General features: G+C 44.5%; 1 protein-coding gene and 1 pseudogene across 2 annotated transcripts; one reads left to right on the forward strand and one right to left on the reverse strand.

The window, feature by feature from the left end:
- The first annotated feature begins 68,101 nt into the window (after positions 1–68,101).
- On the forward strand, positions 68,102–242,985 carry COL8A2 (collagen type VIII alpha 2 chain). 2 transcript variants are annotated; one of them, XM_083173516.1, is made up of 5 exons: positions 68,102–68,261; positions 134,128–134,185; positions 192,549–192,680; positions 206,223–206,397; positions 237,610–242,985. In XM_083173516.1, exons 4-5 carry the CDS (start codon positions 206,235–206,237, stop codon positions 239,529–239,531), a joined length of 2,085 nt encoding a protein of 694 aa, XP_083029642.1. In that variant the 5' UTR covers positions 68,102–68,261; positions 134,128–134,185; positions 192,549–192,680; positions 206,223–206,234; the 3' UTR covers positions 239,532–242,985. The 2 variants fall into 2 exon arrangements, with proteins under 2 accessions (XP_083029642.1, XP_083029641.1); XM_083173515.1 differs by lacking the exon at positions 192,549–192,680.
- On the reverse strand, positions 229,332–230,801 carry LOC146058946 (kinesin-like protein KIF19 pseudogene; annotated as a pseudogene).
- Positions 242,986–254,187: the final 11,202 nt, after the last annotated feature.

A 254,187-nucleotide genomic window follows, 5' to 3' on the forward strand; every position in this document is an offset into this window, starting at 1 on the left:
AGATGAAATAAAACCTTTTGTATGCCCTATAATGATGAATCAGGAACTAACCAGCTACTACCTAAAGGGATTATTTTCTAATGCAGGAAAGTGTATTTTATGGGACAGTCCAGGGACGTGCGGTGAGGTAAATGGCTCAAGAGTCCCTGGCAAGTACCAGAGCCAGATATGCACACAATATATGAGCCATGGGGTACATGCCAGCATTATACACATGTGCAGCAGTATATACTGCTGGAGATTCGCTGAGTTTTGATAAGAGGTGTGCAGAAAAGATAGCCATACTGTACTTTATCAATTAAAAAATGCCGGCATATGCGCTAGTATGACAGGAAAGGTTGTGCCTCTCCTGCCTCACCCCACCGCATGCCACTGGGACAGTCCTAATCTCAGATCACTTCACAAAGGTAGTATTCAGGAAGAAGCCTACTCTCTGACAGTGCCAGGCTCACAGATTAGCTCAGTTGTGCCTGTTAAGGTAAAACAGAAGTGTGGGAGATGGATCACATCAGTGTGCTTTTTATTGAGAGGCAGAGAAAGAGTCTGCCACCTACAGTACAGGGCCGGATTATAATGGGGGCACAAGGGGTCAGTGCCCCTGGGCCCCCCTCTAGCTAGGGGCCCCCTGTGGTTGTCATGTATTTTTTTTTTTTTAGCTAAAGGTTTTGTGCATGGGAGTGGGGTAGTGCTGCAGCTTCACCTATCTGCCAATGTGACAATGTTTAATGGTGCTGAACATCGGGAGTGAAGGCACACTGATTGCACAAGTGTGCAGTGCATTACTGGGAGTTGATTAAGTCCCATGACACTTTGAACCAGAGGGCAGAGGCTGAGATGTTTGTGCTGAGCTCTGATTGGTGGAGCTCATTACATGCTTCTCAGGCCCATGGAGAATAGCAGCAGCCTAGTCATGGGAGGGTTTTTAATCAGAGGCAGCACTGGGACTGTGAGGTCACCTACAGAGTAAGGTGCAGAGGGACAAACACAGGCTTTTCATGTGGTATGTATTTATGTGTATGTATATATATATATATATATATATATATATATATATATATATATATATATATATATATATATATATATAGAGCAGGGTAGGATTGTTTAAATCCAATAAGGGCACTCACCAGCGTCTCATCATGTAAAATTTATTGGTACATTACCAGTCACAGAAAAGGATGTAGGTCTACGTTTCGGCCACCAGGTGGCCTTTCTCAAGACACACAACAATTGACGTCTTCACAGCATGAGGGTCAGGATGTATCCTGACCCTCATGCTGTGAAGACGTCAATTGTTGTGTGTCTTGAGAAAGGCCACCTGGTGGCCGAAACGTAGACCTACATCCTTTTCTGTGACTGGTAATGTACCAATAAATTTTACATGATGAGACGCTGGTGAGTGCCCTTATTGGATTTAAACAATCCTACCCTGCTCTATATTTGGGACACATCTGTGTTGCCTTAAAGGAGCACCCCACATTTTTCAAAGCTGGCTGGGAGTGCGGAATCTCGAAATATATATATATATATATATATATCCCCTGCAGTTACCCATTGACCGAGTTTATACTGCCTTTACTCTGGGTTTTGACAGTGTAATATACTCCCATGCAGTTTGCGGCCAGTAATGACAAGTGCAAGGGGGCCCCCCTGTCTAAAGTGCCCCGGGCCCCCCGAAGGCTTAATCTGGCACTGCTACAGTATATAAGCTATGACAAGTATTTTTTTACAGGTTAGGGTGCATTTTCTTCACAGCCAGGTCCTCTGGGTCCAATAACAATGGCACCGGCTAAAGCTGCAACTTTGTATATACAAATTGTATGGTTTGGTTCTAGAATGTGTAGTGTGGGACTGGGACATGAAGGGCCCACCAGGGGGAATGCAGCGGTAGCGGCCCATATCAGTAAGTAGTTAGTTACCATGGGGTGTGAGCCCATGTAGAGGCTTGGACAGCCGGTAGAGACCATGGGCAGTATTCAATGTGAATACTGGCGACGTGCAGCGAATCCTGTTTAGGATTCGCTGCACATTCGCCACTGCTCGCTGCGTTCCGGAGCCTCGCCGGCTCCGGAATTCAACGAGTCAGGGGCTCACTGCCCCTGACCGGCGAATTTGAGCTCCTGCGGCGGACGCCGCAGGGAGCCTGGGGACGGTGGCAGGCAGGGAGATGGAAGTCTCCCTGCCTGCCCCAGAACGTTGTGGGGGGGAGGTGGGCTCCCCGGGTGCCAGGCAGCACAGGCTGACCCCCGGGGGTGCCAGCAGGGGACCGGGTATATTCACTACACCCGATCATGCATATGTAATTATCAGGTGAAGTGAATATATGAATATGTAATGAGCGGCTGGGAAGGATAACAAAAGTATCTCTAAAAGCCTTGATGTTCATCAGTCCACGGTAAGACAAACTGTCTAGAAATGGAGAAAGTTCAGCACTGTTGCTACTCTCCCTAGGATTGGCCGTCCTGTAAAGATGACTGCAAGGGCACAGCGCAGAATGCTCAATGAGTGAAGAGGAATCCTAGAGAGTCAGATAAAGAATTACACAAATATGTGTACCATGCAAACATCTCTGTTGATAAATCTACAATACGTAAAGCACTAAGCAAGAATGGAATTCATGGGAGAACACCACGGAGGAAGCCACTACTGTACATAAAAAAACATTGCTGCACGTTGGAAGTTTGCAAAAGAGCACCTGGATGTTCCACAGCACTAGTGGCAAATATTCTGTGGGCAGATGAAACCAAAGTTGAGTTGTTTGGAATGAACACACAACAGTACTGTATGTGTGGGGAAGTACGGATGGTGTAATGGTTAACATTACTGTCTCACAGCACTGAGGTCATGGGTTCAATTCCCAGCATGGCCCTAATTGTGCAGAGTTTGTATATTCTCCCTGTATTTGCATGGGTTTCCTCCAGGTACTCCAGTTTCCTCCCACAATCCAAAAATATACTGGTAGGTTAATTGGCTCCCAACAAAACTAACCCTAGAATGTCTGTGTGTGCGTGTACTTGTGTCAGGGAATAAAGCCTGTTAACCCTTTGAGTGCCAAAATATCCGCTAAAAAAATTTCCAATGTCGTTTACATTTGTAATATAAATTCAAATAAAACATGCAGTGTAAAAAAAGATTGTATTTCCTATGAAAGGTAAACATTACAGGTCATTATGATGAATAAATATGTTTTCTTGGCAATTTTCACACTTATTTTGACAAATTCACTTAAATGGTTAATAGAGTATAACTGAAACAAGAACTTGCAGTTTTTATTTTGCAGCCCAGTACTTGTTGAAAAGTTTTTAAAGTTGATATATTAATATATTATATATTAATAATGTCAAAATGTCAGACTAAAGTGCAATACCTCCGGTTACTCCATAAGATTCAATAATAATGTATTCAATAAGTGTATAAATTGTAAAATATGGCCATTATTACCAGTTCATATTTCACAGAGTTTCCTCTGAAAACTAGAGGTGTGTTTAATGATGCGGCACGTGTAATGTTAATGTGTTGCATTGATGGAAAAGGGTATTTTGTTTTTAAATTGCAGGTGGCAGTCACAAGTGTTTAACCCTTTCCAGTGCCAACGTTGCTGTGAGAGATCCTCAAAATTTCCGCTAAAAAAGCCAGTGCTGCTCACAGCGACTGTTCTTTTTTGTGTACTGTATTTAACTAAACTTCAATTAATTGATGTGGCTGTAATTGTATTTATTTATACCAAAAAAACAGTCGCTGTGAGTGATGCCATTTTTTAGCAGATATTTTGAGGGTCTCTCACAGCAACGTTGGCACTTAAAGGGTTAATCCAATATTTTACTAGTTGTATAAACAGATACAAAATACAATAGAGATACAGTACACCAAAATACTCTAAACACTTCATTGTTTGCAGAAATATACATTGGATATCATTTCCATTCAGTAATTAATGTAGTCAATTTGAACTCTCTGACACCTTACAACAGTTTCTCCTGTATTTCTTTAAAGCCTCATACACACTAGCTTACCCAGCCAATTCCAATATAGTTAATTATATCAGCCGCAGCCGATATTGTGTGTTCACGCTATTGGACATCGATATCATTTAGTGACGTCACCGGGACCTGCTAAACATGCGGGTCATTTGGCTATATAGCCCTATTGACCTGAATGTTAAGCAGACATCAATCATCGTTAACAAGGCATGGGAGCGCACATCGTTAATGATGTTGAGTGTACATACTAGACAATATGATATAATGAACAATGGGCCATATGTATAAGCCCGGTGAAGAGATAAACTAGAGGTAAAGTGGGAGGAGCTAACGCACCTGCCAATCAGCTGTGTTTAAAATACGACACTTGAGAGCTGATTGGCTGGAGCGTTATCTCTTTCCACTTTATCTCCACTTAACCTCTTCACCAGGCTTAATACATCTGGCCCAATATCACTTAGAAAGCCCTTTCTGAGCAATATATTTCACTATATCCTCTAGTGTGTATTGGACTTTATGGCCACATTCATAAAAGGATTCCTACACTTTCTTTATGGATAGCTGGTCCCTAATGTACCATTTCTGGTATAGGATTATTTCCCCACTCTTTCATGCACTTCACATTGCTTGCATACTGCATAGTTATTGTGTGATATACTGTATAAGGGATGATGACCACCAGGGGCGGACTGGCTATCTGGCACTTGGCCTTGTGGGCCGATTTTGTCAAGAAAGTTCTTAGAACTTAGAGGTTCTTAGAACTTTCTACAGCCACGCTGCCCCTGCCCCCTGCCGCCCGTCATGATGCGGCGTCACCCCCGTCATGATGCGGGGTGACAGTGTTACTGAAGGATGCTGTAGACTACAGCTACAGACCACATCACCCACAAAGCACCTCCAAGTCTCCTCCACCCAGTGAGTTGAGCACACCGACGTGGCCATGACCTGCTTTATGCGCCGAGTCCCGCAGGCCGGCATCCTTCAGTAGATGTGGGGATACAGACGTCATCTCAACGCGTAGCCACGGGAAGGTGCACGGCAGTGGAGTGCGCACAGCACCCACGACGCCTCCCGCCCCAGGACGAGCCATCTCCTGCCCAGCCGGGTACCGGACAGAGCCTCAGCGAACACCAGGAGAGGGTAAGAGGCAAGGTGCGGGACGCCTCCCCTTGCCCATCCGTAACCCTCTCACTGCACAGCCGCATCGCACATTGCACCCACCAGTTATTGGTGATAGCGCAGTGTGCAGACACCTACACGCCACCCATCTGCATGCAAACACAGGAGACATAAGTCCACTCACATCCCCCATAGAGTGCACAGTCTACCCCATCTAAAATCCCATAATTTGCCTCCTTTTTTTGATGCCACACCTCCTTTCTGTGAGGCCATGCCCCTTTTTTGCTGCGTGGCAATGCCACGCAAGGGTCCCGTCTGCTTAGGTGGGCCTGTGTGCTGAAAATGCCAGGGCCAATTTCTGGTCCCAGTCCGGTCCTGATGACCACAATGTAACACTTAACAATTAAATCAATGCTTGACTCAAATCAACACAACACACATACACAGAGACACAACTTTTCTGAATAAGGCACTTGCAGGGCCGTACAATATTTCATATGCAGCCCTTCAACTACACATCCCGCATGCCCTCAAATAGTTTTGGCATATCCGAATAGCAAAATTGTGGAACATAGCATGTTGGAATGTGTAGTTCTGCAGCAGCTAGAGGCTTTAATGAGAAAGTTCATTATTAACCCTTTGAGTGCCAACATCTCTGTAGGCGGGATGTACTATGATGAAAATGAGGTAAAACCCCTGGTGTTGCACGCAGGAGGCGTGCGGCATCCATAACGGGGCGGCGGCATCCCAAGGCCGCACGTTCTCCCCGTCATGGCGTCAGGCTGCCTGGTCGCTCGGCAACCAGGGACGCCCATTATGGGGCGGCTGAGCGCAGCGTCCAGCCGTCATCACGGCGCCTGGCAACCCCAGATGCTGGAGGGGGCGGGCGCCGGGCGCAGCAGCTCCGTTGCCTAGCAACGACAGACACCGTCAGGAACAGCGGCAGAGATTCACAGGCAGGGCCAGATAGTGGGTGGATTCTTCACCACTCAGGCTCAGCTGTTCATCATTTAGCTGGGCGGGCTTTGGCCACAATATCCCTTTTAAGGAGGTCAGCCCAGCATACTCTCGCCGGTGATAGCACCAGTTACGGTGGTTTCACCAGCCTGCTCTCCGTTCTGGCTCCTGGGAACATCCACCTGGGAGTCCCCAGCAGTAGTTCCGTTCAGCCTGCTGATTCCTGGTCTCCGTGAGTACCCCTTTTTAGGGGCCAGCTCTGTTTCTTGCATCTTTGGCCCATCCTTGGGTATTGGTTTTGTTTCTAGGGCTGTCCCCAGTAGTCACTGGGAAGTGCCCCCAGCGGTATGCTGGTGTTTCAGTTACTTTGTCTTGGTGTCGCTGTACCGGCACCTGATTCTGTGTTCAGTGTTGTGTCCGTGATTGTTCGTGGTGTGCTTTTTGCATGGTGTACAGATGGGTCAGGTCCCATCTTTGCAGGGGATGGCGCTGGCGTCGCCAGCCGCCATCCCCCGCCAGCGCCATGGCGATGGTGAGAAGGGGACGCGCGCGCACGAGCGGCGCGCACGTCCCCTTCCGACGGCGTTTCGATCCGTTCCCCCGGGTCCCCGCCGGCTTGCCGGCGGTAACCCGGGGTCCCCGCCGCCTGCCCGCACCCCCCCTAACCCCCCCTAACCCTGTCCGTCTCCCTGAGGCGGAGACGGACAGGGTTTCCGTCGCGCTAGCGCCGGAGACTGAGACGCGCGTGCGCGTGAGACGCACGCGCATCTCAGTCTCCTCGCTGGCGAGGCTGCTGGCGGGTCGCCAGCGCGTACGTTCTGGCGACCCGCCAGCAAGGATGTATACAGTAACATACTGTATATTATTGTGTATGCGACTCGGTCGCTGGTGGTTGGCGTCTAGGTCGCTGGCGCTTAGCAGCGTAGTTAGCTGGGCAAGTTGCCATTTTTTGTTAACTTTTTAGTTAGCCCCCTTAGCCAGATCTCCTTTTGACCGTACCCTTTGGAGGTCCCGGTTCCTTGTACCATTGTAACTCCTGGCTGCACCGGAGTTAGGGCGGGCTTAACTCGCCCTTCCAAATGTGGCGGCTACAGGCGAAGCCTAGTTTAGCAGGAACCGGTTACCTAACTTTGGGGGTCAACAGAGGCAGAGTAGGGTCTCGCTGTGGCTGTTCACTCCCGAAACCATAACACCTGGTTTACCGCATTTTCAAATTTACTAAAAGCTGGCTGCTCCATCTTCGGCGGGCAGGGTATTGCCACCTTTGGGTGGTGTTACCCTATAGAAGCCTATGGGCTTCTATTGCCTCCCACTGCCCGGCATCCACACTCCCCTCCCATGCCCTCCGTGCTGCTCCTCCTCCCCCAGCAGCATGTCAGCCAGGAAAGTCCTCTCGGCTGCAGGGGGGAGGAGGATATGCCAGGGAGCCGCAGAGCCCAGGAGGTGATGTAGACCCCCCCGCAAACCACATTACAGGTATCGTGGGGGGGCCTCCATCCCCGCAACGCGATGCCAGATGCATATGTTAGTACATATGTGCTGGCATCGCGACGGGGGGTGGTGATGTACATTAATACATCCCGTCCTGTGAGAGATGCGCAAAATATCCGCTAAAAATGCCAGCGTCGCTCACATTTCTTATATAAATTCAAATAAAAAATGTGGTGTAAAAAAAGATATTTCCTATATAAGGTAAACATTACAGGTCATTTATGATAAATAAAAAGATTTGCTTGGCAATTTTCACACCTATTTTGACAAATCCCCTTTACAGTCAAAGGGTTAATAACATACTGTAGTAAATACTCAAGAGAGATAGAAAGTTATACCATCAGCATTGTAAGCCTATCGTTTTTTTATAATAGTGAAATAAGCGTTTTACTGTGTGTAGTCCATATTGGTCTTTGCCTCCATCTAACCACATTTTACAGGTTAAAGCATACGTTTGAGTTCTACAAACTTGAAAAACCATGACAAAATGCAGAATGTTTACCAGAGGATGTTTTCTCTATTCTCCCACAAGTGTTTAGTCTTTGTCCAGACCTCCATATGATTTTAACACAAGCAAATAAAAGCTGGTAAACTGGATCACCCACATATTTATTGAGCTACTTTAGCTCTGTAACAACAAACATGCCTCCTGCCTCCATATGTTGTTACACAAAGTGGCAGCCATTCAAAACAGAATAGATGTACTAGAACTTGAAACTAAAACAATTTTTGATTGAATAAATGTTATATGTAGAATACCAACTTTTGCTGGCAAAATAGCTAGTTGCCCCCATTAAATATAGAAAGACAGCGAGTAAACACTAGTTGGTCAACACATACAGTATTTTGGTAATGGAGCCATGATAAAAACTAAATTCAGTACACATACATGAAAAAACAGACATAAGTAATGTGGAAAGCCTCAATATCTCCTTCATTCATGCACAAAAGACTACAGCAGCCCTGTCCCACTGCATTGTAATGGTCCCACAGAGAGGGACAATATGAAGCATTATTACATAATACAGCCATTAGTGGAAGTACTTTCCTTCCAGCAAATAACAAAATGTCCTTTGCATGTAAGGTAGGCATTTTCTTCTGCTATAGAACTGACCCTTATTGTAACTCTAAATTTAGATCTGCACTAGCCTGTCCTGTGTTCAAAAGATTCATTGGAAATTTCTCATCTTGCCAACAGCAAATTAAGAGCACCCTGTTGCCATCCAATTACATACTTATATAGCAGTTATTGAGAACTGGCTCATGTCTAAATGCCCCTGTAGATCCACAAAATTTTTTTTTTCATTGCTGCTGTCCCATACCAGGCCTGATTCAGAGTTGTCGTAAGCTCAATTCACACTAGACACGTTTTTTAAAGATATCAATATCATTATTGATGCATGCTCCCGTGCATCGTTAATGATCACTCCATCATCTGTGCATGCAGCTCAATGTGACAATATCTTTAGGGAGTGCATGCACAGCAGGGTACACAGTGATGTCACTGAATGATACCATTTAGGGCAGGGCTGGGCAATTGCGGTCCTCCAGATGTTGATGAACTACACATACCAGCATGCCTTGCATCAGTTTCAGCATGGCCACATAGCAAAACTAATGCAAAGCATCCTGGGATGTGTAGTTCATCAACATCTGGAGGGCCGCAATTGCCCGGCCCTGATTTAGGGGCTAATTCAGTATCATACAAAAAAAACCGATTTTCTGTAATCTGCGCAGTGACACCGCTCATGTGTGCGCTCTTAAACTGCAGTCGCAGTCAGGAAAATGCGACCACAATCTAAGGGCTGGCAGTGCATGGTCCGCACAACACAGATGTGGATGAACTGTTTCTGGGACAGGACGTGGTCCATCAAAGGTCCACGTGATTTCATGATATCACGTGGTAGTCACAGAATGCTACTCTGGGGACTTTTTTGGATGGTCAGGATATCTTTAAATAAGTGCTGACCACATGGGGGCCTTAGATAATGGGGGTCCCATGGGTACTGACTCCCTGTGCCCCCCTTAATCCGGGGGTTATAGTATAGGGACCATTGGAGCCTTTTAAGAGTGATAAAAACTGCACATGAATGTCACCTGCTATGCTGTAACCTACTGAGCTGCATTCAGACACTGGAAGCACAGGAGTTAGAGCATTGATCCAAGTTATTGCACTACACCTAGTGGAAATATCATCCTTTAATCCTACTTGAGATTATTTTATCCTGTGGGAAAAGAGTTCTTTTCCACATTCTTTAACACTATCAAGGAATTTTAAACCTAACTTCAAATGATTTAGAGAACATAACCACTGATGAAGTCATTTATGACGAAACACGTCGGGTATCATTTTTGGAAGAATTGGATCATGGAATCCGTGTCTGTTTTGATCTAATAAATTATACTGATTTTAATTGTATGATCTACCATTTAATTGTTGATTGAGGTGGTGGTTTATATCAAGCGCACCCTATATATTTTTCCTCTATCTATCTATTTCATCCTCCACTAACAGGGAGGATTTATAGAGTGCTGCTATAACAACCAGCGCAAACGAAAGTCTATCCCACTTTTGATATATATATATACATAGATGATGCAAGACACCACTGGCTACAGAAATGTCGTTTTGCCAACAGGAGAAACACTAAGTTACAGATTCCATTCGCTTTCAGGATAATCTATCTTCAACAGCGGGTGCTGAACCTAATGAATTACTCTTCGCCAAACTCCTGAAATTGAGGAAACACGAGATTGACTATTACTTGCATGGAGTGACCCTCTCAGACTATCACCGAGCAGGACAAATCCCTCGGGGATTTAGAGTCCGGAACATTCCCACTATCGGTAAATATAACCCTGCATTTTGCCGAAAGTGGGTAGCAATTTTGAATAAATGCAATCTTGATTTGATGTTGCTTGTTATCACCGAAGCTACCAAAGAATTGACTGAAGTCAAAGATAAAATCTCCCAATTTGAGGCAACACACTTACCAACCCTCCAGTTTGATACTGACAACAAATGGTTGGATAAATTATCAACGCAAGTCGACTCATACCGTCGAGAATTGATCAAATTTAAACAAAATAAATTAGACATTGTACAGAAGGATTACTCTGAACAAAGAGTTTATGCTTGGGCCCACAACAATCCAGACAAAAGAAATCAGACGACAACCTAGGTATCGCAGACGCTGGGGAGACACTGGGGAGACACTGAGACATCAAGCGGAGCTACCTCTTCTCAGAGTGAGCGTGAGGAAACTACCCGACAACGCAAACCCCCTTTAGGGGTCAAGACCCGCAAGCAGCGGGTCGAACAAGGAGATCTGCTAACAGACGAGGTGGCTAATGTACCAGGATCCTCAAGAAGCAGAAAAGACCCGAAAATGTAAAAGTAATTTTCAATTGGTCTCAAAGACCTATATCACCAGACTAAATGGCTATTCTCAGCAAAGGATTATCGTTCATTCCCACCCAATCATTTAATAACTTTCAATGGCGTATAGACTCCTACAAATTTAACCGTAAATTACGGTTACGGGAGTATTGGGCCAAGTCTGACAACCCTACAGTACATGAGAGAGACAAAGGGGGTTATTCTAGTTCATTCTTTCTGACAAAATCCTTCTTAGATGGACAAAACCATGTGCACTGCGGGTGGGGCAGATGTAACTTGTGCAGAGAGAATTAGATTTGGGTGGGGTTTTTCTTCAAAGTGAGATCTATATTGCAGTGTAAAATCATGCAGTCAGTATTTTCCCTGCACAGAAACAAAAAAACTCACCCAAATCTAATTCTCTCTGCACATGTTACATCTGCCCCCCTGCAGTGCACATGGTTTTGTCCATCTAAGAAGGATTTTGTCAGAAAGAATGAACTAGAATAAACCCCAAAGTCTTCCGCCTTAAATCTGTCTTTGATCCTACTACTAACAGTGTTTCCTTCAAAACCTTCAATAAAACCCTCGACTACCTGGTGCTACAAGAAGGCAACACCACCCCCAAATTCACCCCTAATCTCTCCAAAAAAGAATGGCAATGCCTTCGCAATCTGCGGAATGATCATTCAATCACGATCCGCCTAGCAGATAAAGGGGGAGGTATAGTAATTGAGGACCTTGACCAGTACCGCGATGAGCTTCTGAAACAGCTCTCTGACCAACAGGTATATCAACTTCTGCGATCCTACTCTGGAGTACAATGCGGAACTTAAATCAGTCCTACAACAAGCTGGTACTGACCAGATGATTACAGAAATGACCTCCAAAGCTTTATTGGAAGAACATCCTATTGCCCCAGTATTATATTCACTTCCCAAATTGCATAAAGACCCCATAAACCCACCAGGTCGGCCGATTATTGCCGCCCGAGATTCAGTCTACTACAAAGTATCCAAATACTTGGACTATTATTTCCAACCGACGGTACAGGCACAGGGGCAATATCTTAAAGACACTACTGCTTTGATCTGTAAATTGCAACAGTTGGGTAAGATTCCGCCAGACAGCTTGCTACGTACTCTAGACATAGTAAGCCTCTATACCAATATTCCCCACAAAGAGGGAACTGATGCTGCTAAAATACTAAGCAATTTATATACTGGTCCAGATATGTCATTTTTCATTAACCTGTTGTCACTAACACTGCATAGGAATTACTTCCTTTTCGACAAGCGATGGTATCTCCAACGCAGGGGCTGCGCGATGGGTAGTTGCGTGGCCCCTGCGTATGCCAACTGTTTTATGTTTTTGTTGGAACGTGAATGGTTTTTCAGGGATCCTCAAATAGCTAGCAAGATTGTATTATTTTTACGCTACATAGATGACGTACTGATTGTAGGGTCAGGTAGCCAGGTTGAATTACAGTCCCTGATCCAGAACATTAATGCGTTCAACTCCACAATTAAATTTACAGCTGAAATCAGCAGTAATACGGTTCACTACCTTGATGTTAAGATTACCCTTAATAATGGCAGCATCACCACCAGTCTTTACACCAAATCTACAGACAGGAACACCCTGTTGCACGTCTCCAGTGCACATCCGTCTGCCACTAAAAGGGGACTCCCCTTTTCCCAATTTCTGCGGGTACGCCGCATCTGTGATGATGCAAAGGAAGCAGAATTGGAAATGGATCGCATGATTGAACGTTTCCTAGCCAAAGGATACGCTATTGATCAATTAAGATCTGCCAAACGTAAAGAATTACAGACACCACACTCCTCTACACTAGCTCCCAAAACTACGACCAATACAACGGATCGTATCCCATTTGTTCAAACCTATAGTGCAGCCGCCCCAGCCATCAGTAAATCTGCCAAACAAAAGCTTCCAACAATGTAAAATCCTTCCTAGCTATAAACGGCAAAAAAATCTTAAAGATTTCCTTGTCCACAACGACATTTCGTCATTCTCCCAAAGTCCACAAAGTAACTTTCTTTCAAGGAAACCCGGTTGCTATCGGTGCACCATTTGCACAACTTGCAACTATTTAGAAGTTGGGGATAGCTTTACACACACCCACTATGGGGAACGGATACCTATCAAACATATTGTAACATGCAGTACCACCCACGTTATATATATAATAAGATGCCCTTGTGGCTTAGTATACATGGGTAAAACCACTTGTGCTTTTAAAACTCGCATGGCTGGCCATCGCTCTACAATTAGAGCCTCATTGGAAGGCAGAATTGTAGGGATTGAACAACCTGTGCCCTGACATTTTCGGGAACAGAAACACAATCTGGCGACGCTAAGATATAAGATCATTGATCATGTTGTAAAGAATCCTCGTGGAGGTGACCATGATAAAAGGTTACTCCAGCGAGAAGTTTGGTGGATACAGAAACTGAACACTGTTCACCCGGCTGGGTTGAATGAATCGTGCAGTTTCCACTGTTTTCTGTAAAGGCCATTGCCACCTGTCTTTTTTCAACATTCACCCGGTTTAATGACCATCTGTTGGCCGCCGTGCCATTGCTGTTATATTTTTGCATTACTGCTTTGAATGTACATCACCAGGCCATACTATTATTGTACAGGTTTATACGTTATACATTGTTATTTCATGCCATTTAATATGTCCACGTTGTGTACACATGTTTTTAACTTCCTTCTTTTTTTGCACCTTGTATTGCACTATTTAGATTTGTTTAGGGTTGCCTAGCAACTCCCCTGACAGCCTGTGACACGCGGGAGGGTGTGAGTCGCCGGCTGGTGATGTCATACAGACCCAGGCAGATGGAGAGAAGCAGGCGCCAGCACATGTTAGATGGTGAGAGGCTATATAGGTGAGAACACTGTTTGTATTTTTGTGAACTTGAAAAGGTCAAATAAATAGACCGAAACGTTGCTTGACACTTGGTTGTCTGTATACTTCTTTCCATAAGTCCATTGAGTGCCACCGTCTCTATTTGCTATATATATATGGATCCGATACGATTTGCCGGCGGTCGGGATCCCGGCGGTTGGAATCCCGACACTGGAATCCCGACCGCCGAAATCCCGACAAGGGGGGGACATGGATCGCCCCCCCCTTGCGGGCTCGCTGCGCTCGCCACGCAGCGGGCCCGGTGCCTCGCTACGCTCGGCACGCTATTTTATTCTCCCTCTATGGGTGTCGTGGACACCCACGGAGGGAGAAAGTTTCGGGATTTCGGCGGTCGGGATTCCAGTGTCGGGATTCCGACCGCCGGGATCCCGACCGCCGGCAAATTAACTGCATCCCATATATATTTATATATACTGGAGCGGAATCACTCAGACATAAATGACAGTAGTAGGAAGTACTGCAACTTTTCAATGCTTTACTGTCACATCGTCTTCAGGCAATGATAAAACATATACAATACAAACTCAACTTAAATCCCCACCGGGAGACACAGGCGTCCGGCAGCCTGGACCCCCGGCAGAAGGAAGGCACACACAAAGTGACGTCATCCTCCTTACCAACCACACCCATAGCAACCAAGGGGGCATAAACAGTACATTAAAAACATTAGGCAGGTATTAACTTGATACAAATAAGCACTGATATTTAAACAATCCTTACTATCAAAAATAGAAAAAACACACACACATATTCGAAAAAATATTAATAGCGGCAATGAGCACTAGATCCAATGGACAAACAGGTTTAAATAAATGAATGCAATCCCAAATATTAATTTAAGCCATGTGGTGCTAAAGTATTCAGGCGAAAAATCCACCTGGATTCATTTTGCAGCAATTAGCAAACTATGTCCCGCCGACATAAAGTGCCGGGCAACTGGCTGGTCGTTCTGACCAGTAGCAAAGGCAGCACGTATAGCATGTCTGTGTGCCGCCATCCGAATGCATAGCATACAGTCAGTCTTACTGACATAACTGAGCACGCACGGGCAAGTTCGCATGTAAGTCGATGTCTGATATAAAAGCGTTTACCGCTGTACAGGTGACAAAAACTGTCAACAACTACCAGAGAACGACATGTCAAACAATTCAGACAATGAAAACAGCCCTTCTTCATAGTTAAAAAGGTAGAAGAAGAACTGGTAGAGACAACATTCTTATCTGAAATATCAGCATTCATCACCCAATCCTGTATATTACATCCCCTGGTGTAACAGGGCATGATCTTAGTAGAATTCATGCCCAAATCAGGGTCCGTTTGGACAATAGGCCAGAGCTTCTTGCAGGTTTTACGGATCCCAGGGCTGGCAGTATTAAAGTGGTTAACCTACGGTAGTTTAGTGGAGCCTTGCTGTACAACCTTTTTACTTAACAGCTGATGTCTCGGAATAGCCAGCGCTCTGAATTTAGCAGACTCCAATAATCATAATCCCTATCCAAAAACTTAATCACCATCATCTCAATCTGTTTAACCGCCTTACTCTCAGTGCAGCATATTCGCTGTGCTCTCAGAAATTGAGATTAAGGCAAACCCTGTTTAAGGGGTTTTGGGTGAAAACTTGCTGAGTGTAGAATGGTATTCCTGTCCGTTACCTTTTAGAAAAGGGTGGTTTGAAATTCACCATTGTTAAAAGAAACGGCTACATCAAGGTAATTTACTGTATGCTCATCAATGCAGTAAAAAAGTTTAATGGGACTCTATAAACTGTTATGATTACCAATGAACCTCACAAAATCTTGTCTGCTGGATGACCACAATAAAAAGACCTCATCGATGTATCGAACATAAAATTTAACCCTACCAGCAGCCAGTGGGTTATTGGAAAATATTCTTGTTAAATAATGTGGCCACATTGGACCCCATCGCACAGCCGGAAACCTGCAAGTAAAATTTCTTGTCAAACAAGAAATAATTAGACGTCAGAATCAAACATAATAGGTCACAGATTAGTGTACCATCAGGCCCTTTATAAGCAGTATGACTAGAAATCAGATCAAACACAGCAGCAATGCCAGCATCATTCGGAATTACAGTATATAGACAGCTGATGTCAATACTGCCTAACAGGCAATCCGAAGGAATGTCCTGTACTGCAGATGCTTTGTTAAAAAAAGCAGTGGTGCCTATCAAATGGTGTTGGTAATCAACAATGCATGGTTGCAACAAAGTATCAATGTAAACTGCATTGTTTTGGAACAAAGACCCACGTGCGGCAATGATTGGGCATCCAGGAGGATGCTCCATATTTTTATGCACCTTAGGTAAAGAATAAATAAGAGGTACTACAGGACAAGCAGGTACCAAGGCATTAGCAAGATCTTCATCAATCACACCATCATTTACCGCCACAGTGAGTCTCTGAAACAGGGCCTTTTTAAATGCATTAGTGGGATCTTTATCTAATAACCGGTAAACTGAAGCATCAGACAGTTGATGTACTAATTCATTTCTATAGTCACCCACATCCTGAATGACTATCACCCCGCCTTTATCAGCGGGGCGTATCACAATATCCTTATATGATTATAAGGCATTCAATGCTTCAAATTCTTTATTAGATAAATTACTGTAAACCTTTTTGGGAACAGTTTAACCAGATGAACAAGACATAACTTTGTTTCGAACCTCAGAGTCCAACATACGAGAGAAAGTCTTAAGCGACATATTAGTGGACACTGGCTCGAAAGTCGACTTGCGTTGTAATTTTCATACCTGCGGAGGAATGATGCTGTCCAATTTATTAATAGGCTGATGTTTAAAGTGTTCGTGAAGCTGCAGTTTATGGTTTAAATGATACTTTTCAACCTCCCAATCAAAAGGCTTAAAGTGACAAGTAGGCACAAAATAGAGTCCACGTCCCAATACTTTAGTTTCATTGGCTGACAGGGTATGGGATGATAAATTAATTATCGGTTCCTGGGAAGGGATGGTCTCCCCCGTTTGCCACAAACCCTCAAACATTGGCTGCATCATCTTGTGAATCTCCTGCGTCGTCGCCTCGCCATGTGCGAGGACGTGTCCCAAAAGGGACTGTATATCCCACGTTTGCATTGATAATGTGAGAGTCATTGTAGTCAGAGTCACTAGTGGAAGTAGCATACGGGGCATTATAGGCAGCCAGTCAAGCGCGACAAAGCCGCGTGCTGGTGCATTGGGCACTGCCTCTGGTAGCATTATTTTTACCACCACTGATCCAGAGGTAACCTTGATTGCGTTCATAATCAAACTGAACTTTTGCCAGTTTCTGTTTTTTTTTTAAATACAGCAGTTTTACATGAATCTGCTTGTTAAGTCGGGCAACCCAATCGACAGATTCATCCTGTAAGAAGGATGTTTTGTGTGCTGACTCAAGTGCTGTTATTTTATCACAAGTAACTGCTAGTTCCCTTGTAGCTTCCTCGATAACAAACAGCATGTAATGATTATGGGTTCTGATGGTGTCGTGCGGTTCTCAGGAAGCGAGACGGGACCAGCAGGAGTTGGGTTAAAATGAGCAGGTTTAATAAATTAACTCATACAAAGAATAATATAACTGGCATCAATACTTCTTGAATGGATGCATGATAATAATAGCAAAGAGTCTCTGGTATATGGTAATAAACACAATAACAGTCTTTTGCATTAAAAGGAGTAAACAAGATGGCAGTCTTTGTAAAATAAGATAATCAGGATTGCAGTCCTTTGTATAAATAATGATACAGACACTTGAATTAAATGATGAAGAATACCTGAAGATTGGATACTTGGAAGATTGGATGCTTGTATGATTGATGACTGAAAGAAGTGAAGCTTGGATGATTGAAGATTGGAAGATTGGATGATTGAAGATTGGATGATTGAGGATTGGATGATTGAGGATTGGATGATTGCAGATTACCCAACAGGGCATGGGGATGAGCTGAGGAATTCCCAAAAGGAAAGGCAGCTGAAGTGTGTGGCTCAGTGGAGACAGCAACCATGGGATCAGAGGCCAACAGGGACAACCATCTGGAGAGCACAGTGCATAGGCACTAGGATGGACAGGAACTTCCCCTTGCTTGCAGACTAAGGAAACTTGTTGTACTGACACAAATGGACCTAGGCAGCTCCCCTTTATACCAAGGGAAGGACTGCCATAGGCCAACTGGTCAGAATGGGAGGAGAAGCCCTGACCTGGCCAATACTGTTTATGCCCTCAACCAAGATGGCGGCACCGCACTCAGTGCCAGCCTCCTGACAGCCAGACTGCCGCACTTCCGTTAGAATCCCTGCACGCCGCTCGTAACTGTACAACACCATCACTGCCCATCCAACCAGGACGCCAGTGGACACACACCAGCTGTCGGCGGGCATGGATGGGTGAGTACTGTACTCGACGTGCTAAGCCACGGCGGCGCGTGACACAGCATGAGGTCATTGCTACACTTGTTCAATACAGATATCCATTTCTTACAGAAGATGATATTGAACCGGCCAATGGTAGGGCAATATTTCACCTGGAAACCCCGGGGTATCATCTTTTGTCTGTATTAATCACTTAGCGTAACCGCATGTAGATGAAAGTCCACCTCACGTTGTTTAGGTTTGAGCCAATCACGATATACAGTATAATGTCCAACGATCTAGGCTCATCACACAGTGCCTCCTTCATTAAAATATTATCAGCATCAGTATCAGAAAATGAAAAGGCCCCTGAAAAAAGAATCTAGAGCTTAGAAATTTTACTCCTTGTGGGAAATCTACATAAATACCCTATCTCTAGTGGTGAGACATCAAATTCATAAAAGCATAAAAGACACATCCTGGTACCTATTACGAACTACAGCAGAGGACCATCCCATAGTCACTGAATAATCGGGGACTGGGGGGGGGGGGGGGGGAGAGATAGCACTTATTTTCTTTTTGTTTTCTTTTATGTTTTGTAGATACAAGTTTTTTATATGTTTTTTCATTCTACACTTGTATATAAACTATATCTGGATGTTTGGTACCTTATCCTTAATATCAGGTCCATTTTGATCAAATATCATTATTCATTCAGTGCTTCCTTAAGTTCTGGAAAGAAAAAATTCCCCTGTGGAGGCGAAAAGGGGAGGTGGCGCTTGGTGTGGGTTGTCTCACTTCGCAGCTGCTGGGGTTTCAGGTTGGTCTAACCTGAAGTATAGGTAAAAGAAAGAGTGGGGATAGCAGCGCTATTATCACTTTGTTGAGAGAATTATATGGAAATTTAAGAAATATGTAAAAGAGAATGGACTGATTTCACAATAAAATGCAATTTAATATACATTTATGACCAAATAGTTGTATCTACGGTATATATGACTGTAGTGGTTCATACAATTAAAACATCATTAAAAAGAAATGAATTGTAACCTCACATAAGAAAAAGATTAAATGATAGGACTACAGTATCTGTTCCTATGGTGCCTCAGATTAGATAAAGACCGATAACAAAGTCAATGAATGGGATGTGAATTACCGCTCACCTTGGTAGTAGGCCAGGGGATCCATTGGCCTCCCAGGAAATTAGAAGATTAGACACTGCAGTGCTGTTAGTATCCAAAGTGAGGGAGTGATGATCCACAACTGAGCCAAGCAGGGTGGCGGAGCTATCCTCTTCAGTTAAAGTGCAAGATGGTAAAAGATGTCATCTGAGGCTGGTTCGGATTAGTCCAAATATTGGTGTGAGCAAGGAAATGACGCATTTCGCTGTGTCAACGGCTTTATCAAAGGTATCAAACCCCACTTGGCTCCAGTTGTGGATCATCACTCCCTCACTTTGGGACTGCATAGGCAAACTTGAATAGGGTCTGTAGAACAAGGACAAGGGTCATGACAATTTGCTAGGGGAGCAACAAGTTATATAATTTTTTTGTGTTTTGTTTTAATAAACACACCACATATTTTATTTTGCAATTACAATATGAGTAAGGGTGTGCCAAGTTCGGTGCTGGTTTGGCTGTGTTTCTAGAAGGCTTAAATGTTGAATGGAAGGAAACTGAGTATAGAATCCCAGTTTGCAAAGGAAAGCCTGGACTTTGTTTGGGATGTGGCACCAACCCTTCCTTACTCAACATTTAACTCCTGGGTCACACAAATGGACTATCCTCTCACATCTTGAGTAACTAATGGCTTAGCTACAGTATGTACAAAATATACATAGCCATACTATCAGCAGCAATGTCAAAGCTGTTGACTTTGCACCTTTCTTGACAGATGTTTCAGCAAAGGGTGCTTAATCCAGTAATGTTGGCAGTATAGGAGTTAACAGAATACTTTATTCTTACTATACCTTGTCAATGGCGCACAAGATTAATGACTCTTGTGCTCCATATGTTATGTCATGAGTGTCTGAACCAAATGCTTTGAGTGAAAGAGCTAGCATTTCTGAATGAACAGAAACATGTGCCTTCTTTCTGTTCAGTGCGCCCAGTCTTGCTCTCTGACGTATACTTTTTTTTCCATGACTGATTGAAGTAGGATTATATTCCCCATGGAAATTACTGCTAAGGTAGACTGGCTAAATAAAAAAAATACCGTAATGTTTGAAAAATGTCATATATTCCCATCATATTTATATTAAGTCATGACAGAATAAATGTATGGGGAAAACCAAGTTTATTTTTAAGCGTTCCTTTATAAGAGGGATTTTCAATACAAATAGGAATAATTATGTTGTGCACCCATGACACATACTGAAACAGAACATAACAGGATAGATCTTGAACTTATCCACAAATATGTGTAAGCTGTAATCACAGAAACGGCTTTTAACACACGAGGTGCATTTACAGTGTGTAAGAGCAAATGCACTTTTTGTTGCCCATCTAGTCTTCATTGTTGTCTATCTAGCGAGTCTTCATTGTTGTCTATCAGTGATTTAGCTGCCTTGGGGAAATATATACTTGCCCAGGTTTGCAACCTAATCCCCACTATCCTTATGAATTGGGTGTGCCATGATCAGGACCTCCCAAGAAGCTGTGCTACTGGGCCTGATATTCAGGAGTCTCACACGTACATTTCTGGAGAATAGGCAAGTATAGTGCAACTAGCCCTTCAGAATGACAGAACAACATAAAGGCCCATACACACTCAAGGTCCATACACACTGGGCGACTATGCGGCTTTCCCACTGCCCGGCGATTGTTACAAAGGAAATCTAAGTGGATAATACGGCTGGATACAGCCCCTAGGGGCTTAAATGTAAATATGGGCTTAAATGTATTGCTTTAATAATATTCTAACATATGTACAAGAAGCATTGGTGATTGAATTGTGCCATGTTTATAATGATTTTGGTTGATGTTGCTAGTAGAAGCCTCTATTTTCGGCTTGATATATACATGTTGAATGTTGTTTGTTTTTTATTTATATGTGGTTTTGGTTTTGTTGTCAGTATTAAGTGTCTATAGTTACGGAATGTTAATGATATACGTTTTTGAATATGATGTCATCTGATGGCGCCGTCCGGCTGGGCGTGCACGCTGGCTGAATGGCGGTGGTAAGCTCCATTTAAGCAATGATTTCAATGTGTCATGTAGCCTGATGATAATACCATAGCGTATTGAAACGTTGCCTTGTGGTGTAATGCTATTAAATGCTTTCGAAATAATCTGGAGTGCTGCACGTCTGTTTGGATATAACTGCCTTTGTTGCTGTGCGGGCACCCGCTGTAAGGAACTGATTTCTCTGTGGCTGTGCCGGATTACCTGGTATATATATATATATATATATATATATATTTATATATATGGGGGTTATCGGAGTGTGCTTCTAACAAGTACCAACTAGCCAAATTGTACATTTAGTCCATTCAGCTGACACAATTATCAGGATTTCAAGAAAAAGTTGTTGTCCGTTCTTCAGAATAAGTTGGAGACTCCAATCAAATATAAAATTCTTTATTCAAAAAAACCAGACGTGTTTCATCACATAGGACTTCATCAGGGGTATGATATGCTATCAGATATGATAGCAGAGGAGACTGGACATTGGATTAGGTTATAACGGCTCTATGGCCCTTATTCTAATCTGTGCGGTACGGCCCGCGTGCGGCCGTACCGCCGATGTTTTCACTCTGCACATGCGCAGAGGTCACTCTGCGCATGTGCAGGCGAAATCGCCGCACACAAAAATTATACGCCGCAAAGGGGGCGTATAGGGGCGTGAGGGGCTTGATAGCCTCATTTACCTATGTATACGCCCAGCGTTTCATGGGCGTTCCCATGCAAACGCGGGGCGTATGCATGGTAATGAGGCTATGACGCCAGTGATGGGGGCGGAAAGCTGACATCGCCGGATGTCAGCTCTCCGCCCAAATACAAGCTTTCACACGGACGATTGTCCGTGTGGTCTAAGCTTGCGTGAGCGGGGGGAGCGTGCGGCCCTGCCTTCGATGGTCGTCGACCATCGAATGCAGGGGGCAGCTCCCACCATGGTGGAGGCGTACGCCCCACCATTTTCATGCGGATCGCCAGCCGTCCGCGTACGGACGGCCGTGGCGATCCGTCTTGTAGGCGGGGTTTGGTTTGTGCGGCCGGAGCAACGTATGCGGCTCCGGCCGCACAGATCAGAATAAGGGCCACTGTTATTGCTGCCGGCAGAACCATTTCTGAAACTTTTTTTCTGGTGTATTATCCAGGGAAGTGAAGGTTTTGAACCAGCTGCCACAAAAGATCAATTGAGTGGGTATAATCCCCCCCCCCCCCCCTATTATCCTACTGATTACTTTAATAACGGCTCACGTTTCCATCATCATGGTTGAAAGAATTACCTTTATTGAATTCTACATAAAGCTCACCGGCTAAGACATATAAACAATTAAACAAGAGAAAGGAGTTACGGGTTGGGAACCCTCAGAACATCATACACATATTGTTACAGTGTAACAGTGAACAGTGTATACGCATGTATATATATATATATATATATATAAATATATATATATATAAATAATTGGGCAACCTTATCATTGGTGGCAGTGGTCTCACCGAGTAAAATTTTTATTTTCAGCAGTGGAGCTGCAGCAGCAGGGGGAGCGGGCGGCTGGAAGCACATGCTGACACAGATGATCGGTGATGGGGTACCGGGAGCTGCTGCGGGCCAGGCTTGGGGTGGCTGGCAGTGCATCTTCTTCCCCCTGCTCCGTCTCTGTGCGGTGAGCAGGGGGAGGTGGTGGGGCGGTACAGTGGGCTGAAAGTGGATAATCTTTCAGCCAGCTGCATACACACACAGTGATGATGGATAGAAAACCATCCATCATCGCTAGACATACTGATGAAACCAGCTGACGAGGGACCTCGCTAGCGATGATGCGGGAGTGCGCATCATCACTAGTCGGCATTTTCTGGGGCATACACACTGGGTGATTTTTAGCTGAAAATCGCTCAAAACTGCTAAAATTAGCGATTTTCAGCTAAAAATCATCTAGTGTGTGTGGGCCTTTACAGTAGATGTATAGGGCGGTATGCAATGTGCTATCACTGTTTCCGACATGGGAAATAGCGGCAGCTCCCTATTCAATGCTGTCATTAACAACAGCATTGATGCGGGATCATGGCAGAACGGGCCCAACTTCTGCAGCTGTCGGGCCTGTTCTGCCGATAACAGCCGTGATCTAGGCCGCAGATCGACAATCCACGGCTGTTTTCATGGCCATGCCCCCTTTGCGCCCATCGGCAGGCGGGACATTGAATCCCGTATGTCGTTATGCGGTCGATCTGACCGCAAACTGCATGTCTTACTAGAACAAGATGAATCTTTAACTATGATTTCTCAAGCCAAATAATTCATTTGGTTGATGCCATTCTTCATATTCTGCTGCAATTCTTTGTATACAGCTTTGCTCACATAGAATATGATGTGTCTGTGAAGGTTTTCAGCATTGTCATGTTTTTCTGAACAAGCTGTTCTGAGTAGTCAATGTGCCTCAGTAGCGCACGCAGGGGGGGTTTCTGAGTACCCAGAAACCCCCCAGGAGTCTAAGGGCCCTCGGCTGAAAGCTGAGGGTCCCCTCTTTCCATGGGTACAATAATTTTAAAAATCGGCCCTTGGGAACCAGAGATATCTGACTTCAAAGCAGTGGTCCCCATCCAAGCCTGTTAATTGCTCTCCCCAGTCAGATATTTCAGGTTCTGTCTGACTTACAGTTTTTCTGGTATATTCCAAAAGCTGGGACTCTCCACCTTTAAAGGACACTAGTAGCTTGTCTCTACTGTTCCCAGAACCAGAGATATCAGCCTTCCAGCAGCTGGTTACTGCTCCAGCTCCACACACCTGGTATGTAGTTTTATATCCACGTTGGTAGATTGCTCTGCCTCCTGAACTCTGATCCCCTAGTCCCCAATACCATTTGGTAGGTGGGATTCTCTAGTTTTTAATTCCATTAAAATCTAAGACATCTATTTCTGGGAACTGGAGATATCTGCAGTCAAGCAAACTGTCCTCCCACCAGAAAATTATGAATAATATGCCCACTCCACTATGCACCCCTCCTCTGCATATTAAACAACCTCTACCACCCTGGAAGTTATGTATCAGGGCCCCTTCATTCAGCCTAATGCCTCCTTCTCCCACCATCTGTGCAGTAAAGGGGTAATAAGTGGAAATTACTGATCCAGGCCCTACATGCTGAGCGGTTGATATAATACTCCCTACCACCCGGGGGACATCAAAGCTTCCCCCACCCCCACCGCTGGAGGATCGGTAGGGGCCCCAATACATTGCTATGCCCAGGGGTCTACACTGCTGTTGACGCCCCTGTATTTATATATATATATGTATGTATGTATGTATGTGTGTGTATATATATATATATATATATATATATTATTATTAATATACATTTGGTCTATCTATAATACTTTAACTGACCTGGCATATACTGGGTCGCCTAAGTGTCCATCTCCGTAATTTGCTCCGCCCCTCTGGAAACCCCCTTCTGAAAATCTTGCGTTTGCCACTGTGCCTGTACAGATAATGTACCAGGAGATGAACTAAAATTTGTAGTAAGTTGTGCTGCTGCTATGAAGCCTGTTCCTGGAGGAAGGGGGTCTGTCTCCCCTTTATAACCACATACCAAAATCTGGCCTCAGCATTTTCCAAATTAATTCTTTGCTCCATAAATTTTTATATGGAAATGTGCATTTATAAGTGTAATTCTACCACAGGAATTAACAAATTCAACTATACAGTATTATAAAGAAATTTGTAATAAAGAGAGTAATGTGTCTCTTGACTTGATCAGCCAGATTACTAAAAAGCAGAGTAAATACAAAAATGAAATGATGATAAACATGACTAAACAACATTTATTGGGACTGGAGAAAGTATGAGGGACCATTTAAATCAAAATGACGGCTCCCTGAATATGAGAATATGATGTATGACGAGCTGGATGTGATATATTACGAAATGGATATGACATATGATGAGCAGGATATAATGTATGACGAGCTGGCATGTGACATATGGCAAGACAGATATGACATTTAACGAATTGGTTATGATGTATGACGAGCTAGATATGATATATAACGAGCTGAATATGATGAGCAGGATATGATATATGGTGACCTGGATATGATGTATGATGTGCAGTGGCGTAACTTGTGTAAGGCAGCCCCCGCCACTGCTTGGAGGAGCGGGGGCTGCGTGGGCGCCGGAAGCCTCTCACTCTAACCTGCAGAGCTGAGGTAAGGTCCGTCCTGTCATACTCCGTCTCTCTCCCTCCCTTCCTCCCAGCAGCAGCAGCATTACAGGCAGGAAGTTCGTCTGTGTACACAGTACACACAACCTCCGTACCTCCGCGCAGGCTGGGCAGCTGCAGCATCGTCCCTCTCCCTGCTTTCTGTTCTTGACTGTCCTGCTCCAGCGGCTGCCTTCTATTCCCCTGCACTCTGCACTCCGGTTACAGAGCCCTCCCTTTCTACAGGCTTCAGCACAGGAGCTGAACACAACAATAAGGTTAACTCTTTCAAAACCTGGTTTTCTACAGTGGTATGCAAAGCATTCAGTGTCTATGTCATCACATGTCAGCATATTTGTGTCAGTGTCTGGGTGTCTGTATAATGTCTCTAGATATCAGCGTCTGTCAGCATCAGTGTCTCTATGTGCAGTCCATGTGTCAGCGTATCCCTGTGTATAGGCGTCTTTCAGTGTCCATGTGTCAACATATGTGTCTGTGTCGGCGTCCATGTATCAACTTGTCAGCGCCCGTGTTTTAGGATCTGTCCATTTGTCAGTATCTGTCTGTTTGTCGACGTCTGCGTGTCCATGCGTTAGCATCTGTCTGAGGGGATGGGGGCATGCCAGAAGCTCACAGAGCGCTTAGCATGCCTCTCAGTGAGGTCACACCCTTTTTCTGGCGGCAGTGCGACTTCGTTGACCGCGGACATCTCGCCCGAGTTCAGTGTAGTGCGAGATGTCCGCTGAATTCTGACATTTTTTTTAAAGGGGAATTAACTTGCAAGGCAAAACCATGCCTCGTAAGTTAATTCCCATTTAAAAAAACATCAGAATTCAGCGGACATCTTGCACTGCACTGAACTCGGGCGGCATGAAATTCCGGCCATAGTGTAAGGTGCATTTAGATTTGTGGAGTATAAGTTTAATGACGGCATGTGGCATATAGTGCAAGGGGCATTATGATGTGTGACGTAATGTTTAAGGGGCATGGGGGGGGGGGGGGGGGGGGCGCCAGAAACTTTTTTGGCTGGGGGGAGCAAAATTTATAGTTACGCCACTGATGATGTGCTGGATATGATGTGTGATGAACTGGCTATGAATATGTCAGGTTTCTGTGAGTATAACATAGAGTATACTGAAAAGCAAAGGCATACCCAGCCTTCTTGCTTGTATGAATTATTAAAGGAAATGCCAGGGAGGCTCTTTTAGTGGCAATCTTTATTTCAGCTCCTCAGTGGTATGTTTATGCTGCTTTCTCTGGTTCTTCACCCTATTGGACCAGCTGCTTTCCTAGGCTTGTAAGTTATTGTAGTCACTAGTGGTGAGGACTGATTCGGCTGTAGGCTTAGCAGTGCCAGCAAAAGAAATATTGGGGCCCACACAACAAGATTAAGGAGGGTATGTAATACCGGCACCTATTTCCCTTCGGGCGGAAATTATGATCGGCAGTATTCAATCCTAGCAAAGTCTCCTGCAACAGGTTCCTGGCCCTACGATGGCAAATCTGTATTGTTGGCAACAGACGCTGAATTGTGAAATCCACGGGCGTTTACGACTGTGGGCGTTCGTTTTATTCGATGCTGGGACTTTTCAGCTGTCTGAAAATATATTCCGCCAGTCGGAAGAACAGACCCCATATTTAATAGGTCAAATGACATGCAGGAATAGTGTCTGGGATTGAATCCCCCCCCCCCCTCAGTCACAGTGTTTCCTCAGTAACTTACTTCACAACGCTGATACCTTCAGTCCCCCCTCCAGAATCCACATGTATTGCCTGTTGTTACTCTTAGGTAAAGGAAGGACTGCATGCTTCCACTGAAGCAGAAGCTCACAATATGTCACTTGTAGTTCAGCAGTACTGGGGCCCGGCGGGGTTTGTTTTATCAGTGGCCGGACATGGTCCATCTGTGCACAGCCATCCATTGCGGAGTGGCTGAGTGAGGCGGTTGGGGTGGGTCTGAGAAGGCTGCTAAGAGTCCGGGTGGCTGTGTGGCAGGGGGGCTGCAACAAGGAGGTTGAGAAGGAGGCTCAGCAGTTGGATAAGCGACTGGGGTCTGTGCACATGGAGCCAAACGCGTCAGACCACTGCACCAGCTACCCATTCACTTGTCCTCTATCTGCCAACCCAGGATCCAGACCAGCCGCCACTGGAGTGTTATATCATCCTTTAAGGAAACCGCTTATATGAAACTCTGGAGTCAAATCTCCCTAATACCAACTGATGGACACTGCTGACATGCAATCCTAAAAGGAGTAACCCACTTTTGGACTACCATTGCGGTAACTATATTCCAACTTCCTTACCATAAGGAGACTCTGTTTTCCGGAAATTAGGCGGCATACTAGGAATGGACCCTGTTGTAGACAGTTATGCATGAGGTGCTGGTGCAAATATTTTAAAATCTGTATGTGCACTTTATGTATTAAATTGTGAAATTTTATCATTGTCTAGCGCTACTATTTTTGTGTATTTTTTGTTCTTTTCTTAAAGGGACCCTCAATCCCTTTTGTTAGTAGTAGCTTCACACTACAAACCACTACAGCGCACATTTGGGTTGTTTTTACAACCATCTTTGTATTTTAGTGTAGGTGCTCCCCAGAGAGTATGGAATAACTGGAGAACAAAAGAAGAAGAAAAAGTACTCTCTCTTTTTGGGGGCACACTTAGGGCCTTATTTTGGTTCATTCTTTCTGACAAAATCCTTCTTAGATGGGCAAAACCATGTGCACTGCAGGTGGGGCAGATGTTACTTGTGCAGAGAGAATTAGATTTGGGTGGGGTTTTACTTCAAAGTGAGATCTATATTGCAGTGTAAAAATAAAGCAGCCAGTATTTTCCCTGCACAGAAACAAAATTACTCACCCAAATCTAATTATCTCTGCACATTTTACATCTGCCTCCCTGCAGTGCTCATGGTTTTGTCCATCTAAGAAGGATTTTGTCAGAAAGAATTAACCAAAATAAGGCCCTTAATTAGTTTATAATAAAACTTAACTTTTATTTTAGATATTAAGTATAAAACTGTGAAGGTTCAAACCAAAGACAAGAACACAAACAAACATACATAAATACAGAAAATTCCTCTTATTTTTTACTGGCTTAGTGTTAAATATATGTCACTTAGAAAATATACAATATCAGCTCGCGAAAATATTTATTTAAGATACCTATTATGTACAGATTGTAGCGGTTGCACAAATAGGAAAAAATATATATCCATGCGTATGTGGTATTCCCTCTTAAGAGGAGAACAGAGGGGAGTGTTGTATCAGAAACCACTGGAGGGTAAAAAGTAACAATCATATCTATCTGCTTGGTTACAATTGTATTAGAAATAACTTTGAATGAGATATTATGCAGTTAATCTGATATTTCTTCACATGAATCCTCAAAGTTATCAATAATTTGTACAAAAAATATGGTATCAAGAATTAATGAGGTGGGCACAATGCAAATTCCTGCTGAGTGAAAATGGTGCATGTGTTCTTCTGATTGCTCTCAGTCACCACGGTTGCATTCTGAGTTTCTTGCAGTAGTGCTTACTGCAGACCGCCATGGGAATTCCACGGGAGTGACTGGGAGGGGGCCTGAAGTGTTTTGGAAAAAAAAGAATCTGTCTAATGTGCGTTTTATGGGAGTGTTACAGACATGTCCGTGATCTTGGATGCTCTGAATCACAGATCTACAGTACATCCCCAGAGGCCATATTTAGATGAATGTGATATAAAACCAATGAACAGCAACTATCTGAGTCTATTCATTTAGTAACCTTGAAAAATGTTAAGGGTCTACACTGATTTCTGCTAAAATATACCGTGGGATTTGATATTTCATTTACTAGCTGGAGAAGAAGATTCATTGTTATAAAAGTTAAAAAGAAGTTATAAAATGTATATAAAATGTATAAATATGTTTATGAAAATAAGGTTGCGACCTAAAGCTCTTCACAAACAGTGCAATTCCTTTTCTATTCAATCCCGATTCAATAGGGATCAAATTGCACTACACAGTGTACCCATTTGATTTTGACTATATAGTAAATATCTGTACTATATCTGCACTATATAGTCTTACCCGCACAGTCAATTTTTCTATTCAGTATAGACTGAACAGGAGCGTGCATTGGTATCGAATTTGGATCAAATCCGTCTGAAAACCTTTCGATTTCAATTTGATTTCTATTCAATTTTGACTATATTGTCAAAATCGAATCAAAAGTGACCCTGAATTGCACTGTGTGTATGGGGGATATGTTTTTCTTCTGGAACAGTTTAGTTCAGTGGTTACAAAACATTTTGAATCATGGCACCCTAGAACATCGAAACATTTTCAGATACAAATATTAAAATAAGTAAATATGTCATCCTTAGGGTCAGTTATGTGGCGATAAATCAAATTTGCTTCTGTTTGTCCACATGCTCTTTGTTATAATTATTACCAATAATAATAACGTTATTAATGAACCACAGGGGTTCTGAAGTGCCTAACAATACATAAAAACAAATAACAAATTGTATTACAAGACAATTTAGGACATGTACATTGGTAAGTTGCAAGTTGCATAAGGGAACAGGACAGTGAAGCAATTTTCTTGGGTGGTAGAAATTTATATATTCTAAGAAAAGCACATGAGGAGAGAGGGCAGTGCTCATGAGCAGGCCCGGCGACAGGGGGGGTCAAAGGGGACAGCTGACCCGGGCCCCGATGATCGGAGGGGCCCCAGAATCAGCCACTTGTCCCTGCAGTCAGCCGCCCGGCACTCGATTGCCGTGGGTGGCTGACACATAAACTTCCCCTACCTATTTTGCTATGTAGCTTACATAAAACATATCAAGGGCAACCACCATCCTCCTATCAAGAATTTTTGCGGCCGCACTGCAGGGACTCGGGAGGGGAAGCTGCCTGGGACTCCTGTCAGAACACACAGCTTCCGGCCGCCCCGCACTGATGTGTTTTATTTAAACTCCAAATTCTCGCATGCCAAGGGTGGGAAAGGGGAGATTTATTGGTACTTATGTAATATCTGGGCTCCCATTTTTCTTATGAGACTGCGTCCCCTCGCGGGGCTCGCTGCGCTCGCCACGCTTTGGGCACGGTGGCTCGCTGCGCTCGCCACACTATGTAGAATCAACTCCATGCGTAGTTGGATAGTAGGGGTATGAAAAAATGGTGTACATGGGAGCCCAGATAATACATAAGTACCGATTTATTGAGGAGGAGGAAGTAAAAGTGAAACGGCAGAGGAAGAGAACCTGATCACACTTCCTAAGATCACTACAAACTTTACGTTGATAATCAGGCTGACAACTGATGTAACTGGGAGTACACACACACACACACACCCTAAAAATAGCTCCAGCAATCAATTTGTTTTTGTTTCCTTTTGTTAACATGACAAGATGACAGCTTTGTACTATGGTTGGCATACGAACCTCTTGGCACTAGACTTCTTATGTTGTATCTTCATGCTATTATCACATGTAATTGTTACTTCATTCATATAAAAGACAACCTGTGCTGGACGTGTTTTGAGTTCCAGAACCTGGCAGAAGGTTCTATGCATGTATCAACGCAAGAGCTCTCTGGTGCCGGATTGGCCAGTCGGAAGGGAAACAGTGCCCATAAAACATTTTTAAATTAACCATCTTGGCTTTTAATGCAATCTTCCCTTTCCCCGCTTAGTTTCTCTTAGCAGATGGGTATAAACTAGAGATGAACTAGATTAAACCCAGGCTGAACTAGTTTAAACCCAGGCTGAACTAGATGGACACAAGTCTTTATTTCGCCCTACCTACTATGTTTTCATAACAAAATAGGTAAATTAAATATTCGTATTCTGCATTATCTTCCCTGGTAATATCACACAGTAAAACTCTGAGGAGAAATATGTCCTCACAGAGAAGGGATGCTCAATTGTGTATTTGGAATGCCCACCATCCCGCAAACTGTTGGGGGGGGGGGTTAGTTGGGTCTGGGGGTGAGTGTATGGATGGGGGCAGTCCAGGTAGCTTAATGAAGGGATGGGTGGCTGAAATTGGGGCCCCTCTGATGCACAGGTTACCCCTGGGCAAGAAGCATGTAAATTCCCCTGGGAGCAAACATTTACCCCCTTCCCTTGGCAACAAGCACGTTATCCCCCTGGGCAACAAGCATTTAACTCATTTGGCGACGAGTATGTAATCCTCCCTGGGCATTGAGTGGGTAATTCCCACTGGGAAATGAACATGTACTCCCCCATGGCAAGTAACATAAAACCCAGGCAAGGGTAATCCCCTGGCACCGAGCATGTAACCGCCCTGGCACTGTGCAAGAAACCTCTGGCAATGAGCATGCAACCCCTGGCAAAGAGCATGCAACCCCTGGCTAAGAGCATGTAGGTAAGTGGCACTTATGTGGCATAATATGTAATGGGCATTATGACATGTGGTATAATATGTAATGGGCATTATGGCGTGTGTCCTAATGTGTAATGGGCATTACGGTGTGTGGTATAAGTAATGGGCATTACCATGTATGGTATAATATGTAATTTGCATCATGGTTTGTGGCCTATGTGTAATAGGCATTATGGTGTGTGGCATAATATGTAATGGACATCATAGTGTGTGGTAAAATATGTAATGGGCATTACAGTGTGTGGCATAATATGTAATGGGCATTACGGTGTGTGGTAGAATGTGTAGTAGCTATCAGTTCAGAATTAAGACTGTCTGCACTGGGGAAAGCCATTAGATGGGACTTCTTGCCACCAATATGCCCACTATCCCACCCTGCTCCACACAATTACTAGTGCTTAAGCGGGTGGTGGCCCCCAGAAATAACAATGTATGGGGCCCCAAGATTTCTGTTGCCGGCCCTGCTCATGAGGGGGAGACAGACAGATGTGACACAGAAGGGGTAGAAGAGAGCATATTTATTATAGTTATGATTGGTGGCCACCAGATTTTGCCTGTTACATTGACCATAATTAATTTGAACTGATCCTGCACCACAAAACCAAGGCACCCCTGCAAGTGTCCAGAGGCACCTCAGGGTGCCTAAGTACACAATTTGGGAACCACTGGTTCAGTGTTGTCAGCTCTACAGACAGAAGCACAGAGATTGGATGAATGACTCCTCCTGTGACTAAACTTGGGCTCCGAGGCACATAGACGCTAGCTACTCAATGGGTGTGTCACCCGGAGAAAAGTAACAGGTCTCCTGTCTTGTGACACTGGAGTAGTCATTATTGAGGTAAGTGCTCCAATGTTCTGTGGTTTCTTTCCATTGCCCAAACACTGACATTAAAAACATTTTTTTTTCCTTACACCAAGGTTATCTTGGCACCAGTTAAGTGATCAAGGGTGATGCAGAAATAGCTGTGCTTTTGTTAGACCTCCTTTCACTGAATAAAGGTAAATGCAAAAGGCAACTACTGTATAACAAAGAACAAGAAGGCCCTTGTCCTGCCACATGCCTGTGTAGTGTAACTTCGTCATAAGAGAAACACAGAACAACACAGAAACATTGAAAGCTTTATTCAAAATCACGGCCTGCATTGTGACGAACAGATTTACAGCTATTAACAGTTTCATTTCAGGATGAATAGCACTGTACAATGTAGCTGTGATGTTAACACATACATCCCTTCAGGCAAATTCTCCTGATGTTTCATTAAAATATACGTTGCAAGCAAAAGTAAATACTCCACCTTTCTCCTCATATAGTGCATTTCTGTTACTATACCACACCCTATCTCTTCATATAACTGCTACCTATGACTCATTCTGTATTGCCATAAAATTATAACTCTATTTATATGCATGTTACTTGTGGCATTTATCTATATACGGTATGCTTTATATACATTCTGCTATCTTTACATATCATTAATGTGTCCGCAATACCCAGGATTGTGCTTCAGCTGGCTCTGCTAAGTTGGAAGATGGATTCCTAAAAAAGTTGGGTGTAAAATACTTGTTTCTGACAATCTGACTGGGGGATTGTGCTGAACACTCATTAATCATTGCTGGCTGCCTACTAGGTTCTGCTTCTCTAGATGGTAAAAGATAAGCGCTGTCCACCAATCAGGGTACTGAAAGCTGACTTGTAGTTATTCATCACACTAATTGGTGTATGACCATTTGTATCCACCACAGTACAGGGCACCACCTATATAGATTTTGGTACTCTTGGGATTAGCAATGAGGTGTAATTGCTCATAAATGAGTTATGATGTAACTCTGCTGGTAAACCTTACAGTACTTATTTTAATGCAAGTTGGCAAAGGTAGTAATTTGGTGTCAAAAGGGAAGCGAGAGATTGGGAAATAGTTAGATAGACCAGAGTCAAGATGTTTTTTTTTCCCCCAATATATTTTTATTGTATCGAGGCAAAAGATACAGCTGTACAATAAGAACAAGTGTATTACATTAACATTTCCGTCGAGGAAGTATATAGCTGTACCATTTTTAAGAACAGTATAAAGATTATTTTGCATACTCATTTACATTTTATATTCAAATGCAACATTAAAATGCAACAATAAAATGTGCAACAATTGGAGTGTCTTATCTATACCATTGTGGAGTCTGAGTTTTCCTTTCTTATTCCGGAGCCTGGGAAGCACAACCTCTACAGCCATCTAATGGTCAATCAAATCAATTTGGGGGTCATTTGCTGCTAGTCTAGTGAGATACCAGGTAGTGTTTTTAAGGCTACCATGTAATTGCTTTCTCGCCGGGAGTGGCAAAGTGTCTATGTAGGGTTCCCATAGAGATATACATTTTTCTACTCTTTTTTCTTTGTTTGGCAATGTCTCCATCCAATCCATCCTAAAGATGAAATTAAACTTTTGTTTAAATAATTGAATTTGTGGCGGTGTACTATCCAGCCAGCCCTGCAGTATTGTTTTACGTCCCACTGCACTGAGAGCTAGCAGAATTTTTTGGCTATTTTTGGGTTGAAAATTCCCAACACCGCCCAATCTGGTGTAAATGGGACATAGTTTATAAGTGTGGACTCTGCATATTGTCTGATTAAGTGCCAAAAGTATTGAATGAAAGGGCATGACCATAAACAATGAAGAAGATCAGCATCAGCCTGGTGGCATCGGAGACATGTGGAAGTCTCAAGAGTTCCCATATGGTAGCGTCTCAGTGGAGAGAGGTATGTATAGTGAAATGTGTTTAAAAAGAGTTCTGTGTACATGCTAGCGGGCAATGTCTTTCTTGAAAACTCTAGTGCTTTTTCTATAGTACGCATTGTAAGGTGGGGAAAGTGTGTTATACACTTAGACATTCCACCAAATATTTCTTCATTGTCTATTATAGTTCTTAAAAAGGTATAATGAATTGATATGGCTTTTTTGTGAGGTACTACATATGTTAGTAAAGTATCAAACGTGTTTTGCCAGTCAAGGGGTGAGAAGTGACTAATCACATGATTGATGTAGAATCTCATTTGTAGAAATGCTAGTGGGTAAGGGGCTATCATTGCGACGCTGTCAGATAGTTCTGTGTATGTCAGTGGGGCTTTCTTGTCAATTGATACTAGATTTCTCAGTGTAGATATTGCCACATGGTAAAAGGATGTGCGGCCATACCATCCAGGAAATTCGAATTTTTAATTAGCGGAAGGTGTAATGAATGGTAGGGATTAAGACCCACTTTGCGCCTCAAAATATGCCACAGCCTTCGTGTGGTCCATAGTAAGGGATTTAGTTTAAGGGATTTGTGTATCTCCTGATCATGAAGATTGAGGAAACATATCAGATCGCAGTTGTCAAGGAAATTCTGTTCTAGAGTGGTATCTGTGTATGTTGAGGTTTTATGCAGCCAATTACGTAAGTGTTGTAAAATTGCTGCGTGGTTATACGTTGATATATCTGGCATATTAATCCCCCCATTGTACCTGCGTTGGTTTCCTCTGGTTTCCTCAGACAATCCAAAAATATACTGGTACAGTAGGTTAATTGGCTCCCAACAAAATTAACCCTAAAATGTCTGCGTGTGCTTGTACATGTGGTAGGGAATATAGATTGTAAGCTCCACTGGGGCAGAGACTGATGTGAATGTTCAACTATTATCTGTAAAGCGCTGTGGAATATGTGTGCGCTAAATATGTAACTGGTATTAAATAAATAATAAATAGTTATATACCTTGACAGTAAAAAAAAAAATCTTCCCAAAAGGAATCATCTCTTCTCTTAGGGCCTTATTTTGGTTCATTCTTTCTGACAAAATCCTTCTTAGATGGACAAAACCATGTGCACTGCAGGGGGGGCAGATGTAACATGTGCAGAGAGAATTAGATTTGGGTGAGTAATTTTGTTTCTGTGCAGGGAAAATACTGACTGCTTTATTTTTACACTGCAATATAGATCTCACTTTGAAGTAAAACCCCACCCAAATCTAATTCTCTCTGCACAAGTAGCATCTGCCCCACCTGCAGTGCACATGGTTTTGCCCATCTAAGAAGGATTTTGTCAGAAAGAATGAACCAAAATAAGGCCCTTGATGTGTAGTGTTCAATTTGTTGCCCTCTCGCTCCTTCCAATTTAAACTTATTTATCTGTTCTGATTTGGCTGTTAATATAGTATTCCTGTACTATAAACATTAAAGTTGATCACTAGAGCTATACACATTTATGATTGGATGTAATGTATTAATTATCATACATTGTAAACGTTATCCACGTTTACACGTTTAAACGTGGTCATTTGTATTTTTTGGCTTCAACTATTTTAACAAATAGAGATCCTATCAAGTATCAATAATATGCAAATGAATGGACATTTTAATGTTTTTCTCTATACAATAGAATTAAAATAAAATATTTTTTATATTAAGTTACCAAATAAAATACTTACAGTATAGGAAAACAAATAGTAACATTTGCTTAGCTGGACCCAAGGTAAACAGTTATTTGACATTGAGGTGCAAATCACCCAGTGAAGGGATTAAAGTAATAACATAATGAGTTCCGATAAACCAGCAAACTGAGCAGAGTTAATACATTATATAAATGGTTTGATATTCAGCCAGTTCGCAAATGACGCCTAGAACTTTAGTAAACATCATTCATTTGCTTCCATGCCTTATCTTTTCCTCCATTTCTAGGTTTTCCAGTGGTTCCCAGACACAGCAGCTTACAAAAGGAAATGTTTTCCCCCCTTGTGCCCAAGGGATGTCTTCCTCTGTTAAACTGACTGTTTGACCTGCACACAAACAATATTATTTGTTCGACAGAAACAGGCATGTACATCAACCTGTGATTAAGTGATATATGAAAGAGCTACTGTACATGGAGTTATAACTTCCTGCACAGAAATAAAAACTAAACATGATTTTCAATAATAATGGCATTATCAGGCAATTATCTATAAAAACAGTGTAATGATATTATGTTTTTTATCCATATGCAGTCTTCCTTTTTGGCACAGAAGTTGCCACATGTGGTGTATGAGAGCTGCTTTGTGAGTTACAATAACGTGGAGATAATCAATTCCCCATATTAAAAGAGCCGCATTTTATCTTCTTTGGCAGGTCATGGGTAGATTTCTGAATTAGATGGAATGCAAATAGCCAGTCAGCATTGTGACATGGAAGCAGGGCTTAACTAGACTTTTGTTGGCCTTATAGCTAAATGATAATGCTGGCATCCGGGGAACAGAATGCTGGTATTGGGGCTGATAGGATAGCCCCTGGTAACCATATTAGTAGTGGTTTATTGCCTCTGCTATTAGGATATCCACCATAGAGGGGTATTCAATCGCCAGGCAGATATTTCATCCATTTTGGACAAGAATAGGTTGAATTTACATTCAATGGCAGCATCGTTTTTCTAGTGCCGGAAAATATTCTTACAGTTGGAAAGTCCATACATCAGCAAAAAACAGATCACGATAATCGAAAATGGACGCTGATTCGACAATCCAGCATCCGTTTTCCACAATGCAGATTCGACTTTTAAGTGGAATCTGTGTAGGCGAGTCCCGGCCATCTTCTGTCAGGATTGAATACTGATAAATGGTACTTATGTAGTATCTGGGCTGCCGATTTTTTGATTGTATGCCTTAAGTTAAGGCATACAATCAGATGCGATATCGCGTCGCATCGCATACAACCATATCGCATGCGATGCGATACGATGCGATGCGATGACCCGATTTTTCCATAGGATTCAATGTTAAAATGGACTGAGTCCATTTTAACATGGAATTCAATGGGAAAAAGGGGTCCTTTTCATACCCCTACTATCCAAGTGGGCATGGAGTTGGATATAAACCTGTAGCGAGCCACCGAGCCCGAAGCGTGGCGAGCGAAGCGAGCCCCGCGAGGGGACGGTATTCTGTGTCCCCTCGCGGGGCTCGCTACGCTCGCCACGCTTCGGGCTCGGTGGCTCGCTACGCTCGCCACAGGTTTATATCCAACTCCATGCCCACTTGGATAGTAGGGGTATGAAAAGGACCCCTTTTCCCATTGAATTCCATGTTGAAATGGACTCAGTCCATTTTAACATTGAATCCTATGGAAAAATCGGGTCCATCGCATCGCATGCGATATGGTCGGGTGCGATGCGATGCGATGGACCCGATTTCAAAATCGGCAGCCCAGTTACTACATAAGTACCTGATAAATTATATTTACACCTTGAATACCCCCATAGCCTGAAATAAATCTCCTTGTATACCAAACTCCTCACTTTGGATTGGGTAAATGCTACCATCCCACCCTGCTTACCCATGCACTTTGGTTGGCAGCTATGTACAGAAATGTAAATTGAGCTGAATGATGTAACCAAAGAAGATTCTGGATAAATGCCTCATATACATTCAAGGCAACATAACTGAAGAGCTTTCAGAACAATGATTGGATGGAGTTTAGTTTCTACTGGTCACTAAACATTTATTTGTTCCAAATCAATGTAATGTTGTAAAGTAATGTAGATCTTGTATATGGTGGGAAATAAGTGACTTAAGGGCAGGGGTCCTCAAACTATTTTGCTCTGGGACCCCATCAGACAATAAAAATAATGACAGGACCCCGTTACTGCAGAAGGTCCTCACATCACATGTGTAGGCAGCAGATAGCACATGCATGGCAGGATTGTGGAGGTACAAAATGATGGGAGGAGTCTAAAATAACAGACAATAAAACAGATCTTTCAGACTCCTTAAATCACTGACTTAGATTAGAAAAGTCATCAGCCTGATGGTCAGCAACATGGAGTCGCGACCCTATGCTGAGAAGGTCAGGACCCACTTTGGGGTCAGGACCCACAGTTTGAGAACTGCTGCTTTAGGGGTTATCCATTGATGAATAAATTCCATATTTTTGTTGTTATAATGACTGCTATTTGGCTACAGTTACACCAGCACAGAAAACTTGTTTATATAATACAGTTGAACATGATTCGAAAACTTTCACATTCTGATAATTCTGATGTACTATAGGGCAATCCAGGCATGTTTTTAGCATTTTCTCTCAAAACACTGCAGCAGGTTAGGCCGTGCTTCATTCTGTTTAAAAATGCTTTTTCCTTGGGAGGGAGTTTTGGTGACTAACATTCAGGGGCGGGTCCAGGATAAAATGACAGGGGGGGCACCATAATAAAAGAGGGTTTAGGTGGGGGAGGGGCGGTGTTAGTAATGCCAATGTACATGCTAAGAGAGCCGCAGAGAGAGGGTGGGAATGGGATTAAAAATAGGCCCTGGCATTTAAAGTACGCAGGCCCACCATGGTGACAAAAGTGAAGGATGCAGTTGTGCGCGCGCCGAAGGCGTGCTCCGGAAAAGGGGGTGTGGCCACTCAACAAGGGGCATGTCCTTGAGTGTAGGGTACAACACTATATACAACTTCTACACATTATGCAACAAAATACTAGACCCTACACATGATGCCAAATGGAATGAGCCAAAATTCACATAATGGGCATCATGGTGTGTGGCATATGTATAATGGGCATCATGGTGTGGGGCATATGTATAAAGGGCATCATGTTGTGTGGCATATGTATAATGGGCATCATGGTGTGTGGCATATGTATAATGGGCATCACTGTCTACCCTACCTGCATCCTCCACAACTTTGTGACTCCCCTCCCTGCATCCTCTGCCACTCTTCATTCCCCCTCCTACCCTGCATCCTGTGCCACCATGCCCCCCTCACACTCTGCGTCCTGTGCCACCCTGTGTAAATCCTCCATCACTTCGTTCTCAGCCACCCTCTGTCCCGCCTCCGACCCTCCCTGCATCCTCCTCCACCCTGCCACTCTACTCTCACCCCTCGTCACCCCCTTCTCACCCTTCATTACCAACCCCTCTCACCCTGTGTCTTCTCATTCCGTTGCATAATGTGAACTTTAGCTTTTTTTTTAACGCATTCTGTGTGGCATTTTGTGAATTTTGGATCATTCCATGTGTCATAATGTGAATATTGTCTCATACTGTGTGGCATAAGGTGTACAGGTTTTTCGATAGAAAAAAGGGCCCTCTTGTTATGGTGCATAATGTGTTAAAGGGAGGTGGCCCATACTCAGTGTCCCACAGCGCGCGGGGGGGGGGGGGGGGGGGAAGACAGCTGGGAGACCCCCCTGTCACCCCCCCTGTCTCTATCTCCCCAGCCCCACATGCTCCAGAATAGACCCTGCACGCATGCGCCTATTCTGCAGCCTGAGGGGCTGAGTGCATAGCCAGCAGCTCAGAGAGCCACTAGCCATGCCCCCCATAGCGGCAAAAATTGTGCGTGGCCTCGTTGAAATAGGCCACACCCCATATCGATAGGCCACGCCTCCCGGAAAAAATGGGCACGCCTGCGGCGCGCAACAAACCCCCCCCCCCCATATTTAGGGCTGCTTCAAGCTATTTCCCGGGCTGCTTTTAATTCCCAATCCGCCCCTGATAAGATGCCATAACATAAAAATCGTAATAAAACCCCCAATAACCATTGTTAACGCCACTATGAACACCAACCCGAAGCGAGCCCACGAGAGGCGGCGGTACGCGTCCTCTGACCTTTTCATACCGCCACTATCCACGTCGGCGTGGAGCTGATTTTATATAGTGTGACGAGCAAAACGAGCCACCGAGCCCGAAGCGTGGCCAGCCCCGCGAGGGGACGCGGACTACTTCACATGTATTCCGCGTCCCCTTGCGGGGCTCGCTGCGCTCGCCACGCTTCTCCACGCCACGCCACACAACTCCACGCCGACGTGGATAGTGGGGGTATGAAAAGGTCGGAGGACGCGTACCGCCGCCGCTCGCCACGCTTCGGGGTGGCGTCAATAGTGAGGTGGCGTTAACAATGGGGGGGGGGGGGCATTTCACCCATGAGGGGGGGTAGCAATTAAAATTGGGGTTTTGGGGGCTTTTTACATTGGAATAAATGTAAATTTGGCTCTCAGGGACCATTTCACATTGATTCCAATTTAAAAATCTCGTCGATTGCATCGCATGCATCTTATGCCGCACAAACACATAAGATGCATGCAATGCTTGCAATGTAAAAATCTCGTCGATGGCGTCGATTGCATCGCATGCATCTTATGCCGCACAAACACATAAGATGCATGCAATGTTTGAGATATCAGCCTGACACATACAATCTAGATCGTGGGCGCCGTGCTAGGACATAAGTACCGTTTTTACTGTTCAGTTAACTGCACATATTTATCCTTAGTAACTGTCAATAGGATTTAGCACAGCTTTCTTTTCTTGCAGCCTCTGAGCACTTGAAAATGTTAATAAAATAGCTATTTGAAGGTCACCTTCATCTTAATTAGGCACTTATTACTTTTTAGCTTAATTTTTCCAGTAAGTACATGCAATTTTACGGGTGATATTGTACAAAATAATGATTTGTGGGAAAGGTATGTAGGGTTGTGGAACAGGTGTTTTAAGGCTGGCAGGAAGGAATTTTGTTTTTAGCTTTTTTTAATGTTTAAAATCAACACAACAATTAATTTACAACAATTGTATGTGCCTCAATTTAATCTACAGCATTTCTTTGCAGCTTTCTATCATTTTACCTTTACTATAAATGAAAAATTCAGACATTTGAAACATTTAAATACGTTTTATCTATTATTGTCTGTTAGCCAATATTTATATGTACTTTTTTTTAGGTCTGATTGCCCCATTTTTCTATACACTATTAACTGTCCAAAATTGATTTGCCAGAAAGTCCGCCCCACTAAAAATCCGCCCCCCTTGCCGCCGAGTTCCCTCGCATCCATGCAAGGGGAAATGTACCGAAAACACATCCTCTCATATGCCGCCGCCGCTGCAGAATAAATCATTCGATGGTCGCTGACCATCAAATGATTTCACCCACCCACAATGCTATGGGGATGCCCATGAAATTCTGGGGGTTCCCATGGGCGACACCCATCGCGGCCATCGCACGCCCCAGTCCACACATCAGTCCTGTTGTGAATTCGCTGGGGACCAAATGAATAAGAATTACCCTCTTATTAGCAATAGACAAGATCATTACAGCCGCGGTAAACAAAATGCTTTCATTTGGAAAACTTAATATGACCCTTAGCTTTTTTTGTTGGTACCATACAGAAAAAAGGTAAATAGATTTAGAATCTGAAGTATCCAGGCTAGAGTCCTGGAGTAGGGACAATTGTTTGGTCTTAAATGTGAATAAGACCAAAGAAATGATTGTAGATCTTTGGAAACTGTTTAAAAACTCATATTGCCCACAGGTTTAAAATGGTCAACAAGTGGAGATGGTTGATTCTTTAAAATCCTTAAGTGTAAACATGTCTAAAGACCTTCTATGGAGTACCCACATAAACATTGTTACAAAAAAGGCCCACCAGCGTTTTTTTCTGAGGAAACTACGCTCGGCTGGTATGTGTAGGAGAACCTTGGTGAATTTTTACACTAGTGTCATCGAGAGTGTTCTTACCTACGGTGTTGTAGCGTGGTTTGGCTCCTGCTCCGCCGCTGATCGCAAATCCCTTCAGAGGGTAGTATCGGTGGCAAGCAAAAGAATTGGGGTTGCCTTACCAAGTATACAACATGTATTTGAAAAGCGGCTTCTCTCAAAGACAAAAAGCATCTTGAGGGACCCTTTTCACCCTAGTGGCGATTTGTTTTCTTTACTTCCTCTAAACAAGCGATATCGCTCAGTTCTGTGCAAAACTAAACGATAAAGAGAGAGTTTTTTCCCGGTGGCAATCCGTACGTTAAATACTTAGTGGGATACTGAATTACGCACAATCTTGTACTCCAATGCTACTTTCTTTTATTGTCTTTTTTACTCTGTATTGCTTACACTTGAATTTAGTTTAATGTTCATTGTATGTGGGCATTTGATAATAATAAAGATATATTATTATTATTTTGAGTATATTGTGCTGCAGTTTATAAAATGAATGTATTAATCTCAGAAATGTAACTCACAGAAACTCTTAGATATTCAAATAAGAGGGTGGAGCCAAACATGGGTTTTCCAAACTCTCCTGGCATGTGATGATTGATCATGTCAAAAGAGGGCAAGGTCACTGTAGATGGTAGACCAACACAATGTGCCCAGTGTCTACACATAATAAAAGGTGCAGACTTAACCATATCCATTGTGGCCTCACCCTAATAGGGACTGATGCCAGGAGGTTATTATGCTCTGCTTTATTCCACAGTTCCCTATTCCACTCTAGTGGATAGTATCCATCCACAGTAAGATCATATATTTATATTATATGTAATTGTTCTTCCACTAAAGCCTATAATATATCTCAAATGTTTTTTTATAGTATGTACATTTATTGCAGTAATATTGTACATGTTGTCAGAATTATGAATGGCTACTTGCCATTGGAAGCGACATCCACAGATTTGTAAAATTTGTCTGTTTTCATCTAAGATGATTCGGGTTTAATGAAAATGGACAACTTGCTTCCGCATTTCCTTCTATGTGCTGCTATAGCGTAGACATTTTATTGTGTAACTGCCATGAATTCCAACAGTAGAGCTGAGTTGGACTCATATTTCGCTTGATTAGTGAGCTCGTAACCAGGAGAGGTTTCAATAGGTTACAAAGGGAGCCAACTGCTTGCTGGGGCTGCCAAGACTCTGTCTGTGGAGGAAATCAGACCAAATTCCCTTACAAATTAAGGTGGATAATTATAGAACAATGGGCACTATTTAATGGTTAACTTGCAAAGCCTTCAAAGACATTTATGTGCAATGTCTCTCTCATTGATTAAAGCTTCTCAGGTTTTGGATGTTTCTACCCTACTATGCTTTCTATGAATCTTTCACATTGATTGATATGTAAACATACTTGGTATAGAATACAAGGGGTTTATTTACTAAGATGGGAGTTATATTTCAGATGGGATGTTGCTATGGGCAACCAATCAGAGTCTATCTATTATCTACTAGAATGTGCTAAATAAATAAGTAGATTCTGATTGGTTGCCCATAGCAACATATCATGTGAAATTGAACTTCTATTGTCATTTGTCCTAGGGGTGCCTTGAAAACATTTTGATGCTCTAGGGTTGCCATGATTCAAAAAAGTTTGGGAACCACTGATGTACATAACTTTCTAAATATAATTTTGCATTCATGATACAAGGTAAAGAGACATGACCAGGATGTCAGATATTTAAATAGTAATGGTTTTCTTAAAATGTAAATAGTTGGGTCAATCCAGAAGATTATTGTCCTGGTCAGCATAAGACCTGACAGGTGACCAGTGCAGCCATCAAGGGGGGGGGGACTGCAGGCACTTCAGTCCCAGGCCCAGACAGAAAGGAGGCCCAGGACTGGAGTCTATAAAGTATAATTTGTCATTAACAAAGTTCATATTTCCCTTGAAACAATGTAGATGTTGAGTAGTGTAGCCAGTGCTGCAGTCACAGGTCTCACCAGACATTCCAGGAGTTTGAGGAAGGGAAGGGGGGCCCTGCCTATGTTGTTAGACCCGGACCCCACAATTTTTGATGTCAGCCCTGAGTGCAACCAGTGGTGTAACTACAAACATAGCCCCCCCCCCCCTGCTGCCGGTACACCCAGATCTACTTGTCTGTGGTCCTGGCGCTCCTCCTGGTCCAGCTCCTGCTGCTATTATGAAAAATCTCCCTCACAAAATGTCCGCCACCTTACAGCAGGCCGTTTTTTTCTATGCTAGAGGAGGCCACACTTTACTCAACGCCTCCCCGCCACCGCGGGGTCTGAGGGCTATTGTTATACCACTGAGTGCAACAATATGTCTACACGGCCAACTTAGATGATCCACACTTTATGCCCCTTAGACCAAATGGCCTGTTTATTTCCAACAATATGGCCTAATAATGATCATAGAAAATCCACCACATTTTAGCTACATTGAATGATATAAAGGCCAACTTTCTGACATCATCTGAGTCAAGATCCAAGGCCCACTTCGATATGAACCAACGTAGTCACTTTCCAAGACCCACTTGTATATGAATAAAATGTAATGTAAACCAAACAGATGAAACTATGAAAGAGAGGAGATGTATTAGGTTATAAATGGTAGACAATGTCTAGGTTGACCCCCAATGGTCAACAGTGACTAGGTCAACACCATGAAATAATCGACATTCTCAAAGTCAACATTGACAGAAGGTCGACACATGCTTATGGTGACATATCCATGGTGGACGTGAATAAGGTTGACATGAGTTTTTAGATTGTTTTTGGTGTCTATGTCCACATACTGTATGTTGAATTGTACACCGTATAAGTGTACCGTGTCCCCTCGCATGGCTCGCTGCATTCACCATGCTTCAGGAACTATTATATTCCCACTTTATGCCCACTTGTATAGTAAAGTATGAAAAAACACCTTTTTTTTTTAAAAAAAGTGAAAAACGCATCGATCTTATTCATGACGACCATGTCTATGTTGACCATAAGCACGCGTGTAGGTAACACTAGTAAATTATTCACTTAAATATAAAAATATTGAACATGGTCATATAATAATTTCTCACAGTTCTAGTGCAAGCAGTTACCTGCACAAATGTACCATTATAATAATCAAGACTGACATATGAATACTCTGGACTGTATTCAATTGATACATCGTACCGCTAATTAAAGAGGGTAAACTGACCAACTAATGGGCATGTTGCAGAGAGTCCCATTTGAGTGCTGAAAAAGGTGATTTTTGCACAATTCACCATGCAACCTTGGGATAGCTAAAATGCTAGCGCCGGCAGCCATATGCGCAAAAATGGAGCTACAATTAAAAACTCTGAGTGCCCTCTAGTGACTGCCAGTAAAAAAAACAAAAAACATTTCAATACAGCTATATGAGTTGTCTCAGAACATAAATACAGAACTTTATAAAATAGGAAGTCACAATATTTATTGAATAAAAATAATCATAAAATTGACACAAATACTTTTTTTTATAATAAAATGTAAATACTGTAAGACAAAAAGAGGGAAGTGTAGTAGGTTCCAAGTTTGCAAAAGTGTATATTTTTCTACTATTTACATATACAGTAGAACTAGGTGCCTATTTTTGCTAAAGACAAAACCTGTTTGAGAGTTCATGGAATGCATAACCACTAGCTTATAAAACCATGCTTTCATTTGTGCAACTAAACTATACTCCAAAAGTACACAATGACCAATAATCATGCCCATTGCAGTCACACCCACTCCTTTTACCAGATCAATTTACGGCTTGTCATGTATATCTCATTAATGTTACTTCCAGACGTTAAAAATGTATACACACAAGCTTGTACTATAGAAAGTTTTAGTCAGTGGTTCCTACCTGCTTCTGCTCCCGCTGGTCCCCCCCCTGGTTCCGCCGCAGTCGCGGTACCAGCGCATGCGCAGTAACTTCTTCGGTACTGCACATACGCTGGCTAATACCTTTTATGGGCTGCTTCGGCCCACATCTGAATTTTTATCTTTTTTCCCAAACGTTGAAGAACACGCCAGATGGGGCGCGCATGTCCACAGTGAGAGAGACAGAAAAAGTGAGGGAGAGGGTAAGTCGGTAGAGTAGAGAGAGTCGCGGTCTTGTTTGTATCATCAATCAGGTGAAGCATGCGGTGTCTCACTTCCGGTGGCCATTATTACGCTTCCGGTCGCGGACATTACACCGATCATTCTGCCACACTTCCTGTTACTACTGCCACCGGTACTTATGAGTTATCCGGGCGCCCGATTTTTTGATTGTATGCCTTAAGTTAAGGCATACAATCAGATGCGATGCGATACGATATCGCATCGCATCGCATCGCATCGCATGCGACCATCCGATGCGATGACCCGATTTTTCCATAGGAATCAATGTTAAAATGGACTGAGTCCATTTTAACATGGAATTCAATGGGAAAAGGGGTCCTTTTCATACCCCTACTATCCAAGTGGGCATGGAGTTGGATATAAACCTGCGGCGAGCGTAGCGAGCCACCGAGCCCGAAGCGTGGCGAGCGTAGCGAGCCCCGCGAGGGGACATAGAATACCGTCCCCTCGCGGGGCTCGCTTCGCTCGCCACGCTTCGGGCTCGGTGGCTCGCTACGCTCGCCACAGGTTTATATCCAACTCCATGCCCACTTGGATAGTAGGGGTATGAAAAGGACCCCTTTTTCCCATTGAATTCCATGTTAAAATGGACTCAGTCCATTTTAACATTGATTCCTATGGAAAAATCGGGTCATCGCATCGCATCGCATCCGATGGTCGCATGCGATGCGATGCGATGTGCCCGATCCGACCCGATTTAGAAATCGGGCGCCCGGATAACTCATAAGTACCCTGCCACCTTTCTTGTTGGCGGCCATATTTGTTCTTTCATAGATAGAGACTCTATATCCCATATATTCTTCATATACAGGCGGGGCAAATGATAGCTATAAATTAAGTTTTTCTTTACAATTACCAAAATGTGTATAACAACAATAAAATGTGTTCCATTTAAAACCTTTCAAGATATACAAGATCTAAATACATATGAATGGATGCACTGATGTATAAAAAAATACAGATAAAACGTGTCTGAGGTAGAGAACATCGATAAAATAAATCACAAGAACCATTTCACTTCGAAGTCGGAATTCAACCCCTTACCTTAAGCACAAGGGATTAAATTTCGACCTTGAAGTGAAATGGTTTGCATAAACATCCATTCGCAGCCTACGGGGAAACACCCACATCATTCATTGGTCGCCGACCAGAGCAACCTTAGATGTGTATGCACATTCTTAGGGAATGTCAGCTGCCAGCCACTGCGCCCACGTCACTGGCCAATCACCATGGGAACACCCAGTATTTTCATGGGAATGCCCATGAAACACTGGGCGTTCCCATGGGCGAGTGATGCAGCACTTTAAAAACAGCATTACCTCGGTTGTTTATAGTTGAGGAGAATTATGGAGCCACCGGAACCTGAGAAAGAGGGAGGTGTCTGCAGCTCAGCAGTGATATTAGCGGCTCATGCATCATCTATTGACGTGGGTGGTGGGTTGTAGTTTCTGCTGGAATTACTATGCAGGTTTGTGGTGGAGGTGGAACTACTGTAGTACCATTACAGGTGGTGGAACTCAGTTCCACCCTGTTCCCCCACTTGCAGGATGCTGTAAAAACTTGTGAATCAGCAGGTACTGGAAGATCTCGCTGCACTACTGTCTCCCACTGTGTAACTCTTACACATTCTCAAGATGGCACCATACTTGCCTCAGCAGCCTCTTTGGACAGGGAATTTATGCTTTACATGGAGAAGTAGCAACAGTCTACTTTCAACAGTCTCCCTGCTTACCAAGGTAGTGAAGCCAATATACAACTAGGAGAAAATGGAAGCTACTTCATTCTCCATTGCTTGTTACCCTGCGTTTGATAAACAATGAGTGGCATTTGGCCATACCTGGCCTTACTGTTGCCTTTTCACATTTGAGAATGTGAACAGTCCCCTTTTCTGGGACTGTCCTGCTGTCCCACCCACATGTAGTGTCCCATGGTGATGCTGGGGAATTGGGGGGAGCACACAGCGGATAAATAGATACTAAATGCATGGGCATAGCATCTATTCACAGTGCTGGGAGATTCTCTGTGAGTACAGGAGACAGCCCTACAGTTATGTGAACAGGGGTGCTGCAAGGCTCTACCACCATTCTTACAACCTTCACCACCTTTTCGGACAACCACAGCATCTCGCATCTAGAGGAAGAAATGTTGGGAGGTATGCCTTGATTGTGACATCATAACTCAGCACCAAACCCCACCATAATATTAACATAAAGTAAAGGGCCCCATACATCAGCAATCACAATTTAGGGATTTCCAGATCCAGGGATTTTTTGGCCAGATAAATGGATTTTACAATCTATCTGACTTTGCTCACACATTACAGATTTATTTCAGTGATCTGCAGATTTTTCCATCTAAAGATTGCATCTTCATATCTGGAAATTGCCCAATCGATTGTCATTTCAGCTGTTCATAATGTAAATAGATGAAGAAGACGAATTGGGACTGCCCACACATATAAAAAAGATCTGCAGATAATACCAGATTATTAAACATGTTTAAAAACCTGATTAAGCAATCGATTGGCGATTTTGATTGGGATTGCCAAAAGGGGGAGCCCACACATCTAAAATTAATTGTGGCAATCATCTCCATATCTGAAAATTGTCACAATTAATTGCTGATGTATGGGGCCCTTAACAGTAGGTAGAGGAAGAAGATGCTGACTACTGCTTATTAGTTATGGGCCCCATACATCAGCAATCACAATTTATGGATTTCCAGATCCAGGGATTTTTTGGCAGATAAATGGATTTTACAATCTATCTGACTTTGCCCACACATTACAGATTTATTTCAGTGATCGGCAGGTTTTTCCATCTAAAGATTGCATCTTCATATTTGGAAATTGCCCCAATCGATTGTCATTTCAGCTGTTCATAATGTAAATACAGTATGTGCCTATGCACATCCTTGCTGGCGGGTCGCCAGAACGTACGCGCTGGCGACCCGCCAGCAGCCTCGCCAGCGAGGAGACTGAGACGCGCGTGCGTCTCACGCGCACGTGCGTCTCAGTCTCCGTCGCTAGCGTGGCGGAAACCCTGTCCGTCTCCGCCTCAGGGAGACGGACGGGGTTAGGGGGGGGTTAGGGGGGATGCAGGCAGGCGGCGGGGACCCCGGGAAACGTATGGAAGCGCCGTCGGAAGGCGCCATCCCCTGCAAAGATGGGAAAAGACCCATCTGTAGATGAAGAAGACGAATTGGGAATGCCCACACATATAAAAAAGATCTGCAGATAATACCAGATTATTAAGCATGTTTAAAAACCTGATTAAGCAATCGATTGGCGATTTTGATTGGGATTGCCAAAAGGCAATCCCAATCACATCTAAATTTAATTGTGGCAATCATCTCCATATCTGAAAATTGTCACAATTAATTGCTGATGTATGGGGCCCTTAATACTACTGTAACATACACACAACATCCTAGGATTAATGATGATCATGGGCCCCGTAAATAAACAAGAAGATTGGCAGACAGGGATTTTCTACTGTTCCTGGCACACTGAGTAGTCTGTTCCCTGAGACTGAATGAATTACTCCCGTTTCACTATTTGCCTGCATTCTTATGATAATACAGAAAGTTTGGCAACAATTTTAAATCTATCTACATCAGATGTTTTAAAGTATAACTATATTGAACATTGGGGTACCACACCCTGACGATAATCTATAATAGAGTCAGTCACAGTTTTCGAATTAGCAAAACTATTCAATGTCTTATTTTAAAGTATTATAAACAATAACATCAAATAGAATATTGTGATATTGTAAATCAATCAAACTTCACAGCATATTTCAAAAGCACTATTAGTTATCTCTCCTGCCAGTACCATTCTGATCTAAAATACTACTACTAAGCCATAACTGAAACTCTACCAGCAGAGATCTCCTTACTTGTTTCTGGTTGGGACCTTGCCATGTCCAAATGCTTGGAGTGTCTCCAGTATGTTCTGGGCAGTGCTGGACTTCCCGGCAGCATTGCCTCTGTGCAGCGTTATGTGCTTAGATCAGTAGATGAGTGGTTCCTAAATTTTTTGAATCACGGCACCCTAGAGCATCAGAATTTTCTTTTGCGCCACCCCTAGCCAAAAGTTTATTGAGAAAATTAGAAATAAATAAACTGTGTTTATATGTCATACTAGGTGATTCATCGTGCCCTCCGGGCGCTCTTCACACCGTCGTAAGGGGCTACACCCGCATTCCCCCCGCTGGAGCAGTGGGTCTGCCTGCAACTCCCCAAAGCAGCGGGTATGCCCGCAACCCCCCCCCCCTGCTGGATCAGCGGTGTCGGTAGACCATCTGCTCCAGCGATGGGGGACTGAGGGCAGACCCGCTGCTGCGGGGGTGGAGGGGGGGTGCAGGCAGACCCGCTGCTTGAGGGGGGGCAGTCCCGCCGCTCCGGGTGGGGGCAGGAATACTTGCTGCTCTAGCGAGGGGGGGGGGGTGTTGCGTGCAGACCCGGCCCGAGGGGGGCATACCCACTGATGCGGGTGGGGGGGTTTGCGGGCAGACCCGCTGCTCTTGGAGTGGAGTGCACTGCAGTGGGGGGGGGGAGTTGCGGGCAGACCAGCTGCTCTGGGGGTGCGGGCAGACCAGCTGATGCAGCGAGGGGGGGGGGTGCGCTCAGACCCGCTGATCCAGCTGGGGGTGGGGGGGTGCGGGCATAGCTGCTGCTCCGGCGAGGGCGCTCATCCAGGGGGGGCGCTCTTCACACTGTCATAAGGGGCTGCGTCCCCTTAACTTGGGGACGGCGTTATTGGGTGGAAGATGTTTCATAGTATATGGAATTTTCCCTACTGTGGGTGTGTTAGCAGGGGTGGTGTTGTTGGGGGAGGGCTGGGTGCGTGGGTACAGGGGGTGGGGGATGGGGGGTGCGCGCATGTGGTGGAATGTGTGCGGACTTGTAGTTCATGTGTGTGTGATGCTGGGACTTGTAGTTCCCCAGTTGCAGTATATACATTACAGTTTGTGATGCTGGGACTTGTAGTACATGTGTGTGGTGCTGGGACTTGTAGTCTCCCAGCTGAAGTATATAGTAGTGTACAGTGTGTGATGCTGGGACTTGTAGTATGTGTGTGTGTGCGATGCAGGTACTTGTAGTTCCCCATCTGCAGTACATACAGTACAGGACCCCCATGTCCTCACCAATGGCACAGATCTTCATGTCCCGCAGCCAGACTCCGGCCTGCCGCCACCCCCAGGCCCCGGCACAGGCCTATAGCCGAGGCCTCCAGGCCGAACACATAGCGGGGCGGGTGCTTGCACAGCAGTAGCGTGCCCAGCCCGCCCTCCTCCCGCAGCTCCTGCACACAGTGCTGCTGGGCCCGCACAGCCTCGGAGTAAGGTAGCAGCCCCAGAAAGAGCACACACAGCATGGGCCGGGGAGTGCTGGCCGCCATCCCGAGGTCTCTGCGAGGCCTACAGCAGACGGGGAGGAGGGTGGAGTCCAGGCAGGAAAGGGACTGTGTGACCCTGGCGTCAGGGAGGGATCTGCAATGGTCGGTGTTGGAGTCTGTGTCAGCTGGGAGGGGCAGGCAGCGGGTCCCCCGGGAGCCCTTGCTGTAAGCGTCAGTTCTGGTGGAAGCGTGCCGGGAGCCCTTGCGTCTGTGTCAGCTGGGAGCGGCAGGCAGCGGGTCCCGGTGTTTGCTGCAGTAAATTGTGTGTGTCTAGCTGCTGGTCCGTGCGGGTGTGGGAACGGGGCGTAGAGCCTGAGCTGAGTGGGACAATGTTAGGAAGGGGCGGTGACGTTGGACGGAGTGCGAGGCTGGGGGGTATAGTCGTGATGCTGGGCGTGTATGCGAGTGAGCGGGGCGGTGGGGTGGGCGCGCGTTGTGTAGCCGTGGGGCTGGCTGGGTCGGGAGGCTGGTGGGGAGTGGGGTTGCGCGGTGCGTTGCCTTGGGGATACCCTATGGGCGGGCATAGGGGGTGTGCCGGTCGGATGAGTTGGGGGGAGGGTGCGGGCGTTGAGCAGCCGTGGGGCGGAGTCTGGGCATGTATGGGCGGGCATGGGGAGTGGTGGCCGAGGAGGGGGCGGATAGTGTGTGAGCTGGTGTGGAGAACGTTGCCTTGGGGATGCCCTATGGGCGGGCATAGGGGGTGTGCCGGTCGGATGAGTTGGGGGGGGGTGCGGGCGTTGAGCAGCCGTGGGGCGGAGTCTGGGCATGTATGGGCGGGCATGGGGAGTGGTGGCCGAGGAGGGGGCGGATAGTGTGTGAGCTGGTGTGGAGAACGGAGGCCAAGGGGGCTGGTGTGTAGAACGGAAGTGGCCAGGTTTTTCAGTGTGGCTAACGGTGGACGGGCCTGTCAATCACCCGTGGAACCCCGCCCACCGTTTGCTACACTGCTTTGACTGACGGATCTGGCTAAATATATAAGAGATATGACACCTGAGGATGTGTATATGTCATGCTCAGTTATGTGGGGAGGGATACTATTTGCTTCTGTTTGTTCACCGCACTGCTTTTGCCTATTACATTGAACATAAATAATTTGAATTGGTCCTTTACCACTAACCTTAGGCACCCTGTAAGTGTCCTAAGGCCCCCCAGTGTACCACAGCCCACATTTTGGGAATTACTGGCTTAGATGGTGGGCCATGGAGGTTTTTTTTTTAATCGGGCACTCCGAGGAGGCTGCTTCTCAGGAAAACTGTAGAGTCTAAACTACATGACTCATTTGCAAACTATATATATAGTGCTGTGCAGTAATAGATGCATAATGTAAAATTAAAGTGAACAGTCTGGAACCTGATCCCTAGAGGAAGAGATGGGGCCTCAGGCAGCAGGGCCCACTGGGGGTTACCCTGTATCCCTGTGGGCCAGTCCAACTCTGGGTCTGGTACAGGGCTTTTCAGAGCCCTGCTACAACACTGGGAAGAGAGTTTCATAAAAGAATGGAAAGCTCCAATTTTGGGTCCATTCCGCCGAGATTCTTCTTCAATTCTGCCGGAAATGACAGCATTTAATAGGCACCCACCATTATTTCCCCCATCGTAAATAGCGGCGGTGGATTGAATATTCCCCAAAAGAATGATTGCATGTATGTAATACATTATACCATGATTTATATACACTACCGTTCAAAGCTTGGGGTCACTTAGAAATGTCCTTATATTTGAAAGAAAAGCACAGTTTTTGAATGAAGATAATATTACACACTATATATATAGTTAAAGTGGTAAATGACTATATTAGCTGCAAATGTCTGTTTTTTAAAGGAATATCTACATGCAGTAGGTGTATAGAGGCCCATTGCCAGCAACCACCACTGCAGTGTTCTAATGGTACATTGTGTTTGCTAATCGCGTTAGAAGACTAATGGAATATTAAGGGAAACCCTTGAAAACCCTTATGCAATTATGTTAGCACAGCTGAAATGGGTTTGCTAGTTATATAAACTATAAAACTGGCCTTCCATTGAGCTAGTTAAATATCTGGAGCATCACATTTGTGAATTCGATTATACTCTCAAAATGGCCAGAAAAAGAGAACTTTCATGTGAAACTTGACAGTCTATTCTTTCTTCAAAATTAATGATATTCCATGTGAGAAATTGCCAAGAAACTGAACATTTCCTGAAACGGTGTGTTCCACTCCCTTCAGAGATAAGTCCAGTGTAGAAAGAGAACCGGGATGTCCTAGTGCACATTTGAGCAAGACAAAAGTACATTAGAGTCTGTAGTTTGAGGAATAGACGCCTCATAGGACCTCAACTGGCAGCTTCATTAAATGGTACCCACAAAACATCAGTGTCAACATCTACATCAAAAAGGCGACTCCAGGATGTCGGGCTTTTAGGCAGGAGTGGCAAAGAAAAAGCCATATCTGAGAATGGCCAATAAAAGAAAAAGATTAACATGGGCAAAAGAACACAGACATTGGACAGAGGAAGATTGGAAAAATGTGTTATGGACAGACAAATTAAGGTTTGAGGTGTTTGGATCATACAAAACAACATTTGTGAGATGCAAAACAAGTGAAAAGATGCTGGAAGAGTGCCTGACGCCATCTGTCAAGCATGGCCATGGTGCAGGTAATGTGATGGTCTGGGGCTGCTTTGGTGCTGGTAAAGTGAAAGACTTGTACAAGTTAAAAGGGATTTTGAATAAGGAAGGCTATCACTCCATTTTGCAATGCAATGCCATTCCCAGTGGACAGTGCTTGATTGGAGTTAATTTCCTCCTCCCACAGGACAATGACCCAAAGCACACCTCCAAATTGTGCAAGGACTATTTAGGGAAGAAGGTATTCTGTCTGTAATATAGTGGCCAACACAGTCACCAGATCTCAACCCAACTGAGCTGTTGTGGGAGCAGTTTGAGCGTATGGTACACAAGCAGTGCCCATCAAGCCAATCCAACTTGTGGGAAATGCTTCAGGAAACGTGGGAAATGCTTCAGGAAACGTGGGAAATTTCTTCAGATTACCTCAACAAATTAACAGCTATAATGCCAAAGGTCTGCAATACCCGGGACAGTTATCCTCTCCCCGCCCCCCCTCCTGTAGAAGTTACTCATAGCAAACTAATCAGCATTAACCATTTTCTAGCACTGAATGTAAAATAACAGAGGTTTTAATTGGTTGGTACAGGCAGCTTCTCTGCTTTATTTCTTTCCAAAATTTTATAAATCTGCCCCATATTCAGATAAGCCTATTTTGATTATTTTGAAGCATGCACAATATATTATATTTAATAACTTCTAATTCTATGGTTAAAGTTAGTACACGTACATTATGGGCCTGATTCAGCATGGATCAGTAATTAGATAAATAGCAATTCAAGTTATTATAGAACAACTGTTCGCATTGCGCATTCCTGAGTGGAATTAGCTAATTAAAATGTGAAAGGATCCCAATGGCAAAGTAGTTTGATTGACAGGAAACTGGCATTTGGGGACGGAAGCATGCCATTTTGTATCTGTGGTTGAAAATACACGTGTGCCCAGGTGTTTTAATGGTGCGTTGTTGATGTCAATGATGACCACTTCTAGGCTGTCTCAGTAGCAGATTGGTGGAAGCCTCAGACCTACTGTACTCATGCATAGACAGCCAATTATCTTTCATATACTGGGAATTGTGAATCGATTTGCAAATGGAATGTGGTTAGTGATGCATTCGCAATTCATTCGCAATTTTGCACTGACCTTTTTATTTTTAAGAATAGGCGGCAGCATTCTGCTCGGAGTCCACTGAAAATTCTCTGATCCATGCTGAATTAGGCCTAATGTACACATTACTACTCTGCTTTCATTGTTATTTTCTTATCCAGAGCTGACAAACTTCTAAAGAGGAAGAGCAGCTGCTGTTATCATTCCATTATTGTATCATTTCACTGTGTTTGTTTTATTGAATTTAATTTCTGATAAGGCACTAAGGGAGAATTTACTTGCCAGAGAATATCTCACCCAGCCAAATTCGCCTGACACATCAACTCCCCCGCCAAGGTTTACAGTATATTATATACAGAATAGACAGACAGAGAGAGAGAGAGAGAGAGAGATACTGAAATCTAAAGGGCATAGACACAGAGCATATACCCTGCAGCAATGGCGATGCACGGTCCTGCGCGTCGGTATCGCAGGCTGGGAAACCAATGCTTGCACTGGCTTTCCCTGTATTGCGGGGCTTTGCCTATTATAAAAATAGGCTCCAACCCCAGTGCGACCTGGCAGTTGACCCCTTTTACACCGTGTCCTCACCCAATATAATGCTGCGTGGGAGACATCAGCGGAGGGGGGCCTGAGTCAGCGCTGGCAGATGACATCGACAAATGGCCAACACAGGAGAAATGTTGACATGAAAATGGTCATGGTTTTTTTTGGGTCAACTTGTAAATGTCATTACATACTTTACCATTCCCCGTTCAATGAATGGTAAACTATAAAAAAAAGTCCAAAATCCCCCCTGCCAAAAATACTCATGTTGACATTTTCATTTGTCGACCATTGCCATGTCAAACTTTTGCTTGTGTTGTCTTTTTTTCTATGTTGACCTTGTGCATACTGTATAACCATATGGTATCAACCCACTGACTGACCAGTGGTCAGGGAACCGGGGTATATTACCCCAAATGGGGTAAAAAGGAAATTCCTGGGGGTAATGGATGGTTGCACTGGAATATCCTGAAATTCACAGTCCTGCAACATGAAATGCAGACCGTGGGCGTGTTTAGCTGCGACAAGAGGACAGTGCTTAGTAGTGGGCGTGTCCTCATCACCCATGCTGCAGCTTGCCGCTGTTCAGCATTGGCGGATCTAAATATATTTTGGGGTAAAAGGTAAAAAGTTCCCTGACCCCTGATCAAGACACTGTTGACATAATCGACTTTCAGGAATTATGCAATTCGATCGCATAATGATCAGAAATCAATTATTTGGACACCTCAGTGGTATGTTAAGGTTTCTTATGCTGCCCATTACGTTTGTAACAGGCAGTTTTATGTGTACTATTTTAAGGGAAAATGCTACACAAGCTACTGAAATAGTAACTTTTGACAAAATGTGTTGATAGTTATGTTTGTATTTCCTGTCTACCCACTGGGACAACAATCAGACTGAGTTCACACTTGGCAAAGTAGATTGGCCAAGAGGTTAACATCTGTCCTCAAATGCTACATTGTTCCTCTGTCAAGTGAATATTAGTAGAAACAAGGCTCTACAAATAAAACTAGAGGCTTTGAAAACAAACTTGAAGCTTCGCACTACATTAATCTTGGCACACTAGCGTATAGACAGCTGTGTGTTCTGTTGACACATTGACTAAACTCACTTGAATATTTTCTGACTTCATTCACAAACAGAAACATTCAATATTAGAACCCAGTTCATTTAAAGTGAATTTTACCAAAATGATCTAAAGCAGTACCTTTCTGCTGTGATTTATTCTAATATGGCATGTATATTTTGTTCCTCATCATTAATTACTTAAATACCAGGCATTCATGCTCCATCCCATAGATTTTATGGCTCAATTGCAAGCAGAAATATAGAATATACAGTGATGACTGATGCTCAAGTCAGTCCTTAATTTGATAGATGTCACAGTCCATCATGTAGAACAGGGATCCTCAAACTATTTTGCTCTGGGACCATAAAAATAATGACAAGACTCCAGCAAGTTTCTGCAGAAGGTCATCCCATCACATGTGAAGTCAGCAGACAGCACACACATGGCAGCACTGTGGAGGCACAACATGATGGGAGGAGTCTAAAGTAACAGACAATTCAACAGATTTTTCATACTCTTCGAATCACTGACTGAGATTAGAAAAGTCATCAGCCTGTTGGACAGCAACCATGGCCACTGGAGGCCAGCAGTAGGGAGCAGGTCCCCCCCCCCCATTGGATTGAGGTGAGCAGCAACACGAATCCCAACCCCACCCCCCAGAGCGACTCACCGGTTCCGCCGCATCCCCCCCTTAACACCGCCCCCACCCCCTGGAATAATGTGGCGGCCGTCTTAATGCAAGAGCTGTCCTTTGCAATAATTATCACATATGTTAGTGCATATGCGATAATTATCTATGTGTGGCGGAGAGGGGTGGCGGATCTTAGTGCATCCCACCCAGAAAGAGTTAAGCACCATTCATCACCGTTTATTTCTACATTGACTGTGAGGGGATTTGGTGGTCCTTATTTTGTGGTTAGGCACAGAGCCGGCCTTAGGCATAGGCAAACTAGGCAATTGCCTAGGGCATTTGGAATGCCTAGGGGCATCAGCAGCTTCTGCTGATTAAAATGATATGCAGCATGCCTATATTCTGTGTGTGAGTGAGGCTGTATCTGCATATGAAATAGTGTATTCATGGAAATCACTGTAACATAGCATTCCGTATGCAGGTACAGCCACAGTCGCACACAGAATTTAGGCATGCCCTGGGCCCCCTCCCCTTAAGTGACAGCAGCAGCTGCAGCTCTCCTCCTCTGCCCAGCACACACTGCTTTGTGCTGGGTTGCAGTGTGGCCATGGAGGTGCTTAAAATACAATATTTTCTCAGGATTTTTTTCTAAGGGTTTAATGTGAATATTGTGAGGAGTAATAAGGTAAAGTGGTACTACTGTGTGATGTAATGTGAATAAAGTTGCACTACTGTGTGGCATAATTTGAATTGGGGGTATTATTGTGTGGCCATGCCCCTTCCCAGCAAGAACATACCCCTGTTTGGGCTGAGCACTGAATGTGTGAACTGTTTCTATTAAAAATATTGCGGGTAGGAGCACCAAAATGATTACTGCTATGATGAGGGTTAATGGTGCTGGGAAAGGGGAGCAGGGTCAGAGGCAGAACTAGTGGCGGTGCTAGGGGGCACCAGCCAAAATCTTGCCTAGGGCATCATTTAGGCTAGGGCCGGCTCTGGTTAGGCAGCAGAGGCTTGATTTGCACTTTGGGAATCTTACTTAATTTTCTTTTGCAAGCAAAAATATTCCTGACAAAAGTATGTGGAGCCAGCTGTATCACAGTTTGATGCATACAGCTTGGCCAGAGTAGCATATGCACCTGCTTTACTCCAGAAAACAGTAGTATATGTGCCTTCAGGGGTGGAGCCAGAACTGTGTGGGCTCCATAGCAACATTTGGAAGGTGCATCTGTCCCAATGCTTCTAGAGAGATACCTCTCAGCATGAGTTGTTTATTTTATGCCATATAATCAGTGGAGTAGCTACATATGTGGCAGACCCTGCGGCGGTTTGGGGGAGCGGCGCCAGCAGGGTCTGTGGTGGGCGCCTCTGGCTGAGCTGACAGGCGACCCAAGCAGCAGTGAGCGCTGAGCTGGTCACGCCCTGTACATATCTAATGAGCCAGTGCAGTGCATATTGAATGAGCGGGTCCCCACCCCTTGCATATGTAATGAGTGGGTCCGATCATTACATATGCACGGGACGGGGACCCGCTCATTAAATATGCACTGCGCTGGGTCCCTGCTCATTAGATATCCATGGAGCGGGTCCAGCTCAGTGCTCACTACTTCCTGGGTCGCCTGTCAGCTCAGCCAGCAGCTCCAATAGTCCATCACCTCACCCCTCATTAGAAATGTCTTTTGGCAGGGGGGAGAAAATTTTCTAGCTACTCCACTGCATACAATAGTGCACTCGTTTATTTTATGAACCATAGTACTACCCTCGTTCACACACAGGGGTGGGATGTAATAAACCCTAAAACTGCATTTTCCATATGTACCATGCTCCAGAATAGAAAGCATTCTGGATCATATTTGGGTGGCATTTCACAAAAGAAGCCTATGGACTTCTATTGCAATTCCGTCCTGAGAGAGATCCAATTGGATCTCATTCAGGACACCCTGCACATCCCTGGACACATGCCAAATAGCTTCGGGGTCCTTTAAAGGGAATACATACGAAATCCCGGAGGTCGGAATCCCGGCGTTCAAAATCCCGACCGCTGAAATCCCGACAAGGGAGGGACGTGGATCGCTCCCCCTTGCGGGCTCGCTATGCTCGCCATGCAGTGGGCACGGTGCCTCGCTGTGCTCGGCACACAAATTTATTCTCCCTCTATGGGTGTCGTGGACCCCCACGGAGGGAGAAAGTGTCGGGATTTCGGCGGTCGGGATTTCACCTGCATCCCTTTAAAGGACAGCTTTAATTGGGAGTACCCGTTGACATTTTTTTGGTACATACCGGTGTCAATAATGTACCTTTGATGTACTGTATAGCTGACAGCATGTATCACATCCCTGATGCGATGCTTAGTACATCCTTTCCTATGCCACATTGTATGGCTGACAGTAAAACCAATTCACATTACGACATAGGAAATGGGCGAGATACGAAAGGACTCTTCCAGGTGTCCAGGGGTTTTTTTAAGGAAAATTTTGTAGCCTTCTTGGCAGGTGCTTTCTACCCTCCCTTCCTCCTTTTTGACTCACTTGAACCTCAGCTCCAACTTTCTGTGTGCAAAGGGACAAAAATGTAATAAAACTTCACCAGTTGTCATATGGATGAGATACATAAGAATTTGTGGAGGGCACTGAACAAAGCAAAAAATTTATGATGTTTGGATGTGCTCATGATTATATTCTACTGTCTTATCAGTAGTTCTTTTCAGTCTTTCATTCCAGACTTTACCTTGGATTTACAGTATATTACAGATGTATCAGGCTACATCTTTGCCTGGCGTCTCACAGGTATTGCTACTGAGAGTGGCATTGTTTATTAAATATTTACAAATCTAAATGTTATAATGCTACAGTTGTTGAATCTGTAATTAATTACTTGCAACAAGACTACTAATATTTATAGATTATTACTAATTATTGATTCTTTTTTGGCATGACTTTTACATCATAGATTGATTGATTTATTGGTTAATTGTATAATTATCTCACTGAATCACAACCCACTTACATAAAGGGGAAAATTTACTAAGAATACGAATGCAAAAATTCGTATTCTGCATTCGTATTCTTAATATGCTTTGTCGTGTTTCGGAGGGGGATTTACAAAGCAGTCAAATACGACTGCTTTGTAACCCTCCGATGGCGTATTAATTCGTATTAGCTGGCCGTATATACGGCCGCTAATACGAATAACTACAGGCAGCCTGCACGGATCAGTCAGATCCGTGCAGGCTGCAAGATGTAGAAAAAAAAATAATAAAAAAAAAATTAATTAAATTTAAAAAAAAAACGGCGTGGGGTCCCACAGCTGTAACCAGCACCAGGCTGACAGAGCCGGGGCCGGTAATTAAAAATCAGGGAACCCGACAAATAGGGGTTCCCTGATTTTTAAAAAAACAGCCCCAGGCTCCAGGTCCGGGGCTGGTTCCCAAAATACGGGGGACAAAATGACTAGGGGTCCCCCGTATTTTAAGAACCAGCCCCAGGCGTTTATACAAGTCCCCCCCGGCCAAAGCATTAACCCTCTGACCAGTCAGCCTGGCCAGGGGCCCTGGGAGAGTGGGGACCCCCCCAATAAAGGGGTCCCCCCCCAGGACTTACCTGACCAGGCTGAAGCCTGGTGCTGTCCTCGATGACCCTGGACGGTGGGCATCGAGCTGATTGTGTGTAAAAAAAAATAGAATAAACTATTGTTTTTAACTGTGGAACTATGAGTCCCAGCAAGCCTACCCTGCAAGCTGGGACTTGGAGAACCACAAGTCCCAGCCTGCGGGGCATTAAAGGGCCTGCTGGGTCTTGTAGTTCCACAGTTAAAAAATAGTTAAATAAACACACACTGACACACCAGAAAAATAATACATACATAACACACACATACTGATACTTACCTATCTTGATCCCATCGGTAGGTCCCTGGGTCCCGGGTCCCTGGCTCCGGTGTCCGGGTCCGGGGTCGGTGTCCGGTCCGAAGAAATCCATGGTGGACCTGTGGAAGGAAATCCTACTCACTCAGGTCCTCCATGGAAGTTCTCCAGTCTTGATCCAACGTAGTCCAAGACTTCTTCCAGGTTCTTCAAGCTGCCGGCGACTCCGGCATCTCCCCGCAGCGGACTGAGAGGCGCAGAGATGTTTCATCTTCCGCGCCGCTCATCAGAATGATTCTATTGGCCGCTCAGCGGCGCTTCTGATTGGCCGCTGAGCAGGGTTAATGCTTTGGCCGGGGGGACTTGTATAAAAAGTCTCCCCCGGCTGTGGCATTACCCTGCTGGCTGGTTGAGCCTGGGGCTGGTTCTTAAAATACAGGGGACCCCTAGTCATTTTGTCCCCCCGTATTTTGGGAACCAGCCCCAGACCTGGAGCCTGGGGCTGGTTGTTAAAAATCAGGGAACCCCTATTTGTCGGGTTTCCTGATTTTTAATTACCGGCCCCGGCTCTGTCAGCCTTTTTTTTAAATTTATTTAATTTTATTTTATTTTTTTACACTGAAGCCTGCACAGATCTGACTGATCCCTGCTGGCTTAAAGCCAAATACGACAGAAAAATAAGGTTAATTTTTCTGCCGTATTTTCGTGGCCTTAGGAATCACCATTCTTTTGAATGGTGATTCCTATCGATTCCTATCGATGGTGTAGACATTTGTAAATACAAATACGAATGTCCCATCCATAGGAGTACGAATTGACGTATTTTCGGGATAGTAAATCCCGAAAATACGAATGTGTGAAAAAAAGGTGTATTTATGCCTACGAATACACCTTTTTTTTTTTTTTTTTACGAATTTAGCTTAGTAAATTTCCCCCAAAGTGTCGAAGTCCTAGCACGCTATATTTAACACTGGATAAAATTATTATTATCCAGTTCTGTGAGTATGTCTGTGACTGTCATCAGTTCATTAATGGAGCAAGTCCTGAAAGGGGGTGGGGCTAACCAAGGATGGCCGCCGTGAGGGGAATTAACCCCCTCTCTGCTGGTGGGTTATTCCTCCCTGCCTCCTGCAATGGAACCCGCTGCCGGGTGCCACATTATGTATAAGTGCCACTACTTCTGTGGCCGTTATTTCTAAACAGCACTTCTACTGGAGGCATCATGTGTATCTAAGTGGTGCTGCTACTGTAAGCATTCTGTGTAAACAGTGCCACTGATATGGGCATTATGTGTATAAGCCATGCTATTATTATGGGTATTCTGTGTATAACTGACATTGCTATTACGGGTAGTACAGTATGTGTATAAGCCATGCTACTACAACGAGCAATAAGTGTATAAGCGATGCTACTATTATGGACATTATGGGTCCAATTTTGGTTCTCTCGCAATGAACCAAAATTGCCCTGTGCCCCGATGGTCAGAGTTTGCGTATGCGCATTTCTGAACAGACGCAAAGCCTGACTGTGAACGGCTGCGGCTATTTGCAATGTTGCCAGGCCGTTCGCACAGAGTGGTGCGGGCCGGGGGCGTGTGGTAGCGGGCTCGGGTGTCGCTCATGGGAATGCCCAGCATCTCATGGGCATCCCCATGAAAACGCTGGGCATTCCCATGGGATTGCTGCCCTCAAATATAAGTTTGTCTACACTGATTTATATTTGTGACTGTAGGGGAAATCATTCAATGGTTGCCGACCATCGAATGATTTCTCCTGCTGCAGGCACATGCGAGGGGATATGTCTTCGTGACACATTCCCTCACATGGTTGCGAGGGAAACGGCGGTGGGGGGCATGCATTCACGGGGTGGTGGGGCAGTGTTACAAGGACTCAGTAAGCTGCATACCTCCCTACTGTCCCGATTTTATCGGCACAGTCCTGATTGTCAGGGCCTGTCCCGCTGTCCCACCCGCAGGCGGCAGTGTCCCGCGGTGTGGGGGGGGCTGTTGGGAGTCCCCCCGTCAGATGCTAAGCAGCGGGGAATAAACGCTGGCTAGAGGCTCACAGAGCCTCTGGGTCATGCCCCCTCGCGGGGGGGGGGGAGCAGCGAGTATAGGCCACGCCCCCAAATTAGGCCACCCCCCAAAAAAAAATTTTTGGCACACCTACGGCGCGCAGCAGGAGCTTCCCGCCTGCTGACCGGCCAAAGTTGGGATGTATGAAGCTGCGAGCTCCACAGCTTACCGAGTCAACCAAAATCACCCCAGCATTACAGTATGTGTATAAGCAACGCTACTAATATGAGAATTACAGGTATAAATGATGTTACTACTATGGGCATTACGCGTATAAGCGATGTTACAACTACTATGTGTATAATTGACGCTACTATTATGCTGTTTTCCGCCCGTCAGCTCGCATGTAAGTAAATATGCGGGGCGGCCAGGGTGTTTTTTTTTTTTATTAGGGAAACCAGACTTTTTCAATCCTGAATTCCGGGATTGAAAAAATGCCCCGGGATTGGCGTTCCTACCGGGGACTGATGTTTCTGCACTACATATGTGCAAATATGCATGTGCAGGGCTGTTGTGTGGACGCCTTCAGCGACTTGCATAGTCACTGTAAAACTTGCACGAGGGGCAAGATGGATACGGGCAGGAGGCATTCGCATTGGGGATGCCCAGCATTTCCTAGGGATACCCACGAAAATGCTGGGCATGCCTATGTGAACACAGGCAGCTGCCTGCTGGTGACGGATATGCTGACATCGCAGGATGCCAGTCACCAGCCTTATTCTCGGACCGGACGTCGCAAGTCTACGTATAAGTCTAAATCAGCCCAGATTGACTTAAAATTGCGATCAGGGGAAAAATCATTTGATGGTCAGCGACCATCAAATGATTTTGCCCCCATATGCTACCCTGCAAATGGATGTTTATGCAAAACATTAATTTCAAAAGTGGCTGGGATGTTCGGCGGTTGGGGGGGCGTGCTTTCATATGCCCCGCGGGCGGCGTTAGAAGGCTCGCTAAAAAGTGATTTTTGCTGCTTAGCGAGCCAACCAGAATCACTCCCAATGTGCATAAACAACGTTACTACTAAAAGTATTATGTGTATCAGCGGAACTACTGCTGGGGTAATTATGTGTATCAGGGGTGTTACTGCTGGAGATTTATGTGTATTAGGGGAACTACTACTGTGGGCATTATATGTATAAGGAGATGTATTTCTGAGGGGGTTGTTATGTGTATAAGCAGTGCTATTACTGCAGGCATTATTATATGTATAATGGGACCTACTATTATTGGCATTACCTGTGTAACGCAATGCTCCTCTGGGGACATTTTAGATGGCCAGGATATCTTTATAGGGGCCCCTTGGGATCTCCTGGGCCCTAGGCATGCAACTAGGTTGCAATGCTGTTGAAGATGGGATGTTGCTATGGGCAAAAAATCAGATTCTGTTTTCCTCTAGAGCAGTGATTTTCAACCTTTTTCAGGTCGCGGCACACCAGACAAGACTTCAAAATTGCCAAGGCACACCAACATTTTTTAATCAGATATTCCAGATATTTTGCATACCATAATGCCAGTTACATGTTATATCACACACATTAATGGCCATTACAAGTTATGCCACACATCGTGATGCCAATTACAAGCTATGCCATATACCGCAATGGCCATTACACATTATGCCAGTACTCAACAAATTTCTTGCAAACGAGGGATAATATGGACAGTGCGCGCCGAAGGCGCGCGCCAAATTTTTAACATAATGCCAACACACCGCACACCCGTATACCACATGCCATAATGGCCATTACATGTTATGCCACACACCGTAATGCCCATTGCACATTTTAGTGAACTTTGTAATTCCGATTACACATAAGCCCACACATGATGCCCATGACATACTATGTAACACTCCGCAATGCCCATGACATACTATATAACACTCCGCAATGCCCATGACATACTATATAACACACCGCAATGCCCATGACATACTATATAACACACCATACACATTTGACACATAAGTGCCACTTACCTACATGCTCAATGCCAGGGGCTTCATGCTCGATGCCAAGGTGGACTGAATTTGCTCGTTGCCAAGGGGGACAGAACTGTGCAGTGGCCCACTCCTGGCTCCCGTCCGCTATTTGCAATTCAATGCACCGCCAGTAGTGTGCAGCAGGGAGGGAGGGTGGGAGCAGTAGGGTGAGAGGGTATCTGCAGTGGGGTGGGAGGGTGGCTGGGAGGGTATCTGCAGTGGGGTGGGAGGGTGGCTGGGAGGGTATCTGCAGTGGGGTGGGAGGGTGGCTGGGAGGGTATCTGCAGTGGGGTGGGAGGGTGGCTGGGAGGGTATCTGCAGTGGGGTGGGAGGGTGGCTGGGAGGGTATCTGCAGTGGAGTGGGAGGGTGGCTGGGAGGGTATCTGCAGTGGGGTGGAAGGGTGGCTGGGAGGGTATCTGCAGTGGAGTGGGAGGGTGGCTGGGTGAGTGCAGGAGGGTGGGAGAGTGGGTGGGAGTACACCATACTAAGTTAGCCAGCCGATGGTTAGCCGGCCCGCTCACCTCACTCCCCCCCACCTCCTCCTCCCAGTGTGCGTCTGTGTGCAAACCCCCCTCCTGCCTGTGCTTACACGCCGACGACCCCTCCCTCCTGTCAGTGTGCGTCCAGTGTGCCGCTCACGGCTCCTCCGCTATGTACGGGAGAGAGACGTGCTGTGCTGATATGTAATATTCATATCTCCCGCTGCTGGACCACTAGCCAATGGGCGCTCGCGGTCCAGCAGCCACCAGTTGATTGGCTGCTGGACCGCAAGCGCCCATTGGCTAGTGGTCCAGCGGGATATATGATTATTGCATAGCAGCACAGCATGTCTCTCGAGTCTCGAGTCCCGGACAGTGCACAGCGGGGGAGCCGTAAGCGGGCGGGCAGTGCGCACATGGACGCACACTGACAGGGGGGGCGGATGATGCCGAGCCGCCTGCCCGTCCCCCCTGTCAAAGTGAAACTCCGCTGGTGTGTCGCCGTGACCTGAGGCATGGCGGCACACCTGTCAGCTGGCCGCGGCACACTAGTGTGCCGCGGCACACCGGTTGAAAATCACTGCTCTAGAGTGACGCTCTAGAATGTTCTGAATAAATAAGAAGTGGATTCTAATTGGTTGCTATGGGTAACATCCGATCTTCAATAGAACGTCCATCTTGTTAAGTAAACCACTATGTGCGGTGTAATGTGAATAAGATTGTGCTACTCTGTGGCTAACTTGAAATGGCTGTACTATTGTGTGGCCACGTCCCTTTCTTGTGAGACCACACCTTATTTTCAAGCTTTTGCCTTTGGAACGCACTGTCCCATTGTAAAGTATGGGAGGAGCAAATTTACTGATAGATCTACAGTGTCTAGACAGACGGTCAATAGGTTGACAGGGTCAAAAGGTTGGCATGCAATAGGTAGACATAAAATAGGTAGACACATGAAAAAGTCAACAGGAGTTCTTCACCATCTTTTCATTAGTTAGGACTTTTTCATACTTTACCATCCATGTGGACTACAATTTAGAAAAGTAAAGTGAGAATAAGCGATGCAAGCCATGCATCCATTGGGGGGTCCTTGTCGATTGGTATCGACGACACCACAAATGTGAAAAACTCATGTTGACATTTTCTTGTGTCTATCTTTTTTCATGTTGACCGTTTGACCATGGCGACCTTTTGCATTTCAACCTTTTGGTGTTGACCTTTTGACTGTCTATCTACACACTGTCTGTCTAATAAGTTACAACCCCAAAATATAGTTTGCCGGGGGGTGCTGAACACCATAACACCGGCCCTGCTTGCCCTATAAAAAAAATCCATCCTTCATTTCAGCCAAATGATTATTTATTCTGTGATTCCCAGCTACAGTAGTACTGCTTATATAATGCATCGTAATGCTCTTGTAAAATCCCAGCTGAATCAGCTTTCTGGTATTACAGTACCTTGGGCAGTCATCATCTCCTCCATAAACTACTCCACTCTTCTATGGATGCCCCCACCCGCCTCCTGCTCACACCTCTCTTTGAGATTTTGTTTTTCTTTAAATAAAAAAAATTAACAAGAAAAGAAAAAAAAATACACTTTTAGGTCTGTGAAACTGAAAAGTAATCTGGGGGCTGGAATCCACTCAAAACCTCTAGGTCTCTGCCCCTTCAGTCTCCTTTCAGACTCCCGCCCCTCTTTCTTAAAGAGAGTTTAGCCATCCTGGATATTCACATGTTACACTCTCCCTGTGCTGAGCTGTGAGTGTGCACAGCTGGCTGTATCCAGGCTGCAAGGTGCTAGTAGCTGCTACTGGCCATTCCCCCTGGCTACAGTGTCTCCTTCAGCAACCACCTGATGCCAGGCAGGCAGACAGCTGCTGTCACACGGTAAGCTGTACTGTAGCTCTATGTGGACACTCTTCCAAATACTTTTTTCTTTGTAAACCAAATGCTTTTTATTAATTAGGGTTTGCTTTGTAACACTGCATAAAGTTGTTGCTTATTGTTATGTGGCATAGGAAAGATGCTGAGAAAACCCATCTGTACTAATAAGACTCTATATTGTGTTCCACCACACCATCAGGCACCACAAAGGGTTAATGACAACTGCTTTTCTAATATTTGGAACCATGGTGAATATTTTGGGTTGGAAAATGTCATGTTGAAATTTAAGTATGTATTGTATTGTCGGTGATTCATAGCTAAAGCATCTACAAATTAAAAGAGGTGAAAATGCCCATAGCAACCAATCAGATACTGTCTGTCTGTTTAATTGGTTGCTATTGGCAACATCACTTTTAGAAGCTTCCATTTACTCCATACAATGTATGTATCACAACAGGTGCATACACTCAACCAATAGGAATAATGCATTTGTTTGTGTATAACAAGGAAGTGATTTGTGTACTGATGTCTGTGCATTATGATTAGGTGTATATTAAGTGGATGTGGGGCATAGGTGTCCATGTGCATGTTTAGAAGGAGGTAATGAGTGGTGCTACATGTTCTACTGTTGGGGGTCTTATGTTTGAGAATTGGATTGTAATACCTGTGGATAAGGAGGACATGAGAAGTATTGCAGGTGTCCTTGTATACTGTATGTGTATGGAAGATATTGAACATAGGTGTGCTGCTGCATGTTTATTAGAAGGAATTGAATGTTACTATACTGTAGATGCTAGTATTTGTGTTTTTATGTAAGTGTATTAAATCATATGTGTATAAGGAGGACATGAGAAGCACTATAGGTGTTCTGATGTCCTTGTATTAGGAAGCTGTGGAACTTTACTGTAGGTGTTCTGCTGTATGATCAGCATGAGGCATTGAGTAGTACAATAGATGTCCTTATGTTACTCTATGTCTGTGTATTAGATTGGGACATCTGTGTATTAATAGGAGGGTATGAGAAATATTGCAAATGCCCCATTGTTATACAATAGAAGGACAGTAGCTATTCTGCTACTTGCTTAGTAGGAATGACTGAGTGCTTCTGTTCTGTTGGTGTCTTATTAGGAGGACATGAGGAGTACAGTAGCTGTTGGCGTCGATGTCTTTGTATTAGGAGTATTTGGAACATAATGTAAGTGTTCTGTGGTATATAGCAGAAGGTATTGAGTGGTAGTACTAACTATACTGTACGTGTCCTACTATTGTTACTGGTATCTTTGTATGAGGATGGCATGAGGAGAAACAGTGTAGCTATTTTGATGTCTGTATAATGAGGACCTGAGCCAGGGCTGGATTATAATGGGGGCACAAGGGGTCAGTGCCCCTGGGCCCCCCTCTAGCTAGGGGCCCCCTGTGGTTGGCATGTATTTTTTTTTTAGCTAAAGGTTTTGTGCATGGGAGTGGGGTAGTGCTGCAGCTTCACCTATCTGCCAATGTGACAATGATTAATGGTGCTGAGCATTGGGAGCCAAGTGTGCAGTGCATTACTGGGAGTTGACTAAGTCCCATGACACTTTGCACCAGAGGGCAGAGGCTGAGACGTTTGTGCTGAGCTCTGATTGGTGGAGCTCATTACATGCTTCTCAGGCCCATGGATAACAGCAGCAGCAGCCTAGTCATGGGAGGGTTTTTAATCAGAGGCAGCACTGGGACTGTGAGGTCTCCTACAGAGTAAGGTGCAGAGGGACAAACACAGGCTTTTCATGTGGTATGTATGTATGTATGTGTGTGTGTGTGTATATATGTATATATGTATATGTGTGTGTGTGTGTGTATATATATATATATATATATATATTCTTTCGGGGGGCCCGGGACACTTTAGACAGGGGGGCCCCCTTGCACTTGTCATTACTGGCCGCAAACTGCATGGGGAATATTACACTGTCAAAATACAGAGTAAAGGCAGTATAAACTTGGTCAATGGGTAACTTCAGGAGATATATATATATATATATCTCCTGAAGTTACCCATTGACCAAGTTTATACTGCCTTTACTCTGTATTTTGACAGTGTAATATTCCCCATGCAGTTTGCGGCCAGTAATGCATACCTCCCAACACTCACGATTTCAGCGGGACAGTCCCGATTACCGGGTCCTGTCCCGCTGTCCCACCCGCGGCCGGAGGTGTCCCACTGCGGGGGGGGGCAGTTGGGAGCCCCCCCCAATTTGACATTTGCATAAACCACGCCCCTCATTTACATAAGCCACTCCCCTTTTTGGGCGCTCGCGCGGCTGCGCCGCGCGTGTGTCCCTATTTCTGCAGCTACAAAGTTGGGAGGTATGGTAATGACAAGTGCAAGGGGGCCCCCCTGTCTAAAGTGCCCCGGGCCCCCCGAAGGCTTAATCTGGCACTGACCTGAGCAACAGGTATCTAACGCCTGTCTATTAGAAGGAGGGATGTACAAAGGTCACTGTAATGGTGGCAGGCACGTGTCCTCCTGATGAATGTATTTAGAGGATATAATAGGGATGTGTTTTGTTATCTTTGTGTTAGGAATTACTGATAGGTGGGTTCCTTCATTCCTATGCATATGTAATATAGATGTTCCACTGTATGGGCATTGGGCATTAAGCAACTCTGAGAAGTACTATATGTATTCTGTATTGGAGAAATGTCTTCTATACATTGAATCATTATTATTATTATTATTATTATTATTATTATTATTATTATTATTATTATGTAGTTGTGGGGTCATCAGTAAATAAGGGAAATGTAGGTGCTCCGATGCCTGTATATAAATGGGACATGAGAGGAGGGTGTTTGATATTTGTTTGGCAGTAGTTGTGAGATGTAGATACAGTATGTTATTGTCTATGACAGAAGACACCCCTAGATAAAACCAGCATTCTGTTATCTGTGCTATCCTAGGACAGGATGAGCACTGTAGCAGTTATATACTATATTAGACCATGTTGGCCTGTTGCCTACAGATTTTGAATATGTAATCAGAAAGTATTTTGAAGCCTGTGTGTTAGGAGGATGTTAGAAATAGGTAATGTAGTGATGTGTATAAGGTGTCCTGATATGAGTAATGCAGTGAGAGTACGTGCACATAGGCGAATCTAGGGGGTGGTCCGGGGGTGCACAGGACCACCCATTAGCCCATTTTGTAGCTGAGGGATGGGGCTTTCCAACGAGCCCAGCCCTGTGTCTCTAGCCCTCTGGGAACCGGAGATACGGCCAGGCAAAGCTGGAACGTTTTCCCTATAGGATAACATGGGACCCCCACCCAGTTCAACGGCTGCCAGTTCCCCCTTCGGCATCACTGAAGCTCAAGGTTGATCTCAGTCAAACCCAAATCGCTGGGCCTTCAATCTGATACCAGGCTGGATCTATATGGGTTAATTGGTTCCAGGGATATTGAGGTTAAACCGTTTTTTTTTTTTTTTTTTTCATTTCTTAAATGTAATTTCATGACTGTTTATGTTCTTTGAGGGCAGATTTCTCTGGAACCAAACAGCCCAGTTTCAAGGGACCAAAATCATTCGAAGCCAACTCAAAAGTTCTTCAATATGATACTGGTCTCATGTAAATGGGTCAGTTGGTTCCAAAGAAATAGCTGGTTTGGGTACTTCTGTAGTTTCACGGCGCCAGTATGGCGTCTGAGTCCCCTTGCGGGGCTCGCTTCGCTCGCCCACGCTGCGGGCTCGGTGGCTCGCTACGCTCGCCACGCTATATAAAATCAACTCAATGCCAACATGGATAGTGGGGGTATGAACTATCCATGTTGGCATGGAGTTAAGTTACTTTTTTGACATATTTTGTGGCGAGCGTAGAACCCGGAAGTAGCACGGCGCCATGCTGGCGCCGTGAAACTACATAAGTACCCTGGTTTGTTAAAGGGGGGTAGGGAGAGGAGAGTGGTTGTCTCTCCCCCTCACACCAGAAAATGTTCCCGGGTAAATCCCTGCATTTTCTGTTGTGAAAGGGGTATTATTTCAAAGGGGCATTACGGTGTGCAGCATCATGTGTAAGCGGCATTATGTGTGCAGCATGATGTGTAAGGGGCATTATGTGTGCAGCATCATGTGTAATGGGTACTATGGTGCACGGCATCATGTGTAATGGGTACTATGGTGTCCGGCATCATGTGTAATGGGTACTATGGTGTGCGGCATCATGTGTAATGGGTACTTTGGTGTGCGGCATCATGTGTAATGGGTACTATGGTGCAAGAACCCCCTAGCAATGAGCACGTAGGTAAGCAGCACTTATGTGGCAAATATGTAATGGGCATTACGGTTTGTTATATAGTATGTAATGGGCATCATGATATGTGGCACAATGTGTAATTGGCATTACGGCGTGTGGCTTTATGTGTAATGGGTATTACGGAGTTTGCTAAAATGTGTAATGGGCATTACTGTGTATGGTCTAAAGTGTAATACCACACCCCTTTTTGTGATGCCACGCCTCCTTCCCATGAGGCCACGCCCCCTTTTGGCGCGCGGCTACGCCGCGCAAAGGTCCCCCTACTGTTATGTCTAGTTCTGGGACCACCCATTACCATAATTCTAGATTCGCCTATGTACGTGCAGTATTTCAGTACATTATGGCTTATTAATCACGGGAATGGTATATGTGTCTTACTGACTACTTCATAAATTTACAGAATTCAATTTAGAACAGAACTTCAATACATTACTTCAGCTATGCTACTTGACCTAAATCTCATTCCACCCTTATCTTAAACCGCATTAGATATCACATGTACAGGACTCTATCCATGCTATGAAGCTGGCCGTTCCCTTCCCTCTGCTGGATGGCTGCTTTTAAGTTTTTCCAATAAACTTCAGTTGCAGCTTGTAATTAGAAAATAATGTTGGACGCATACTATATATAAGCACACAGGTGAAAAAGACACCGGAGATATGTCCAGCATTGCACTGGTAGCATACAGGCCAGGACTGTGTCAGGAGAAAACAGTAATATGTGCGCCAGGTTTACACCATGATAAAACAGTAAAGGCCCATACACACTAGAAGATTATCGTTCCAATCTGGCAGTATTCTGGAAATATTTGGGAGCAAATGACAATTGGGGGGAGGGGTGGGGGGGGGGGGGGGGGGGGGGGGGGTTGGATTTTCCTCCCAACCAGATTGGAAAGATAATCTTCTAGTGTGTATGGGCCATTACTCATTCGCCTTTTAAGTTGACCAATTGGTTCACAATATACTATTTTAAGGAAGTTTTGTTTACATAAAATTGTGTCTAGTCAACATTCGTATTGAATATTCACGTTTGCTATGTAAAATACAGTTAAATAAAAATAAAGGGCACATGATTCTGGTTGGCTCGGTAAACTGTGAACATCGCAGAGTACCGAGCACATGAGACGCCGCCCCGCGTATACCAACCCACCCCCCCCCCCCCCCTCCACCACCCAACTTGCCAGGACAAAGACAGGGCAGGCAGCTGATGTCCTGTGACGTCAGATGCAGACATCGTCTTGCCCACGTAGCCAGGGGAACATCCAGCATTTTCATGAGGACACCCATAAAATGCTAGATGTTCCCATGGGTGATCCCCATTGCTGTCTACCCCTGGCCTGCCCATACTGTAGCTCTTACTACGCTCAGTGTCTGTATCCGCACTGGACATATTTCAGCCTACTTATTGCTATGGACGCTATACTGATGTCTGAATATTAATAGCAGCTAAGAAGTATGTGAACTGGTGTCTAGATATCTATCAGGACCAGATTAAGGTTGTCAGGGCCCTAGAGAACATTGCTTGTGGGTGTACTCTACCAATGAAATTGCCACAATTATACTGGCAGGTGTGGAAAAGTATTATTTGTAAATACTGTCAGCCAGGGCAGCCATCAGGAAAGGGGTCTGTGGGAACTTCAGTCATGGACCCAAATAGAAAGGGGGCCCAGAACTGGAGTCTATCAAGTATAATCTGTCTGTCTGAACAAACTTCCAATTTCCCATGAAGCAATGTAGAGGTTGAGTAGTGTGGCCAGTGCTGGCAACACCAGAGGTATCACTATGCAACCAGGGTTCAAGAACGGGAAAGGGGGCCCTGCTGATTTTGCCAGTCCCGGGCCCCACAATTTCTGATGGCAGCCATGCTCAGCACCACATTGCTTTTAACAAAAGCAAGTATTTGTTCCAATGCATATGCTTCAATAAAAAAGAGTTTAAAGCATGGTCCAAAGCAGATAGTCCCTATTGGACTGGGATATGTCCTTATGCAGCAAGCTTCTGCCCAATAGGCCGCACAAACTGGCAGCATCAACTGTAAATTACATTGCCTATAGAAGTCTTTAGGCTCCTTTACTCAGTGAGCGATGTATGCCTAGGTATGTCCTCCCACAGTTTTTGTGGTTTGCTGTGTACAATATACCAGAAACCTGGAATTCTGTGCTTCTCTGGGACAGCTCTACATTGGCGTAACTCTGGGAGGCAATGGAGTCATCTGCCACCAGGCTCCGGCTCCCAAGTGGCAGGGCTCCGGCTCCCAAGCACCTCTGCAATTTTGAATGAGTTAATTGAAAGCTGTCAATATCACTTCTGTGGTTGACTGCCCCTCCTAACATAATGTTTGCAAATGTCACACCCTGTATTAGAACCAATGACCAGCCTTACTGGAGACATACACCTTACTGATTGAGCTATTTGGGGGGCACCAATATTTATCGTGCCTCCAGGCAACTGGGACGAACTTTCACCACTGGCAGCCCCCTTGTATTCTCTTTTGCTCACTGCCCCATCTGTATGTTTTACATTGTGCCCCTCTTCCTCTCATTTCAATGCTTTTTATTTTGTTCTCTCTATCCAAACCCTATCCATCCTATCCTCATAAACTAATCCACCCCTGTATATTTCATGCTTGACACATCCCAGTGGTTCACTTTACTGCCCTTAGTGTCCTGCTCCTCTGCTTCCATTAGTCAGGGTCCAGTCAATGTTGCAACGTAATTACGAGCTGTGGGCAGATGGGAGCAGAGTCTATTCAAAAGAAATCATAATGAATGAGGATTTAGGGATCTGGGCTCCTCTTCAGGCACCACCCTAGTTAAGTCATGTGGGGTGCACCTGGGTGCCCAGAGTAATCTGGCACTGTGTATTAGGGATACATGTTAACAATATGCAAATGAGATGTGTGTATTGGTTGGAGGTCTATGTTATTATATCTGTGTATTCAGAGGTTATAGATATGCATCCTGCTATATGTATGTATTAGAAAGAAGTGAAGGTATCTGGCCTAATGATTGTGTATGGCATACCTCACCATTCGCAGCATGGATCATGACCACAGAGCATGCCATGGTGTCTACATCACCAATGGGGCATAGCTGGGACTGAAATGTTCTGAAATTATTGGGACTACATGCACGGGCGGGGGGCAGCATCAGGGGACACAGCCCATGGAAACGCCCAGTATTTCATGGACGTTCCCATGGTAATCGCCCGGTGGCACGGCTGCGGGGGCAGGAAGCTGATGTCAGTGGATGTCAACTGGCCGCCTGCTTCCCGCACAGAATGCTAGCAGATCACCATTGACGTGTCTCTGATCTGCGAGTGCTGGAGAAATCATTCTATGGTTGCCGACCATCAAATGATTTCTCCCCCACTGCGAATGGATGATTATGCAGATCATCCATTCGCAGCTGTGTGGGGATTCGCGGGGGATCGCGGCTGGCACTGCAGGCAGCGGGCGGCATCTGGTAGACCTTCAAGGCTGCAAAATTTACAGCCTTGCGAATCAACTAGAATAAGGTCCTTGGTATAGAGCAAGCACATGGTATTATATCATACTGTATTTGGAGACTTGTGTAATAGATTAGTGCAGTTTTTATAAAGGGCATCCAAATCCTACCTTCCCCTCTATATTTTTTGTGGGTTCCTTTCTGCAATATTCCAGTTCAAATATTTCTGTTTATTAAAAAAAATACCCATAAACTTAGTTACATAATGCATATTTGTCATCAGTATGTTTAGAAACTATATATATATATATATATATATATATATATATATATATATATATATATATATATATAGTTCTGGAGAACTATATATATATTAAACCCTTGAAGAAATCAGACAGACGAAACGTGTTGGGCAACCTACAGCCTCCTGCCCGCTACTGAAAAGATAAGCTAGGTACAGCATAGCAGGTGACATTCATATACAGTTTGTATCACAGGCAATTGCATACAGGCATAGCAGACTTCTAAAATGCTCCTATGGTCCCTAGTCTAACCCACACCCCTGGCCTATCACTTGGGTAGATAGTCCACCATCGAGAGCAGGGAGACTGCCATGGGAAGCCTTAAATCTGGACATCCCAGGTGCTGCTGATTACACCTGGGATTCTGCTGCTGCTAACAAAACCTGGTCTGGATCCTCCACATTACTTTCATGTGGGGGAATGCTGACTCTGCCACACTGCTTTGGCTCTCACAATATCCAGTGTCAATCAATCAATTAATCAATCAATATATATACGAATGGCCGGTGGTCAGAAAACTGACCAAATCACAGCCATGCTGAGTATATCCTGTATTTGGGAATGAGGTTCTGAACAGACTCGATGACATATGGTGAACTGTAATTTTACATATTAAGCCTTGGTATTGTTAGGAAGCACTGCAGTTCGAGCTATACATCCTGTTTAATACATTTTTAATGGATGGTTCCATTGTAAATCTCTCCCCAGAGACTCCATGCACCTCATATGTGGAAGCAAATAGGTTTTTGGGTCAAGGGTTCTGTATTAGACATGGACGCAGTACACACAGCAGCTACTTCTTTGGAACCAAGAATGGTTATGCCTGACCACTGGTGTTTTTTATCCCGCCGCTGCTTTAATGGCACCTCCACTCCACCCCCAAATTACTGCAGCATGTGAATCATGCCACAGCTTGGACATCCTCCCCTCACCTGCCATCAGAGTGGTACACAGACCATCGGGCTTGCGTATTATTCTGAATCAGGATCATGCGGTACTTGCAAATGTTTGCACTGCGAAATTGGAGGACATTTCTTGAGATGTGTTGATCTGGGGCACAATAGGAAAAATAGATGTTATGTTACCAGATTATTGAAATGAGCAGGTGAGGATGAGGAAGGTGTATGTGCAGATGCTGACTGTTATACAGGTACAGTATGTGCAAATAAACCCTTTTCTCCCTGCTAAGCTTGAATTGTGTAGCAGAGTCCTCACACACCCAATATCTGAGGGTCGGAGGATTTCTGTGAGTGGTATCAGGTAGGGTAATTACAAACACAGATACTGTAAATGCACCGAGTCACCTGGGCATGATTAAAGATACCCTGACAGTATAAGCTGTTGGTGGTGCATAAGGACTGGAGTAAAAAAAAGCAGTGCAATACAGTAGGTTAGTGGTGCCAGATATCTAACCACGCTCCTGTAGTTTCCATGGGATGTCTTATATAACTTCCAGTTTGTGGGAAAGCCCATTTCTAGTCATACTCAGACCTATGTAATAAAAACCTTCAACCACAGAAAAGTGAGATCTGTATAAACACTCTTAATGTCACCTCACTCCTCGTGATTAATGTAAGACATAAATTAAGCTAAACCGAACATTATTCTAGGAAAAAACATAAAAGCCCATAGCTGTAGGAGGGGGACCTAACATAAAGGTACGCCGGACTCTGTACTGCTTCCGCCATGAGGATTTTATGGCCTGTTTGTGAACCCAGACACATTCCCATTTATGGGCCTGCACTTGGATAAGCCTTTGGAGCTAAGGTGCCTATGCACAAATTAATAAAGTGCATTTATTATTGTGTAATAAGCTTCAATAATAAACAGTAACAATCACACTGTCATTTGGCCTAATTCAGCTCCAGTTGTAGTTTTGTGGTAGGATGTGTGGTTCCGCCCAGCACGGGGCAATTGTATTTCTACTATGCACGTACTTCACTATATAGCGAAGTGCTCACATGATACCACTAGCCCTCTGACTGTGCCATCTAGCTTCAAGACAGGCGCAGGACCAACATCTTTTGGTTGTACTGTAATTGCTGCGTGTGACATCATGCACTCACTGCACCTTCCCCCCTCCGATATGTTCCGGACCTGCGCAGCCACAACAGAAAGTTGACACCCTTGCATTTTTTTAATGCGCCGACAATTTCAGGGCTCGCTATGCCTGCTGCTGCAGGCGCACAGATGCAAATTGGCAACAAAAACGCAGTATTGTTAGGGGGTTAGGAAAGCATTGCCAATATATGAAAGGCCAACATGTGGAATGGAACAAGAGGCCAGGTCTGTAAATCGCTGCCTCCACATCATGAATTATGGATCAGTTCTATTGATTAATGCATTATACCTTCAGCAATGATTAATAAAATTGTGAGGCATCGGGCATGTAAATAGTTTTTTTTTTCACATATTAGAACATACTCAGTATTCCCTAGCACTGAGCGGGTTCTAATCTATTCTTTTTACACGTCATAAGGCAGATCATTATTAGCGTATATTGGGCCTTATTCTAGTTCACTCTTTCTGACAAAATCCTTCTTAGATGGACAAATCCATGTGCACTGCAGGTGGGGCAGATGTAACTTGTGCAGAGAGAATTAGATTTGGGTGGGGATTTACTTCAAAGTGAGATCTATATTACAGTGTAAAAATAAAACAGACGGTACTTATGTAGTATCTGGGCTGCCGATTTTTTGATTGTATGCCTTAAGTTAAGGCATACAATCAGATGCGATGCGATGCGATATCGCATCGCATCGCATACGACCATGCGATGCGATGCGATGACCCGATTTTTCCATAGGATTCAATGTTAAAATGGACTGAGTCCATTTTAACATGGAATTCAATGGGAAAAAGGGGTCCTTTTCATACCACTACTATCCAAGTGGGCATGGAGTTGGATATAAACCTGTGGCGAGCGTAGCGAGCCACCGAGCCCGAAGCGTGGCGAGCGAAGCGCGCCCCGCGAGGGGACGGTATTCTGTGTCCCCTCGCGGGGCTCGCTACGCTCGCCACGCTTCGGGCTCGGTGGCTCGCTACGCTCGCCACAGGTTTATATCCAACTCCATGCCCACTTGGATAGTAGGGGTATGAAAAGGACCCCTTTTCCCATTGAATTCTATGTTAAAATGGACAGAGTCCATTTTAACATTGAATCCTATGGAAAAATCGGGTCCATCGCATCGCATCGCATGCGATATGGTCGGGTGCGATGCGATGCGATGGACCCGATTTCAAAATCGGCAGCCCAGTTACTACATAAGTACCAAACAGACAGTATTTACCCTGCACAGATACAAAATAACTCACCCAAATCTAACTCTCTCTGCACACGTTACATCTGCCCCCCTGCAGTGCACATGGTTTTGTCCATCTAAGAAGGATTTTGTCAGAAAGAGTGAACTAGAATAAGGCCCATTGTTACTGTATGTCAGGGACCTATTTGTGTTATCATTTACAGCTGTTTTCCATGTGAGATACTAATGCAGTACAGTATATACTGTAGCTGTACCCGTGCCGTCACGACAAACAGAAAGAGGAGAAAGTACAGATACTGTATAAGCAGTCTGCCTGATCCTCCGAAAGTAGCTTATGCCACATTTTGTACTAATCTGTGTACAGTGGCTATTCTGTGTTCTCAATTCTCCATTGCAGAATGTCTTTTTTTTTTTTACCATGCTATTATTAATTTCTTAACGATAGATAGGAATACATTATTGTATGTGTCTGAACCAACAAGGGGGTACTTGCAGCTTTGAGAGAAAGAGAGAAAATGGAAAAATAAGTAGGAAGGAGAGAGGATGGATGTTTGGGCAGACTGAGTGGAAATGTGAGGATATAAAAGGTTGGGTTGTTTGTCCCAGTTTCTTGCTGCTGTTCTGGTTGCCACGTGCTCTGGAACGGATCTGGGACAGGCTCGGCCAGGACAAAAAAGGAGGTGCTCACATGTAGTCTGGTAGTGACATGGTCGCTGGGGCCTTTATATAGAGGATGCTGTGTATTCAGATTAGGAAAATATCCTACTTCAATGTGTACAATTATTGTGACTTACCGTAATGTCCTAATTGTGGTTTTAATTATGCTGCCTAAATATTTATTATAACATCTAACATCATTCTTGCAATTGATTTTATGGGGGGAAAAAAAGCACAGTTTGCATTACACTCGGCATTGTGTGCATTGCATTTGTATGTGTTGGCATTATTTCAGCCTGCAGGTGTCACTGTGCTTAGTACTATACTGTACTGTACATAAATAGGTTTAGTTCTACAGTATGTTTCCTTTGTGGAGTGTGAGAACTATAGGAAATATGTAGCACATGCTGGATGGAAAAATATGAATACATTCTTTCCTAGGCAATGTTCTTAGCAGCATCAGGAGTCTGTGAAAAAATGTGAATTCAAAAGTATCCAAGTGGATGTTCTGGGGTAAACACAGATGACAGGTAAGTTAATCATTTCATGACCATTTGCAGTATATTTACTATGGTGCAGGGGAAGTATTTTGTATGTTGCCTTTCCATGGCAGCGATGTGCTCTCATGTCATAGAATGTCCTGCAGGAGGCTTCACTTTTTGTTATAAATCTCCTGCTGCCCTGCATTGTACTGGATTCTTCAGATCCTGCCAAGGGCACAACTAAGACCACTTTCACACTAGGCAAAATTCCCGGGTTGGCCCTGGGAACAACCCAGGACTAGCACTGGTGTGAAAGGCTCCTGGGCCAAAATCCCAAAGCTACAGTAGCAGGGTTGCTCCCGGGACCTTCCCAGGATACAGGCCAGTGTGAAAGGTACTTACCCGGCTTTCTGGCTTGCTGTTGCTGGCCGCGGTGCTGGAAGAGAGCACTGCACGCTCTCTGACGCTGGGGAAGCACAGGTGACTCTCTCCGGACAGCAGCTCCTGTGTGCCAGCAGCGTCATGCACTATCCTCCCGTGTCCAGGCGTGGCACCACATCCCCCACATCCCCTAAAGCCCCGTACACACGGGGGAGATATATTGCTCAGTTTCTCCTTTTCATCAGCGACCAGAGATGGTCGCTGATGAAAGGGAACCTCTGCCGGGGGAGCCGCAGAGGTAATCAGGTAATCAGCTGGTCGCAGCAATCATAAGGGGGCTAAAAACGGGAGCGCGCACCCAGCAATTTATCGCTGGTGCGCACTCCAATCGCTGGCAATATGGTCGCCAGCGACCATATTTCCAGCGATTTTAGCCCCTATCGCCCCCGTGTGTACACAGCTTTACAACCGGCCAATCCTAGGCTGGCCCCGCCCCTATCACACCAGTAAATGCAGGGAATGTCCCTGCATGATCCCTGGACTGTATTCCCGGTTAAGTCCCTGTATTTTCTGGTGTGAAAGGGGTATAATGAGTTTCTCTGCAAGGACAGGGATTTACTGTAATTACTGTGATTTTCTGTAGCTGCTCAGGTGTGCCTTCTACCGACTCTCATTATCCCCTCTTTCAGGAACCCCTGACAGAAGATATGCTGTGTACACACGGTTGTTATTCACACTATAGATTTTGACTATATAGCATAGCAAAGAAATAGTACAAATTGCACTACATTCTGCTGCATCCGAACCCAATTCCATCCCAAGGCAACTGAATCGAAAGTAGAAATAGACTGTGCAGCACAGTCTATTTCTACTGTCTGAACGAGGGCAATACTGCTAAATGCAGCAATGACCCTGCACCCCCCCCCCCCTCACCTCACCACTACGCCATCCCATCCTCACAGCCAGGGTCTCGGCGGCCGATATCGACTAGATATCAGCAGGCGCAAATCGCACCGCGTGTACACACCCCTTAGAAACAGCAGCACACACGCTTGATCTATTACTGTACTGGTGTGTACTGAGGCATAGCATTCGGCTGCTGCTTTTGCTGCCGTTACCTGCCTTTAAAGCTTATTGCATACTTTTCCAATGTCATTTCATGCATTAAATGCGCACTTAAAAAAAGTTTATCTTTTTGAAAACTGGAACACAAATGGTACTAGTGAAACACCATAAATGCAAGTAAAGATACAGAAATAATTGTTTCGATTGTCATAACTGTCTTCAGGAAATTTTCCACATGCAACTAAAATAGCAAAATTCACCAGTGCCCTCTAAAGTATCATATCTACATATTTATTCATCCTGGTGGGCAGTGGAGATACTTGTCCTTATTCTGTTGGACTCGCAAGGCTGCACCCCCCCTGAACCCCCACAGGCATGCAAATGGATGATTTGCCTTCACAGCCTTGGGTTTGAGGGAGAAATCATTCGTTGGTCGTGACCATCAAATGATTTGTCAGCACTCGCAGATCTGAGACTCCTCTAAGGTGTGTCATACCTGCGAGCGCCCTGTGCTGACAACAGCAGCCCGCACCCATGTTATTAGGGAATTACCATGGGACCGCCCAGCGTTCTATTGGGAACACCCATGAAATGCTGGGCGTTCCCATAGACAAATTCCCCGGGCCCGCCCCTCCACGCCCCCCACCCGGACTTCTGTGTAGGAGGGCTGTGGTCACTCGTACACAGCGGCATGCCCAGTTGCAATCAATCGGTTTGCACTGGGACCGATTGAATTAGAATAACACCCACTCTGACAACAGTGTAAAAGAATAAAACACATTTAAAAAAATCTTTTAAATAAAGAAAAAAATTAAATAAAAATCATCTGGAAAACACATACATAACCCCGTCCTGTCACGAACATGATCACAGAATGTCGTTCAAGTTTTTTTTCTTCGCAGTCGTTCCTCCCCTTCTCTCCGAGCCGAGAAGTTATGCACATGAGTAGTTTGATCCCATATGTGAATGTGGAAAAAATAAATAAACTGAAACTAACATTTCCCCTTTGTTCCTGGTCCCTATGACAAGTCCAGACTTTCTTGTTAATTACAGCTTCTTGGTTTTGCTATATTCTGGGAAACTTGTCAATTTTCTTATAAATCTGTGGAGTTGCACTACAGTAACTGGGGTTAAAGTAAGGAGTAACTTGATTTTTCAATATTTTTCTCATCGGTTCCTAATCATAAATCCTCATTACGCGCGAAATTGCAATGCTACCTTGATGCATGCGCATATTGATTGTGGCACACATGCATTCTACCAGTAGCTTCCATCCATGAATTAGGCCCAGTATATAGTTCTTTAAAATACATTTAAGGATCGATCTTATTAATTCTGAAGGGTGCAAGGTGCCGTTGCCATGGCATTTGAATACCGCCAACGGCACCAGATCTCGCACCTTTCGAAGTCTGATATTGCTTATTATGGGGCAGCGAGCACTGGTAAGTCATTCCTTTTATGAGTTAGCATGGGGGGAATTTACGCCACTGAGTAGTGCAGCTGCTTAGGTCATTCTTAGATTACACTAGGTGCCTATATTAAAAAGGTTTCTATACTAATTTTTTGTTTTGGTATTGAAAGACATACAGTATATACATCTTGTATCAATCATATCAATTTGCCTATCTATTGAATGAATATTACTCTACTCATGCCTTTGTTTGTAATATATAAATAGCATAAATGTGAAACAATAAGTTCATGTAAGTAGACTATAGGGTACTTATGTAATATCTGGACTCCCATTTTTCTTATGAGACTGTGTCCCCTCGCGGGGCTCGCTGCAATCACCACGCTTCGGGCACGGTGGCTCGCTGCGCTCACCACGCTTCGGGCACGGTGGCTCGCTGCGCTCGCCACACTATATAAAATCAACTCCATGCGTAGTTGGATAGTAGGGGTATGAAAAAATGGGGTGCATTTAACATGGGAGTCCAGATAATACATAAGTACCGACTATAGTAACAAAACAGTTAAAGAATCACCACGGTAATAGGACACTGGCTGGAGAAGGTACAGCTAGGGGGAGACACAGACATCAGAATTTTCACAGTGGGAAATGTTTGAATCTTTGACCTTGGCACATTATAGACACATCAATATGTAATAGCACATCTATAATGCTTATTATAAGTGATACCTGGAGCACAGGAGCCACCAGGAAATTCCACAGTATACAGACTAACACTACCCGTCAAGAAACATAAAATAAGTTGGAACCTAAAAATGTGCATTAAGTCTTTTACTATAAACAACTGAACATCAAGAAACAGTTAAAGACAGGAAAATACATGTTTTGAAGAACACATTAAATAGTCTATTTCTGAAAAGGGATACGTTACAGCAATCACTGATTGATTGATTTTATGGACCCTGTTTTTTATCCTTTTGCTCCTTCCCATCTTTATAGTGGGACCGATCCAGACTTGTTTGGTGAGCAGTGAATTTGTCCCAGTCTTCGATGGTAGGGAACTGCGCATAGGCATTAATACGCAATGCATGTGCAGACTCCCGCAGCGAGCACCTTCGGCAAATTTACCTTTGCCGGGGCACTTGCTGCCTGATTGACAGGCAAGGGGTATTCCGGCGTGGACACCGGTGTTTCATGGGCGTGCCCACAAAAACAGTGGGCACGCACATAGAAATGTTGGGTGGGCCCCAGATAACGCAGGAGGTACCCAGCCTGCTCGGGGCGTGCAGATGATGACAGGGCTCGCCCTCAAATCGGACATCAGCGCAGCAGAGAAGTAAGTTTTGGGCTACGTTTCTGCTGCAAACGAAGGGAAAGTAATTTGATGGTGAGCAAAATGATTTTTCCTCTGTGTTAGCGCATGTGAGCAGATGTGTAAGCCTACACATCTACTTGCAACATTGCGAGGGGATCTGGCCAGCAGGGGGGGCATGCGTTCGCCGGGGTGGTGTTAACCTGCTCACTAGGCTCCAAATATACGTAGCGTAAAGAGTAGGTCTGAATCAGGCCCACAGTTTCATTAGCGTTCGGGTAGGGAGTAGAAAGATAATATGGCTTACATGACTTACACAGATGGTATGTACAAAAAAATCCAAAACTGTTCATATATGGTGTCAGGTTCTCTACAAATATTTAGTTTGACTTTCAAGCAGAAGAAAGTTGTTTTAAAAGGACCAATTATCTGAATACTTTGCGCAACTGTTTTATTGGAAGGAAAACTAAAGTCAATTCTTTTGACAAAATGAAATCAAGTCAGGCTTAGGTTTGTCAGATATGGCTTCAATCTTACAGACGTGTTATCAGGCAATTGGACCAATTGCAACAAAACAAGTGTGGTATATGGTGATGATTTTCATCATAAAGGCATTCCTAATGTTAACCTTAGCATGTGGATGTGGTCATAATGTCAACTACTGTTGACACAGATATTGACACATGAAATGTCAACATGATTAGAATGGTGGTCTAGTGGTACTGTGCTACGTATCACTAACATCTGACCCTTCCTCTTCCCCTTGTCCCTAACCGTCCCTTAAGCCGCCTAAAGCTTGGTACATACTGATGCAGCCGCCAATTGTTCCGACTTTTTCCCTTGAGCTTAGAACCAAATTGAGGAACACGCACCGCAATCTTGCTAATGACCTATCACATTGTTTGCTCTCATGAGATATATCATTGCTCCTGTACACACTAGATAAATCTTAATGCCATTCAGTTTTTGTGAGTAGCATGTACAGTCTATGACGTAAAATCTGTTGTTCGTTGTCCAGGTTTCCGTACACACTGCACATTAGGTACCAAACTGCTAGATATATTTAGGTTTGATGTGCAGCACATCAAAACTGATGATGTCACAAATGACCACAGTAGCAGCTACTGTATACTCAGCGTACACACTGAGCGATGTAGGCAATCGGACAACATACTGTATAGCTTAGTGGTTAAACCTAAACACCCCCCCCCCCACACACACACCCACCCACAGCCTAACCCTTTATTTAGTGCCTAAAATTAACCTCTAAATCTGCAGCCTAACCCTTCCCCTAGTGCCTAAGCCTAACCTCACCTTTCCCAGTCTAAACCTAACCCTAGTGTCTAACCCGAACTTCACCTTCCACAGTCTAACCCTACCCCCTAGTGTCTAAAACTGACCTCACCTTCCACAGTCTAACCGTTCCCCTAGTGCCTAACCTCCCCTTCCACAGTCTTGCCCTAACCCTTCCCCTAGTGCTTAACCTCTCTTCCCACAGCAAAACCCTTTCCCTAGTGCCTATCCTTAAATTCCCCTCCTCGAGACCAACACTATCCCTTCACTGTCAGTCCATGTAGAATGTCAGAAAAAAATTATGTCCACATTGTGAACATATCAACATTCTGCAGATGCCGTGTGTTCAATCTCACCATTTGGCAATATTGACATCATAACTGTCGACATTATGAAAGTCTATATTGTAAATGTCTACATTAGAACACATCCTTAACTAAACACCCTCAATTCCTGATAATGGTACGATAACCTAAATAGGGGCACTACTGTTTGCTAACTGCTCAAGACCTCAACCAAGTCACCAATTTTGCCACCCAATTGCATGTCTTAACTGGGGACTGAACAGCATATTGTAATATCCATCTACAGTATTTGACTTTGATTATATGCAAGAAAAGCAACAGAATAAACCAAAAAACTTAAAAAGTCTGTTTTATTATAGCCAGTACTGTATGATTCCACATATATTCCTAATGTGATTCTTCTAACTGCCATACGTATACTTATTAAACATGAGGTCAACCCATGTCAGTCATATTCCTAATTAATAAACATATATGTGTAGATTAGTGTAAAGGTGCATGCACACTATACTATTTGTCCCCGAGCGGTATCGTTGACAATCAGCAATATCGTTTAGCGATGTTACCCAGCCCACCGCTGAACATGCAGTCATTGACAATAGTCAAAATTTCACTTGTGTTCATTTTGCATGTTCAGATGATAGAGGATATCATTAATGACCCACAGTAGTGCACATCATTAACTATATGTTGAATGTACCTATTGGACTACCCCGTGCATAGACTTTTTGGAGCCAGGCAAGGCGCACTTCCGGACTGCCCCATGCCATTTTCCATCCTTGCTGGCTCCAAATACATGCAGTGGTAAAAATCGTACTTCATTGTTTGTATGAATTTTTACTTGTTTAATAATTTTTTTATGTTTATACCTTGGCGTCTGGTACACTGTCACACCTACCCACTGCCACTATATAGTGCATACACACTAGACGATATGAATGATATATAATTATATACAGTAGTTATTGTGCATATCATTGATATATTGTATAGTGTGTACACACACGTTAAGTGTGGTTTTAAAGTGAGATTTATGATTTATTGCCAACCATGTGTCCAACTGGTGGCTGGTCATCATGCTTAGACCATATTAATGATATTATAGTGCATATTGTTCTGTATTCACTATTTCTTTAACCATGCACACTCTCTCGCATGTTGTCTGAACATGCAGTCAAATCTGACAATATCGTCAGTGACTGCATGTCCCTCAGGGGTCCCCGTGATCTCACTGAATGATATTGTTAATTATATCAATTATTGTTTTTAGTGCAAATCGTTTGTTCTGCGGCACCGCCAATATTGTCTGCTCCCCCTGTAACTGTCAGCAGCAGCTTTATTCTGCAGCCAGCACAGGTGGTGCAGGGAGGCCCTTCTGTATGTGCAGGGCGGGTAAAGGGGAAGTAATCACATTGACCATGCCCCTTTCTGGATTTGCCCCTGGCTGAGGGCACAACAGCACCTCCAAATCGGTGCTATATTGTTTCTTTCAACATGATCAAGCCTCTTTGATTAGGAGACCTGCAACCCCCCCCCCCCCCCCCAAAAAAAAAAGAAAAGAAAATCTGGGGTCTTTAGGGGGGGAGCCCCATCTGTTTAATTTGTACCGAGCATCACAATTTCTGATAGCAGCACTGTCTGAATGACAAGATGTACCCATTTGCACATTTTGCAGTGGAACATTGGGCCTGATTCAGGTTGACTCACTAATGGTTGTGCGACTCATTTGCAAATATAGCCAGGTTTGACTGACTTTTATTTGTGAGCACCTGGATGCAGATGGGGCAGATGTAATACTCGCCAAAGGCGTTTGCACAGAAGATCTGCACTTGCGTATTTTCGCTGATATGCATGCACAGACCCGCAACATCGGACCAAGCTGCGAATTCAGCTAATTGCGAGCAAACATGAATCAGGCCAATAATAACGTGAATCAGGCCAATAATATCCACTCAGAAGGATCAATTGTTCACACAGAATGAAGGGATTTGGCAAAATAGAATCTACAGATTCAACTATACTATCCTTTATTTTTCTTGAACAAAGTTTGCAGAATGTCTGCTGATTGTAATTGCAATATATCAACAGTAATGGCATTCCTCCTCATTAACATTTGCCAACTGGCAATCATTTTTTGTAGATCAAACTAAATGCAAAATTATGTTGTAAGTGGTTACGTTAAAGATGAAGTCGGCAGCTCAAGTAGCAGCTACATTTATTGCAGGAACACTCAACAAGATTTATCAACTCTTTATCAAAACTACATTTCCCTAGTCAGTATCGGAAAGAAATGACATACAGTGCTACTCTAGTATAGAGGTTGGAAATAGGCAGAGGTAAATATCTTTGGCGAGAAGCAAACAACTAAGGGCCTTATTCAGACCTGTTGGCTAGGCTGCGTATACTCGCATCCTCTATAACTCCTTACAGCACACTAAGCATCTCTCGAGTACACTGACGCATTAGTACCTCATAGCACCCCTCTAGTACACTGACACATCTCTCTACAACCACTTATAGAACACTGATCCATCCCTTACATCCCCTCTTTGCACAATGACCCGTTCCTCTATCAGACCTCATAGCATAGTCACTGACTGACCCATCCAGAATAACTGCAACTTGCCTAACAGAGAGTAGCAGCTCATTTTCCCCAGCCTCAGTAGAGGTCAGTAATGAAGCATTTGCTAGATAATGATCTGATCATACTTGCTTACTTTTGAAAACTAGTTTCAGGGAGATTATAGTTGGTAGTAGAATTTTGCACAGCGCCCCATTGAGGGGGCATGCTCCACCCAAAGGGCGTGTCTAGTTCCATATATGGAGAGATTGTGAAAAGAGATTGTGCACCTGGCACCTAGAAGCGTGGGTGTGTACTGCTACATCTGAGAGGAATCTTTTAAAATGATTTATATCCAAATGTAGACGAGCCCCAAAGCACTTTGTAAGAGCCCCTATACTTGGTAAAGTGCTGGGAAATGGTGCTGATGATTCAATGTAACTGTATCTATCTCTCATTCCTTTTTTCCCCAAAAATGTAACAGTGTAATGTTGGCTAGGTAAAATGAGGGAGATTGCTATACTAATGAGGGAGAGAGGGAGATTGCTGTTATTTCAGGGAGTCTCCTACAGAATGCAGAAGGGTAGGTAACTATGGATCTGATGCTACAAACTGCGGATCTGTAAACTTCTAGCTTTGAGTCACACATACTTATTATAGGGCCTCACATGGGAAGCATGTCTGTGTGTGTGTGTGTGTGGGATCATTCTTCACCTGCTATATACTATGCTCATCTACAATAACATAATATGCTGTAACACCAGCAGCAGGTGCTCTCTGGGGACCTGGATACTCTTCCTGTACTAGGGATTTATCCAGGCCAGCAGTGTTGGTGGTGGAGGTTTGCAATGTGTTATCGATTGTTTGCAGAAGAGGGCCCCAAATAGTTTTTTTTTGCTTAGGGCCCCATGAGGTTTTAGAAGGATCCAAGTCCTGAAATATCAGTAACAGGATGGTTAGTATACTGTACCTCTGAATGGCTTGTTAATTAGATTTCCCCATTCTTTACTTCTGGAATATGGGCATTCCCCCATTGATACATGGCCACACCCCTTTCACATGTGTGCTATCAGTCTGTTGATGTAGGATAGTAAGTATGGTATTTTTTTTGTCTTGCAAGGACAGAAATGGCCCAGAAATATGTTTTTTTTTTTTTTTTTTTACAAAAATGTGGAAAAGTACGCGGCTATTACATTTCTGGGAGTCATTTGTGAAATAATTACCATTTTGCCAAAATGAGTTTGTACAATACCAAATCTATATGAAACTTACAGCAATTATTTTCTACTGTGCTACAAAATAGGCAGTTTTTTTCTTTTGGGGCAGATGTACTAAGCCTTATAAAGTGATAAAGTGGACATATATAAAGGATCAACCAGTCAGCCCATAAATGTTAGTTTTAAAAGCAGAGTCTGCAACATGACAGTTGGGGGCTGATTTGGTAGTTTATCGCTCATTACTCACCACTTTATTACTCTTCAAGACTTAAGGTGCCCATTCATTTCTGTGAGTTATTGCATGCGATACCTCACAAACGAGCCATCTGGGGAGCCACCGGGCTCCCAGGCAGCAGAATCACATGCAATTTATCTTATGCAATCCCAGCAAATCCTACGTGCAGCCCTTGCGATCTTCAGCTCCAAACTGATTTGCGCATTGGTCTGTGCATCGGATGGGAATCAGAGGTGAGGACATATGTTTTGTGCACTTATCATCCGATCGGCTCTATGCGCCTGAATCAGGTGAAAAGTGTATGGGCATCTTAAGTGCATCAATGTTTCAGCTAACATTTTACATACCGGTATGTATTTTATTGTACTGCCAAAATAATATTACATATAGACAAAAAGGTGCATTGTAATACCCAACGCCTAAATCCTGAGTCCAGTCTGGGATAATGAACCTGTGTTATACCCCTAACACCCCAGGACAAGCCCAGGTTGCGTCGGTCATGACCTGAATTTTTCAATGCAATCTGAAAAAAATCATCAATTGCATATCCCTGAGATCTCTCCCATCACTCGGGAGAGAGATCGGGCATGATATGACATTTGAATCGGGCCCAAAGTGTTTTGTAATCTGGACCCAAAAGTGGAAATCCACTTGGTTGGCTAAACTGTATATTTCTTTCATTGTGAGCTCCTATCACCATAAGGACCTCTGTATTATCAGGATTCAGAGGGTTATTCTGGTTCACTCGCAAAGACAAATTCACTCTTTAATGGATAAAACCATATGCACTGCAGATGGGGCTGATGTAACATGTGCAGAAAGAGGTAGATTTCGGTGGGGTCTGTACTTCATACTGATATCTATATTGCAGTGGAAAAATAAAGAAGTCCATATTTACCCTGCACAAAAACAAAATAACACCCAAATATAACTCTTTCTACACATGTTACATCTGCCCCACCTGCAATGCACATGGTTTTGTCCATTAGAGAGTGAATTTGCCTTTGCGTATGAACCCCTTCAGTCACAGCCACAACCACAGCAACTGGTATTCATCCACTTCTAAAGCTCAGCTAGAGAGTAATTGTTATTGGGTTTTCAGTATGAGGAATAAAAGGGTAGAATCTTGTGCATCACAATTGCAGGAAAAGGATATGCAATATGGCTATTTTCTTGCGATCCACCCCAACAACGCGTGGGAATAGCATAAAAAGTACCCATATTGCACTAGTGGATGGGGACCTTTAGATTTGTGTGTTCAAACTTAAATCTAAATTGCAGTGTAAAAATAATGCAGCCAGTAGCCAGCACAGAAACACATTAACTAACCCAAATCTACTGTCTCTGCACATGTTACATCTGCAACACCTGCAGAACAAATTTGCCCTGTGATCAAGACAATGTAAAAAAAATGGACCAAAGAAGGCAGGTTCTGGGGGAGATTCTCTAAACTAAAAATGCAGTAAAAACCCAGTTATCGGGGTTTTTACCGCATTTATACAAAGAAGTAACCCAGGATATTGCTTTGGTGTAAAAGGGGAATTCATTTTCATTGCTTTAGTACATTATGTTGTACACTACAATGTAATACACACTTCCTAAGTCTATAAGATTGTCAAGCATCACATTCTGCTCTCTATGGGAAAGGAAACTCACAATTTAATCTATCTACACGTCTTTGTGATAATCCACTGACCGTATCTTCCTGTGTGATAATCCACTGACACTATAATCATAGCTACTGTACCTATTCCATTAAAAAGGAAGTGCAAAGTTTATTGGGCATTCTTGCTTCCTACTTACTTCATAGACTAGCTGCCCACCTCAAGGACACTCCCTTTCTTTCCTGTTACATTCTTTTGTGAAATGTCCCGAAGGGAAAAATGACTTTGTGCTGATTTGTCTGGGCTGCGTGTTCACCTCCAAATTAGTCTTTTATGAAACAGCCAGGCTCAGAAGACTTAATTTCATTAAAAACATTCTTTTCATATTTTTATAAAGCTGGGAAAATCCACGGTGCTTACGCGGGGAATGCAGTCGGAATGTAAATGGGCTTATTGTGCATTAGGCACTCTATCATATAAAGAAGGGGAGTCACAAAGCAGGGGGGGCAGAAGTAGTTAACTATATGGAGCATGAATCGGGAGATGCTAAATGCACTAACCTTAATATCACTTACAATGCATAAAGTGGACAGCCTTAAGCAAAAATACAATACTCAACCTTTATTGCTTAATAAACTGCGACAGTACTACTGGGTTTGAAAAAAATAGGCTACATTTTTATTTATAGAAACACATATAAAAATGTATAGAGTGATATTTTTTAGGGAGAAAGGGCGGGGTGTTCTAACATCTGCCACCCATTTTTTCGCCCCCCTCCGTCGACTACCACATTCTTAATCGTATATGCTCTAACATATGCAATTCGCAATGCAGCTGTCCCTTGCGATGAGGCACCGTACCTGGACTTCCAGGTCAGAGACCAAGGAGTCCCTCTGAGCATGTGCAGAGTGCCGGCGCTGGCCACAATGCATGCTGGGAGGGCTCCATGACAGATCCCTCCCACAGCGCTGTGGAGAGAAGACCATACCTGGCGATACCTTCTGCAGCACTGACCTAGCAGAGGGGGTTAGAACATAGGGAAGTGCATCCCACCCTAAGTCAGGGGTAGATGCACTTGTAGTGGCAGCTGTGACAAAGTGGCTGCTTTAACTGTGTCTTTCAGTTAATGTTGCAGTCAGTGATTATACCTCTGGGACACCCACTAACCATGGTCTCAAATCTGGCCATGTACTCTGAAGGACGCACCATCAAGGACCTCCTTTAGTGCCTGATGTATTACTGTATGTGCCAAAAATTCATATTATTCACATTGGGATGCAAATAGGAGACACAAGTGGTTTATTGTGACCACTCCTGTATCTGCATACAAAATGCTGCAATGCTGTCACAGTGTTTTCTAGGAAGAGCAGCAAAAGATAATAGTGCTTCCTCGTTTTGCAAATTTAATGGATAAAGTCGCACAAAAGATGCTCAGTGCTGTTAATGTGCAGGACGGCTTGATGTAAGTGGACACATCTGTATAAGGGTTACTGAAACTACAGGGGTAAGAAAAACAGGATTCTTGTGTAAATAGGTGCCTTCTGTCGGCTTCTGTAATCTGTCGTAACATCGGATCACCCTGCGTGACCATTGGTCAGCTAAATACTGTCTGGTTACAGATTTCACACAGCTGGGACCAGGGAAGCTGCTTCAAAGGATGCAGCTGAGCCCCTGTACACCCAGAACATATGTCAATCATCATTCTGCGGCTTAGGGAGTACTGAGACCAACGCTGCAGACAGAGGTCTGCAAATGCGCAGTACAGATTCTGTACAACATAGGACCTGTTTCAGACTTGTAGGCTAACCCGAGACTTAGTATACAAGTTTGATGTGGTGAACAGGTACAGCGTCTTCATCTCAAGTGTCATGCAGAGTGATCAGATAGTGTAACTGTACTGTGTAACATCCATTCGCATGCCCTGTGCGCGACTTGTGCTTGCGAATGGGTGGCACCAGCCAACCATTCACAAGGCGGGGTTTGGTGGACTTGCAAGGCTGTTAATCAACCAGAACAACCCCCAATGTGTGTGGATGAGAGGTGTAGAACCATAGGCGAATCTAGGGGGTGGTCCGGGGGTGCACAGGACCACCCATTAGCCCATTTTGTAGCTGAGGGATAGGGCTTTCCAACGAGCCCAGACCTGTGTCTCTAGCCCTCTGGGAACCGGAGATACGGCCAGACAAACCTGGAACGTTTTCCCTATAGGATAACATGGGACCCGCTAATTCCGACCCCCACCCAGTTCAACAGCTGCCAGCTCCCCCTTCGGCATCACTGAAGCTCAAGGTTGATCTCAGTCGAACCCAAATCGCTGGGCCTTCAATCTGATACCAGGCTGGATCCATATGGGTTAACTGGTTCCAGGGATATTGAGGTTAAACCGTTTTTTTTTTTTTTCTTAAATGTAATTTCATGACTGTTTATGTTCTTTGAGGGCAAATTTCTCTGGAACCAAACAGCCCAGTTTCATGGGACCAAAATCATTCAAAGCCAACTCAAAAGTTCTTCAATATGATACTGGTCTCATGTAAATGGGTCAGTTGGTTCCAAAGATATAGCTGGTTTGTTAAAGGGGGGTAGGGAGAGGGGATTGGTTGTCTCTCCCCCTCACACCAGAAAATGCAGGGACTAGGCTGGTGTATAAGGGGTCAGCCTGGGAATGTCCCTGCATGATCCTGGGACCATATTCCCGGGTAAATCCCTGCATTTTCTGTTGTGAAAGGGGTATTATTTCAAAGGGGCATTACGGTGTGCAGCATCATGTGTAAGCGGCATTATGTGTGCAGCATCATGTGTAAGGGGCATTATGTGTGCAGCATCATGTGTAAGGGACATTATGTGTGCAGCATCATGTGTAAGGGACATTATGTGTGCAGCATCATGTGTAATGGGTACTATGGTGCACGGCATCATGTGTAATGGGTACTATGGTGTGCGGCATCATGTGTAATGGGTACTATGGTGTGCGGCATCATGTGTAATGGGTACTATGGTGTGCGGCATCATGTGTAATGGGTACTATGGTGCCATCAAGCAAGAACCCCCTAGCAATGAGCACGTAGGTAAGCAGCACTTATGTGGCAAATATGTAATGGGCATTACGGTTTGTTATATAGTATGTAATGGGCATCATGAATGTTTTGCACAATGTGTAATGGGCATTATGGTGTGTGGCCTTATGTGTAATTGGCATTACGGCGTGTGGCTTTATGTGTAATGGGTATTACGGAGTTTGCTAAAATGTGTAATGGGCATTACTGTGTATGGTCTAAAGTGTAATACCACACCCCTTTTTGTGATGCCACGCCTCCTTCCCATGAGACTACACCCCCTTTTTGCCGCGCGGCTACGCCGCGCAAAAGTCCCCCTGCTATTGTATCTAGATCTGGGAACACCCATTACCATAATTCTAGATTCGCCTATGTGTAGAACTTGTCAATATTTTGAGAGAAGAGATGTACAGTATATTGGTGTACAGTAGTTTGGTTTATGGCCTTGTGTGTGTGTGAGTAATTGAATACAGTACACTACAGATAACCAATGGAGAGACTGACAGAGCAGTTTTGCAAGCAAGGAAGATTAGCCTCGCATATGCATTCATAATGGATATAGTGGTGAAAGTCTTTATTGGGAAAGCTCAGTAAGGCGAACGTTGCAATAATCAATGCAGGAGATGATGAGAGCATGGCTTAGAATTTTAGCAGTCTCAGGTAAGGTAAGGACAAATTTAGAATATTTTGATGCGTTCGGCATGAATTTGGACCAGATTGAATGTGGGGATCAAAGGACAGTTCGAAGTCAAGTATGTCACCTAGGCAGCAAGCTTGTGGGATAGGGTAGATTGTCATATTCTCAACATTGATAAAGATATCAGGTTGGTAACCACACTTGGTCAATGGGAATGTAATTAATTCTGTTTTAGAAATGTTTAGTTTGAGGTGGAGTGATGACACCCAATATGAAACCGCAGAAAGGCATTCAGAGACACGGTCCAATACAGATGGAGACAGGTCCAGGAAGGATAGGTAGATGTGTTTATCATATGCATATGGTACTGAAATCCTAAAGAGCTGATTAGTTTTCCAAGAGATGTGGTATATAGATTGAGAAAAGCAGAGGACCCAAGACGTCCTGATGTACTCCAACTAATATACTGTAGGTAAAGAAGAAGAGGTGGAATCAGAGAAACAAACACATACCTCCCAACAGTCCCGATTTTATCGGGACAGTCCCGATTGTCAGGGCCTGTCCCGCTGTCCCACCCGCGGGCGGCAGTGTCCCACGGTGTGGGGGGGCTGTTGGGAGTCCCCCCTGTCAGCTGCTAAGCAGCGGGGAATAAACGCTGTGCACATGCGCACAGCGTCTAATCCCGCAGCCAGGGGGCTGGGGGCATGGCTAGAGGCTCACAGAGCCTCTGGGTCATGCCCCCATAGCGGCAAAATGGGGGCGTGGCCTCGCGGGGGAGCCACGAGTATAGACCACGCCCCCAAATTAGGCCACACCCCCCGAAATTTACGGCGCGCAGCAGCTTCCCGCCTCCTGACCTACAAAAGTTGGGAGGTATGCAAACATTGTGATACAGCTATCACATGAGTAGTAAAAGCAGAAATACTGTATGTGAAAGCAGTTGTTGTATATCGGAGGAAATGTCTTGAAAATTTATTATTCTAGTCTGCCCATTAATATTTGTGATGGATTGGGGAACTACAGTGACCTTGAGTTTGTGGTAATGGAGGAGAGCATGCAGGTGATAAGGTTCTGATCTAAAGAATAACGTAATGCCAGCAGTCAAAATGGAGTGGATTAAACATCCCCCATAAGTGTGTCACACTGGAGCATGTGACTTGGGACCAATAGGGGCATAGACTGGGCAAAAGGGGCTGATTTTTATAGGGCAGGAAGAGGAGGGATCTGCCTCTTCTCTCTGCGGAATTTGGGGTGAGTGGTCGCGTGCTAGGGCTGCTCCCCGTTTCAGCGTGAGATCCATATTGAGTTATTTCCCCCAGCCTCATTGTAAGCCCCCTCAGCCTGCTCGGACTGCCTATGGCTCCCCCGAGCAGACCTAGGCGTGCTGCTCGCGCGCCCGCCCATTTTAGGAGCGCCGCGGACGGCGAAGGAATCGTGGCCGGGGGTTCCCCTGACCCGTCCCCCCTGCTGGCGCTTACCTTCCGGCGCCTGGGCAACGCCGTTCTCGTGGCGCGGGGACCGCCGCGGCTGGCCTAGCGCCGGCGGCGGCGCGGCCTGCAACACGCGCGGCAGCCGGGCACTCGTCGGTGACGTCACGCGGCCGGGCCGCGTCATCTAGGGGCGCCCGCCGGGGACACGCTGCGATCCCCGCTACAGGCGGCCGGGCCTCAAGCCTACCTGCTGCCGCTGACGGTCCTGGACAGCCTGCTCGCCGCGGGGCTCCCGCATATAGGGCGCGGGGGCTCCCGGCGTCAGGCCTACCTCCGGCGTCGCGGAGGCAGGCGGGCAGGGGCAGGGGGGCACAGGAGCCTCAGAGAGTGGCTCAGAGGGGGCAAGGATTGATGGCTGGCAGGGTGGCCGGGCGGCAGAGGGTGCCTGCGCCTCAGAGCCCCCTGCAGGCCTATGAGAGTGGTGGGCCTGGGGAGGTAGACACCGGGGAGGTGGGAGAGGATGAGTGGGCAGACCTAGTGAGGAGGATCGTGGGCAGGGGTGCGGGGCCTCTAGGCGCAGAGGCAGGTCTGGGCCTGCTTCTGGCTCAGGCCGTGGCTCTGTGGCACAGGCTCCCCCGGCCTTTGACCCTTCCTTCCTATCTGCAGCCCTCTCCTCTGTCGCTAGCGCCCTAGCCCCCCTAGCTGATAGTATGCCCCAGGAGAGTGGGGGTTCTGCCCGGGGGAGGCGTAGGGCTCCCGGCTCACAAGGAGGGCCCATACCGGGCTGCTCCAGATTTATGCAGGCTTTCCGCGACATGGGCTCTGCGGTGGCCGAGATGGAAGAAGGGACCAATCCCCCTTTAGCTCCTGAGAGGCGGGGGGGAGGGCCCGAGCGCGGAACCTGAGATCTTCAAGGCACCGTGTACCGGAGTGCGAGGAGTGGGCTGTACCGCTTCAGGACGATGACGAGGCGGCTCTCGAGGCCGAAGAGTTGGATGAGGCCGATGATGATGATGACACTTGGGCGGCCCAGCCAGAGAGACCAGGTGAGGACTCTTTGGAGTATGAGGAAGGGTCTGATGGGGGTTCCTCTACCGGGGGATCCCAAGGGAGCCACTCTTCCACTTCCTCTTCCTCCTCTGCGGGCGGGTCCGACATTGGCAGCGCAGCGAAGGCCCGCAAGCGTGCAGCTAAATATGCAAAGAAGGAGGCGGGTAGGCGCGCTAGTCAGGTCAAACGAAGGAAGGTGTCCGCCATGTCACGCAGGGAGAGGAAGAGGCGTAATTTACCAGGTGTGGTTCATTGTGACTACACCGCGGTGTTAAGGGGTCTACGCGAGAGTTGCAGGCAGAAGATAGTCAAAGGGGATTACGTTGATGTGTTCAGTCTGACTGAGGACACCAAGAAGGCATTTAAGGCCGCCAAAGAAAAGGGTGGCATAGGATCGGAGGCATACCGGTCCTATGACAACTGGCTGGCGGGGTTCTGCGTATTCGCAGCCTGCTACTTGGAGGATAGGCCAGACGAGCACATCAACGTCATACGGTATATTCACATGATACACGAAATGCAGCATAAATATGGGGGCACTGCATGGCGCACTTATGACGATCAGTTCAGGCGCAAGCAGGATTGTTTACACATTTTGGACTTAGGCTGTAAGGACGTGGAAGTGTGGATGGAGGTGGCTCGCGTGCACTTGGACACAGTTGAGGCGGCTGCGACCTCCTCCCCTTCCACGTCTGCTCCCCTCCTGCAGCAGAGACCGGTAGCGGAGGCCCCCGCGGCTCGCCGTTTCCCTGGGGCAGGGAAGATGGGCACGATGGGTGCCGCCAAGGGCAAGTGCTTTGCCTTTAATAATGCTACCTGTCAGCTGGGCACTCATTGCCGTTACAAGCACATTTGCATTACTTGCTCTGGGAACCACCCGGCCGCAAACTGCTTTCGCGGAGCCCGTCCCTCTAGGGGGGCGGGTGCCGGCTCTGCCCCCAAACCCAATGGGCCTGGGGGTTCTCGCTAGGGCAGCTACTCCAGTCCGGGTGGAGGCCATGGAGGATTGGCTCCTCTCTTATCCTGACAGGGAAGCGTCTGTTTTCTTGAAGGAGGGTTTTAGCTCGGGTTTTCGCCTTCCCGTAAAGGGGGAGGTTCGGGGAGGGGCGTTTAGGAATTTGCAATCTGCGCGCTCACTCCCTTCCGTGCTGTTGGAAAAGGTGACTAAGGAGGTTCAGCTGGGGCGCATGGTAGGCCCCTTTCCCAGGCCCCCGCTAGAAGGTTTAGTCATTTCACCTGTTGGGGTTGTCCCTAAAAAAGCTCCTGGAAAGTTCCGGCTCATACAGCATCAATCTTGGCCAGCGGGGTTCTCCGTCAATGATGCTATTCCTGCCGAGTGTTGTTCGGTGACTTACCAGTCCTTCGACGACGCTTTGGCCATGGTGAGGTCGTTTGGACGGGGGGCACTCATCAGGGCCGGCCTTAGGCATAGGCAAACTAGGCAATTGCCTAGGGCATTTGGAATGCCTAGGGGCATCAGCAGCTTCTGCTGATTAAAATGATATGCAGCATGCCTATATTCTGTGTGTGAGTGAGGCTGTATCTGCATATGAAATAGTGTATTCATGGAAATCACTGTAACATTAAATTCCATATTCAGGTACAGCCACAGTCACACACAGCCCTGGGCCCCCTCCCCTTAAGTGACAGCAGCAGCTGCAGCTCTTCTCCTCTGCCCAGCACACATTGCTTTGTGCTGGGTTGCAGTGTGGCCATGGAGGTGCTTAATATACATTATTTTCTCAGGATTTTTTTCTATGGGTATAATGTGAATAATGTAAGGAGTAATGTATATAAGGTAAAGTGGTACTACAGTGTGATGTAACGTGAATAAGGGACACCATCACATGATATAATGTGAATAAAGTTGCACTACTGTGTGGCATAATTTGAATTGGGGGTACTATTGTGTGGCCATGCCCCTTCCCAGCAAGAACACACCCCTGTTTGGGCTGCGCACTGAATGTGTGCACTGTTTCTATTTAAAATATTGCGGGTAGGAGCACCAAAATGATGACTGCTATGATGAGGGTTGATGGTGCTGGGAAAGGAGAGCAGGGTCAGAGGCGAAACTAGTGGCGGTGCTAGGGGGCACCAGCCAAAATCTTGCCTAGGGCATCATTTAGGCTAGGGCCGGCTCTGGCACTCATGGCTAAGGTGGATGTTGAGTCGGCTTTCAGGTTGCTCCCTCTGCATCCTGATGCATTTTGGTACATGGGCTTCCGCATAGGAGAGGAGTATTTCATCGACAAATGTTTGCCGATGGGGTGTTCAGTATCCTGTGCGTTTTTCGAGCGGTTCAGTACCTTCCTGCATTGGTGTGTAGAGCAGTCATCCGGGGAGAGCGGGATCGCTCATTACCTGGATGACTTCCTATGTGTCGGGCCGGCTGGCTCCGACCGCTGTTCCCAGCTGTTGCTGTCCCTGCAGTCCCTTTTCCGGCAGTTCGGTGTCCCTATCGCGGACGATAAAACCGAGGGCCCTGTGACGTGTTTGTCGTTCCTGGGAATTCAAATAGACACGGTACATGGCCTTTGTAGCTTGCCCCCCGATAAGGTGTCTAAACTGGGAGAGGCCATCGAGATGTGTAGGGACAGAGGCAAGGTCACCTTACGTCAGGCCCAATCAGTCCTGGGCCAGCTCAACTTCTCCTGCAAGGTTATCCCTATGGGTCGTTTGTTTTGCAGGAAGTTGGAACGGGCCACCGCGGGGGTTCTCAGGCCGCACCACCTTATTCGCCTGTCCGCTGAGATTAAGCGTGACTTGGCTGTCTGGTCCTCTTTTTTAGAGGACTTCAACGGGGTGCGGATCTGGTTGGCCCCCGCGGTCGCCAATGGGGAATTACAGCTTTTCACCGACGCCTCGGGGTCGCTGGGCTTTGGCTGCTTTCTGGCCGGTCACTGGTGCGCCGAGAGGTGGCCTGGAGATTGGGTTGAAAGGGGTCTTACTAGGGACCTGTTGTTGCTAGAACTCTTCCCCATCATGGTCTCTATGGAAATCTGGGCCTCGAGACTAGCTAACAGGAGCTTACTATTTTGGTGTGATAACTTCAGCACAGTCCATGCCATCAATCATCAGAAGGCTAAGTCACTGTTGGTATTACGCTTGTTGGCGCAGCTCTCCCTCCAGTGCCTTCGGCATAATATTCTGTTTAGGGCCCGACACGTTCCAGGGATAGAGAACGAGATTGCGGACGCACTCTCCCGCTTCCAGTGGCAGCGTTTCAGGGAATTAGCTCCACACGCTGACGATGTTGGGGTGCCCTGCCCCTCTTATGTTTGGCAGGTGATCTGGCAGGACTGGAGGGGTTAGCCGAATCCTCATTGGCCCCTACTACCCTTAGGAACTATCGGGCGGCATGGACGGAGTGGGAGTCTTTCGCGGGCGGGGCTTCTCAGTCAGGTAGGCGTGGACAGCGTCTCTTGTTGTCCTTTCTGTGGTCACTGTATTGCAAGGGTAAATCCAGGGCAGTGGCAGCGCGCTATTTGGCGGGGATAGCTTTCTTCGCAAAGCTGAAAGGTTTTCCTGACTTTACTAAATGCTTTCTGGTGGTCAAGGCTATGAAGGGTTGGTCACGTGTAGTTCCCGTTAGTCCCGACTGTCGCAGGCCTATTGATGCTTCTCTTCTTTCAGCTTTAATAGAGGAGATAGGACATTCCGCGGATTCTGCTTTTGAAACACTGTTATTTAGTTTAGCTTTTTCCATGGCGTTTCATGGTGCGTTTAGGATTTCAGAGCTAGTTGCTCCGGCTAGGTCCCGCCCTGCTATTTTACTAGTATCCGACATTCGGTTGGATGGGGGGGCCCTTTGGTTTAGAATTAGGAGATCTAAGACTGACCAGTCAGCCAGGGGCCGATGGGCTTCTATGACGCCGGCAACTCTGGCCTCTGTTTGCCCGGTAGCCCTAGCGTCTCTGTACACGGAGGTCAGACCATCTATGGATGGTTCCTGGCTCCTGCATTATGATGGGTCACCTCTGACGGTGTACCAATTTCGTTGGATGCTAGGGCGCTGCCTTGTGAGATTGGGTCTGTCCCCAGGGGACTTTGGTACCCATTCATTTCGAATTGGCGCCGCTACCTCGGCCGCAGCGGCTGGCTGGCCAGTTGACGATATCAAGTCCTTAGGCAGATGGCGCTCAGCGAGCTATAGGAGATATATTAGACCTCACCTCCTGCCCTGAAGGTTTGTCTGTGCTTGTGCGTACTGGTGTCTGCCTGAGGAATTGAATGGTCATTTGTTTTCCCCAACCCTGTGTCCTCCCTACTAGGGGTGTAGCTACGCTCTGCTGTTGGGCCAGCGTCCGGAGTTTTCTCGCTTTTTGCCTGACCTGACGGACTGAATTCGGTTCACCAATTTGATTATAGTCTAATTAATAGTCCCTCAGCAGGTCCAGTCGTTTTTTCTCCGGCCGAGTACACCCGTCATTCCTTTACCTTTCCATGCCTTACCCTCCCTTGTTTGTCTCTTACCTTTTGTGTCCCGGTATGGCTCCAATTGTGATTGGAGCATGTCTATTGGCACCTTAAATTACTGTGCCTGATGCAAATGCAGATCAAATTCCTTTTTTCTTTTTTGGCAGATCCTCCTAGTAGTAATGTATTCTCATTCAGAACCCAATCTAATTACACCTTTTTGTTTACGTTTCTCTCCTTAGGTCTGGGATTCGATAGGCTCAAAATCTGGGTAGTCGGCCATTCTTTTATCTTTTGGGCAGCCAGGTCAGTTTCCGCAGGCGAGGGTCCGGTTTTCACTTGCTCCCAATTAGTCAGGTGGTTAGGGGTTAGGGGCATGCTCTGGAGGGACCTGCGGGCGTTCCTTATGGTGAACGTTCGCCGCTACGGGTTGCCAGCGGTTTTGGTAATCCATTTGGGTGGCAACGACCTCGGAAAGTTGTCCCAGTTAGAGCTGCGGAGCCTGATCTTAGAAGATCTTGCTGCCATCAAATCAGCTTGGCCGTCTTGCACCATTGTGTGGTCCTACGTCATTCCACGAATTAACTGGAGAGGGGCTAGGGATCCCAGGGCGATCGACGAAGCGAGGAAGAAACTTAATGCAGCCGTTGCCCGATGGGTGCTGGCCAACGGGGGGACGGTGGTCACCCATGCTAGGATTAGATTTGGCGGTCAGCATCTCTATCGACCTGATGGGGTTCATTTAGCGAGTGAGGGTCTTTTTATATTTCTGGAGGGTCTGCTTGGGGTTATCGATTCATTAGTGTAGCTGGTGGCGGGGCGGGGGGATTTCTCTTAGAAATCCCCCGCTCTGGCGGGAAAGAACGGCAGAGTTATTCAATTAGTTCATACTTAGTGTAAGGTTGCCATTTTTTATTGGCCTATTTTTGCGGTGCTCTCACCTCTCATTGGCTGAGGCCTTAGCTGTATCACCCGTGTCGGGGACAGCGACCTACCTGGCTTGGTGGGTTGTCAATGGGGTGGTGTAGTTGGATACCGTTTGTTTTTTAGGACGATTACGTCAGATTTTTGGGGTGGAGTTTGTGTAGTTAGCCGTTCTTTCTTGGCCACCATTAATTAAGATTAATTCAAAATAAAATAATCAATCTAGTTTAAAAGTTGCTATAAATAAAATCAGTTAACAATTTCTGCCAATCTATGCCTCCGAGTCTTCATTTCAGGTTATTAATTAAGATAGAAATGTATAAGGTTTCTCATGCTAAGGTACACATATGAGAGGTGGGATGTTTAAGAGAGGGAAAGGATTATTAGTAAATTAAGAAACTGGGATGCTCAATACTACTATGGTAGTATCAGTGCTGCACCTGAATATAATTGATTGTGTGTACAGGATGTGTGTACAGATATATAAATTATTAAATGTAAGTGGGAGACAGCTTTATTGTCACACTAGGTGTATTGTATTGTGTAACCAGAAACAAACACAAGGTCTGCTTTGGGCACCCATCAGAGAAATTCAATAGTTTCTTCAATTGAACACCCATTACTTCTGACACTCCCAATAGCCCTAGCCTTAGCCACATAAAGGGACTGATGCACTAAGCTTCAAAAGTGATAAAATGGAGAGTAATAAACAGCCAGCCAATCAGCTCCTGCCTAACATTTTTCAAACACAGTCTGTGACATGGCAGGTAGGAGCTGATTGATTGGTTGGTTGGTTGGTTGTTTATCACTCTCCATTTTATCACATGTGAAACTTAGTGCAGCTGGCCCACAGTCTCTAAACCTAACCATAATACTGCCAACACCACGCCCCAAATGGAACACTTTTCTTAGATTTTTGCTCAACACCTCGGGAGGCTGCAAGCAGAAATGTCGGCACACACTGCATGCGCACCCTCATGGCAGAACAAATGAAAACACTGCCAGCAGGCACCCTCTAGTATCAAGCAGCCAATCCTTAGATTCTAGATTTCTTGGTTAGGAGGCCACAAATGATTAAATTGGGCAAGTTCATGTTTGGGAAATCATGCAAAGAACTGTTGCGACACAGGGATGTGTTTTACGGTCTTTGCTGAATTTATTATTTACCTAACACTGATTACTAGGTCTATCAAGATCATTGCTATTGTCAACTTGAAAAGAAACAAGGAAGAGACATCATATAGGAATGACGTTTCTGTACAGTACTTACTAAATGGAGTGAGAAGAATCACTGTATTATAAATATTCATAAGAGATCTTATAGTTAATTTTAGACAAACTAAGAGGAAGTGGAGAATGTGTAACCTGTGTCATCCTCTGACACAGGTTATACGGCTGCTAAATACAAATACAAATACAGCAGAATACGCCCGCCTATGTCATCGGAAAAAATACAAATGAGTGAATACAGCAGATTAGTAAATCTGCCCTATTTACGAATCGTATTTTGCATAAAATACTACTGATGATTAGTAAGAACATGAATATGTCTGCGTTGTATTCATATTCTTAGTAAATTCCCCCATTGTTTACAGGAAGTATGTAATATGTTTTGGGTCTTGGCTCATTGAGAAGGGGTAAAACTCTGGTTTGAGGATTTGAAGATTAGAAACCGTCTACTGTCTTTTACGGATTTGACGATTGAAAAAAGATTGTTGGAGATTTGGCCATGTTGGGGTTATAAACATGTTTAAAGTTATTGTGAATCAAGTGTATAAATCCTTAGGACTCCGAATGTTATCGAGACATAAAAGTTGACGACCGATAAGAACCACTTGGCACATTTGATCTGCCCTTGCACATACACACACTTATACAACAGGGTTATTTTTTTTTTCAGGAGCCATTTAAGCTACCAGTATTATTTGGGTTTGTAGGATGTGGGAGGAAATTAATGTACCCAGAGGAAACCCACACAAGCACGGGGAGGATATACAAACACTGCACAGTTAGGGCCATAGTGGGAATAGAATACCCATGCTCACAGCCTAACCCTAATCCTCCCTTCTATATGCCTAACCCTTTATCCTCCAGCCTATATCTAACCTTTGATAAAGCTGCTTAATGCAGCGAAATGCGTCATTATACACTGCACCGTTAACTATTTGGACCCATTATTAGAATTTCTGCCCAAACAAGCCCTTGAAATCTTGACATGTGCCGACAGGTGGTATTTCATGCCCTGCCATCCACTAGGGCATGGTGGGAGAATAAAATAGTGTGCCTCGCGTAGCAAGGCACCTGCCAAAGCATGGCGAGTGTAGCGATGCACTTTTTTAGTGTCCATACCAACTGTGCCAACATTCGGGTCAAAGAAAAGAAGTGAAAAACCCCATGTCGACCTTTTGACTGTTGACCTTCCCGATGTCGACCTTATGCTTGAGTTGACCTAATGACCCTTTTGATCTAACCCCATGTCGACCTTCAGTGGTCGACCTAATGCTTGTAGATCTAATGCTTGTCTATCATATGATCCATACCCTGCAGAACAGCAATCAGGTCTGAATCAGGCTCATCGTTCATGGCTTCATTCGCCCCAGCATCTGGTTGTTGCCAGGAGTGTCCAGTTGGGTGAGTAGCACTCCAGATTGGACAACCTGGCAAACAACCCACGAGAGCATGCAGTAGTGGCTACACACTAAACCATGTGTCTCATATGTTGTATCGGACAACATATCACCTAATGTGTAGTGCACCCAACTTAAAGCTCTCTGAAAGTGTTAAATCTGCCTCACCTACAATGCAACAGATAGTCTGCATCCCGGACACAGTAGAAGAGGTAGAGATTTAACATCCACCCAGTATAGAGTCCTGTGAAAATCTATTTTTGGCAGATATGTGAGAAGGCAATTTATTACACCTAGGTCTACCTGGTACATAATGCATACAGTATTACAGTTCAGCAGTGTCCCAGGAAATGTATCTATTATGTTGTTTTATAAGGGCTGCAATGCTACAATTGGAAAACAAATCTAGATTCAGTTTACAACGTACTAATTGGCTGCTTGCTTTAGTATGCATTGTACATATACCAAAAGCCAGTCACATGCTAACAGTACTGATCCTGCTTAAACCTATGAGATTAGACTGGGTGATAGTGATGCAAGGTCAGAAATAACAGTTCCAGCACCCAAATGTAACTTGGCATGCAAACTCCAGTGTGGATTATTAGATAAACAGTGTCCCATACCTCCCAACTTTTGAAGTTGGGAGGTCGGGACGTCTGCGCGGCGAAGCCGTGCACGCTCCCGAAAAGGGGGCACGGCCTCAAGAAAAGGGGGCGTGGCCTCACGGGGTGACGCGAACTCCGACCACGCCCCCGTTTTCGACGCTCGTCGGTGCTGAATAGACGCTGTGCGCATGCGCACAGCGTCTATTCTTGGCAAGCTGGGGGGGCTCCCAACTGTCCCCCCCACCGCGGGACAATGGCGGCCCCGGGCGGGACGCGGGAACGTCCCCGAATATCGGGACGTTCCCGCGGTAAGCGTGACAGTTGGGAGGTATGGTGTCCAGATAGATAGTCAAGTGATCTGTCTAGATCGCATAGAAATTAAGCACAAATTGCTCCCTGTGTACACCTGATAGCAATGGCCTAGCATGTGCATACAAGTGCATACAAAACATTAGAACAGATCGCTCAGCACACATCGTTAGACACCAGGAAACTCAAGGGAAATCACCTAGCCTAAATCGCTTAGTACACATCACTAAGCACACATCTCAATGTGTGCATGCCACATAATAATCTGATGTTTAAAAAAGTTCCATGGTCGGCACACGGAAGCCTTGGTACAGCTTTCATTTCCACTTTTTTGTGTTCTTTGGGATATCTGTTACTAAGAATAAGCTAACAACTACTCCATTTTTAAATGCACATGTTTTCCAACTATTTATATTTATTTATTTATTTATTAACAGTTTCTTATATAGCGCATACAAATTCCGCAGCGCTTTACAGAGCATAGTTATGAGCAAACACAAAACAAAATTACATTACAAGACAGTTTAGGACAAGTACATGGTTAATACAGATAGTTGCATCAGGGGACAGGACACTGAAGCAATTATCAGGGTGGCAGTGGTTTATATATTCTAAGAAAGGCACAAGAGGAGAGAGGGCCCTGCCCGTGAGAGCTTGCATTTATATGCATTTCACCCAGTGCCTGATTAACCAATATGCCCGGGGCGCCGCACGGCTTGTCCGCCTCTGTTAACAGCCAGGGCGCCCGGCAGCTCCCCCAATAACTCCGCCGCCACCTCAATTCCTCCCCCTCTCCCCGGCCGCCACGACAAGATCAGGCGCTCACTGATTTCCCAGGGTAGGGGAGGGGAGCGGAGTGCATCTTGCATCTCTCCTTCCCCTCGCTCACTGGGGCCTGGCTGTCAGCCAATCATAGAGCGCTCATGGGCCGGCAGCCAATCAGGAGCCAGCCCGCGAGGCATGAATGGCTGGTGGTGGCTCAGGGACACAGTGAAGGGGAAGGAGAGACACGCGATGCACTCCCCTCCCCTGGAAAGAAGAAGCAGCAGCACCACCACCACCAACACCAGCGATGGCAGCGGCGGGGGACTGGAGGGGGAGACCCAGGGCCACAGTAAGTTGTGCTGCTTCTAACACTTTGGGGGCATATGTGTGGCACTGTGGGGGCATATGTGTGGCACTGTGGGGGCATATGTGTGGCACTGTGGGGGTATATCTGTGGCACTGTGGGGGCATATCTGTGGCACTGTGGGGGCATATCTGTGGCACTGTGGGGGCATATCTGTGGCACTGGGGGCATATCTGGCACTGGGGGCATATGTGTGGCACTGTAGGGGCATATGTGTGGCACTGTGGGGGCATAAGTGTGGCACTGTAGGGGCATATCTGTGGCACTGCTGGGGTATATATGTGGCACTGTGGGGGCATATCTGGAAAAAAGAAGCAGCAGCACCACCACCACCAACACCAGCGATGGCGGGGGACTGGAGGGGGAGACCCAGGGCCACAGTAAGTTGTGCTGCTTCTAACACTTTGGGGGCATATGTATGGCACTGTGGGGGCATATGTGTGGCACTGTGGGGGCATATGTATGGCACTGTGGGGGTATATCTGTGGCACTGTGGGGGCATATCTGTGGCACTGTGGGGGCATATCTGTGACACTGTGGGGGCATATCTGGCACTGGGGGGCATATGTGTGGCACTGTGGGGGCATATGTGTGGCACTGTGGGGGCATATGTGTGGCACTGTAGGGGCATATCTGTGGCACTGCTGGGGTATATATGTGGTACTGTGGGGGCATATCTGTGGCACTGGGGGCATATCTGGCACTGGGGGCATGTGTGGCACTGTAGGGGCATATGTGTGGCACTGTGGGGGCATATGTGTGGCACTGTAGGGGCATATCTGTGGCACTGCTGGGGTATATCTGTGGCACTGTGGGGGCATATCTGGCGCTGTGGGGGCATATGTGTGGCACTGTGGGGGCATATGTATGGCACTGTGGGGGTATATCTGTGGCACTGTGGGGGCATATCTGTGGAACTGTGGGGGCATATCTGTGGCACTGTGGGGGCATATCTGGCACTGGGGGGCATATGTGTGGCACTGTAGGGGCATATGTGTGGCACTGTGGGGGCATATGTGTGGCACTGTAGGGGCATATCTGTGGCACTGCTGGGGTATATATGTGGTACTGTGGGGGCATATCTGTGGCACTGGGGGCATATCTGGCACTGGGGGCATGTGTGGCACTGTAGGGGCATATGTGTGGCACTGTGGGGGCATATGTGTGGCACTGTAGGGGCATATCTGTGGCACTGCTGGGGTATATCTGTGGCACTGTGGGGGCATATCTGGCGCTGTAGGGGCATATGTGTGGCACTGTGAAGGCATATCTGTGGCACTCTGGGGGCATATTTGGCATTGTGGGGGTATATCTGTGGCACTGGGGGCACATCTGTAGCACTGTAGGGGCATATGTGTGGCACTGTAGGGGCATATGTGTGGCACTGTGAAGGCATATCTGTGGGGGCATATTTGGCACTGTGGGGGCATATATGTGGCACTATGGGGGCATATATGTGTCACTGTGGGGGCATATATGTGGCACTGTAGGGGCATATAGCAGCAATGGCAGTGGCAGGGGATTGGAGGGGGGAGACCCAGGGCCAGAGACAGTGAGTTGTGCTGCTTGTGGCACTGTGGGGGCATATGTGTGGCACTGTGGGGGCATATGTGTGACACTGTGGGGGCATATATGTATGGCACTGTGGGGGCATATCTGGCACTGTGGGGGCATATTAGTAAACGTCATCAGTTGTACGGCAGCGGCGCCTGGAGCATAATGTGTAATAGGCATTATGGTGTGGGGAGTATTGTGTAATTGCCATCACTGTGTGGGATCTAATGGGCATTATCGTGTGCGACATAATGTGTAATTGTCATCACGGTGTGCGACATAATGTGTAATTGTCATCATGGTGTGCAGCGTAATGTGTAATTGTCATCACAGTGTACGGCATAATGTGTAATTTGCATCACGGATAAATAGTGTATAATGATTTAAGTAGCCTTGATCTGTGAGGCGTACTAGGTCACTGCGTGGGCCTTTTTATTTTTATGTCACTGTGTGTCCTTCAGCCCGCCAACTTAAGTGCGGGAGGACAATGACAATTCCTGCGGTATCCAATGTCTAGACATGCAGGTTGCAAAAGTGAGATGTAAGGTAATTGTTTTCCTGCTAGACCACACCTTTATATTAAACCACAACCCTTTAAAAAGAAACCACGCCCCCTATTTCGCTGCGCGCGCCGATGGCAATTTCTTGGGGGGGGCGCGCATTTTTATTTCTTTGCCCTGGGAGCTAAATTGTCTAGAAACGGCACTGGGTGAAATAAAAATAGAAATAAATATAAAAATAAATATAAAAATAAATATAAAAATAAAAAATAATAAAATTAAAATAAAAATTAAATAATAAACAATAAAAGATAAATAAATAAATATAAAATTTAAAATTAAAATAAATATAAATATAAAAATAAATAAAATAAACTAGAATGACCAATTCAATGTTTACACTCCTTGTAGGAGTTAGTTGAAGAAGTCCAGGTTGGTAGGAGGCTATGCTTGCTTACCCTGCACTATATAACAGCTATACCACTTGCCGTGGCTTTTGCAAACTTGCGGCGGGACTCCGGAGCTTTAGGTGGTGACGTTACCTGCCGTCTTCTTCGTTTGCGTCTTACCGGGGCTGGCTGGGCTTGCTTCTCCTCTTTGTCTGGGGGCTTCTTAAGCTTAACCAATGCGTTTCACACGCAAGGTGCTTTTTCAAGGATGTTTGTTTGCTGGCTTTTTTTCTCTTTAAATAGAATAATCTTTATTGGTAAAACGGAAGTTATAAAAACGGAAGTTGTCATACAACTGGCGGGAACCTCATGTTTCTTGGTTCTTTGTTTACATATATGGTCAATTATTTTCAAAAAATAAATAAAATGAAATAAGAAAAATAAAAGAAAAAATGAAAATAATTATGAAACAAAAACAGATGAAAAATATAAATAAAAAAGTAGAAATAAAAATAAATATTATGAATATTCGTAGAGCACTTATAGACATAGATAGAGTAGAAAGGGAAAGAAAAAGTACTCTCTCTTTTTATAAGCGTGCCCCCAAAAAGAGAGAGTACTTTTTCTTTCCCTTTCTAGTCTAACTAATAATTACTCTCTGGGGAGCACCTCCACTACAGTGATACCTATACCATAGTCATAATTCATCAGTACAGTGGATCATAATGATAATTTTGTACATGTTTGCTTTTTACTAAATTTGCTACCTGTGCGGCAGTAATCTTCCACCTTTCCCCTTTTTCCCTCTACGAATAGACATAGATAGAGGTAGGAAGTAAAGATGTTAAGAGAAGGCGGTGGTTGGATGGGAGAAAGGATAGTTTGGGACGAAGGTTCAAAGAAAGTCTTTCAGCTCAATGTCTATGTTTAGACCTTTTGGTTCCAGGGTATCCAATGCGTACTGTATATCCATCTGGTCTCGTTTTTTTTTAGATTGGATATCATATCTCCTCCTCTCCAATGGGGTTCTACATGTTGGATACCCATGAAGGTGAGGCCTTTAGGATCTTTATTGTGCTTTTCCAGGAAGTGTGATAACACACTGTGGGTCTGCAGTCCTCTTTTTATATTGTACAGGTGTTCTGCAATTCTTATGTTGTTTTTTATTTTTGTTTGGCCCACATATTGGTACCCACATGGGCATTGCAGGAGGTATACCGCTCCCTCTGTTTCACAGGATATGTGTTCTTTGATTCGGAAGGATTTTTGATTTTGGTTGGAAACGAAAGTTTTTACAGGGTTTGTTCAGTTTTTTTTTGCATTTCGTGCAGTGGATGAAACTGGTGCTCATTTTTCTGCTTGTTTCTGGTAGTGGTAAATAGCTTTTTGTAAGTTTCTGTCTTAGATTTGTGGCCTTTCGGTAGATAGCTTTTGGTTGTGGAGGGAGTATTTGTTTTAAATCTTCGTCAAGCAGGAGTACGTGCCAATGTTTCTTCAGCATTTCTTCTATTTTGTCATGATTGCTGTTGAATTGGGTGATAAATGTGATAGGCATTTCTTTTTTGGGTTTTGTGGAGTAGTTGATAAGTTCATGTCTTTGTATGGTTTTTATTTAGTTTATTCATTTATTCCATGCTTGGTAGGTATCACCTGTACTGATATACTGTGGTGGGTAAAGTTCTTAAGGTGATGGCCAGATGACTGTACCAATTTAACTTACTGGTTGAACCATTACTTGTATATTGTGCTAGAGCGTCAGCTGATCAGCTAAAAGTCTCTTTCCCATGTCACAAGCATTAGATCCTACTTGGCAACTGTATAAACTTCACATGGGCAGTATAATTGGGGAGTACCTGAGCACCCATACACATGTGTTTAGTAGCATTAAAAGCTATATGTGTATTAGACTAGGGCACCTGGAACCTTTAATCGGCCCTGATGACACCTATAATTGTACTTTTTGAGGGTGCACAGGATATCAATGTAGGAAAGACTTTCTTTTGTTGAATTAAAGGCCACCATACACTAGGCAATTCACCTGTGATCAATTGCAGGAAAAGTGCCCAAATTGCATTTGAATGACAGGTCCGATGCAATGCTCGGCCCCGTGTGCATCGCACTGGAGCCTGCGAGTTGCACAGGCTGCAGAAGCAATCTCTTGGATTGCTTCTGAGCTAGGACGGCTTGGCTGGGATTGCATTCGATTTATCACATGCAAAAGGACCGCATGTGATAAATCACATGTGATCCTGCTGCCCGGAAAGGTCCCGAAAAGCTCAAGGGGACTTGCCGGCGACTTCTCCAAGGGGAGAAGTCGCCGTACCGTATGGGCACCTTTAGAAAGATTTTATCTATTGTACACATTTCAGCTATAACCCTTTAATGTAGTAGACACTGCACAATAGTCAAAACACAACAATCCTCTTGTGTTTTTTTGTGCACCTCTGTACAAATGAGTCTAGCTCTCTGCAAAAGTGCATGGATTTTACAGTGCTAGATTGTGACCATGGCAGAGGAGCAGACAGTTGCAGTGGTTTCTTATTATGGGCCTACTTTGGACTTGAACCAAACTTGTCAACTTTTTATAGTCTCCTCTCAGTTCAGGTGACTGGATCAGGTGCTTGTGTCATTAAGCCCTCCTTATTGGCAAAATGCAGGATGCTGTATATCCGCTTGCTTTTCCAAGGGTATGGAATCTACCCCAAAAATCGGGAGTCTTCGTCAGCTTCTGGGAGAGTAGGCAAGTAAGACTTGTACAGAGGTGTCGTCTCCATTTTGTAGAAGTGCAGTATCTGTGTCTGGCTATACTGACCTCAGCTGTGGATCTGAGATAGACATCTGAAGAACCAGTAGGTCACTCAGTGATGCGATGGTCATGCAGTGTGATCAGATGGTGCACTTGATATGCAACAGCCATTCACTGAAGCATGCAGACACCAGACATCTATACCGGAATTAGCTTATTAGCCATACAGAATTGCAAAACCGCCTTCTTTCGGATGTACAATATCGTGCAACTCTAAATCAGGCCCCATGTAAAAAGCAAATATAAGTCCATTTGAGCTAGTCGTCCAGTTGATATTATACAGTACATGAGGCCCAAGAACCATCCTTGTCCACTCTTTTTGGATAGAGAGACCTTTTATCCATCCTAAACTAAGAAAGTAAAATGAGCCTATTATTTTATTCAGAAGCTGTTTGTAAGGAAAACACAGTGGATTCCAAATCTTAATTAAATGAAAAACGTAGGATTTTTAAAACATGTTTTTTTCTACCTTACTTCTAGAACATTACCCCCTCCCCATTTTTAAAGAAACAAAATAAGGAGTTGAGGTTTTTCCTTTCAAAAAGGAGAACCTTACAGAAAATGTAAGTTTTTTGTTGTGCTTTCCCCCCTTCATTTTTACAGAAATAACCTTTTGCTTATTTTGGCGTATTCCCAGCTGGTTCTTTCAGAGTTACAATAAAGCCTCATTTTGCTGCTGTTTTCTTTTAATTCAAACCAGAAAACGCCAGTCTTGGATCCAACCAAACAGAAAAAAAAAAGTAACGATAATTGATCGACTTTTACTCACTACTGGCGTTAACCCTATGAATGCAAGTTGAATTTTCCATTATAACTAAGCCTGTAATGTAGATTGAGCTGTGGAAAAGTTATGTTAGCACCAAAACCTATGCATTAACTGAACAAGCAAAATTTAATTTACAGTATGAAATAAATATCCTTGCAATTTTAGAAATGCCTAATGATCTATATTGCAAAATAACAATGCAGGCCTCAATCTAGCAACACAGGCCTCAATCTATTGTTCTCAGTAGCGACGCAGGCTTCAATGTCTATTATTCTCAGTAGCGTTGTAGGCTTCAATGTCTATTATTCTCAGTAGCGTTGCGGGCCTCAATGTCTATTATTCTCAGTAGCGATGCAGGCTTCAATGTCTATTATTCTCAGTAGTGACGAAGGCCTCTATGTCTATTATTTTCAGTAGCGTTGCGGGCCTCAATGTCTATTATTCTCAGTAGCGACGCGGGCCTCAATGTCTATTATTCTCAGTAGAGACTGCGGTCTGGGTTCATTTTGATTAAGATGAGTCTTCTAATCTGTACTGTATCACGGGTTCACCAAATTTGATGTATCCCATTCAATGGTTATAGATAAATGAAGATATAAATATATAATCGATTAATCAGAGAACTCACATACAGTATTTCATATAGCCCCAGTCCAGTTCTGCATCACCTTTTTCAAATCCGGTTATGTATGGATGTAGAGTGCCCAGGTGAGAAGTGGCCAATTAAATGGGTTGATTCAATTAGGTGCGGGTTAAGCTGTGTAATTACTACCCAAAATAATAATAAAAAAATAGAAAATTCAATAGTGATGCATTCATACAAAATAATGCAAAAAAAATCTCTATATGAATAAAAAAATTATAAATAATGCTGCAGTCAGGCTACAATACATATACCGTTTTAATTAATAAATGTTTCTCTATAACACATACATATAATAAGAATCTCTTGAATATCGGGCCAGTAGATGAGAGCATGTGATACTCTACGAGTATCAATATCAATTTATACATAAAAATGTGTCCTTTTCTGCCAAAAGGACTCAGTGCTATACATTTGCACCTTAAATGCAAGAAAAAAAAAAGCCTAACCCAACAGATCATTTGGGTTGTGTTTTATTTAGTAACAGACCCTAGATGAAGTAAGGGAGAGTGTATGTACTGCCAATATTCCTTCATATTCACTTCATTGTAATCGAGCAGACAGTAAGGAATCAGATGTTGCTTCAGGTATTGTACCTTGGGCCCTGGTTATGTTTGTTCAGTAAACCAATCTTAAAATGGATTCTCCAGGTTGCCACTGAATGGGGTAGAGAAGAGTATTACTTGTTACTTGCCAGTTGCATTTTGTGCCTCCTGTAAACAGTGCATTTATTTTGCTGGGAGACCAAGGTAGAGGGCATTACTGTAGTCTAGGTGTGATAATACAAATGCATGTATGGCACATCTTCTGAGGGAATTAGGTTCTTGATTCTGTAAATGTTCCTCAGATGAAAGAATGAATATTTGGTTTCAGATGGATGTTGGAGGGATTGCGCTACTGAAGGGATTTATATGCCTGTTTGGTGGGCTTGCCCAAAATTAGCACATTTGTGTAAATTAATAGTTAATCTCCTTTTGCTCCTATTTGCTACTCCAATGACCCTAGTGCCTAAACATCTTTTTCCTTTGGAACTCCCAATTTTTAACTAAATATCAAAACAAGCTGTTATGCCATGTCGCATCTGCTGCAACATGCCAAATTATAAAGACCTAGACACTGTCGTCTCTACCATCCCTACAATAGATTATTGCTCACATTTGGTATGTCTATAGAATGGAATATATGAGCAGTATTAGTAGGCAATCTGCCAAGTCTGGGCACCATGGCTTGCCTCTCCACGGGATGCGGTCAAAATCCTGGTAGTCGGAATCCCGACGGCCACCGCAATGCCGGCACTTTGTCCCTCCACGACACCCATAGAGGGAGAATAAAATAGTGTGCCAAGCGTAGCGCAGCGAGTCCGCAAGGGGTGGGGGATCCACGCCCCCCCCCCCTTGTCGTCATTGCGGCGGTCGTGATTCCGGCGTCGGTATTTCGACCGCCGGGATTTCATACTGATCCCCTCTCCACATGTAGCTAGTTAGGCTGTGCCTGGATCTCATCACCACTCTCTGACCCCCTTCCCTCTCTGTCTGCCCTCACTCTTATTCTCTCTTCTCAATGTTTCTCTTCATTTTGTCTCTTAATCCTCTGTTGGCTGGCCATGCAATAGAGCTACAGCATTCTCTCTTTCTTTATACTACTTCCGTTTAAAAAATATATATATGTATTCATTCATGTGCTCTCTGTATTTTCTGCATTTATCTATGTATATTGATTCAAGAAAATAAAGAATGAATATTTGATTGTGGCTCATATCTGATGTTCTGGGAGGGGGCGGGGGGGGTAAATTAACTGCAGTAATTTACCATGGCTAATTGATTTGCTAGGAGCAATTCAATTAGCCCCGATTCCGGATCCTATCGGGGATTATACTTTGCGTGCTTCAGGCATGCAAACCATAATCCTCAATAAGCAGCCCTCCGAGCTGTGATACCATTTGGGATCCGAATACTTATCCTGTATCCCATGTGTTATTGCTCAAAAACAGGATATTGCCCTCCTGAAAAAAGGGGCTTTAATTGTATAATGACCATTGCTCAAAAATCTTAAATTTTTTTCAGGAAAAAAAATGATTAGGGCTATTTGAATTCCCCTCTAAGTGTCAAGCCACCATCCAGGAGGACATAAAGATTCCACATACTGTATGTTCAGTATGAACAGTTGTGAGGCATCGCACTGCCATCATTTTAGTTATTTGTAAAAGCAGAGCTGCTAATTTGCATATTTATTAAGTGGAAATAAAATTATTTGTGTGAATGGATCGGCAAAAGAAGAAAACTAATACAACAAGGTAATGTGAAAGTAACACACAAAAATCCGCCAGTCATTATAATACACTTAGAGCTACAAATTAAAAGTATATTAAGTCAGTCATTAGATATATAATGCCAACTTAATTACTATGCAAACATCCTGGCAATTAACATTATAAACACACTAGCAAATATAAATATACAGCATAGCATAGCATAGTATTCAGTAAACATTCAGCACAGAGCATTCAACAATTTCTTAAGAGTGGACTCTTATTCCCCTTAATACAAGCACTGGTTATGAATTGTCAAGTCCTTTGAAATAGAGCCCATCCGCAGTAATGCAATAACATTTACTGTTGAAACATAAATTAAAATGTTATTTCAATTGGTGCTTACAAAACACAAAATGCAGAGAATATTTATACAAAAACTGTGAAACCCATTGTTTTAGTATTGCCCAAATGGGGCATATTCATGAGCATCAGTATCCACCTTCTAATCTCTCTAGAAAACTGGTGAAATAAGACATAATTTGGGAAGGCAAAGTACCTTAATCTGTACATAGTTGTGAATATTAGCCTGATATAATTTATCACAGCACTTCCCAAGCTGGAGATACAGTAATGGGGCACATTTTTTACCAAATGTACAAACCCATGTTGCACTGCAGATGGGGCAGATGTAACATGAGCAGAGTTACATTTGGGTGAGTTATTTTGTTTCTGTGCAGGGTAAATACTGTCTGCTTTATTTTTACACTGCAATTTAGATTTATGTTTGAACACACTTCACCCAAATCTAACTCTCTCTGCACAGGTTAAATCTGCCTCACATGCAGTGCAGCATGGTTCTGTCCATTTGCTAAAAACTGTGCTTTGCAATCGGGTCTGAATATGCACATAGTCATTACACAGGCTGAGGGCTAAATGTAATAGCCTGTGAGCTGCTGGAGGTGCAGGGCCTGATTCAGACCTGATCGCTGGGCTGACAGATTTCGGAGCCCAGTGATCAGGTAAACACTGCCCCGCCACCGCAGCAACTGCATTTCCCACACCATGAGCACTGCTGTGGATGCAGCCATGCACGTCAGGGGAAAATCATTCAAAATATCTCACCATCGAATGGTTTTGCCCTGTTGTCGCAGCGCAGAGTAAAAGTAGACTTAGTGCTGCATTGGCCAAGGGGAGAAGGATGATGATGTCAGTGGCCCTCCCTCTGAATAGCCAGGGAACGCTGATTTGAAAGTATTTCAAAAGCATTATTCATTGCACCGACTGTCAAGTATCGGAAAGTCTGCAAATTGTTGGAAACGGCTGTGGATTGTCAGAAAGCGGACAAGAAGTCGACAATCTGTGGCCGTTTCCGTCAAAGCAGGTTCAACTTAAAATGCTGTCAGTAATGGCAGCATTGAATAGGTAAGTGCCCCCCTATCTCTTAGCTTAGCAGATGAAAGGTTAATAGATGCTGTGTGCATGGGAACATGCATAGGAGTCATCTAATTACAGCAAGCCTTGTTCATTTATTCATGGGGCAGTACGGGTGGTGTAATGGTTAGCATTACTGCCTCACAATGCTGAGGTCATGGGTTCCATTCCCATCATGGCCCTAACTGTGCGGAGTTTGTATATTCTCCCCGTTCTTGCATGGGTTTCCTCCGGGTACTCCGGTTTCCTCGCACAATCCAAAAATATGCTGACAGGCTAATTGGCCTCCAATGTTTGTGTGTGCGTGTACATGTGGTAGGGAATATAGATTGTAAGCTCCACTAGAGCAGGGACTGATGTGAATGTTGAAATATTCTCTGTAAAGCGCTGCGGAATATGTGTGCGCTATATAAGAAACTGATAATAAATAAATAACTTTATGGGTTAGGTCATTGAGATATACAAAAAGGTATAACAAACTGACACTGTACTTGATGTCATAAAGCAGAAAGGGATGGATTTTTAAATGGATCCCAATGTTTTACTACATAAAGACTTCCAGAACACCTTCATACGTAACTAGTTTTAGATATTCTGAAAGCACACTTGTTTTTAAAAGCCCTTTGTACCAATTCCCTTTAATGCCCTTCAAATATTCCATTTTATCCAAACCACAGGCTCCTAGATTCTTAGAAAAAAGGGTAAAGGAAGAAACATAAAAATATAGCAACTGCATTGCAATTAATTATTTCTACCTAGCAGCAGTGTGAGCAGTTTAAAGGCATTGTATGAACACCCAGACTTGTACAGACAAACAGGTCATCTTGCTCTGTTAAACTGGACAGGATTTACACAACCCCACACTAATGAAATAGTTAGATATATGTAAGGTGTATAGTTGTGTGTTATAGAAATCCAGTCTCTCTCATTAAATGGCTCAATGACCTCAATCACAAAGTATTTTCCATGAATTCACTGGAAATGGCTGCTTCAACTGAAAACCATGCAGGTTTTCAGGGTTTCATATGACCATGCAGATACTATATGACAAAGCAGGCAGTTATATGACCAAGCAGGTTGTAGTATGCCTGCACTTAAGGCCTTATTCTGATCGGTGCGGATATTCCCGCATGCGGACGGACCGCCGATGTTGATCGTCTGCGCATGTGCAGAGGTCACGCTGCGCATGTTCAGGCGATTTCGCCGCACGGATTCTTTATACGCCGCACAGGGGGCGTAGAGGGGCGTGAGGGGCTACTTAGCCTCATTACAATATGCATACGCCCCCCGTTTCATGGGCGTTCCCATGCAAACGCGGGGCGTATGCATGGTAATGAGGCCGTGACGCGTGGGTACGGGGCGGGCATCTGACATCGCCAGATGTCAGCTGCCCGCCCCCATACATGATTTCACACGGACAAGTGTCCGTGTTGTCTTGTGTTGCGGGACCTGATGGAGCGTGCGGCCCTGCATTCGATGTTCGGCGACCATCGAATGCAGGGGCAGCTCCCAAGACGGAGGAGGCGTATCCCCGTCCAATTTCATGCGGATCGCCACATATCCGCGTACGGACGGCAGGTGGCGATCCGTATGGAAGGCGGGGATTCGCCTGCACGGTTGCGGCCGCATATTCTGATCGGGCCGCACCGATCAGAATAAGGCCCTTAGTTATATGAGCATTCAGGTAGACCATGCAGGTAGTTATATGGTCATGCAGGCAGTATATGACCATGCAGGTAGTGCATGGCCATGCAGGTGGTATACAGTATGACCATGCTTGTATGACTATGCATGCCCAGTGATCAGGTAAACAATGCCCTGCCACTGCAGCGACTGCATTCCCCCTCCATGTGCACAGCTGTGGATGCAGTCATGCACGTGAGGGGAAAATCAGGAAAAATATTTTGCCATCGATTGGTTTGCCCTGTTGTCGCAGTGCAAAGTCAGTGCTGCATTGGCCATGGGGAGAAGCATGATGATGTCAGTGGCCATGCAGGTAGTATATTATCATGTGTATGTGACCATGCATTTAGTATATGGCAATGCAGGTAGTATATGATCATGCTTATAAGACCATGCATACAGTATATGACCATGAATATAGTATATAATCATGCTTATTTGACCATGTATGCAGTATATGACCAGGCAGTTAGTATATGATCATGCAGACAGTTATCTGACCGTGCTTATATGACAATGCAGGTAGTATCCCTTCAGAATCAGAATGTTCTATATTTCTGATGAAATTTTGCCTAAAATTTTACTTTCATGGGGCAGATATATTAAGCCTTAAAGCCCTGTACACACGGGGCGATATAAGCCACTAAAGCTGGCTAAATGGTTGCTGAGGGATCATATTGCCAGTGTGTTTTTTATTTTGTGGTAGATAAAGCTATAGAAGCCAGCCCTTAATGGTCGCTGGTCGCAGGAGAATGATCCTGCGATTATGGCTAAAATTTGCTGGTCGCTGGTGCACAATGCTCTGTGCACCAGCAATCAGCGATTTCTAGTCAAAATGACGCTAATGAAAAAGATACACTGAGCAGTATATTGCTGAGAGATATTAAGCCAAATACCGCTTCTTCAGTTGCCCAGAAGAAGTGGTATTTGTGAAGCACGCGCTGGCACCATTAGCCATGCGAGTGCTCCCATGTGTCTCTGCAGCCGCACTAATCAGTGTCTTGATAACCAGCCTCAAATGGGCTCAAATGTTTGATTGAATACTGCCTGACTACTTTTTGTGTGCAACTGATCAGTTCCACAGTAGATATGTGGACCTGGCTACATTTCACTGGGTGTTTATTGCACACTCCAGCAGTGTGACTTATTAATGTAGGAACCACATTGATGTTCACCCGCATATGTGAGTTACCTATCAATCTCACCTTACCCTTGACCAATATGGGTTACTATATACATGGTGATGCATGCAGGTCCTCCTAAGTAGCGCACCTCTTTAAATAGAATTGTATCGAAATTTTTGTATAAGAGGCAGTGGTGCTTTTCCACACCTAAAGGGTTAAGCAACCTGCCCACCATACAGTTACAGGCAACAAAAGCCTAATTATGCACTCTTTGATATACCATAAAGGTTTCCTGCACACGCATTAATAAAACTGCATCTTTACTAATAAAAAACGTGTCAGTTTGCAAAAAAACATTATTCTATGAAACTCTCATTTCCTATGCAATACCAACGTGTATATTAACACATATGATATGTAGTACTAAGACCACATCTGCCAAACAGGTTATCGATAAAGGGACATTGATTCCGAACATTTAACTATATCTGGCAATCATACAGTCTGATATTGCTACAGACTTTTGAGACTAATTTGGGGCATATTCAACTCTTCACATGGGTCCCCCTGATACTACTGTATGATTCATTGAAGTGTTTGGTCAATCAGTTTCAGACACTACTTACTGTATGCTGGCAATTCATTTGTAGTTATATATCTTGTACAACTGACATAAGTATCTATTGAACGAATTGAGTTACACATCACTAAAGCTGTTATATTCTTTGTCACATGAATGTTACTACACTGCAACATTAGACATGAGACTCTGATACAATCTTTCATCACAGAGCAGTACTAGATGGTTAATATCAAATATTACAATTACACTGTACTATTATTTAGAAGGAGATTAATATGGGACACATGGTTGTCTTGCAGGTGCTTCTTTAACACGCACTAAAACTCACTTTGTTCATCATATTTATGTGTTTTTCATATTTCGCAGTTTTACTACAACCAATAAAAGTTATATTTTATTTCTAAATGAATTCTGAAATTAATTTCTCTAACTGGCACACCACACCTGACAAACTGTGTCCTGTCCTACCCTTGAATTAAGCCAAAATTGCTCAGCGACCATATTGCACCGTGTGTATGTAGCTTAGCAAGAGATAAATTGGAAGTTGATAAAGAGTGATAAAGGACCAGCCAATCAGCTCCTAACTGCCATGTTACAGGCTGTGTTTGAGAAATAACAGGTAGGAGCTGATTGGCTGGTCCTTTATCACTCTTTATTACCTTCCACTTTATCTCTTTTTAAGGCTTAATTCAACTATAGTATATGACCATGCAGGTAGTTATATGAACATGCAGGTAGTTATTTGACCACTCCTTCTGTGAACAAGCGCCTGAGCGAAACATGCATCAGACGATACCAGATGATGTGCTGTACACAGGTGACTGGTAGTCACCAGCATTTGCCGGGCCATGCTACAGCCACTGCTACTGGCGGCATAGGAAGGACCACATTGACGGGAGCATGATCACCAATTGCGATATGGCACCTGAGATCTCCAACTGCATCCTCCTTGTGATACCCCCCCTCCTAATTCCTGTGCTCACCATTACCATATGCCTGCTTAATGCATGTTAAGAATGGTTTGCAGAAAATGTACTTTGCACTAATTACTCTACCTTCTCTATATGATTAACCTAAGCCATATGCCGACTAAATTGATGCTATAGGCTGGTAAGCATATTAGATTGATTTACATGCTCAATTATGTCACATACCTACGATACTTTGCAGAAAGTATATGGTGCATAAACTGTCTTTCCTCGTTATATGATTATTCTACTTTGTGCTGAATGCCAATAACGTATGTCAAATACTAATGAGTGCATCAATGATTCATTGACTATATGTAAATGTGATATGCGATGCATTAGCAACAAATACAACTAACAATACAACATACTGTACGTGGATATTCTATCCAGACCCCCTTTTTTTATCATATAAATTTTTATTGAGACAGTCAAATGAAAGTCGACAATAAAGTATAAACATTTCACAATGTACAGGAAATACATTCAATAAAAAGGAACAATGTCCAGCAAAATATAACATAGAATATTGTGACTGAAATTTTTAATAATAAGTAAGTAATAAGGGTGAATGATATATCAGAGGTCACTCATAAGAAAACAGTGCTTGAGTTTCACTTTTGCGCTTCTTTATCTAGCCTGACCCTCATACCATGCTCTCTTATTCCCCATCCGCTATTCTTTCAAATATGACTGAGAACAGCAGAAGCAACATAATAAGTGACTTTTAGTGGGTCTTGTGCTCACTTTTCCTACTACTTCCTCTCACCACTAATGCCTGATCCGAGCAGACCCTCTGCACTGCGACATAGCATTAGAGGACATCTGCTCTCGACTCTTAGCTTGATATTGGTGTACTCGCTTATCTTTTCAGCGTAATACAGGCAAAACACTCTCTCAACTTTCCGTCCAATATCACAAGATGAAGAACAGCAGAAGTAATTCGCCACTAGAGGGCAAGCATTACTTCATTCTGTAACTGCCACCTCTACTTTCCGCTTCACTGGCATTCATATGATACTTAAGACTTTAATGAGATACACAGTGGCCTTGTACAGGGGTGACCAGTGATTCAAGAACTGTATATGTGCTACATGAATTGACTGTATTGCAGTACGTATGAAGCTAATTTATCCTGAGAAATATAATAAAAATAAAAGCAGCTGGCTACCAATTAATGAGCCGGTCCATGGTGTATATACACCTACAAAAACCTGTCATTTTGCAGGCCACTATAAATATTTGAATTGATATTATGTTGTTTGTACTGTTAGTTAATAGACCATGCAGCTAGTTTATGACCATGCAGCTAGTTTATGACCATGGAGGTTGTTATACAAATGTATCCATATAGATCTATCCTGTGAGCTACAAGTCGCATTTTACAGAACGCATAAGCTCTGTTTGACTCAAGAATGTTTGCAAGGGCTGTTTAACGCACAAGGAGGCTAGATGTATTTGGACTCATCTGTATGACCATGCAGATTGTTATATGACTATGCAAGTAGTGAACAGATATGTTAACGTTTCTTCTACGTGGTTGAAAGAATATATTTTCTATAAAGATACAAGAATTTCTCTCATGATAAAAATTATATATCATATAATTCTTATTGCTTTCACTGGCCCCATGCTACTATAGGCCAAATAATATGGTAGAGTAAGGCCTGCAATGTGAGCGATGAAGCATCTGAGTTTGCAACCAGCTCAACGATATGCATGAAACACTACCATAACATGTGTGCACCAGACTGTGCATCTTTGTGCATCTGAGTATCCACCTCCCAAATGATGTGCCGGGAAACCCCCAGCACATTTACAATAGATGTCTAATACCAAACATTACATCTACAGTAATTACAAAGTGTAACGCATGCACGGTACAGGTTGTTAGAGATTGGCAGGCATGCACAATAGCATAGCATGGGTATGCAGTCACTGGGTAGCCAGTGACTAGGTTGACATACCCAAGGTCCAAATTACCAAAAAACCCTGTCAATGAGCAGGTAACCCTTGGCAATGAGCAAGAATACCTTTTCAATGACCATGTAACTTCTGGCAACGAACAAGAAACTCCTGGCAACGAGCATGTAGGTAAAAATATAATTAATGTTGAGGGAATGGGTGCCAGAAACATTTTTGGCTCGGGGAGGTGGAAATTTCTGGCTGCTCCACTGACCGTGGCTTCTGAATGATCAGCCTAAGACTACAGCGAGACCCAATGAAATAACATTATAGCACTACAACTCAGAATAATTGAGAAGGAAATACCTATATACAGTGTAAGTTAAGCTGATGAAAGGAAGAAATGTGGGTGTGTTTATTTGCATTTTGGATTCTCTGGTGTGAGAATGATCTCTTTGCGACATTGGCGAAGGATTCCACTTTTGGTTGAAAACCAGATTGAAGTTACTTCTGATGTCTCCTGCCATTTTTTCTAATCCAAAAACAATGTTTTGCTGAAAAGTAAGTAAGTTTAATTTATAAAGCGCACTTTCTCCAACAGGACTCACACTTTTTAGGCATATATTGTACCAAGGAAATCATGATAAAGAGATCTGCATTATGCGTATGATGTGTCACTAGAATACTGAACAAGGTTTGTGGTTAAGAAAAGGGTTTCAATGTTTTGACTCGGGTGAGCTGATGATGATGATGATACATTTACATTTTTGTGTTAAATAAAACACTTGAGGGGAAGACTTTAGTTGAAAGGGAGTTGACGTGAAATGCAGACATTTTGCACAGACTGACAGTTGAGGGTTTGGGTTAGCCTACATGAGGTAATGGTTAGACACTACGGGAAGGGTTAGCTTATTTGAAGGGAATTCAGAGTTAGGTAATACTGTTAAGGGTTTAGGCACTACTGATACCCACCAGAAGGCCTCTAGATCTTTTGGAAGAACTCATTAGCTGACTGCTGGACCCAAATGACACTGCTGGAGACATATTGCAAATATTATAATCATGCTAACATTTAATCAGGGTCAACACCCACTGAAATTTAGATCTTGGTAGATATACCAAAAAGGTATATCTAAGGTTAAAAAGTTATAGCTGTGAAAGAAAATGGTTTGATTGTTTCCAGGGGTAACTAAAGGTCCAGTAACTATGTCAAGTAGGTTCTTATGTGGAAGGAGATATTGTGGATAATTCTGGTTGGTTTGCAAAAGCAAACTCATTTGTTTGGGGTGTGTTCAAACTGAAATCTATAATTACAATGTAAGAATAAAGCAGGTAGTATATATTCTGCACAGAAACAAAATAACTCACCCAACTGTAACTTTCTCTGAACATGTTACATCTGCCCCACCTGCATTGGACATGGTTTTATCAATTAAAGAAGGAGTTTGCTTTTGCAAACCAACCAGAATCACCCCCATTGAGAGAACTCAGGAAGACTGCCGCCTCTAGGAACACCTATGAATATTTGAGGAGTGAAGGAGAGTATCTGAGTTGGGGAATCACAGTTGGAGATCTAATGAAGAGTAAAGAATTCAGTAAAGAATTCAAGATATTTTGATGGGATGGTACTGTATAGGGTAAATATGAGATTTGTGTCAAAGCACAACACAATGACAGCAATTTAACAGTGGATATCAGAAGTTACCTATCAGTAATCCTCATGACTGTGGCTGCATCATTAAAATGTAATAACAATTACTATACAGCCTACAGTGTTTTAGGTTTAATGGGCATTAGTGTGTAAGGCCGGGATGTATCAATATTCGCATTTATAAAGTGAAGTTACCTTTTTTTTTTTCGGGCTTGTTTCGCACCCGTTTTGCGGAACTGTCCGCGTTATGTATTATTTTGTTATCTTTTCTAATGGGCTGCGCAAACTCTGCCCTCCGCCGGATTGTTTTAGTTTTTTTTGTCTTCGTTTTGCGCATGCGCAATGACGGCTTCTTGTTTTCTGACATGCGCAGATGTGTCTTGCCTTCCCCTCGCCCTAATATTCCTTTCCCCTCCCCCTCCCAAGCCTCAGACCTCGCCTGAAATTGCCATTCATAAGAAGCCTGACACCTCGCCCTAATTTGCATTAAACCCCACACTAACATGTCCATTTACCCAACCGTAATTTGGCACACACCTCACCCCAATGTGTCCGAATGAGCCACGTACCTTGCCCTGATGTTCTCACCTCACCATAATGTGCCTGACACCATGCTCCACTTTCATAACCATCCCATCACAACAACCACACAACTCCAAAATTGCCTCCAAGATACTGTAAAAATGCATCCCACAAGACACTTTTTACCTCTGGTTGGCAGACCCTAATATAATAGGAACAAACATTGCAATTACCTTACAGTTTTATTTTCTAGAATGGCACAGCAGTGTATATCGCCTGAAATACTTGGCGAATAATACCAGGGCTAAGCTGAGCGCTGCGAATGTTAAAACATTCCACAGCGCATCAGCTTACATAGAAAACAAGAAGGACTGCCGCGCCAGAAACTCTGTGATACTTTACACCGGCAGAGTTTTTTTTAAAATCAACAATGCAAAACTTTGTTCATACATCACGCGAACACAATGCGGACTCGAAAACGGGATGTCAGTGCACCGCTAAGCGTTGATACATCCCGGCCTAGATGAGAAAAGTTTTCTTATAACAGACTAGGATACAACCTTCCTGGAATCCCTGGTGAGGGTCCAATGGATACTTATAATAGGAAATGCGGTCAGGATAAATATGCCCCCAAAAAGTGAAGAAAAAAAAACACAGAAGTGAGCCCTAATAATTACGCTATGTTCTGATAGCATAATTGCAGGGTTCTCTGTGATTCTCTTCCACTGTACAGCTTTCTCTTCCCACTGATAGAGAAAGCTGTGCAGTGCTCCAATGTAATAAGACTGTGGAGTGCATTCACAGGGACAGAGCTTTCTCGCAAGCGCTGTCCCTGCATGAATTAGATAAAAAAAATCGCAATGTGGATTGGGACATTTTTATTATATCCCATCTGCATATGACATACAGATTGTCATAAATCTGCCCCTAATTGTGAGATTTGTACATGTTTAACAGCTCACAAGATCTTGCATGTGGCTGCATAATATATCAACATCAGCTCTAAAATCAGACTTCTGTTGATCCATCACTTCCTGGAATTTACATCTGTTTAATTTCAGCATGTTAGTAGAGCTCTGATCGAAGTTATCTCTGCTCTCAGTTCTTGTACTGAGGCTGTTACTTTCTAAGGTGCCTATTTATCATTCAATATTTTGTGAGATGTAATCCAAAAACACTCATCCTTGATAAAGCTGCATCTGGGAAGGCAACGAAACGCATATGAGACCCTTAACCTGCACTGACTTCTATCTGCATTTTCTTGTGGAGTCTGAACCAGTCCTTTCACTTGAAGACCCTTCAGGCCTAAACACCTGCACCGCTGGGAACACTTCCCTGGACTGCTATTCCATCAGGAATCAACTCCAGCGACCACTGGACATTTGCACATTCCAAATTGGCCACATCAATAGTGAGGACTTCTGCATTCCTACGGATGTTGAACCCCTTAAAACAGTGTTTGGGACCTGCAATGGCTGCCGGACGGGGTCCCGACAGTCATTAACCCGACGTCGGGATCCCGACTGTTAAAACACAGACGGCCGGGTTCCCGACGGCCGTCGGCTATTTTCCCTCGTGGGGGTCCATGACCCCCATAGAGGGAGAATAGAATAGGTGGCGAGCAAAGCTCGCCACCGTGCCCGCAGCGTGGCGAGCGCGGCGAGCGCAGCGAGCCCGCAAGGGGCTTTGTTGTGCTGGCCACGCTGTCTGAGACCAGGCAGTCGGGATCCCGACGTCAGGATAATGACTGTCGGGATCCCGACTGTCGGTGAATCATACCACACCCCCTGCAATACCTACCTAACCCATTTTTCTCAGATTGAGAAGGTATATCCTTGCTAGGTGTGGATACTTTGCAACAAAATGGAGGAGTAACTATAGCCCACATTGTTTCTATGGTTTCTTTGACAAAAAGGACTGCCAATTTAAGGGCATTATAGGAACAGACCCACCTTATGCTATTCATGTGCTATTGCTTGTGCAGTGTTTTTTTATTTTAGTGCTATCTTCTGCCATAACCGAGGATTCAATGCATGTTAGTTAATTTTTAAATATAAATACAATTATTTTTATTGTAAAGATCATCCAATTCTTTCAGCTATATAATATTTTATTAACTATTAGTGCTGCTTGGAACGGTTTTGGGGTCTTCTCCCTTTTTGTTCCCTTTGTCTCTATACATTTTCTCTTTCTCTTCAACAAGTTGTCACTATCTTACATGAATAAGTCCATTTTGTGAAATAAATGATTGGGTATTAAGGTTTCTTTATCCAAAACAGTAACAATGAATTGCACAAAGTAATTATTCACTGGAGATTTTGGGTTCATTCCAATAAGCAGTATTTTTGGAGCAGAGCATGTAGCAAAATAAATGTTGCTGCATTCTTACATTACAGATTAACTATTTCCGATGACCCCTTAACCTGCAATGTGAAGTTACCAAGTTTTTTTTCCATAATGTTTAAAGAAAGAAGCCTGAACTGTCTCTGAGAATAAATAAGTACAGTGTTGCCCCTGTAATCTGTTAAAGTGACAAATAATTGAATTGGTACTGTAGCTTTTCGTATAAATTTGCAAGGAGAAACTGCTTAGCAGTGATCTAAGATAGCTGTATAAGCACAGTATTACACATTACAGGTTATTTCTTCATGTCTTTTATGAAATTTTTGCTAATGTTAATAATTGTCGATTTTTCTGGATGTAAAATGAGACAAGGTTTTGTTTTTTATTATTATAAAAGCCGGAATTAGTTTTACGGGCAAATTTCTATAAGGAATCATTTACAAAGGCATTTCCAAACTGGGCCTATTTCCCATGTCAATGCTTATGACATGAAAACCGCTCCTCTCCTCTAAAAGTGGGCTCAGGAAGAGAAGGGTATTTTTTCTTTTACAAAATATTCAAGTTTCAGAAGAACACGGTATAGGTTTTGGCAACTGAAGCGTCTTTCCACAAGCCGAGGAGGGGTGAGAGGCAAAGGCCTAGATTTTTTTTTTCCTTTTTACATGCTGATTGAAATTCCAGAATTTTCCAGTCTTACTTAGTTGTATGTTGTGGTCTCTACCGGTCACATCAGGGACTTTGAATGCATTTCCGTGATTTTGTACTTTGTCTTTGAGGTCATTCTCAAGCACTATTAGCAAAAATAATATCTGTTAGTACATATGCATACTGTACTTTATATATTTTTTTTTATTGTGAAATGCACTTAATACAGAGTAATAAAATTGCGGGCATTGTTGTGTTTATAATATCATGTGGCCAATGTGCCTATTTTTCAAATGTAAAATATATGATACCTTCCTTACAGTATTTACCTTTTTGTCAGAAACAAAAAGGAAATTTAGGAAGCTTTAACAATGTGATATTCAATAGTTTTGCACCCCCCCAGTTTAATAAAAGTTTAATGTATCAATATGATGTCATCTGGGGCATGGGGAAACGCAAGGTGGGGTTTCGGTTTCCTGGAAACCCCCATCCTCTTGGTAAGTGGCTTAAAATATAACAACAATTATAATGGTATAAAATACAATTACATCATGCAGTTTAAAAGACTGAGCAGAGCTGCTGCACATGCCCAGTGGTAGCAGCTTCTTCTATTAGGTTTGCTATGTGTGTAAATCTGAGTCCTCAGTTAGTGCACTGGACCAGAGAGCAGCTAACAGAGAGAAGAAACAGGAGCCTTACCGTGAGGTGGGAGAATGTGAGCTTAGAAAGTGCAGTACTGGTTCTTTTACTGTATATTTGTGTATTTATTATTTTATATTTTTTTATATAACCTTTTTACTGACCACTTATTTATATTATTTCAATGTTTGATACAGCCTATACTACATACGACCTATAGCAGTGGTCGGGGAACAGGGGTAAATTACCCCAAATGGGGTAAAAATGAAATTCCTGGGGTAATGGACAGTCATACTGCCGAGACACAGCTGGGCATGCATATGAATCTATATTCATGCCCGGCTGTGTATCGTCAGCGCGACTGTCCATGGATTTTCATTTAAATTTAATTTAATTGCATATAGAATCTATATATAGTATTGCCCAACTATGTGCCAGATGCACTAGGCTTCAAAAGTGATAAAATAGAGAGTGATAAACAGCCAGCCAATCAGCCACTACCTGCCATGTCACACACTATGTTTGAAAAATGTCAGGCAGGAGCTGGTTGGCTGGCTGTTTATCACTCCCCATTTTATCACTTTTGAAGCTTAGTGCATCTGGTCCTGTGTGTGTTACAGTACTGTCCAAGGACTTGACACAGTGCAGTGCGTCTGGCCCTTATGTATAACACGCTTCCATGCGTGATGCCCCGGGCCCCACCTCCAACTCCACCTGCTTCAGTAGAGTTGACTAGTTGCTGCACCATCTTGGCAGCGCGCAGTCTGTACTGCTGCGGCGCCGAGTTTTTTTGCTTGTTAATAGGCTCCTGTTACGGTATACCCATCTCTAGTCTAGGGGGAAAAAATTGCACAGACTGTCACTATATCATCTTGAATTACAGACACTAATAGTTGCCTGGATGTCACATTATCAATGGCTATACCACACACAGCCTGGCAGCCATTGATAATTCTGTGATACAAATTTTGTACCACACACAGCCATACATGGTAATCATCATCATTATCAATTTGCTGCTAGGCTGTGTACCGTACTAGCAGGGTATGCCATCTAAATATATTTTGGTCCAGTCTCACAGTGAAGCAGATGGGTCAATGTACAGTAAATGCAGTTGTGGGCATTTTGAACCCAAGTAAGGGCTGTGATCAAGTTAATCCATCACCATGCCACCCAGGCACCATTCCCTTCACCGCACACGCACACACACTTCCCAGTTTTGTTTTTATTGGTGCTTTAAGAAATGGGCACACTCACACAAAGGGCCTAATTTAGCATGGATCGCTAATCAGAGACTATGTATAGTCACAGAGTAGCCACAAGTCACAAAGTAGCTGCAGTTTGATTGATAGGAAGCCATGGTTTAGAGGCAGAATCATAGCATTTGCTGCGTATGTTTGTGGAATGCAGGCACTTCCTGGTGTTTTTTGGGTTGCTCTGACGTCAGCAATAGCCACTTTCAGAAGGGTTCTTGATCAGATTGTGGAAGACTGGTGCAGATGGAAAAAAAAGTTTGATGATTTGGTGTTTGGAATGGATCTGCGAATGCATCGCAGTTTTGCAAGGGGACGTTTTTACCCTGTTTTGGCAGCAGCTTTCTGCTTGCAGTCCACTGCATTTTCTCTAATTAGCAATCCATGCTGAGTTAGGCCCAAGATCCAGAACCAACAGCAATTACATTAAGTCCACACACTGTCTCCGTGAACTTCTCCTCCTACTCCTTAGACCAGTAGTTCCCAAACTTTTTTGAATAAAGGCAGGCAAGAGTATCAGAATTTTTTTCATGGCATCTCTAGGACTAGAAAAAATAAATTAAGTATTTTTTTTAAAATACAGATGGAGCCCCTCTCATTCAGCTCCAGCGCCCGCCAGAATGTCCCCGGCTGATGAGCGCTGGCTGAGAGGGACTCCATCAGACTGGGACGTGCGAGCGTCTCACACGCACGCGCGTTCCAGTCACTCGGCGGCGGAAACCCTGCCCATCTCTGCTTCAGGGAGACGGGCAGGGTTAGGGGGTTTGCAGGAAGATGGAGGGACCGGTGACGGCGGACAGGGAGGTGGCGGATGGAAGCGGGGAGCTCCGTCGGAACAGGGCACACGAGCGTCGTGTGTTCACGGCCCCCCTCCCTGATTGTGAGCCTGGCAGCTGGCGAGGGCTGGCGAGGGCTGGCGGTTCTATCGCCAGCCCTCATAACAATGACACGGGCTCCATCTTTAGGTCATTGTTAGACTCAGTTATATTCTGAGGGACAGCTTGTGTTTGTCCACATTTGCTACCGTATGACTGGAAGCCACAGGCTCTGGTTTTGTCTATTACATTGCACATAAATAATTTGAACTGATACTGGACCGCCAACCAAGGGCACCACTGCTGGTGTCCTGAGGCACCCCAGGGTGTCACGGCACACAGTTTGGGAACCACTGCCATAAAAAAGAAGTATGCATTACTCACCCTATTTTATATAAGTATAGATCATATAGGTTTATATAGGTCAAACTCATACCTCCCATATTTTAAATACTGTAAGGAGGAACAGCTCCACCCGTTGAAGGTGTGTGTCCAAAAGTAGGGGTGTGGCCTTATGGTTAGGGGCATGGTCTACAATTGCTGCACTTTCCGTAAGGCCATGCTCCAATATTGCCTACGAGGGGGCATGTCCTGCACTCTATGAGCTGTTAGCATGCCCCTTGTTTCCCAATGAATAGATGCTGTGCACATACTCTGCTAAGCAGAGCAGCGAGGGGCAGGTGGGCCCCTAGCTGCTCCTCCAACGCAGGACATTGCTGCCTGTCGGGACGAAGGACAGCCACAAAAATTCATGGCTGTCCCGAAAAAAATTGTAACAGTTGGGAGGTATGTCAAAATGTGGTTCCCTTAAGCAGGATACACACTGGGCGATATATTGTTAACAATATGCCCAATACAAATATTGTTAACAATATATTGAGAACATCAGTCAGTGTGTATGCTCAATGTCATTAGCGATGCGTGCTACCATGCATTGTTAATGTCCCTCATGTCATCTGTAAATGCAGCTCAATCTGACAATATCACCAGCGACTGTGTGTACAGAGCTGGCGTCCCGTTTATGTTACTGACCAATATTTTTTATGTCAATGGTCAGTGTGTATGCGTTATACGATTCTCCCATGGCACCGCCAATATAGTTATTAATATCGCAATATCGCCGGTGCCGGGAATCGCCCAGTGTGTACCCAGCTTTAGTGTTGAGCCTCTTCGGTTCTTAATTTACAATCTATTTGATCTGCAAACTGTACTGGAACTTATATAACTGTAATTTAGTGGAAACTTGACTGATAGTATGTGGCTTCTGCTTTGTTAACCTAGTAGATATGCAAATCTATGTATATTTCTTTTTCTAAGAAATTCTTGGCATGATTTTTTTTTTTAATGGTTCTAGTAACTGAACCCAAACTCATAATGTATTATTTCCACTCTCTCACAGATCTTTTTGCAGTTTGGGTAATATTGAAGTGGACTTAAATATACAGTGACAAGACCAGGTACTGTACAACTTAAAGTTCTTTCTAAATAGTAAAATGTGCTAATATGATCTTGTACATTTTAGGGCTATGGGGGGTGGGTATTCAATTAAGTGCCTTTTTTTTGTTAAAGTCATTTTTGCCCATTTAATAGTCTCCAATGCCATTTGGACTTAAAAACAAAACAATGCATTGGCATCTGCAAAAAAAACATGAAATTGAATACTACTGGGCAGTTGTAAGTCCCCCCTGTCATACATGAATAGGCGCTGTGCATGCTGGGCATGTCCCCACAACAGTGAAAACGGGGCATGGCCTTGCGGCAGTGCCATCAAAAGTTGAGGTATGCATACATATTGAAATTGTGTGTCTATTTTCCGTTACTTTATAGTATTTAGGCAAGCATTGGGATGATAGTGTAGATTGTGTACATGCCCACATGACATTGGCTACACCCACACACCACTGGCCACAGTTTCTGTGCCCCTTGATAATTTTTAGCCTCAGGCCCATGAAGCTCGTAATCCTTACCTTACAGTATATTGCATGATAACCAGGGCAGCCGAGAGAAATGCCAGTCCCCGGTAAAATTTGGGGGGCATGGCCTAAGTGTGGGAGGTGTGGGCATATCCCGCACTTAGGCCACGCCCCAAAATGTTTAGAGGAGGGTGAAAGAAAACTCTAAAAACTGTAATCTCAGCAGCAGCACAGCACATGCTGTAGAAGTATGTGCTGCTGTTGCTACCTGGGAGGGACGGAGGGGGAAGGGAGGGGTCAGACCAGGGCCCCTGCGGGGCCCCTCCAGCAAGCCTGGGCCTGGGTAATAAGTACCCGCTCCCCCTCACTCTCAGCTGCCCTGATGATAACCACTCTTACTGAGCAAAATTTAACCTATTGTAGTATATATATATATATATATATATATATATATATATATATTTATAAATAGAGTAAATAGAACTGCATCCAGCAACCTAAACAATACCAAGTGATTAATCAATAAAGCGTGTCTGTCAGCGATCTTTAATGGTTTGTAAACTGTTTCAGTTCTTTATATCATATGCTGCATTTTGCATTTGTACATTTATTTTACACAAGCCACGATAAGAAAAGAGCAGAGTTTGAAACAAGCAGTGGGGGGCAGAGAATGTGACTAAAGCCCTGTACACATGCATCGATTTTTCCCGATTTTCGATTCGATTTTGCTTATAGACGCAAAATCTAATCGAATCCTAAAGGAAATCGAATGGTTTTTGTGTCACTTTCGATCTACATTCAATTTGATGCGCACTCCCATTTTCACAAAATGGAACAGAAAAATCTACGGTACTTATGTAGTAACTGGGCTGCCGATTTTGAAATCGGGTCCATCGCATCGCATCGCACCCGACCATATCGATGCGATGCGATGCGATGCGATGGACCCGATTTTTCCATAGGATTCAATGTTAAAATGGACTCTGTCCATTTTAACATAGAATTCAATGGGAAAAGGGGTCCTTTTCATACCCCTACTATCCAAGTGGGCATGGAGTTGGATATAAACCTGTGGCGAGCGTAGCGAGCCACCGAGCCCGAAGCGTGGCGAGCGTAGCGAGCCCCGCGAGGGGACACAGAATACCGTCCCCTCGCGGGGCTCGCTTCGCTCGCCACGCTTCGGGCTCGGTGGCTCGCTACGCTCGCCACAGGTTTATATCCAACTCCATGCCCACTTGGATAGTAGGGGTATGAAAAGGACCCCTTTTTCCCATTGAATTCCATGTTAAAATGGACTCAGTCCATTTTAACATTGAATCCTATGGAAAAATCGGGTCATCGCATCGCATCGCATCGCATGGTCGTATGCGATGCGATGCGATATCGCATCGCATCGCATCTGATTGTATGCCTTAACTTAAGGCATACAATCAAAAAATCGGCAGCCCAGATACTACATAAGTACCAAATCTACTGTGCAGCCAAGGAAATATCGAATTCAATCTAGTAAATCGAATGTGTACAATGTACCACGTATGTATATCAAATTCTATATCTATTGCAAAAGTACAGATCTAATGGAAAGATCTAATGCCAGATCTAATAGAAAATCAAATCTAACATTGAATCAAAAGCAAATGGATGTGTGCGTACAGGACTAGAGAGAGACAGCTGATGACACCAGGGAGAGAATGGCAGGGAGAGGGTAAGTGGCAGTGGGTGACAGGGAGAGCGTTACAGGCAGTGGGTAAGAAGAATGTGATGGAAAGAAACAGTCACTGACACCAGAGAGTCTGACAGAGAATGGCTGATGGAGAGAGGCAGTGGTTGAGTAATATATTACACTTTATTTATCTTCACAAGATCATGTCGTTAGAAACCAGGCAGCAACAGCTTCAGTAGAGAGGAAGCAGGGGTCAGACAACAGGAGGAGGAGCTGGGAGGAGAGTGAATCCCGGCACCTCGGCTGGACTGTCACTACACAGTCAGACAGCAGCTCACCTGTTGAGTCTAGTCTGAGGGACTGGCAGCGTGAAGCAGGCTACCTTTTACTCAATGAATTATTACTGACGGCTATGTGGACTTCAACCCTACAATAAAAAAAATAAGCAGAATGTTTGCTCCTTATTTGTATATATATATATATACAGTGGTCGAAGTGGAAATTTTGAAGTGGGGGTATGGAAATTTTGAAGTGGGGGTATGGAAAAGTAAAGAGTGAATATAGTGCGCACCTTCGGACACCCCCCTGTCCATCAACGTCCCCTGCCAGACTGCCCCGTTGTACAGGGGTATTACAAAAGCACAATATGTGCTGCTGAGTGATCAGAGAGCATCCTGAGGGGGAAAAAAAAACTTTTTTTTTTTTATCTTCAGATTAAAGTGGGGGTATGCCATACCCCCGTATACCGCCCCACTTCGACCACTGTATATATATATATATATATATACTGTATATATATATATATATATATATATATTAGCAGGACGGTCTTGTTTACAAATGACAGTTACTTGTAAAGTATTTCATTATGTTAAGGTGCCCATACACGTTACAATTATTGTATACAATATTGTATACAATATCGCATCTCATCCGATCTCGGTTTTGCGATAACATCAGATGAGTTGAGATCTAGTACAAAAAGTATGTGCAGCACATACTTTTTGTACTAGATCTCATCTCATCTGATGTCATCGCAAAACCGAGATCGGATGAGATGCGATATTGTATACAATATTGTATACAATAATTGTAACGTGTATGGGCACCTTAACGCAGTCCCTGCCAGCTTTGAGCATCTTCAAATTCAAGTAATTTTTGAATGTGAAAGTGTCTGTCTCCGTTCCTTGTAAACTGTAGCTGTAACCTTGATTGTGATCTTCTCCATAGTTTACCAGTAAAAGGTCATCACTTTGTAAAACTCCCACTGCTGCTTGGGCAAACTCCTACTCCTAGAGTGCCTCCTTTTCACAACTAAAATCTAGATGCACCAAATCAAGGCACGTAACAATTCTTTTTATTGAATTTTTTCAAGGAAAGTGTTTAGTGTATAATACAAAACAGGGAGACATAGGAAACACAAGGTGAGCTAATAATATCAGACAGTACAAAATTATACAGCCCTTATTCCTATTTCTACAAGCCCAATTGCTTCTTACTGTAGATAGTAAAGTTATAAAGGGGACAAATTATCACCATACACCATACTTACCCTCCCGAAAATCGGGTATACCTCCCGGTCCCTCGGAAGGATGGGCAAGCCGCCTCCGTCGATTCGCCACTCCTTTTTCTTACATATTCCTCACCCTGTTTCTTACACATTCCCCACTTAAAGTACCTCGTACTTACACCATCCCCTCTCCCCTTGTGTTCCTCTGCATTTGTGCTTTATAGTCCAGAAAAGCAGCAAGTATGGAGCTTTTTTGGTGTATGCACTCACTGTGACCCTGGTGATCATTTACTGCCTCTGTCATACCTTTCCTCTACTTAATAAGTGCTTGCTGCATACAAGGTTATCACAGCCCATCCTACTGTATGTTAGTTTTGGTACTCTTTACCTAGAAGGGCGCCCACGATTTTGATCGTGGGCATCGTTAGGTAAAAAATCGCGTCGGACGCATCGCATGCGGCCAAATAAGGACGCGATGCGACGCGGCCGACGCGATGCCCCCGATTTCCCATTGAAAACCATGTTAAACCTAGAAATCGCGTTGGTCGCGTCGCGGCCGGCCATAAATGTACCCGCGATGGCCGCGACGCGATGCCCGCGATTTCCCATAGGATTCAATGTTAAATGGCCCGATGGACCCGATTTTCATGTTAAATGGCTCAATGCTCACGATTTAGCCATAGGAAACAATGTTAAATGGGCCACAGAGGCCAAATAGTCTCCCTGTACTCTGAAATGGCCCCCCCAATTGTTAACGCCACCCCACGATCAACGTCAACCCGAAGCGTGGCGAGCGCAGCGAGCCCGCGAGGGGCGGCGGTACGCGTCCTACGACCTTTTCATACCCCCACTATCCACGTCGGCTTGGAGTTGAGAATAGAAAGTGTGGCGAGCCCGAAGCGTGGCGAGCGGACGCGGATACCTTCACAGGTATCCGCGTCCCTTCGCGGCCTTCACAGGTATCCGCGTCCCCTCGCGGGGCACGCTGCGCTCGCCACGCTTCGGGCTCGGTGGCTCGCTGCGCTCGCCACACTTTCTATTCTCAACTCCACGCCGACGTGGATAGTGGGGGTATGAAAAGGTCGGAGGACGCGTACCGCCGCCCCTCGCGGGCTCGCTGCGCTCGCCACGCTTCGGGTTCACGTTCATGGTGGGGTGGCGTTAACAATTAGGGGGGCCATTTATTAATGTAGGGTGCCTATTTGGCCTCTGTGGGCCATTTAACATGGTTTCCTATGCAAAAATCGTGAGCATTGAGCCATTTAACCTGAAAATCGCGTCGGTCGGGCCATTTAACATTGCTTCCTATGGGAAATCGCGGGCATCGCGTCGCGGGCATCGCGAGTACATTTAAGCCCGGCCGCGACGCGACCGACGCGATTTCCAAGTTTAACATGGGTTTCAATGGGAAATCGCGGGCATCGCGTCGGTCGCGTCGCGGCCGCACATAAAAGTACTCGCGATGCCCGCGATGGGCGCCCTTCTAGGTAAAGAGTACCTTAGTTTCTCATTCATCTGAAATATTTTTTTTCTTTGTGACTTTATCCTTTTCTCTTTTTCTTTTTTAAGTTCTTTATTTCTCATAACCGTAAAGCAGAAACTTGGATGTTGATGGAGTGTTAGGTACAATGTAACAGTGTATAAGCGGTTATGTGATTATAAATCCATGTTTTGTTTTTGCTATTATAAGCCTGTCCCAGCAGCTTCCTTTTCTAGCATGGCATATGTAATGTCATGCCATCATTGTCGCTGAAGTGAAGAAGAGTGGAGAGAAAGCTGCAGGAGGGAAAGAGAGAGATATGTGTGTGTAAAGTGCACTTACTGTGGATATTTTGTGTAAGATGGAACTACTGCTGTGGGCATTATGCGTATATAAGCAACACTACTGTGGGCATTCTTTGTAAAGGACACTTCTATGTGGCATACTTGTATAAGGAATACTGCTATGTAGTATAGCTTGGATAAGGGGCACCTCCGTGTGTCATAACGTGAATAAGGTGCACTACTTTGTGGTACATTATGAATCTGGTCACTACATGTGTAATGTGAATAGAATTGTGCTACTATGTGGCATAATTTGGATTGGGGGTACTATTATGAGGCCACGCTCCCTTTATAAATTATGGGAAGTAAGGCACAAATTTTGTAGTTTTTAGGGGTACCGAAACTGGCATTGGCTTGCGTTCCGCTTAGTGCTGGGAGTGTGTGTGTGGGGGGGGGGGGGGGGGGAGGGGGTTGTCAGGGGAAATAAGTTCCACCACCTCTCCAGAACCTCTTTAACCTGCCCAAAATCTTATTTTTACCCACAAATATTAGAAAAATCCTCAAAATGTTTAAAGGAGGGACCTCAGCAGACTATTATATGTACTGCGGTCCCTCCATTTCCAACAACAGTCTATAAAGGTTCTGTGTGAACTGCATAGCTGTCAGATTCATCAAGCACAGTTTGGCCCTAAAGATGACAGTAGCTTATGAGCTATGGGTTCGTAAAACTAAAGGTCAATACACACTGAGCGATTTTGCCCAGCGTGTATGGACAGCGATGACCGCTGTCATTGCTGGTGGGAGAGCCACTCTGTGCATACACACTGAGCAGCTTTCCCCCTACAAGCAGATGAATGGTTTTCCTGACCATAATGCGAGAGCGATCATCACCGCTCACCGCTCTTCGCCTGGCCATACACACTTGGCGGCTTTGCGCTGAAATCCGCTCAAAACACCAAGTTTGAGCGGCTTTCAGCTCAAAATTGCCCAGTGTGTATGGGCTTTAAGTGGGAGATACTGTACAGTACTTCCTCCAGAACCCTCAGTGGTTGCAGCACATGCCTGGTCAGTAGACCATGCATGTTCAGGAGCCCCAATAGATGAATGAAGATGCTGCTGATACAGTCACTTTACTCTGAACACATTGCAGGAACACGGGTGTATATTACTACAGCTACAGATGTAGCCACATTCATTGTGGCTCTGGCATGGTGCTCGCGCAACTTGTATCCCACAATGCGCATGCTTTTAAATTATCAACACTTATGATGCATACACAACATGCAAGATTTTTAAACGATATACACAATAATGACATTGCTAATGATATTATCTTAGGGATGGCTATCGGTTGGTTAGCCATCGATGGTTACCATTGATAAGTAACCGTGATGGTGTATACCCATTTGTAAAGGAACCATCGGTAGTCATGGTCACCCCTACTTTAATATTCAGTAAACTGTGGACCAATCAGGGTCTCAGGTTTCACAGGTGTAAAGAGGCAGTTATGTTATGTTATTCTCCGTGTCCCAACAACCAGAAGAAAAAAATAAACATGTTTAATAGCTCTGTATCATTGATGGAGGGAAACCATCCGTCTCTCCCCATCGATGGTAAAAATAGTTACCATTGGCCATTGAAATGGAAATCATTCGATGGTTAGTGAGTTGCTGGCCGCCGATCATCGAGATTTTAGAAAGCCATTCGCAGACTTGCACGCGCAGGATTTTACTCTGTATGGGCAAAATTTCCCATCAGCGATCATGTCTGTTCAATTCAGTTCAAGAGAAATCGTTAACAACATTGCATTTTTTTCGGTGTCGCCTAATGTGGTTCTGGGATAATGGCCCGGCAATGTCTAGGTCGCCAGTCACTAGGTCAACCACTATTGGTCAACAGCGACTAAGTTGACACCTAAGATGGTCGACACACCCTAAAACAACAATGACTTACTGTAAGGTCGACATGCACATGGTCAAAACTCAAAAGGTGAAATGTTTTTCATATTTTTTGTGTCTTTGTTGACATGTGTATACATGGACACCATAAAAAAACTTGTGTCGACCTTTTGAGTGTCAACCATGTACATGTTGACCTTCAGCTTGTGTCAATCTTATGTAACTGTTGACCTAGGGTATGTCGACCATTTTTAGGTTTTAACCTAGTCACTGTTGACCAATAGTACTCACCCTAGTGACTGTCAACCTAGACATTGTCGACCCATGGACCGGATACGTGTAATGTGTACCCAGCTTTACATAGCTAGCCCAGGGCTGAGTTACAGGAGACCTAAGCACAATATGTTCAACATTTAGGAGACTATCACAAGGTTTTCTAGGGTGAGATTATCCTATTATTGTACTGCATGTGATCTGTAAACATGCCATAAAGACAGAATGTAAGGAGGATGGAATTAAGCACAACACTGGTCAGATTATGAAGGATACTGGGATTTTCAATTGTTTTTGGAAACAGGGAACAGTGCACAGTAATTTTATACAGATGAAGCATTCCAATGACGATGGGAGTTGTTTCAGTTATTTTGTATATATAATGGAGACATAGGAGGGTCACAGGGGGTTATTCAGAGCTAAAAGGTTCTCTGAACTTGCAGAGATCAGCTATTAGATAGCCGCTGTCCTGCCCAGAGTGAAATTTCGCCCTGTGAAACATATCGCAGGTCAGGTATTAGCTCAGGGTTGCCTACCCTCCCGGATTCTGCCTCACCCTCCCGATCTCCCCAGCAGTTGCCTGGCTGCATAGTTGAATCACTGCCCTTATTCAGATCTGATCGCAGTACAAATTTGGGTACTTATGTAGTAACTGGGCTGCCGATTTTGAAATCGGATCCATCGCATCGCATTGCATCCGACCATATCGCATGCGATGCGATGCACCCAATTTTTCCATAGGATTCAATGTTAAAATGGACTGAGTCCATTTTAACATGGAATTCAATGGGAAAAGGGGTCCTTTTCATACCCCTACTATCCAAGTGGGCATGGAGTTGGATTTAAACCTGTGGCGAGCGTAGCGAGCCACCGAGCCCGAAGCGTGGCGAGGGGACACAAAATACCGTCCCCTCGCGGGGCTCGCTTCGCTCGCTACGCTTCGGGCTCGGTGGCTCGCTACGCTCGCCACAGGTTTATATCCGACTCCATGCCCACTTGGATAGTAGGGGTATGAAAAGGACCCTTTTTCCCATTGAATTCCATGTTAAAATGGACTCAGTCCAGTTTAACATTGAATCCTATGGAAAAATCGGGTCATCGCATCGCATGCGATATGGTCGTATGCGATGCGATATCGCATCGCATCGCATCTGATTGTATGCCTTAAGTTAAGACATACAATCAAAAAATCGGCAGCCCAGATAATACATAAGTACCCAAATTTGTTCTCAAAATGGGCAAACCCATGTGCACTGCAGGGTAAATACTGGCTGCATTATTTTTACACTGCAATTTAGATTTCAGTTTTAACACACCCCACCCAAATCTAACTCTCTCTGCACATGTTACATCTGCCCCACCTGCAGTGCACATGGTTTTGCCAATTTTGAGAACAAATTTATACTGCGATCAGATCTGAATAAGGGCCTTAGTTATACGGTGTGATAGAAATTGGCTGATCTGAAAATGCTTGGACACGCTTTGACCCTCCCAGCAAACAGCCAATTATCACCTACAAATGCAGGCTTCCTGTCAATCAGTTTGCATATGGTCAGCGGTTAAAAAAAGATGCAGTATTTTATCGCTGGATGGCTTTACGCATGTGTACTGTGAGACATACACATGTGCTGCATAGCACGGTCCCCGTGTGAATGCGCTGGGGACCGATTGAATCTGAATAACCCCCATAGTGGAGTTGTTACGCACAGCTATTGGGCTGTAGGAGCAGACACTAAGCACAAATTTTTAAGATATATAATAGTCACAAAGCTTTAGCATAACACAATGCAGAGCTAAATGCTAGCCATCCATAATTGCTTACTCACCTCACTCAAATATAAATCATACTTGCCTACCCTCCAGGAATGGCCCGGAGGCTCCTGAGAATTGGGTCCGCCTCCCAGCAAGTCCCCCGCATTGCCGCCAGTCTCTCTCAACCCACTCCCCCAGCAAGGCTCTTTAGGAATCAAATTATGGGAATAGTGTCATCGTAACCCCACCCCCTGCTGTGCAATGCCTGTAATACCGGCACTGCACGGCAGGTGGCGTGGCCACGATGACGCGATCGCACTGACTATGCCACTCTTTATGAATGACTGGTGCCCCCCCCCCCATGTCAACCGTTTCATTTTGCTTGTGTGTATCTAATGACACAAGTCGATCTATTGCATGCCGGCCTTTTGTCAAGGTCGACCTAGTACATGTCGACATTTTGTGTGTGATAACCGTTTTGTATAGACCTATTGACTCTGTAGAGGGCTTGGCAATTGCTGCCCTCCAGATGTTGATGAACTACACATCCCAGCATGCCTTGCATCAGTTTCAGCATGGCCACATAGCAAAACTAATGCAAAGCATCCTGGGATGTGTAGTTCATCAACATCTGGAGGGCCGCAATTGCCCAGCCCTGCTGTAGATCTACAGTATCTACCAGAAGCAGCCACCTGCAGAGCAGCATGGCTTTGCCCAGTTGCATGCTTTTTGCTTTACAGAATCAAGTCCCGACCCCATATCCTGACTTCTACGAATCTCTGTGGATGGCCCACCATCATCCGTATATGGGATGCGGTTGTCAGGTTGACAATAAAAAGATCAACACTCAATAGGTTGACCACTATTGGTCAACAGACCATAGGTTAATATATGTGAAAAAGGTTGACATACCTTAGGTTGACTTGGGAAAGCTCGACATGAAAAAGGTTGACATGAGTTTTTCTCATTTTTTTTCAAAACAGGTGTTTTTTTCATACTGGACATAGAGAATATAATAGTGTGCCGGAGCATAGTGAGCAAAGAAAGCCATGTGCGGGGACGTGGTACACTTAAACGGTGACATGTCGACATGAGTCAGCATAGCCACAAAAAACATGAAAAAGTCACATCGACCTTTATCATATTGACCTTTTGCTTGAGTCGACCTTCGGCCCTGTCAACTTAAGCCATGTCAACCAAGAAGAGATGCAGCTGCTATTGTGGCATACGCTCAGCACTGAAGCATAAGCAGCGATTCTTCCATTAAAGTCTGCATTGACCCCTGTGAGTTTACTGCCCTCAGATGCAGACTGTTCATGCACAAATTAGAATATGACTTCCTTTCTCATACCCTGTCTTGCTTTATTACTTAGCTTTGGTAAGGGTAAAGTACTGCAGAGTGTGCGCTGGTAGTCCGACCTGCATCCAACATCCATCAGTCCTACTTCGCTCTCATCAGAAGATCTGCTAAATCCTTATCCAACTCCTGATACTATTACTCAACACGTGGCCATCATTGGAGCACGTTCCCAATGTTTAATTTAAGAAATACGGAGCCAAGTAAAACCCTTGGATGGATTTAACCTATCAAAATTGCCCTCTTTGCTCTGTAGCCAAGTAATGCCTCATTTTATTGTTTGCAGTCTGTCCTGCTGTAATAACTACAAGAACAGATTACCAAAATATTTTTAAGCTACAGTACACTTTCTAATGGAAAGCTGACCCCAATATACTATAATGAGATAAGTCTTTAACATTTGAGAGTTTAGACTCCAGTTCTTTCACTAATTTCAACATTTGAACTTCTGGTTTCCAACCTCTCCAAATGTAACTTAGCACAATCTCCATTCCCAAAGTTAACAGATAGGATAACATTGGATGAAGCTTTTTACATTGGAACAGATGAAAACCTGGATCACTTTGCAGTGTAAAGAGAGAGCACAAATGTCGAGATTGACTCGGAGGCCAATATACACAGATGTTAACAGTTAACATCTGTACCTCCAGACACCATTACAGTTGCGGAAAAACACACACATTATATATATATATATATATATATATATATATATATATATATATATACATACGTATCAGCAGCACTCCATGGGACAAAAATTCAAACTGCAACAAGTGGCCTAGTAAGTAAACGGCAAAGTTTCAGTGCCCGGTTTAATGTAGCTGCACTTTCGTCAAGGCATAAAGAGTGCCGCTACATTAAACCGGGCACTGAAACGTTGCCGTTTACTTACTAAGCCGCTTGTTGCAGTTTGAATTTTTGTCCCATGGAGTGCTGCTGATACGTATGTATGTAACTGTGGATGGTCTCCCCTCCCCTGCAGCGGGCACCCTGGGCAGCACAGTCTCATAGCAGGGAGAGCCGGTACCTGGATTTCTATTATATATATATATATATATATATACACATACATACATCACAACAGCTGGAGTCAAGCAAAAGATACGGATACCCTCTGACAGACTGATACCCTCCTTTTAATGACCTCAGAAATGAGTCTGATGCTGTAACCAATGTGTACCCAGCACGACATAGGGAGCAGCAGGAAGTCATCATTGGCAAGCGCATACACACTTGTGTATACACTGCCGATGCCAGAAACTAGTTATGGTGCTGAGGCTTGGGGGAATAGGGGAGCATGGTATAAAGGGCCTAAAGAGGATGTTGCGGACCATGCCCAGGAGCTCACATGTTCTTTGACATAATGCGTAAACACTAGACGTTCCAACGTGCATAATCTTTAACAATATCATCTAGTGTGTATAACTCTATGGCAAAAATGTACAATAAGGTAACAGTGCCTCATCGCTCCTGTAACTATGACAGCATCAACAACCCTGGCACCTAAAAACCAGAGGTAGTCTCTCAGCCTCCCTATAAATAACCATTTCTCAAATTGTCTCTGGATGTGGTACACAAATGCATTCTTTTAACATGTAATATGGCCGTTACTAAGTCAGTGTGCACAGACAGGTTAATCTTGCAAACAAATGATTAACTCCATGTTAAGCTAGGTACTGTACAAACTGTACTGTACAAACTTGACCGACAGCCATTTTTCCGACATTGAAATGGATGCCTTTGAGCCCAGATTCTGTGTACATGATTTTACGAAGGATGGAATGATTATGCTGCATTCTTCATAAGTAGAGACAGGATTATATGCAACAAAAAAAGCTTGAAATATGCATGCAAATATGCATGAAAAATACTTAAAATATGCATGAAAAGTGTTAAAATATGCTACATTAAATAATAAAAAAAATATTTTTTACTTATTTATTTAATAAGCATACTGCAGCTGTTACGCTTGCCGTTAGGCACAGGGTGATGGTAACCTGGAACCGGGAATGGGAAGTTAGGCGTGAGCCCGCAGCCGGGACCGCCGGTTAGGACGGCCACAGCGAACCCTATACTAACTCTGTTGAGTACCCTGGGCAGATGACCAATCCCTGCGGGAGCTAGGCTTCACCTGTGGCCGCCGCGTTCGAAGGAGCGAGTTAGGCCCGCTCCGACCCCGATGCAGCTAGGTCTATGAATGGACAAAGGAGAAGTGATCGTCAGGGGTAACTCAAAAGGAAATACTAACTACCGGGCCTGACTGAAAGGTAACCCCTGTCTGCCGGCACCAGGCCAATAACGGGAATACGACCCAGTCGCAGACACCAGGAGAACTTAACGGGGAATCTCCAAAAGAATACAATATAATGCAAGACAGTGAATCCCCAAAACCCCCAAGCAGGAGTGGAAAGGCAGGGAAGGCCCTGCCTAGGACAGACAGGAAAGAGAAGGCAAGAGCAAGGGTAAAATACAGATGGAATCAGGTTCTGAATTAGGCCCACGGCGGGGCAGGTCCGATGCCCCAGCAGGGGAGCGGAACCAGTATGGGCACAGGCAGATCAGAGACAAAGGAGCTCGGAGGCTCCACAGAATAAACCAGGCTCCAAAGGAGCACTTACTTGACCCCCAAGATCTACAGAGAAGCTGCACAGGTCACAGGAGAAGGCTGAGACGCTGACCTCCAGCGATAGGCAGGCAGGGAGACTGGAGATCTTCCAGGAAGGGATCCAGGAGGGCTGGAGAGCGCTGGATAATGCCAGGGACCGGGCAGGCGTATAGAAACGCTATAACCGGCGTCTGTGCCCAGCAGACGCCGGCTTCTTATTTGAATTTGGCGCCGCCTGCATGACGTCAGGCGCGCCGTACGGGTGCTGCTGCCGGGCGGAAGTTCGGCGACGTTGCCTAGCAACGCCCCGACGCCCGAGCTGAGAGAGAGGCTTGGAACGCTGCCGAGCAGCGTCACCAGCCTCGCAGCCCCGCTCTCCATCCGCCGACCTTCCGGGTACTGGAGATACCGGACGGCGGCGTGTAACAGTACCCCCCCCCCCCCCTTGAGGAAGGGTTAACAAACCCTTACCCCCAGGTTTATCAGGGAACTCCCGAAAAAAAATCCTTTTGAGGTTGGGTGCATGAAGATCCCTGTCAGGAACCCATGACCTTTCCTCTGGACCGAATCCTCTCCAGTGTACCAAGAACTGCAAAGAACCTCTCACGAACTTGGAGTCCAGAATTTTCTCTACTGGGAACTCCTGTTGTCCCTGCACCATCACTGGGGAGGATCCAGCGCCACTTCTGCGAGGAAATTTTTGAGAAAAGAACACCGGCTTAAGCAGGGAGGCATGGAATGTATTGGCAATCTTAAGGGATTTGGGTAGAGACAGGCGGAAGGCTACCGGATTTACTCTCTTAATGATCCGAAAGGGACCGATAAATCGAGGCCCCAACCTCGCTGAAGGTTGGTGAAGCTTGATGTTACGGGTCGAAAGCCAGACCCAGTCACCAACCTTAAAACGACAAGGACGTCTGGACCTGTCTGCCGATACTTTCTCCCTTAATGCGGCCTCCTTGAGAGCAACATGAATACTCCTCCAAATGACTCTAAGCCGAGAGGCCGACGAAGAACCCGAGCCGGACGCTTCAGGACCTAAAGAGTTGGCTCGCGGATGGAACCCATACACTGCAAAGAATGGCGAGGTCCTGGAGGCTGAATGATGAGCATTATTATATGCAAATTCAGCAAGCGGTAAGAAACTTGCCCAATCATTCTGTAATTTGGACACAAAGCATCTCAGGTATTGTTTGAGAGACTGGTTCAATCGCTCAGTTTGTCCGTTGGACTGTGGGTGGAAAGCCGAAGTCAGACTGGTCTTAACTTTTAATGCAGTGCAAAAGAGCCTCCAAAACTGCGCCACAAATTGTGGACCGCGATCGGACACAATATCTGAGGGTAGACCGTGTAACCTAAATATATGCTGCAGGAACAGAGTTACCAACTCCTTGGCTGATGGCAATTGTCTCAAAGCCACAAAGTGCGCCATCTTAGAAAACCTGTCTATAACGACCCAAACCACCTGACAATGAGCAGATACAGGTAATCCTACAATAAAATCCATCGCCAAGTGTGACCAGGGTCTGACAGGAATGGATAAAGGAACAAGTTCCCCGACAGGCCGCGACCTAGGGACCTTATGTTGAGCGCAACCTTGGCAGGATAATACAAACTCCCGGGTGTCTCGTGACATACCCGGCCACCAAGCAACACGGGAAAGGAGTTTCAAGGTTTTGAAGACCCCAGGATGCCCAGCCAATTTGGAATCATGAAACTCAGAAAGAACCCTGCGTCTAAGAGATGGAGGAACAAATAACTTGTTGGTGGGGGTTTGGGCCGGCGCCTGACCCTGCGCTTGACGGATTTGACCCTCCAGAATCTGTTGGGCTCCTGCATGGATACAAGACGTGGGCACTATGGAAGTCTTGCTGACCTTGCCATCGAATTGGGGAAGAAAACACAGAGACAGTGCGTCAGCTCTGGCGTTCTTTGAGCCCGGTCTGTAAGAGATCACAAAATTAAAGCGCATGAAAAACAGCGCCCAACGAGCCTGTCGGGCGTTAAGCCTCTTAGCTGTCTCAATATATTGCAGATTCTTGTGATCCGTGAGAACGAGAATCTGATGAATTGCTCCTTCCAACCAATGGCGCCACTCATCAAAGGCCCATTTGATGGCAAGCAATTCTCTGTTTCCAACATCATAGTTGGCCTCTGCCTGTGAAAATTTTCTGGACATATACGCACAGGGATGTAAATCCAATGATTTCGGATCCCTTTGGGATAACACTGCTCCCGCCCCGACTTCGGAGGCGTCCACCTCCACAATGAAGGGAAGGTCAGGATCAGGATGCCTCCGAACCGGAGCCGAGACAAACGCTTGCTTCAGGGATTCAAAGGCCTGCACAACCTGAGGAGACCATTGAGATGGATCTGCACCCTTTTTGGTTAAAGCCACCAATGGCGCAACAATAGAAGAAAAAGAATCAATGAAACGTCTATAATAATTGGCAAAGCCAAGAAAACGTTGGATTGCCTTCAGACTGGTAGGTCGGGCCCAATCCACCACTGCTTGAAGTTTCTTGGGGTCCATTTGAAAACCCTGGGAGGAAATAATATAACCCAGAAAAGAAACCTGTGTGACTTCAAACTCACATTTTTCTAATTTGGCAAATAACTGATTTTCTCTCAGTCTTTGCAGGACCTGCCGAACCTGACTTCTATGTGATCTCAAGTCTTGTGAGAAAATCAAGATGTCGTCTAAATAAACGACTACGAAGTGGCCCAAAAAATCACGAAGGACATCATTGATAAAATCCTGAAAAACAGCGGGCGCATTGGAGAGGCCAAAGGGCATAACCAAGTACTCATAATGCCCCGTCTGAGTACTGAAAGCTGTTTTCCACTCGTCGCCTTCCTTGATCCTAATAAGATTGTATGCCCCTCTGAGATCAATCTTGGAAAAAACCATAGCGGATCTTAATTGGTCAAAAAGTACCGTAATTAAAGGAAGGGGATAGGTGTTCTTCACCGTGATTTTGTTTAAGGCACGAAAATCAATACAAGGCCTTAAGGAACCATCCTTCTTGGCCACAAAAAAAAACCCCGCACTGAGAGGGGACTTAGACGGGCGGATGAACCCTTTTTTGAGACTCTCCTGTATGTATTCATCCATCGCCTTCATCTCTGGGATAGATAAGGCGTACAATCTACCCTTGGGTAAAGGAGAATTGGGAATTATCCTGATGGCACAATCGTACGGACGATGGGGCGGAAGACTGTCCGCTTTCCCTTTGGAAAAAACATCCGCAAAGTCCTGATAAGGGGAAGGTATCCCAGAGAGGGAGACGGAAGCCACCAAGGCCGATGTATGAAGACAATGCTGTTTACAGTAAGGACTCCACTGGGCAATCTGCGCCGAACTCCAGTCAATAATGGGATTATGTTTAACTAACCAAGGATAACCCAAAACTATGGGAACAAGAGGACAAGAAGTTAACAAAAAAGAAATATGCTCCCTATGGAATAATCCAACAGTCATCGAGACTGAGGGAGTCTGAAAAGAAATAGCCCCATTGGACAGGATATTCCCATCCAAACCCCGAAGGGTAACCAGGCCTTGGAGTTTTAAATGAGGAATGCCCAATTCCTGGGCTAAACTGATATCCAGGAAATTTCCGGCTGCACCACTATCAATAAATGCAGAACCGGAAAACTGATGTTCCTGAAAAGAAATGCTACATGGCACTAATACAGAATCGTGAGAGGAAAATAATTGCAGGCCTAAGTGAACCCTCTCCTCGTTCACCTGGCCAAGGCTTTTACTGGCCTATTGGGACAGTTCTTAAGGACATGACCTTTATTGCCACAATATAAACAAAGACCTGTAACCAACCTACGAGTTCTCTCCTCTGGAGAGATACGAGTCGCCCCAATTTGCATGGGCTCGTCCATCTCCTCCGGAACGAGAGGAACATAGGGAAGAGACCGAGCTTGAGAACCCTGCTCCGACCTCCGCTCCCGGAGACGACGGTCAATCTTGATAGCCAGTTCCATCAGTTTGTCAAGGGAACTAGGTACAGGATACTGGATAAGGCTATCCTTGATGATGTCAGACAGGCCACAGCGGAACTGACTCCGTAAAGCAGGGTCATTCCAACCGCAATCATTCGACCAACGACGGAATTCTGTACAATATACTTCTGCGGGGTTCTTCCCTTGTTTAAGGGCTCGAAGGTGAGTCTCCGCGGAAGCCTCTCTATCAGGGTCATCATACAGCAACCCTAAAGAACTAAAAAAGTTGTCAACCGAGGATAAGACCGGACTGTCAGAGGGAAGCCCAAAGGCCCAGGTCTGCGGGTCCCCCTGTAATAAAGATATCACCAGGCCTACCCGTTGCGACTCTGAACCAGAGGATTGGGGTCGAAGTCTGAAATACAACTTACAACTCTCCCTAAAGTTGAAAAAAGCCCTCCGATCCCCAGAGAACCGATCGGGCAGGTTCATCTTGGGTTCTAATACCCCTGACTCTGGAGGACGCACCCTCTGCTCCTGGGAGTTTACCTTAAGGGACAGATCCCGGACCATTTGGGTTAACCCCTGGATTTGATCCGAGAACGTCTGAGGAGTGGGATTCATAGTTCACCCACGGCAATTCAAAACCAGAAATTTGTTATATAAACCTCCTTTATATAACCTGTTTGGCCGGTTATAATGTTACGCTTGCCGTTAGGCACAGGGTGATGGTAACCTGGAACCGGGAATGGGAAGTTAGGCGTGAGCCCGCAGCCGGGACCGCCGGTTAGGACGGCCACAGCGAACCCTATACTAACTCTGTTGAGTACCCCGGGCAGATGACCAATCCCTGCGGGAGCTAGGCTTCACCTGTGGCCGCCGCGTTTGAAGGAGCGAGTTAGGCCCGCTCCGACCCCGATGCAGCTAGGTCTATGAATGGACAAAGGAGAAGTGATCGTCAGGGGTAACTCAAAAGGAAATACTAACTACCGGGCCTGACTGAAAGGTAACCCCTGTCTGCCGGCACCAGGCCAATAACGGGAATACGACCCAGTCGCAGACACCAGGAGAACTTAACGGGGAATCTCCAAAAGAATACAATATAATGCAAGACAGTGAATCCCCAAAACCCCCAAGCAGGAGTGGAAAGGCAGGGAAGGCCCTGCCTAGGACAGACAGGAAAGAGAAGGCAAGAGCAAGGGTAAAATACAGATGGAGTCAGGTTCTGAATTAGGCCCACGGCGGGGCAGGTCCGATGCCCCAGCAGGGGAGCGGAACCAGTATGGGCACAGGCAGATCAGAGACAAAGGAGCTCGGAGGCTCCACAGAATAAACCAGGCTCCAAAGGAGCACTTACTTGACCCCCAAGATCTACAGAGAAGCTGCACAGGTCACAGGAGAAGGCTGAGACGCTGACCTCCAGCGATAGGCAGGCAGGGAGACTGGAGATCTTCCAGGAAGGGATCCAGGAGGGCTGGAGAGCGCTGGAGAATGCCAGGGACCAGGCAGGCGTATAGAAACGCTATAAACGGCGTCTGTGCCCAGCAGACGCCGGCTTCTTATTTGAATTTGGCGCCGACTGCATGACGTCAGGCGCGCCGTACGGGTGCTGCTGCCGGGCGGAAGTTCGGGGACGTTGCCTAGCAACGCCCCGACGCCCGAGCTGAGAGAGAGGCTTGGAACGCTGCCGAGCAGCGTCACCAGCCTCGCAGCCCCGCTCTCCATCCGCCGACCGTCCGGGTACTGGAGATACCGGACGGCGGCGTGTAACAGCAGCGTCCAAAGCTCTTCTTGCATCAACTGCATAGACCCTCATCTCCAGCGCCGATGGATCAAATGTCAGCATAGCGTGTGAGGGCGGCGCAGTGGAAGGCTTCCTCCCTGCGCCGCATACTCACTGTGACACAGCATTTTCTCCATGCAGCGTGATGTCACAACCCTTATGCCCTCCTCCTCTGCTGCAGAAGTCTGTCTCTTGGTGTAAAATCCCAGGCCATGGGCAGGCAAAGGGTCAGAAGCTTCTTGACTGTATTTTTACCTTTGCTGCATTCATCCCATGGAAACCAAACCAAAGGGAAGACAGAGACAGGAGGCTCACAGAGACAGGGCAGCACGGACAGGGTAATGGTTAGCATTACTGCCTCACAGCACTGAGGTCATGGGTTCGATTTCCACAATCCAAAAATATACTGGTAGTTTAATTACGGATCCCCAGCATGCCCCATGGCCACGACCCTGGAGTCCCTCTGCATATGCACAGAGGAACTCCAGGGTCTCAGATCCGGAAGGCCGGGGCACTGCACCACAAAGGACAGCTCTTATCTCAAGGGCTGTCCTTTGTGTTACTAATCGCATAAGTTAGTGCATTTGCCTGTGGTTCCCAAACTGTGTGCCATGGCACCCTGGGGTGCCTCAGTACACCTGCAGGGGTGACCTTTGTTGGTGATCCAGGATCAGTTCAAATTATCGATGTGCAATGTAATAGACAAAACCAGTGCTTATGGCTTCCAATCATAGCAAATGTGGACAAACAGAGGCAATCTTGTCCCTCTAAGGATGACCTATTAAAACCAATTTACTTATTTTTTATTCATTTTTTTCAAAATTTCTAGTTAAGAAACTTTCGTCCTAGGGGTGCCATGAAAAAATTCTGATACTCTTGGCTGCCGTGATTCAAAAAAGTTTGGGAACCTCTCGCATATGCGATTAGTATGGATTCGGTAGCCAGCAGAGAGGGGCAGTGGATGTTTCAACATCCTGCCAATTACTATATCTGGCCAATAGAGGAAACAGGCAGATAATGAGATGCTTTCAGTTGCATGCCTTCCAATAAAAGGATTGTACCGTCAGGGGTGAGTATTGGACCAAACTCTTATATTGCCAGTCCAGTGGACATGTCTCTGAAGCATGAGAACTTTGTCAGGCTTACCTCTTTCTGCCGACTCTGGATTTGTACAAATGCCTGCACTGCATGATCCTCGAACAGATTGGCTTTAGATTACCATAGCATCTTCTACAGCTGTGGATTGACAATCCAACAAGTAAAAAGTACAGAACCACATATTAAGACTAAGGGACTAGTTGTTCACTCATTTTATATTAACAGATTCTGTAGGACACATGAAGGCCATTTCTATTCTTTGTCTAGCACAAGTGTACATGGAGCCTGGCTTTCTACCATCTTGTTCAAAGAAGTCTCCCTAGCCACAGGGGCAGTTTAAGATAGGAGAGAGCCTATGTGCAGGCCACCAACTCTCTGCCAGTACTGTGGACTCTGTAGGCTCTGTGCGGGCATTGGTCTCTGAAAAACAGGGCACCCATGCCTATTTTCCCAGGGACATCTGTATTGTGCATGCACAAATCACCAGGTAAATTACCACTGTGCCATTTCTCAGTGATTTTTGTCTTTAAGAAGAGCACGTGAGATCCCTTAGTATAATTATATGGGTGCAGAGTGTGCATTATGGGCACCCATGGGTCCACCCAATGCGTGGACTGCCTTTTAGAGCATCATGATTCATGACTCAGTCCGACAGACATTCTGGGGTTTATTTACTAAGATGGGAGTTCTATTGAAGATGTTATGTTGCTATGGACACCCAATCAGAATCTGATTGGGTGCCCATGGCAACATCTCATCTTTATTAGAACTCCTATCTTATAAATAACCTCTCTGCTTCTTGGTATCGTCATTGCAAGAACCTGGCATTAACATTAGGAGAGGTTCTGCTAACATGGAATACAATTATTCTGTCATTGCTTGTGGACTGTGAATTAATAATTTTGTCCATTTATCCATCATAACATTCCACTTGTTGAACACAATTGTAACTCCTGTATGTGACCCCACAGCCAGCAGGCAGAAAGATGTTTGCCATTTCCTCTAAGCTAATATAATTGACCATTGGTAGAATTCATGTCCCGGTCACTAAAAAGTTTAAGTACAAAGAATAAGAGGCAAAATAAGTTATTATTAACTGCTATGCTGACGACACTTTTCCATTTCCAACTCCTCTTGCTCTTTCACAGCAAGATATATTTTTGTTGGTGGGTTATGCTCTGACTGCATCACATTGTGCTGCCATTTCTTAATACTATATCTAGTTGTAACACATCCAGCCAACAAGTATTAGAACCTGACACCAAAAATGCATTAAATCAGCTAATTCTACACCTGCTCCTCCCTTAGCTTTATTTTCCTGGTTTCTGGACCATAGTCACTTCCATGTGTGTAATATGATTTACCTCTTCCTCCTATTCCCAGTGCCACTGCGCTCCTCAGAAGTGAACACTGTAATGGAAGATTTATTGACATAAAAAGTACACTGTGCCTGATTTTACTGGAAATGCAAAATTGTCCTCTCATTAAGTATATGACTGGAAATTTTGGACCTTATTCACAGTTACTCACAGTCTAAGGCTGTGTACACACAGGGGCAATTTTGTCTAATATCACAGGCAATATGGTCGCTGAGCGACCATATTGCTCGCGATGGGAGTGTGCACCGGTGATATATCGCCGGGTGCACGCTCCAGTTTTCTCCCCCGTAGTGATCGCTGATTGCAGGAACATGCTCCTGAGACCAGCTGATTTCCACTGCCGGGCTCCCCCGGCAGTTTCGTTTTCATCAGCGACCATCTATGGTGATATATATCGCTCGGCGATATATCCCCCCGCGTGTACGGGGCTTATCTGCAACATCAGACACAAGACACAAATGATCAATGTTTTTAGTCTGCCCATCCTTTGATGTCACAATGTGCAACTGCATTTATTTCTGAGTCGGGTTTTTTGTTCCCAATCTTATAGGGAATTAAAAAGATACTAAAGAAGGTAAAGAACGAGACACAGTTGCCAATGAACAGTCAAACCATAGAATAAATGACTGTTACTATCAACCATCATCGGTGTGCACTTGTACCGACACATAGTGCAGGTGACACACCTGGAAACAGGTGTATTTTCATATATCCCAACATGACCATCTCCAGGAGGGACAGAGGTAGTCTTCCCTCTTAATCTATGATTGCCATCACCTATGGTCAGACACCTTTCTTATCACTGAACCAGTTTAAAACAGGTGATGGAAATCCTACATTAAGAGGGAAGTCCAGGAACAGAGAATTGTCTCCTTCCTGGAATGGGTCGAGTTTGGAGGTCTGTATCTGCATACATGGCACATGGCAGTTACATTGCTATCCTCTCACTGTACATTGTCCATGTGACAAGTTATAGCCATATTACGCCTCTTGATTCACAAGTGGAGATATGACTGAAATTGCATTTCCTGTGTGATTGCAAAACAATATAACATTATACGTGCGGTTTGTCAACAAGTAGAATGTCAAGCAGTATGTGGAGGCAGGAGCCATAACGTCAACAAGTATAAAATGCTAGGATATATATTTCACCTGCACCGACAGTACAATTTGGTAATTCATGCTTACAGTTGTACTGTGGTCATATGCAAGATAATTTGTAATAGTCGACATCCCAGCTCCTGCCTTCCAAGGTCCCTATAATGCTTGTTGACATTCTGATTGGGGACAAGCACATTACATCCCTTCTCCATTCCGGTGTAATTTAGCCCTCAGCAGCAAGGGTAGAACTGACTAGGCAAGCAGATATTTCAAAACGTTTCTAAAAACGGCTCTGCCAGCTAAAACCCCTTTCACACAGCATGTCTTTAAACAGTATTTCAATGCAGTTTTTGTTCCTGTTGAACCCGTTTTAACCCATAAAAACGGTGGCTGACAAAAAAAACGAGTCTGAACTGGGTAGGACCCTGCTTTATTACTGTTTAGAAAAACCAGTTCAATAGAATCAGTAAATTCACTCTGCATCTTTCAGACTGCACAAATTTATCATTTTAAAACGGTAAAAAAAACGGCAAAATAACAGGTAAAAAGTGCGTTCTGAAAGGGGCATAGGAGTACAGAGCATGAAGATCCAAGCAAACCCAGTATACAAATCTATATTAAAAAATTAGGCTGCTAAGCAGAATTGTGGATATTGGTAGGACAGGGCAGAGATATCAGGCAAGCCAAGAAAGCATAGCAGGAGGGCCAAGAGTTGTCTGGAAGGTACACTTATAATCCGGCCAAGAAGGTTTGCAAATCTATGCATAGAAAGGCAGCTGACGAGAAACAGGTGCAGGAGTTAGTCAGCAGATGAGATGAATTATCAGGAATGTGGACACCTGTTGGTGGTTGGTGGGAATGGCATACATCCAGCATAACTATTACCCCTTTCACATTGCCAAAATACGCAGAGTCGGACCCAGCTTGTAAGAAGGGTTAAACCTGGGTCGCCCTCTGTATAATGGGCGACCTGGGTTTAATGTGAATGTGCCAGACTCGGGAGATCGCAATTGTGAGAGGGGAACAAGGGGACTCTTTACCATTAGGGGGGTGGATGGATGACAGATTAATAGTCAATAAGTCAACATGGTCAAACAGTCGCCATTTTAAATTTGGACAGTAGAAAAGGTTGACAGCTTCAAATAGTTGACATTACATTTCCATTATTTACTATCCACGCGGACTACGAACCAAAACGAGCATAGACGTTTCCATTAATTGGGGTTGTATATGGTTAAACATAGAAAATGCCCCCCTCCCCCCCCCAAAAAAAAAATGTATTTACCTTTTTTTCTTGTCAACCTTCTGACCCTGTTGACCTTTTGTAATGTCAAAGTTTTCCATGTTGACATTTTGATCCTGATTACTTTTTGACCATGTCTACTTAATGCATGTCAACTATATAGGTTAACCTATTGACTTTTGTTGTTTTAATCCATGCCCATCATAGGGCATCATTATCACATCACCCAATAGATGAAAGTCCATAACACTAAGTGGGGAATAACTTGAATCTTTTACAGGTGCAAAGCTGTTCTGTTCACTCTTTGAGTGCCAACATCTCTTATAAATTCAAATAAAAAAAATGTGCACATAAAAATTATATTTTCTATTTAAGGTAAATATTATAGGTCATTATGAGGAATAAAAATGTTTGCTTGCCAAAATTCACACCTATTTTGACAAATTCACTTGGCATTCAAAGGATTCAACGCCATCTTGAGATGAAGGTTGAAGAACAAGAACATTAATAAAATGCTTTATTATATGAGTACAACATTTTTATATATTAATATTTTTAAGTATATTTTCTACATTAAAGTCTGTGTTTAGAACTTATTTGGAGCTGAATTGCGAAATCTGAAATCTGGGCATATCTGGCACTGGGGCATATGTGTTGCACTGTGGGGGCATATCTGGCACTGGGGCATATGTGTTGCACTGTGCGGGAATATCTGGCACTGGGGCATATGTGTTGCACTGTGGGGGCATAAGTGTGGCACATATGATATCTGGCACTGTGGGGCATATCTGGCACTGTGGGGGCATATGTGTATCTGGCACTGTGGGGGCATATGTTTAATGAACATTGTGCGGTGTAATGGGCAACATTGTATGGGGCGTAATGGGCATTACGGTGTGGGGAGCATTGGGTAATTGCCATCACAGTGTGGGGTGTAATGGGTATCAAGTCGTGCGGCATAATGTGTAATTAGCATCACAGAATGCGGTGTATCGTGTAATTAGCATTGCGGTGTGGGGCGTGTAACTGGCATCACGTGTGCGGCATTATGTGTAATTGGCATTACGTCATGTGTAATGGGTATAGTTTGCTAAAATGTGCAATCTGCAGGTACACAATACAATCATGGTACAGACCACGCCCCCTTCTGATAGGCCACACCCCCAATTTTTCGGCGAGCCTCCGGCGCGTACAAGCATCCACTCTCGGTCTTCCAGAAAGTTGGTGGGGGGGGGGGGGGGGGGAGGGGTGACACCATGAGTTCCTACACCGGGTGACACCAACCCTAGTGACGCCACTGCATAGGTGTGCTCATTCACTGACACATTTTAAAAGATTCACAGGTGAAGCCAATTATTTCACTTGCAAATCTGTAAAACGACCTGGAAAATGTAAACTGTTGGGGGTACTTGAGGACTGACGATGAGAACCACTGAGTTAAGCCACCGCCCCACTAGAGTGAATCAATGTGCATACTGTGGGTTTGGATGTGTATGGCTACATATACGAAAATGTCCCAAATCATAACAGGCTCATCATCAAATGATTTTTTAATTGAGCACAAGTCATTGCAGGCGCTGCATGACCCAAGACTTATTGGGCAGTGTGATGGATAAAGGCATATCGGGCTTGGAGCTGACGGCACAAATATTCCCCTAAAATGCTCATGCAAGCCAAGAGTTTTCCCCGACACTCCCAGCGTTTTTCAAAACATGTCTGCGTTTTTCTTACCACTCCCACAAAATGGCCTTTTTCCACCACCACACGCCTACTTCCTGTCATTCAGCTTGCCACTGCCTTGAGTTTTAAAAAAGCAGCAGGACTTTGCCACAGGATGGTCATGCGTACTGTGAACCCTACGCATGCGCAGTGTCCATGTGCAAATTCCAAGCAGTGCGTTCAGTTCTGAATAAGGCCCATACTACACGCAGTTGCCACAGTACAACTTCCTTAGCAGTAGGAACATATTTTTCCAAGGAAGGACCTCCAGATGGTAACTGGAATTATCTAGGCTGATAGAGAAAGATAAATGTATCAGACAGATTACTGTACCAAAGGCCTGGGTAAATTGGAATCATACTGTATTGGCTGTTGGACATTTTCTGACTTCTGTATTGGGCTTGTGTTATATGTTGAGCCTCTTGCTGAACTTCCTGTTTTGCTAGTAATAGCATGTACAGTATGGGAGACACTTCTGTCGTAGCATCTGCTTCTGCTACCAGTGCCGCATCTGGAGATTCCTTGTGCTGGCCATACACTGTCAGATCCAACTCAACATTACACAGACCAATTATCTCACACACTATGTACAGTACACTGTTATATAAATTGTCTGTTTATCATCCGTTGGGTATTCTGAAATATTTTCTTGCCCGACAGACCAATAAATGATGCACTACTGTGGGCCTACACTGCAGTTATCATCCAATCATCCTTTCATCCAATATGCAATTATCATCCAATCATCCAATAGGCTGATTGAATCAATAAGTGCATAGTGTAGGGGCACCTTAACTAAAGTCATTCCACATAAACTGCTCCTACCAATCACTAACATTTCCCTTACAATGCCAACCTCACCGCACTAGGGACCCGATTCAGCCCTGCCTGCTAGGCTGTATTTATTTGGAGCCTAGCGAGCATGTTGACACCACCCCGGCGCACGCACACACCCCCACTGCCCGAATATCCTTCAGCAAGCAGTTATGTACGCTTAAACACCTGCTCCCATGCGCCCACACAGACGAAAAATCCTTTGATGGTTACTTACGATGGAAGGATTTTTCCTCTGCACGCAGCTGCAGAGAAACACAGCACTTTTTGGCTGCACGGTTTTCTCCGAATTGGGAGCAGGCAGATGAAAGCCTGTGTTACCTGTGGCCCGCTCAGCATTTCTATGACTACCCTTCTTGTGGGCACGCCCATGAAACACCGGGTGTCCACCCCAGAACGTCCCCTGCCTATCAATCAGGCAGCGAGCACCCTGGCAAATTAAATTTTTGCTGAAGGCGCTGGCGGCAGCAATCACCGACAAAAGAAACATATACCTTTCTCATATCCAAAAAATAATAGGCCAATTTTGGGCTAAATGGTTATGTTGCAGTTTTAGCAAATCTATTATATATATATATATATATATATATATATATATATATATATATATATATATTAGGATGGATAGAGAGAGCCAGAGGTTTCCACCACCTTGTGTACAGTTGACAAATATTTCAAGTATAAAAATAATTTAGACGTTTTTCTGAAATTTAACACATTTTATTAAAAAATTATAAAATCGTATGGTATCTCAATTCTTTTGAAGACGATGACAACCCAACGCGTTTCGTCTTTAGAAAGACTTCATCAGGTTTTTTTTTATAAGATAGACACAAAAAGAATAAATGAGGATTGATCAAGTATTTTCAAATCATATGGTAAAACTCGATTTTATGGAAGAGATCACAATCTTTAGTTGGTAGTAAAAATGAATTTGGAGATTATTGATCCATACATGGTGAGACAATTGTTAGTCCCATATTCAGCCCCTTTTAGGTATAGAGAATCTTAATGAAAATGTCAAATCAGCAATTGCCGTATGGTAAAGATATGACTCGAGAGGATTATATTTCTGGGCGGACTGTATATACGCCCCTAGGGGTCAAACGTATACCTCAGTGTCTTCCAGATGTTATCAATAAACAAAAAGGCAAGATGGTAAAGGTGGAACTGTGTACACACTAAAAAACCGCTGCTGTGGATACACTCGCGAGATGGCTCTTCACAATCAGACTCTGCAAGTTTGTAGCAAAGAGGAGAATAGCAACGTCCAATATCTATATATATATATATATATATATATATATATATAATTGTAAGCAAATAACAGGCGTCACTCCGGGGCTTCGTGTAAAAGATATATTCAAAGCAGTGTAACGGTCAACGCCGTTTCGGATAAACCGTCTTCAGGACCACACCACAGGTGTGGTCCTGAAGACGGTTTATCCGAAACGGCGTTGACCGTTACACTGCTTTGAATATATCTTTTACACGAAGCCCCGGAGTGACGCCTGTTATTTGCTTACAATTGTATGTATGGGCTGAGCCCAGAGGAGGAAGGCACCCGGGCACAGATATCTCCTTGATAGGAGTGCCGGACAATCCATCCCAGCATTATATATATATATATATGTCCAGTGTCTGATTGTGAGTCTCTGAAACACCGCCATCTGTTGTCAGTGAGTTGAGTGAAACTACATCTCGTTCTCTCTCAGCCATGCGCAAACACAGAGGCAATCACAAGTTAGCCATCTAGATTTCGAAGCATTTGCTTCGAGCGGGCTTACTAGTACAGATGGCGCCGGCCTTATTATTGCTGGCGGAGCGCCAGGACCGTGTCCCTGGCGATCCGCCAGCAATCTGGCGCTCTGGCTGAATGAGACGCTCGTGCGTTTCCCACGCACGAGCGTCTCAATAGCCGGGCGGCGAGGCGGCGCGGCGGGTGCAGTCCTGCCCGTATCCAGCTTCAGGGAGACGGGCAGGGCTGCGGGGGGCTGCGGGGGGGCGGTGTGGACCGGCGGGGACCCGGGGAAGCCGGCGGGGACCCGGGGAAAAGCACCGTCGGAACGGGACGCGCGTCCCCTTCCGACATACAGATGGCGCGGGGCGGGGGATGGCGGGTGGCGAGTCCTCCGCCATCCCCAGCAAAGACAAGCCCGGCGCCATCTGTATATACTTTATATAATACAGTATGTATGTTACTTACTTGAGACTTGGAATATGGCATGGAAAATCCAGAATCTTATATTGTCTACCTGGAAACCTTAAACTTTTCTTAAATTTGCATAATTCACTTTAAATGCTGACCTTTATATTAGCAGAGGCGAATTCGGGGGGGGGGGGGGCGCATCTGGGCACGTGCCCCCCCCTGTAATTTCTGACATAGCTCATTTTGTAGCTGAGGACCGGGGCTTTCCAACAACGCCACCCCCCCCCCCCCCCCCATTGCTAGCCCCCCAGGAACTGGAGATACCGCAGGCAAGGCTGGAACGTTTTCCCCATAGGATAACATGGGACCCGCTAATTATGACCGCCACCCAGTTCCGATGGCTGCCAGTTCCCCCCTGGCATCACAGAAGCTTGTTGATCTCATCTGAACCCAAATCGCTGGGTCTTCAATCTGATACCATGCTGATCCATATGGGTCACTTGGTTCTGGAGATATTGCAGGGATTTTTTTTATTTCTGAAATGTAAGTTCATGGCTGTTCATGTTCTTTGAGGGCAGATTTCTCTGGGACCAAACTGCCCAGTTTCACGGGAGCAAAATGATTCGAAGCCAACTCAAAAGTTCTTCAAAAGTTCTTCAATATGATACTGGTCTCATGTAAACGGGTCAGTTGGTTCCGAAGATATAGCCGGTTAAGCTGGGTGGTTTTCTCTCCCCCTCATACCAGAAAATGCAGGGACTAGGCTGGTGTAAAAGGGGCCAACCTTGCATTTCCTGGTATTATTTAAAATAGCCGGGACCTGCAGTGCTCTGAATACGGCCAGGCAGCCCCCAGCTCTCTCTGTCACTTCTGCCTGGCGGCGGCTGTCCCGCAGTTGCTGCTAGCATGTATTCCCTCTTGGCAATGATCATGTAATCCCACATGACAACAAGCATGGAACCCCTGGCAATGAGCATGGAACCCTTGGCAATGAGCAGGTAAGCAGCACTTATGTAGCATAATTTTTAATAGCATTATGGTGTTTAGCATAATACGTAATGGACATTATAGTGTGTGACTTAACATGTAATGGGCATTATGGTGTAAATTTCTAATGAGCGAATTTGGCGTGGAATGTCCCTTTTTATGAAGCATATTGTGAATTTTGTCTCAATCCATGTGGCATTATGTGAATTTGGCTCAATCCATGTGGCATTATGTGAATTTTGGCTCAATCCATTTGGCATCATGTGTAAGGGGCAAGTATAATGGGTTCTAGTATTTTGTTGCATAATGTGTAGAAGTTGTATATGGTGTGGTACACTACACTCAAGGACACGCCCCCATTTGAGTGACCACACCCCTTTCCCGGAGCACGCCTTTGGCACGTGCACTACTACATCCTTTACTTTTGTGCCAAGGTGGGCCTGTGTACTTTAAACGCCAGGGTATATTATCTGCCCTCTCTCTGCACCCCCCTCCCAAACCCTCTCCTATCATGGTGCCCCCCCTGTCATTTTCTCCTGGATCCGCCCCAGTGTATTAGCACAAAAGGTTGGTGCGCAATGACTCCTCTCATTGCTTGGAGAAACGTGTTCATAGCCACTGCTCTTACTATTTATGTTTGCATTATACTAGATATGGACACTGTAATTTACCTAATTCTTGTGTATTGTTCTGTACAGTATGTACTCTTTTATCTCACCACTGTCAAAATTATAAACCCATGACTGCTCAGCTGAGGGTTTTACTACTGTAAATGGTTCAGCATATCATATCATATCAGACAATATACCATCCCTATTCGCTACAGCCTGCTATACCTTTTCATCAGGATGCTACTGTATGTTTTTGAACCAAGAAATATACAGTACATCACCCTTAGTAATTATTAAGAGTGCTGACTAGTCATTGCTTGATTCTCCTGAACCCACTATTATGGTAGTTCTCTTTGTTGTTGTGCCCTGCGTTTTTGTGGGAAGCGGTCCAAAGGTCTCCAGCGTCTAGGTAGACAGTCAAAATAGTCAACACCAAAAGGTCGACATGCAATGGGTCAACACACACAAAAGTCAACATTTGCAAAAGGTCAACATGCATCAGGCAGACATTGCCAAAAGGCCGACACAAATAAAAGGTCACAAAAAAATAAAAATAAAAGGAAAAAAACAGTCCATGGTGAGTGAGGTGTGAATGGATTTGCAGCTGTGCCACAAGCTGTGATATTTCTCAAGCCATTCGCAGCCTTGCACATGTTGGGCTTTTACTCTCGCGGGGTAGCAGCTATCTGATCCCAGGACACTGGCGATCAGGTCTGAATAACCCCCATAGTCCTGTGATGTTCTGACAATTCTGCTTTCTTGCAGTGTATACCTGCCCATTGCAGCTTCCCTGTGCTGCAGTATTGTTGCACAACTGCTGGACTTTCCTTCTTGTACAATTCTCCTTCCCCAAACTAACCTCTTTGCAATACAGATCTCGTGCTTCATCTGGGGGTCCTTCTGAGTTTGAGTCAGATGACTATTCGGATGACGGCTTCGGTCTCCGTCTGTACTTTCTGATCTGTTTGTTTCAAAATGTGCCGGATTTTTATACACTTAGCCAACAGCTCCCAGCTGCTGTAAGGCAGGATCAAAGTTCTTTAAAGCAAGTGCATGGTCCAAACTTAATACATAATTTTGCCACCAGCATATAAAACTTTTTCCCTGGATTTTTGTTTATAAGCATTCAATTTGTTTTGTTTTGTCAGTTGTCTTTAATGTCTCTATGTAATTTTGCAAGTGCAATTATCTGATCACGTTCTGCCACCTCAAAACTCTGGCTCTGCAGTGTGAATTCTCTTGGATGTTTAAATTTATTAATTTTCTTTGATGTCTCAAGCTGCTTCCATTAAGTACATTCATCTTTTCTGTAGCACTGTTCGTTCCTGACAAATGTCTCTACTGCGGGTGAAATGTTGGATGTCTTGCAACGTGCTGGCTCTGTGGTACCTCACTTCTGTGGTACCTCTTTTTGTATAATTTGAATTACAGCTGCGGCCTATGGAGCTTGTTAGCCAGGCACTGCGAGCAACCCCAGTAACCTTTAGAGGACTAGAACCCAGGGACATGCAGCAGAAGCCATGAAAAGTGAGAAGCTGAGGAGGGCTGTAATTGGCTGTGAGCAGGCTGGAACAGGAAGCAGCAGCAGAGAGTGAAGGCACCATGTGTACAGAAAGTTAGGTCTAAATTGAAGTGGGCTAAGGGACCTCCTGACGTGACAGGGGAGGAGAGGGAAAAGAGAGAGGAGGAACAAGGTCAGAACAAGGGACCCAATCAGACCCTCGCGGACTCGCTTCGCTCACCAAGCTTCGGGCACGATGGTTCGCTCCTTTTCACTTCGCTTGCCATCTGGTTACTAAAGGCAACCGATGGTGGTGTTGATAGTGAAGGAGCAAGCCCACCTGGCCTTGCTCCTCCCCCTGGGCATGAAAGGTCCTTTAGCCCATTAGAATTTATCAACTACCGTGGAGAGGAGGCACACTGCGCTGAGAGAAGAAGAACCCACTTCAGTCTGGTAATTCAGACCGGTGTCAGAGTCCGGTCCTGGCAGCAACAGCTGCAGTTCTTTCACCCGCCTGCAGCCACGACGGTCTATTAGAGTCAGTGTGACACTCCCCCCGCACACTGACCTGTGATTGACACTGCACACTCTGTCATGGCATGCACTGGAAGGAGGAGGAGAGACAATATGCACAACCTGTTGAATTATAAGAATAATATGCAATGGGTATCCTTTTAGTCACTGTACATTTTATCTGTGCATATCGTTTCCATGTATTGTGAGGTGTCTCAAACCTTGTAGAGAAATAAAGTTAAGACAGATAGATAACGAACCAATCCACTTCTAAATGGCATTTTACAGGCTGTATTTGAAAAAAAAATTACAGGAGCTGTTTGATTGGTACTTTACTTTCTCTCTAAGGTTTCATACATCTCCCCCGCAGTATTTTTATCTCCTCCATCATTATGTGTTATTGCCTATTCTGCCCAGTGTAATACTATGTAGTGTGCCTAAAATGGTTGGTTCCTTCATGGGTACAATAGGGCAGATGTATTAAGCCTTAACAAGAGATAAATGCAAGGGTGGTAAAGAGAGATAAACGTCCGGCCAATCAGCTCCTTACTGACTTTTTTCAAACACAGCCTGCAACATGGCAGTTGGCAGGTGATTGGCTGGACATTTATCTCTCTTTATCACCCTTGGATTTATCTCTTGTTAAGGCTTAAAACATCTGCCCCAATATTCCTTGGAGGACTCAAAATGGCTGCGACACATTTGCATTATTCTCATGGTTGCTATACAGCATTTTATAAAATTCTAAACCTCTTTATCACGTACATATAATATGTAACCCAAAAGCAGAAATACAATTTCCACAGTACAATTTCCATGGAAACCTGGCAATCACTGAGACCCAAAGCAGCCATGACAGTACAGGAGAGCAAATAACATTGTTGTTTTTTTATATTTTATTTACATGTTAAACTAAAAAGTAGTTTGGGAATAATTATGGAAAAGTGCTGTTTTTTGTTGTCACCTCTTCTCTGTGAAAAGTCCATAAAATAGAAATATTGATATACTAAAAATGTTATTGGCAGTGATGCCTGTCCAAATCCAATTGGCCTGACAATAAAGGGTCATAAACTATCATTAGTCATTTAAAATCTGTATGTGGCCATTGCCAGAATCAGTGTGCAGTAATGTGATTTTAATATATTCTAAGTAAAATTCCAAGTTTTAAGAAATACAGTTAATCAGCAAAACTCGGTCCTAAATGCACTTTAGCAGTCTAGATTTCATGGCTAGCCATGCTTAGCTTAGATTGTTAAATGAAAATGTATGTTTTACTCATTAAGTCATCTGTGCTTAAGCACAGGCAATCTTAAAACATGGCCTGTTAAGGTTCCGTGAGGACTAATGTTTTTTTTTTTTTTTGGGGGGGGGGGGGGGGGGAGCTACTGAATAGCAATGTAAGGTATGTGATATAACCAGGGTAGGGGTTCAATCTCCTGGGGTAGGTGGGCACCTACAAACACGCAGCAGCAAGGAAAATAGCACACCAGTCCAGAGTTTCTGAGTTTCTGTAGCAATCTAGGCTAGTTTTTGTGCAATACATAAAACCAAACATGAACATAAAGCTTAGCCCATCTGGGCACTAACTAAACTTAAATTTATCTCTCTCAGAGTAATAGGGCCACATGCCCCTACCACAAACGTAGACAGATTTACAATACCCTCAGCCAGTAAGTCACAGTGTTTCCCCAGGTAGTGAGACGCTAAGCCAAGACACAGCTTATCTTAGCTTCTACAAGTGCAAGCCTAATTAGCCTGATTTGGCCTCAAAACACCCAATTTAGATACAATATCAACCGATTGTATGTAAATTGGGCATGTTTTGGGCCAATTCTGATCCGATTCCGATCTGATGCGCGGCCCTGCGGGTCGTTTGGTTGTTTCACAGATCCTACCTGCAGCAGATAGTATCTGGAAACGACTATTCAGCTGGGTACAGGTTGAAATCGGATCAGATTCAGTTTGTGTGCAGGTCGTGAGACGATCATACAATCGTCTTACTATATACTCACGACCTGCATCATTGTGGTGTGTACCAGGCATTACGCTGATAGCCTAAAGACCTGAAATGGGAGTAATGGATGGTAAACCCCCTTCTCTCTTCAACCATCCAACCCTAGGCTCCGTATCCAGCTTTTACCAAAAGCTGAAAATCTAATCAAATCTGCTTTTCATACACAGATATCTTATGGGGTTTACATTATAAAGGACACCCATATCTCCCTTTATCAACTTTAGCAGTGTCTTAATCACAGGTATTAATATGTGCAGCACATGTAACAGAAATGTGTCAACATTCGTACCTTGCTATCAGTTATAAACACAGATTTGTGTCTAAAGCACACAAGCAATAACATGGTAAAGGAAGCATTTTCTGTAAATCAGGGTGTAGAGTACATTATATGATACTCTAAAACAGGGGTTCACAGACTTTTTTGCATAATGGTACCCCAAGGCCAAAAATGTGGAAAAAAATATGTAATGAAGTATATTGTGTTTATATGTTATATTTACGATCAGTTATGTGGTGAGGGACAGGATTCACATCTGTGTGTCCACATATTTTATAATTGGAAGCCACAAGCACTGGTTTGCTTATTACATTGACCATAATAATTTGAATTAGTCCTGTACCACCAAACCAGGGCAACCCTGCAAGTGTATCGAGGCACCCCAGGGTGCTCTAATAGATTGAAACAATTTCCCCTTCGGTAAGCCAGAATAGGTGTTTGTGTTCTTATTATGGAGGTGAACAAGTCAAACGTTTCTCTCTCACTCACAACATCACACACCTATCGGCAAGGCAGCCTCTCCCTTGTTTGGTCTTACATCTTCCAGCAGCTCGGTAGACTGCATTGTCCCACAGAAACTTATTTGAATGTAAACCGAGTTCTGAAGCAGCTTTTTCTCATTTTCAAACTATTTCATATCAGACCTTGGCCTTTCGTTTGTTTTCTTTGAATTTGGTTGAGAAAATGGTCTACATTTCTAAGGATATATCTGCCTAGGAATCTTGGCAGGCGGAGAGTCATATATCTAAACACACAGCAAATCTGAAACAGGAGGCGCCTATTAGCAAGGAATAAACAAGATTTTCTGCTAGCCTTGGAACAGGAGCAAGCTGGAAATAGATGATCGTAACTGGTGATTGTGGGTCATTGTTACTTAACTGCTTCTTACCTGCTATAGAGCTTATGCTTATTCATAAAAGGGCAGTAGGATATGAGGAATTAATAATGACCAGAGTATGCAGAACTGATCCGCTACATCTATTGTGTTCATTAGTATTACGTCTTAGCCACATGCCAAGTTTTAATCAAAACAATTTCAACATTTAAATATCTACAGATCCAAATGTGAATCAAAAACAGCAGGGTGATATTTTTTAGTTGGAAATATGAATGCTTGTAGATGGACATAGTTGTTTTTCAGTGATGCGGTATATTATCATTAATAGTTAACAGATCACATACAGTGCCGGGGATCGCCAGACCCCCACTAGACGAGGCCGGCTCCATCTTTTTCGACCCGGGCAGGGGAGGTTGGCCATTGCGCAGCTGCCTGCTGCTGCCTGTCTGCCTGCTTTCCCAGGTTTACCGTTTGGTGGAAACAATGTCAACCCGAGAAAATCCCAGGAACACAGGGCAGTGGAAACGGGGACATGTCAGTGGAGATCCTGTAAAACCCTGGGTAAAAAATGCTGTGGAAGCGGTAATTATTTTAAAAGCTTAAAAAAATAATAAAAAAAAACAACACAATAAGACTCCTAGTAGGAAGGAACCAGTAAACATCACTAGGGAAACACAGCCATAGAGCTTTGTCAATTTATAGTCAATCCTGTTGGTTTTTTTGTTTTTTTTACATCAAGTTTTTATTCAGAAATTTTACATTTTTCGTCAATCCTGTTTTTCTGTAAATGTTGAAAGTAATTTCACTGTATGAATATTAATTGGCTAATGTCCAATTCGCGGATGGCAATGGGCAGCACATGTAGGAAGCGGTTTCCTCATCTATGCCAGGAATGTGCAGTGACATTTTGCTTTAAATTATTAACAAGTACCATAGCACCTATGTGGATTTATACAGGATGAACATAAAGAATTCAGTTAATGTGTTCAGGTCTTGTTAACAGGGGTGTTTCTAGGGGTGGGCGAGCCGTGCCATTGGATGTAGAGCTCGGCAACCCATGACCCCTGCTGAGTCCTGTGCCAGGACACCGCCTTCCACCACTGGAGACCTGATTTAACGGCCTGCCCACACATCGGTTTCATGTTCTGCATTTTTGTCTGCTCGCACTGGGCACAATATTAACTAGAATTAGCCTTGCTTGTGAAATAGACAGCGATAAACAGCCAGCCAATCAGCTCCTGCCTGTCATTTTTCAAACCCAGCCTGTAACATGGCAGGTAGGAGCTGATTGGCTGGCTGTTTATCACTCTCGATTTTATCACTTCTGAAGCTTGATACATCTGGCCCTAATAATCTAGAGCATATTTACTTGTAGGTATTCACTGTACATATTACCAAACTAAACAGGTTCAGATATTCCCCAGAGCACCAGATCATTATAAATCCCAACTGCCCTGATTTTCTCAGGACAGTCACGTTTTTTGAAGACTGTCCTGCATCCCACCTGCGGGACAGTTGAGAAAAAGCACTTGCTGCAATCAAATAGTTGCCGCCCAGAAAGAAAGAAAAAACACCCATTGCAAAAACTGCGAATGCATCACAAAACACAGATCATACGCAAATCCATTTGTAAAAAATGAAAATTGAAGGAGTACTTTCAATCTGCACCAGTCAAAGATTTCATTTCTGCTATAGCAACTGGCTGGAAGTGGTCATCTCTGACATCACTGACCCACCCAAAAACCAACTGGGCACCCCAGCATTTGGAAAAACATACCCACAAACTCTATCTTCTTGTCAATCAAAATCTGATTGCATTGAAGCAGAATGCATAGGCACAACTATTCACAAATTGTGGGTACTGCACATGTGCAATGAGAAAGCTGTGCATGTGCAGTGGTGTGATAATTGACCGGATTGTGTTTTCTCAATTTATCAATCCATGCTGAATTAGGTGCATTGTGTTTGTGTATGTTGTGAAGCAATAGATTTAAAGCACTTCTGTAAGCATGCTGCAGCATGCTGGATAAATCTAGTTAATTGTTGGGGTCAGGGCACTGGCCATAACAGATTGCTTAGTGGCACATCGCAGTGCTCTGTATGCTGAGCGATCTAGCATTGATCTGAATGCTCATCGCTACATGCATACCTCCCAAACGTTCTGATAACCGCAGTAACGTTCCGGTTTTCGGGCACGTTCCTGCGTTCCTCCAGCCACCTTCAGTGTCCCGCGGCGCGCCTGGGGGGGGGGGGGGGAGTTGGGAGTCCCCGTTAGTTGCTGGCGAGTGGAAATGGACGCTGTACGCATGTGCACAGCGTCTATCCCCCACATCCAGAGGGGCTGGGAGCTTGGCTAGAGGGCCATGCCCCCACAGCGTAAAATGGGGGCGTGGGCTCGTGGGACGATGCAAATATAGGCTACACCCCCTCCCACGGCAAGCCACGTCCCCTTATTTTGGACGCACACCTTCAGCGCACGCAATTGGCCCTCCTCGGACCAACTGAAAGTTGGGAGATATGCTACATGTGTAGGCCCCATTAGTCGCCATTGTGATTACAGCCACTAACCTTTTTTTTTTTTGTATAGCTGATAACTGATAGCCACTGTGGTATAAAAATGATCACATTTGGCTACTAAAAAACAGAATTAATAAAAAACTGAAACTATGATTTTAAAATATCAGGAGCAGAAAGGTTGTTACATTTGTGGGCACACATCTATCCAATGTTCACATGAATTCTGTTTTATTGAGATCTGACTGCATTCAGTGAATTATGGATCTCTAAATAGCATAACTTAAATCTCATAGAGGCCTATAGTTATTGTAGATTACAATTTCATTTGTGAATGTGATAAGATACATGTGACTACAATTGCAGTGAACTTGTCTATAATAAATATAAAACGGATCATGTTTCCAAATACAACTATGGGAAATGCAATCTGCATTTGAAAAATATATGAATTTTAGGTACTTATGTAGTATCTGGGCGTCCAATTTTGTGATTGTATGCCTTACCTTAAGGCATACAATCAGATGCGATGCGATGCGATTCGATGCGATTTTGCATAGGATTCAATGTTAAGAAGGTCCTGTTCATTTCCCCACCATCCAAGTGGGCATAGAGCTGATTTTATATAGCGTGGCGAGCGCAGCGAGCCACCGAGCCCGAAGCGTGGCGAGCGAAGCGAGCCCCACGAGGGGACGCATATTTCTTAAAAAGTATTCTGTGTCCCCTCGCGGGGCTCGCTATGCTCGCCACGCTTTGGGCTCGGTGGCTCGCTACGCTCGCCACAGGTTTATATCCAACTCCATGCCCACTTGGATAGTGGGGAAAGGAAAAGGACCCCTTTTTCCCATTGAATTCTATGTTAAAATGGACTCAGACCATTTTAACATTGAATCCTATGGAAAAATCTTGACCATCGCATCGCATACGATTTGGTCGCATGCGATGCGATCCGATCCGATTTCTAAATCGGACACCCAGATACTACATAAGTACCGAATTTTATTGCATGGTGGAGTTTTTTCATCAAACCGCTCCAAAAATATCTGAAACATTTACATTAGTCTAAAAAATGTGAAAAGGGTGTGAAAACACGTGTTTCCCAATTATTTTAGTAGAGAAAGACAAACAAAGTAGAGATAAATAGAATTTTGAGTTGGGAAAAGAAAACAACATGTAACTTTGCAACTTTGCACCTGGACAAACCATGTTGCAATTTAAGGGGTGTAATTTTGAGTTTATTTGTCAAGTTGAGTACGTGCCGACCACATCATGATTTTCACTAAACTTTGTACCAAAAATTATTGTCCAAAGCAGCATTTTCACTCTATTGTTTGGAATAGATTAGCATCTGTGGGAACAGGTAGGATCATTTCTGACTTGGGATAAGTAATTTAATTGAAAAGATCTTCAATACAAACCTTCTTAGCAGAGAACTGAATCTTTTCCATTGTTTCCATCTTTACAGTAATGCAAAGATAGAAACAATGGAACAGATTCAGTTACCTGCTGTGTTTACTGCACAGATAAAGCTGTGGGTTTAATGTCTAGAAACACTGAATTATTCTAGATTTTCCCCATGTGTAATATGCGGTAACGCATATGTCCGTGGTACGTTCTGGAATTTGTGTTTCTCCTTCACTACTGTATCCTATAGATTGTAAGCTTGCCAGCAGGGCCCTCCTACCTCCTATCTCCATGTCGGTTTGTATCTACCCAGTTTGTTTAATCACTGTGGTTTCCAATTGTAAAGCGCAACGGAATATGCTGCGCTATATAGGATACTGTAAATAAATAAATAAAATGTGCTTCTCAGTCCCCCACCCCCTCTTCACACTGTGCCTTTCAGCCTCACCCTTCACTTTGCCTCTCAACATCTGCACCCTTCAACTGAGTCAGCCTGCATATGCCCTGTCTCTCAGCATCCCCCTCATTCACTGGTTGCCGCCCTATCTGTATGACAATCAGCTGGCGGACACTAATGAGGCCAGACAGGCAACCCTTTCAGAATGAAAAGTGTGTTGCAGGCGGTTTCCCACATACTACATACCTCCCAACTTTGGTGGAGGAGAAAGAGGGATGCTTCTGCGTTCCAGAGGCATGCGTCCAAAATGTTGGGGGGAGCTGCTGGCCATGCCCCCAGACCCTTTGCCTGCCTGAATAGAGACTGTGCATATGCTCACAGCCTCTATTCTCCGCTGCTCTGCCGGCAGGGAGGACAGTGGGGACTCCCAGCTCCCCTCCCCACGGGACACTGCCAGCCCCAGGATAGTAGGGAGGTATGCGCATTACTTCACCACTGCTGGCTATGGCTAGCTACATTAGGTTGTGCACACCCCTTGAACACGCCTATGCCATCCGTTCTAAGACAGCAGCGTGGGGTTAGATTTAGAGCCCATTGTGAAGGGGTAGTGACTTTGTTCACTCCACATCCGCACCAGGAATAAGTGTCTCCGCAGCACAGCCAAGACTGGCAGTAATAGCTGGTGGGGGATATCTGGCCAATTGCTATGCCCAGTGATCTAAGTGGCAGTATGCCATACCACTGTATACAGCTCCACTTTGAACACTGTATACATCCATAAATGCTATTGCTATATATCCAATTGCAAACCAGTGTCATCAGCCCATTCCCCTGAATTACTCACATCTTGCTTTCAGTACTTATAAAAACAGATTGCATAAAAAAATGTTTAGAAAATGTATATGTGTTTAATATATGTATCTTCCTAAGTAGATACATTCAGCATCTCTGTGGCACTTGGCTTGTATTACTTCTACGCAAGGGGGCAGATTGGTAAGTGATTATAAACAACACTGAGCAATGGTGCTGATCCTGTCACTGGTCAGCCCTGGGTGAAAATTATTGGGGCACAATTATATTCATTACAATCTTTGGGTATAAAGGGATTTTCTGGTTTCAGGATATCCACAGCTGTGGCTGGAAAAGCAGCAGACGCAGCAATGCATACACGTATCGCCAGAAAGAAACTCACATAGACGGATTGGTACTTGCATAAGACAGTAATGTCGCAGCCGTTACCATTGATGTAGGCCGGGCTCGTGACAAGTCAAAATAAGGACCAGTATATCATTATGCAGCTGAAATAAGGGGTTGGAAATTATATGTCGGAATGCAAATGTCAACACTATCATGTCTGCATGTTCAGTGTGTCGATAGCGCTATTTTTGCCTAAAACTCTAACTGCATATGTCGACATAAGATGTTGTAGTCAGCAAGTAAAATGTGGATGCAGAACCCTGGTAACCACCTCCTTTCTGGACTCCAAAAGTCCCCATACAAGTTCTCAACTGGTTTCCTAATCCCTCCACAGCCACCAACGCATTTCAACATCAAGGTCTTCCTAACCCCCCCGCATGCTAGCATCATATGCTACCAGGGCATTACGTGGTCATGCAGAGGTGATCTATTTATTAGATTTTATTACCAAATAATTGTATACAACAAACTAATGGGGTGAAGGTAATTATGGAAGAGCAACAGGCAATTAACTTGTGCAACCTATCACTTTATCACTCTACTGGTGTAGCGGTATAAAGTATCCAGTTCCAGGCTGTCAAGGAGGTGCAAACATTGCCCTACATATTTGGCCCCTGGTACTGAGGATTGAAATATCTCCCGGTAGCTGGCGGGTGCAGTCGTGCAAAATAACCCTTCTGGCACCCTTGGTCTGTACTTTTGTCCTTTCCTTGCCCTTACTTTAAAAAAGCAGCAGGGTAATACTGTACTTCCATGACAGTAATGTACATAGTAATGTATAGATGCCTAGGGATTATGTAATGAATAGCTCCATTCTGGAGAATTGTTTTAACATTCTCAAAGTAATTCATACAGTAAGCTCCAAATCGCTAAACTTTATAGAACAAAAGAAATTGATATATAATAATATCACATAATATAATAGCTGTGTTGATTTTGTTTTAAAACATGGTACCCACTCTTTCCCAGGTCGGAAAGTTCGAAGTTGTGATACAGCCCGTGCAGTGGGTGACATTTAATGAGATGCAAAAATTAGAATTTTGCGTTTTTTTTTGGCAAAAACGGCTGAAATCGCACTTTTCCCCGAATTCGCATATTTAATGAGATGCGAAAAACAACAAAAAATTTTTCCAGATTTTGCTGCGAAATCTCACATTCTGAAAGTGCGATTTTTAGTTGCGCCGTAACTCGCATCCAGATGTTTTCCCATTGAAAAGTATACAATTCACATATTTAATGAGATGCAACATTGGGAAAATGTGTCTAAAATTCACCACATATGTACAGATGTAGCGGGATTCATCTTTGCAGGAGATGGCGATGGCGACGCCAGCCGCCATCCCCTGCCCCGCACCATCTGTATGCCGGGGCAGGGGATGGCGGCGGCACCGTGCGCGCGCGTCTCCTTCCGACGGTGCTGCCCTCGGTCACACCCCCCCGCAGTGCCCTCGGGTCCCCCCCAGCCCCCTCGAGCGGTAGGCGGACAGTATTGCGTCCGCCTCGCCGCCCGGATACTGAGACGCACGCGCGTCTCAGTCAGATGGAGCGCCGTGTTGCTGGCGGATCGCCAGCAACACTAAGGCCGGCTCCATCTGTAGACCAGGTTCAGACAGGTAAATTTACCAGAACCCTGCACAGATCATTGCGATCTGTGCATCATCCTGTGTAAAAAAATGGGTACTTGTGTATTATAGCGGCACCCCCGATTTCCACCGTAATGGGTGCTTACAATGTTAAATGCACCCCCACGCCACCCCCTCACTATAAACGTGAACCCGAAGCGTGGCGAGCACAGCAAGCCCGCGAGGGGCGGCGGTACGCGTCCTCCGACCTTTTCATACCCCCACTATCCACGTCAGCGTGGAGTTGAGAATAGAAAGTGTGGCGAGCCCGAAGCGTGGCGAGCCCCGCGAGGGGACGCGGATACCTTCACAGGTATCGGAGTCCCCTCGCGGGCTTCACAGGTATCCGCGTCCGCTCGCAACGCTTCGGGCTCGGTGGCTCGCTGCGCTCGCCACACTTTCTATTCTCAACTCCATGCCGACGTGGATAGTGGGGGTATGAAAAGGTCGGAGGACGCGTACCGCCGCCCCGCACGAGCTCGCTGCGCTCGCCACGCTTCGGGTTCACGTTTATTGTGGGGGGGGTGGCGTGGGGGTGCATTTAACATTGTAAGCACCCATTAGGGTGCTTATACAATGTTTAATCGCATCGCATCGCATTGTATGGCATTGTATGCCATATACAATGCCATACAATTTTAAAATTGTATGGCATTGTACAATATTGCGCGATATCGCGTCGCATCGCATACCATCGTATGCCTTATGGTATGCGATGCGATGGGCGCCGCCAAAATACAAAAGTACCAAAAAATGTGTAAACTTTTTTTTTTTTTTTTAAACAGCGGGGTGAGCCGGCTTTCTCCTGCGCAGCTAACACCTTCTGTAGCCCTGTCCCATAGCGTTTGGCCAATCAGGGCTGAGCTTTGCGTCTCCAATCCCGCTATCAGCCACTATAGCGCTGGGACAGCGCTACAGAAGGTGTTAGCTGCGAAGGAGAAAGAGGGCTCACCCGCTGTAAGTGCGGGGTGAGCTAGCTCTGCAGCACAGAGACCAGCACTGAACCCTGGATTGGTAAGTATGTTGATGTAAAAGTGAGGTGTGTGGTTGTGTGTGTGTAATAAAGTTAAACTTTTCCGTGTGTGTGTGTTTTATTGTAGCATTCTTTTTACAGGTGGACTCCAAGTCCCAGATGGCCCATTAATGCCCAGCATGCTGGGACTTGTGGTTCTCCAAGTCCGAGCATGCAGGGGAGGTCTGCTGGCACTTGTAGTTCACCTGCATAAAGCAATGTTAGGAATGTGTGATTTAACCCTATCAGGCTGGCGTCCACTGGCCACAGATGCTGGTGAAAGCCCCGGGCTTCAAGCCAGGGGGGGACCCCTTTATTGGGTGGGTCCCCACTCCTCCAGGTTCCCCGTCCAAAGCTGACCATCCACGTTGCTCATGGTTCGGCCGTGGGACCGTAAAAAGTGTCCCCCGGCTGTGGCAAGACACCGTGGGTTGTTGGAGCCCGGTGCTGATTTTAAAATACGGGGGACCCCCAGATTTTCCCCCCCCCATATTTGTGGAACCAGGACCGGTCCAAGAGTCCGGGGCTGGTTTCAGAAATACGGGGGACCCTTATGCTTTTTGTTCCCCGTATTTTTGTAACCAGGTCCGGCTCAATGAGCCTGGGGCTGGTTATGCTCAGGAGGGGGGACCTCAGCCCATTTTTTTTTAAACACAAATATGCACATTTCCTCAAATTCGCACATTTTCATGCCTAAGTATCGCACATTTTCATTACTAAAATTCACAAATTATCGCACTTATTCTCAATTTTTTACCCGGAATACGAACCTTATTAAATAAGCGAATTGGCGGCAAAAAAATGTGATTTTAAAGTGCAATCATGGGCGAATTTAAATATGACTAAAAATCGAATCCTATTAAATTCCCATGTCTAAATCCTTTAAAATACACAGAAGCCAATTCTCAGGGTACACAAAAGGTCGATAGATACAAAGTACCAGAGTTAATACTTGATTGGCATCCAAAGAAATGTAGCTATGCATCCAACTTGGCTTGGCCTCAAATCTTTCAGTGACACACCACCTGAAAGTGTGACTGTGCTGTGTCCACACCAATACACTGTGCCCACACCCACAAATTTCTAATAGTGATCCTGTTTATTATTCCTGTTTAGGAATACAATTTAAAATGTATACAGTATATTCTAAATGGGATCTATTCAATACAACATGAGTTGAATAGCAGCAGGAAGGGAGGTCCCAGAGCTATTAAACAAAGCACATTGCTATGTCAGGAAATGGCTGTACTTGCGACTTAAACAGGGTGTTTAGTAGTGATAACTGGCATTCTTTTACTTAAGTGCCTACCATGATGCTGTTGCATTATTGTTTGTGCTGTGCTGGGGCGCCAAACAGCATCATGGACCTAGTTTTTGTTGGATTTCTGCTTGCACCCATCCCTTCTGACAAGTATAGCAGAACTGAATCCGAGACCTCCTTTCCATCGCTATTCACTGCACAATGAATAAGTCCCAACGGGGGCGTAACTAGAAATTTGTACACTATAAACTGGGCCCTGTTGTCTAACAACTAGTGAACCTCCTGATACCTGAGTCCTTTCCTGCTTTTTAACTCTCTTTTATTTTGTTATATTGATTGGAATGAAATAATTGTGAACTCTTCATGGCTTTCATGCTCTATACCAGGCATGCCCAAAGTCAGGCCCAGGGGCCAATTGCGGCCCGTACTGTCATTTCAAGTGGCCCGCAGCCTCCAGCTGGAAGCGGGTAGAGCATCAGATGTGGGAAGCACAGGACACTAAAAGTGGGGCCCCGGGGCCCTTGCTGTCTGTTGCAGTGAGGAGGTACCGGCCGCCACAGTCAGATGTGTTTGGCGTCCTACCCCTGCTGCTGCAATCCTATATCACCCTACTCCACAATCACAGTGACAGCAGTGTTTGGTGAGGGGGTCAGCAAGGGGGAAGCTTGCTCCCGTAACATGCAGAGTGGAGGAGGGCAGCAGCGGGAGCCCAAGCATCTCCTGTCCTTGCAGTGCCTGCTTTGCCTCTCCTTCCTCTGGCTCACACAAGGGGCTGGGAAACATACAGATAAAGGAGGGGACAGAGTGGGGGGACATACAGTGAATGGAGGCAGTGATGACCATTCAGAGAAGGGGGAGCAGGGGCAGGCTGGGGGACATACAGTGAATGGGGGCAGAGTGGGGTACATAGTAAATGGGGGTCATACAGTGAAGGAGGGTCAGGCTTGGGGACATACAATGAATGGAGGCACTGATGGACATTAAGAGAAGGGGGCAGGCTGTGGGACAGAGTGAATGGGTGCAGTGTGGGGAACATACAGTGAATGGGGACAGACAATGAAGGAGGGGCAGGCTGGGGGACATACAGTGAATGGGGGCAGGCTGGGGGAAATACAGTAAAGGGGCAGGCTGGGGGACATAGAGTGAATGGGGGCAGAGTGGGGGACCATTCTGCATTCTGATGTGATTACTGATTCAAAGAATGTCAGGCTGAATGTTCGGCCCCCCACATTTTCACCTCACCTAATCTGGCCCTCGTCGCAAAAAATTTGGACACCCCTGCTCTATACCTTTGATAAGTGTGGGCTACGAAAAAGAGCTGTATCAAATCAAGGAGAAGACGCTTCACTTTAGTTTCAGTACATAAAAGAAAAAACTGAAATGCCACCTGATATGCCGACTTCACCACCTGAGTTTGTAAGTGCTGTGCTGCTGAGAGGGCATCCCCATTAGCTTACTTCAGTGATGGTGACTGGTTTAATAGACGCAAGATTATTGTGATGGATTTTTCTATACTTGTGATCTGTGAGTGCACTGTTGTGGGAAAACCCTATCTCTCATTAAATCTATCTCTCATTCCTTTTTCCCCAAAAATGTAACGGTGTAATGTGGGTTAGGTGAAATGAGGGAGATTTCTAGACTAATGAGGGAGAGAGGGAGATTGCTGCTAATTCAGGGAGTCTCCTGCAGAATGCAGGAGAGTAGGCAACTATGCCTCTATGGCAGGAGTCTTTGTTGCAGGAGGATGTCACCACATCACATGGACCTACCCACATTCCCAAAGTCCTTTTGATTGGATGGGCTGCCAGTTTACTTTAAATGTGACACAGGTATTAAGCCTACTTCCAAAAGACCTAGGGCCTGATTTAGATTTGAATTCAATACCAATGTTCACACAACTGAGCATTTATGGGTAGACTGTGCGCTAAGGTACTCTATTGGTGCCGCCTGCAATCAGGAATAATAATATATTGCTATGGATTGAATGAGGGAAGGGGCCCAAACTATCTTGCCTAGGGCCCCAAGAGGTCTAAATCCGCCTGTGCATGGTATATAGAATATTCTGCCAGAGAAGGTTGTGATGGCAGACTCAACTGATATGTTTAAGAAAGGGTTAGAAAAAAAGAGTATACATGGGTATAACCATTAGATACATTGTATAATACTGGACTCAGAGAGAATTAGGACTGCCATTTTGGGGCATCGGGGATTCCGGTTTGAAACAGATTGGTAGTTAATTCATCAGGGTGTTTAACAAATATAAGCTGTGCACCACAGAAGATTCAATATAGGTTAAACTTGATGGACTTCTTTCAACCTCATCAACTATGTTACTATGAAAGGCGCACAGGGCTGTGAGTTGAAGTTTACATACACAAGCATATTGACTTGGGGTAAGATAATAACACACGCAGAGCAGCACCAGCCATTGCACTGACCTGTGAGGTAGGCTTCACCTCACCAGCAGTAACAGCTGCCCTGTTTCCATGTGTTCCTCAGCCGAGGATTTATTGTATTTCTCTGGGCAGTGCAGCCTCTGTGGCTCTTACTTTGACAACAGTATAGAAATGGGAGGAGCTTTGGAAGTCCGGAAAGTGAATGGACAATGAGTTGTGTATAGACACGCCCCCTCCTATCTTTTAGTACAGCTGCGGCCAGTGGTCAACATACTAGAGCCTGAGCCAGCCCAGCATCTCTTGCCCTGGTGTGGTGGTAGCCTGGGTCCCATAGCAGCTGCATCCCCTGCAGCCACATTAGTTACACCAATGAGCGCAGCACTGCCATGATAGCCAGAATTGTTCTTTTACAGCACAGGTTACATACATAACCCTCTAACTGAGGGGTAGATTTATTAAGCTCGGTGAAGTGATAAAGTGTCTGGTTTTTATTACCGGCCAATCAGCTCCTAACTAGCTTGGTTTAAAAAATGACAGGTATGAGCTGATTGGCCGGTGATAAAGACCAGACACTTTATCACTTCAAAGAGCCTAATAAATCTACTCCTGAGACTCTATTTCATATGGGTATGGATCATAGGGTCGACAGACTCTAGGTCAGTGGTGGCCAAACCGATCCTCGAGATCTACCAACGGTCCATGTTTTCCAGATCACGTAGCTGCGGCACAGCTGTAGTCAATACTAACAGTCACGTTTTCAAACCTGCTGCATTCATTCAACCTGTTTTCCACTTTTTTTGGTGTTTATACCGGAGCATGTGGACCTGCAATGAGTGTACCACTTAGCCTCGCTTGGCTTGGCTTGGCTTGCCATGCTTTGGGCCACTTTACTACTCCCAGTCAAAACTTCAAAATTTGAAAGAAAGAAAAACAGGGAGAACTCTACATTTTCATATGTTAACCTTTTGTTTGTGTCGACCTTTGTCTATTTTGACCTTGTGCATGTGGACCATATGGTGTTGACCTATTGACTGTCAACCTAGGCACTGTGGAGTTTATTTACTAAGATGGGGGTTCTCTTGAATATGGGATGTCACTATGGACAACCACTCAGCTTCTATCTATTATCTTCTAGATTAGGGGTTCTCAAATTATTTTGCTCTGGGACCCCGTCAGAAAATTATTACAGGACCCCAGCAAGTTACCACAGAACGGTCGCCGTACATATGTGATCTGCAGACTGCAAATGCATGGTAGCATTGTGGAGGCACTAAATGATGCAAGGAGTGAAGTAGCAGACAATGCAATGGATTTTCAGACTCCATAGATCACTGGCTGTGATCAGAGTAATCATCGGTCTGACTGACAGCTACATGGAGTCGTGACCCCATGCTGACATGGGCGTGGCCCATTTTGGGGTCAGAACTAAAATTTTTAGAACAGCTGCTCTAAAGGGTGCTAAATAATAAGAAGTAGATTTAGACTAGTTGTCCATAGCAACATCCCATCTTTAATAGAACTCCCATCTTAGTAAATAAGGTACTTGTGTAGTTTCACGGTGCCAGCATGGCGCCGTGCTACTTCCGGGTTCTACGTTCGCCACAAACTATCTAAAATAGACTAACTTAACTCCATGCCAACATGTATAGTTCATACCCCCACTATCCATGTTGGCATGGAGTTGATTTTATATAGCTTGGCGAGCGTAGCGAGCCACCGTGCCCGCAGCGTGGGCGAGCGAAGCGAGCCCTGCAAGGGGACTCAGATGCACGGCGCCATGCTGGCGCCGTGAAACTACACAAGTACCGTAAATAAACCCCTCTCAACCTATTATCTAGATCCCGTTTCATACTACACAATGAGGGTTACATGTTCCATGTCTTGTGTCATCTTTATCGGACCACTTTGAATTTACAGTAAGAAACAGTACAGGGATAAACATGTTTTATGGTACCCAATGGACCCATTTATTTAGTAATTCTGTTGACATTAATAAGCTAAGCTAGTGTAGATCCATCCATTTTTCAAAGAAGATTTAGGAGATGACGCATGTGCAGAGGCGCTGGGCTCTCAGACCCAGAACTGAACACATATGACACATGCCATGAATATGATCCACATTCCTTACTCACATGACATTAGTTAGGGTCATGTGAACAGTATTTATTAAAACCAGAAATGTTTTTCCAAATAATTATTCAGCCGGGATTTCCGCAATGTACATACCCCCGCATGTTTAGCAACTGAGCATGTGCAGATGCTTGGTGCGAGTGGGCACAGCGAACTGCTTGTGAAAATTCTGGGCGTTCCCATGTTAATGCGCCCATGACACGGGTGCAGGGACAGGCGGCTGATATCAGCAGATGTCAGCTGCCCTTTCATATGAGTCTAGTGGTGGTATACTGTCCTGTGCTTATATATAAGTCTAGCGGTGCTGCCCTGTGTTGCTGTATAAGTCCAGCGGTGCTGCCTTGTATTGCCGTATAAGTCTGCCATATACGTCCAGCGGTTCTGCCCTGTGTTGCCGTATAAGTCCAGTGGTGGTGTCCTATGCTCCCAAATAAGTTTAGCTATGTTGCCCTGTGCTACTGTATAAGTTTTTCCTATAAGTCCAGTGGTGGTGTCCTGTGCTGCCATATAAGTCCAGCTGTGCTGTCCTATGCTGCCAAATAAGTCCAGTAGTGCTGCCGTCTAATTCTGCCATATAAGTCCAGTGGTGCTGTTCTGTGCTGCCATATAAGTCCAGCTGTGCTGTTCTTGTGCTGCAATATAAGTTCAGTAGTGCTGCTCTGTGCTGCCGTATAAGTCCAGTGGTGGTGTCCTGTGCAGCCGTATACAGTAAGTTGAGGGGTGCAGTCCCTCTACCCCAGGCATGTCCAAACTATGGCCCTAAAGCTGTTGTGAAACTACAATTCCCTTCATGCCTTGCCACAGTTTTGCTATTCGGAAATGCTAAAACTATGGCAGGGCATGCTGGGATGTGTAGTTTCACAACAGCTGGAGGGCCACAGTTTGGACATGGCTGCTCTACCCTATCGGCCATGGGGTGCTGCTGCCTGTCTATTGTGCTGTGTAAAAAACTAGTTACGGTCGCTGGTGAATACAGACTGGTGTACACAGTGGCGTATCTACATTTTGGGCGCCCCCCCGCCGTTAAAGGGAGGGCGCCCAGCCACTTACCCGCCGCTCCCCCAGGTAGCCGTCAATGCAGGTGGGGGGGACGGACGCTGCGGGGGACGGACGCTGCGGGGGACACAGAGGCGGCAATTACTTACAGCTGAGCCGGGCAGGGGGAGCCGGGAGCTGTCACTGTCAGTACGGAAGGAAAAAAAAAAGCCCATACAATTGGCTGAGCGCTCTCTCAGCCAGTCAGCAATTGGCTGAGAGAGCGCTCAGCAGCCAATCACAGGCTGTCCATTCATTGTATGGGCTTTTTTTTCTTCTTCAGTACGGACAGCTCCCGGCTCCCCCTGCCCGGCTCAGCTGTAAGTAATTGCCGCAGCTGTGTCCCCCGCAGCGTCCGTTCCCCCAGCCGCCTCGCAGCGTCCGTCCCACCTGCACAGGTAAAGACTGGGGATGGTGCGGCGGGCGGCGGGGTGTAACGCAACTATAGCACTGCAGCCCCCGGCGCCCGCACATGCATAGCGCCCCCCCGCGGTCGCGGGGGCTGCGGTGCTATAGTTACGCCCCTGCAATCAGGACAATTGCGGTATAATGGGAGACCTTCAACTGAAGATGCGGTCCGTAATCCTGGAGCAAGACTAAATGCAAAACGCATGCCAAGGCCTTATGCTGTGTACACATGGTGAGATTTGACATTAGATTTTGACTATATAGTCAAAATCGCAAGCAGATCGTATGCAGATCGCACAGGTTTTTTACCTTGCGATCCCGATGCACGCTCCCGCGACAGCACAAATCGAAACCCAGATAGACAGGGCAGCAATGACTATATAGTGCAAATCGAATGCAGATTGTTTGAATTGTATGTAGATAGTCGAATAGCAAGGGAATCTCAGTGTGTACACACCACTAGCCTTTCCTTGCTATTTAGGGCCTTATTCTTGTTCACTCTTAGAGGCAAATTCCATCTCAAATGGACAAAACCATGTGCACTGCAGGTGGGGCAGATATACTGTAACATGTGCAGATAGAATTAGATTTGGGTGGGGTTTTTCTTCAAAGTGTGATCTATATTGCAGTGTAGAAATAATATTTTCCCTGCACAGAAACAAAATAACTCACCCAAATCTAATTTTTTCTGCACGTTACATCTGCCCCCTGCAGTGCACATGGTTTTGTCTATTTGAGAAGGAATTTTCCTCTAAGAGTGAACTAGAATAAGGCCCTTAGTGTCATTGGCAGCTTGTTTTGTCCTCACTGTCCTCTTTCGTTTGCTTCCTCTCGTAGGCCCTTATTCAGATCTGATCGCAGTACAATTTTTTTGGAAAATGGGCAAAACCATGTGCACTGCAGGTGGGCAGATGTAACATGTGCAGAGAGAATTAGATTTGTGTGAGTTATTTTGTTTCTGTGCAGGGTAAATACTGGCTGCATTATTTTTACACTGCAATTTAGATTTCACTTTCAACACACCAACCCAAATTTAACTCTCTCTGCACATGTTACATCTGCCCCACCTGCAGTGCACATAGTTTTGCCCATTTTCCAAACAAATTTTTACTGCAATCAGATCAGAATAACCCCCATAATGTGAAAAGTTATCAAATATGGAAGTGGTGGTTTTGTTGCCCAGCATGAGAATTGGCAAGCTTTTTCCAGTGGGGCCACCTATCGCTGAAATGATCTGTTTTCTAAACTGGGCATGTCTTGATTAAACAACATAATGGTGGGTTGGAGACTCCAAGGACATTTCCATCTTGCAACTCTTTTCTTTGCAATATGTGCTGTTTTGAGCATTGGCAGCGTGTTTTGTGGGGGCCCAAACAAACCAATCATTTCACCCACAGTCGTGTGGCAGACTCTGTTGCTGAAATGATTGATTTGTTAAAGTGTGCATGTCCTGTTTATACAAAATAAGGGTGGGAGAAAGATCCCAAGGACAATTCCACCCTGCACCTCCTTTTCTTTGCATTATGTGCTCTTTGGGGCATTTTTTGGCACAGATTTTAAAACTGCAATCCTGTCTGCCACTGCAGTGCCACTCCTAGAAGAGACACATGTTTTTACTGCCCACTTATGTCGGTTAATTTAGTCATCCAGCTAACTCGGTGCAACCTTTTGGCCTAAAAACAATACTGTGAGCTATAAAGGTGTTCAAAATAGTCTGGAAAAGAGTGGGAATGAATGTTATTAAGGTTAATAATACTGTAGGAACAAAACAAAAAAAATCTGTAATTTTAGCTGTTTTTATGATTTTATAACCAAAAAAATAGAGATCCAAAACCCGGAAGGATGGTTTCAGCAAAACCAATCCAGATCCAAAACACGAATGGAGACCCAAAACCCGAAAAGTGTCCGATGCACATACCTAATTTTTGTTATGAGACACAACCCTAACTGTTTTCACTGTATTATCAGTAGGACAAAATAAAAAATATATATTTTTGTTTTTGCAAATTATTTAACTTTGCTAATAGCTTAGTCACTGCAATTGCTGCATACCAAAATAACACAGTCATGTATGTTAAATTTCCCTTTAAGGAACAAAGCCCAAAGTTTGGCTACATAATATAACCCCGTTATGGCCTGATGTTCCAGAAAATGGATTACTTGGCCTACAGTTTAAAAGAACAGTAGAGCTGAGGGAATATTTTGGCTACTCACCTTCCCCCTATGTAATCTCTGAATCATTGTTATCCACAGTAGACGAAAGTACTGAAAACCTTTCCACGTTTTCTGAAGTGCTGCAGGATGTGTTCCACAGTAAACAATGGAAAGTATTTTGAATCTTAGCAAGAGAGAGAGTGTAAATATACATGTGGAAAGCAGAAGGAGCTTATGTTAAATCCAATGAGCAGGTGAAAAAGATTTTGGTTCAGAGGAGTGTCTGTTCGGGCGCTCGGGTATTAGCTTGTTTGATTGCGTTCAGGCATGTTTGAATGCTCGGGTATTGCGGCAATTGGGTGCATTCGGGTATTTTTTTTTGTTAGGGGGGTAACAACGGCTCACACCTACATGTCAGTGGCATGCACCGGCAGCTCATCTCTGCCCAGAAAATTTTCGGGCATACCACCGAAGGGGTTAACATTTTTCTGATATCTTAAATATATATTTTCTGAAAGAAAAATATATATAAATGGAATACATGTTAAGGGGCAAAGAGTGAGGGATTTAACTTGCACTGGTGGAGTATATTGCTGCCAAGAGGTACTGGCAACTTTGAAGGTTCAGAGGTAAAGCACCAAGGTTGAAGTCCAGACAAAAAAAGAAGATAAAGAAAGTAGAGAGGTACAGCTACAGGTGAGCCACACTGGATACATTTACAAATGGTTAATCAATACGTGGTATAAATGATGTAACAAGGCAGCTAGTGAATAGTGAATGAAATACTAATAACTTGAAATATGTAAGGTCAGATTTTTAGTAAAATAACAAAGAAAAGAAACAATAATCGGTAGCTAAACAGTACATGTAATTGATGGGGAAAAAGCTAGATTATTATAAGGCTGTGGCCACACATTGCAGGATGCAGCAGATTCACACAAAAGGCTGCACATTGCGTTTTAGCATCATGAAGTCGAACAGAACCTGTTGTGTCCGGACAGTAGAGATGGGAAAAACGGGTCACTAACGAGAGCTGGGATCCAGCAGATCAGTCCGTGAAAAGAGCCGTATCTTTTGCACGGATGATCGGTTTACTTTGAAAGAAGGGGTCATTTGAGAATAAAGAGGCATAGGGCGAAATGTAATAGGTTGCGATTTTTGGACGAGTTCCAAACTCGCCAGAAATCGCACATTTAAAAATCAAGTTTTTTGCAGCGAATTCGCATATGTAATGAGATGCGAATTAGCGGCAAAAAATGCGATTTGCCGCGATTTCGGGCGATTTTCAGTCATGAAAATGTGCGCTTTTTCATATATGCGATTTTGGGTAAAAAAAATAAATTAAAAAAAACCGGCGTGGGGTCCCCCCTCCAGAGCATAACCAGCCCCGGGCTGAAAGAGCCGGTCCTGGTTTCATAAAATCACAGGAACAAACAAGTCGGGGTTCCGTGCATTTTATAAAACCAGCACCAGGCTCAAGGGCCTGTCCTGGTTCCCAAAATACGGGGGACAAAATGACTGGGGGTCCGCCGTATTTCAAGAACCAGCACCGGGCCCAACCAGTCAGCAGGGTAATGCCACAGCCGGGGGGAGACTTTTTATACAAGTCCCCCCGGCCAAAGCATTCAGCCCTCTGACCGGTCAGCATGGGCAGGGGTCCTGGGGGAGTGGGGACCCCCCCCAAAGAAGGGGTCCCCCCCCCTCCAGAACTTACCTGCCCATGCTGAAGCCCGGGGCTGTCCTCGATACCCCTGGGCTGTGGGCATCGAGCTGATGATTGGTGTAAAAAATAGCTGAAATCCTATTGTATATTGCTGTGGAACTATGAGTCCCAGCAAGCCTGCACCACATGCAGGGACTTGGAGAACCACAAGTCCCAGCATGTGGGGCAATAAAGGGCCCGCTGGGACTTGTAGTCCCACAGTAGTACAAATAGTTAAAAAAGTACACAAACACACTGACAGTAAAACTTTATTACATTCGGAGCCCATACATCCAATACTTACCTATGTTGCCACGAAGGATCGGTCCCCTTGTCCAGTAGAATCCACTGGGGTGCCTGTGGAGAGAATTCATACTCACCGGACGTCTTCAGCGCTTCTCCGGGTGCCCAGCAGCATTCTTCCCACGGTCCGGTGTTCTGTTTACATCTGGGGCTCCACCCCCAGACCGGGACTTAGCCACGCCTACCAGCCAATGATGGTCCAGCATGGGGGTTTTCCTCTCCTTTTATCACTTTTCAAGCTTAGTAAATCTAGCCCATAATCGTGTGTGATAAGACTGTCGGAAGTCCCTTCTAATTTTCCTGAAATTTCATTCAATGTGAATATTGTCTCTGGTGCTTTTGACTGGAACTACAGCCTGCTGGCCAGGCCTCTGAAGAGTGCTCAGAATGATGCATGCAGTGTCTGACAAGGCAGAACGCACATACTGTAGATGCTCTTGGCTTTTAGTGCTGGCCCCCTGCTGACTGCACTGTGTTGGTAGCAGAAATGAATGTGCCAGACAGTTTCCAGATATCAGTAATACTTTATTGGAAAGTTTGTGTATTTGGGGTGAGGATAGGATGAAGAAATATCGCATCAGATGAGTGCCAGCTGGGAGTACATGTAATATTCAAGCTGCCTCTGAGTAGTGTCTCTCCAAAGTTTCTTTGACAGTTCCCATTAACATACCCAAACTGTGCCCACAAGAGGCAAGGACACTTTCCATGGCTGTATTACAAAACTGTATTATTTAATTTCCATACACTTTACCTCATATAGGGGAATATTTATTGCAATCCACATTTTAATGTGATGTTATGCATAATTTGCAATTGATAATTATTGTTTTGTAACAAAAATCCACCATCTTTCTCTTGCACGGAGACATCTATGATAAGAGCCTGTCCCGATGAAGTGCTGGAAGCAGTGCAATAGCTTATGCTGTCAGACTGCTTCTTGGTTTGGGTCCCCTGGAGCCAATCCGCATGAGCAGCAATCCGTAAGCACGTGTGTCACCAGGGGCTGGCCGAGTGGGATCGCTCCGTAATACTTCTTGGGGATTCTTAATATTTGTTGGTACTCCCTGAAAATGGATATTATCTTGCAAATATTGAATGGTAAATTGGTGCTGTAGATATAAATGTACCAAGTATTTGAATTTGACATTGTGTTTATTACAAAATGTTCTAATATTTGATCTTGTTCCTCCATTGTGGCATTGCTATACAACCCCTTTATTCAGGAACACATGGTTTGCACACAGGGCCTGATCACCCAATAGGCTGATTAGGCTGTAGCCTGGAGTGCTGGGTACTGCGGGGGGGGGGGGGGGGGGGTGTAGGTTTGGGTACGCTAGCAGGGCTGCCACTAGGAATTTTGGGGCCCGGGACTGATTTCCAGTCCTGGTCCCTCCACTGGTGAGCCAGTCAGAGCTTGTGTACTGGCAGCTGCTCTGCTTGGCTCAAAAGCTGGTGCAGCATTTAATTGGCCTGGCGTCCTGCATTGAAGAAGCCTGTGCTTCGTTCAGTGCACCGAGCGCAGTGCAGGCAGCACAGCAGAGGGTTGCGGTGGGCAAAATAAGCTGCCCGGGCCCTTCCAGAGGCCGGGGCCCGGGACAGTTGTACCCACAGCACCTCCCTGTCAGCGGCCCTGGGATAGGAGTGCTTCCTAATGCCACTGGACTTAGGGTGGGCAAAGTATCATGAGAACTTCCCTGGGAATTGTGGGAGCAGCATAGGTGCCAGGATTGCTGGTGTCACTGAGGCAAGGAAGCTGGGAATAGGGGATCCTATGAGAGCCATGGCTAAGGATGTGATTGATGCTACTGCCACCGTTGCCATCATTACTAGGGCGGTAAGCAGCAATATGAATGGAGCTGAGTCCCAAGCCTGTTACAGATGTTTTGTTGAATTTGAGCAAACAATTGGTGTGTGTGTGTGTGTGTGTGTGTATGTGTGTGGGGTGTGGGGGGGTATGGGGCACTTCTGTATTAGCTTAGGGTGTCTGGAACCCTTAATCAAGCCCTGTTTACACAGGTTCTGTAGCTAATTAAATCCAGGTCAAATGCAGACTTACACAGAACCTGTGCAAATATTATTTGTCACTGATTAAAGGTATTTCATAGCAATCCTTTCACCGTACCATCTGTTCTCCTACAGGAACAACAGTAGGCCCTTATTGACTAAATACCCCCCCCCCCCCTCCTCCCCCTCCTCCCTCCCCTCACACCCAGTTCCCACATGGAAAACTAGGCCCACTGTACTTTTTTTCTAGATTGTAAGCTCTCATGGTCAGAGTGACACCCCCCCCCCCATTCCTGTCCATGTTCGATCCTCTTTGTACATCCTGTGACGCCTTTTGCTTGCCATGTGATTTAGTAGAAACTAATTTATCCATTTTACTCTCCATAACTCTATTGCTTGTTTATGTCTTAAATTACTTATCCCAACTTCTTCTATCTTACATGTGATTTAAATACTGTATGGTGCAGTGAAATCTATGCCACCTTCTAAAGCTTTTTCTGTTGAACATAGGCATATATTTGTATCTGGTAACTTTGAACTAGTTCAGTACTGTACTGTATGCAGCATTGCCCAGCTCCTGCCTCTTGAGAACTGCTGCCAGTACATCTACTGAAGGAAATGATCCTCCAGCTCCATAAGGGCCTGCCCTAGTGCTGGAGTAGATACAGAGAACAAGCACAGAGCCCATTGCATTTTTGTGGCTGTTCAGACCTTCGTGTGGTTTGTCTGCGGCTCTGCTTTCGCAGATGTTTTTTTCATCCCGTGGTTACCTTTCCTGGCTCCTCATTAACCCCTCTCCTGTTGGGAACATGCCAACTATGATTGCCAGGCAAAAGAAATGCCTACATGGCTGGCCCTGCCGGTTGTGGGATTTCTATATAGAACACTGTGAGAAGCTACTCCCTGCTCTAAAGTACCTAGAAGCCAGTGTTCCAGCAGACCGGTTGGTATAGTATATTGTATAATGGATAAAATGTACATTTCCAGCACTCAGAAGGGCATGAGATTAGAAATCCCAGGGTATTGGATGGAGAAGGTTCATTGTAGAGGGTGCCTGCAATAAGCTCCTAGCTGCTTACGACATGACTCGGTAAGGGTCACCTTTCTGTAAGGTCACCTATTGTTTAATTCTTAGCTGGACACAAGACTCAGAGTCACCGTACATAGATTCCAGTCTGAGCTTACCGCATACAGAAATTCCAACTATGCAGACAGCATGTTCCAGTCACCTTTGCAAAGAATGATGTAGACATGTGGTTCCTGAAAGACTTTACTGTATAGCTACCCTGCCACCTATTGTACAGCAATAGCTCAAGTGTATATGCTGAAATTTGTACCTTAAAAAGGCTGTTAAAGCAATATATATTTCCTATCATATGCCAGGTTATAGCATTTCTAAAAGAGGTAATAAAATAATAACTGTTCTGTTTTAATAACCTTAAAGCAAAATATCTAAAACTGCCTTTTTGGAGTGTATAAGGTTGCTGTGGTCAGCCTGACGGGAATATCTATTGAGATGGGTTGTTTTTTTTATCCATCTAGGTGAATATTATATTAAAGCTTGATTGGACACTTATATGGGGAGATTGTAAAGCAGTGGCGAGTGAACATACAAGAGGACTGGACAAAAGAATCCGGCAAGGACTTGAATTACTGTAGGAGTTTATTTGTGTGGTAATAGGAGCTGCATTTTTTATATGAATGTTGGCAATACCTTACAAAATCACTTTTTACCCTGATACCTTTTCTTCTTTCAGACTTTGGGCCAGATGCACTAAGCTTCAAAGCTGATTAAATGGAGAGTGATAAGCAGACAGTCAATCAGCTCCTAACTGCCATGTTACAGACTGTGTTTGAAAAATGTCAGGCAGGAGCTGATTGGCTGGTTGTTTATCACTCTCCATTTTATCACTTTTGAAGCTTAGTGCTTCTGGCCCACTATCTTTATATAGCACATTAAGAAAATGAGCAAATATATTGAAGGTGCAAATCATCAAGTGTGTATCTAGGGGTCTGAGCTCCCCAGGCAAGGTAAGGGTCTGTAGTGCCTCCCCTGATGATCACTGCGACTCCATCAGAAGGCTTACGGTAACCCTGGGAACATGAAAGCCAGGCATCACAGGAGCCAGGAAATCTCTGCCCAATGGAGGGGGTCCCTGGCCTCTTTCCTCCCCCTAAACGGCATCAAGACACCTGTGCATTCACAAATGGAGGCCACTGCCCCCCCTAAAAACATCTGATTGGGTCATGCATATGCGCAAAAAACAAACAAACAGAAAAAATTGGTACTGCACAGCACCTGAATGGGGTCCAATGGGCATAATACTCAGATTTACAACAAAATTACACAGGATATACTTGGAGGAATGTCTCAGTTACTATGGACCGGATTTACTAAGCATCGCATCCGTGATGTTATACATCCCACCACTTATCGTGTTCACACCAGTGTTTATAATGCTGGTATGTATCCCGAAATGTGCAAAGGGCAGCCTTCCCAATGAGAGCTGTCATTTGCAGCAGGACCGCCAGAATTAGACCGCCAGAATTAGGCCTTCTTCTGCCATGTGCATTGGCAGCCGCTGGTGGTGTTGGGTAGGTTCCTATTGGATCCCTCTCAGTAGAAAACACAAACAGAAGCCAATAGGCTTCTATTGGGTAATGCCACATAACAATGGAATTTCCCACTGGCTTCAAGCTCCAGAATGTATCGCATTCGAGAGATTGGTACATATGGGAACTACAGTCAAGTTTTTGACTGCATTTTCTAATTAGAACATCCCACCCTATGCTTAGGAATAAAAGTGACACTGTTACTGAACGTGATAAAAGATCCCCAGTTCTGGAAAACTACTCAAATTGGAAGTTATAATTGAGGTTTTAAATCTGGAAGCCATTACAGGAGGTAAATATTACTGATGGACAATTTTATATGCATTTTCAAGTTGACTGACGGTCTTGGATGTCTTTGCTTCACTGGCCGACATATATTCCAGGATTTAAAGACAAGGTCCTCACCCAGATCCTCTTCCCATGTCAGCACATTAGGAGATTGCAAAGTGGTCTCAGGATTACCTAACCTAGAATATGAAAATGATGCTTTGTGTCCTGGCGGAAATAAACATTGGCTCTCGCAGAAGGTTGAAAGGGGTGTCAAGGAATGCAGTCCGGGAACTGAATGATGAGCACTGCGCCAAATCAATCTCCAAATGCTTTAAATTAGTTTTATTAACCTGATTTAGTAAAACCATCTTGTGGATTACAAAGCACTGTATACTAGATGAATTAGAGGTTAGTAGGATTAAACAAATCCTTAACAATTATATAATTAGAAAGGAATTAAAATACTTCAATGAGTAACTTGAAATGTTCCATATGTCTGAGACTAGTTATAAGGCTGTTTATTTCTCCCTGTTTTCAGTGTTTTACTGTATTTTAAATAGATCATTTAAATTCTTATTTGATTGCAAACAGGGCGGGTGTAATATAGTCAGGTTGGGACTACTCCTAAGTTACACTGCAGCTTTTGCTCCATTAAGAGGGAAATGATTGCCTTGCTAGGTTGCAGTTACTTACCATAGGTGCAGGAGGTACATCTGCTATGGGGCTCGGAGCTCTCTGTTTAAGTTACATATGTCATATACATTTATCACCATTGGTTGGTGCATAAGGACCCTTACAAGCTTTTGCTATGGGGCTTAAAAATATTAGTTATACCCCTGCCTACATCTGGCACGCTCTTCTTAAGGAGAGTTTTAATATATGCTGTTACCAACATAATAATTGCCAACATTTGGAAACATCAGAGACTAATTTACCTTATACAATGGTGGCAAGTTAGTCATGTAACTATCACTAGTGCCACATGCTTTTTCTGGATTTTGGACACCAATTTGCGGCAAAACAAAGGTAGATAGAATCCGGTGATGTCAGCCAAACATTGTTTCCTTTTTTATATATAAAATATATTTGTGAGTTCACCCGCAAAGGCAAATTCGGTACTTGTTTCCTAGCACGGCGCCCACGATTTTCATCTTATGCCATCGTTTCGATCGCATCGCATGCAAGCAGATCGCATGCGATGCGATCAGACCCGATTTTTTAATTGTACAGGCACCCTGATGGGTGATTACTATGCTAAACGCACCCCCGTTGTTAACGCCACCCCCACTATCAACGCCAACCCGAAGCGTGGCGAGCGCAGCGGTACGCGTCCTCTGACTTTTTTTTATACCCCCACTATCCACCTCTGCGTGAAGTTGATTTTATATAGTGTGGCGAGCGCAGCGAGCCACCAAGCCTGAAGCGTGGCAAGCCCCGCAAGGGGATGCCGATTACTTCACATGTATTCCGCGACCCCTACAGGGTGCCTGTACAATTAAAAATCGCATTGCATTGCATGCCATTGTAATGGCATGCGATGCGACGCAATATTAAAATTGTACAGTGCGGGTCTTAGGACCCAAAAATCGGGTCCCATCGCATACCTTAATTAGTGGTATGCAATGGCATAAGATGGGCGCCGTGCTAGGAAACAAGTACCGCAAATTCCTTCTCAAATGGACAAAACCATGTGCACTACAGGGCGAGGGGTTGAGGCAGATGTGTAGTGAGATTTAGATTTGGGTGAGTTATTTTGTTTCTGTGCAGGGAAATACTGGCTGCTTTATTTTTGCACTGCAATATAGATCTCACTTGGAAGTAAAACTCCACCCAAATGTAACTCTCTCTGCACAAGTTACATCTGCCCCACCTGCAGTGCAAATGGTTTTGTCCATTTGAGAAGTATTTTGCCTTTGCGGGTGAACCAGAATTATGGCCTTCATGCGTTTGATGTGTTTATACAACATTAATGCAAGATACCTCATTCAAATATAAAAATATTCCAAAATATGGAATAATTAATTACCCAAAATTCTTTGGATAACGGATACTCATCCTGTATCAACAGAATTTAGGTTAAAAATTAGTTTAAACTGCAATTAAAAAAAGGAGGGTAGAATCATTTAAAACAAAGAAATATATATATTTTTTTTAGGGATGGATAAAATACTGCTAAATTATAAGTTACCAGTGATTTTTGCCTTTTGCTAAAATTAATTGGGTTAAATGCAGTAATATATATCCACATAAAACGCAACTTGTCTAACACAGCTGCACACATAGCAAACATATTTAGCATATTTAGTATTGCCACACTGTAAGTGGGACAACTGTGAGTTTTAGAGCCAGCTATAGAGGAAAAAGGCTCAGAGGATGTCTGTGGAATGATTTATCATAACAGGATAGAGATTATAACGCACCTAAGGCTTGGCACGGAATGACCCTCAGGGAAGTCCAGGCACCTGTTGAGCAGAGCTAGTTTCAAGGAAAGCTCAAAATAGAATGCCTTCAAACTCACCTTTAGGGGCATTGAAAGTCTGGTGCACAGCTGATTTATGTCTGAGATAATGGCATTTTTCCACACTAGTTTCCAGCATGTCAGCAGAGCTCTGATTTCATCTTACCACTGAACGCCTCACTGGAATATAAAAGAACATCAAACACAGTGTATGGCAAACACACAACAAAAAAGCAAATAAGCACAACCATAGAAATAGATGTATAATGCAATTTTACCAGGAGGATGAAATGCTAATGACTGTCCTAAGCAATTATAAAATTGCAAAATATAATGGTATAATGGAGTGAGACTCATTTTGGCTATTACTGTACATTTTACAGCCGCTTGCAATACTCAACTACAACCCTGTAACACAGTAATTATGGGTGTGGATCATTAGGTTGACAGTGTCTAGGTCGACGGGCAATAGGTTGACCACTGTTGGTTGACAGGCAAAATGTTGACACATCAAAGATGTTGGCGTGCGTTGGGTCGACATGGACAAGCAAAATGTCGAAGGGGAAAAGGACGACATGAGATTTTCCTGTTTTTTATGTCTATGTCGTCAGATGTCGACATGGAAGATGTATGAGTTTTCTGTGCTCGCCATGCTTTAGACATGGTGCCTCGCTGCACTCGACACGACTTTAAATTCTCCCTCTATGTCCACTGGCATGGAAAAGTAAGAACAAGTCGGCTTAAAAAAAATTCATGAAATACTCATGTTGACCCTTTTACATGTCAAGCTTTTGCTTGTGTCAACATTTTGACCATGTCACCGAATGCATGTCAACCTATTGTATGTAGTGGTCAACCTAATGACTGGCAGGGGGGGGGCAGGGGCAGGCTCTATCTTCTTTAGGTCGGAACATGGTAAAATTTCTCATATTTAGCCCCACCGCTCCATACGGTACTGCACTGTGCGTGAATTTCTCTCCATACTATGAGTTTGCATGAGATTCATCTACTCTTCCGTGGGTGTGGGACAACCCAAAAATATCTGGAGTCTCCCAGAAAAGGAGACAGATATGGCCTGAATGTGCAGTATAGAGCAATCACAGAGAGAGTCTCAGTTGGCTGCATCTCGGTCGCTTCTCAACCACAGCGGAATGGGCATTACTAGGTGGGAAGAGGAACTTTGCACATAGATGCATCCCATGGGTGTGTAGAATTGCGGGCTATTGAAAAATGAGCGCACACACACACAGATCTAATAGTTGGTAAAATACAGTGCCACAAAAGGTTCACTCAGACAAAAGCAGCCTAGCAACCTAGAAATGATGCACAATAAGAAAAAATGTTTGAAACATGGTTCTCTCAAAAACAATGAATATGGACATGATGTATAAATGGTTACAAAGTTTGTCCTGAGATGATCGGTCATGTGTACCAGTATGCACAGCTAACTTCCCCAATGTGCCATATACAGGGTATAATCTGGAAAATACTCTGAAACATCCACCACCTGCGTCTCAACAAAGCCAGATCAGTATTATCATGAACTATACTTTAGGAATGAAGGATGGGCAGCGCCAATAGGGGATGATCAGACACCATGTAATAAACACAAAATATTTTTAATTGAAAAGAGGAGCAAAAATTTGCATATTTTCCTTATTTTACGATTAATAAATAATTTTATATTTTTATATTTTTAAGTAAATATATTGTGTGTTTATTACACTGTGTCTGATAATTCCCTATTGGGGCAGCCCATCCTTCTTTCTTATTTATTGCGTCATATTGTCAGCCAGTAAGAGGTGTACTCTGTACTGCAGCCGAAAGGAGAGTGCTCCCACACATTTGCTACAGGTGTGCTCCAATTAACCCCTTGCTTCTCAGCGCCAAGAGTTTTTCTTCCTTCATTAATTATTCAGATCTGATCGCAGTACAAATTTGTTCTCAAAATGGGCAAAACCATGTGCACTGCAGGTTGGGCAGATGTAACGTGCAGAAAAAATTAGATTTGTGTGAGTTATTTTGTTTCTGTGCAGGGTAAATCCTGGCTGCATTATTTTAAAACTGCCATTTAGATTTTCGTTTCAACACACCCCACCAAACTTAACTCTATCTGCACATGTTACATCTGCCCCACCTGCAGTGCACATGGTTTTTCCCATTTGAGAACAAATATTTACTGCGATTAGATCTGAATAAGGGCCATAAACCATGGGCCAAATGTAATTGGGTGTGAGAATAAGAACGCAAGAGATTTTGGTAAAGTTTTCCTATTTTTTTAAAGCGGCAATCAATTTACATGGCAATATCTACCTGTTTTTTTAAGAATAAATGATTGCTGCTTTTAAAAAAAATTCTCTCACTTTCTGATTCTCACGCCCTATTACATTTTGAGAGAATTTACGTTGCAAACATATGCTCAACATGTTTGTACTGTAAAAATATCTGTGCATTTTATGTGTACTAATTCTTTACGGTATATGTACAGAAATTGTTTTGTATTGTCCACCAGCCAATTTCATTATTGGACTCATAACACAGATCTGTCACCTCTCCTGCACTGAGAATGGAGCTGGTGCAATGGCAGATAATAGTGATGATGATATAATAGACAAAGCATATACTGCTTTGGCGCAAAAAGGGTCAGCGTAACGCTAAAACCAGGTATTACCGGCCTGGTTGAAAGACGTACACAATATAAAAAAAGGTATAGTGAATCACCCCACTGATGGGATCAATCAATGTAAAATGTATAAATCATACCATCCAATATTGTGGAAAGAAACGTCCATATATTTGTTCTTACCTCCGCACTCCAAGAACATAAAGGAAGAAATGAAAAAAAATATATAGTATCGGGTCAGTCCAAGACTAGCAAATAGAAATCTTAAATCAGGGAATGGATGCTATAGTTTTTCCTTTAAAACCCGGTGTTCTTCTGTACACTTTTAGGGTTCACCATGTGTAGTCAGAAGGGATTCAAACTCACGTGTGTGCTTATATATATATAAAACGGGGGATATATTTATGAAGGTATCTTTTGAGTCCAGGCGAAAAGGATTTTTTTTCCATGCCATGGATTTCCACTGGGAATAAAGTAAGCATACATGTAAGCACCCTTGGAGGTCTTACGTGAAGTGTGAGTGGATGTAAATTTGATTCCCCCAAAGAAACCTTGATGAGTATATCCCCCGTTTTATATATGTAAGCACACATGTGGTTTTAGTAGGTGGCAGAGGGAAATGAGTTCCACCACCTCCTCAGGACCACTTTAACCCCTGTGGGGTGCCCAATAGAGGATCATGGCTATTGATCTTCTACATTGCACTGACAGATCATCTGGCGTAATTATAATATTGATATAATACTTTGGTAGCTTTCGTTTCCCACGCATCAGAGCATACTACCTGACAATTTTACTTATATTTCATATGCTAATAAAATAGTGCATACTGCTGCCAGGAGAAGAGTTTAATGACCTGCACAGAAACTGTGAGTAATTAGCTTTATGTCACAGGGGAAAAGCCCCTTCATGTACATATGTGTATATTTATGCATGTGATTATGTTTGACAAATGTTTAATTTAAGTCGTCTTCTTGGCTGTCATTTGCTTGTTAAACAAGTGGCTAACATTAAAGTCCCAGACTCTCTTAGTCCGTATGAAAATATTTTTCTTCTTCAGATTTTCCTAATTCCCAAATGTGCACCCTCCACACTGTCTTTTCTTACCATGAAAATCTCAAGTTTCAGAAAAATATTGCTTAAAAATTATTTTACAATTGGTGGCCTACTGCATGAAAGAAAATGTAAGTTTCTGCTTCTAATCTCTATAGACATTATAGACTTTGTTACAAACTAAAACACAATGATCTACATGAACCGATCACAGCTTGGATGCAGGGAACACAGGTGTGTGCTATTATCACTGCTTCTTTGCTGCTATAGACAAGGGTCAGGGAATGACTGTGTCCTTTTTCATCAGCCTTTTCTCTCAGCCTTCTAGGTGCTTTATATGATGGCAGAGGATTAGCAGATGTGTAAAACCCGGCTGTTAGAACATAAATATTTGAGTTATTGTAGTAGAATCTGGAACGTGTTAAGATTCTGAAAGAACAGAAGCATGTAGCACATTTGGCTGACACTTCTGACTCATGGAGCTGAGGGGTTATCTGGCCAATGACTGAGGCCATCTTGCAAAGTCTTTAATTCTGGTCAAGTCTTAAGCTGGCCATACACTCATGCTGCTTCTTGGAGGTAGAAGTTGCATAAGATTTATCCCCAACGATATATCGCATGTGATGCCAGCAAGTTCTGCATGAGGCTGTCCGATCCGACATGCAATACCTTGCAAGCTAGGGGCTCCATTGCTGAACGGATGTAAAACGTGCAATTTGCCTGATTTAATCGGATGCGTCAGAATCTGGTGAAATCGGGCAAAATTGCATAAGTGTATGCCCGTTTTTTGAAACCTCAAAATGCACACTGCCCTTTTTGTGTGTGGCACTGTGTGCCCTTATGCTGATAACTTTCAGTGTATGCCATCATGTGTATTGGGCATTCTGGTGTGTGGTATAATAAGTAAGAAGCATTACAGTGTGTGCCATAATGTGTAATTGCCATTATGACAGAATATGTCATGGGCATAGCAGAGTATGACAAAGCTTAATGGGTGTAATCCTAGTGCAGTGCGCAATTTTGTATGTTTTTTGTTTGTGTGTTTCTAATGTAAATTTTTTATATAAAATGTGCCCTCCCAATTGAAAAAAAGTGTCAGGTATATAAACCCCTAAACATTAGCATTATTATCATCTTGAAAAAAACCGCGAAGGCGGTGAAACGTGTTGGTGGATTCTCAGTGTAACAACTACAGTGCCTACCTACCAATATCCCCACTGTTGCTACTAAGTGACCGGACCAGCCTCTGAAACTGACTCCCTCTGCTATTTGGGCTTACACAACAGTGCTGTGAAGTGGACAGCATCAACCAACCGGCTATACATTATTATCAGGAGGATTGCTTTCCCAATAGGCCTTGGAAAAAGGGACCCCACAACCCAAGCCACCATCTAAAGGGACCTATCTCAATTGAGGCACTATCACGTTATATTTGGAATGTAATGTCACCAATATTTTAATCTCATTTCATTTAGCATTATTATTATAATTCATCTTCCATTAATTTGGGTATTTTTCACTCACATTGTTGCAACACCTATCTTTTAGCGCAGTTATTTTTGAATATTTGTACTGTGTGCCCAATAATTAGGTACTGCCACTGTCCGCACCTCCAACCCTTCTAATCAAATAGCAACTATGTTCATGCTAAGATATATAGGATTTGGAGAACATTTGCCAGAAAATCTAATAACGGTTAATACTGTATCTCTTTAAAAACTACCTGGCAAAAGTCCCGTGCAAAATCACTCAAACAATACTCTCAGTGGAAGTGGGCTGATTGTCAGATGCATAGCCATTTCCACAGAGGCTATGTTCAGATGAAGACATTGCACCTGCCATAGGTGATGGCGCACTATTGGTCTAGAACCACCGATGATGGTACTGCATACAGAGTTGCAGAAAATGCTCTTTTCAGGGCTTCCATTCTCACGGCACATGAGGCCCTTAAAACGGTCTTATGAATAGAGGTTGTTATATCCCAGTGTGCAGCAGTCACAGAAAGGGGTAATCTCTGCAGCTGTCACTCAGTTACATTGTTGCAAATTATTGCAGATGCTGAGCTGGGAGCTGTAACCAGGACCAGCTGCACTGTACTAATTACTCCTGCACATGATAACACAGCATCAGGGACAGATTAATAATGGGGTGGATGAAGCTGCAGCTCCAGGTCTCCACATAAACATAGGCCCATCAGCATTCCAGAACGATCATCACCGCTGGCCTCATGGTTGGCCATAAATCATAAGTAATAAATTGCATTCCTATTTAACACATTTTTGCACTTGTTGTTCTTTTATCTATTAACCACTTGAGTGGTATGCCCGGAAATATTCAGGGCTCAGGGCTATCCTAGGGCCCTCAGGGCAGCCAACAGGGGGGTGCTGTGTATTCAGTTGTCCCGGGCCACGGCCTCTGGAAGGGTCGGGGCAGCTCATTTCGCCCACTGCAACCCCCCAACTGCCTCCTGTTTGCTGCCTGCGCTGCGCTATGTGCACTGAATGAAGCACAGGCTTCTTTAATGTTGCACCGGCTTTTGAGCCAGTCGGAGGGGCCTGGACTGGAAACCAGTCCCGGGCCCGAAAATTCATAGTGGCAGCCCTGCTCCCCCTCACCTCTCTGCTCTGGCAATCATACGCCAGAGATCCCCTGCCCCCGCCGCCATTAGTTGAAGTAAGCAGGCGACAGGTTCGGGATGTTCGGCATGGCTCAGGGGGACTCCAGAGTTCGGGCGCCCGAGACCTATTGAGTCACCCCGAACATCCCCGAGCCTGTCGTAAATGGAAGCTGGGGCAGCTGCAGTGCCGGGAGCTGCGGTGTATGATCGCTGGAGCAGAGATGAGGGGGAGTGACAGGAGGGGGGGAGAGATGGAGGGGGTTACAACTCAGTGGTGGGTTTTGCTAGGGCAGGACAAACCTGGTTGTCCTGCCCCAGCAAAGCCCACCACTCAAGGGGTCAAAGGAGACATTACGGTGTATAGTGTATGGGTTCTGCCTGCCTACATGGCATTGCCATCACCTCCTCCACTGCTCATAGGCCCTTGAACATTTTCAGATCCAGACCTATGCAACCCTTAATCCGACACTGCTTCTTCATAATTACCCCTACCATTGGTCCACATTGCTGCCCAAATGATTAAACTTGGATTAAACTTGGATTGGGGTAGAGCAGGGGGTTCTAAATTATGTTTGCACCTTGGACCACAAGTTCCACCACTGACCCCTGCAGTAAGGGACAGAACAGCTGCAAACTGGTTCCACTTGGCCTACACTGCAGCAAGAAATGGTGTACCCACTTCTGCTGGACCATGAGATGGTACTCCCAGTGAACGCTGATTCTGTATGTTGTAGGCAGCTGAATCTTGTGAGTCTGATCTGCCAGACAGCATAGTTGGAGCCCTGCTAATTCAGTGCAGGCTTTGGTCTCTGTAGAGCAGCTGAGAGTGCTGAAAGGGGGGCACCAAACTCCAACTTTTATTTTTACTGTGGTATTTGTAAAAGTACATACACATACAGGGACTACCAATTCTGCTGGTATTCGAGCAATTGCCATCTTGGCTTCCCATACTATACAAACCTTTGCCAGATGTAATATTTAAATCACTGTTCATGTTCTTTAAAAACTTAAAAACACACACTGATATGTCCACCTCCGCCCAGCTGTGCTGCATAGGCATTTCATCAAGTCTAGGTTTTTTTCCAAAACTAAAGAAGAATTTAGGAGCTTTATGCTAGCAGTAATGTAATTTATAAAATAAAGACATTTTTTTAATGTCTAAGTTTAGAGTTAGATAGCAAAATTCATCATAGCTATCATACTAAATGGTACAGTAGATTAGGAATGGGCAGCCAGTGCCTATGTTTATTGTGTTGAACTACAACTCTCAGAATGCTTTATAAATTTTCCATAATCTTAAGGACTTATCCAGTTATTTCACATTAAATGGCTGCCAAAAGCCGGCCATTTACTTAATGAACGTCCATCAGATCAGCCAATAAAATTACTGAACTGAGAGATTATTGTTCACTGTATGGATAATTGTGACAAAGGCAAGGGGTTCGATTGATTGGTCTGATTACCAAACATGTCCAATCTATCTGTCTATTATTCCACCTACTCCATATCTTTATCTTGTATTGTATCGATGCCCCCAATAAATGTGCTGATGTACTGTACACCAATCTTGTCCTTCAGACTGTCTGAACTGTCATGCTATCAGTGGCCAGCTTAATCCTCTTTGACACAATAATTATATTACCTCATGAAGGGAATGCCACATTTTAACAGAAGTCTGCAATGTGTTCCCTACTACTGGGGTACTGTGGATACAGCTTGCAAAAGTTTTTAAAATGTTTATTGTATGTAGTGAAGTTAGGAGAGTAAATTCCTCTTGTGCAAAACAACAGTTTGAGGCAATAGGGGTATCTAATGAGGTTTGATGAAACATCAGTGATTCACCGATATTTTTATACGGCGCATTGAATTAGTTCCCCGTAAACCAGAGGGGTATGTAAAATTGTAGGCTGTAAGTATGCGTGCGCAGAAGGTGTGCTCTCCAGAAAAGGGATGTTGCCACTCAAAAAAGAACGTGTCCTTAAGTGTAATGTACCACACAACCCTTATACACATTATGCACCACAATAGTGGATCTCTTATACTATCTAGCACTAGTGCCCCTTACATATTATGACACACAGAATTAGCCAAAATTCACAATATGTCACACAATAGGATCCAAGTACACATTATGCCACCTGGAATGAGCCAAAATTCACAATATTCCACACAGTATGATCCAAGTTCACACGGAATGAGGAAAATTTTATTGGCAGAGAGATTGGCAGTAGGGACAGGGAAAGTGACAGCAGGGACATAGGGACAGAGAGAATGACAGCAAAGACAGTGTGGGTGACATCAGGGACATAGTGACAGAATGAGTGACAGCAGGGACATTGAGAGTGACAGCAGGGATATAGGGACAGAGAGTGAAAGCAGGGACAAAAAGCTACAATGTCAACTCCTTCCATCCTGCGCAGGAAGTTCTCTGTGTTGTGATGTCTGTTCACTTCTTCCATCTTACCCATGAAGTTCTTTGAGGGTGCTGGGGGGTTCGTGGAGTGTTATGACGCGAAGCATGCCGTACCTGCAATGCACCTCTGGGAATGCTTGTGTGGGGTCCAGGGGGAGGGGGGCTGAATGAGTGGCCCGAGCCCTTCTCTCTCTGTCAGTCAGGGACGACTGTACCGACAGTACCCTCTGATGGCGGCCCTGCCCATAGCGACGCCAATGCACAATCCCACGCATTGCCATCGCCTGACAAGATTTTGACTACATGCAGTCAAAATCTAGTCATATTGTTAGTGAACACTGGCCCGTACAGATCGCACAGCACACATTGCTGTTGCATTGCATGTACTGAGCGATCTGTATATGTTAGTATGACAGGAAAGGCTGTACCTCACATGCCTCACCCCACCGCACACGCCACTGCGTAGCCCTAATGACAATTGTAGCTTAATACTTATTTTTGATATTGACATCTGTCAACATTCGAAACGTGTCTGAGTGACATCATAGTTTTGTTAATTTCAGCAATGTGTGGAGCGTTTATTTTCCAGCACATTTTTTCATACCAAACACCCGGGTCACATCTAGTATGGTAAAAGGTGTAGTTATATATCTGGTCCAGGTTTGCCTTTTGGTTTTTTTACGAAATAAAAAAGATGTTTTAGCTATTCATTGTGATGACTCGGTGAAGTGCCACCATTGTTCAGCCAAAGAAACCTTTATATGAGTGGATGCAGTTTCTGACATGTAAGCATACATTCTATGTTTGCACGAGTGAGGTGAGATTATCCTATCCATACAGTACTATACCATTGTAGATATTTTTCCATATACGAAGAATTCTGGAATCAACTGGAAAAAAAGATTTGGAGAAATCACACTCTATCTGGACATTTCAATAGCACATGCGAGACTATTCTTTCCTATTCTAAACATGTCAACACCCTTAATGTAGAAATTCCGACCATGTCAAAATGCTGGTGTCAACAGTTTGTTACCAACATTCTGAAAGTCACCAAGACTAGAACCAATTATTCTACCTGTTCATATAGAGTCAATTTCTTATAGGAAGTTTAATGTTCCTTATCTCACCATAAATAATTTCCTAACTCTTATTTAAACCCTTTATAGAGTGAAGTCAAGATGTCCCTCGGATGTGGCACTTTATTCCTTTTGGTGGCTGTCGTGGGATCTGTGTCTGCAGGTGGACCAGCAGGTGGAGGATACCCTCAAATGAAATATATGAATCCAATGATGAAAGGTCCTCTGGGCCCGCCCTTCAGAGAGGGAAAGGGGCAATATTTTGGTAAGATTCACCTCTTGGATGGAAATAGGCAATTATGTAATAGAAGCCACTCTTTTTTATATTATTATTATTATTATTATTATTATTATTATTATTATTATTATTATTATCCTATATATGTATAGTGTCCCACATTTGGTCTGCTGCTCTGTACAAAGGTCAAGACAGGACACTAACACAGTACATTAACCAGTACAGTAGGCAATTAACAAATAACACTACATCTCTCAACACAGCTACTGATGCAAGTTGTGCAAAATAAATACTTGTTACAAGCTGAAACTTGTACCCATAGGGTAGGTTGCAACTTGCAGGTTTACAGCTACTACAAGTGATACAAAGGAAAGGCAAAGGAGGTGGATGAGTCTAGCTGGTGAGTAAAAGTAGTAGATTATAAGACAGGATGGTTCTGCCCATAAGGGCTTACATGCTAAAGTACTCTCTATGGATAGGATGTACTAAAGACAAAATGTGGAAAAAATGCAGAAGCTAGCATTACCAAACAGCAGGACCTTAAGGCGGAGTGTATGGGTAGGTCCTACAAGCCTTATCTGCCCTCACCTGCTTGTTGTCCCCTCCTCCAGCTTATGGCTCCTGCACTGTGTGGGGAGAGACGCAGTACCTTCTCCCCTGGTGCTGTGGCAGCAGTACCCCATTAGTCATGATGGTGATTAGTTATGACCACTAGATGGCGCTCATGCTGTCATAACTAATGGTGTGGGGTGGTCTGAATTGAAGCTCAAGGTGGAATCGACAATCTATTTCTGTATTCTGAGCCTGATTCAGAATTGATTGCTGGTGTGCGAATGTCCAATCTGTTCGATTATCGAATGACTGCACATGTCTACTGATCATAGCGTGCATGTGTGAGCCACAATAGCGAAAGAAATAGCAAATGTATCTGATTGTAATCCCCTCAAAATTTGACATTTGGGGGTGAAAAACAGACGATTTTTGGGAATGTCCGAAAAAATTCAAGTGTATCCAGGCATTTTAAGGGCGGGTGTGTGACACCAGCGCTGGCCTCGATCAGCCTGTCTCTGTCACACAGTTGTGGAAGAGTCATATTTACTCACATTTGCACAGGTTTTCTTTCTGCCTGGGTGGCAGCTAACCACTCACAGTCTTTTGCAACTTTGCCCTCTGTCTGGAGAGGGATCCAACAGGATTCCTCCCAGCACTAGCAATGAGGGACTCCTGGGTCCTAAACCTGGAAGTCAAGTGATCGCAAAGGAGAACTTATATGGGGAGAACTTTCCTTTACAATACTAATTGCACTTATTAGTACATACCAGAAATGTATGTATACAATAAGTGGTGGCATACAATGCTTAGTACATCTTGTCCTATATCTTTTTACAACCTAATTTTAACTCTGACTTTGTAAGACCATGTAAGAGTTGTGGGATGCACTGTAAAAAGGGTTTTACAGATTTTAAGAAAAGTCACCAAACAAAACGGCGCATACTCAGGCCTTGACACTAGAGGGCAACAAACTGTCAAAACTAGAATCCAAAAACCTACAGTGTGCATAGTACTGCTACTTGTTCATGTCAATATCTGTGCTTTGGTATACCTTTTTCAAAGGAGATACTGTACATCCACATTATGTTGTATTACAGTCTTATTTTAAAATACCCTCTTTAGATGTGGTATTTTGTGCTTGATTTGTCTACATATATGAGTGACAAACATTTCACGTTATACTTGTTGGAAACATTAGGCATTATTCCAATGTGATCATTTTGTTTGAAATTCCGCCCTTTCCACATCCCACAGGACACAGGGTGCCTATAAAACAGACAACCAGAAAGTGTTATAGCAAGAGGGTTGTGGATAAATAGAGGTATACAGTATTATATTGCTTTTAAAGAGCTATTGCAAATAGCATGTCTCTGTTGCAATATTTATTTCTTTATTAACATATTAACATATATATGGGGACATATTCGCTATATAAACACTTCACAGACAGCACTGATTAATGCACTGATTGTTCACTGTATTAATGTACCAAATGATCTTGCAGCCCTTAATGCTAGAGTTTGAGGTGTGTCCAGTTCCATATTAAGGGGCTCATGGAGTGTTATCTGGATGTGGCCAGAGTCATTTGAGTGTATATACACCCTAAACTTTAGACTCCGCTATCTTTCTAAGGGCGGAAGTATAGTTTCCCTGTCCTGTGAGTTTGGCAGCCATCTAGTCTATTCTGTACTCATACTTACCTACTCTCTCGGAGGCTCAGCTGGTGCTGACCCCCAGAAAGATCAGCAAGTATCCCGAATATGGCTTCCCCCACCCAGTGGCGGAGCTTGTGGGTTGTGGGCCCGGGTGCAAGAATATAATTTAGGCCTCCTTCTTCCACCCCAACCCAAGTTCACAATATGCAACATGGTAGTGGGTGACAAGTCCAAACATAATGTCCTGTACCCTGATGGAGGTAGGAATACATTGGCCCCTGCTCTGTCTTTGACAGGACCCCCAACCCCTTGGCTTTCCTCAGTTTGGCACTTGGTCACACATACTCTGTCAGTGCCAGTTACACCGGTTGTGAGCTGCCTTTAATTCACAGACAGGGGTGAGTCAGAAATAATGTACAGCTGTCTGGTAATAGAGGCAGCATGTGACTGTTACTGTCAGTGCTCAAAGGTGGCAGGAAACTGCTATTAATCCAGAACACAAGGTCATCCCTGCCTCTCTAAGGTAAGGTCCCGAACCCTCAGGCAGTGGGGAGCACCCTGCTCTCTGCAATGGGCCATTCATTCAACATTGCTCAGAATGGTCTGGGGAAGGCCAGGGGAAAACTCAATGCTGGTTTGGGCAGTACTGAGACCCTTAGTTTTCAGCCCAGGTGCAATGCATCTACTGCACCAATGGTAGTTCCGCCTCTGCCCCGCCAGTTACCCCAACGATGATGCAAATATTGCTGAACTGTGTCATTATAGCCAAGCTCCCTGCTCTAAGGTGGCAGAAATATCTGGATCATATAGCAGGTGGCATGGCCATGATGACATGATCACTGAAACCATGAACCAGCATAATTTGTCTTGCCATTCCACTGCCCCATATGACTCTGCCCCTACCTGCCCTCCACTGCTCCGTGGTATGCTGACCTGGCTTCCTGGAATGGGCAGCCAAAATGTCGGCAACACTGCTTATACTACAGAATTCCCTGTTACCTCTGTGGAAAATGCTGCACAGCAAGCCCCGGTCAAATATCACCCGTGTCTGTCAGTTTCTAAATATTTAGGTGTCTTTACCTGCAGCAGTTTCTGTTTCCATTGCATGGCCACTGCAATCTGTAATACACAAAGTCAGTATCTAGAGGACTCATTCACACCCTTGTCAGTGTGGCATGGTGACTGTCTGCATTCCATATCATAAAACTCTTTATGAATCAATGATCCTGGTGGTGCCAATGTGTCCAATTCTCAGCTAAAGTGTCACTTCTCATGGACACCCCAAATTCCTTATTAAAGCAATTTGGAGCCAAAATATGCAACCTCCATCATGCACGGCCATGTTGGTGCATCTTTCCTCCCTGGCATCCTCCATTATTGGATGCAGAGTACACAATGACCACCACTACCATAGAGGAGCAAATGGCCACTAACCACCAGGGTGTATTGTCAACTTAGAGTCTATGCACTGCAACACCCAACAATACCCTCACGTTCCAGGCTGCATCCGATACCTAGTCACAGCTGTTTACCCCTGTGTCTATGTGCTTTTTTCTACTTTGCTCAATAAACCTAACACCTGGCTACGCTGTAACACATGTGGACTAGCTGCCACCAGCATCAATTTGCTACAAAACATGCGTAACGCCTGTACACCTAGGGTCCAGGTACTGCTATTTGTCTATTATTCTACTACTGTTCCAGCCCGGTTCTACCTATAGATAAAATAATGAATAGCTGCATCTGACCTGTTCCTTTATCTGGCCAATATCCTGCTGCAGGCAGTCATATCATCCAGAAGCATATGATGCATTTGTTTTGATCTTTGACTTTATCTATAAATTAGGACAAGATGAAATCAGATTAAACTATCGTAATTCATCCCCTCCCGGCCCCCTTACAGTTCTACTGTGCATCAGTGGAGTATATCATAGAATAGAATAGAATCAACTTTATTGGCCATGTGTGCTTGCGTATACTAGAATTTTTCTTGTGGATTTACAGGGCAGCATAAGCAGGGATGGGGGGGGGGGGGGTAAAGGCGTTACATACATTACATTGAGACATTACATGCGGGGACCACATGCCCGCCGAGCAGCTCAGTCCCTAGGCAGCCATCGGCGGTGCCACTGGTCGCCGCAGCCACCATGGGATATATGTTGGTGATGAGATACTGCTGCTGCTGCATAACCCAACTGAAATAGGGAGATTGTTTTTAGATGCCAATAAAAGAATCAAAATATAATTTCACTCATATTATTGACAACTCCTTCATCCTTCATGAATTACATCCCCCACATAACATGGAATCTATAAAACATCAAATAAGGATTCCTAGGTATCGCTACCAGATACAGATGGCAGCTGTAATGAATTGACCAATCGTTTCAGTTTTTTTTTTTTTTTTTTTTTTTTTAATCTATCAAATAGCATTTTAAATGCATAGAGAAAAAAAAATCATATTTACTAACAGGCTACGTAGTAACATGGGACAAATGTACATTACCCTCCCAACTATAGGTTCCCGCAAATAGGGATCCTTGAGAGCTGTATGTTTGTGTGCCCAAGAAAAGGGCATGGCCTATGATGGGAGGGGTGTGAGCTGCAGCTCCAGGTCTCCACATAAAAATAGGCCCAGCATCATGACAGAATGTTGATCACCAGACAGGCACCAGCTGGCCACATGGTTGGCCATAAATCATAAGTATTAAAATGCATTGATAATTTTCACCCAAAATGTGACATTTTTGTACTTATATTTAGTGAGACACCAGGCGTTATATTGTGTACTCCTGCAGAACACATGACACCAGCGTCTTAGTTTCCATGGCCATTATGCATGACAGTAAAGTGACTCAGATGTTCGATTATTGAAGGAACCAAGACCACCGCCCCATGTGTGCACAGTTACTGACATTAATGATCCTGCTAATCTAAATACAGCAGAACAGCAGAATTAAATTATAATTTCGCACACCAAACATATAGAATGCCAGCTGGGATTGCATTAGATCCACATCCGAATCAGACCTAGCGTTCACATATGCTCTGTTCACCCCTTATACTATTCTCCTGGACTTTTGAACAGAATCCAGCCCAGGATCATCAATAAATACTTATAATACATGTGTTTTTTCTGGAGAAACCACATCATTGGCAGAAATGCCTACAGCATCAATGAAATATGATTTTAAAAATATGAATATTTAACACAAATTGCTTACATTTCCTTTATTTTTCTTTTCTCAAAATGAAAAGGAAATTCCACCTTTTTCTGGCATCTGGTAAATGCTCCTAATCTGCAAATAATGGAGGGGAGTGGAATCCGAAAAATGAGAAAAACAACATTGTGAATTACTCACATTACCGCGTTTATATTATGTTACATTCCCATCGTGAGCCGCCTGTCCAAATGCTTCCAGGGTGAAGTATGACCATGTCTGTGTCTTTCGTACGTTCTGGATGGGAATGTAAAACAGCAGCCCATTCACAATGAAATTATATTTACCAATGAAATTCAAATCCATAACATATGTGAATGTGTGTAGCAATGTTTATTTGGAAAATAAATGGGAATTTCAAGTGGAGAGCGGTTGCTTTCCTTTTATGGAGATATAAAGTATGCTACAATCAAGGCTTTGTTTCTATGGGTAATTTCAATGTACAGAATAATGTCCTGTCTTAGCACCCTTTGGGGACCCATCCGTATAGCATGAAGTCTAATTTTAGGCCTTGGATCATGAGAGAGGCATTTCTCAAATAAGAAAAAATTGGGTTTGACGTAAATGTAAAAAGCTGTTGATTAATATATGTACTAAAATATTTTGACACCATTAGTGGTAACATTTCCATTCTTTATTAGGTATACATTGGGACATATTGTAAACCTGTCAGGGAGGAAACCAAACCAGAAAGCATTCGCGAGAATTATTACATAACATGTTTTTTACTACTGTATGTATAATTATTAGAAGTTAATTTAGGAATAACTTATACAGTTTTGGGCAGCTATTGTTCAAGTGGCTTCTATCTTGTATTTGCTCTTGGGGCCGATTCTGGTTCACACGTAGTGAAGTAAATTCAGCCCCTGCCCTGATGGTCATGGTTTGCGTTTGCACATTTCTGCGGATGTGCAAACTCTGACTAAGGGCCAGATGTATCAAGCTTCAAAAAGTGAAAAAATGGAGAGAGAAAAACAACCAGCCAATCTGCTCCTACCTGGCATTTTTCAAACCAAGACTGTAACAAAGCAGTTAGAAGCTGGTTGTTTATCACACTCCATTTTATCACTTTTGAAGCTTGATACATTTGGCCCTAAGAACGGCCGTGGCGAGTTGCTCACTCACCGGGAAGTTCGCAATGGGGAGGGAGGGACAGGGGCAGTGGTGGTTCTGGGCCATGGGAACGCCCAGCATTGCAGGGGCATCCCTGTAAAAACACTGGATGTTCCCAAGGGGGCGTGAATGGGACGATGCCTGCCAGGGGCGGGCAGCTGACATCACATGATGTCAGCCACCGCTTGTCTTCGTCGCGGTGGCTGCAACTATAATCAGTTTCAACTGACTTATATTTGCGAAAGCCGGAGAAACCATTTGATGGTTGCCGACCATCTAATTATTTCTCCTGCTGCAGGCACATGCGAGGGGATGTGTCTTTGTAACACATCCCCTCACATGGTTGCGAGGGGATATATACGATGGCGTGCGTGTGGGGGGGGTGGGGGTTTTCGCTGGGGCGGCAGGCAGTGGCGTAACTAGATACATGTGGGCCCCATAGCAAAAGTTTGTTAGGGCCCCTATTCATCAACTAATGCTGAAAAAAGTATATAGCACATGAGACTTTGACAGGCAAAGTGGGCCCCTCTCAGCTCTGGGCCCCATAGCAGCTGCACCCCCTGCACCTATGGTAGTTACATCCTTAGCGGCAGGGTAGCGTCACAAGGACTTGGTAAGCTGCGAGCTTTGCAGCTTACCCAGTCAATCAGAATGACCCCCTTAGTGCCATTCTGACTAAACATGCTGCCATCAAAAATTCTCTGGCTAAGTAAAATGTGATTTTCTGAAATCTGGTGCCTGGAGGTAATGCCTCATCCGAACAATTCCTGACCCCTCGCACCCCTCCTTAATTACTTACTATCTCAGAGGACAGAGGAGTCTGCAGTTGAAGTGCAGGAGAGGGAGGCAAATGGGTGTGCAATGATTTTATAACACTGTGGGCAGTGCACAACCTAGACTAAGCACTGTAGCCTGGGCCCCCCAGGATTTTGCAGGTGTGTTTGTCACCACCCCACCCCCATTCCTGGAACCCAATATCAAATGTTTTTGTTGGCTCCAGCAGTTACACCACAGCATAAATCCTGTAATTCTCCTGAATACCTCAAATATACCAACTACCACCCTGTTGACTAGATTTTGATACTGCAAAACTAGCATTCTGCATTTCTGATATTTCATCTATTTTTAGTGTTCTAAAACTAAACCCCTCTTTCAAACCTGTAGATCATTCCTCAACCCGCCTAACCAAAACTATTTAACAAGTATTACTTCATTTAAGTATTAATTCATAAATTTGGCATACAATGGTATCCTTTTTCCTCGGCAACAACCTTCTCACTTCCTCTTGAGCACCCAGACGAACTGTCCCTTCATTAATCGAACAAATGAAAAGGGATTATTTCCACTTTTGTTCTCCCACTCTACAACTTATCAATTTGACTCTATCCCTCAGAAATCAGTTATTTGCGTCTCAAGCACTCCCCTCGCCCTTAATTAGTATCTGTAATCTCTTTCCGATGATTTTTCAAGCATGCAGAATTTACAAATGTGTCCCCATACAGAAAACATGGCAACTTAGAATTTCATATGCATATACAGCCGAGGTTTCTCACAGAATATAGGCATGCTGCAAATCATGACATTTGTCCTATTTGCACAACTTTGTGAACTAGATGCATTGTAATGGAAAAGTTGCAAGCAGAGTTACTCAGCAATACCGAGTCATGCCCTGGCATTTCACGACTAGAAGGGCTATTTAACATGTAAGGAGGTTAGATGTATGTGTATTCCTATTCTAGAAGGGAAAAAAAACTAAATAAAAGAACTAACCCCTAAAACTCTCCAATATTACTTCTCCATCTGTAAACCCACCTCACATGCTTCCTTATCTAATAGAACCCCAAAGATTGCACTAAATAAGATGGTCAATGATTTAATTACTGAGGCCATTACGTTAATCAAATGCTCCTGAGGAGTTATTTTACATTTTACACTGCTGAGCGCTCATTAAGGGTGTAGCTTCCATAGGTGCATGGAGTGTAGCTGCTATGGGGCCCACTGCTGATATGGGCCTACCTTCAAAGTAACATGTGCTACTGTATATACAAAGTAACATGTGCTATATACATTTTTCACCATTGGATGATACATAGGGGCCCTTAAAAACTTTTGCCATGGGGACGCGCATCGCTATGGGGCTTACACACACATCGATTTGTGCTTAATTTCTAAGCGTTCTAGTAAGATCACTTAGAAATGGGGCTTAAATCACCCTGTATGTATGCTCCATCGTTTCTCTTCCTGCTTATGTATCCACTTTACAAAACATTCATACATATTCAGCTGATTTAACACCATATTATTGTAATTGAAAGCGATATAGAAATACTGTCCACTATTACACTAAACATGCTTTCAACATGAAATTATCTACAGCATTTCATGAAAGGGTGTAGAAATATAAATGTGTAAATTTGACATTTCAGTTATATTCTTCCTAAAAATTGTCTATTATATTTCTCCAGGGTGTGGGTGAGATGACTGATCATACCTACAGTAGCTGTACACCTCCATTAGTTATGTTTCAGCATACCTGTAGAGTATGGGCACCCAATGTGCATACTGTAGTTTACTTACTACTGTGTTGCTGTGATCATTAATGGGAATTCCTCCAGGAAGCAGTTGCTTCTTCATTGCATACTTTTCTATTCAGTTCAGTATAGAGTAGGGAATTTAAAGAGCTTTAAAAAGTATCTTATTTTATTCTTCATGAAATATTACAGTCATGTTATTATGTGATGAGAAACATTTGTGTTGAGGGAATGAGGAGGGGGATTAGGTCTTAGGGTGTGGCAGAGTTTTCTCTAGACTGACCCCAAGGAAGTTAGAGGTGAGACCCTGAGGAAGTGAGATGGTCCACTACTGTATGTTATGAAAGATTTTTTTTTTTTGGGGGGGGGGATTAAGGGGGTAACCTTAATTAATAATCTTAAAGGATATTCAGTATTATTATGTTAAACGCTAAATGACAACAGGTCATATAAAAAATGATTGAAGCAAGGGGTATAAATAATCACTTTGCTTATATCATCCCTTTTAAGAGTGCAGTAATCGTACTTGCTTTGAGTTTGAATTAAGTCTAGTATGGAAATACATACAAATGACCGGCGTGGGTATGCCAGTGGTCAGAACATAACGCCGGCATTCTGATGCAAAGGATCCCTACAGGCAGAGCCGAATTTCCCATTAGGCACGTGAGGCACGTGCCTAGGGGCGGCACATGTTTGGGGGCGGCACTTGGATGCCTGTGATAGTACTGTCAGCCCAAAATGTACCAATATCTGCAAAATATCCACTATACTGTACTATATTCCATCTTAAATAGAGTGTAAATGGATAGGACATGCAGATACTGCCCCTGTAAGTTGTCCTACTTAGTAAATATGTATTCACAATAAAAGAACATGTCACAATTAGTGGCTTTTTTTATAAATCCATTATATCGGCTGTTATCAAATGAGGGCTTATAAGTAATCAATAAAAATAATACAATTAGGCGGGGGGGGGGGGGGTGTGAACACTATTGTTGTGCCTCGGGGAGCCCTCATCCCTAAATCCGCCCTGCCCACAGGGGATAAGTATATTTACCTTTTCCCTGCCCTCTGCTAACTCTCCCTCCCTGCAGGCTAAATCAATCCCCCCCCCGCAACACCAAATCCCATCCTTTTCTGCTAGTGCCGTACCCTAACCTTCGTTCCGCACTGCCTACACGTAAACCTTCTTCTCACACCCTACCTCCCCCGCAGCCTAACCATAACTCCCCCGCTAGTGCCATTTTATTCTTGTCTGCAGTCTTTACAGGCCCATAGGCGTGCGCAGCCCATTTTATTAGGGGGTGCACCGTCAAAGGGGTGTGTCTAGCGCCACCTATTGGGCGTGTCTAGCATTGCCCATTGGGTGTGTCTAACACAGCCAATCATGCATGTTTACCATCATCTATTGGTACTCGCTAAAATATAAAATGTCTCTCAGCCAGAACATAATCTCCGGCCTATTTCAGTTTTAATATTCTTATTACTCTGTATAACAGTGCATGCATATAAAGTTAAAAAAATATATGGATTATGCAGGTATGTAGTGTTATGACAACGGTCTAGTACAATTAACAATGCAAAACACACAATTGATTGATGGGCACTAATTTTAACGGAATACAGGTCTAAAAACCAAAAGACTTTGGTAAAAGGTATTGCTGGTATTGCTAGCGGCAGGGAGTTATTCATAAGGGTGGGGACAGCATTTGGGGGTGCCTGTGCACCCCTAACACTCAATGTGCGCACACCTATGATAGCGCTGTTTAGGCTCTGTGACAGCTCTTTTCTTTCACTGTCTCTCCCTTCCAGTACTTCTGACTGGCAAACCTATACCTACTCTCTGTCTAAGTGTGGTAGTGTGTGGTAATTTACTGTGTACTTATTGTTACAATGGCAGGGGGTAACTCCAAGAGAGTTGCTTGCAAGAAATGTAATGCAAAATTTTCACCTTCTACAGAGGGAGTTTTACTTTGTGATAAATACACTGTTAACCCCCCACTAGCACAGGCTCCTGTGCATATGTAGTACCCCACTCCAGGGTACCTCTGATGTGCCCCTGTGCCCCAAAGGACCTAAACCTTGGCACCCAACGCTGCCTAAGGAGACCCCTGTCCACTGTCCAGGACAGGAAGGGTTAAACAGCCAAAGCAGGAGCTAGGACCCTGCTGTATCTGTCCCTACCTGCATTCCTGAGGGGGGGAGCACTCTAGTGAGGAGCATCAGCAGAGCGTGACAGGAAGAGAGAGGTCAGAGGTGATCCCAGCAGCTTGGAAGGAAGAGAAAGGTCTGGCACGTGCAGGAGCTGAGAGACAGAGTGCAGACTAAAAGACCCATGCAGCAGAGAGACGGGACCCGCTGACAGTGACCTCTGGCACCTGGGCAGGAGAGAGTAATACAGCAGCCAGGAGAGACCAGAGAGGAGCCGCTCACAGCTGCAGCACATGGCAGTGATTGACAGCTGCACAGAGAGAGGAGACAGGGATCAAAGGAGCTGCCTCCCAGAGCAGGGAGAGACAGCTACCGCTGGGGAGTGATGTCCAGCCAGTGCTGGCCACACAGAGAATGCAAGAGGGAGGCCCTGCAGGGTGCCAGCTGTGAAGCCAGGGAGAATGCTGCCAGAGGAGGTTGCCAGCGCCGGAGGAGGAGCCAGGCCAGGAGCCGCACAGCGGGAGTCGCTTCCGGCCGGAGCCGGCACCTGCAGCTGCTTTTAAGGTACCGGGGTGCCCTATGCCCCAACGATTGGTCTGCACCACGCCAGAGACTATCCCTATTAAGTCAATCCCACAGATTGCTCCTTAGTACAGAGCATCATTAGCCTCAGTCTGACCCACGCTATACTGTCACAGCAATCCCCAGTTACCCCCCGTTACCAGTGAGGAGAGCCACTGGAGAGGCCCCTCCATACCCAGGCCACCTATCTAATAACACGGGTACTATCCCCTGCTCCAGGGACTGAGCTGTTTGCTATTGAGCAGAACAGTGATAAATGTGGTTGTACCAGAACATCCTGTGGCTACTGACCCCTACAACCTGTTCGCTGTATTCCCTACAGGGAGCCACCCCAGGGAACGGGGGCTCGCCTGTCCCTCTGGAGAGAGAGAGGACTGTTCACCTTTGTCCGTTTTTTTAATAAGTTAGTGTGCACACTAAGATAGGGCCTAACTCTTTATTCGTGAGGATCTTCCTTCGCGGGACCATTTCTGAGTCAATGACTTTTGCTTAAGGCAGAGACTGTAGTTCAACATCCACAGGGTGTGAAGCGCCACCTGGCGGACATTTGGTGTTACCGTGTCACATGTACAGTACAGTGTTTTTAGTGACGTAATATTGCTTTCTCTGATATGGTTTTCTTTAAATGTATTTGTGATTATTGAGTGTCTAATGCCTTAAAGTAAATGTTTACATGCTGCACCTCTTTCTTATTGATTTCTGCATATGTGTACAAATGCATCGCAGTGACTAGCACAGGTGTTTCGTTAAATAAATATTTGTCGCTGCTAATTGTAGTAGTGTTGCTTCTGGGGGTTCTCCTTGGGTTGTGCCATCCCCTGCCACAGGTTCTTCCGAGAAGAAGCCGTGAAGATCTGAAGTCGGCAAGTCCAGAGTCCAGGTACACCATCGCACCACACCCCTGCAGGGGCTTTGCCACATGTGGCGTCCACGAACAGGATCGAAAACATGTCGGAACCCAGCACTCCACCACCGTCCCCCCGTAGACATCTTCCATCACTACTAGAGGACAGAGAATTGCAGAAGACAGTGGCAGCGCAGATCACGATGCCCTACTACTTCGGGGCCACATGGCTACTCACATATTCAGGGGACACCCGGACTAAAGGCACAAGCACGTTCAAGTCGTTCAAGGATCGAATGAACTCGACATTCAAGATATACCAGCTGAACGAAGAGCAAAGTAAAGAAATACTACTGGCACAATTAAGAGGGTCCGCCCTGAGAGAAGTAAAATCATGGTCAAAAGGCGACAAGGAGACGGCGGACAAGATCTTGAAAAAACTGGCAAAGATCTTCGATGCCAAAACCGTGCCAATGCTGAAGAGCAGGTTATATGCCAGGAAGCAGAAACAGGGAGAATCACTGCGTGATTTCGCACTAGCATTACACGAGGCCATGAAGGCAGTACAAGCCGCAGACCCAAGAGAGATACAGCAAGCAGACGAGATGCTAATAGACCTCTTTGTCGAAGGGGCAAGGGAAGAAACCACCCGTGCTCAGCTCCGAATGCTAAAGCGCCAGGAGCAAGGTTGCACGTTCGCAGAGCTCAAGGAATCGGCGCTACAGATATTGGAGCGAGTCCCGAATGATGACGCAGAAGAGGGGGCAGCGGCAGAACAGGAAGAGACGGAGAGCCATTACGAGACTAGACACCAGGGGCCTGGTGTAAAGAGAGGAACGGTCCTTCAAGAGGCACAATCTCCAGTAGGCCCAGACCCATTGTCCGACATTAACAGTAAGCTCACAGAACTGGCCTTAGATCTCGCCCGAATGGGGCAAAGACTGGAACAGAGCGAATCCAGACACCACAAATGGCGTCCACGAAGGGAGAGAGGAGGCCGACCTCGGAGGAGTATGTATAGAGAAACGGGAAGATGCTCTACCGGTCAATTCAACGAGGAGGACCGACCCTCGGGAAGAGACCCACTACTAGGTCAGCGAGAACTCATGCAAAGTCAGACCACGGCAAGAATACCACCTGACACTGAGGAGCGGCAAGTCAGAACAAGAAACTTGACCGGCCAAGTATCGTGGTTCAGTGTAGCACGTGGCTATGGCTTCATAAGGGCAGACAATAGGAGAACCGTATACGTGCACTATACCGGCATCCAGAAGACCCCTAGGAACAAATACTTCCGAAGCCTGGAAAAAGGAGAATGGGTCGAATTCGAAGTGACCAATGGAAGGAGAGGTGTTAAGGCAACTAACGTAACAGGCCCCGGTGGTGCTGCAGTAAGAGGCAGCAGATATGCAACTATCCACAGTCAACATCGACGCTTCATGCACCAGCCATATGGTCAGCACCACCTGAAGAGGAGAAGGTCGCAGGATGTTTGTAGCGAGATTGACCGGCCCATCAGTAATCACCCCCGGCCTGACCAGATGCCACGATCACCAGAACCTAAAGGCTCAATGAGAAAGGGACGGCTGGAGATCAATGAGAGAACAGACGTACGGAGTCAGAATGAGGCAGTGCAACAGTGCCATGAAAATGCCATTAGACTGCAGTGTCCTCCAGAACCCACTAGGCCACCGTCTCAACCTAATGGCTCTGTGGAAACCTCAAGGAAAGCGGAGAAGGCCGAAGCTCAGCCTAAAGAAGTGAGGCCAGGAACCGACCATGAGTACACCCCAAGAATGGTAAATTCGGGTGACGAGACAGCAAGCCTCCAGCAGACAGATGCCAGTAACGCTGAACGGAAGAGATGCCTCGAAGTTGTGGCCCACATGACCGTGGCAAAGAAAATGGAGCCATTGGAACTTAAAAGCCCAAAGGCAACTATACCACCGCCCAAAGCAAAGGCCACTATGGAAATCGCAAAGACAGCTGAGAAGGCCGAGACCTGTTTCACCGAAGTGAGGCCTGTGACAAACAGTGAATATATGACCATCTCTGGAGAAGAGTTTGTCTTCAGGATACAACAGGCGATACAGAGGTCCAAGAGGCGAGACCAAGAGGCGAGACGTGTTTAGTGCCAGTCGCACTGTGAGAGTGGGCGACATCCATGCTCATCATTGAAGCACCTGGACCGCAGAGGGATGGGAGTCCTGTGGCAGAGGGATGGTTGACCCAGGGAGCCCACTTTAGATAGCCAGGTGGCAGCAGAAAGGTATTAACGTGTATTTGTCATGTAATGTATAATTGTTTGCATCTGTTTTCTTTCATTGGTTCAATGTGGTGTCATGGACATTGAAAGGACTTAATGCCATGTTGTTTGCCTGAGGACAGGCAAATTTCCAGCGGGATGGCATGTAGTACCCCACTCCAGGGTACCTCTGATGTGCCCCTGTGCCCCAAAGGACCTAAACCTTGGCACCCAACGCTGCCTAAGGAGACCCCTGTCCACTGTCCAGGACAGGAAGGGTTAAACAGCCAAAGCAGGAGCTAGGACCCTGCTGTATCTGTCCCTACCTGCATTCCTGAGGGGGGAGCACTCTAGTGAGGAGCATCAGCAGAGCGTGACAGGAAGAGAGAGGTCAGAGGTGATCCCAGCAGCTTGGAAGGAAGAGAAAGGTCTGGCACGTGCAGGAGCTGAGAGACAGAGTGCAGACTAAAAGACCCATGCAGCAGAGAGACGGGACCCGCTGACAGTGACCTCTGGCACCTGGGCAGGAGAGAGTAATACAGCAGCCAGAAGAGACCAGAGAGGAGCCACTCACAGCTGCAGCACATGGCAGTGATTGACAGCTGCACAGAGAGAGGAGACAGGGATCAAAGGAGCTGCCTCCCAGAGCAGGGAGAGACAGCTACCGCTGGGGAGTGATGTCCAGCCAGTGCTGGCCACACAGAGAATGCAAGAGGGAGGCCCTGCAGGGTGCCAGCTGTGAAGCCAGGGAGAATGCTGCCAGAGGAGGTTGCCAGCGCCGGAGGAGGAGCCAGGCCAGGAGCCGCACAGCGGGAGTCGCTTCCGGCCGGAGCCGGCACCTGCAGCTGCTTTTAAGGTACCGGGGTGCCCTATGCCCCAACGATTGGTCTGCACCACGCCAGAGACTATCCCTATTAAGTCAATCCCACAGATTGCTCCTTAGTACAGAGCATCATTAGCCTCAGTCTGACCCACGCTATACTGTCACAGCAATCCCCAGTTACCCCCCGTTACCAGTGAGGAGAGCCACTGGAGAGGCCCCTCCATACCCAGGCCACCTATCTAATAACACGGGTACTATCCCCTGCTCCAGGGACTGAGCTGTTTGCTATTGAGCAGGACAGTGATAAATGTGGTTGTACCAGAACATCCTGTGGCTACTGACCCCTACAACCTGTTCGCTGTATTCCCTACAGGGAGCCACCCCAGGGAACGGGGGCTCGCCTGTCCCTCTGGAGAGAGAGAGGACTGTTCACCTTTGTCCGTTTTTTTAATAAGTTAGTGTGCACACTAAGATAGGGCCTAACTCTTTATTCGTGAGGATCTTCCTTCGTGGGACCATTTCTGAGTCAATGACTTTTGCTTAAGGCAGAGACTGTAGTTCAACATCCACAGGGTGTGAAGCGCCACCTGGCGGACATTTGGTGTTACCGTGTCACATGTACAGTACAGTGTTTTTAGTGACGTAATATTGCTTTCTCTGATATGGTTTTCTTTAAATGTATTTGTGATTATTGAGTGTCTAATGCCTTAAAGTAAATGTTTACATGCTGCACCTCTTTCTTATTGATTTCTGCATATGTGTACAAATGCATCGCAGTGACTAGCACAGGTGTTTCGTTAAATAAGTGGATAGAACTAGAACACACCCTAGAATGGGTGGGAATCTAGAAGGGAGGCGCTTGGCACAAGTGGCTTCTAAGCAGCTGCTGAAAACAGGTTAGTTACTCCTGTAAAACATGTGAAGCAACAAAGGAAAAAGGTAGCAGCGCTGTGGACAATTGAAAAAGAGAAATTGGATGATCTGTACATATAATTATTTACTTCAATATGTGACACAAAAGCAAAACATACAGTAAAAACAGCACATATGGATGTGCAGCAAAGTTAAAAACATAAATGCAGAGTAATATGGCCCATTTCCACACTATAGGGAGTGCTGTGGAGAGTCCGTTCCTAGTAAGCCCAGAATGGGAAATGTGGTTTTATAGTTACCGCTCCAAGTTGGAGTTTGGGTGCATAGATAGATGGTGAGGAATGTCCAGAAATGTCCCTGTGTCCGAGTGGTCGGCCCAAGTTGGCACAAATAACCGATGCCACTGGAGATGGTTGGAGGACAATGGTAGGTCACCTTTTGAGGAATGGAGCAGCAATCTTGGAGCGGATAAATGTCCTGATGATTTGCTGGGTTAAGAACTGAATCTCCCACTGGGCTGGTTCGGACTCTGGTCCACAAGTCAGAGGTGGCAAATGGGGTGGTAGCACTTCCTGACGCGTTTCGCTGGTCCTCCCAGCTTTATCAAAGGACTTGATAAAGCTGGCAGGACCAGCGAAACGCGTCAGGAAGTGCTACCACCCCATTTGCCACCTCTGACTTGTGGACCAGAGTCCGAACCAGCCCAGTGGGAGATTCAGTTCTTAACCCAGCAAATCATCAGGACATTTATCCGCTCCAAGATTGCTGCTCCATTCCTCAAAAGGTGACCTACCATTGTCCTCCAACCATCTCCAGTGGCATCGGTTATTTGTGCCAACTTGGGCCGACCACTCGGACACAGGGACATTTCTGGACATTCCTCACCATCTATCTATGCACCCAAACTCCAACTTGGAGCGGTAACTATAAAACCACATTTCCCATTCTGGGCTTACTAGGAACGGACTCTCCACAGCACTCCCTATAGTGTGGAAATGGGCCATATTACTCTGCATTTATGTTTTTAACTTTGCTGCACATCCATATGTGCTGTTTTTACTGTATGTTTTGCTTTTGTGTCACATATTGAAGTAAATAATTATATGTACAGATCATCCAATTTCTCTTTTTCAATTGTCCACAGCGCTGCTACCTTTTTCCTTTGTTGTTTCGTTAAATAAATATTTGTCGCTGCTAATTGTAGTAGTGTTGCTTCTGGGGGTTCTCCTTGGGTTGTGCCATCCCCTGCCACAGGTTCTTCCGAGAAGAAGCCGTGAAGATCTGAAGTCGGCAAGTCCAGAGTCCAGGTACACCATCGCACCACACCCCTGCAGGGGCTTTGCCACACATACCCCTGTCTGGGCATCACAGCTTGCAGATGTAATGTCCCAATTATCTTCTGAGCTCTCAGCAGCTCAAAAAGATAGGGAGACATCCAGAAACCAGCAGGCCTCTTTTGCCTCTGCACAGTGGCGTAAGTTTGTCCGAGGCGCCCGGAGGCAAGAGGAATGTTGGCGCCCCCCAACCTCCCCCCACTTTAATAAATATATATTACTGTATATACACACACACAACTTCTAGGGTGTGTATAAAACACAGACAAGCATATAATGATCAACGTTTCAGTATTTACTCGCACTATTTTCAAGATCTTGTCGTGGAGTGCCGCACCCTGTAAGTTGTGTGTATGCTGGACATTTTTCTGTAGCCTGTCCTAGTGGGCAAACAGAGAGTGGGAGGGTGGGATGGCAGTGGCTGCCAGCCATGTGGACTAAACAGTATCCCTTCCCTCTCACCCTGTGGGGTAGCAAGAACCAGGGGTGCCAAGAGGAGGGATTTGGTTAAAAAATAAATACATTTTAAAAATTAAATAACTTAAAAAAATTAAATAAATGTAAAATTTTGAGAAAGGGGTGTGGCCATCGGGAGGGGGCATGGTTACGGGGGTCTGTGAAAATTGTATGTCGGCATTGGCAATGGGAAGAACAGGAGGGTCTCTGCATGGCATGCACAGAGAGGGCAGGTTACTGCTGCAACAACTGTCTCTCCCCAGCTCCGCACACAGCACTCTCAGCAGCGTGTGCTGACCTGGGGCAGAGGCTGTGCTGCGGTAGCAGCCTGACCTACTGTATCTCACTGAATGCCCGGCTCGCTGCAATGGGAGAGCTCTGCCCCTCCACCAGACCCGGCCAGGCGAAAAGTAGCCGCTCCCCCGCTCGGCGCCAATGGCAGGGACCTGTGTGTGTGTACTAGGTGAGCACATACAGTACCTGCTACTTTTGCAGGACTCGGCCTCCTCCACATTGCTGGCTTCCCTGCTGCTACATGGGGTCTGCAGGGCAGGCTGACATGGCTGGAGATGAGTCCTCAGTCTCTCCCCCTCGTGTAACAGCAGGTGCTGCTGTCAGCATCAGGACAGGGCTCAGGTCGCGTGCCCACGAAGCAGCCGTCTCCCCCCCCTGTGCACGCCAGTTGAAATGTAGATGCCGGACAGGAGGGGAGGGTGCGCACTGCGTTGCTGCTGAAACGAGCCGCATATGAATGTGGCTCATTTACAGCAGCAACAAGGACATGTAATGGGGGACATGTAATGGGGGGCAATGGAGTCAGTGCCCCCTTCTGGCCAGGAGCCCGGCGGCAAATGACTCCATTGCCTCCCAGAGTTCCGCCACTGCCTCTGCAGTAGAAGGCTTAACAAAAGCCCTGGCCCCAGGGCCAGCAGAGGGCGCTGGTCCATCATCTTCAAGGGCATTAAACCACCCTCTTTTACAAAGGAAGAGGTTGCTGCCACAGTCTGTGGATTTAGGTGATTATGATAATATGCCTGATCTTGAGGAGGGTGAATTTGCTTCTTCAGAGGAGGAGGAGGAGGAGGATGTTTTAGAGTTTGATATGCAAGAGCCTGAACAAGCCTCTCAGAGCTTTGAGGATTTAATTGAGATGGTAAAAATTGCTTGTAATGTGACTGAGGGAGCAGACACTCCTGTCCTTCCTTCTCTTTTTGGTAAGAAACAAAAGCAATCTTCCACTTTTCCTCTGGCAGAGGAACTGGATGATCATGTGCTGCAAGCCTGGTGTCACCCAGACAAAAAATTTCAGGTACTGTACCCCGCAGGTTTTTATTAAATTACCCCCTTCAACCTGAGGTCAGAAAGAAGGTTGAGATACCACCAATGGTTGACTCTTCTGTATCTCAACTGTCTAAAAAGACGGTCCTTCTGGTCCCAGGGGCCACCACCCTTAAGGACACCTCAGACCGTAAGTTAGAGGTAACCTTAAAATATATTTTTTCTGCGGCTGGTGTTTTACAGCGTCCGGCTCAGGTTGGTTGCTGGGTGAATAAGGCCATAGGGGTATGGGCCTCCCAAATTTTTTCAGAAGTTTGTGAGGGTTCTGACCCCGCCTCCATTGTTCAACTTGCTGAACAGATCCAAGAGGCTTCCACATTTTTAATGGAAGCTTCCTCAGATATTTGTATGGTTGCAGTCACAGTTTCTGCACATTCCATATCAGGTTGTAGAGCAATTTGGCTACGCTAATGGCAAGCGGACGCAGAATCCAAACGAGCAGTGGAGGCTCTTGCCTATAATGGGGACGTCCTGTTCTGGCCTGAGCTCGATAAATGGATATCCCAGGCAACACGTGGTAAGTCTCAATTTCTTCCCTCAGCTGCTCCACCAGCTACTCATAGGACACCACAAAGGCCTTCCTTTCAGTCCTTTCGTCACACTAGCAGGGTTTGGGAACCACGACTAGCCAGCTATTGGGTCCTCAATCTTGAGAATTTCCAGATCTCTCACTCTTCCCAAACTCCATGTTTATTCTTGCTTATTTAAAATCGTTGATAGAAATGAAAATCAATGAAAATAGATATTGTTCTTTTTTAAAGTCAACACTAAATCAAGAATTTAATACAAATAGAAAGTACCCTCAGGAGGTCGCGTGGGGACCATCGTCTGTTATCAGCTATCTAGTAGGATTGCAATGATTCTAGTACCTTATTTCTGTGATAACTTAGAACAGGATAATGATGTGGAAGTAGCATATAACACATTTCTGTAGACTGCCCTACCATATTTACCGTCTCTTTGAAGGTATTTTGTGGGCTTTTCCCAGGGCTGTCAAGAGAAATCTTGGGCCCCAGTACAACAACTTCCCAGGGCCCCCTGAACTCTAACCCTCCCTGCCATACTTTCGATTGGGAAGCCAACAGACAGCATTCCGGTGGAAGCATTGTGAGTGATGTTGGGATCCCGGCACCGGTCTGCAAAGCACTGTCGGGATTCCGGTATTCCAACTGCATCCCAACCAAAGTGCATATTCTAATATCTAATGCGGACCCTTTGCGTGCTCAGGCCCAGGTAATCAGTAGCCACTCCTCCCCCCCCTCTCTGGACAACTCATTCCACCCACTGCCTGTGCCAGGTGAATAAGAACTCTCAAACAATCAGAGAGGATGAAAGATTGATGGGGTGTAATGGGCCCCATACATCAGCAATCACAATTTATGGATTTCCAGATACAGGGATTTTATGGCCAGATAAATGGATTTTCAATCTATCTGACTTTGCCCACACATTACAGATTTATTTCAGTGATCGGCAGATTTTTCCATCTAAAGATTGCATCTTCATATCTGGAAATTGCCCAATTGATTGTCATTTCAGCTGTTCATAATGTAAATAGATGAAGAAGACGAATTGGGAATGCCCACACATATAAAAAAGATCTGCAGATAATACCAGATTATTAAACATGTTTAAAAACCTGATTAAGCAATCGATTGGCGATTTTGATTGGGATTGCCAAAAGGGGGAGCCCACACATCTAAAATTAATTGTGGCAATCATCTACATATCTGAAAATTGTCACAATTAATTGCTGATGTATGGGGCCCTTAAACCAAGAGGCTGGAGGCCTAGGTTATGGTATAAGCCGGGGTGGCCAAACCAGTCCTCAAGATCTACTAACGGTCCATGTTTCCCAGACAACCTCGCTGGTGCACAGCTGTAGTCATTACTAAATGTCACATTACCCAGACCACCTAGCTGGTGCATAGGTGTAGTCATTACTAACTGTCACATTTCCCAGGTCACCTAGCTGGTGCACAGGTGTAGTCATTACTAACTGTCACATTTCCCAGACCACCTAGCTGGTGCACAGGTGTAGTCATTACTAACTGCCACATTTCCCAGGTCACCCTAGCTGGTGCACAGCTGTAGTCATTACTAACTGTCACATTCCCCAGGTCACCTAGCTTGTGCACAGGTGTAGTCTTTACTATCTGTCACATTCCCCAGACCAACTTGCTGGTGCACAGCTGTAGTCATTACTAGCTGTCACATTTCCAAACATGCTGTATTCATTCCTACTATAGATTACAGGTTACCTTATATATATAAACTGTTGGTAGATCTTGAGGACAGGTTTGGCCACCCCTGGTATAAGCCGTGTCTTAAGTGCCTGAATGCCTGCTGCTTATCCTGTGGCTGGACAGTTGGAGAACTGACCCCTATCAATCAGCTGTAATGTTTAGAAGCAGCTGGATCAGCCAGACCACCTCCCCCATCATTAAGCAAATCATTGCCGCAGACAGGGGAGGGGCACGGGACAGCGTGGCAGACAGTGCCTGATCGGGCAAAGGGGAACTATTCACAACCCTGCCCATTCGGCACTACTTAAATAGAAAAAAGGTGTGCAGGGGATTGCCTGTAGAACCCATAGACTATAAGCCCCAGTGTCTCCCTAATTATATAAAAGTACAAAAATTGCATAAATGGGGAAAATAGAAATGCAATTGTATTACTTGATTATGGCCGACCATGTGAGCAGCTGGTCCCTGTCTGGTGATCATCATTCTGTCATGGTGACGGGCCTGTTTTTATGTGGAGGCCTGGAGCTGCAGCTTTATCCGCCCCAATGTTAACCTGTTCCTGTTGCCGTGCTACAGGCTGTGATTGTAAAATAAGATGACCTTATTGGATGGTAATTTTAGAGCACAATGGGATTTGCTGGCGAAGTGTCAGTAAATAATAATAATAAATAAATAATTGAGGATGTCAGGAAGGTGCTGCAAAGATCTCATCCCCCCTCTACTGGTTCTGCCCTAACATAATCCTTATAAGATCTAAGCATCACATTATATAACGGATGCCATAAACCCGCTAACAGCACAAATTATGTATAACTAGCTACGTACTTATTATGTTTTCAATGAGTTGGATGTAATTATCAGCATTTTACACATAATTAGCAGCTCTTCCAACACACCCATGGGGTGGCTGCCCAGTGTCGTTTTTGTTTTTGGGGTATCGCCATTAGCCCTAATCCCCATCTTTCTGCCGGGCCGAGTGCTGTTCATGTCGGCCGAGTGCTGTTCCTACCGGCACCAGTGATGTTCCTATCGCCATGGAGGTCTTCGATCTTGATAATTGGAGGAACGATTTTTGCAACAAGCTTTAGCCTTTATCTCGCAAAAAAGCCTGGAGAGTACAGGGAGTACAGGAGCGATGCGTCTCATAACAAAATAATCATCCTCATGCCTCGGCGCTCTGGTCTTGCGTTTAAGTTCTGGAGGATGAGAGACTTTCGGTAGCACTTTAGTCCCCTCAGGGATCTTATGGGGGACACAGACACGGTTCCTCTCCACCCGTGTCTTGATGAACTTGGCCTTGCTCCCATAGGTCATTGTGCTGCGGGCGTCTTCATAGGCACTATCCGCGGGGCTGATGTGTGTGATCATGACCATTCGGCCTTTCCCACTTAGTGCTCCCTTTAGCAGCCAGGTCAGCTTGCTGTCCCGATAGTTTCTATGGCTGCCTGGTTTGTCACGCAGCGCCATGATGCAGGTTCTCAGAGCGAGAAGGGAGCGGTTGATGTAGCCTCCCTCTTTCATGCTCTGGCCACTGTTTGCAGTCTGGCTTGCCCGCTCTGATCCTGCCAGGTCTACCATGTACAGCCTGGCTGTGCTCACACCATCGCTGTCCTCCTGCTGTATGGTGACCTGCATTACTGCATGGGAGCGGGATGAGGTCTTATTAGCGGCGGTGGGAGCTTCAGAGCGCCGCTTATTCCCCTTCTCCAGCAGGGCCATGGCTTCCTCAGGATTGCTAAGGGTGAACTGGGCAATCCCTTCTATTTTGGTGTTGCCATTGGGATCCTCTCTGAGGACCAAAGACCCAGAGGAAGGTCTTAGTAGGTCCCGGACTTTTTCATTGTAGATCTCAGCATATGACAATGATACAGAGAAGTTTTTTCTATTTCCAGTCTCCTCAATGGCATTAAACAGGTCCTTCAGGGTGCGATACATTACTCCGGGCTCACGGGCCTTGCCCATCATAGTAAAGGTCTTCCCGGTGCCTGTTGGGCCGTAGGCAAATATGGCAGCATTGTACCCAGATAGGAGGTCACCCACTAAGGGCCTCACTGTGGAATTATACACAGTCTCCTGGGTCGCTGCCTGGTCAAACACATGGTTGAATTTGAATGTCGTCTCTCTTGTCCTGGTCGAGCGCAGGACGTTGTTAGGATCCTCACCAGGGTCCTGCAGTAGCACTGTCTGCGGTCCTAGCTGGTGGGCGATGCATTGTGCGCGGTTCTTAGTCTCCGTTCTATTAAATGGACGGATGCGCAAAGCGACAGCCACTTGATGATCTTTAGCTTTGTCACTTTTAGTCTCCATCTTATTCAATCGTCAGTCTTCAGAAAAGAATGAGAAATGATCTGTGTTGGCTCTAGTCCAGCAATATCAGATATGAGCCAGGAAGCAGCAAGCGGATGGTTTTATACCCCCTCACAGCCCATTGTGACATCACAATCTGCCCTCACAGCCCATAGTGACATCACAATCTGCCCTATGGCTGAGGGGCCCTGCTGTGTATCTTATCCAGGGCATGCTGGTACATTGGATTCTAACAAAGTTGTATTCCCGTACCTCATCCCTTTAATCCTGGAGACATATCAATTACACAGGTTCTGTGGCTGGCTCACTTCAAGACTCAATTTCTACTGTTTTTTTTTTTTAAACAGCCATCAGACTTCATTCCAACTGTATTTTTTTAATCAGCCACAGAACCTGTGTAATTAAAGGGATGAGGTGTTAACCCTACTTATTACTTATCTGGAGGTGCTCCCAGGAACCTAGGATTAACACCTCATCCCTTTAATTCATGTCGACCTTATGCTTGTGTCAACTTTTTGTCACTGCCAAGCTAAAGCCTGTTGACCTTTTTAATTTGTCAACTTATTGACTGTTGACCAATACGCACTAAATGACTTATTAAAATATGCGGCTTAGAATGGACTATCTGAGCAATATCTTGTAGTGCGCACATTGTTATCGACCTCCCATCCGTCGGCACATGCGGGTCAACTTTGGCTATGTATCCAATGACCTCATGTTCAGCAGTCACAGGTGACCTCACTAAATGATATCGGTAACCAATATCATTCAGTGTGTAAGTGCTATCTAGCTGACCAGCGGCATTGCCTATATATCTTATACCACTTTTACACCAGAGCTGCCGAGTCGCACCCAGGTTTTTGAACTTGGCTCCAACCCGGATGTGACCCGGCAGTTGTTCCTTTTACAATGGCATCCTCCGGCATTATGCTGCGCGGGCGACAATAGCGAAGGCGGGCCCTGAGCCGTCACTTGGAGATTACATCATCTCCAAGCCCCGGGAAACCTGCCAGCCGGGGGTGTGGATCAGCATGTAGTTAGACAGTCATTAAGGCGACACCATTAGGTCGACATGCATTTAGGTCAACATGAGTCCAGGTCGACATGGGTTAGGTCGACAGGGTCATTATGTCGACAGTGTCATTCGGTCGACAGCCAAAAGGTCGACATGGGATTTTTCACTGTTTTTTTACCCGAATGTTGTCACACAGTCAACATGGACACAGGTTAAAGTGCACCGCATCCCCAAGCTGCGCTCGCAATGCTTCGGGGTTGGTGCCTCGCTATGCTTGGCACACTATTTTATTTTCCCATCACGCCCTAGTGGATGGTAGAGCGTGAAATACCGCCTGTCGGCACATGTTGGCTCAAAAAACAGTGAAAAACCCCATGTCGACCTTTTGACTGTCGACCTAACCAACGTCGACCTAATGACCCTGTCGTTTTAACCCATGTCGACCTAGACACATGTCAACCTAAATGCATGTCGACCTAATGACTGTCTAACAACTTGCTGGTGACCCAATGACGTATTCCCCATCCGGGACCCCAGCAACACTGTCCAACATGCTGGGGGCCAAGCCCAGCACCAGGGAAAGCTGCTGGGCTGCCCCCAGCCCCGTTCTGTGAGGTGAATGGATGCCGCACACAGGCATCCATTCACCTCCTCCCAGCAGCGGAGGCTGTGCACGGCCCCTGCCAGGGGCGGATTGGCCCACCGGGAAACCGGGCCATTTCCCGGTGGGCCGGCCCAAAACTCATTAAAAGGGGCCGTCCACGCTTCCCCCTGGGCTGGCTGGGCCGCAGCACTTTGCCCAAATCAAAAATGGCCGCGCTCCTGTTCCCCCTCCACCCGGCCAGCAGAAGAAAGAAGAACAGCAGCAGCAGGTGATCCACCCCCCCCGGGCATACCGCCGCCACCAGCACCCCCCCCCCCCCCCCCGGGCATACCGCCACTACACCCCCCCACCCCCCCACCCCCCCGTGGCATACCACCGCCGCCCCCAGCTCCCCCGGCTCGCATTAGCGCATATCGCCACCCCCAAGGCCAGGTTTCGAGACCCAATCCGCCCCTGGCCCCTGCCCAACCTCTGGGCTGACCGCAGGACGCTGCGGTCTGGAGGTATGGGCTTCCCTATTGGTCAAAATGGGTCCCTGGTTCAGATCACCTGGGTTACCCATTTACACGGCCCCTGACTCCGGGGAAGTGCCATGTCCGACCATGAGCATTTTTTTTACACCAAGCCCCGACCCGGAGTGGAGCAGCAATAACCCGGATCGAGGCTCTGGTGTAAAAGAGATATTATAGTTACCCCCCTCATCTTCTAGTGTTTATGGGGCTTTAGTTGCAAAGCAGATAGTGGTAAATCATAAGCAGGGCTGCCACTAGAAATTTTGGGGCCTGGAACTGACCTTCAGTGGCACTCCCCCCGCCCCCCCACTCGTGCCCGCCTGCACCCCGTCCTTATCTACATAACATACATTTTATTTACAATCTTAGACAATCACTCACATATACTGTACACTTACTAGGCTATGATATGAGGGTAAGTGCATAGCTACCTTCTCCTCAATGCAATAAGATTAATCTTTCTGCCCCTCTCTCTCCAACCTAACAACTCATACACTACTTAGCTGGCATATTCACAAAGGGCCTAATTCTAGTTCACTCGCAAAAGCAAATTCTCTCTCTAATGGACAAAACCATGTGCACTGCAGGGGGGCAGATGTAACGTGCAGAGAGAATTAGATTTGGGTGGGGTTTGTACTTCAAACTGATATCTATATTGCAGTGTAAAAATAAAGCAGCCAGTATTTACTCTGCCCAGAAACAAAATAACTCACCCAAATCTAACTCTCTCTGCACATGTTACATAAGCCCCACCTGGACAGCATGGTATTATCCATTAGAGAGAGAATTTGCTTTTGCAAGTTAACAAGAATCATGCCCATAGTGGGTTATTCTCGTTGACATGCAGTGCTGCGAAGATCGCAGTGCTGCATTTAATTTTTCGCCCTCGTCCACAATTGCCACTGGCCCCCTTCGCAGCCCGAATCCCACCGCGCAACTGCGAATGGATGTTTGGCATGAACATACATTCACAGCATAGGCGTGCGCAGCCCATTTTATTAGGGGGTGCACCGTCAAAGGGGTGTGTCTAGCGCCACCTATTGGGCGTGTCTAGCATTGCCCATTGGGTGTGTCTAACATAGCCAATCATGCATGTTTACCATCATCTATTGGTACTCGCTAAAATATAAAATGTCTCTCAGCCAGAACATAATCTCCGGCCTATTTCAGTTTTAATATTCTTATTACTCTGTATAACAGTGCATGCATATAAAGTTAAAAAAATATATGGATTATGCAGGTATGTAGTGTTATGACAACAGTCTAGTACAATTAACAATGCAAAACACACAATTGATTGATGGGCACTAATTTTAACGGAATACAGGTCTAAAAACCAAAAGACTTTGGTAAAAGGTATTGCTGGTATTGCTAGCGGCAGGGAGTTATTCATAAGGGTGGGGACAGCATTTGGGGGTGCCTGTGCACCCCTAACACTCAATGTGCGCACACCTATGTACAGGCCGCTCATTATTCCATCAGTATACCACTGTCCTGTTCAGCATATTCTAGTCTAGTGCTTACACTCATATCTCTATGCAGTGGTTACTGGCGAATTCCTGCACTGTGTTAGACTCTACATGCCCAGGAAAAGTGGCACTAGATTAGACTGACAGGATCACAGAACCTCTGACCAAGGTTAACACATACTTGCCTCATTTCAGACTCTGTGTGGCCTCTGGGAGGGTGACTGTAGGCATTTACAGCAGTGCTTAGGGATGCACGTAGTAATGAAATGAATCACTACAATGTACAACAAACCCACTTCTCGTTCATGCATCAAAAGCCTCCACTAATACATTACTAATGCTAAATATGGTTCTGCTCTCCTCCAAATAATGCAGCAGAATGCAATGTAATAGGCCATTAATATTATTATTGTCCTTTATAGAATGCAATGGTTGGTCTTCAATGCCAATTAAAAGTACAAAACAAGCATAGCAGAACATAAGTTCATTCCTGCTTAGACTGCAAGCCCTCAGGGGCAGGGCCATTTTCCCTTGTTTTCCTCATAGTACCATCCCTGTCACCAGGGCGCATCTATATCCTCCAGTGACTCTGATCCTGACTGTCTGGCCGCTCGTAGCTACTGTATAAGCTCATTGATTTCTGTTTGCTCCTTACTCCCCCTCATGTAACCCAGTACTGTTTGCCTCAGTCCGCTAGTTGCATCACATATCTGTGGTTATCATTTGGAGTTTTGCTACCTGTATCTATTTTGTTTTTATTGGGCCTAATTCAGCATGGTTTGCTAGTTCGAGAAAAAGCAGTTGCCTGTGATCAAAATGTTGTGGCCCATAAGAAAGAATAACCGCCCCATGCAAATTGCGAGCACTTCATAAAAACCGAACCATCAAATAGGTATTTTTTCCATCTGAGTAAATCTAGGGCTTCCACTAATCTGTTGAAGAACCAGGCTGGAAGTGTACATTACTGATGTCAGAGACCCACCCAAAAAAGCCTTGGCACACCTAATCAGTTATGCGCATGTGCAGGGCTTCTTTGCGAAAACCCTTGCTGACCTGCACTGTTGGCGTGGCACTCGCAGAGGGGAAGGGGGCGGAGAGGGCCGTGGTGGGGATGGGGCATAGCAACGCCCAGTGTTTCATGGGCATTCCCATGCAAATGCTGGGCTATCCCATGCAAATGGAGGCATGACATGGGGTGATGGGGCAGGCGGGTGATGTCACATGTCAGCCACCCGCCCTGTCTTTGGCCAGAAGCCCGCAAATATAAGTCAGTCTCCACTGACTTATATTTGCGAGCCCTGGAGAAATCATTTGATGGTTGGCGAACATAGAATGATTCCGCTGGCTGCAGGCACATGCAAGGGCATGTGTCTTTGTGACACTTCCCCTCGCATGGATATGGTGTGGGGGGGGGGATTCATCGAGGCGGAAGGGTCTGCCCTCTGGGACTCGGTAAGCTGCGAGCTTCGCAGCTTACTGAGTCGACCAGAATAAGGGCCTAAGTGAGTATGTATGGACTGTACAGAGGGATGCAAATTTGGAAATATTTGAAAAAGGCAGACAACACGATCAAAATGGATTTTAAAAATGGGCTTATGCAAAAACATAGCAAACTATGCAAACTTCTGTGTTGCTATTTTAAAGTTGTATAGTTGAACAAAGAGTTTATATTTTACTATAGTTACTTAGAAATACCTAATATACAGTTGTGCTCATAAGTTTACATACCCTAGCAGAATTTGTGATTTTCTGGCCATGGTTAGTGGTTGGGTGAAGCCATTTATTGTCAAACAACTGTGTTTACTCTTTTTTAATCATACTGACAACAGAAACAACCTAAATGATCCTGATTAAAAGTTTACATACCCCAGTTCTTAATATCGTGTATTGCCCCCTTTAACATCAATGACAGCTTGAAGTCTTATGCTGTAGTTGCGGATGAGGCTCTATCGTATTTTAGATTGTAAAGCTACCCATTCTTTTTAGCAAAAAGCCTCCAGTTCCTGTATATTCTTGGACTGTCTTGCATGAACTGCACATTTGAGATCTCCCCAGAGTGGCTCAATGATATTGAGTTCAGGAGACTGAGATGGCCACTCCAGAACCTTAACTTTATTCTGCTGTAGCCAATGACCGTTTGACTTGGCCTTATTTTTTGGATCATTGTCATGTTGGAACGTCCAAGTATGTCCCATGCGCAGTTTCCGGGCTGATGAGTGCAAGTATTTTCTGATAACATGCTGCATTCATCTTGCCATAAATTTTGACCAAGTTTCCAGTGCCTTTGTAGCTCACACATTCCCAAAACATCAGCAATCTACCTTCGTGTTTCACAGTAGGAATGGTGTACCTTTCATCATAGGCCTTGTTGACTCCTCTCCAAATGTAACGTTCAATTTCGGTCTCATCACTCCAATTGACTGTGTTCCAGAAGTTTTGAGGCTTGTTTCTATGCTCTTTGGAGTAGTGTAAGCAGGATGCTTTGTGGCATTTGCATAGTAATGGCTTTCTTCTGGAAACTCGACCATGCAGCCCATTTTTCTTCAAATGCCTCCTTATTGTGCATCTTGAAACAACCACACCACTTTTGAGTCCTGTATTTCAGCTGAAGTTATTTGTGGATTTTTCTTTGCATCCCGAACAATTTTTCTGGCAGTGTTGGCTGAAATTTTTGTTGGTCTACCTGAACATGATTTGGTTTCCACAGAATCCACCATTTTCCACTTAATTTAACACTGCTTATTGGCATTTTCGATTGCTTGAATATCTTTTTATATCCCTTTCCTGTTTTATACAGTTCAATTTCCTTTTCCCACAGATCCTTTGACAATTCTTTTGCTTTCCCCATGACTTAGAATCCAGACAGTGCAGTACTGGATAAAAGATGCAAGGGTCTTTCAGGAGACCAGAAACTCACTGACCTTTTATACACAGACACTGATTACAAGCAAACAGATCACAGGTGAGGATGGATACCTTTAGTATTCATCCAAACCCGTTTGTGTCAACTTGTGTGCATGTTATCAGGCCAAATTCTCCAGGGTATGTAAACTTTTGATCAGGGTCATTTGGGTATTTTCTGTTGTCATTGTGATTTAAAAAAGAGTAAACAAAGTTTTTTGACCATAAATGGCTTTGCCCAACCACTAACCATGAGTGAAAGAAAAGTTTGTGAATTATCATTCATATTCTCTGACAAATGGCCAGAAAATCACAAATTCTGCTAGGGTACAGTAAGTAAACTTGTGAGCACAACTGTCCCTAATATATGTGTACAAATATTCAATGTACTGTATATTAAATATTTGATCTATTACTGTAAAATATTGCATATGCAGAACTCAGTTATTGTCTTCTTATTGTTACAGATATGCCACCAATTCTTCCAATGGACCTTAAAGGAGAACCTGGACCAGCAGGAAATCCTGGTCCAAGGGGACCTCCAGGACCTCCAGGACCCCCTGGGAAAACAGGTGTGGGAAAACCTGGATTACAAGGACAGCCAGGCCCTGTCGGTCCTCCTGGCTTCTCTAGCATTGGAAAACCAGGTTTACCAGGAATGCCGGGCAAAGGTGGTCTCAAGGGATTACCTGGTACAAAAGGGGAGGCTGGAATTAGGGGTGAACAAGGACCTCGTGGGATGCCTGGCTCTCCAGGTATCCCTGGCCCTTCAGGTATATCTTCTAATGGAAAACCAGGTGTGCAAGGTGGTCCTGGGCAGCCAGGTATAAGGGGTGAACCTGGTCAAAAGGGTGAGCCAGGACCTCGTGGAGAGAAAGGTATTAAAGGAGAAACTGGTCTTGGTAAGCCTGGCATGCCAGGCACTCGTGGAGCTGGAGGTCCACCAGGACCCATGGGACCACCTGGTCTACCAGGTAATGGAAATCCTGGACTTGCTGGATTACCTGGAGCATCGGGAGATAAAGGAGATATGGGTCCACCTGGGGTACCTGGTATAGGTGGTCAACCAGGGCCACAGGGCCCCCCAGGAAAACCAGGATTTGATGGGATTGGTAAACCAGGTTTAGATGGATTACCAGGATTACAAGGGCCACTTGGTCCTAAAGGGGAACCAGGAATACGAGGTTTGCCAGGGCTGCTAGGGCCACCAGGTTATGGAAAGCCAGGTTTGCCTGGTTTGAAAGGGGATAGAGGATCTGCTGGAATGCCAGGAGGAATAGGGGATATAGGAGAGCCAGGTTTAGATGGTGAACCTGGTGAACAAGGGCCACAAGGTATTATTGGGCCTCCGGGACTTCCTGGGTCAATGGGATTACCAGGAAAAAATGGTTTGCCTGGCTTAAAAGGTGACATAGGACGTAGTGGGCCACCAGGGACACCTGGAATTCCAGGGAACCAGGGTCAAAATGGGTTTGTAGGTAAACCAGGATTCCCAGGTGAAAGGGGTCTTCCAGGTTCTCAGGGACTTCAAGGGCCAACTGGGCCGAAAGGAGATGGAGGGCTTATGGGTCTTCCAGGTTTGCCAGGTCAAGCAGGTAGCCCAGGAACAAAAGGAGAAGGGGGGATTCCAGGGCAAACTGGACCAAGAGGTCCTGCTGGCATTCCTGGATTGCAAGGGTCTTCTGGTCCCATTGGGCCACAGGGATTACCAGGATTAAAGGGGGATAAGGGTATACCTGGTCTACCTGGCAACAGTATCAAAGGTGAAATAGGTCCCATGGGGCCACTAGGACCACCAGGAAATCCTGGCTCCCCAGGTGTAAATGGTCAGCCTGGACCACCAGGTCAACCTGGACCACCAGGTCCACCAGGCATCTATAACGATGCAACAATTGCTGGTCTACACTTGCCTGATGGAGGAGTCGAAGGAGGTACTGTAGGAAATGACAAATCTGGAAAACCTCAATATGGCACAGGAGAACTGTCAGCCAAAATAGCTCCAGCGTTCACTGCCATACTAACGACACCATTTCCTCCTTCTGGCATGCCAATCAAATTTGACCGGACTTTGTACAATGGTCACAATGGTTACAATCCTCTTACTGGAATATTTACCTGTTCTGTGCCTGGAATCTATTACTTTGCTTACCATGTTCACATCAAAGGCACCAACATCTGGGTTGCTCTATACAAAAACAATGTTCCTGCTACCTATACGTATGATGAATACAAGAAAGGGTACATGGACCAAGCTTCTGGAAGTGCAGTACTAGAACTTAAGGAAAATGACCAAGTTTGGGTCCAGATGCCATCAGACCAAGCAAATGGATTATATTCAACAGAGTACATTCATTCTTCCTTCTCTGGCTTCCTCCTTTGTCCCACATAATTGACATGCAATACAATTTGCACCCCTAGGCATAAACTATCTTTAAAAAATGACATGGAAAACAAAATAAAAAAAATGATCTACAGTATATATATATAAATATATATTCACTGGGGCAAAGAGAAGTGTGAAGAAATTAAAACTTGTTTTAAAAGTTCACGTTGAAATAAGACTTTTCAAGGTTTCTTTTCTCATTGAAATGTGCAAAAAAACAAGGGTGGTAACATTATTATCTAGTGACATTTAACACAGAACAAATATGGAGGCTTCTGGCAAGATGACAATGCCATGCGGTTTAATGTACTTCAGCTTAGAATTTACTGGGCCCTACAGACTATGGATTTTTTGTGTTTGTTCTTTTTTTCGGGTATTTTCCTGTACCTGCTACGTATGTTGCATATTATTTTAGTCTTAACAACACTGCACCTACATTTAATGTAGTGAGGATGACCTAACCAGATCAGTAATGGTTTCATATTGTTTTACAGTCTATCAAGAATAGTAGGTATTGCTTTTATAGCATTTTGTTTTCGTATGGTGTTCTAGCTATATGGATTATTTGGAAGGCAGGTTAGTAAAAGGTATAGAAATGAAGAGCAGCAGTTAAAGTATTACATAGTCAAGATATATTTTAATAAACACCAATCAATACAAGCAATTTACTAAGGGTTAAGCACTGATACCAACATATTTGTACTTGGTGTTAAATGAGTCTCCCTCCTTAGAAAACGTTATCAATGCATACATGCTGCCCTGCATCTTTTCACATCTATATATAAAATAATGTAGCATTTATAATTCAAGGTTACAGTTACCTGAAAGTGATAGTCAATATTAATGCATCTATATTTCAGTCCGTTCAGGACAAAAATTTTTTCCCAAACTATATAATGTGAAATTGAGAGGAACATGGATCACATGGATCTAAAACAAATGATTGAAGGTGTAAAGATGTACTCGTAAACAGAAGAGCAGGCCAGTAACTAGGATAATGGCACAGGGGCTTTACTTAAGAAGAACTGAGGATACCAGGCCTGGTTTATAAGGTGCAAGTTGCAAGAATTAATTAGCTCAAGTGACTGATATTCCAGACTGACTTTAATGATTCTCTATTCTGTGTCACATTTTAAAACTCATTAAATGCAATTTCATGTATGTGCGTTCCAAGCAACGTCTTCTGCTCCCGATACCAGTTGTACTAGATAGAGTGAATTATGAGGCATCCGATAGTAACTGGCACTTATACACACAGATATGTTCAATCATTAGTGTAGTGTATGTTCTATCATTAGTGTAGTGTATCTTATTATTGACAATAGGCTATGTAGGTAACTGAGTGTAATCCGTTTCTGTATAGTTAATGCACTGACTTTGTTTCATGGTACCTGGCCTATTGCCTTAAGCAGCTTTGTGCTGTTGGTAAGTCCATCTGTTCAGCCATGTATATATAATATAGGGCACATACTGTAGTTCACCCCACATTGATGACTAGTCGTGTTTTTTTTATTTATAATTCAGCTGGAGATAAGCTGAATGGCTACCTGCAGTATAGGATACAGTCTAGTATATGCCATGGTGAAACGATGCGATACGATGCAACCTCATCTATTAGCCAGAGAGAGTTTTAGCTGTTTCAAGACATTTTTTTTAGATATTGCTTTGTTTTTAAGAAATATGACCATGTTTTTTATGTGTGGGTAGGGAGGGTTCTTTTAAGCTTCCCTTCGCCATTCAGTGCCTTTTTAATAAAATACTGTTACTTGTAATCTTTTTATTTTATTATCAGTTGTTTGCAATGGTGCTATGCCCTACTTACCAATGTTATATATTCATATAGTGCAATATTACTCTAAAACAGCAACTATGGTTTATGAAGACACCATTTCTGTTTGGTCCTGCTAATATCAATGCATTTTGGATTGTAATGCTTGAATTGTAACCAAATTTGGGGTAAGGAGTTTTGTTATTGAGCTTCAAACACTAACTTCCTCCACTGCAGGCTGTGAACATGCCAGGTGACCAGGGTTATCTTCAGAGGAGCTTTTAATGATCACGGGTCAAATTTCTCTATCTTGGCGTGCTCAAAAATGTTCCCTTAGATTATGTGCAGAAATTATGTTATATGAAGTATATTGAATTAACTGGTTGGAAAGTTTATTCACTATGCTAAATCATAACTATTATTAGTTCATAGGAAGGTGCTTAAATTCCTGGATGTTATACATTTATTTTAAAGAAAATCCAAGGTGGAATAATGATCTGAGCATAATCGTTTTACTTTGTCCCTTCAAATAAAACAATGGCTTTCCATTATTTGGTTTAAGGGAAATTCAGTTTGCCTTATAATTCAATAATGTTAAGTGCGATATAGGGGTCACAAATTAGGCAATAATTAAAGTATAAAGCAGCCATTTCAACCATTTGCCAAAGCAGCAGTATCCATTAGGCCAGCCATGGCCAAACTGTTGCCCTCCAGTTGTTGTGAAACTACACATCCCAGCATGCCTTGCCATAGTTTTAGCATTCCCTAATGGCAAAACTGTGGCAAGGCATGATGTGGCAAGGCATGATGGGACTTGTAGTTCCAAGCTGGAGGGCCATAGTTTGGCCATGCCTGCATTAGGCAGACTTGGCTCCGCCTCCGACTAAGGGCCCAGCAGTTGCTGTGGTACTTCCTACAGTACAGTTGAAATCAGGATCTAAACACATTATTATCATGAGCAAAACTGCACAGCAAGGAGCATTATTCAAATGTGCCCTATTTAGCCCATTATATCACTTCAGTTCTATAACATAGCTTTGCAACAGTAAAACTGTTTCTATAGTGTTTAAGATGAAGTGCACCAAAAGTTGTTATGGGCTGTGTAAATTGCAACTCCTTTAGTAGTTGATACAAAACTCTGCTCCTCCAGATATATCATCAACAGGCTCCACAAACTCAGAAATGGAATATAATTCTGATAATCAAAGTGCATGACCGCTAAAGGAGATTTTGCAATATATTGCTTTTTTGTAAACAAAGCCCAAACCAGTTTATGATATGCAAACTAATAACATTTTCATCAACACTGCACTATACTGACCTTTGTTAGAATTTAGTGTGCAATGTAATAATCAGCCATTATTAATCATACAGACAAATATATTACTTGAATCTATTCCAAAAAAGAAGCAATACTTGTGCAGTTTCCACCAAAATATTAGGACAATTGTGATTTGAATATTTCTATGAAAAATGAAAGTCATATGTTGAAATGCAATTTAAAGAGCAACTTATCAGAACTCTAGAACCTGTTGTCTGAGGCAGCGTTATAGATGGTGATGAGGGTTGGCCCTGTTCTGCACATTATATGGACTTTTTGTGGGTGGCTGAAACAGGATTTTCACAAAGTGGGTAAGGGGGGGTTCCTGTCCAGCCAAAGCTGACTGCCTATGTTTTTGCTGACTGGATAACATAGAGACAGTTTCCTAATAAAATATCTGAACTCTGTCCTGTCTGCGGTTTCATTTGTACGAATGAGGTGTGTGTGAAAGATTTAGGCAGCTGTTAGTTAGCTCAGAGAAAACCTTTCAACCTCCATTAGTGTTTCCAGTGTATGAGAGTGTATTGTCTGTGTACAGTGTATTGTCTGTGTGATTGCATAAATCACTGTAAGAAAGTCCCTCACAAGAATAAAAGAAAACAGCAAACAAGCAAAAAATGAATTCCTTCCTTATTGAACTTACGGTTTAATAAGGCAAAAGGTCTAAATGCAGACAGGTTTGGAATAGCCATTATCATTGTACACCAGTATAGGTCATTTTATAGTATAAAATAGAGGAAGCTGGATCTGTTTCCTTATGTGCAAAGTACCAGTGTTTGGTATTTTAAGCATGCACAGGACCCGTGATTGACAGTCTGATGTCGTTTCGGGGTAGTAAAGAGGTCATGTTCTCTGACATTGGATGGAGACTTCCTGCTTCTGCAACGGGTGGCTTGGGCATCCCAATTGGTGCTGCAAGTTGCCCAATGGTGAGTCAGTGTTTGACATCTCCTAGGACACAGGTCACCTCCTCCTGTAGTGCCATACAGCCAGATTAAGCCTTCGGGAGGGCCCGGGTCACTTTAGACCAGGGGTGGCCAAACCTGTCCTCAAGATCTAACAACGGTGCATGTTTTCCAGGCAACCTGTGGATCTATAGTAGGAATGAATGCAGCAGGTTTTAAAATGTGACAGTTAGTAATGACTACAGCTGTGCACCAGCTAGGTAACCTGGAAAACGTGGACCGTTGGTAGATCTTGAGGACCGGTTTGGCCACCCCTGCTTTAGACAGTGGGGGCCCTCCCTCTTGTCATTACTGGCTGCAAACTGCTTGGGAGAATATTACACTGTCAAAACATAGAGTAAAGGCAGTATAAATTTGGACAACGGGTGACTGCAGGGATATATATATATATATATATATCAATCACATAAAAAGCCTGTGTTTGTCCCTCTGTACCTTAATTTGTAGGAGACCTCACAGACTCAGCGCTGCCTCTGATTAAAAACCCTCCTATGATGAGGCTGCTGCTGTCCTCCATGGGCCTGATAAGCATATGATGAACTCCACCAATTACAGCTCAGCACAAGCCTCTCAGCCTCTGACCTCTTCTGCAAAGTCTCATGGGACTTAGTCAACTCCCAGTAATGCACTGCACACTTGTACAGTCAGTGTGCCTTGGCTCCCGATGCTCAGCACCCTTAATCATTGTCACATTGGCAGATAGGTGAAGCTGTAGCACTACCCCACTCCCATGCACAAAACCTTTAGCTAAAAAAAAAAAATTAAATACATGCTGCACACAGTTAGGAGCTGATTGGTTGGTACTTAATCAATCTCCACTTTTCAAGACTTCAAGTACATCTGGCCCATTACATGCACAAAACTATAAGATCCAGATTCAGTAAGAGGAAGTACTTTGAGAAAGTCTCCATTGCCTAGAAGACTAAACGCATTGACGTCACATCAACTGCTTTGGTCTACAGCTACTAGCACTTTACCCACCAGTCGGCATCCAGAGCAGCATGATTCATCAGTTACGAACATGGTGCTCCTGTGTGGCCTTCAGCTAGCATAAACACATCTATCACTGCACTTGTGCATGTGCTAGTTTCGACATACAGGTCTGTCATCCTGCTTATACAGCCATTTGGTCTACTTTTTTTTTATTACATTTTTTTATTGAAGAATGAACATCAGGTTGTTCAATCGGTAAACAGGCTTACATAAAAAAATTCCCGTCCCTAAAGCCTTAGGTAATAGAAATTACAAAGAATTCTCCAGAAGACACTAAATGGAGTACTCAATCCAGGATTCTGACTGCTGGAACGTCCTGACAGTCAGAATCCCAGGCCATTTTTGTTTCTCTCGATTGCAACTCGACAGCCAGAATTCAATGTTACAGCTGTCGAGTGTTGGAAAGTCAGAGGATTGGAGAAAACAGCCGCGGATTGGCAAAAAACGTCTGTGTCCGTTTCCGATAAAACAGATCCGACTTGTTTTGAGTTCGGATCTGTTGCGTCGGAAACTGCTTTCAATGCTTTCGGAAATGGCAGAATTGAATAGGTGAGGGACTATATTTCTGCCAAAGGATATAGCAGCCAGGATTGATTACCCACCTAAGTATTAAAGCAAATTGGTGAGTAGCATGTTTGCTCCTTATTATGAAAATAGAGCTTGCTATAACATCCCCCAATTCAGTTACTACTGGCTTCTGTATAATATCATACCTCCCAACAGTCACGATTTCAGCGGGACAGTCCCGATTACCGGGTCCTGTCCCGCTGTCCCACTCGCGGCCGGAGGTGTCCCGCTGTGGGGGGGGGGGGGGGGGCAGTTGGGAGCCCCCCCCCAATTTAACAGAATATTCCCGGCCGAAAACGGGGACGCTGCTCATTTGCATAAGCCATGCCCCTCATTTACATAAGCCGTGCCCCCTTTTTGGTCGCTATTTCTGCAGCTACAAAGTTGGGAGGTATGTAATATAGAGAAATAATCTGAAGACAGAGGGGGAAATTTATTATATTGGGAGTTCTATTTCAGATGTGATGTTGCTATGGGCAACCATCTATGTCTTTTTTATTTATTACCTTCTAGAAGATAATAGATAGTACCTGATTGGTTGCCCATAGCAACATCCCTTCTGAAGCAGAACTCCCATTTTAGTAAATTTCCCCCAGAATATTTGACATTGTATAGATCCTATGGTATCATTAATGACTATAAGAGGACAAATGTCGAGTGCCCTATGAAATATGAAATGTTATATATGAATCAAGGAGATCATATTAATGTTTTCAATTCAGTATTATTCTGTAAAGTGTGCACTGAAAGTCAATGAATATTATTTAACTAGCAGCATCCAGAGTAAAAAAATAAATAAATGCACATGTACACAGAGTCATGGTATACCAACCAAGTCACAAAGCCCATTATGCCCTGCAGTATAAACAAAACAAAATTGTGTGTGTGTGTGTGTGTGTGTGTAGTGAAGAAGGTGTTGCCAGGCAGGGCCGGCTCTACCACTAGGCAGCTTTAGGCAGCTGCCTAGGGTGCTAGGATCTGGGGGGGCGCCACCAAGTCTGCAAATCAAAAAATTAAGGATGTCTATGAGGATCCTTGTTGTACATAATGCAGGTGGCGGCTGTGGAACTTCTAAGACCTCACCTCCATACTTCCCTTGAGGCACACTTCCTACATTGCTGCCCCCTCCTCCTTGTACTCTGTTGTGGGTGGCAAAGGGGAGGGTGCAGAGGAAAAGCAGGGGACTTGGCCACCTTCCCAGGGGGGGGGTCATGGGGATTGGATAACCGCATGATCTAAAAAAAATGGGGGGGGGGGAGTAGCTTGAAGTTTTGCATAGGGTGCTGAGAAGCCTTGCACCGGCCCTGTTGCCAGGTCAATAGTGTAAACACAATTAAAATAAAAAACTTCTATGTAAAAACCGGTTGTATCTTTATATATTTTGCCAGGCCATATAATCAATATACATTTTTTAGAGAAAAAGTACATATGTTTATTTGATCATACAAAAAAGTTTTCAGTGATAATTATTCCAACCACAATGCACCTGTTTTCATTTTTTATCAATTAGCACAGTGTTGATTCAAATAAGACAAATATATTGGAGCTAGAACTTAAACCGTACTATGTCCTTATTTTAATTATTGGGGTGTAGACCATATACAATACTGTTTGCTGAGTCCCAAAACCTTGGGAATAACACACACACAGTAGGTTCCTGTAGCGTAATTATAGAAAATGCTAATTTCCCGATAGTAAAGATACAAAGAAAAAACATATAACGCGCTGGAAACAATATATATCTGAATTAATGCAAATATTTAATAGACTAAAAAAAATTATTTAAGTACACATATAGTATATAACACTGGCCAGTGATAAAAAACACAATTTCTTAAAAACACAATTAGTTGCAGAAGAGAGAAAAAATAAAAATAAATTATCAGAATTAGCGGTATAATTCTGACTGAGCAACCTCATCTCCGGAGTGCTAGAGAGACAAGAGCCCTGTTACCTGCAGTAAATCTCCTGGGTTTGGTAACCACACCACTTGCAACCCAACCCGGAGCCTGGATTTCCAGGAACTTTAAAAAGACTGCTGCAACACAGCCCCAAAAAACTGCACCGGTGCACATACAGCAGGTACAGGGAGATCTCTCCCTTTGGACTTTTATATTTTATTTTTTCTCTCTCCCCCTCTCTTCTTTTCCAATCTAAGGGAGGGGTACTAAATATATTTTTATTTTTTCTTCATATTTTTCATTGTGTCTGGCCAGGCAAAATGGAATATATAAGGGAGCCACTAACTCTCCCCACCTATATATGGGATAAATAGAACATCCATACCCAATTGGTGTTGAATTAACCACACTGGATTTTGTCTGCAACTAATTGTGTTTTTATGAAATTGTGTTTTTTATCACTGGCCAGTGTTATATACTATATGTGTATTTAAATAATTTTTTTAGTCTATTAAATATTTGCATTAATTCAGATATATATTGTTTCCAGCGCGTTATATGTTTTTTCTTTGATTCAAATAAATTGTAGCTTCCACAAGCCGGTCCAATATGTGCAGTATAAACATAATATATATATATATTGGTACTTGTTTCCTAGCACGGCGCCCATCACATGGCATTGTGTATCTTATTTAGTGGTCTGCGATGCGATGCTTGTACAATTAAATATCGCATAGCATCGCATGCCAGCAAGTGGGATGCGATGCGATTTTTAATTGTACAAGCACCCATGCCATGAGATGTGATGGGTGCTTACAATGAGATGTAACCCCAAGTATCCACGCCATCCCGAAGCGTGGCGAGGGGCAGAGGTATGCGTCCTCCGACCTTTTTATACCCCCACTATCCACGTTGGCGTGGCGTTGATTCTAGATAGTGTGGCGAGCCCGAAGCGTGGCGAGCGGACACGGGTTACTTTTCATGTATTCCGCATCCCCTCGCCACGTGAGGAATTTGTAGTCCAAGGGGTTAATATAGGACCAATGTTTCCCAGTGCTCTATAATTCCAAGAGCTCAAGACTCCCATTGTGTAGCTCACTCTGACATCCGATTTGTTTAGGGATTGTGCTAGTTATCCCACAGCTTTTCCAATCTCAGATTCAGTTCAGCAAGGTGTGCTATAATTTGGGAGAGGTGGGTAGGTCACAAGATAGAAAGGACTCTTGTCAGCTGAAGGTTAAATGGTGCTCAACGCGTTTCCCCGGATTGGTAAGTGTCCGGCTTCCTGAGGAGCAGAGTGAAATCCCGGCTGCTCCAAGTCTGTGTATGGATCGATGATCTGCATATCCATTCACAACCCACTCACCATCGAATGATTTTCCCAACCTGTGCAAGTTTTAGTAACTGACCCTTATATAGATTTTACAGTGACTTCCTATCAGTCAAGGCATTGTTATTAGATTCATTTCTGTTTGGCCTTCGCGCATGTGTACTACAATCCTTACACATGCACAATCGTTTGACAATCGATAATATAACAGTAGAGAATGGTATAGTGCTCACCTTGATGAGTATCTACTATAGCTGCTGGTCTCAAAAAGGCGGCTGGTCTCCTGTAATAATGGCTGTAATATTCTGGACACTTTGCAGGTATGAAATAGGTAATGGTTTATACTGAGGTCATAAAGTTACCATATTTGAGATATGAGCTTATATTATCGTTTGAAATGGGGTGTAGAGACCTGCGCTTTGTTAATTCTGTATACAATGAGTTATGCTCAAATGAAATGCCAGAGTGATCTATAACATGAATGTTATCAGATTTTTTATTGGTCACAACCAAATGCTTGTATTTAAGTAATGGTACTGGGCAAAGGTGATTTTAACATTGTTTTTGGGTTATGCAAGAATATGTAGAACTTGTTTTATTAAATGTAAGCGCTACTGTAATTTAATATCAAAACAACCTAAACCGTTCTCTTGTAAAAAACAAAAATCAATAATGAAGGGCACGAAGTGGTTACTTAGGCACACTAATATAAGGCAGTCAATTAAAATTGATAGTGAAGATTTTGTCTTAGTCAAAGTCTAACTGCTGAAGCAGCTTTGGATTATGTGCACACTCGCCCAGAAGAGAGTAACTACAGTCTGTGGGTGGGATGTTCTAACACCCGCAAGCCCCCCTCCGCCGCACATCGCCTACATAATTATTGCATATGCTGTAACATATGCAATAATTATGGCAAAGGACAGCTCTTGTGTTAAGAGCTGTCCTTTGCGGTGAGTCAGCGGGTCCTGGTGGCTCCCCCCTCCCTCCTTTACCCGGCGCTGCTGCTGCCCTGCACTTGGAAGAGGATCACAGTGCAGGGAGGAGGAGGTCCGGACACAGGTGGGGGCGGTGCAGGGCGGCAGTAGGGCGGGGGATGTTTAGAGCATCCCAAAATGCTGGGAAAAACCCAGATAACTGGGTTTTCACCACATTTTTAGTTTAGAGAATCTCCCCCTGTGTATGGTAGTCCCTCCTGGCTGGCTTGCTGTGTATGCAGCTTACAGCACGGGAGTAGGCTCTCTCAGTGGGGAATGTGTACGGTGCTTGGTAGTATATAAATGCAATATCCAGGGGAGGGGGCCGGGGGATGGGGGATGGGTGGTGCAGGTCATTATGAAGTACGCTAGGTGCAGGTCAGTGGCTAGGGAGGCTGGTGTCCCATCCTCGAATGGTGCACCGGCAAGTACCTGATCTCCTTGGTCTTCGTGCTCCACCACCGCCCCTCTGCAATTCTTCCTCTTTTGCTACGGTCTGCGTGCACCAAATTGGGGGAGGGACTAAAGTCCAGGAAATAAAGGGGAAAATTACCAGCTAACCACCCACTTGATTACCCACCCTGATTACACACTGATTATGCGCCTCCACACAGCTATACAGCAGATTCAGTATGTTTTATTGATGGTCAGGATGTCGGGGTCAAAATCCCGATGCTGGCATCATGAATGGTGACAATGCCGGTAGGGGTATGGAAGGTAAGAAACCCCCTCCCCCCCAGCACCCCCTAACATCCCACCTTAGTTTCTAACCCTAACTCTCCCTCTCAACAGCCTTAACAAAACCGTCCCTCCTTAGTGCCTAACTCTAACTACCCTCCTTAGTTGGTGCCTAACCCTAATCCCCCATTGCACGCTACATTCTCACCTCACTTGGCAGCCAATTGGCATTTCGTCTGTCAGGACTCCGGCGCTGGTGTTCCGACCCTGCTCAGACTCTGGTGTGGGGATTCTGTATTGTGCCAGGATTTTGGTGTCGGGATCCTGACCGATGGGATCTTGATTGCCGGTATTTTACCTGCATCCCAACCTAGACACCTGCGTAGGGCCCAGCAGGTCACCATAAAGATATCATGGCCATCCAAAATGTTCCCAGGGGAGCATTGCATGACTACTACATGATGTCATGACATCAAATTGACCTGCCCCCATTCCCAAAATCACTTTTTTGTTCTTTGATAGAATAAAAAATGTCGGGACACAAAATGGTTTCATCCACTTTATGGAGCAGCCAATTTACTTTAAATGTGACACAGGTATTAAACCTACTTCCAAAAGACCTAGAGCCTGTACACAATGCTGATGGTCATGCAGCTGAGCATTTATCAGTAAACTGTGCACGCTCCAAAGTACTCTATTGATGTTGAATGCAACCAAAAGTTAAAATATAATGCTATGGATTGTCTTGGGAAGTAGGGCCCCATACAGGTATTTTGACTACGCCCCATGAGTTCTAAATCCACCTCCACAGCTATATCTTAAGCAATCTGTCAACACATCACAATAATGGAGTCCACAACGTCAAATACCACAGAACCTGCCATCATGCTTACTACACTCCAAGTTACTTCAGCTTCACTCAGCATACAAATGAGTGAAAGTTTTCCCACAGAATTTTCACCTTATTTCCCATTTGGACCTGGTCTTACATGGTTTTCCATTTGTATTTAAGTCACAAAACTTTATATTATTTCAGAATGTCCAGAATTCCTCTATCACTTAGTTGTGCCTGGTGATCACCATTGTCAATGACACTACAGAGGGGCATGAATTAACAGCATAGTTGTCACTGCACTGTAAGTTCTGCAGTATGTACTAATACAGAGCAGAGTGTCATTCTGCCAAGTGGTGACGTGAAAGAGGACCGCAAGGATTAAATCTATGGAACTTTGCACCTCTGCAAAACTGCTTGTTCTGGCTGTGGTTCTGACAATGTAGCTCGTTGTCATTTTTCACTTACAAAATAAATCTATACACATATAAATCTAAGTCAAACAAATGAACTCTTTTGTGGTTATTTTTTTTGGTGTGTGTTTGATCTGTTACTCGGAACCACTTTAAAGAGGTGCAATATAATTTTGAAATTGTTTGACAATTAGGCAGATCCATTACATCTCTGACACAGTTTACATAGCTTTCCAGCCGCCTGAGATGCATGACTTGGAGGATACTGGAGACTGTGGGTTATGGCATTAAAATTGCATATTTTGAGACTGGGGAGTCAAATGAGAGATCCTGGGGTTCAGAAATGTGTCAGCATCTGGAAAGCCACCTGGCAAACATGTTAAAAAATACTGTATATTGAGCCAATTCACAGCAATTTTTAAATCCAAAAACTATAAAAATAAATGTAGCACACAAAACAAGTATATGAAAACCTTTCTATGAAAGTTGCATATGTTTAGAAGAAATATGTTTTTCATCCTTTATTTGATGGGTTTTTAAATATCAGAACAGTTACGATATAAAGACAAATGGGTGCAGGGTGAATTGGCAGAGCCAGCCCTAATTAATACAGTATGATGCCCTATGCAAGATTTTGGCTGGTGACCCCTAGCACCACCACTAGTTCAGAAACAAATTTACACATAGACCCCCACATTAAATTACAGATGTGTGTGGATTATGGAGAGGTACACACTGGTGACTGAAGTGAGAAGGCGAGGGACATAGAGACATAAACCTTGGTGACTGGGGGGCAACATGGAGACATACACATTGGGGGCAAGGGGGAGCACATAAAGACTTACACATTGGTGACAAGGGGGAACACATGTAGAAGGACATATTGGTGACACGGAGGAGCAAATGGAGATGTACACATTGGTGAGAAGGTGGAGCACATGGAGACGTACACATTGGTGTCAAGTGGAAGCACATGGAGATGTACACATTACGCAAAGGACAGACTCCATTCATCAAACTCTGTATCCCAGAGCTTGTATGGTCCGGTCTGGGGGATGCCTGTCCAGGGGTTGTCCAGTCTGGGGAGAATTGGACACCCCCAGGAAAATTTGATTGATTGCTTTATTAGTTGGTGTGATTGTATATTAAACCCTTTGAGTGCCAAGTGAATTTGCCAAAATAGGTGTGAAATTTGCCAAGCAAACAATTGCAAACAATTGTATTCATCATAATGACCTATAATGTTTACATTTATATAGGAAATATAATCTATTTTTACACATTTTTATTTGAATTTATATAACAAATGTCGCCGTTACCCAGCACCCACCACCTAGCTATCCATTGACTTTGCCAGCAGCCCCTGTTTTGTTCTGGACTTACCGCAAACCACCCGCCCGCCCACAAGGCATACCCCTTCCCACACCAACACTCACATCCGCCTCCATAAGACATAAGCCATTAAGCTTATGGTTTAAAGGGTTCTGTTGACCCCTTATACCCGAAAGGGCTTATTACAGGCATCATCACCACCACCCCACCTGCATGAGACATAAGCCTCCAAGGCTTATTGTAAAAAGGAGCCTGCTGGTATCCTAATTCCCCCACGGAGCTCATCCCAGGTTCCCCACTAACCTGCATTCATCATTTCACTGTATTTCATATGTACATGGGGATTCGGCATGAAAAGCCGCCGGTCGGGATCCCGGCGTTCAAAATCCCGAACGCCGAAATCCCGACAAGGGGGGGGGACGTGGATCGCCCCCCCTTGCGGGCTCGCTGCGCTCGCCACGCATCGGGCCCGGTGCCTCGATACGCTTGGCACACTAATTTATTCTCCCTCCGAGGGTGTCGTGGACACCCACGGGGGGAGAAAGTGTCGGGATTTCGGCGGTCGGGATCCCGGCGTCGGGATTTTGAATGCCGGGATTCCGACCGCCAGGATTTAAACTGCATCCCTGTACATTGATATGCACTGTTTATGATCTAATAAATAAATAATTGATTTCAAACCACAAGCAACTTGTCACTCATTTCACATACTAAAAATACCAAGGGAGAGCGCTTAACTACAACAATTGATTAACCTTACTATTGAGCACGGACAACTCAGTTAAGCTGCCCCCACATACAGAGGTTTAAGAGCTGTAACCATAACCATTAATCATTTGAATTTATATAACAAATATGAGCAACACTGGTATTTTTAGTGGATATTTTGCACATTTGCCACATATGTGGGCACTCAAAGGGTTAAGATGTATCAGATCACCTTAATAATTGATAAACTAAAGAAAGCACTTTAGGACTGATTGCAGGAGAACCTAACTCAAGATGCTGCCACTAGACTGCACATGGTTTGCCATTGTTTCATATTAGCATTCATTACTTAGGATATTGGTATTTGATTAATGGTCAATGCATGAGGTTTGCCCTGGCCTAACTATACAATATTGAATATCACTGTCTCACCACAACAATGCTTTGTTCCAAAGAAAAAGTTGCTTTACCAAGACAAGTGATACAAGATTGCTGACACTTGTGGAATCACATTACTTATTTTTTGTTGTTGTAATAATCGAATTAGGTTAAGAATACAACGTAAAAATATATCAAGTGTAACTGAGTGACAGCATGGGGCGGCGTAGGCTGAGCACAGTTCAGACAATGCAGGCGAGTCTGGACTGTTTTTTGGGTGTTATGCAGCGGCTGTGGAAAGCCCCAAATCATCAATACGGCTTGATTCCTGGAAGTGAAAATAAGGGAGACAAGAAGTAGACACCAAATGATAGTCTGTAGGCCAGCTTTCCAAATACTTTTGCACAATGGTTGAATATAACAAATGCATGCATTTGCAAAGTCATGCACAGCCACTGTGAGCTGCCCCGAAAATGGCGGCCGAGCACCTACCTTCACAATT

This window comes from Crinia signifera, chromosome 2, assembly GCF_055691185.1.
Source record: "Crinia signifera chromosome 2, ASM5569118v1, whole genome shotgun sequence".
Classification (NCBI taxonomy): Eukaryota; Metazoa; Chordata; class Amphibia; order Anura; family Myobatrachidae; genus Crinia; species Crinia signifera.

Coding starts and splice junctions, on each gene's coding strand:
- COL8A2 (XM_083173516.1), top strand. CDS start 206,235: ATGTCCCTCGGATGTGGCACTTTATTCCTTTTGGTGGCTGTCGTGGGA. Junction 206,398..237,609: donor GGGAAAGGGGCAATATTTTG/GTAAGATTCACC, acceptor TTATTGTTACAG/ATATGCCACCAATTCTTCCA.